The sequence below is a fragment of the Parus major genome, chromosome 1 (genome assembly GCF_001522545.3).
Source record: "Parus major isolate Abel chromosome 1, Parus_major1.1, whole genome shotgun sequence".
Taxonomy (NCBI): Eukaryota; Metazoa; Chordata; class Aves; order Passeriformes; family Paridae; genus Parus; species Parus major.
The window spans coordinates 63732576-63993856 of NC_031768.1; the positions used below are offsets into that span (position 1 = coordinate 63732576).

The 261281-nt window shown below is 39.4% G+C and overlaps 5 protein-coding genes and 2 long non-coding RNA genes across 11 annotated transcripts; 3 read left to right on the forward strand and 4 right to left on the reverse strand.

Annotated features, from left to right (window-relative positions):
• Positions 1–11766: 11766 nt before the first annotated feature.
• On the forward strand, positions 11767–17238 carry LOC107206511. The gene is made up of 2 exons (XR_004497861.1): positions 11767–12479; positions 15198–17238. It is a non-coding gene; the product is annotated as an uncharacterized LOC107206511 (long non-coding RNA).
• Positions 16764–26074, reverse strand: NHLRC3 (NHL repeat containing 3). Its single transcript, XM_015632385.1, has 7 exons — positions 25970–26074; positions 24791–24940; positions 23749–23896; positions 23062–23262; positions 21866–21957; positions 19886–19998; positions 16764–19418 (listed from the first exon to the last, which is right to left on the reverse strand). The coding sequence occupies exons 1-7, from the start codon at positions 26024–26026 to the stop codon at positions 19190–19192; spliced, it is 990 nt and encodes a 329-aa protein (XP_015487871.1). The 5' UTR covers positions 26027–26074; the 3' UTR covers positions 16764–19189.
• Positions 26075–26250: 176 nt separating this feature from the next.
• PROSER1 (proline and serine rich 1) lies at positions 26251–47404 on the forward strand. Of its 3 annotated transcripts, XR_004497858.1 has the most exons (14): positions 26254–26980; positions 30077–30142; positions 30872–30940; positions 31401–31495; positions 33334–33427; positions 33886–33996; positions 34706–34789; positions 35684–35762; positions 37987–38082; positions 38204–38248; positions 40524–42285; positions 42939–43086; positions 44391–46633; positions 47079–47404. XR_004497858.1 is itself a non-coding variant. In XM_015632377.3 (13 exons), exons 1-13 carry the CDS (start codon positions 26936–26938, stop codon positions 47082–47084), a joined length of 2700 nt encoding a protein of 899 aa, XP_015487863.1. In that variant the 5' UTR covers positions 26251–26935; the 3' UTR covers positions 47085–47404. The 3 variants fall into 3 exon arrangements, 2 of the variants coding, with proteins under 2 accessions (XP_015487863.1, XP_015487854.1); XM_015632377.3 differs by lacking the exon at positions 44391–46633 and having other exon boundaries at positions 26251–26980; XM_015632368.3 differs by having other exon boundaries at positions 44391–47404.
• A 2022-nt stretch (positions 47405–49426) lies between these two features.
• STOML3 (stomatin like 3) lies at positions 49427–59561 on the forward strand. The gene is made up of 7 exons (XM_015642014.3): positions 49427–50483; positions 53206–53309; positions 53924–53996; positions 55228–55310; positions 57000–57203; positions 58218–58352; positions 58762–59561. Exons 1-7 carry the CDS (start codon positions 50126–50128, stop codon positions 58960–58962), a joined length of 1158 nt encoding a protein of 385 aa, XP_015497500.1. The 5' UTR covers positions 49427–50125; the 3' UTR covers positions 58963–59561.
• LOC117244544 lies at positions 55184–57007 on the reverse strand. Its single transcript, XR_004497862.1, has 2 exons — positions 56305–57007; positions 55184–55330 (listed from the first exon to the last, which is right to left on the reverse strand). It is a non-coding gene; the product is annotated as an uncharacterized LOC117244544 (long non-coding RNA).
• Positions 59562–60803: 1242 nt separating the features above from the next.
• LOC107210755 (complement C4-like) lies at positions 60804–109501 on the reverse strand. Of its 3 annotated transcripts, XM_033515040.1 has the most exons (43): positions 109368–109501; positions 108050–108116; positions 100809–100891; positions 99134–99326; positions 97942–98122; positions 97242–97312; positions 96844–96929; positions 96094–96176; positions 95044–95131; positions 92776–92881; positions 92467–92590; positions 92041–92156; positions 91132–91299; positions 90112–90309; positions 88308–88499; positions 87747–87896; positions 87203–87329; positions 86756–86827; positions 85693–85893; positions 84671–84782; positions 84380–84450; positions 83296–83435; positions 82266–82478; positions 80959–81010; positions 80445–80525; positions 79188–79391; positions 77628–77703; positions 77048–77204; positions 75611–75706; positions 75115–75283; positions 73952–74118; positions 73353–73511; positions 72686–72745; positions 72134–72227; positions 71242–71410; positions 69513–69600; positions 68827–68901; positions 68095–68203; positions 67041–67130; positions 66586–66678; positions 65798–65881; positions 62289–62421; positions 60804–61135 (listed from the first exon to the last, which is right to left on the reverse strand). In XM_033515040.1, the coding sequence occupies exons 3-43, from the start codon at positions 100871–100873 to the stop codon at positions 60997–60999; spliced, it is 5052 nt and encodes a 1683-aa protein (XP_033370931.1). In that variant the 5' UTR covers positions 100874–100891; positions 108050–108116; positions 109368–109501; the 3' UTR covers positions 60804–60996. The 3 variants fall into 3 exon arrangements, 2 of the variants coding, with proteins under 2 accessions (XP_033370931.1, XP_015497479.1); XM_015641993.2 differs by lacking the exons at positions 108050–108116; positions 109368–109501 and having other exon boundaries at positions 100809–100952; XR_004497856.1 differs by lacking the exons at positions 60804–61135; positions 62289–62421; positions 68095–68203; positions 108050–108116; positions 109368–109501 and having other exon boundaries at positions 65815–65881; positions 100809–100954.
• Positions 109502–116801: 7300 nt separating this feature from the next.
• FREM2 (FRAS1 related extracellular matrix 2) lies at positions 116802–241407 on the reverse strand. The gene is made up of 24 exons (XM_015644459.3): positions 236129–241407; positions 232468–232557; positions 176222–176368; positions 173805–174035; positions 171017–171142; positions 169879–170130; positions 156212–156361; positions 154136–154345; positions 153773–153970; positions 151606–151770; positions 151344–151526; positions 147793–147923; positions 146728–146886; positions 145547–145850; positions 143541–143672; positions 142618–142949; positions 132856–133048; positions 130461–130565; positions 129161–129288; positions 128937–129071; positions 124483–124609; positions 124096–124283; positions 123119–123265; positions 116802–121474 (listed from the first exon to the last, which is right to left on the reverse strand). The coding sequence occupies exons 1-24, from the start codon at positions 241275–241277 to the stop codon at positions 120962–120964; spliced, it is 9495 nt and encodes a 3164-aa protein (XP_015499945.1). The 5' UTR covers positions 241278–241407; the 3' UTR covers positions 116802–120961.
• Between the last annotated feature and the right edge of the window lie 19874 nt (positions 241408–261281).

Consider the following 261281-nt stretch of genomic DNA (forward strand, 5'->3'; position numbering starts at 1 on the left):
ATGCACAATATCTTCTCCCAGAGGTTCTTAGTTATAAGACATTCTTTGATAATAAGCTTGCTGTAGTCTGACTGCTAATTCTACTAAAGTCTGTTATAAATTCCAGAATGATACTGAAGTTTATTGAAATTCTCTGCTGGCTACATAATAATTTTCTTTACTTATTGACAGCAAATATGTCACCATCTCTGTATTTTAGTTTCTCTTCTATGGATATTCCTTGTTTTATTGTCCTTGCCATTTCACTAGTTGCTTTGTAAATTTAATTTCTCTAGTGAATGGAGCTACAGTGAAGCATCACTTATGTAATGTTTGGACTAACTTAAAGCTCCACTGAGGTGGCCAGGGGTCATCTCACAGGCCTTGCTGCAGAGCAGACCTCTCTGAGCACTATTCAGTATTCTCCACCTCCTCCTGGTCCACAGCACCTTGGGAATGGTGCTTATTTGTCTTACACAAAGTTCTTCTGCAGACACAGCAAACAGCTAATGTCTTTACCAAATAGCAGAAATAAACAAGGGAAGTCAAGCATACTTTTCATGCAAAGTTCCTGAACCTTGCTTACTTCATATAGCAACACTTAAAGCTTTCTGTGGACAGCAAATGCAACCTCCTATATCATCAGTGTTGTAGTCTAAGAAGGATCTTTTTTGGCTGTTTTGCTACTCTTGAAGTAAACATGACAGAGATTGTCATTCCCCTTGTAAGTTAGAAGGACCATCTGGCACTACATTAGAACAGGATTCTATTTAATTCATCAGCATGCTAATTATAGGATGACTAGTGAATGGTTAAACTGCCAGATGCTATGAAGATATATCACTGTCTGTTTACGTAGTTAGGCAAACGTTTAATTAATCCTCCAGCTGCTGTGTCTGCTTTACCTATGGACATGTCTAAATTGTATTCACCTATGGAAAAGGCAGACCAGTCATTGCCTTTCAATAAGAAAAGAAGCTTAAATACAACTTTGGTGCACATACGGCATGTACACGTATGATTTTACTATGCATGCTGGTAATTGCATCAAAATCAATTACAGACTCTTCCCCTTCCGCTCCTGGATTGTGCTCCCTGATCCTTGAATATTGTTTTAGTGGTCTTGAAAGTTTTGAAAGCTGAGTTGTTTTAGAGATTTCAGCAATGCCATGTTAGAAAATTCAATATACAGTCTGAGTTAATAGGATGTCTACAAGTGATCCTACAGCCTTTTACTTTTCCCCATTCTAAGGAATCTTTCATTCAGAAAATACTGAGGAGGGTAAGTGACCTTCCAATATCACACAATATTTAGTATTGGTCTCAGGGTGTTTAGCTTTCCCATGAAGCTGCTTCTTTCCTGAAACTCTGAAAAACAGAACCCATTTGGGATGTGGACTTGGCTAAGGATGATTTGCAAAGAGAGTGTAACTGCTTTATAATTTAAGGTGTTTGTACTGAGCTCTGTAATTGAAAGTGTTTGTACTTGAATCTATTTGGTATTGTGAGGTCTAGACATGAAATCTGGAAAAATGGGACTTAGTGATCTAGCTAAAGTCTAGCCTCCATTCACTCAAGTTTCCATTACATTTCCCTTTTTTGTGTTTTGGAACCAGATTTCAGAAAGGTGCTTTATTTCCACTGGGCCCATAGTCAGCCTGGACTTTTTGTGGAATCCATCCCGAGGCACAGACATTGTGGAAACCAAAGGTGCACATGGAAAACAGGTTGAGGCTCATCTCATATCTGGAGTCCCCTGAGTCAAGAGCTTTTTTGGGTGGGCAGCGTCCTTGGCTGGACATGGTCTGTTGATCTCTGTTGATTGCAGAAGGTGCTTCCTGCAACTGAAATTGCTAAAATTGTACTGTATTATTGCAAGAAATTCTTGGTGTGATTTTGAAATGGGCTGACAAGCGTTTTTCCAGACAATTCATGAGCACAGGAGTCACTAGATAACAAAGAGAAGTACCAACAGGCAGACTAGACACAGCCAAGCATTTTGGAGGCTAAAGGAATTTAATAGTATTTTGTGACAGCTGATCTTTTTCTCACAGTAGTGAAGAAGACTAGGAAGAAATAGGATATTCTGGGAAGTTTTTCAGGAGATACTAAGGACATAAGCTTTAGGGAAAGAACTGAGAGTTTAGAGCTTCTACAGTAAAAATAATAGTTTAAATATTTTCACTATTTTAAGCCTACTTTATTTATAATTTTCTTCTTCCTTTGCTAGCATTCCTCTTAGCCAGTTTTCATAATATGTGTCTCATGAGACACACACAGCCTTCCCTCTTGGGCACAAGCACTGACAACATGATCCACGTGATGGCTATCTCAGGGTTAGATGCTGGTAAACACACTTCATGCAGCTCAACAACTGAAATCCAGACAGAATATTCGGGAGTATGTGGTGGCTTAATCCTGGCTGGGTGCCCACCACTGCTCAGTCACTCTTCTACTGAGCTGGGTAGGGGAGAGAAAATATAAAAAAAAAGGCTTATGGGTTGAGATAAGGGCAATTATGTTACCACGTACCATTGCGGGCAAAAGAGACTCAGTTTGGGGAAATTGATTCCGTTTACTGCCAATTAAATCCTAGTAGGATAATGAGAAAGAGAACCAAATCTTACAACAACTTCCCCCCACCCCTCCCTTCTTCCTGGGTTTAATTTCCCTCCTGAACTCTCTACCTTCTCTCCCCCAGCAGTGCAGGAAGGCAGGGAATGGGGTTGCAGTCAGTTCATCACACATCTCTATGGGTGCAGGGGGATACCTGCTCCACTGTGGACCTCTGTGGGCTGCAGGGCCACGGCTGCCTCACCAAGCTCTTCATCACAGGCCACAGGGGAATCTCTGCTCTGGCACCTGGAGCATCTCCTCCCCCTCTTTCTCCACTGACCTTGGTGTCTGCAGGGCTGTTTCTCTCACATATTCTCACTCCTCTCCCCAGCTGAAGTTGCTGTTGTTTTTTTCCTTTCTTAACTCCTTTATTCAGAGGCACTATCTGATGGCCTTGGCCTTGGCCAAGTTCGTCTTGGAGCCAGCTGGCATCGGCTCTGTCGGACATGGGGAAGCGCCTGGCAGCTTCTCACAGAAACCACCTGTGCAGCACCCCAAACCAAAACCTTGCCACACAGACACAATACACAGATAAGGTACTGGTACCTCAGGAGCTGTGTTCAATGTTCAGAGTCTTCTTGGAGTTTATGGTGCTTTCCTGAGAAAGCAGAAAGAATTTATCTATGGTCACCCCTTGCAGTTTTCCTTACTCTCTGTGTTTGGATTAAGAGTGTCTCATCCTCTCACTCAGTTTTGTGTGCACAGTAAAGTCCTCTGTGGACTGGGTCTGCAACACCAAGAAATGGCCTTTTCTCAGAAGTTCCCAGTAACTGGGAATAGCACAGCACTCGCAAAGTGTTATATGTGATGGTTGTGGAAATTTTTCCTCCATTTCTTTTAAAGATACCAAATTTGCTGATTTTCCTGGCACACTGCAAAAGGCTTTTATGTAAGAGGGTTTTCAGAGGAGGCAGACATACATTCCAGCTAACAGTGGAGGTAGATAGTTGGCTGAACTGCTGAGGCTTAACTTGACAGTATTTCTGCATAATTTATTATGGCAGTTCCATAGGGCCTTGGGAACCGGTCTTGATTATTTTAGATTTAAATAAATAAATGATGGATCGTGGGACAAACTGGCACTCCATTCCAGGAGATGAACCTGAGACTCATCAAAGGCAGTCTCCCAGTGCCAGAATCAACTGCAGTTTTACATCTATGCTAAGCTATGCAATTATCTTAAACCACAATGATCCTGTTGGATTTGCAGGGGTAAATTTAGCATCAATCTCCTTACACAAAACAAATAAACAAAATCAGCAGTGCATTTTCATGTTAACACAGCACAGCACAGTGCCAGAATGAATTATCGTCTACATTCAGAAGCACTGCTGGTGTGCTGGTTTTCTCACAGATAAATTAAAATGTATAACTCTTTGTCAGAGAAGCTTGTGACTACAGAGCACAGCAATGACCTGTAGAGATTGTAACCAGTGAGGTAACTGGGAAGAAACTGTAATTGTCTAAAGCAGTGCTGGTTAAGCCAGCATTTTACCCTGCTGGGGTGTGCAGCCCTGCTGCTTTCATTGTTGGCTCCATTTGTCTATCCATTCCCTCACCTCCAGGGAAAAAGGACTCCAACAGTTAACCCTAAGGCAGATAAAGGATGGTTATGGCAGGAAAGTATATCCAGGGCTAGAAGACAAGGCACACCACCACCAAGAGATTTGGGTGGCTAAAGTACTGTGAGGGAAAAAAACAACCCAAGGTACAACATTCCTTTTGAACCAATGGGGAGAGACAGCAGGCAGCAGTGCAACAGAGATTAGCTATGGCAAGTCAGTAAGCAAGCAAATAAATATATAAATAAGTAAATAAACCATTACATGTCAACTCATGGCTTGATCATTGTCAGAGAGAACAGAACTTCTCTGGAGTTTCCTTCTCAGTCGGCTGGGCTGGAATCCAGCAAGAGAACAAACTGAGAGGCAGCTTCCATTTAAAAGACAATTTGTTTATTAGCCGGGTAGAAAATCCCATTAAAAAAGAGAGGAATTTCCATGATTGTGCTGCACTATTAATTTTCAAATATTCTGCCAACAACCTTGGGTATTTTGCACAAGATGAAACCATTATTCTGGATGGGATCTTGAGTGGGAGGTGGGGCACAAGCTGACTTTGCTGGGAGAAGTCCCAGGTGGCAGTTTGACTTGAGACACTTAAGAGTCCTTCTCTGCCAGATTGATATATATATATATATATATATATATTTCTAATCTGGATTAAACTATTTGATGGGAATGTTTGCTTCCTGGCAGGAAGAGAGTGTGTGCAATGATGAATTTGACCCATGTAATTCCTTTTCTGCTCATTTGGTAATACTGTTTTGGTGAAAATAAAGTGCTGACTCCTGGTATGTTAGTACAGCTAAACAAACGTGGGGCAGGGAATGGGGCTGAGTACGGGTCCCCAGCTCTTCTCTGCTGAATTTTTAGTTTGCTCCAGGGATGACCAGACCTCTCTAATGAATGTTTTCCAAGAGAGAGCCCAGAAGTGTTTCTGGGGAGAGTCTTTTCTCAGCAACTCCTGCCAGAAGGCACCATGAGTGAACCTGACCCTCCATCATTGGTATATGTCCTTGTGCCTCACACTGGTGTGAATAAAACATCTACGTACAGGTTCTTGAACTTCAGAGTTGCAGAGCAAGCCCTGGCTTATTTCAGAAAAAGAAAACAAGGTGAAGTTCCCCAGCTCTCTAAATCATAATTCTGTTGTTGAAGGGACACCAACAGAGTGCCAGAGGACATCCAAAGAGAGGATGGGGTGGAAGGGCTACAAGAGGAACATGCACTGGGCTGTGTGGATGTGAGACAGTCCATGTCATTCAGGGGTAGGGACCAAACCCTCTTTTTTGTTATTTTTAATAGTCTTTGCCATCCAGCCTTTCAACCTGAGATACTGGAGTTCAGACCCTCCTCCGGCTGCCCAGGGAAAGGAGTAATTTTTTTATTTTTTTTTTTTTCCCATGGAGAGCATTAGGCAGATGTAAATTAGGACTATTGCCAGAAGCTGCACATCTCAGGTCAGCACCAGCTTGCATGTTGGTTTTGCAAGAAAAACAGCTAATAGATCTATTGGATCCTTGCCTTCACAATGTGGTGGATGAGAGATCTATCTGGAAACTCTTCCACAGAGAAACTTTCTTTGCTGTGATGTGCAACAGTCACCTGAGCTGAAGTAAGGGTCAGTTTTGCAATGTCAAATGAGTGGATCAAACTTCTTCACCTTGAGCACCATGCATGGTGCCACGGCATGACAGGACCTCTAGAAATGCGTACCTATGCAAGCTGTTAGCATCTTCAGTTAAAATTTTTTCCTTCTTTTGCCTCAGGCATGATGTCAGTTACTCCACCTTAGCTGCTGGCTGGAAAATTCTAGCCAAAGGGAGTCTTCTATAAATTGCTGAATTCAATCGTAAGGCTTTTGTATGACCATTTTACAAGATATTTTAATTGGAACAAACCCAGAAAGAATAGTAATGTAGAGATGATGAGGCTTTAACTCTGCAGTGCCATGGCCTTTTACCGATGGGAAAGTGCTCAAAAGGATTTCTTGGGAATTGATTTTCCTCTTTAATGTTGCTAATAAGAGATGTTGATAATAAAGATTAACATAGGTATCTCTAAATAAAAATGGCATGCCTCTGCTGTGGTTCACTTGCAGGAAAACAAGGCCAAATCCCTTTCTAGATCTATGGACTTAAAAAGAAGTACAATATGCAAAATAATTATTATAATCCATCATTTTCACTGAAACAAAGCAGAACAACAAACAATTATGATAGTAGATTGAATCATAAAATGGCGATATGCCAAGGTGTGTATCAGCTGAGTCTTGTTACTTGTCTATTGGCAAAATAAAGAGCATTAGGGGAATGACTCATCTGTTGGTTGGAAAATCTACTTTAAAGTTGCAAAGAATTTCAAACAACAGCATTTAATAAGCAATAACTGACTGAGCAAAAAGCTTCTATTCGCTTAGAGCTGCACTACCCAGCTTGTAAACTGTGGATGCTCTGGAGCAGCAGAACCAGCCCAGTTCTGATGTCAATCCCTCATCACCAGGTTGTATCTTCCTGTGTTTGCTATGGTCCTAGTGAGTGGGGTCATATTAGCAATAACAAAATGTGATGTGTGTTTGCTTAGGGGGAAATTCTGTTTTTGCTGTAGCTGTCAGTGACAACTTTACTCCTGGTTGCAGTGCTATGTTTTAACGTTTCCTACAAGTTTTATCTCCTCCTATATAAAATCTCAGGTCCTCCTACACCAAGCTAAGATTCATAATGCAACTGAAGTTGTGAGTTTAAAACTATTTGTGGCCACCAAAGCGAAGCTGTTGTAAATGGGAAAAAACAAGCTGTTCAAGCTCAGACTTCAACCCCCTCTGCAACTCCTGTTATCAGAGCAGCCAGCAGCTCCCTGCCCTGCGGGCACTGGTGGGGGTTCCAAACTGTGCAGCAGTTCTGGGCAAAGCCACCAGTGCTGAGGAGGTCCTGGCAAACTGCCTGTCCCTCATCTTATCTGCAGCCTGGGCTCATTCAGCCCGAGCTGCTGCTTTGTCTTCATCACACAAAACCCCGATGTCACCAGACACCTCAGCAAAACTCAAGCTTCACTCTGCTCAGCAGCCTGGAGAGGATCTAGGTAACAGGTTTGTGTAAGTGCTGTGTGGCTGTGCCTCCACTGTGCATAACTGCCCTGTGTTGGTGTTTGGCAAGTGCCATCTGGTTTTCATTTTCTTTCACAGTGCAATTCATCACCTCCACCCCCACAGATTCACACTGCAACTGCTTTTCTGCTTTCAAGACAATTTCAACTGAGTGTATTTTGGTTTATTTTAGCTAAAACCCAGCAGACACTACCATCAAATCATTCTCCTTTAAATTAAAAGTTATTTGATTTGCAAATTTTAGCAAGATAGGACTACTCATAAAATCTTAATTGATAAAGTAATAAGATGCTCAGAAGACGAAAGGACCAACCATATAATAATTCTGCTCACCACAATCTTGGAAAATACTCTGGAGAAGCATCTTAAGCACATTAAAACCTATCAAGATATATAAGCAGTAAGAATAATAGTGAGCAATTAGAAGAGGTGTAGAGATGAAAACACCTATTGTAGCTCAGCACAGGAAATTGTTTAATAGTTCTTGTTGAAACTCAAATTACTATTTCTTTTAAAAAGATTGAAAGCATCTTCCATTAAAAACTAATTTTTGAATCTTACACTGTGAGAGGGGAGACTGGCTTGTTCTATTTGTGGATCTGTGTACAGGCAAGCTCAGCTAAATAAAATTTAAAGCTAAGAAGGAGTAAAAGAGCTGATTACAGAAGTAACATAAACAAGTAACTGACAAACCAAGAGGAATGTTTTCGCTGTGCATTCTTGAGGCTTCTGGTGAACAGTTTTCTCCTCTCCACTTAGATACACACACTGTAAACACCATTGCATGTAGCTGTAAGGAAAACTGTAGGGAGAATAAGATCCAAAGCAGCAGCCCACCTCTGGTGCCATGGATTATTTTCTTTCCCGGTAGCACTGAAAGCCCACCTTGCACTGTAATCTTATGTTCTCCTCAGCTATGTCTTAGGGACCACTCTACACAACTGTTATTTTCATTGAGTGGCATTGTGTGTCGAGGTATTGTCAATTGCAAACAGTTTTACCACGTTAAAGGCACATTGTCAGAAAACAATACTGTACATGCACATATGCACGTTTAGTGCCTTATTAAATCTACTAACTCAAGCAGGCAAAAGCCTAGGAAGTGTCAGACTTAATACCATCTGTACAACTCCAAATCTGCCCTTTCTCCACATGCATCATTGCTACAATCTTTAATGACATGATCACTAGTTTATTTTCTCCTCAGAGGCTCCTGTCTCATTTAGTGTCCTCTCCTGGGTGGTCCTCCTTCAGCTTCCTTGGACATCTCCAGGCTCACTGCACAGCCAAACATCCACATATTTTCCACAGGAATAGCAAGTGGAAATTATCTCATGCAGAGGACATGACCTTTGCTTAATTTAAAGCCATATTTAGTAGGACAGTATTAGAGCTTCTGCCTGCTTTAAAATTCTTCTAAATAAGTGGAAAACAATACACTTTCTTAGGAGTAACTGATTTAAGCAGAAGAAAAAGAAATCCATTGCATGGATGACTTCAGTCTGAATAATTTCAGAGGCCAAAAGTAAACAAAAACAATATCTAATAAAGGCGAATGTTGGCAGGTTTTGGCTGGGTGACATGAATTGCTTTATCGATCACTCAGCTTGTATTTTGATAAGCCCACTGCAGTCCTGGGAGTTTCCTCACAAGCCTTGTTGAATAAGAGGAACAGGACACCAGAGGCTGGGGTCAGAAACTGGGAAAAAATAAGAGAAGTGTCCAGGGCTAGTTCTGTTCTCTCTTCCCTTCTATCCCCTCAGGGTGGTCTGTAGGTGAGGGTGTTGCTGCAAAACAACTCTTCCTGGGCACCTGGAGAGCTCTCCAGGCTGAAGGAGGAGTGATCAGCTTCCCCTTTTGTTTCATTCCCTTTCTTTGCAGAGCAAGCAAGAAAGCAAAAAATAAGGGACCAACACAAGGCTTCTGGTTTGCTTTCACCCACTTAAAAAACTAAGGCCAGGCAATTAAACCAACTGCAACAGCTAAAATAGTCTTATCCCAGAACAGGAGTGAAGCAGCCCAATCCCATTAGTCCCACAGTTTCTGGGTTTCCAGTATTGCTTCAGTTTTACCATCATCCCTCCCCCACTGCATCTGATTAACTGTATAAATGGCTAATAAATTCTCTGCTGAATTTAAAAAAGCAGCGGTATTTGCATTTTGAGCACCCAGCCGCACAGGATTCATCCCATTTAATTATTACGCCTCAGAGGATGTACCCGGTTGTGTCACTCACCTTCAGTGAGGAGGCAAGGGCTAGCAAGAGATGAGCAGTGGGATTATCAGTCACTCGGCCTGATGGTGTTTATTTAAATGTTACCAATTGCTACTCCTGATTTGGAGCCTAATTTACACTTCAGATTCGAGACTGCTATCCTAGGGATAGCTCTATCCTGGTGCTAGCTCTTTAAATGTGTGCACCAGGAACCACATTCACTTTGGCTAGGCTTGCATAAATCTTTGCCTAACAAAAAGGATACATTTCCAACCTGTATAATTGACTTGTACTTCCATGAAGTGCCACTGTGTTCCATTTAATTTTTGAATGTTTTGTTTACTTGGATTCACCTCTAACCACATTCCAGTGAAAAAGAAATTCTTCCATGGGCTAACAGGTATGTTTATCATAAAACTTTTTAGAAGGTGCTCATAATTTCCTCTCTATTAATTTTCCCACTGTTTCATTATCTGCAGTGTTCTTATGTCAAGCCCTCTTGGCAACGTGCAGGCTTTTATCTCATGTATAGTGTTGTGCCAAGTGCTGGTATTTTTCTTTTGAAATAATACAGGGTTTGAGATTTTTAGATCAAGCTACATATGTTTCTTCTCTGATAAAGATTTTGAGTCAAGTGGCTATTATTCCTTTCTTATCCCAGCTGAAATTTCTCCCAAGCAGAGGAGTGAGTACTAAGGATGTCGTAAAACCCATTAAAACTCATACGCTGTAATTATTGCATCGAGTTAAGACTGGTGCAATAGCATTCCTTGGGACACCTGAGCTGGTCTAATGGATCCCTCACACCAAACCAGACCTCCTTTTGGAAGGATGGAAGTTTCAGATTGTCTTATTGAATTATATATTGCTTTTCTTTAACACCACCCCATTTCCTTGGGGAAGGCCTCCAGGGCAAGAGCTGTCTCTGTACAGAGCAAACACAGCAGGGAACTACTGCTGATACTGGATGGCTTAGGCAGTTTCATTATAGAAGCATTTGCTACTACTCACCTCTCCCAGCATGCCTTGGATCCAGACTAGATCAATAAAAATTAAATTAAAATAGCATACATATGTATGAATGATAGATTATATATACTGCATCTGCTGCACACCTCTCCTGATATATTATCTGCATATCTGAGTGTGTGTGTGTTTGTGTTAAGGATACATACAGTATGCAATCCATACAATCTGAAATTTGTTACATCATCTTGAGCAAGTTGAAATTTTCTGGGGAAGGTGATATCCTTTTTTATATCTAGTGAGGAAGTTGATAAAAAAGAAAGTTACATAAGGCATTGCATATGTACCCAAAATGCTTTTAAACTGCCACAAATGCACTAATAAGAGATAATATATCTCCTTGCAGAAGCTGTGTCTGCAGATCATTATAGGTTTTATAGTGGGAGTGTGATTGCTTCCTGTGTTGGAGAAGCAAGGTGCTGCTCAGAGAGCAGCCATCGTGACTGAAGGGCCCTTTGGTTCCATGTGGAACTGAACAGGAACAGGGAGAAGCAGATGAGACACACCAGACCTTACAGGACTGCTCTGCAATGCCACATGGGTTTCACAACACCTGGCAACCTTCCTAGGACTCTCAGTGGCCAGCTCTGCTTTAGAGGTGGCCTCTCCTAGACTGCCAGCAAGTCTGCCTTTTTAGGTAAGCTGTGCCTTTCTCGGCAATGCTTGGTGAAAAAGACTTTTTTTAACATAAGCCTCTCCAGAGCTGTCCTCCTCTCCTGTGCACTGCTGGGGAGCTGCGTGCAGGGAAGAAGACTTGTGGACTGCCAAAACCTGTGTGAGGATGGAGAAATTGTGACTGGGAAGCAGCAGGCCAGAGAGACCATAGGTACAGGGTGGGAGCTGTCTGTGGCTGCCCTTTGCTGCTGGGTGAGCTCTGGAGGTAGATCTTCATGGGTCAGACCAGCAGACTTAACTGCAAGGAAAAGAGCAAACTGTCTCTATTAGTATTAACAGTTTAATTCATAAAAGATGTTTGATAAATATTGTTCGTGGCCTGTATTTCCTCCTGACTCAACTGTCTATGAGAAAAAAGGCCATCTGTGACAAGGAGATTGGAAAAAATGAAAATGAGGAGCTGTCTGCTGCACCATGCATCCCTGTTGGAACACTGGCAAGCACTTTCAAATCAATTGAAATGTACCATCTCTAAAGTAATCCCAAATATTTTTACTCCCTCCAGCTCATGTTTTGTCTTATATGATTTAAACTTTCTTTTTGTTATCGTCTGGTAGCATCATCCATCACAAAGCCCATTAAGGCAACAGCTTGGAGGCAAATCATGGCACTCCTTAGTTATATAAAGTCTCCTGCTCTTATAACAATTTGCTAGTTTTCATTACTAAAAGCTTTGAAATTTGACTGGCCATTAAGTAAGATGGAGCAAGCCTTATTAAAGTGCTAGTGTGGACCCTGCCAGGTAGAATCCCTCCCCTTTCCTTCCCCATGACATCCAGGTCTCCTCCTTAATTGACAAAAGACTTTTTTCCACTGTAAGATTTATACACATGTTGAAGCATATGCCTCTAGTACGATCCCTTTCTCTTTTACAGCATCTCTGTAGAGACAATTATGGGTATTTGCTTGCAGAACAGTCACCCACTGTCATGAACTGCAGTGGGAGTTCTCCTTTGGGAGCCAAGAGTCATCTTCTGCCTCTTGTTCCAGCTACACCAATGCCCATGAGATAAACCAGCACAACCATTGGCATTGAGTCTTGGCTGGAAATCATTAAAACGTTTAAAAAGCACCTTCATTTGAATTCCAACATTTTTCAAGGGCTCCAGTCTTTGAACACAAATTAGTTTGTGCTGCCTTGTGTTTGTGTTAGGCCCTGGGAGATGATGTCTTTCCAAAAAATTTAATATTTTTTTTATATTTTAGTACCTGATGCAGAGAGTAAAGTGCTTTTCATCTTTGGGACAGTGGACAGGTGTCACAGGCAGCCAGAGCATGACCCTTAGGAGGAACATCAAAGGTAATCAGACTGGAATGAGGGTGACTGATCCCTTTGCTGAAACTTTTGATTTTCAGTAAGACAAACAACTGACTTTATGACTGTATGTCCTATTCATAAAGTGCCTTCACCACTAAAAGCTTAGATATTTGCAAAGTCTTATCTAACCTCTCCTGCACAATAGACACCACATGTCTCTGCCCATCTGTATTCTTCACCCCACATGGCATGTCTGTCCATCCTCACTGAGTTCTGAAGCCAAACCAGTTTGCAGCAGCAGCTATATGGGAAAGGCATGTTCATGCAGAGGCCTTACATGATGAAATGCTGTTGATACTCTAACACCTACCCTACATCTACCCAGTAGATGCGTACAGCCAAGGATTTTTAGCAGACTTTTCCTCCCCTGCTCTACTATTTCCTTTAGAGATTAGAAGTGGGAAGAAGAGGGAGAATTGCCCGTACAGTTCCAAATGAGCATGCACTAGAAATTCACATAACTGCATTGCAAAGCTTTCTGTTTAATCAGCTGGTACTTTCCTAGAGCCACCCATTATTCTCTTTGTTTCCTGGCTGCTGCTGAGTTTGGAAGCTGACATGTTCATAGAATCATCTTTTATGAGTTAGAATAATTTTCTGAATGGCAGTATATATTAAAGCTATCACAGTGTATAACATTTTTGCTAATTTTATCTGGTTTTATATTTATAGATATTATATTTATTTTGCTATTTTATTGCCCATTCATTCAACTTCATGATACCCTTCTGCAACTCTTTGAAGCTTTTGTCTTTACACTCAAGGCTGAGTAGTTCAGTATTGTCAGTAAATTCTGTCCCTTACTTCCCAAATTCATTTCTAGAATATTTATTAATACTTTAACCAAGACAGAACTAATTTTTTAACTTCATTTATAATATTTTAATTAGTCTTCCGTAATCAGCCCTTCTTTTTCATTTCACACAATTGGACACTTGGCATGAGATGTTGCTAAAAGCCCTTTTAAGATTTAAGCAAACTTTATTAGCCTGATCATCCTGACATACATGCTCAGAGATTCCTCCAATGACCTGAAACAGATTTCATGGTTGTAGATCCAATACAATACTCTTTCATTATATTTTATGTCAATTGGCAAGGTACTGTCATCAGTATATGGAACCTCTACAGAAATCTCACACACAGGTGTGGTGGATTTTTTTCTTTCTTTGAACCATATTTGCCATTTTCTTTCTCTCCTGTGATTCTAATGCAGTTCCAGCACAAATTGCTATTTCAGAAATCTCCTGAAAATACTTAATGACCTTAATGAACTGACCACCTGCTAGTAACTTACCAGATTGTTTCAATAAGCCATTTACTGACACTTAAATTCAGCCAGATATTCTGATTAAGACCCTGTCAAAAAATGTTAACAGCATGAAAATTTTGCTAAGCACTTCAACAGCAAACACTGATAAATACTTGGTATCTGTTCTGGTCTATCCTTCCACCTTTACACCTTGACCACGTAGTCACCCAAATTATCTGACGACTGTCAGAGACAGTACTGTACTGAAAGCTAGGAGCAGGGGTAAATTCAGTCTCATCAAATCAAAAGGGGAGATAGTACTACTCCTGTAGAGTACACAGATATGTTTAATGCTGGCAATCTAATATCCAGACTTCCTGTTGCACAGTAAACATTCTTCTGCATTTGTTTGTTTTTATTAAAAAGTGCTATGAAAACATTTTGAAATTAAAGTCTTATCAGTTTTCCATTGCAAATCAAGTTTTCCAATCTATACAATTTAGATAAGGAGCAGAGCAAGAGATGACTCAGTCATCATCTGTAAATGACTCCATGGGTGATAAGAAAAAAAAAATTGCTATATTAAATCTCTAAGATACCTGGAAACAGAACACAGGGTGTTGAAGACAAATTAATCCAGTCTAAATATAAAGCTACCCCTTCTTAATGTGTATTGACTACTAGGAAGAATTTAAGTGTACAGACTCTAGCTATTCAAGAGATTTCTCAGGACTTAATTAGATCACACCACAGCTGAGACTGAATTAACAGGCTTATTCCTGTTGTAACTGGGCAGTATTTTTCATCTCTGTTTTGCAGATCCAGTTACACAATTACATGTGGTTTCCTCTGACTTGAAAAATGTGATACTATGATAAAGAGTATCTATTCAATATCTCCTTTGTATCAGTGTTACTTTGCCTTTAATGCTGTAACAAATCATCCTATGTGCATAAATTAATATACTACTTTAAAATTTCACATAAGACTGATGTTTTATGAACACTGAAAGACTGAATGATTCAAATATATTGAATAATATACCTGAAGAAAAGTCTGTGTTCTAACTTTATTATGGCAACTACTGGAAAATACAATTTTTGCAGATGTAATCTCCCAAAGGAATAGAATAAAATAGAAATACAAAATCAAAGCAAGGTTTTTTCAAACAAAGGCTGAGAAAGGAAGGGTAGAATAAAATTGGTGAATGAGATTAAGTAAGCTTAGCTCTAATCTCACTCAGGGTCACCTCTGTAGGGAAATACACTGGCATCGCTGTCTTGGTATAATTATGCTGCTACAGTTATACTATTATAAACTATTATAATAATTCCAAAGCAACATATCAGCATTAATTCCATTGAAACCAAGGATGTTAAGACTACAAGAATCAATTGACGATATCCAGTTGTCTCTGGACACTGAATTACTGATTTTTTTTTCCCTAGGAAAACCATGGAAATAAAAGATGAACATAAATCCAGTAATAATGGATCGAAATTATTATGATTCTGGGATCAGCTTATGCTTAAAGCAGTCTATTTTGAAAAGAGAGAGGAAGTCTGGAGCAATTAATCATCTTTGTTGACCCACTGAAGACGTTCAGTAAGCAGCAGCTGTTAGGCCTGCCCTAACACACCGAGTCTCTCAAGCATCAGCAGGGGTTTGGTGCCCTCTTATGTTGGGTACAAGCAATTTGAGGGATTGCAAACACTTCTGGCTCATAGACCACTTGAGAAGACTTCTGGGGATACAAATTGTTAAGAAAGTAAGTGCTAACTGTGATAAGTGACTACTTAATGCTTCGAAAAAGGTTAACAACCACTGTAAGGCACAAAAATTGTCCAGAGGGGCAATGAACTTCCAGCAATGAATAAACCCAAGAACATACTTTTGTCCCCTTCCCTTCAGGTTTTATTGAGGTGGTTCAGCCTCACTGATCTTGCATAGCACAAACCAGACTCAGGCTTTTTCTTGTTTGGCCAAGTATTGTGAATAAATTTCTGACTATGAGAACACACATACAAAAAGAGGCGTGAAAAAAGCCATTATGAATAATGAGGCACTGGCAGAAGTTTCCCAATGAAGTTGTGGATGCCCCATCCCTGGAAGTGCTCAAGGTGTGGTTAGATGATCTGAGCAACCTGATCTAGTGCAAAGTTTCCTGCCCATGACAGAGGGAGTAGAACCAGATGATCTTGAAGGTCTTTTCCAACCCAAACCATTCCATAATTCTGTGAAGAGAAAGGGCTATGTGATCTGGTCTTACCTCCTGGAAACATCATCCAGTTAACAACCTCGGTAGTTACTCAAAAAAAAGGATCAATAAAAATAAAAAAAAAATAAAAAAAAATGTCTGCAGGATTTGGGACAACAAAATACAGAGTATTTCTATTTCCATTAGTTGAATACTCCAGTGATTATTGTTCACACCTAAAAGCTGGCACTTATTACCCAAAGTTAGATTTCTGGACAGTTCTAGCAATCACCTTAGGTTTCTCTGTTATCTAGTTAACACTGATAAAAGTGTGTTATTTTTTTCTTGTGCAAATGTTTTTAATCCATACAGAACCCTTCTTGGTCTTCTAAAACCTAGACAGACTGCTCAGCAAATCTTTTCTGAAAATAAAACCTGATTTGGTATAAGAAGTGTTTTGTTAGTTCCTTTTTAATTTCCCTATTACCATCATAGGGGTAATACACTTTAAATGTTGTTTTTTTTCATACCTGTCACTTATGTAACTCATCATTCCATTCTACTAATTACTCAGAGGGAAAGATATGAGAGATATTTATGTTTCTGTGTTGATACATAAATTAGAATGCAAAAAGAGATTGGCCACAGAAATAGGGATGTATAAAGATAACATGGAATTTTACACTGCATTTAAATGTTGGCATCAGAAATTATTACATACCTTATTTAAGTGCTGAGGTCCCTGTATTTAGAAGAGCAATCCATTACAATGGAATGTATTTATATTCATACAGAAATAAAACACCCAATACTTTAATAATGGGAAATTCTCAATTTATTTTATCAAATTCTCATACTATTCATTTCTTCAGAAATTGTTTTCAAGGTGATATATAAGAAAACATTCAGAGAATTAGCAAGTTAGTACACAAAATCATTTTCTCAGTCTGGTCATAGACACAGAGATAAAATAGAGTCTAAGCATCTGATAATTATCAATAATAAGCATCCCTTGTCCCTTGTTATCACAGATACTCAAATGCCTAGTGGCAAGGCACATTTTGGCACCTTGGCCTGTTTCAGTAAAGCCACACAAAACTGGATGGGTGCTCTCCAATTCTTGGGGCTGCAAAAGCTCATAAAAAAGAGCTGAGAGCAGATCCATGCAGCAAACAGAAACTTGTACAAGTAAGTTATTTGTCAACATCCAAAAGTGCACTATATTGCCTTACTGAACACAAAAACATGTCCCCAGAAAGCTTGGAGTTCTATTTTCAAATGGATGTGACAAATTAAAAATAAATAAGGAGAGGATGTAGTGAAGCAAGATGGGTATGCCTGGACCTCCTACACCACCAAGATATGCTCAAATATAATGATTTTACAGTTAAATTTTATAAAATAAACCCACCTTATGTAGACAAGAAATAGCTAAATTGCACACAGAACAGAGATCCCTGAGCTAGTAAAAAACTAGTTAGAAAAGCCACACAACACACTGTGTGAACATATCCACATAGGTCTAGAGGAAGTGCTGCTACTTTTTCAGCAAATAAATGTTGCTTACTAGCTCCCATTCAAGACCACATGAGTGATGGACCATATTTGCTAGTGTCTAACCTTGAAGTTCTGCTTCTAAGGCTGGAGTGAGGGCAGCCCCAGGTGGGATCTGGTCTTAATGTTGTGGATGTAGCCAACAACAAAGCATTCACATTTAGTGCATTAATCTCAAATAGTGCTGAAATCAGGCAGTCAGGCTCCACAGCTGAGTTACTTTCCAGAGAAAATACAAATCTAACTTTTCTCAATAGCTTTTCCATCTGCTGACTCACAAATTTGTGACCATAGGTTGAAACCTACAAAATTAAGTAGCATTTGCTTTTGATAATGTTTACTGAAGCAGGTATTTCCCATCACTATAATTCCATTTTCCATACTCCCTTTTTAAGAAAGTAGAAAAAAGTACCTCTCTTAGCTGGTAATTAGCATTGGAATGATCAACACAGTAGAGTGTGTGGAAACAGCAAAAATCCTCTCAAATGTTTTAAAGAGATAGAAAATATGGAATGTGGATCCACAGTTTTACCATGGTAATCAGTTAGCCATGGTCTCATTCCTGCCTTGTCATCTTCCCCATCCCAGTTTTCCCATACTTGGTTCCCTCTGTTCACTATTTTAAAGTGAACTTAAAATCTTGTAGCAACATGTAAAGAAAGCAGAACCATTTTGTTCTGGGAATGGAGAGGCAGGATTTTTTAGGACAGAGCTTAGAGACATCTGCTATAATATAGTGTAAGAAACTTAACTCTACACATTAATGGAGTTGATGAAGTCTGAGTTCTGGAAATAAATTAAAACAGATGCCTTGCTGTTAACAATTTCTTCTGTTAACAGAGCTTCAATTAAATCAGATGAAAATCATATGTCTCCCAGTCCCTACTGCTGACTAAGACTTTCCTAGCAAACTGCAGATTTTTCTTGAGGAACTTACGTGGCTCAAACCTCAATATGTTCCACTATGAAATCTTAGGGAACAGAAAACTCACGCTGATATAAATCAACTAAGGTTAAGAACTGATTTAGTTAAGAATCAGTACTTGGCTGCTGTGCAGATACTTTTAATTTAGTTTGAAGTGTCTAATAGCAATTCAGCTCAAGCTTATTACAGACTTTATGGCTTTAGCTAGAGCTATATCTGTGAATCTGAAAACAGATTTCAATACTTATGTCATTAACCACCTAAGGCAGATGCCAGTATCAGTACTGACACCAATATCCAGCAGCATCTAATTTAACACTGAGACACATCCTTATATTCTCTGTTGGACAGTATCAGCACAACCATTCAAAAAACAAAGTGAAGAAACATTGAAATTAAGTGCTCTTGTCCCAGGAAATAATTTATAAAACTTCTTTCAGACGTTTCTGACCATTTAACAACACACACAGTTTAAGTAGAGCCCCAAGTTGACCCCATATATTAAGATCAACAGTTGTGTTTGTAAAGTTTTATATAATAAAATTAAAATGCTTATTTTATAATTGCAACAAAAGTAAAAGCCACCACATCATTACTTAAACAAGTAACAGCTCAAGACCAAGTATTTCTCCAGAACTCCACAACAGCTAGGACAGAATCTTAGCTCTAGAGTTCTGGGAACAAAAGCTATAAAAATCTCAAGGAAATGTGGTCGTAGGTCGTAAATGTCACACAGCTTGTGCCATGGCAGTTGTGGGAAACCATCAGCTTAAGGGTACATATTTTTGTACTTGCTGGGCTCCAATCTCTGCAACATAGACTGCTCCATGCCTCATGTCTACATCCACAAGGTGTGGTTTGGTTTCATCAGCCAGCTGGACACTGTGGACCATGACACAATCCCCAATGGAGCCAACTGGAGGTGCTGCCAAGATTGCCAACCGGTTGATATTCAGCTGAGCTACAATCAGGTATTTGTAATCAGCAGTAAACCTGTGAAAGATAAACATATTTTTGAACTATGAACTCCATATGACATCTCATTTTAACACAAACAAAACCTCTTTAACAGTCACAGTTTTAAAGGCCATGACTGTCAAAATGAAATGTAACATTGGAAATTAAGTTGTAAGCCTCACTCTTCATCATTAAGACACATTATGCTACAGAAAACTCATTCAAGAAAATCTTTCTTCCTGTAAAAGCTGCAACAGTAAGGTTAATAACATAACAACTTTAAAGCTCCCAATCCTGCATTCAAATCCACAGGGCTTGTTACACAGCCAGGATTTCCCTGTCAAGATGCAGCTGTGCAGATCTTTGCATGTGTTAGGATACCCAGCACATTATTATACTGGTTAACTCCTTATCAGCAGGCATTAAATATCAACATTTTAATTCATCGGTAAGAGTACACCTTATTTATGTAACTGCATGCTTCTAGAACTGTTCAACAATACCTGACAGAGTAGGGCCCATCTTCTGAAAAACAGCCACTCCAAGACCCAAGCCATTCTCCTGTGACTTTATCAAAAACTTGGATTCTCTTGTTGCCTCTGTCTGCAACCCATACCTGTTAATAAAAAAATCATGGCTGTCAACAAATAGAACAAATTAAATGCATTTGTTTCTTACAAGACCAAAGTGCCCTGTAGTAAAAATGGAAGAATGTACCCTGGAACAATGTATACTTTTCCATTCAAAACAAAATCAGTAGATCTGACTTCCAGATATAAACCAAAACTGACCTGTAGTTAACATACACAAATTATTTTATTCTACTTTAACAGAGCAATCAGTGCTTTCTCTTCTTTTCTGTGGCTGTATCGATGTATTTGGTAGGATTTTTATCCCTACAATGAAGATATATTTCCACCTATTAAATTCTGAAGATCTGTCTAAAGGTCTGGCACCTGCATTTTGTTTTCCAATGGTAGTCTCATTTCAAGATCATGATCTGCAAACACTCCTGATATACCTAATACTGCTACAAACATTGAGCCATTTAAACTCTTAGAGCATGTTTAGCTGTCTAAGCAGTTTTGTCTCTGTCCCACCCTGTGTTAACTGGGTCCACAAACACTGCAAGCTAGCAAAAGCACTAGACAGTTCCAATGAAGACATTTTTTGTGCAACAATAACTGAAGTTTTAGCTGTTGACAAATCATCAGTCTGATAAATAAACTTCATGACTTTTCTGGGCTATCACCCAAAAGGGAGCAATAAACATAACCTTACATCTTTCATCACTGTTTTAAAATGAAGCACTACTACAGCATTCTCTTATACTACGTATGAATTAATAATTAATTCTCAGTCTAAACTGATGATCAACACTATGTTGTCAGTAAAATTGTAGCTCATCCCAGTCATTGTCTTTGAATGAATAAACTCATGGTTACCCTGCAGCCTAAAGTGACCATGCTCCTCCAGTTTTTGCTCCCACTCTGCCAGTTTTGGCAGAGAATTGATTCTTATATGCACTTATTCTGATTCAGACAGTATCAGCAGAATTAGCTTCAACCAGTGGTGTTTTAGTGAAGCAATCTTATTTCCCCTGAAACAGGTTAAGAAGTGACTGCATAATTCCTGTCTAGGACTGGCAGACTGAAAGCCAGACTACAATTAACACCTGGCAGAAGCAATCTCTTGGAATGCCTTGAGCTGCATGTAAAAGAGAGTAATGTCCACAATGTAGCTAGAGCTTCACTACTACCTAAAGCTTATTTGGAATTTGCAAATATGAAATTAAAGCCCCCTGAAGTGCAGTGACTGAGGAAAACAGACCACCACTTTGTCATCTAGCAGGATCGTCTTTAATAAACACACTGGAGTAGTTATATGTTTCTTTTGTGCACAAGTTTTAGGATCAACTACACAGCCAGCCAGCGGGCGAGAGAAAGTAACCACAAAAAATCCAAGGAGAGTAAAGCTGATGTTTCTAGCTCTTATCATTCATCCCACACACATTCTCAGCCCAGTTTTCTGGGTTGTACATCAAAGCACAGGTGTTCATGGCTGGACTCAATCCTTTGGTATGCACTTTCCCATGGGAAAAGAAGAGCTGTTAATCAAGGTCAGGATGGCCCAAGCAGGCTGCTGCTTCTACATGAAGAAACAGAAGTGCTTTTATTTATTACAGAACACACTTCTGTAGTCTTGCCTGTGGCAACCTGTTACAAACTGCAGGAGGAACACTCCTGCAACACTGTTGTTGCATGGACATTGACAGTGTAAGTTGTCAGGTTCCTGGTGTAAACCTTGGAGTCAGCTACTTCTATAGACCCTGCAGTATGAAACTTCAGCTCGGGACTATCACACTGAAAATTGTAAACCCCTAAAGTGACACAGATGGCAACAGTTTAAACAAAAAAGAAATGCATTTTGTTTTGTTCAAGTCTGTTGAAAGATGAAATAAAAAAATTTCCTTAATTCTTTACCCGTCCAAAAGCATCCACTGTTACACTGTGAGGGATCTTGAACTGACCAATGCCACTCCCATTTGTTCCAGTCAGCCATATCTCTTTGTAGTCTAAACAGTGAGCACCATGAAAAAAAGTAAAAAAATCACAGTGAGAAAACAACAAATAAACTAGCTTTTAAGTAATTCTCTTGCAAAGTTACTTTGGGTAATTTGTAAAAGGTGAGATTTCTAAACTGTTTAAACACAGTAACACCAATACATAAATCTGAAAGAAAGTATGACTACTACAGTGTTATTAGTGGTTTCAGGATTATGGCTAGAGAAAAGTAGCCAGTAATACACAAGAGCCATACTTCAAGGTTCTGTTAAGCACTGAATTTAAAAAAAAAAAAAGGAAAAAAAAAAAAGTTGTCTGATTATGCTATTCATTTGTTTCCTAAATTGATTTTTAACACGTGTTACCTGGAAGTTTTTACTTTTAACAATTTACCCTTATGTAAACTAGGTTTTAGGAAACTATCTGCTTTATGATAGCACAATGGAGACACAGTAGCTCCTCCACTATTCCAACTGTGAGCATGTGCAGACTCTTTAGTCACTGCCCTAACTGAGGAGTACGAGTGAGTGAATTAGAATCAAAGAACAATATAAGTGTAAAAGTTCTCCAGACACTGCCTGGTCCAACCTGCTTCTCAAAGCAGGACTTTGATAAAAAAATCCAACTCTGAAGTTAGATCAAGTTGTCCATAACTCATCAGCTTTTGAGCATCTACAGGAATGGAGAGTGCAAACCATCTTTGGGCCACCCTGTCATTCACTGACAACCCTTACTCTGAATGTTTTCTAACAAAAATCAAACTGGAAATTCAACCCTCTTGAACCTTTTGCTCTGTGTTCCTCATTTTTCACTGCATATCTTCAAGAAACATGTGTCTCTGTCTTCTCTCTAGCCTCCTTTCAGTGACTTGAAGACAGCAAAAAGACCTTAGCTTTTTTTCATGTACACTAAACAAAGTCATTCTCTCAGCCTCTTCTCATGAATGACTAGGAGATTTCTCCTGAAGTGACAAGCAGTAAAACAGGATCTGATTTAATAAGGTCTTCAAACTAAAGTTAAATGACAACTCTGCCTAGTACTTGCTTAAAAGTATTCCCGAGTCATGTTATTTAAAATACAGTTTTCAACTACAGCAACAGTTCCTTTTTCCATACCATCTGACAGTTTGAGCAATCTGTTGTTCATTCCTCCATCTCCATCAACAACATAGATTTCTCCAGTTTCCTCCACAAAGATCTCTGCTGGTTGATCAAACTGCAGGGGAATCAAGCTTGAACCAGCATTACCCGGTGTGCCCAAAACCTGCTTAAGTTTACCCGAAGGGCTATACTGTTTCACTGTGTGTCCATATTTCCCTGAATCAAGGAAAAAAGAAAGTGCAAAAACATCTTAACAAAACAAAATGCAAGTATTAAAACTAACTGCAAAGATTTAAAATCCGATACTCAAAAGTGATATTAATACATTTAATAGACAAAATTCTATAATGAGATTATGACAGTGGGTTAGTAAATCCACAAGCTATAACCCTATTCATCCATTGTATTAAGATCACTAAAACTAGGTCCAGCCAGGCTAAACCTAAGTCTATCAGTCTTTTTTCTCTTTAACTTCTGGGCAGCAGGGAGGAGTGCTGACTGAGCTCAGCAGCTGTAAGCAGAAACACAGCACAACTCATGAAACTTCAGATTATTTTGTGCAGCACCTGAGAAGTCTGTTCATGGCAAGAAAAGCACAAATCTATCTCAGAATTGCTTGAGAGACTTAAATAAGCAAGTTGTTTAAAGCAATATTACATGTTAATCTCCATTGAATATTTCTCATATCAGCACCATGCATACCTGTCCCAACATCTGTGATCCACACTGAACTTTCTGTTGCAGTGTTCCATACAAAGATACCATGAGGCATTTCTACTGTATCATTCCAGGAGTGAAGAAAATAGCCTTCTTCTGAGAATACAAGTACCTTTGGCACATTTTCTCCCCGCTGAAAAAGCAAAAAAAGTTCTAAAGAAAACATATTAAGTAAAAATAAAACTTATAATATAAAATTCCTCTTTGTGAGGTTTTTGCTATACTTCGTGAATTGAAAGAATCTCCTGACATAATTTTCTGCTAGAACTCTTTTTCCAGCTAGAAAAGGAAAACAAGATAAGGGTCTAAATTTAGCATGAAAACCTTCCAGTCAGTCTAGACTTTCACCTTACATCACACAGAGTCCAGCTTTCAGAGCAGCCAAATGCCTGCAGCTACCCTGGTCTTCAGCTTGAATTGTGATTTTGTGTTCCTGCTGAAAAGTGTGCCCAATGTCATGGGAATGAAAAACTGCAACAGTGCTTATTAGCTGCATGGCACTCAAGTACTCACACCATGCTTTATGAGAAATTCCTACCACATCCCATGCAGAGATACCATCCTATCCTATTCATGGCCTAGAGATCCTCAGACATGGACCTGGGTACAGGAAATAATTTAACTCCAATTATTCTGACTGGTTGAAAGAGCTGTGTGGTTTTGATTTCATGGGACACGGCCTCAAAGAATGGAAGACTGAGTTACCCCACAATCACATTTTATGTTAGAGGTAAGGGAACAAGCTGCTGCAACTCAGTTAAGTTGGATACCAGAGAAATGTAACACTTTAAAAAAAAAACAAAACACAAACAAATGTTGTGCCAGAGCTGTTTTCAAAAATAGATATAGCAGAGACATCTCTGCTCATATTTTCTCTGTGTTTAATACAAGAATTATCCATATATATAAAAGTGTGTAAATAAATATATATTTATAAACACATAAATATCCTAATCTTAACTAGATCCTTTAAAGGCAAAAAACCCCACAAAACAACCACAGGGAGAAATACAGTATTCCCACTCACTTGTCCTACATAGACCAAACCATGGAGAGAGTCAACAGCAACACAAAATGTTTGGCCAGTGAAGTGTTCTGGAGTTTTAGGCCAGCCTATGTCCAGCTTGTACATCTGCTGCTCTCCCCTCCAAGGAAAGAAGTCCTCTGCTTTTAAAACCTGAAAATACAAAATAAATATATAGTACTCAAATTCCATGAGGGTGGGATCAAAGGAAACAGCAGCTGAAAGCAACTGCGTGTCAAAACATCATAAATTAATTTATTAAATTTAAATTAACAAGACAAACAGCAGCAGGCTTGCAGCCAGGGGTTTGGACTGCAAGTGGGAAAGCTTAAACAATCTGAAAGCTAGCTAATCAAGTCCTTTGGATTGAGGACCTCTGGAATTAGAAGGCAAAACACACACCCTGAAATTTCTTCTACCAGAGTTGCTGTTAATATCTGTAAATCACTCTCCAAAATGAACAGTACAGGTTTCAAATGCACCAGATTCAGTAGCCACTTCAAGAGGTGAAAATAATAATAATAATAAAAAAATACAGGTCACGAAAGAAAACTACATCTTGGAAAAGAAGAAGTGTAAAATGCCCAGAACAGTCAGACTCGGGTCAATGTACACATTTTAAATTATACTGGAAAAAATAATCTTGCACGGTCTTGTTCTATTTTTCCAGCAGCAGAGTAGAAGCCAAGCACTACTGCAAGGTAAGCATTGAAACAGAGCACTCAGCACAGAGCTAAGAAGTAACGCAGGAGGCCCTGAAGGCGCAGGACCACCTGGCATTCCTGTTCCTCGCCCTGCCGGGACCAGGGCACACACTGATGACACAGAGCTGCGGACCGACAGGCTGGGCTATCATGAAGCAAAACCGCAGCAGTCAAGCAAGGAAAACACCCGTCAGTATCGAGCGGGAAATTATTCGCCCACAGACTCCTTTTCCCTCGCTGGAGCGCAGCACGCCGCCTGAACCCCCTGGAAGGCGCCGCCCCGCGCAGGCGGCGAGGCTGCGAAGCCGCCCAGGGCCGCAGCCTCAGCCTGGAACCGAGAGTGAACGGCTCCCGGGGCGTCACCCGCGTCACCTGCACCCCCCGCCCCGCCGGCTCCGGCCCCGCCGCCCCCGGCCCTCCCCTGCTATCCACCCTAACCAGAGGCCCCGGCACGAAGCCCCGAGCGGCGGCCACGCACCTGGGAGCCGCCGAGCACGGCCAGCAGAGCCAGCAGCGTCCCGGCCATGGCGACCATGGCAGCCCCGGCCCCGCAGCCGCTCCCGCCTCCCGGGGGCCGGCCCGGTTGCCATGGCAGCCACGTGGCCGCGGCCCCTCCCACACCGCCCCGGCGGCCGCTGCTCCCCGCGCCGTGCCGGGCCCGGGCCCGGGGGCGGCGGCGCGGCGGCGGAGCGGGGCGGGCGCGGCGGCGCCCCAGGGCAGCGCTCAGCGCTTCGGTGTGCCGTCTGGAGCCGGGCGAGGGGCGAGTCCGCCCCGAGTTCCCGCCGCTCCCGCGCAGGCATCGCTGTCGTCGCCCAGTGTGGAAAAGGGCCTTCGCTCCGTGCTGTGATGCTATAGGGGCGCGACGACGGGGAGGCGGGACCGGCGGAGGGGGTGCGCTGTCTGTGGGTTCACGCCGCTCCCGTGCCGCCTTGTTCACCTGCCCGGAGGGCCGCCCGGGTCCGTACCGGCTCTGCTCGCCGGGATCACAGGGCAGCGGCGCCGCGAACGATGCTCTGCGGGGGCGGCCCGAGCCGCCCTGCCGCGTGCTGAGCAGGGCGGCCTCCGCTCCTTCCCCTTCCCCTTCCCCTTCCCCTTCTCCTTCCCCTTCCCCTTCCCGCCGGAGCGCCCGCGGGACGCGCGGGGAGCGGGCGCGTCGGGCGCCTCCCGGAGGGCGCCTTTGTCTCCGTGTCCGCCGCTGCAGAGGCGGCAGCGCTCCATCTCCGGGGCCGAGGACAGCCCCGGCCGCCTTCCGTGCCCGGCATTTTTTATTTTTTATTTTCTTTTCCAAACCCTTTTTTATGCTCAGAGACACTTAGGGTTTTTTTGGTGCTGCGGGTTTTTGTTTTTTTTTTTTGGTGTTCTTTTTTATTTATTTTTTTAAAAAAGAAACCACTTGTATTATTTTCTCCACGTTTAAGTGTCGGCATTGAATGCAATAATCAAGATGGATAAGAAATCATTTGAAACCGTGCTGGATGAAATTAGGAAGGTAAATTCTCCTTTTGTGTGTTAGTTTAATCATTTGTTGATGGACCATAGGACAAGAAGTAATGGCTACAAACTGAAAGCGGGGGGGACATTTATGTTAGATATTAACAAGAAATTCTTTACTGTGCGGGCAGTGACACTGGAACAGGTTGCCCAGGGAGGCTGTGGATGCCCCAGTCCTGGCAGTGTTCGAGGCCAGGTTGGATAAGGCCTTGGGCAACCTGGTCTAGTGGGAGGTGTCCCTGCCCACGGCAAGGGTGTTTGGGACTGGATGATCTTGAGCCCTCATTTGAAATGAGCACTTGGATAAGGTTAGTGCAGCATTTTGACTTTCAAGGAAGATGAGAAAGAAAAACAAAGTATCCAAGCATGTTTTCTATGGGGGGAAGGGCTGCATTTGCTTGGCCTGTGCGGAGACAGTGTGGAGTACCCACCTTTTCCACGCTGGTTTAGGAGGTACAGTGCACAAATAGGACGTGAGATTTCTGAGCTGCACCCTGTTAGTCCTTCTTGGAAGTCACGTCTCCCACAGCTCAGGAGTGTGCTGTGCACACCTTCTTCCTCTGGGATGTGAATCCTGCGTTTCGATGCGTGCTTTGAGCTGTGTTTCTGCATCTCCGGTTTGAAAACTCTCCGAGCAAAGTACTGCTGGTTGTGGGGGGCAGAGATACAAACCTGGGCTTCCTTGTGACTTGCAGGGCTCTGGTTTCTCTCTGCACGGAGGCCTGCTTTTAACAGGAGGGCTCCAGGTTGGTGGTTGGCACACTTCCCCAAATGCTAGAAGGAGAAAAGGAGAGAGGAAAAAATCAGAATCTTTTGAGATTAATGTTTCTTGTTTTGCCTGGGAAGCAGAAACCTGTGATGATGTATTTTGCTGTGGTTAAGCAGAGGATATTTAAGTGTCACAGTAGAACAGTTTACCTGCCAAAGGTGTGTTAGTGTGACATGAAGGGCTTGTTTCAGATGAGATTTCCTCGTGGCAGAAGAGCGATCCATAGCATTTTTGTTTTAAGTAGATTTTTTTTGTTGTGTTGGTTTGTTTAGGGGAGGTAAATTTCCTTTATCTGGACTCCGATCCGAACTCAGCTGGATTTGAGTTTCAGTTCAGTTTCTCTTCGGTGTGAGGGAGTGATGGCTGCAATTGCAGTATTATTATTTTGCAACATATCGAGGTATAAAACCAAACTGAGGTATAAAACTGTTAAACAGAAGCCCCAGGGGTATCCTTTTTATCACAACTACATATTTGCATAAGGTCATAGTCATAAAGTCTCCTTTATAAAATAGCTAGAAACATGACAGTCGAAGATATTTCAGGGTGTGGACTTCCCTCCCAGCTTATGAATTTGTGTGGAAAATCTGGGAACCACAGAAAGAAAAAAAATCAAGGGATGGCTAGCACATGAATACTTTCTCTGATGATTGATGGTGGGAGGGAGTAATGTTTCAATTATATTACTGCAGTGCAGTCCTTCAGAATACGCTCTGTGATTACTAAAGACTTCAGACAAAAGGGTTTAGACATGTGATTTTAGGCAATTATGTTTCCTCTATGCTATCTGACTGTATTCCTGTATTCCAACTTGCTGTTGATCTAAGGATCAGTGCTGTGCTGTGTTAATAATAGTTGTGCTGTTGTGGTGTAACATTCATTGTTCAAATGCCGATTTTGAGTCTTTGTTGCTATGTTTTTATTTAAGCTTCATTTCTGACTCTGTGGTAGAACCTTCTTTATTATGTGATTTACAAGTTTGTTGTGTTGGCATGTTCCATTTTCAGTCCTACAGTTAGCAGGAATAATTATTTAAATGTCTTCATGTGCAGCTTCTGCTTTTCTCTGTTTGCATTTACAAGTACTAGCAAAATAAACTTTGGGAGTTTTGTTTATTTGTTCCTGCCATAAATATGCATAGCAGTGCTTTCTGTTTGTACTCTTGTAATAAAGTCATTCAGTCGTTGATTTAAGAAGGAAAAGTAACAATTGTTTCAGTAATAAAAAAGACATACCCTGCTTTTTTCCAAAACACATGAAGAGGAGGAAGGGGTAGGAGAAAAAATGAGCATGAAAACAGAAATTCATTCTTGCCTGTGACTTCAGTGTGTCTGGTAGTGTTTGTCTCCTAATGAGGTACAGAAAAGGAGGAGGGTTGCCTCAAACAGTATCCAAGTGTGTTTCTGTGCATCTGGGCTACTTACAGTGAGGATGCAGTGATGGAGACCTTTGTGTTTGTGTGGAGGGACAGGAACAAAAAATCGAGCGGTAGGGGTGGATTCTAGGACTGTTGGGAGGAAGATGGAAGTGGGTGTGTGGGTATAGCTAAAGGTGGTTTGAGAATACACGAGGTCTAGCATTGGATGGGGTACTTGGGATACTGTGGAAGAAAGAAGTTTTCACCGGCTTGGGGCAGGAATGCAGCTGTTAGCTGTCTTCTTTACATCCTGTACCTGTCACAGAGGACTGGGTACAGAGGAGGGAGGAAGGAGTTAGCTGGCTATTAGACAGCTCACGTGGTTATCAACAAAACTGTCTTGCCACAAACCCAAAAGGCTGCATTAAAGTACTGTGCTTTGTTTAGTATGACTGCATGTAAAAATTTGAAAAGTGTAAGGATAATGTAAGACAGTATCCATCTCTGTAGTGTATTTAATTCTGTCTGTATAAACTGTTATCCAATTCCTTCATAAATTCACAGAAGTAAAATACTTTGTCAGTTAGTTTACAGGGGCCATGCAAAGAGATTGCCTGAATAATCAGTAGTATTTTCTTGGTTAACTTAAAGTTGATGTAAATCATTGGAGCAAAAAGAAGAGTGATGATGTTCTCTCAGCACAGTTATAAGCAGCAACAAAAAACCAAAATCAACTAAATAAAAAAATTAGGTTTTTTTAACAGAAGAATTAAATCACATCTTCCTGCTTTTCACTGTTCTCAGTTACCTAAGAAATACACTGTTAACTTCAAAATGCTGCAGTGTAATTGCTGCAAATGTCAGTTTGTAGGGGCAGATTTTAGATTAATAGATCAGCAGATGGTTGTGCTATAATTACAACTTTTGAGTCACTAATTATGCATCCTTTTTTTTTCTATATCTTTTAGGCAGTATTGACAGAGTACAAATTAAAAGCTATTGAATATGTTCATGGATACTTTTCCAGTGAACAGGTAAAGTCAACACTGTTATGGGTTTTTAATGGGAGCTATTGTTTTTGTGTATTCAGTAATACAAATTAATTGTCCCCAGTCATACTGAGGCTGATCATACTTATAATAGCTTTTCATATTTATTAACTAAGGAGATTTAATTCTTTATTATTATAGCATGATAATAGCATGACTCTATTAAAGAGTTCCAAGTTGCTTTTCAAAATCACTACATTTTCATTCTTCTTGTGGCTGGAAAAGGGTATAAATTTATTGTGATGTAATTTAGGATTGTTTTGCTTGTATTGTCTAGAGATGTAGCAATAATATATATGATATTATGTAGGTTTTCTTTTTCCTCTTTCTCTTCCTGCTGGCTTTTTTTTGGTATATGTTTGGGAATATGCTGTTTGGGATCATGATTGTTGATAAGCTTTTTCAGAGATACTTATTTTTTTTTTCTTATTCTAATCCAGTGATATTGTTATTAATATTTTCTAATATATGTCAAAAAGTAAATATTTTAAATATTTCCATTAAAAATCTTTGTCTCATAAAACAGAATTTCTAGGTGCCTACTTAGAAATAAAAAGAAGGCTAGATGCTGGTAGGCACTGACAATCAAACATCACAGACAGATGGTTTTTAGCAGTATACCAATGTGCTACAAAAGTGGAAAGGTCATATTGATGCTGTTAGTACACATTTTTAATATATCTGAAGGATTAATTGAAGGCCTTACTGTTACAGGTTGTTGAATTACTGAGATACTTCTCCTGGGCAGAACCACAGCTTAAGGCAATAAAAGCTTTACAACATGTAAGTTCTTGTGACATGATCTTGTGGAATAAATTTGCTTTCTTAATGTCAATTTTATGACACCTACTTTTCAACTGATGAGTCAATATACCCTTTAAAATCTTCAAAGTTTCTTCTTCATCTCCTTCAGAGGTATCAAGCTATGAAATGTCAAACTTCTAATTGGGGTATCTCTTCTGACTAAAGTAGCTTTTCCTTTTCTGTGTATCACAGGAAAAGATGTAACCCTTTGTAACTCTTGTTAACTCTCTCTATTTCTTTGCTTTTGGTTGGTGAGTCCTTTTTGGAGCTGCTTTTTAATAATTTAGCATATAGAGTCTCCTTCCCAATGGGAGGGAAAGGATATGAAAAGTTACTGAAATACATGATATGAAGCTGTTACTGAATTGTATTCTGAGTTTAAAATAGTTGTAACTGCTTTATTTTATACACACTTTTTTCTTTCTTTTTTTCTTATCAGAAAATAGTGGCAGTTCCAGCATCAAAGATGGTTAATATTCTCAACTGCTTCACATTCAGTAAAGATAAACTTATAGCCCTTGAAATCTTAGCTTCGTAAGTATCTCTTCTGCTGTGTTCCTTAACTTAGATTGATTTAGCTCATGTTTGAGGATATTAAACTTTAGATACTCCTGGAAGGGAGCACTGTGCCTGGTTAAGGTAAAGCAGAAATCCATTACTGATGGGGCTGTTTAAAAGAATAATTAGAAGTAGACATAAGACTGAGAGAATTGCGTTTGTTCAGCCTGGAATGAATTGGGGTGACTTAATTGCTGCCTTCCAGTAACAGAAGGGAGCTTGCAAGAGAGATGGAGTGACGGGATAAGGGGAATGGCTTCACACTGAAAGAGAGCAGGTTTAAAATAGATATTAGGAAGAAATTCTTTGCTGTGAGGCTGGTGAGGCACTGGCACAGGTTGTCCAGAGAAGCTGTGGATGCCCCATCCCTGTAAATGTTCAATTCCAGGCTGGATGGGGCTCTGAGTAACCTCGTCTGGTAAAAGATGCCTCTGTTCACCTGAAGAGGCTTTGGAGCTAGGTGATATTCAAGGTACTTCCAACCAATAATTCTGTGATTGTGGAAAATTCCACAGTTCATTTGAGTCTTGTGGTTGCTGCTGTTTGGGCTCCTGCCTGCTGGAAGACTGCCACTTTGGCAATGTTTTTACTGTGGTCTTCAAATGTTGTTGAGAACCTAGAGGGCCTTAAGTTTATTTCACTGCTCACTGAAATCTGGAAGTATTGAGAGCAGACAATTCTGGGAATTGACCCTATTTTGAAAAGTCTTCTAAATGTTCCATATGTAGAAATGAGTTAAGTAAATGGATCTCTTAAACTGACAAATCTACTGTCTCTTAAAAAAAAAAAAAAAGTTTAGATATTCTAAATTTGTATTTACAGAGAAAGTTGGGGTTTTCCTAGTGAACAGAGCTACTTCAGAGGATCTATTACACATATTTAAAATGGAACTCTTCTGCTTGGTTCAGGGGATTTATTTTATGAAATGTTGTTCCTTTTGGGGTTGTTTGGGTTTGTTTGTCATTTGATAACAAATCCTAGCCCAAATCTGTGTTCTGCTTACTTCATTAATTAGGAATAGTAAACAAAGCTGAAAGCTTGGTCATATTTTAATACTGTTCTTTGAGGTGTTTTTTATGGCTTCATTCAATGTTCTGCTGATTTAATTTCTGTCTAATGTCCTCCTTTAAGGAGTCCTCCTTTTTTGGTGCTGTATTGTATTTCCAATAGTTTGGATGGCACAGGTAACATTTGACAGAGAAGTACTGGTAAAAAATTGGTCAGAATTTTGAAAAAGGTGGGTAGAAGCAGGCACTGGTCTCCTTGTAGTCACATACTTTGTTCTCTGTGGTGTGTCTAGTTTTGGGGAAGAAGAGAGAGGAGCAGTTTTGGAACTATATGAAGGCTTTCACTAGCTCTGCAGAACTTAGAGAGATTTACTAGGAATTATCTTTTTCATTCTAAATGAGATGAAAAGTTTTTTTTTCTACCAGACTGGCATAAAGCAAATTGAGCAGCTGCTGGTTTTCTGCTGTGCTAGGAATTGTGTGTTAGTAGTAATTAAAGCTTTCTAATGAACTATTGTGATGCACAATTCATTTTTTCTCTGTACTTTTGCAATAAAGTTTAGCCATCATCATCCATTGTTCTGTGTTGATATTTGTTCAAATGCCATGTTTTACTTTGAGGTATGAAGTCCATATTTAAGCCTAGGATTTTTACTTTAATAATAGTAATATTATGATCGGAACTAATTATGTTTTTTTAATGTGCTTTTGGGTAGTGACTAACTAAATGTGGATCACTTTTCAGTGGTGAATTGTTTCAACTTATGCAAATGGAATGGCAGTAATTCTCTGTCAATGTCTTTATAGGAACATTGTTGATGCCCAGAATTATCGCCTTATTGAAGATTTGTTCAGAATTAATATGTCAGAGAAGAAAAGATGCAGAAGAATTCTTGAACAGGTAACCAAGATAAACTAATATCCTTGGTTCTGTTAGGATTCCTTTTGCATCCTTGTGGTCATTGTGGGGTCAGGGTTTAACATGAGGACTTCTGGGAGCTACTGGTGTAAGACAAGCTGAAACAACTGCAAAAAAGATAAGAGCAACTGCAACAGAAGGTGAAGTTTTTGTCAGGCGTTAGGAACATATGGAAAAAGGGACACAGAATTGCAACTTATGCTGGAGGAAACTGTTTGTTTTAGAGAACACCAAGTGCTTAAGCCCTAGTTCAGTGTAAGCAGGGGGTACTTGGGCAGAAGTTTACACTGTTTGGAGTATTTGGAATAAGACTTGAGACTCAGACTTCAGTTGTTCTGTGTAGGTTGATTCATGCAGTCTACATGTCATGAAATAATAACTACTGTCTTTAGAGCATTGAATTTGATAGCAAGTAATATTCTTTCTTGATTATTTTGCAGGCTTCAAAAACAGGTTGTAAGGCTCCTCATGCTATGATATCATCCTGTGGCATGATTCCTGGCAATCCCTATCCCAAGGGCAAACCAAGCCGCATAAATGGAATTTTTCCAGTAAGCATGATCCTATGCTTTTGCTTTTCACAAATGAAGCCTTGATTTAAGATTCATTGTGGTATAACCACACTCAGAATTCATATACATGGAAGGGAGAGTGGAATCAAAACCAAAGTGGGTTTGTTGGTTTGTTTGTTTGTTTGTTTCAGCCCATTCCACATTTATAGGGAACTTGCATTATTTTTGTTTGCCCATTCCTTCTATGCTGCTTCAGGTAAAGATTATTTCGTAAATAAGACATTGTTCATATCAGGAAAACATTGTAAACTCCAGCAGTATTTGGCAGAATGAGGAGAGGTGTCAAGAGGCTTCCTGATAGGTTGAGAAGGTGACCTAATATTGTCACTACAGTACTACTGCTAATCTCAGTGTGGCTCTTAAGCACTGTTTGTGAACACTTAAGGGACAGAAAAATTAACTGAAATTAATGTTATCATGTCCGAAAGTCAAAATGCAGAATTGCCTCTCTTCACAAAAGCTCGGTGCTACAAACCAAGCTGTTGGAATGCTCTTACTCATTACAAGCCTCAAACAGTTGGGTTGTTTTGTTTTGTTTTTTTCATGGCAAACATGGTTACTTTCAGAATGTTCAAAAATTCAAATGTAGTTCAGAAAAAAAAAAAATATGGCAGAGCTGTACAGCAAGGTGTGATAGTTTGGGGTTTATTTCTAAATTAATGCTTGGTTTCATTTTCTTTTGTTCCAGGGAACCCCTATCAAAAAGGACACAGAAGAATGTACTAATGAAGGAAAGGGAATAGCAGCCCGTATACTTGGCCCATCCAAACCAGTATGTCTAAAAAATTAATAAATACATGAAACTTCAAAAAACACCTGAAAAAGCCACCAGCCAACTCAACAAGGCTTTGTTATGTAATGCTGTTATGTTGCAAGCAGACTGTAGAGCAGCAGTTTAATTGAAGCTAAACTTCTGTAATGAATATGACCTAGTATTTTTTTAACTTGAAAATGAGCTCTAGTTTTTATCTGTAGAGGGGGAGGATTCTCTACTCAATACAATGTATGTGCATTTGAAGGCAGAATTTAAACTACAGTAGCGGAAGAGAAAGCTAGAATCATTTTTAGTAGTCTCTCATGAGCTGCTCTCTGAGGATTTCTCACATGAACACAGAAAATACCTCCATCTTTGACACTTGAATTATCTCAGTGCCTTAGAAAGAGGTTCTTGTTTCTTGACAGCTGATGCACATTTTGAATTTTTTAAGCATGTGGGACAAACTTTTAGTGAACCTGTTACTACTTTGAGGTATTGTTCAAATGTTTTATTATCACTTTTATTATGTTTCCCACAAAGCTGTATTATTTTAAAGGCATAGGTATGTTCAGAAATATTTGCTAATTTTAAATGTGCTAAACCTGTAAAATGAGAAGTCAGTCCAAGACTGCAGAGTGTGAGAACTACAAGGCAGAAAGGAGTTCCCTTTCCCCTCTCCTCAGTTTTCTATTAAAATTTAAAGGTATACTAGCGATGTTTGTTTCAGTCTTTTCAGAAAGAGTGAAATGCTTGCAGTCACTATGGATATGATGTAAAAATTTCATATCACATATATTTGTAGTAAAGAATGCCTGTCTGTAGTAGTATCTTAATGATAGCTTTTTGTCTGAGAAACATTAGGTAATGCTTTCACTATTGCTTTTTTGCATTTGTTTTTTGTTTATGTAGGCTCCATCAACGTACAATCCACACAAACCAGTTCCATATCCCATCCCACCATGTCGGCCACATGCAACTATTGCACCAAGTAAGGTTTCTGTGTGTTCTAGCTTGATGCTATTGCTTGTGCATTTGCCTTTTAAGTAATGTGTCAAGTGTCAGTTTCTCTGACCACGGTCATTTCTGAAATTGGCTTCTGCTCCCTGAGCATGCTCTGGGTACTAGTTTTTACCTCTTCTTTCGTGACAGCAGGATTGATAAAAAAAATAATATATTGACTTCATTTTCCAACGTCCATAAGAACAATCCTGTTCTGATAACAAAATATTTAATTTATGGGAGACATTAATGTTAGACAAAACAAGGGCTTTGGCTTTGTTGTAACGTTTGGCCAAGGCTTGGGCTTTGGCTTGACAAGTCTGACTTGTTGCTGTGGAACCCAGCTTGGGATATGGTCAGCCCTGAATTGTGTGGAACTGTGCAGGAACTTGCTGAAGGGCTGTAATCTGTTTCTCATTTGCCTTCATCTTTGCCTTCTCTCTATTATAATGGAGAGTAAACAGTTTCCTACAAGAAAAGTAGATTTCAATCTCAGAAGGGAAATAGTGATTGCCTTTTCCTGCCATTGCTCTCTTTCTCACCTAGTGCCTTGGGTAAGTTTGAGCCTTTATTCATAAGCTCCTCTCTTTGCTCTGCTACATCAGATGTTAGACTTGAGTCATTTTTGGAAAGGGAGCAAGGCAATTGCCCTTTCTTTGGAAGAAAGCTTAGAATACTTAGTCAATTTTAGGTCTGGCAGCTGAAAGCCTTTTCTAATCTTGAAATTCTGTACTGCAAATCAAGGAGTGCTCTGGTTAGGATGCTTGCTTTTCACTGATGATGGGAATTTCAGGGACTATTTCAGGTAGCTGATAAGAAAGTGAAGCAGAACTCCTAGCAAATATTCTGAATGCTGACTCATCTAATGAACTTGATGTCTGCAAGTGTTTCTACAGCCATTTTAGAAAAATGGGCACTACTAGTGGCTAAACTGAGACTGATCGATTATTTATGCCGAGGATTTACTTGTTCCCAAGAAGCTGTAGAGGAAACTTTCAGACTAACTCAAATTTATAGAAATTCTATCCAAAGTATCTTAAAGCACAAAATTTCACCTGTGGCAAGATAGAAATATTGATAGTTTTAGGATATGAAAGAGCTTTTGAGGTTTCAGGGTTTCAGGACCTTACTAGGCTGCAACATGTTTTTTAAGAAAGCTCTTGGGACAACAGAACTCATAACTGGTGACATTACATGTGTGTGTGTGTGTTGAATGAGATTGTAGATGCTGACCTGAAACTGTTAAATGTGATTGTTTTCAGTCAGTGGTTAGAATGATGAATTGTTTTCTGCCTCTTGAACATTTCTTTCCTGAGTGATGCAGTGATCATTAGTTGCTTTTCTGATTTTCAGCCAAGAGTTGTTGAGCAAGAAATCTTAACATCAGGTGGAATTACTATGGAAGTATGAAATCAGAAAGCATTTCTGTGTGACAGATTAGTGCACTTTCAGTATTGTTCAAGTGCTACCTTTTCCCATGAAGCCCAAGTTCTTATGCTCTTAAACGATTAATTCAGGGCCACTGTGAGGTGTGTTTGTGTTCCTGCAATTTAAATTCAGATGTGTTTCATCAGAACTGTATACCACAGAAATACAACAGTTTGAGTTGCTCCAAAAAGTAACGGAGGAAAAAAGGTATATTTAATGTGTTCATTGCTGTAAGAATGTGATATTAAAATACTTTGCTAACCCACTTGAATTTATTAACATTTAAAGAAATATTGAAGAATATTAGATTAAATATTTGAGAAGGGATGTTTTTCTCAGAATTTTCCGAGTGTTAGTGCCTAGTGTTAAAGGGTCATGGTTACTGATATGTGTTTGGCTTCTTTATTTGTCTGGCTTTAATGCTGAAGAAGGAGTTGCAGCAGCCCTTACATTAGGAATAGGAAAGGGGATGCTGCAGACACTCTGTACCACTCCTCAGGGCTGGCTTTCTCAGGCAAGATGGAACTTCAAGGAATTGAAACCTGACTTTTTCCAGCTCTCTTAAGAGAATTGCCATTAGTAAAATTTGGATGACAATGCATGCCCTTTAGGCAGACATTGCCAAAAGCCAACATCCAGCCTGGATAATTAACTGGTCTAGCTTTTTGATGAGGGAATGTCTTACAGTCTTGAAAATAATTCTTTTAAAGGAGAAGATGCTTAGTGGTTCATCTAGATACAGGTTTTTCTGACAATGGGGATGTGTATTGCCTTTGTTATTTTAGGTGCTTACAACAATGCTGGCTTAGTTCCAATGGCCAATGTCATAGCTCCAGGCTTACCAGCTCCTCCACCATACAGTGCTAATCAAGTGGTATCAGGTAAAGCATGCATATCTTTAAAAATATTCATGCTGGTTTTCCTGGTTCATTGCTGGGAGTGGATCATTCACTGCTGGAGTTTCATTTGCCTTTCAATAACAAGCTGCTGTTCTCTGTTTAGAAAATGAGGACCTTTCCAGCCAGGCAAAACCTTCCCAAAATCAAGGTAAATTGCAAATCCACAGGGGGGTTTTTGTGTTGATTGTATCTTTGTTGTTTGTTCAGAAAATGTTAACAACTTGTTTAGTGGGATCTTAATAAGCTTCTAAGTATGAAGCCACAAAGTATGAGGAATAGACTTTCTTGAGAGTGGAGGAAAAAAAAAACCATCAGACATTTGTACTTAGAAGGATTGAAACATCAAAATTCATTTGTGTTAACTTATTAAAGTTTTTTATACTCTTCATTATATAAGTATGTGAGAAATCATGCTAATAACTTAATCAAAATACCCTTTGCAATGTCATGCACTTAAATATTTCAGTAAATCTTTGCAATTTTTGAAACTCTGGACACTGAAACACTGAAAATCTATTGGAAAACCCACTGACATTTTAATTTCATAAATCAGTTGCAATAAGAAGCTAGGAATACAAGAGTGATTTAGAGATTTAGAATGTCTTTTCCCAGAGTGTTAGATCCAACTATGTCTACTTGTACTTTCGTCTTACCCTGTAAGATCCTGTTCTTTTTACCAAGATAGTTGTGCATTTTTTATTGTTTTTATTTGTGTGGTGCTTTTTACACTTAGTACAAAGCATAATAATAAATTCCATTAGGAACTACTTATAAAAAGGCTTTGATAACACTTTTTTAGACTTGACAAATACAAACCGAGAATTTAATGACCACTGAATTGGGCATATTAACACATACTGCAAATAGACAAAATGACTGTGATAAGTTTAGCTATGGTAAATATTCCTAGGGACCAAAAAAAAAGTTATGTTTTGTCTTTCCTTCTCTATGTCCAGGGATGTTCTACAGAAATGTTTTGAAGAGTCAATTCATTCTTATTTACCCCTCTTTAAGTGTGCACGTATTTTTACAGTTAGTTCATTCAGCTAAATGAATACAGCGTAAGGAATGAAATATTCTCCTGGGAAGTAAAGTTCAGTAACAACTCTGGGTTCTAGTACAGCTGTATTTCATTAGTGATTGTCTTGGCTGTCAGGATTAAATAACTGTGATCTTTAGGAGAGTCTTCAGCTTGGAAATAGAATGAGAAAAGAATAAAATCCAGAGCTGGGCAGTCTGGTGTTTTTGGGTTTTTTGAGAAGAGTATGTCAAAGGAAATAAATTTTTTTCAGATTTGCTCATTTTAGAGTTTCAACATACACAAAATGGGAGTTTGTCATATCAACTTAGGTCCAAGATTTTAAAGAATAATTTTCTGGATTAGTGTTAGTGATTAGAAATCAGACAGCAGAGTCATGTAGGCTGCTAGAGAGTTATGAGAGGTGAGTGTGACTGGTTGGATGAGTGTCTTGCTTACATCTGAACAGATTATTCCAAAAGTAAATTAGGGCATAAGGGTTGTTTGAAAGGAATGATTTATTAACATATTCATGTTCTGCAGGAAACTAAAGGCAGGCATATCAAGACTCTTGACATGCCAGCGATCATAAACACAGCTCCTTTCCATTAACCTCCACCTCCCCATTCACAGTGTGCCTGCCTGTTCTCCTACAGCTTGACTGATGTCTCTAACTTACTTTGTAGGACACAAGCTGATACTTTTAGTGGCAGGTGCTTGCTTTTATCACAGACACCTGACTAAAGACTCCTAGTAATACTGATAAAGTCAAGTGCCAATGTTAGTTTAATATTGTAGTGTGATACGTGAATTTAAAAGTGTACCTTCTTAGAATCAAAATCTGAAGGAAGCACAGTGAAGAGAATGACCTGATTTTGAAGGAAAGAAACTACCAGCACCTGAAATCAGCTTTCTTCAGTTGTTGACTAAACTTCTCTGAAATCATGATACATTGAATTAACTGGTTCTGAAGGAAATTCTGACCTTCAGTGAGAGTGGATGCAGAGGAGCCCAGGTGATCTGATGCTGATGGAATATTAGATCTGTTTTGGGTACTGCCAAATGTTAGGGACCCAGAGGGAGGGTTGTTTACCTGTGTCATTTAGATGTTCTTACAGAGTGTATTTGAGTTTCTAACTGTTTTGCATGAGATCATGAAGAGGTAGCAGATGTCACAGAGTGTTTTACAAAGGAGTGTTAGCCCACATGGTGTATGATCTGTGTGATGTGTTTGTGTGTATCTTTTTGTTTTCATAGGCCCCGCTGTTCATTGTTTATATGTAGACATTGTGTGTTAGCTATTGCCTGTGTATCATATTTTGAAATGCTGTATAAAATGTTATTGTGTTGATTTCAAACATTTCTGACAGTTTCAAGTTTTCTTACTGGTTTTGTTTCTTTGCAGCTTTTTCTGCACAATCGAATCAGCTCTTTACTCCTCATGGTTCTAATCCTTCAACACCTGCTGCTACTCCAGTCCCTACCCCATCACCTGTCAAGGCAATAAGCCATCCATTAGCACCTGCAACTCCACTCATCTCTGGGATGAACATGTCTACCCCTGTCCTTCCTGTTTTCCCAGGACAGGTCTCCTCTTCCATCCATACATCCCAGCCATCCACCCCAACCCCTACTGTCATCAAATCCCTTTCATTGCCTGGTGTTCCTGTCACATCTGTTCACAGTGCAACCTCTACCCCTGTCCCCTCAGTTTTCTCTGGGCTGGCTTCTATCCCTGCTGCTATGCCCGCTCCGCAAGGTTCTTCCACTCCATGTGCCACACCTGCACCCACTGAAGCTTTTGCATCTGCTGCTACACCATTTGCTGGCCTCCCGTTCTCTGCAACCTCTTCAGTTGCTTCTGCTAATAATCCTGCTCCATTGTCATCAGTCTTTGCTGGCCTCCCTTTGTCCTTGCCACCCAATGCCCAAGGGATTTCTAGTCCTGTTCCATCTACAATTGCTAATTCTCCTGCCACTACCATTCCTGGCTCGCTTAGCTTGCCTAACCCAATTTTGTCTGTCTTAAAGGGATTTCTGACATCTAATGACACTTCATTAATCAATTCATCTGCTTTACCTTCTGCTGTGACAAGTGAGCTTGCTTCTTTATCTGCTCTTGCTAATCAAAGCTCTGACCCTCCCACTTCCTCTGTCAACAAATGTTACACTCCATCAGCCACCCCCAACACACAGCGTTCCTCCACACCTGGGCTGGCTATTTTTCCAGGTCTTCCATCCCCATCTGTAGCCAATTCTAGTTCCACGCCTCCCACATTGCCTGCACAGTCACCTTTAACCACTTCACCATCGATTATGCCAGTCAACTGTGGCTCATCAGCCTCCCTCTTGCATGGCACGAGTCCTACTAATCCCGACCAGCAGCTCTCATCAGCCCCAGCTGCCACAAGTATCCCAGTTCTGGTCAAAACAGAACCCATGAGTCCTACCCTGTCAGCCTTCAAAGGTCCTTCTCATTCAGCCAGCCCTTCTCACGGCTCTCTAGGACTGTCAGGGCTCGGGCGTGCTTATACCTCAGCAGCTTCAGTGCCCGTCAGCTTACCCAGTTCCCTGAATCCAGCGCTGTCAGGGCTCTCCTCTTTGAGTGCTCCTCTGAACAACTCCGGTTCTCTGGCTTCCATTTCCCTCGCCCCACATGGCTCTTCTGCTCCCATTGCCCCCGTGTTCAATGGGCTTCCTCCTTTCACGTCGCTAACCAGTAACTTTGCTTTTACTGGTAACCCAGCACTGCCCCCGCCCGTCACTCTCGCAGGGTCTCTGCTGGCCACTCCGGCTACAAGCGCTTCAGCCGTGTCCGCCCCCCATGTGAGTTCCACCGCCGCCGTACTCTCAGGACTCGCCGCCTCCGCAGCAGTCTCTGCTCCACCCTTCTCGCTTAACTTGTCCAGTGCTGTCCCTTCCCTTTTTTCTGTTGCCCAGGGACCTCTGGGATCATCAAACCCATCCTTCCCTGGTTTTCCTGTCTCTAACACACCCTCTGTCACTCCTGCTCTCCCTTCTTTCCCTGGCCTCCAGGCATCTTCTGCAGTAGCAGCAGTTGCACCGTTGCCGGCAGCTGCCACAGCCCCATCTCCGGCTCCGGTCCTGCCAGGGTTTGCCTCGGCCTTTAGCTCAAACTTCAACTCTGCACTCGTGGCACAGGCTGGGTATGTTACTGTTTCTGGAGGAGGTCAGAACTATTTATTTTTCTCTTGAGCAAAACTCTGATTTTATATTAGGTGTGTAGACAATATTTTCACTCATAGTTAATAATTGCAGATAATTTTTAAATACAGTTCACTACTGGATTTCCACTTGTCTTTAGAAGCTGATAGGGTAGTGACTAAATGGTTGGCCTTAGTATTCCCTGTTACAACAGTCTAATCCAGTGAGGTGCTCAGTGGTCATATTTCCCAGATGAGGATACTTGGCATCTCCTAGGCTTTTACCAGAATGGATTCCACAGGGGCATCCGCTGACACACACAGGTAACAGTAGACAATATCTTAGATGTTTTAAGGAAGTAGTCAGCATAAATTCTTGTTTGTAAAGTTTTTTGGTGTGTGAGTTGTCAGCACAGTTGAGGTACAAAACATTTTGAGTCCCCTTAGGTATGTTCCAGACAGTCTTGGTTTGTGTATGTATGAATAATTTTTAGGTGGGTAAAGACTGAATTTTGGTTTAGAAATTCTGACCTTTATGAGATTTAGAAAAAGAACTGCTTTTGCAATTTATATAGACATAAGGTTATAGGCAGGGAAACAGAATAAAACTTGGTGCAGATGTTGCTAATAATAGCCTCATTTTGACATTGTTTCAGCTTGACTTCTGGACTACAGACGCCAGGAAATGCAGTTTTTCCTGGTCTTTTGTCTCTCCCTGGTATCCCTGGCTTTCCCCAAAGTGCCACACAATCTTCCTTACAGGAATTGCAGCACAGTGCAGCTGCACAGTCAGCACTACTACAGGTAATGTGCCTATTTGTTAATACTGTTCTACTTCCAGTGATCTCTTGAGCATGTACTTGCCTGTTAACTCCATGGGATTAGTTCAAGTCAGTAAAAGATTAAAACCCCTAAATTGCGTGAGAACTGATTACAAGTATGATGATAAAAAACAACTTATACTAACTTCTTACTCAAGGCCAGTGTACAATGCTTCATAAATGAGATTAGAACATTATCTAAAACTCTTTGTAAAATGGGGAAAAGTAAAAAAAATACAATGCAAATTAATTTTTTGCTGGGTTTGTATTAAATCTAACGAGCTGACCATACCATTGAAAATTTGTACTCAGTTCCAGTCTGACACTTGAATAATTTACAGATTTCTGTGGACTGTTTGTTGTGAGTCATGTGCCTCTGCACATGCAATCAGATTGTCTTGAATTTGTGTCTGTTGTGGTTGTGCCTTTCTCTTGATAATTCCCACAAAAAGAATTATAATATAAACTTGAAGTGGTTTTGGGTAATGTGTAATTTCATTTCTTGTCCATGAAACAGCTTGTTTCACTCATCAGCCTACAAAAAGTTAACTGAAACTATCATCAGACTTTGTGTTTTCAGCTTGTCTTTTGTTAAAAACAGCCTCTGTACAGATTGTTGTAAGAAATTTGTCCTTCTCTACATAATACTAAAAGAGAGAACTGAGTGTCCTGACTTAATGTTTTCTCTTTTCTGTGACACATCAGTTGTTGAAATGGAGCATGTGTCTAAGTACTTTTCAGAGTGCAGCATATTGTCAGATATCTTTTGAATATCAGGGGATTGGAAGAAGCAAGTTACTTCATCTAGGCTGTGCTGTTTTTACAGCTCAGGAGTCTGTTCTGTAGAGATGTATGCAGATTACATTGAGGGAATCTAATTGTTCTTGTTTAGAAGATCCGGTCACTAAAATCAACATTTATTTACTTAAGCAATGAAGAGAAGGAAAGTTCAGAATCATTAGAATATTACAGCTCCTGATTAAGCTGTGCCTTCCAAATCACCTGGTGCCTACTCCACTGGAAAGTAAAGCCATTAACACTTCCTTGTTTTCCCCCTTAATTCAACTGCTTTTTTCTTTCTGTGTTATTTCAGAGTAATAGTTGCACTACAGTTTAACATCTTTGTGTAGATGCCTTGCTCATCTCTATTCTTTGCACACTTCAGATTATAATCCATTTGTTTTGGCTTGAGTAGGACTGGTATTGTGGCTGAAATTTTGCTTAATTTAGATTTTTGTTTCCTTGTTTTTATCCGTGCTGTTTCCTAACTACTTATCTTCCTTAAAGGCGCATTCTGCTTCTGCTCTGGAGAACTATACAGCTCAGCCTGAAGGTTTTGCTAACTATCCATCAACACCAGGAACACCATTTTCATTGCAGACAAGTCTGCCCCAGAGTGGATGGCAGTAAATTCCAGGCATTTCTAAAGACTGCAGTGTTTGCTTGACAGAGCCTGATCCTATTCACTTTGAAGGCTGTCTCTGCGATAGTGGGAGCATGTTCTGAGTTGGGGAAAGAAAGGGAAAACATGAGGGTAAAATGTGTGCAGGAGGCTGTGTCAGATGTCAAACTTAATTTGTGAATTGCATTCAATATGATTCAGGGTCTGATCCTGTGAATTGCTGAGCATCCTTGACTCTCCTTGAATTTTAAGAGTTCAATGTTTGGTGTCTTACAGGATCATTCAAACAGATGTTTGTGTAAATAGGGCAATTGACTGTCAAACTGAATAGGGAGACCAAGTATACTTAATAGTGTGAATATGCACCTATCCTTCTGTTATGTTTTGTATGGTATATGTGGTTAATATAGACTGAGATCTAGACTGAAACTAGACAATTGAAGCTGTAGACGACCTTTTGTCTAGAAGCACACTTCTTATGTGAGTGCAAATCAAGGTCAGTTTATGGTTTTTCAGATGTTTTCTTCCAATGTATGAGGAACTCCTGTTAGCATCAGCAATATGTTAAGAGGAGAGTAGCTCAGAGGTGTATGGGGGTTTTCTTATGCTTCTAAATATTGTCATGGGCTTGCTGCTGAATTGAGTACTCCTTTGTCTGAACAGGAAGCTAGGAAATGATGCTGTACTGTATTTGAGTAGAAGTGGATTATGTTTTACTGGAGTATGGTTTAGCTAGCTGAGAATATGTCTTTCCAAAGTACCTGAAAGCATTTTAACTTGCCTCTAAAATAAAGTTCCATAATATTCTCCTTGCCCCCAGCACCCCTGTGAATGAAATAATTGTACTGCGGATAGGCTGCCTATCTGGCACTTTTGACTGCAGACTTATGTGAATGTTTACAGACATGGGGCAAGTTCTTCTCTCCCTTATACTCATAAACAAACTGGTTCTCTATATGCTTTTCAGCTATAAACTACAACTTGATGGTGCTTATCCTGTGAATATAAGTGGGAGCAGAATTTGGACCATGTTTTTTTTAGTATTTTTCCTTGGAAAACAGACATGATTTTAAAGGCATATAGCTAAATTAACTGTTACAATGCAGCATATAGAAAGGTCTTGCTTTGTTAGTGAAATTGAGTTGTGCACTCTTCTAATAATGTTAGTATCTGTGGCAATGTGTAACACACCATTGAATATCATCTATTTAAGATATGCTCTTGTTCATGGTCTAGAGACTACAGATGAATGATATTCAATCATGTGATTAAATTAAAATGTAGAGATACTACACTGTAGAAATGTTCTGCACCTAGAGTTTTACTTTTTTAAAGATTGATTCTGCTGGGAGATGTTGCTAATGTATTTTCTTTCAAGATGTGAACAAACTTTTTTAGAACATTAATGGAAATTACTGTATTGGTTTTTAACATAATTTTTTTAAATAAAAAATTTACAGTCATGGCAAAAAGGCTTTGATGAATATTTGCATATTTACCTAAAATATGATGAATAAACTTGTTTTTACTAAGATACTTTCACTGCTTGATCTTGCTTATGCTGTTTCTTTTTTGATGCAGAATTCTCTCCAAAATTACAAAATTGACTTCCTGAGGAGTGAGATCAGAAATATCCTATTTAATTTTTAGATGAAAAACTTAAATTCTTTGACATTTTAATAATCAGACTTACATATTATTATCAATTGAAAAAAAATATTGTGTTCTTTCATCTTTTTATTTTGTTAAACCTGTTAAATTCTCATGATTCTCCACTCTGAACTGCTCTTAAAATTTATATCTTTGATATTGATATCTTGACTTAAGAAATCTGTGGAGGAGGTCTCTAGCATCTTTCCTTTTACTCTGCTTGTCATTCTTTCCGTAACTTGTTCTTTATAGATTTGCAGATCAGTTGGAGACAATAAAGTTACTGGTATCTTATCATGAGAAAATTGGCTTTTCTCCCCTAGATGTGAATATAAAGCAGTTCAAGTGTTTTGTAACCTTACTGAGGTGCTGAGTCTGTCATCCTATTTTAATCCTAGTTTCCCTGCCAAGCAATCAAAGTTTGAAATAATTCACGTCACCCTGTAGTCAAAAGCAAGTAATACTGCTTTGTCAGAAAGTAAGTACTTTGTGCCTCTGTTTCTAAAATTATCTGTTGAATAAGTCATGGGGTTTGGGGTTCCTGTCTGAGCACTGGACAACGCAGGGATGCCAAAGAGACTCAAGCCTTGTTTCTCCAAATGAAAACAGGTGAGAAGGAGTAAAATCCACGGTATTAAATGCTCTTCTCCTGAAGCAATGTAGTTTCTGGGTGGTGTACAGCCACTTTACTAGGGAAGAGTGTTTGACGCTCCAGTCAGTGTTAGACAAATCAATAGGTTAAGTGTTCACTTGTAAAGTTCTTATGTCTGGAATGGGCTCTCTGGTTCTTACTGACTCTTGCTAAATCATACTGAGCTGGGTTTTGGAAATGGAACTCTCCAGTGGTTAGAACTAAAATTCATTTTTTTTTAAATATTTTTCCTGATGTAAAATTGTTTTCTATTAATTTTTTTCCTCTTCAGGAATAAAGTCTGTGTTCTGCACTGCAGCAAACTGCTGTGACCCCGCCTTGGAATTTCTGAAGGGAGTGATTTGTCCTGAGCTCTTTCACGCTTATTTGAGCACCATTTTTAGACAGCCAAGGAAATGTCTACTGCTGAGGCAAACCACCTCAAACTGAGCCTGTGCCAGGAAAGGGCTCTTGCTGTATGACTTTAATTCTGGACAAAGTGATTTTTTTCACTGTTCAAGTTGCCTACTATTGCTCTATTTTGCGTGTACTGATGGACTGCAAAGATAAGGTGTAGTGAAGTGTTCCTTGAAATAAAACCTTTTTTGCAACAACTAAGAACATACCTTTGCAAACAAGTTTCAATGTTTCTTTCAAGTGCTTTAATTGCAGCTGCAGAGAATAGGAGACAAACAGAGTAATTTTCTGTCCTTTTCCTCTGGTTTGCAAATGAGTGTTGGGAGTTTGCCTGGGCCTGGAAGGAAACTTGCCATGGTATGAATGTTCTGAGTTTCTTGCAAATTGCCTTCCTTTCTATATTGGTAGAGGAGCAATATCTTTGACTCTCTCTCATATTTACTCTAGTGGCCAAAGGGGGACCTTCTGTCATCTCCAGATCTTCAGCTGTAGGAAGCTGATGCCGTTTCCATGAGGAGGAGCAGCAATATGGGGATGTTCCTACAAGCAAAAGGACAGTACTGTTAATCTGCTCTCTCCTGTCCTGTCTCCTTAATTTTGACCTGGGAAAAAGGAATGCTGAACCTGAAGCAAGTAGGCAGAACTCTGGGCCAGGAAAAGAGAAAAAAAAGCTGAGAAATCAATAGGGACTGGCCAAAGCCCGGTGGGTGGGAAGAAAGTAGTGTGGGCCTAAGAAGGTCAGAAAAAGACAAACTTAAACCTACAATTTTGCTAATCTCATGTGGAGGCTGCCTGCTGATTTTTTTTGTACTTTTGGGATTGGCACTGTTTACAAATGGCTGTAGATTAAGTGTCTACAACTGGATGATGAGGTAAGTGGGAGAAAGGCGACTGTAAAGGACTGGTGCCATTTGTAAATGTAACAGTTGGTGCTGAGGAATGTTGGAGAATGGTGGGCACCTGATTGTGTCTGACCTGAGCACTTGTGCTGCTTTTGGAATGGAAGTTGAAGGCTTTAGCTATATCACAAATAAAAAACTCTGCAGAAGTAGCTGAACTGCAAGCAGCCCAAACCACAGGCATCTGATGTTGCTTCTGTCAGTAAGTTCTGCTGAAGCAGCTTTAAGCTCAGTCTTTGTGGCTGTGCTTTGTGTCACAGGAGTGCACCAGGCTCTTCAGCACCAGTGAACTTGCAGCCTGTAAACTGCTTTGTCCCAGAGTTCTCATGTGTTTTAGTCTCTGAGTGTTCTATAGCACTCTGTGACATGAGTTATCCACACGCCCCAGTATAGCCCTCAGGAGGAAGCATTAAGATTGCCTTGACTTTGACTTCAACGTTTTGGAAAGGGGGTAAAAGTACAGCTTAAGTTAAAATGAAAAAAACTAATATTGTGATGTTCCTGACCATAAACAAAAAACACCATCTGCTTTACTTGCCTATATTTACAGTCAGCTCAGTGAGTTGTCAATAAACAGGGAACAATTATGTCTGTTAACTTTTAGTATGGGTTGCTCATTTATCTGATGGTATGAGCTGTTTAAATTGTGGCATTCAAATGGTTCAGAATTAAGCTATTTTAAGTAACTTTGGTTTTGCTCTAAAATGGAAAAAAAAAAAGTGAGATACTTTTGCATATTATGTTTTTGCTTCTGAAATAATTAAATCACTTTTCTCTTGTCTCTGTTCACACATGCTACCCTGCTAGTAAGGGCCCATCCTGAAGAGGTGTGATCATACAGCTCAGTGTTTAGAAATCAAATGATAAGGAAAATGCTACAAATAGCCTAAAATGAATATTGTTACATGTTTGGGAGCATATGCATTTCAATCCTGATTGTTCAAGCTATGCTTATGGCTTTCAGTGGGATTTAAAATGTCATTTTAGGGCTGTTGTTTCCTCTGTGAGACTGAAAAAGGATTCTCTGGGTAACAGTCAGCTTTGAATGACCCATCTGGGGCCAGGGTGATTACTGGCAGGGAGGAAGATTGGGTGAAATGAAGCAAGAGCCAGATCTTCACAGATATTCTAGATAACAGATGCCCACAAAAAACAGTCCTGTAATTAATGCAGCTGTATATCAAACTCCTAAATTACATATAAAAAACACCTCATATTTTATTCAAATAACAAGCAAACAGCCTTGTCCTTTGAGAGAGTTGCCCTCTGCTACTACAGCCTTCAGAAATGGTTTAGTCTGAAATGCTGTGCTTAGTTTGATTGTCAAAATAATTTGTGAAAAATACTCTTGGGGGACAATTTAGGGCTTGGGAGCTGAAATGCTTCTACTGTGGTTTTGAGGTTATCCAGCTCAATAGGACTCAGCCTGTACTGAAGGACAATGTGAAGAAGGGTGTGATGAGGTTTCTACACAGTTTGGAGACCTCACCTGGAGTTTTTGTTTATTTATTATGCTGGTGTTTGAGATCTGAACAGTAGATGAGCCCCAAAACAGCAGAGAAGCAGCAATATCTGCCTTCTGGCTTTATAGCATCATAGGTTAGAAAAGATCTCTTAAGATGGAGTCCAACCATTAACTCAGCATGCTCCATCCACCACTAAACTGCATCCTTATGTGCCACATCTACATGTTCTTTAAATGCCACCAGGGAGGGGGAGCCTACCACTCCTCTGGGTAGCCTGTTCCAGTGTTTGGCAATTCTTCTGGTGAAGTAAGTTTTTCCTCATATGGAATCTAAGCCTCCCCTAGCACAACTTGAGGCCATTTATTACACTGTTGGTTGTTTCTTGATAGAAGAGACTAATCCTCACTTTGCTACAACCTCCTTTCAGGCAGGCGTAGAGAGTGTTAAGATCTCCCCCGAGCCTCATTTTCTTCAGGCTATACCTCAGCTGCTCCTCACAGGACTCACTTTATCTTCCTGTCTTGTTTGTGGGTTTTTCAATCTCTGGTGGCAGATTCATGCAAATTATTTCCAGTTTGTATTTAGTGGGGTCTAAGACCAGCTGGACCAAGTACATCCCAGACAGAGGATGGCCACAGAATACCATCCAGTTACATCAGAGACTTGGTGTAAGACTTGAGAAGACAAGATTTGGTGTTTGTAAACACCCTCTCCTCACCAGCGTAACTAACTCCCAGAAGACTCTTGTACAGGGGATTTCTCCTGTCATCCTGCCTCCCTCTTCAGCATTTTGTGTGAGCCCTGCAGCTTCAAGGTACACTGCTGTCTCATCTGTGAGGGGATCAGAGCTTCCCTCTAAGGGGATGGATCCCCAGAGAGAGAGACCCAAGAAAATGAACACAGAACATCTAATTGGTAAGCTTTGTTTTGTGTGTGCGAGTGGGTCTTTTCTCAGTAATATTAAAAAGGTGCAGAACTAGCCAAACAGAAAACATATGTTTGATCTGCATTTGATGTCCAACATAGACTGGAGATGAAAACTCAGAATCTGCCACTGTAAGTGACAGAGCATGTTGCCTCATGCTGCCCTGCCAGGATCCATCAGCATCTACTTTCTGACCCCATGGACAAAAGACTGATTCAACTATTGATACAATTCTGTATGGAGGGATGGGCTGGAGAAAGAAAAATAGGATCTAGTTAGGGAAGGCAGAAGAATTTTTCGGCCTGTAGTAGAAAGCAGGAAGGTACATGGTGGTTTAAGAGGCTGAGTCTACTCCGTCTTTTTTGTTGCTATAGGAGACTTGGGAGATTTTTGCCCACACTGCAATTTTAATTTGCTTTCCAAATGTGAAACTCACATCATGAGTTTGTTTACCAAGTGTGTTTGTGATGAATCCTAATGAATGTATCAAGAAAAAAATGAAGTGAGTCTTATTCCAGCTCCCTGGAGCTTTTCCACAACTGCTGAGTGATGAGCTCTCACATTTTGAGGTGCATTGCAGCTCCTGCTTTGCTCTGGGCTAGAGCCAAGTGAGGTTTTTGGTGATTATGACTATTATAATCCATATATGGGGATAGCAAACCAAGGTCAGTGATGAATGAAGTTGTGTCTGGTTCTTCCCTATTGTTTTTTTTCTAGATACTTTCATTTGTTGTGTGGTTATATGGTTTGGAACTTCGGGGTAATCAGAGATATCTGTGGTGGTTTGGGGGAGTTCAGAGTTTCATTCAGAGGCATATTTTCATGTTCTCCTTTCCTAATTGTAACCTACATTATTACCTGGTATCAGGAGCTCTAGGACAGTTCTTGTGGAGAAGGATTCAAATGTACTTTTTCAAGTTTCGGATGCATGCTTTTTGCCCACGATGGTTAGGGATGATATCTTGACCCTTAACTCTTCTCAGCTTCTTGAGTATCAGTCTGCTGAGTGTTGGTATTTTTCCCATCTATTCCCTGTCTGTGGGCTGTGTAATTCCCACCAGGCATCTTCACAGTGGGCTCAGGTGGATGGTAGATAATGCTACAACACAAAAATGCTTTTGAGGAGGTTCTTCTAAAACAAATTTGTCACTGGAGAAAAAGATCTTCAGATATTTTCTATAAGCTGGTCATTTATGTGAAATTAAGAGAGAGATTAAAATGTTGAGTTCTTCTGAACAAAACAACCCTTCATGATTAATTTACTCAGATTTCAGATGAAGAATTATGAATGATGCCTGATTTGTGACTATCCTTGATCTTTTTCCACTCACTAAAGGACACTAGACTGCTGGTACTTTAGGTACTTGTCGTAGCCTGACACACCACTAGAATAATGTGAAGTACTCTGTATGGAGAACAGGTAGCTGTGAAAGGGTTAAAGAGTTTCACACTAAGTACTAATAACCCTGTTTTTATACACACAGCCTTAAGGTTTGCACAGTAATTTGCTTAGGGAAGCTCCTCAAATCAATTTTACCACTGATTGCAGAGTGCCTGGTGATACCTGGTAAAACAACCAGGGATTTAAAACTACTGTTTTTTGGGAAGGGTGAGGAGGAAAGCTGGGCTCCCTGGGCACCAGTTCTGTGCCCAGCTCTCAGGGGACCTGAACCCAGGCCCTTCTGAATGCAGAGGTGTTTACATGTGAGTAATTAAATCTGCATCAGGGCCTCAGAAGTAGAGTGGGCAAAGCTGCAGGTAGCCAAGGGCTGGGGGTAACAGCCAGGTGTGCAGCAGCCACTGCCAGCTGGCACAGCCCAACCATGCACAGGCACCCAGGAGAGGGGCAGGGGCTTCAGGAGGCTGTGCAGTGTGTCCTCCTTCTCCAGCATTGCTGGGAATGTTCTAACAAACTTGTCAGTCCTGTTCAGCTGCTCTGCCAGCTTGTGCCTTACAGATCAGGGATCCTCATGCTGGTCCTGACAAGCTGATTTTATTCTCACGCGGTACAAATGGAATTGTTACCTATTTGTCATTTCTCTCTGCATGTGAGATTTATTTAATATCAGAAATTTCCAGTGCTGCCCTACTCCTTAGGAATAACTTACCTTACTACAGTCTTCACTTCAGGCAGTAAAATAATGAAATTAGTTTTATATTTGTTTTATTTCATTAAAATGAAATTTTGGGATGAGTTGAGCTGAACGCACGGAGACAACTGCTTTAAATGTAGAAGCATGCATTTTGACAAGCACTAATTTTGAAGTTTATGGTCCAGTGACTGGACTGGTCCATGAATATTCCTCAAAATATTCATCTAAAGAAAGCAGGAGTTCCCCTCATTTACCTTGTTAATTGTTTCATACAAATTAAACTCTGCCCCACCTGACAGTTTCATACTCATGGTTACTCCACCCATTCATTTATTTCTCCTTCACAGTCCCCAGGTTTGGTAATATCTTTCATTTTCATCTTTTTTCCTATTGCAAAAGGTATTTTCTGAACCTTTTCTAACTTTCTGTGCAGAAGGGCCATGGAGTTCAATGTTTGATTACGTCTTTTATGGTTTTCTTTGAGCGATGGGAGGAAGGAAGAGGGAGTGAGTTTCTGTGGACTTTATGGTCCCATGTGATTGCACTGGGCTAGATGTACATCCCTGGGATAACTCTTCAATTTTACATTCATTGCTCTTCTTCCTTACATTTTTTATAGCTGACAGGCAGGAAGGAATTGGTGTCTGTGGCTGGATCCTGGTTTCCCTTTCATTCCTCCTGGTGCTTATTACCTTTCCCATTTCCATCTGGGCATGTATTAAGGTAAGCTAGCAAGATTTGAGGCACATGAAGAACGCTCTACTATCATTGCTGTTTCTTTCTTACTGATTTGGTTAGACAAGGCACCTCACATTCATGTTTTGGGAATCATAAGGGGTTTTAGCAAAGATGTGCTCTGGAAATGAGATCCACACCAATCACAGAACACAAATGTTCTGTGTTGCTACAGCTTCCTCACTTAATTTCTTACAGTCCCAACATTTACCATCAGTTAAACTTCCAGTTCAACATCAGCTGGATGACAGGCCTTCAGTAGCTGTGATGCACTAAGTGAAGTAGTTTAGATTACCTGAGGTGAGAGCCCCTTTTTCTACAATTCCTCTGAGTGTGCTGGTGATGTTGAGAGAGTTCTGGGGTGTCCTTTTTAGATCACTGTTAATTCTTCCATAAGTGATCTGTTTTGTTTCCAAGGATAGGGGCCGAGTTTTTACAGCAAATCATGAGTCAAGTATATGTGAAGAAAATGATTTGCAGCTTTGTTGCTTCCTACATTATTTGTACTTCCTTCACATTTTAATATGGGTGCCAAAGATTAAAGGACCAGTGAGCGAGAATATAATTAGTTGTAAAATTCTGAATTTAAAATATTTTCCTAGGTTGTCAGAGAGTATGAACGTGCTGTTGTATTTCGTCTGGGACGTATTCTGCCTAAGAAAGCAAAGGGACCAGGTGAATACACACAATTTTACTCTGTTAAAGTCCTCTGGGTTTGTTTATGTTATTACAATGTGCTCAGACAGGGAATTGCAGAGGTTCCATAAAATCCTTCTTCATAGCGTAGAGGGGAATGAGAAGGTCCTCTCTAGTGCAGTTCTTTTACCTGCAGTCTGTTTGTTTTTCTGAACGGAAGATACAGCTACCCTTCTGTCATAGCACAGAAGTTTGAGTACCTTGACACCAGGTATGACTTTGCTGTTGAATAATTTAGACAACAGAGGGTTGGGTTCATGCTGCAACACTGTCAGGGGACTGCAGGGAGGTTCAAATTCAGTGTTCAGGTTTGCCATGGTATTTTTTGAGTGACTATGGCCTCTCTCCTTGCACCTCACTTCCAAAACAGCTTGTTGCTGCCAGCTCCTTAGCTGTCCTCTGCTCTGAAAATGGTAAATGTGTCAGGGCAGGGACACTCAGCAGCTACAATGAGTCTGTAACAGCCCCCTAGGACCAGCTTACAAATCACAAACCAAACCCAGCTACGGGAGGAGTTTGCATTGCTGCAGTTAGCACCGCTGGGCAGTGAAATGGGAAAACTGGAAGTTGAAATAACAGGGAAAAGTTCTGTTCAGGTACTGTCCTTCCTCTTGAATAGCAGTCATGTGGTCCAAAGAGCAGCTAGGCCTGGTACAGGGCTCTTCTGTGTAGCTCTGGGCACCAAAGCAAGGTGCTGAGATTACAATAGAAGATGAGAAGTTTTGTCCAGTCTCCCCCTCCAGTGAAGGAGATTTGTGGGGACTTCTTCACAGGTTTTGTCACATCTTGGGACAATGTTCCTCATGTGGTGCAGGAATCTGGACCTGGGTGATGTATTTCCTGAGGACACGTACTGAACCATACATAGCTTGTGATTTAAAAAGGGAAAATTAAAGTCATGGAAGGAATTTTTGCCAAAAGTCTCATGGCAGACTTCAGACAAGAGTTTCAAGCTGCCCATTTCCAGACCAGAGTCCTAGGTCATTAAACTCTAAAGAGTTCACATTATTTTCAGATATCTGTACTTCCCTCTGCTATTTGAAAATGCAAATCACTGTTGTCATGTCTTGTAAGCAGAAAGACAGCTGCAATGATAAAACAGGGTGTTATCCCCCATCCTATGGTATTTCCATCTGTTTATTTTCTCTAGGCTACATGGAGCTGGATTTCAGTTTCAGAGGTGTTTCATCTAATAATTTTTATTTTTCAGGAATGATCCTTGTACTTCCATGTACAGATACATTTATCAAGGTTGATCTTAGGACAGTTACCTGTAAGATTCCTCCACAAGAGGTAACTTCTCTGGCTGCCATCTAAGACAGGAAGAAAAGATGCAACAGTTTTATGGCACAATCAAAAATAATGCACATTTTGTAATTTTGCCACACTGAGCTACCATATGGAATTTAGCTGCTTTGCTGTATCTTCTGGATTTCAAGCTACTTACAAAACAATTTATTGCCCAAAGAAGTTATGGGTGCTCCAATCCCTGGAAGTGTTCAAGGCCAGGTTGGAGGGGGCTCTGAGCAACCTGGTCTAGGGGAAGGTGTGCCTGGCCATGGGAGGGGGGGGGTGGAACTGAGTGATCTTTAAGGTTCCTTCCAACCCAAACCATTCTATGATTGTCTTAATGAAAATCTGCAGATGCATCATTGCAGGTCAAGCTGGTGTTCAGAAGTGTGATTTCAAAAATAAGGGAAGTGTGAATGAGAGACAGGGAGGACAAGAGAGGAGAGGGCTACAAAATTCCCAGTTGTAAATTAGTGTCCCAATAAAATTGGATCTGACATGGAGCTCCATCATTCAAAAGAGCCATCTACATGTGTCTGAAAAGACAAAATACCCATGGGTAACAAATCCCATTAAATTAACAGGAACTAGCAGACAATCTCCCACAAAACTCAGGTCCAAGCAGGAATGGATGGAGGAAGCAAGATACATCCAAGCAGGATATATCTTCAGGCATTTTGCTGGGAAATTTTGACTGAAAAATTTAATCTGAATAATCAGTTGTTAAGCAATCCTGTTCTGATCAAGTTTTAGTTCTGTGTGGCCTCAGCCCCAGGGCAGAACAATTATTCTGCTTATGGAGTTGGCATTGCTGTCCCCTTCCTTAAACAAAGACCAGAGGGAGAAGATGCAGCTCCAAGACCCTTTGGGTCCTCAGAATTTCCTACTGTATTCCCCAGGAGATGTTTTTTTGTCTATTGCTTTTCTGTAAACAGAAAGAACCTTTTCTAAGACTGCAGGGTGCAGGGGTGTGTGGTGTGAAATGAAAAATGCTTACCCCAAAATGTGAGGCTGGAAGGAAGATGGTTGCAGAACTTGTGTTGTCTAAGACTTAGCAGCTTTTGGCCAGGCTTCTGCAGCAGCTGGCAGGGTTTTTGTGAAGCATTCACTTGCAGCCAAAAGATGCTGAGGAAGGAAATTATAGTGGAGCATCATCAGTTCTCCACTGAGGCAACTGCCCTCTGAAGCACAGGTAGCTTGTCTAAAAAAAGATGACAACTCTTCTATGAATGTTTAAATATTTCTTTCAGTTTCTTCACACAATTCCTTTTTTTTTTTTTAATTTGTTTGTGTTTCTTACAAATACATTGTTTAGGGGAAGTAGCACAGATATTTCAAGCTGCATGAAATGTATAAACTCATTAATAGACCTTTCAACAAGACAGGAAGAGGATAGCCATAATTTATTATTGCAAAAGAAATTAATTCAAATTATGAGATTCACTTACTATTGAAGCAGTTTTTTTAGAGGGTATGTAAAGCATTTTCCCTCCAGTTTAAACTTTGTTGATGCTGAACAGCTCTCTTGAAGTAATTTCTTCAGGGAATGACAAAGAAATCAAAAAAAATTCTTAGTTTCTTTGAATTATCTGTGCCTTTTACTCACTAAGGGTTAAAAAATAATATTCCCCTTCCTAGGCAAAGGATGTGTTGTTGGATCTTTCTGTGACTGTGTGCATTTCTCAAATGCAGATTCTCACAAGAGACGCTGTTACTGCCCAGGTGGATGGGGTGGTGCACTACAGGATCCACAGTGCTGTCAGTGCTGTTGCCAACGTCACTGATGTCCACTCTGCCACCTTGCTCCTGGCACAGACAGCCCTGAGAAATGTTCTGGGTACACAGAGCTTGGCTCAGCTCCTGGCAGGTCGAGAGGAGATTGCACACAGTGTCCAGGTAAACCTTTTGGCACTCAAAATTCACAAGCATGAAAATGTCTTCTGGGGAGTAGCAAATTAGAAATAATCTCTTTTTCTTTACTCAACTACAATAACAAAATTTCCCTTTATTTTTTTTTTTTTTTTTTCCAATTATACATCTCATTGCTTTGAGACAGAAAGAGTTACTCTAAAGGTATTTCTCCAGGCTCTTGTAGAAAAATTTTCTCTCTCAAAAAGCAATTAAAATTCTCAAATTATCCAGTGACTTTAAAAAAATCATCTTAGCCCTTGCACAGAGGCAGCTGCAAGCATGCAGAAAGAGGACTGCTGCTTGGCTGCTTGTGGGAAGCGCTGTCTCGAGCAGACCCTTGATTGAGGCAAGACTTGTATCTCCTGTCACTACAACTAAGTACAAAATGGAGCTGTTGTATGCTTTAAAATGCCATCTGCTTTTTTTTTTTTTCTTTTTTTTGGCAGCCAAGGAGAGAAAAACCAACACCCAATTTGCTAATTTCAGTCAGAGACAAGGCATAGTCAGATGAAAGAGAGAATACCCTCTGCAGCCAGGAGAGTGGCCATGGGCAGAGACAGGACCATGGTGGTGGTGTGGCTTGCAGGAGTGCCCAGGAGCTGGAGCACAGATGAGTGTGCCAGTGCTGCAGGGCTGTCCTCTGTCTCACCCATATTTTTACCATGTACTTTTACCAGTACATTTACCATGCTCTGCTGTTTAAGGAAGTTGCTCTAGTGAATCTTTGTGAAAAGGAGAAGTTTAGTAAGTGCCCACCTAAGGAAAGGATGGGGATCATAATTTAGGAGGCAGGAGACACTGGTTTTGACCAGCAAGTGTTTCCTGAGGCTGTTTCCTGTGGTACCCACTGTGCACACACCATGCTGGGTGCTGGTGCTCCTGGAGCATCCCTCCTTCTGCTGTGCAGGTGTGCCCTGTCCTTCTGTCCAAGCAGGGTACACCACATGGCTTTCTCCCTGCCAGCACTGTTATGCTCTTCCTGTGTTGTTTGTCCCCAAGGCTACCCTTGGCAGTGCCACGGAGCAGTGGGGAGTCAAAGTGGGCCGTGTGGAGATCAAAGACATCCAGATCCCTGTGGCCATGCAGAGGGCAATGGCAGCTGAAGCAGAGGCTGCTCGAGAGACAAAAGCTAAGGTGAGACCCATGACAGAGTCCACCTCCAGGCTTTCATTTCCTCATCATAGAACCACTGAATTGTTTAGGATGGACAAGACCTCCCAGATCACCAAATCTAACTCTTAAACCCAACTCTGCTGAGTCCACCACTAAACCATGTCCCTGAGCACCACATCTACATACCCTATAAATGACCACCAGCATTAGTGACTTCACCACTTCCCTGGACATCCTCTTCCAATGCTTGACAACCTAATTTTTCTCCTAGTATCTGGTGTGAACCTCCCCTGGGGCAACTTAAAGGCTATTTCCTCTTGTCCTGTAGTTCCAGGAGTCCAAGCTAGTTTGTTTTCTCTCCATTAAAAAGCTGGATTTTCACCACTATGGGCATCATTTCCACTCCATTTCCGTTTCTGTTCCTTTGCAGGTTGTGGCAGCTGAAGGAGAAATGAATGCTTCCAAAGCTCTCCAGAAGGCCTCCATGGTGCTGTCTGAGTCTCCAGCAGCTCTACCGCTGCGTTACCTGCAAACGTTGACAGCTGTGGCAGCACAGAATAATTCCACCATTGTCTTCCCTCTCCCTATAAATATGTCTGGAGGTTTGGGGCAGAAAAGTACAGGGGGATAGAGAATGTTCTATGCTAGCTCCTAGGCCAGAGATATTTAAAGGTTTTCCTAGGAAGCAAGGGGGTCCTGATTGGCAGAGTTAGAGTAAAAGCATGTTTGGGTCCTCTGTCCCCAAAATAAGAGTAAAGTAAGTATAATAATCATGCACAGCTCCCACGTTGAGACTGCATTTGCAAAGTTTAGACACCAAGCAGTTCCAGCTTAGACTCTCCTGGAAGAAAATATATAAAATGGACATTAGACCTAATATAAAATTTTAATGATGTTTTCACCACACTTTACAGAGTTTTGAGTGTTGCAATTATTTGATGATTTGTCTGCTAGGCAAGAACCTCTGAGTTGTTGATGTACTCCACACAGCAAAAGGGTCAGATGTTATTTAACTCAAGCCCTGTGGAGTGGAAAGGAAGGATTTGGCTCTAAAACTTAGAGGTATTCTTTCATAAATATTGGCATAATTACTGGGTAATGGGTATGTCAGTGGAACAGCCTATTCTTTATCTTACATTAATAGAAATTAATACTTGCTTTATTGACTTCAGCTGTATTTTGCCATATCACTGACTTTTATATAATCTATGTAATAAAGTAAAGAGAATGTATGACCAGGCATTAAAATCACATTTCATAAATGTGAGAGCTGGGGCAAACCTCAAAGTCATCTGTCAATTTAAGTGTCTGTCTTACACCCTCAGAAGGTTTCTTTGCATATGCCATGAAGTTACATATGCAGCTTTTCCTGAAATGAGCCTTCCCTACCCTCCATCCATGCAGTTCTTGACAGCTGAGAGGAAGATGTTGCTGATATTCAGGTTCAGCTGATGCTAAATTTGACTTTGCAGCCTTCAGAGATAACTGTTCAGTTCACAGTTCAGGCACACAGCAATGAACTGTAATCTGTGAATCTGAAATTAATTGTGATGGATCTGTTTTGGTAGGTGCTGATGGAGTGTAATGTTTTGGCCACGTGAGCACCACTGTTGCCCTTTCTAGCAGTAGGGTCCTTTGACTCCAAATTAACCATCCCAGTACTGACCTACTCCTTATCATGTCATTGACAAAGGCCCTTCTTATTTTACCACAGTGTAGCACAAGCAGTCCAGGTGGCAAATGTTTGTGCTCAGTCACTGCTGGCACAAACAGTGCTATGAGCATCTGAGGATGGTGACCTACCCACTTCTTCTCTGCTTCAGACATGACTGCCAAATGGCATTTTGCTGGCAAGCTAAAGAAGAGAAAAACTGGTAGTTGAAAATCATCAGCTTATCTGTGTTACAAAAACATTTTCCACAGACTTTTCCTTATCCTGAGAAAAGAGCAATTTTGAGTTAAAACCCTAGAAAAAGAAAATCTTGAAAGACATGTGGCTACAGAGTGCAGTTAAAAGCAATTCTGTGCCCTCAGAGATCTCCCAGCCTAAGAAGCCTGTGGAAGGCTCCCAAGTCCAGCACAGGACATGCTCAGTGTACCACTTCCAGTTCCATCTTTAGAAGTGTATGGAATCCAGCCATGGATTGGTCATGGGGTCAGCAGGACTCACAATTACAACCAGAAACCAGCTGATGTGTTGAAGCATGAGTGTTAGTATCTCTTCTCTTTGAGCAGCAGTGTAATACAGGTAAGCACATGAACACCCAATTTTCTTTTTGACCCACAAAAATGTCTTGGCCTTTTTTCAAATAATTTTTTTTCTTGCCCAGGGCTGCAGGAATTAATCAGGCAATGCACAATGTGTTTTTCTTTTGACTCTCTGCAGGATAATTCCACTGTTGTATAATATCTCAAGGAGACAAAAACTTCTGCTCTCTCTTCCCCAGTGTCAGGTACAATAAACACAATAACTAGTAGAGGAACTGCATTTTTCTTGTATTACCCACATACACATCCACAAGAGAATACACTAATCAGTGAAACAGCAATGCAAGCAGCCCTGCAATGTTCCAGGTGCCACTGGGATGCACAGGCTTTGCAGGAGGAATTCTGGCAGAAGGCAAGCTGCAGTCCCACAGAGAGATGTGGAAGTCAGAGCCATCTTTCAGACATGGCACAGGCTGTCAGAGGTGCTCAGGAAGTCCTGCAGGTGGGCACAGCTCTGCCGGCGCAGAGTGCTGCGGCACTCACTGTCCTCTGGAATTTTCTCCACCCAGGCTTGTGCATCAAGTAAGTATTGCATCCTGAGTGAAGATGGGACAGGTAAAGGTTAGTGGTTATTCCTGACATGGAGCCATGGGAGAGCGTAATCCCTGAGCTGCTGCATCCCTCCACAGAGGCATCTGAAATCAAGAGTTATACTGGCCAAGAAACTTGCCTGAAACTTGCTTTCACCAGCAGGTTAACTGAGCTTTGAGCAAAGTCTGGGAAGCGTCAGTGCCAAGCTGGGACAGACCTAGCTGAGTATGTCAGGTAAACTTGGGCCAAGTTTCTGTCAGAGTTTCCAAAATGACACAAAAGACCCAAGTGCACACCTGTGGGACAGTGAGGGGAAGTTGAGTTCCAACAGAGTATCCCAAAATGTTTCATAATTTTCTGTGATGAGAAACTTCCAGTAACTTCCAGTATTTCATGCCTGAACTGGAGAAGACTTTGGAGATTGAACCTCTGCCAGGACACCTCAGTCTAACAGGCTTCTTTAGAAGCAGGCCACCGACCTAGGCACTCACTTTGGTGTCATATAGAGATTGGAATGGAACTTTTTAAGGTTTTAGGAAGTGGTGCTCACAGTTTGATGGAGATGTCCTCCCTAGAAGCTTTTAGAGGCATTACCTTTCCCCAGTTTTGTGCAGAGAAATGAAACATTTAGGATGTCTTCCGCCCTGAATATTTGATAGTGTCATACTAAATTCCTAATCCGATAAATTCCCTTTTTTCATTAGTGTGACAGTGAGAAATGAGAAGACTATGCTACTCGCATGCATGAGGTAACAGCAACCTTGGGGGAGCTGCTCTTAGTCATGGTCCCACACATTTCTTCTGCAAACACTGGAGCTGTTTAAGGTATCTGCAGTAGATTGACTGGGTAGCTTTTCCCATTCTCCTTTTCCAGCTGTGATTTTTTAACCCAGGGCAGCCAGGGCCAGATTTGATTCTGGGAAGTCTGGGAACCACAGATCTATGAGCCAATAGATTTGACTGGCTTGTTTCTTCCGCACATCTCCCCTTTTGCGTATGGAGTGGAACACTCTGCATTTTAGTAAATGCAGCAGAATCAGTCCCTGAGAAATTTGGTGCTGCCTTTTCTTTCTGGAGGTATTCTAATGGATTGAGCATCCTCTGGGTTTATGCTCCACGATAGCAGCTGCTGCTGCCCAGAGACCATTTTGCACTTACTTCTTGTTGCAATCAACTGTTTGCCCATCTCTGCCCATGAGGAGGTACCGTTTGCCAGGGACAATGTTTAAGTTGCACATGGAGCGAGACAGGAACTGTCGGTGCTCGCCCACTTGGATGCTTTCATCCGCAGCTGTGGGACAAGAAGAGAAAACCCCATGAAACCCTTTTCTAACAAAGGGAAGAACTGCAGCCCACTGGACACAACTCCCCTTGATCATTTGCCCCAGTGCTAAGCCAAGGTAATATTTCACTTGGGAACTGGGGCTTGACATGTGAATAAATGGGGCTGTGCTGTGGTAGGATATATTTCCTTTAGTAAGCAAGCCACTTTTGCCTCACAGCTGGTTGTCCTGCCCTTTTCAGTAGTTATTGAAGGAAATGTTTTCCTACAGACCTGAGGACCTTATGATAGGTTCTCAGGTCTATCCAGACCTTATGGAGTTTGCTTAAATCTCAGAGATGAAAGAAAAGCCAAGGAAAATAGAAAACATGCTATCTTCCATTTCAGAATGTTCAGGTTCAGGGTGGGCTTAAAAGCTAAACTAAATTCAAACATTTTGAGGCTCAACAAATGCAGCAGTCAGTATCAAAATCTCACTCTCCTTAGTACACCTGACCTGAGCGTTACTGATGCAGCCTTTATGCTATTCCCTCTGAATCTGATACACAGGACAATCTCCTGGTGATCTCAATATTAAAGTAACTTAGAAGATTCTGGTCTGGATTCTGGCCCAGTTCATTCATTCAGAATTGCACTGCCCACTATAGAAGTGGGTATCCAAGGCAGATGAGGTGGCTGCTCAGCTATTACAATGACATGATAGCTTAAAAGGTGTTTATTCATCTGACCAATCTCAGCCTGTGAGGACACTATGTTGCTTAACTAGAACAACAGTTTTCAAAGTCCATTTGAACAACAACAAAAAAAAAAAAAAAGCAAATAACAGCAATATTCTAATTTCTTACTCTCTTTCTAACTATAATTTGAAATTTCCTGAAGAAATTCAATATTAAAACAGTTTAAATTACAGGTCAATTATACCACAGTCACATTTTTATCAGTTAACAGAATCTCATGCAGCATCTGCTCTAATGAAAGACTAGTCCTCAAAATCCTAAAAGTAGAATAAAAAACTGAAGTAGAATTTTCTAACATTAATTAGATTTCAGAGAATTTGACATAGACTGCTAATCTGTGAAACCTAGCTTTAAGAACCTTATCTATCACCTAGTTAAAACTTGCATCAGTTTAATATATGTTACTTAAGTTACATCTGCACATCCTGTAGGTTTTCTGATATATCCCAAGAGCTTTTTGCTGTTCCTATGCTACATGGTGTCCTGAATTTTCATTTGTTCATGGATTGCAGAGATGGGTCAGAACCACTTGAGAAAATGATGATGTTATGCCTCATTGAGGTTGAATTACCAAGGTGTTTTTCGGTTCATATGCTTCACAAATGGCCTAATACAACTCAGACAGGGGGATCATACATAAGCATTTGAGTCATTACCTTAAATGGTTATTATGTAATTTTCAATTTTAAATCTCCAATTTAAAAAAAAAAAAAAAAACAATTTAAATTTAATGTTTCAAAGCATCCAAGCAGAATTTAAGGAAACAATTACTTCAAGTTTTGTAACGTGTAATGTGAAATAATGTTTAAAAAGGACCAGGGGAGGGAAAGAAGAGGAAAGGAAAAGATTCTGTGTTACTTGGCATGGGCTATACTGTTCCCCTAAAGGACTTCTGGAGGACTCCTAAGACAGCATAAATATTTGCCATCCAGAACATATACACTAATTGCATCAATAACCAAATTAATCTGAGAAGCACACACCTGCAAGATTCTCTTTTGCTGACTCCCAAACACAAATAAGTATTTCCATCTGTCTCTGAACCAACCCCTCACTTCAAAGATTGTTAGGGAAATAATTATAGGGTTCAGGGAATGAGATTTTACCCTACTAATTCTTATCTAAACTTGGTGATGGCAACACAGGCCAACCTCACTCAAAAGAGCCACAGAGAATACAAGAGATAATAACACCAGATAATAACATCAGACACAGGCTGATTTGAGTTTTTCTTCATTCTTATTTCCTAGCTTTTTCTTCATCCTCATATGGCTTCATGCCTCCTGCCAGCCTTTGCCAAGCCTGCTGAAAGCTTCCTGATGCTCAGAAGGTGCATCTGACAGCCCAAACCAAAAAGAATTATCAAGATATCCTTTCCCTTCTACTTCACATTCAAAGGATGTTTCAGCTACCAAAACCCAAAATCTTTCCAGTGCTTTCCTGCAAGTTGTGAGTACAAATGCATTTGGACCCAGAGCCCTAAAGCCTTTAAATCCTATAGGTATTTTCAATAAAGAAATAAAACTTTCCATCAGGATACCATAATCTCAGTATTTTGACCACTGGGTACATTATCGTTTCCTTCCACATGGAAAAGCCTGGGTATTTCAGATGCTCTCTGGCTTCAGGAAGCATGGACCTTATTTTCTTACAGGAACACTGGGCACAGATCACGAGCTGTGTGCCATAACGTACTGTGTGACATTGCCAGGCCCCTTGGCAAAGACTGATGGAGTGAATTAATTATTCTGTTCCAGAGAAGGAAGACTTCAAAACCTTTGAAGTTCCTTTTTAAAGGCAATCTCTGGCTGCCAAACTCAAAACTGGTGACCACATGATATCACAGCAGCTGAGGTCTGACAGTGTCATCTGACAGCTTCCCCAGAAATTACTCTGAAGAGTATCCATGCTCTCTGATGCTGCTGATTAAGTTCACTTGGGGGCAGCTGTGATGGCAGGCATGAAAAAGGACATTGTCTACAAGCTGTGTAAATCTTTACACTGCACCTAACAACAAAGAAGCCTTTCTATTTCTTTCTATAACTCTAGCAAAGTTATTAAATTGAATTTCTAGAAGATTTCCTGCCTTCACTGACCTCAGGTAAGTCACTGTGGACAACTCTTAGCCTGTTCCACAAGGATTGCAATTGCTTAATAATTAGCTGAGTAATAAGCACTTCAAATCTTCATTTAGTATCAGAACAGAGGTCAGTGGATATGCTTACACAAGAAAAAATAAGGATCTGTTAACAGTTCATAAAATGAAATAGTTAATTCAGAAGACATAATATCCACACTATGCATATTTCTTGAGGGGTTTATCTTAGACTAGCTCCAGTAACCATGGACTCTATGAGTCTAGAACTTGCCTTCTGGTTTATCTTCATCAGAATGATTGAAGCTCATGTGCTCTGGGATTGCACAATGTGAACCAAGAAAACTCCCCTGGGGCTGAACTGAACAGTGAGGCAGCTGCATCAAACAAGCCTTGCAATAAATAAGCCTTCTTGAAAGCCTACTGTAGAAATATACCTGATCCTACTTTTCCAAGGCAGAAGAAGGCATCTGCATGGCTCATGCTGGTTAATATTTAGTCATCCTAGTTTTTCTAAAGGTGAGTAAAAGGAGTCAAACCTTTTGATACTTACATGTTTTAAGGATTTTGTGGATTTTGGCCTCATAGTAATCAAAAACATTCTTGTTTGTGCTGTTGAGGATCTCCACTTCGTATACTGCAAAAGACAGCAGCTCCGTGATGCCAGATGGCAACATAAAAATACATCCAAAGACTGAATAATAGGTGTGCTTTTACCAAGTGTCTGAACACAAGCCAGTGTACCATCTATTCACAAATCACTGAGTTAATAATCAACAGCCTCTGAATTTGTATTCCTTTCTTTGTATTTTTTCAAGGAAGCTCCTCTGTGGTTAGGTTTTCACTCTTTTTCCTGTCCTTCTGTTAGCATCTATCTTACCAATGGTCCCCAACCAGTTTTCCTACAGTAGTTTATCCAACTTTTTATCCAAAGAAGTGGCCAGAAAGGCAAATTAACAAAGAGAAAAATATTCATCTAGCTCTGCAGAAGGAGCTACTGAACTATGGCATGCCGTGGAAACCCTATGATTTATTTACATCCTGTAACATGAGCGATGTAGGTGTTTTTGGTACTGCACCATGGGTTTTTTTCTAAACCCTGTAATATCATGTGCACCCCTCTTTCCCCCAGCATCCTGCTGCATCTTTCCAAGGCTTTTGTTTTCCACCTCACTGCCCTGATGACTACAATTGCTCATGCCTTTGTTTATTTCTCCTCAGCCTCTCAGCCACATATGGAAACCCTACTCAATTCAGGAGAGGTCTGGGCACATAAAACTACAAGTTTCTACTTATTAAAATGAGTGATGCTGAAATCAACAGTTGTTTTTCATGCCTTACCATAATCTGCAGTTGGTTGGTAGCAGACAAAACTAACACGTGTGGTTTCTGTTAGCGTTTTACTGAAAGTTGATTTTTGTCTTGGGCAGGGACCTGGAGGGAAGAAAATAAGTCATACACCCTACAGGCATGGATATGTAGACAGATGTAGTTTACACATCCAAATTCACACAACAGTATAACAGAGAATAAAATGGCAGAACAATTTTCTTAGTGGTGATAGAGTTTTTACATACAAATGCACATGTGTATATATATTTAATTTAGCTATCAAAAGATCCTGGATATATTTGAAAAAAATTGACTTGATACTGAACATTCTAGAGGATGAAAGTGTCCTGTTATTACACATTAAGACAATTCTAATGGTCCTTTCTGAGCTTAATGATTCCCATGTAAGTTGTTCCTAGAAGTAACTATCTTCCTTTAGACCAGCTTCTGTAGTCATTCCTTACCTTCTGCACACTGGCAGACGTTGGCATGGCACAGCTTTGAAAGCATGGCACTGTGTTTGGGAGCGCTGTAGAACACACTGCACCTCCTGTCTGGGGACAAGGAACAAGACAGCTTGGATGGGAGAGCTCAGGTGGAAAAGCCTGTACAGAACAGCACAAACTACGTTTGCAGCCCAGATTTTCCCTGGTCCAGGGAAAGCAGAGCACTGAGGGATCAGATGCACATCAGCAGTTCCCAAAGACCTACAGCTTAGGCACCTAGAGTACAGCATTGTTTTCAGCTGAACAGTTTGAGATTATTTTCATTCAGTTTGGATAATTTTTGTTTGGGCATTTTGTTGTTGTTGTTGGTGTTTTTTATTTGTTTTTTTTAAGTTGTACTCTTCCCTCCCCCCTTTTTTTTGATACCCCCCTTTTTTTGTTCCCTCTGGAAACCATTCATCTTAAAAGCCTCTTTAGACCATAGAACAACAGTGAGCATTGCATGGTTTCAGAAGAAGATAGGATCAACCAACAGTTAGGGATTTAAACCCAGTGTAAACTGTCTTGAATCCTTCCATTAAAGCAAAGTAGAGATTTGACCTAATTTTCACATATTGCTTGCATAACTTTGGCAAATGGGGATGATTTGCATTTAACCTTTCTTTGAATGAGAAACAAGACTGCTTTCCCTTAGCAAGCACTCTACAAAAGCCAAACCTCTAATATTGCCTATCTTAGATGTAGAAAGACACAGCCTGACAAAACAAAACATGAGTGAAATATGCTTAAAAGAACTGTGAGAAACAGGAACTCAGGAAATCTACTTTAAAAATCCATGAGTGCTAAAGTTCATATTTTCAGTCCATTTGCAATACTGGACCATTCCTGTGAAGATCTCTGTTGAGATAATCTGAAGTAACTGGAAGACAGTAATGCAAAGCTGGTTATTTTATCACTCAACAAAATTACGTGGTTTCACACACAACATCAAAATCAACTTTCTATAGACTGCAGGGGTTTCTTGAGGGGTCTCCTTTTCAATCAGTTATGTATCATTTTTCTGTGCCCTTACCAGGGTTGTAAAAGTCATAAAGGATGGCATTTGCTGGCTGAACCAAGCCCATGGGATTGATTTGCTTTGCCCCAAATGATATACAATCTGGGTCCGGTCCACTTGGGAGCTGGAGGAAAAAGGAAGAACGGTTTTGATGAAAAAACTAACTCCCTCTCCCCAGTCAACTCCTCAATGTTTGTGCCTGTGCTAGTTGTTGAACACTTGTTCTGATGGCATAGCTGAGTTAATGCTGATACCTGTTTTGGCTGTAGAAATGTTTTGGCAATGCAAGTGGGTGTAGGGTGGAGTCATTATCCAAAATATTGGGAAATATACACAGAGACTAGGGGTCCTGAAGTTTACATTTGTTTGTCACTATATGGATCTTGATCTTGACATGCAAGATGTCCATGTGGAATTTACAGGACTAGCAGTAAACACTTTTGTTATTTTGTATGAAAAGCATCCCTTCTAGCTAGAGTGGGAGAGGATTTCTCTTTTTTCTTGGGCCAAAGGCCAAATCTTGAATATGAGCTACATCTCCTTGGACATAGAAAGGTGGAAGATAAAGGTGTGTGTTTCCTTTTTTCCCTTCCTCTGTTCTTTCCACTGAGCTGTTCAATAATAACAAATGACAAAATTACAGAAAGGTAACAGAGACTGAAGAAGACAATGATTAGACAATGATTTTCAAGAAGTTTATGTGCTCTCTGAAACGGCAGGGATTAGAAAATCATTGGGTTTGCTTACCTCACCGAAGTAGAGTAAAACCTTCCCCTCCTTGTACTCAAAGTGTTGAATGTACCTGTCTGAAGCTGTCACCAACTGTGGGAAAACAAAGAAGCAAACAAATCAGAGCAAACCCGTGGCAGAACAGGAATACTTTGCTGCCACCTTCCATATTCTAGTTTGCTTTGTTCAGCCCTTTCTTCCTCCCTAAAGGAGACAGTCCCTGAGAGCATGAAACGGAGCAAATCTCCCTCAACCAAGCATGCTCCAGAACCCCAAACTCTGTAGCCATATTTTCAGAGTACTGTGCCCCATCACCTTTTGTCACTGTGCCCTTCCACCAGCCACCACTGAGAGACTACTTGCCTTCTGCTCTGCAAGCACAGGATGCACTGTCCTGGCATGTCACAGGACAGCTGGACATGGTAAGGAGGGGCACATTACTGCCCTTCTGTGCCTCACCCTAATTTCTTTTACAAGGGACTGAGAAATCTGTACTCTGCTCACCACAAGCCTTGCATTTCTTGTATATATTCAGAAAATATTTTTATTAGAATGAGAACAATGATAATCTATCTATCTATCTACCTACCTATCTCTCCAAAATCTGTTTTCCCATGTCTCTTCTACAGATTTTTTGAAAGATTTTGAAAGAAAAATTTTCTAAAGTCTCCATAAAAGTTTGCATAGAAAAGCGTGTTTACAACCTGCTCAAGCTCCTTTGTGTCAGGCTCCAACCCACTCAGCAGGGTGAGATCAACCAGGGACATCTTTGGTGCTCTGGGACCTGTGGACCTTTATAAGGGAGATGGTCAGCATCCAACACCTGCACTGAACAGCCAGGTTGCTTTGAAGAGTCTGGCTTTTCAGGCTTGCTAAAGGTGAAGCAAAACATTCTGCTCCATTTAACTTTCCTAAGGGGATTTTGATTTTAAAATTAGCTGCCTAATTCAGTAAGAGTCAGGAGGTAAAACGAGTCATCTAAACTAGTCAAATGATCATCCAAAACCCAGGTGCCTTGCCTGAGCTTTTCATATAGGCATTCCTTGGAGCTGGTAGGCAGAAAAAGAATCACCTGTAAATGATAGTTCATCCCACTGTAAAAGCACTGTTGAAGCCAGGGAGGTAAACAACACTGACAAAGTATCTGTTCTCTATTACTTACAAAGTGGAGATAGGAAATGAATTTTTCCAAATTTTTCACTGACTAAGTAAATTTATATCATCTCTGCTGTCCAAGGCAAAAAACCTCATTGCTGTAATTATCCACTAAATATATGTATTAGATTTCCAATCTTTTGACTTTCACCATCTCAAAAATCAGGCAGTTGTGTCATTGCTGGAAAATGAAGTTGTTCTGCACTTACACGGGGTGCCTTGACATATTTTACATACACTTAGTGGTACTTCAGAATTTTTTATTTTGGCACTCTCCCTTTCCCATAAAGGATGCACCACAGTCTAGGGAAGAAGAATGGTGATATAATTCACGCCTTCAGTTTTTCTCCCATGTCTTAACCACAAGGAATTTCACATTATTGTCTATGCCTCAGACTTGCACTCAGCAGAACAGTGATGCAGAACAGTGGATCTGGTAGCTGATAAATGTTACATACCAATTAATGGGGGAGATGATGTTTTGGCCAGTACACAATTCACTGAGTATGTGTTTAATGAGGGAGAGTGAAAACTGGGAATTAGGGTAACTTCAGTTCTGCTCTGCCATTGTTCATGCCACTGTTTAGAAGAGGGAATAAAACCTTCAAAGTCTTCAAGACTTTGAAAAAGTCAGTGGAAAATCAAAATTCCACTGGGGAGCAAAAACTGCTTCTTCCCTCCTGCTCCTCTCCAGAAAGAGAACCCAGGATAGCCACAAATTTGTGCTTCTGAGACCAATGCCAGACTGTAACTGGGAGCAAAGACAGGTGTTTCGGTGCCACGCTGCATAGGAGGGTTTCTTTTTTCCTACCTCTGCCCTTGCCAACTTCTTTTCACAACAGAACATCCCATCTGCCTCTTCTTCTCTCATAGATAGTATTAGTCATCCTTTCTTTTTTTATGAGGCCAGAGTGTGATCACAAAGGAAGTAACAGCATCTCTCCAGAAAGTGAGAAACTCTCTACATGCCACTACTGCATTCCAGCTGTACTTACCTTTTTTTTAATAAAAAAATTCTTTCAAATTATTAGCCTGCCAAGTGCTTTAGAGTCTCCCCAGAATTTGGTGGGGAAGAAGCTGCAGTGAACATTTGAAGTCTATGTAAGCCTGTAAATATATCTCATCCATTGTTTGTAGACCTTTTCTCCTGCTATGGGAGAGAGGACACACCGTGTATGCAGACTCAGAGAAGATCACTAGGTTGGATCCTGAGTTTGTGGATAGGAAGAGGGTGACAAAGGAGAATTACAAACAAATGAGCTGATCTTGCAGACCTACCTGACACAGACTTTGTACTGCAAGGATTCTGTTTTGCTGGAAGTGGTCACATCCCTTTTTCTTCTGCTGTGGATATCAAACCAATCCATTTTAGTCAGGGTCTCAAATGTGCTGTTTCCTGCAGTACTCAAGTCCTCATAATCATCATCTTCATCAGAGTATTCAGCTTCTGGAGGTGAGAGACAAGGTCAGCCATGCACAAGTTTTCCTGCAGTTTGGCTCCCTTTGTTATCATGATAAATACCAGTGGGCAGTCATGCATCGCTGTGAGTTCACTGTGCACTGTCTCAGTGTTTCCAATTCATCCAGAGTTAGAATTTAAGGGATAACTATAGTAAAAATAACTAACAAACCTAGCTTAGAATGGGGTTTAGGCCATGCATAAGTATGTAAAGGACAATCCTTCCCTCCAAAAGTTAACAATTGAAACAGAAAAAAACAATACAGACATAGATGATGCATAGGCAACAGGCTTTCATGACTACACACTTCAGGGGATGGAAAACACATTCTTGCTCATATGAAAGACCTATGACAGATCTGTCTTAAAGAATTTTATGCCCACATGGTATGTCCCTTATTAGCCAGGGAACTGAACAGGGCTTTCCCCTCTGTGAAGGGAGCTCACCTCCTTTTTCTCAAGAAGAGTTTCTAATGATATCTGTGCAACTGTTAAGTACCTGCTGAACTCACAGTCACTCAGTTATTACACTATTTAAGAATAAGAATAATAAGCTAAATGAAACAATGACTTGGTAGAGCTCAGGGACTTCTCTTTTTCCTTGTTTCATTCGTTTGTTCCCACTTTCCAAGGCTGGAAAGCTATGAAGTGCCATTAGCAGCTGGCCAAATGAGTCACCTTTGAGACCCAGCCCCTGCCCTTTTCACTCACCAGAGTACTTAAGGCTCCCTTCCACTTCCACTGTCAAAATCAAATCATTGCAGGTGTTGTTCTTCAGCTCAGGTGACCAGTACGTTTTTAATATCTAAGATGAACACACAAACAGCAAGCCACTAAAAATATAATTTAAATGACAAGGAATTTACTCATTCAGGACTCCAGCACATGGTGATGGGACATGGGAATGTGGAGAGAAAAAACAGCCCCCAGTAGGACAGACTGGGGAATGTCACACGTATAAGCAGGTCCCATGTGCAATTCACAAATGTTGTGGGACTCCTTTGAGATAATTCTCCATTCCAAAATAGAAATAGACCCTTCAAGCTCCAGCCACCTCTATCACCCTTGACATTTTATGGATTCAATAAAGTTAAAGGGAGGAAAATTTGTCTGTCTGTAAGGGTAGGCTTTAAACCCCAAATTTTAGAATTTTGGAGGTAGGAACACAAAGGTTGAGGCCTTGGCAGGTAAGTTTTCACTTCAGTTTCAAAAAGAGATTAAAAGAAGTCCAGCTGGACTCTGGATTTTGAATTTGCAGCTTACACTCATTGTCCCATTTCCTTTGCCATGTACAGATACTTCAAGTTTTCTCCCAAGTTCAAACTGCAAACCAAGGGAAAAAAAAAGATATTTAGTCTGTGCTCAGCAGTTGTTCTATTGTTTTCCTGACATCTTGACAGTCTTCTATGCCTTTACCCCCTCCAAACCTGGGCAGGGAAAACTTTCAGCTATGGAAGGAATTATGGGACCTCAAGTCTCAATGTTTTAAATGCACTGAGCTGATGCATCTTACTCTGCTGATTTAGGGCCCAGTAGGTGTATTTTACCAACTTCAGTCCCTCCTTTGTATCCTGGATTTCACATTTTCACAGTTCCAGGCACAATGGAGATCAGATTATTCCCCTTCTTTCTCATTCCCTAGAAGGACTTGCATTCCTGGCTGTTCTTCATTTTTGGGAGAGGTTCATGCCACCAAAGAAGGCATGAAGACAAAGAGGCAGGAGACACCTCTAAAGTGTGCTGCTAAGCACCTGCTGGCTTGGGGATTTTTAACTTTAATAAGATCCTGCTGTTTTACAGATCAAATTATTTCAAAGTACAATAAATCAGCTATATCATGGTTGTTTAACATGATGAAACCTAGGCCAGAGGATTTGATTTCTTCTTTTTGAGGGAAAAAACCCCTTTGAAGCAACCAATGGTTGTGTACCTCTAGCTGCTTCTGAAATTCTTCATGGGCATCAGTCAGAACAATGCTGTAGTAATTTTGTCTTCCAGGTGTTCCCAGCCTGACAGTCAGGTCAGTGGAAGCAGTGTTCAGTGTCTGTATGCTGTAAGCTGACAGAGCTTCTAAAGCCACCACTGTGTCCTGGGTGAGAAAGAAAAACAAAACCTAGAAGTTATGCCAGGTTATTTCAACAACATGTGAGATGACATTATCAGTCACCCTGAATTCAGTTTTATGCTTTTTGCTGCTTTAAAGTTCTGCATTTCCTTATTCCTACTTTCACAGACTATTTGTTTAATTTCCCAGCTTCTTCTCATAGCACTAAAATTGTAAACACATTGGACTCCTGATCTTAGACTATCCTGCTCCTTCATGAGGATGAAGAATTTTCTTTGCCAGCTTTTAACTATTTTATTTTGGCCCATTGCTAATTAATGATCCAAAAATCTTTACTGCTTCATATACCAAAGAAGCTGAAAATTAACTGGTATGATGATTTCAAATCTAAATGAAAAAGTTTTTAGGGGGCTTTTATTTCCTTCCCTCCCCTTAGGACTCCCCCTGAACTGGTGGTCAGGCACCTGTGTAGAGCAGTACCCTCCGCCGTAGCTCCTTCTTTCTGTCAGCCACGTGGCAATAGGCCTTGCATATTCCATGTCTTCCAGGAGCAAGGTTTGAAGCAAGGCATAGGCAGTGGTTTCCACTGAGACGGCGTTGTTGCCATTTCCCCAGTAGCGCTGCTGCTTTGCTGCAAGAATAACTCAGTCCTGAATCCCCTTGGCAGAGACATTTGCCAAAAATCACTATTGCTCTACACAGTGGGTATTTCTTGTCATGGCACTGTGGAACCACAAGACACAGATGCTGTTGTGAGAGCAACAAATTGGCTGGGAAGCAAAGATAATGGAAAAGAAACCCCACATTTTTTAATTTTGATTTCTCCAACCATAGCAGTCTAATCCCATCGTACATCAATGTCCATCTGATGGAGTGGTGACATTGTGTCTGGTGGTCCCTCAGACCAGGATTAAAAGTATTAATTATGGCCACAAATCCAGCCTTGATTAAGGAGAAGCATATTCCCTATGCTTAAACTGGGGCTGTTGAGGTGTAGGGTATTTACCAAACACATTGGGAGGAATAACCAGGATGGTGGCACAGCCCCACAGCCGACTGGCTCAGCAGTCACCACAGCCACACCCGTGGGAGTAAGTGATGACATCCATGGGGACCTGGGACAAAGCACTCAGAGCTGGTGGGGGGCTTTGAAAGAAGGTGGGCTGGAAGAGACACCTTCCCTCTTGACAACAAATTCAGTCTGGACTACTCCTGTATGTTGCCATTTTCTCATATGAAGTTTCTTCTTTCTCATTTGGGCTTGGATTTTTTTCCTTCTCAAGGGAAGCAGAAAACATAAATGAATATTTACTGTGGTTTTGTTCCAGTTCCAAAATTAGAGAAGGTCATGATCCAAGCTTCATTATGCTGTCACTTTATAGTGATATTAATTATGAAAATTACATATCAAAATGTCAAATATTGAGATATTTAATTATACCATTTAAATAATTAAATATATTATGCATGTACATATACAGTTGTATAAAATTAATTTTTCTTCATTTACTTCAATTTGTTTTGTTCATGTAAGTGTGCTCAGAGTATTTCCGTTAGGAAATACTAAAAAAATTAGTATTTCCCTTTAGTGCTTTCTAAAGGGATTTTTAAGAATGGTTATCAGTACCTTCATCAAAAGAAGAACAGCTCCTTAGTTTTTCTTTTACAGACTGAGCTTCTTCACTATCAGGCTGCACAAGTGTCAGAGCATAAGCAGCGATGACTGAAGAGTAGCAGTCACTATTTCTTGAAAATTGATTTCTCATGTATGCCACTGTTCCTCTAATCACTCGTGCCTGTGAAAACAGAATGGATCTATTTGTAAAGCTCACTGTGACCTGCTAACTTACTTCTGGCACTAGGAAACTAGTACTAGGAAATTAGAATACTTCACTGCAGTAATTTTTTAGACAATTTTAATAATGTTTGCTTAGTGATTAAAGCCATTGATGATGGAGAGTGTCGCTCGAAACACCTTGCTGTATATTAGGCCATGACATCTTTTCCTATTCACCACAGATGTAAGCAGATTTTAAACTCCTCATTTGCAGCTCTCCAAGAGATGGTAGGGTGGATATGCCATTGTGCAAGAGACTGAAGACTTAAAGAGTCAGGCTTCCTACCACATCAGGTGATGGGTAGGCACCCAGGGTCTGTTGCAATGCTATGGTTACGAAGGCTGTCATAGCCAAATCCTCTTCTGCTGACTTAATGCCACCCTGAAAGATGAGATATGAAAAGGAAAAGTTAAATGCGCACACATACACTTATGATTAAATCTAGAAAATCACTTTATAGAAAGTCAAGGTTCTTCTCTGCGAACCCTCTGACCATGTACCATGTAGCTGTTGCTTTAAATTTTTCTCAATAATATGTGTCCTTATAAAGTGTAACTTCTATGGTGGCAGCCAGGTTGCATTAAATGGATGAGGAACCCACCATGTCCTTCAGCTGATAATCAAATATTTAGTTATTTATCTTACAGCTAAAAATCTATACTTTCTCACTGAAGAATTCATGGTTTCAATTTTCAGTCACTAGGAGGGTGGGGTTGTTTCCATTTTTGTGCTACTCTCTACACACTGAAGAGCCCTCTACCTTGCAGATGGAACTGCTCTCCAGTAAAGGTATTTATACAGTAATACTAGATCATTTCCTATCCCCTCTTCTTGATAAAGTAAGCACTGTGCTGTCATTAGCATTTCTCCCCTGACAGCTCTTGAAGTGTATGTAAGAGAGAAGATTATCTCAGCTCAAATACAAGTCAAAAAAACCCAAAACCCTTCGGCCAGTCCTTGAGCTACTTGTTTCCTTTTCCCCAAGAGTGTTATATCAACTGTGAAACTAGCTTTGATGGTGAAAGCCTCACTAGTTATTTGACATAGATCATAAAGAATATTCGTGGTATTTTTTCATATGTATGTATGGTCACTACATTGCATTTTCAATGAGATTTGGAAGATGCACATTACTTTCCTAGACTACATTAATGGACAGTATAACAATTTTGTGTTTCTTTTCAGTTATAGAGGATGCACAGACCAAGATATGCAACTGGAAATTCTGATTAAGTGTTAAAGTTTTATTTTTTCACCATGAGTGTGGTGAAATACTGGAACACGTTACCCAGACAGTCTGGGACATACTCCAGACTCAGCTGGACCTGGCCCTGTACACTCTGATCTATCTAGAACTGTTTGGAACAGATGAGCTCTGGACACCCCTTCAAAAACAAAGTTACAATTCTACATTCTATTGCCTTTGGCAATAATAGGCTTACATTTTTACCAAAGATACGGCCCCCAGAAATAATTTTTTAAGTGCTCTATAGACATAGCTGAAAAAATTATCTAAGATTGTATGAAAAGATAAAGGTGCTAGCTATGCATTTAACAGAACTGACCTGTTAACAAATTAATTTTACATTGCAGATTTTGTACTTACATTACAGATTTATTCTCTTTAGATACATTTCTTGCTACTCAACAACTCACCGTATTCCTTTCAAACCCTAATAGCCCTAAATGCACAATAATTTTTTCTAAATTTGGATGACCTACCTGCATTGACCTGTCCATTACAGGATGGTGGTCATGGAATGAGCCATCTGCCTGCTGTTGATTAACCAAGTAGGAAATCGAGTTGCTTATGTGACTGTCTTGGATGCTGAAGTATTCTCTGCTCCTTGTGAGCACTTTAACAATGAATGCAGTTAACCTGCACAAAAGAAAATTTTCCAAACTTGTGCTGACAGATACTTATAGAAAACTATATTGACAGAAAGATAAACATACTAATTTAATGCACAGACTTGTATTCGATACAGTGCACTCACTGCAGCCTAGTGAGTTATTGTTCAACACGAGTTTGAATATTTTTGCTCAATGGCAAATGCAAAATTATACTGAGCAGTGGCTCAGTATAAATCTCTTTCACCAAGGACTGAATACACTCAGAGAATTTGGTGGCTGATTATTCATGACAAAAGTTCATAGGCAACCACCAGATTTTCAAAATCCATTGCCAAAGATAAACTTCTGATGCATCAAATGATAATAGAGGTCAATTGAAAAAAATCCCAACCAAATAAGCAAAAATAAAACCCCAAAAATAAAACCCCAGGAAAAGAAAATCACTTACCATACACTACTGGGGGTTGTTTTAAATGTTCCATAGGAGCCATCCTCCTTCTGAAACTCAAGCAGTCTAGTGTAACCTGCATGAACAGGAGAGCACATAACTGTTCAGAGAATACCCGTATTTATTGGGCGTTTTCCTACATCACTTGTGTTATAATGTACATGTTTTGTATTGACTGGTAGAAGAGTTCATGGAGGTGTTCACTGAGGCATTAAGAAGGAAATGACTGGGTCAGCAGAATTTGACACAGAAAAATCACTAGGCTTAGGAGGTCTTCTGTCTTGTTTGACTTAATTGAGCCATGAAAATAACCTGAAAACTGCAGATATCTATGGTTACAAAAAATTTTATGTGTAGTTAATATTGGGAAACTATTTTCCATTATTGACAACTTTTCAAGCTGTTGATTTTACGATGCATTGAATCAAAATTGTACAAAACATCTTCAATTTGGTCAGACATAGTCTTAGAAATCATGAGTTGAGGCTTCTCATCTTGACTGCCATTATTTTGACAAAGTTTGTATCATAGACACACAACTCATTTTCTGCACTGATGAACTTCAATAAGAATCAATAAAAACATAATGTAGGGACTAAATGATGCTGATAATACCACTTATTAGCAGGATCTCATGTCACTTTCGGCAGTCTTGGATCAATAGGCAAAGGTCTTCATGCAGCAACTGTTAGCATGCTTTTAATCTCTATTTATACACTTGTTTTTCATTGATGCAAAGTGTATATCATATCTGAAGATCACAATGACAGGTGCATATTTCTTTATGGCATGAGCACACCACTATATTTAGAAAGATCAGCTGTACCTGCTCCAATATTGACAACTCCCTGTGTTAGTTCCTGTGAGCTGGAACATTTCCACATACTGTGGTCCTGGCTTTGCTGCACATTTAGTACAGCCTTGGATCACATGTTGGAGTGGAGTCTTCCAGAAGCAGACTTGCAGGTGTCCTCTCCCTAAGGAAACTTCCTCCCTGGCTTGGCCCAAGGCTGCCTTCTAGTTTATGTAATGATGAATAGAGGAGTGGGGAAGGGAAGGTGTCAACATCATGATTAGCACTGTGAATTTCCTTTGTCATACTCCTCTTGGCAGCCACAGACAGATGTCTACATGCTGGCTATCCTAAGCAGTGTCTGTGAATCATGGTGAGAAATAAGCATATTTAGGATGTCATTTGTCTTGTTGATTTTGAATGTTGGGAGGCAATGAACAACTGGCCTTTGCTATCCATTTACTCAGAAAAGAATTTTCATTGATCAGCTCAGATTTTACCTTCTAAATTAGGCAAGAGAGAGGATGGACTGTCAATGGCAATACTGTCCAGTGCCAGATGCTGGCAATTAGTCTCCTAAGCCTTCCTCACATGTTCTGTTGCTCATGCCTGTCCGCAGACTGCCGGGGCGTTTCTGTGAGGCTGTGTTAAGGTAGTGGGCACTCCTTCAGGAGGCAGCTGCAGCCAGTGTGCAGTGCAAACTGATAACAAGAATCCCAGCCTTTGGCTTCTGGTTGGTTTGTCTTGCTTTGTTTTTTCCTGCTTACCTTTTTCGATCATACCAATGGCTTCCTCCTTCCGTTTGGGGTTAAAATTCACCCACTGCTCGCTGGCATCCAGGTACTCAATGGCATAGACTGCAGGGGCCATTTTCACCATCGTTTGCTCTGCACAGCCTGTGGGCACCTGAATCAGCTTTTCAACCCCACTGAGACTCAGGCAGTTTTCAACAGACTCATCCATAATGTTCCCTGTTGAAAAAAATACAAGCTGTAGTATGTATATTATTTAAAACTGATTGCTGTGATATGAAGAAAGGTGATCCTAACTATAGGCTGACGTTCCAGCATGGCCTGATATTCCTCACTACTCAACACTGTTCTTAGCTACCTGAGACTTCATAAAGCTCTTTGAAGAAGGGCAAGGATGAGGTGCCAGGCCCCAGGAAAGCTGGAGAAAGGAGGCTGGCACGGTGAGGGAATATGAAGGAGAAAGAATCCTTAGGCTACTGGAGGCAGGGAAGAAAGGAAAGGGGGAAAGACCGGTGTATCAGGTTTGGGCTGGAAAAGTCTTGTCAAACCAGCCCTGACCCTCCCACAGAGGGATAAAAAGATTGTGCATTAATCATGACATTTTATGTGGATTTATTTTCCCCTCTGCAATTTTTTAACTTTATGAATTCGATGATCCCTTTATTTTAGAACAGGGTTTTGAAATGGAAGCCAATACCCTTTGTGTCACAAATGCATTACTTTACATTTCCTGGGTGGGGGGGAAGTATTTATCACTAAGAAAGTACAATGTTTTTAAAATATGTATGCATGAGTGTATATTTATATATATGTATACAACTATATTTGTTTAAATGAAAATATGATTGTACATATCTCCTCTTCAGAAATGCAGAACTCTCCAGAACCTATACATCAGAGTCTGGCATGCTTATTTCTGAAATCTAGAGCAGATTTCTGCAGCCCTGCATACAGTGTGGGGTTATTAGAGAAGATGAATTCTTCCTTTCACCTCTGGCTTTCCCATAATGTCAGTCCAAGCACAGTGAGGAAGGATGGATCTCATAAAGATATTACATCCACTGCAAATAAGGAGTAATTAGAAAGAGGAAAAGGTACTGGTTCAGCCCTAGGGATGTTTTGTTTTATAACTTGGTTATGTAGCACAGACCATTTGAGTCATAACAGAAAAACCAGGAGAGGATGGGGAGTTGCCATGCAGGAATGAGCAGCACAGAGGGGCCTGTCCCTTGTCACCTATGGAGAAGTTGTGGACATAAAAATTACATTTACCTTTCAGGCTAACCATCACGTGGCTATCAGAACCTGGTATCATATTAGATGGTCTGTCCAGGTCCACTGTATAGGACTTCACTGTAAATAAATAATAAATAGATATCTACATCCAGACTTTAAAAAAAATAGACAACATACTGTAACTTTAGAAAAAATACACTTATCTTTCTTAGAGTGACTTATTTTTCAATCTTTAGCAGCATTTTAGATTTGAAAAAACTCTTGTTTTTAATGCCTTTTAAGACCCATTAGTGAATTAAATAGATGCCCAGTTAATACATAAAGAATGATACCTTGAAAAACAAAAATATGTTAAATCAATTCTAAAAATTTAGAATTAATTTTTTTTTTTTCTTTTATGAGTTTTTTTTTTTTTTCTATGTGTTGGATGGAGAGATTTCTGACAAGTTCTGGTTAACCAAGGGAACATCTGTGCATTGAGAAGTATTTCACTGCACTCTTCATTCTTACTCCAAACCTCATCTGTATCTAATCCTTTTGGGTAACTTACAGCCACTGTTAATGCAAATGGTCTCTTCTTCTCTCTGTAAAACACCTTCAGTCTGTACAGTTAAAGAAAGAAAAGTCAAAACGTTTGCAAGCACTCACACCTGCAATTAAGCTGCAATAAACCCAAGAGCTCCACGCAAGCACTAGGCCAGCAGGTGGCACAAATAAGTGATTTTGAAGGGAAATTTCTCTAGATAAAATGCAAGCTTTAAATCAGAATTTCTGTTTCCTGATTGAAATACTTGCTGAATGTTTTGTGTTACTATTGAAAGATCTCCCTGGATGAAATTCCTTTAACCAAAACAAACTCCCAAAAATTAAACTTCAAAGTTTATTCTCAGCTTTGTGGCCCATCAAGTCAAGTTCATAGAGGGATTCATTTTTGTAAACTTCTGCTGCATAAAATCCATGAAATTCTGAGTACATCTTGGGTGTAAAACAGTTTTTTCCTTCTGATTCCTCACATCCCTCTTCCTACAGTTTCAGTTTTAATAAAGCTATTTTTATAGCTACTTTTACTGTTTTGGTGTAACACTGAACTCTGAGACTGTGTCTAATATCTACAGAAGTTATAACTTTTAACAGCAGCAGGTTCCCAGCATCCTATGCTTTATCCTTACCTACATGACAATAGCTGAAATCAGGGGTGCAAGGATTCATATACCGAACTTTTTGTATGGATGGAAAAAAGACCTCCACGGATGACTTAGGTACTGTAATGAGTCTGTGTTGGCACTTGAAAAGTAATTTTTTTCTTAAAGGCTCCTCCTTTTTATAATTTTGAAAGAGAGCTAAGGTATAATCAATACAGGATCTTTGTTTGAATATTTTGCATGTGTTTTACCTATGCAATTGTTAAGAGTGACGATTGATCTATTGACTGGAAGGAATAAAATAGTGTTCAACTTTATTACTAGCAGAGAGCATTTCCTTCTCAAAAGTTTGCTAGATGGACATCTTCAGTCCTGGATTCACAAGGAAAAATAAATTTTTATACATGTTGATGAAGCAGGGAGAAATTAAAGATTCTAAGGCATGACTGAAGTTGTTCTCTGTCATGAGTAAAGGACCTTTTTTTCCCATAGAGAACAAACCTTCTTATATACAATACATACTGAGGCTAAAATTATTTGCCTCAGTCCCTGCTGAAAAACAGATTTACTGAATTGCTTCCAGCCTTGTGTTTGTACCATTTCACTCCCTTCATGAGAACTCCACGCACAGTGAATGTCACGTTTGACAATTCATGATAATGGTAAATGATTATGATAATTTATGAAGTGCCTGCCCTCAGTTAGTTATACATACCACAACTTTGAGATTCTTCCTAATGCTATCACTGTGCCCAGAATCCTGGTCAAAAGCAGTAATGGTAATTGGGATTTCTCCCACAGTCAGAGGGACAACTGAGAAGAAGGCTGGTGTTGCTGAGTTCCCCTTAGCCAGCAGTGACAGCTGCACACCCTTCGCTGTTGTCTCTGCTGTGCACAGCCCCTTCACTGCATCCATCTTCACTGTCACCTGTGGGGACAAGGCAGTGCCCAAGATCACTCCTAGTGCATCACTGCACAAGAAAAATACCTCTGGGTGCCCCTTCCAGTGTAAATTGTTCTCTGACCCCATGGTCTGTTAATATTCAGCTATATTGATTAGGGCTCTGAAGGCAAATCAGCAAACATTTCTTCCTTATACTGAACATGAAAGAGTTTTGACCTATCCCTGAACCACAGTAAAGAAGGATAGTGCATTTTTATACATCCCAGCTCTACACAATTCAGTGCAGTTGAGAGGATGCTGGTTGAACAGCTTGTTGGGAGATGGGAAGAAGTGAAAAAATGACTATCAGCCTTAGGGCGATGGAGGCCCTAAGCCCAGTGACAACTGTGGCCATATGCAGGACTGCATAAGAGTCATGTGAAGAGAAAAAGTGCCTGTGTTGTATGCTCAATGAGTTTTGTGGCTAACATTGGATGGTGCACTCATTTACCTCTGTACCTTGTGTACCTTGTGAAGTGTTAGCAAGTGTCAGTGTCAGCAGCTGGGTATTGTCCAGATCAGCAGGCAGCAAAAAGGGAACAGATGGCTTCAACAAAGGGGAAGAAGTACCCAAAGAGAAAGGATATGGCTATGAAACATGGTGAATAAAATCTGCTTTAAATAAGTTTGATTACCAAGTAGAACTGGATCTTGCTTTTGGGAATGCTTTCAAGATGGGAGTATTATGTCTGGGCTGTAGGGGGGCACTGAAGGGTGGCCAGGTCATTGACATTAAAATATTACAAAACTATAGATCTAGCTAGCTAGGCATGCAAGGTACAGGGGTTGTTGATAACACTACCTGGAGATCATTGGGCAGGTAGTTGTAAACCACTGCTTTTATTTCCAGTTGCTCATGTCGTCTGACTGAGTACGGTAATCTCAGGGACACAAAAAAGTCTTTGAAAACTGCAAAGGTGTGGGGGTCAGCTACACAGAACCCTGGGGAGAGAAAAATATACACTTAACACCAGCTAACAGGAAGTTAAATGTCTAATCAAAACTCAGTGCCTCGGCTCCCCACAGGTCATGAGCAGGAGAGGAAAACAGGCATTCTCAGAACTCACTTAAATTCATCTGCACTAGAGACCTATCTCTAGGTTGCCCCCTGGAGTCACTGCCATGGTTTTTAACAGGTAAAACTTGGCAGAATTGTTTGTATGTTTTGTGAGAGAAATGTGGCGCAGGTTTTTTCTTTTTTTCTTTTTTTTTTTTTTTCCTTGTTTTGTTTCTTGTTTAAAACACAAAGACCCTTCCTTGCTTTCTGAAAATAAACTCCATGGCCATCACTGCACAACCCTGGATGATCCTCCCCTTCCAAAGGGGAGTGGGCAGTACAAGACAGACTCTTTGTCCATCCTGTGTGGTGCCCATCAATTCTCAGGAGCTCCCAGAGGGCAGCATCTGAGAACCTGGTCTCTCTGGTGTCCAGCCCTTGGCTGGTTCTTGGCTGGTTTCCTGGTGTTCTTTTCTGCCTTAGGGCCAAAGAGGTTCCTGCTTTGAGACAGACAGAATCTGGTCCCAGAATTATTCAAAGAAAAGTGGTGTTACTGCTGCTGCCTTTCTTGTGGCTTCCTGGCCATGTAGAAGCTAAAATGAGGTGGCTGATAGAGTGGAAAGAATAAAAGACAGTTTTGACTGTAGGATCCATCATCCTTGAGACCCTACTTCATGTTGCTTTTATAAATATAAATCCATACCTTAACTCCTAGTCGGGCTTCAACATGGCAGAAAAGAGAGAAGTAAATATTATGATCAAAACAATTCGTGTTTTTTCAATACAGATTCTTTGTCAACATACTATTGTATCTCTCTTTTAAAAAATACACATCCTCTATTTATCCCTACAAAGAAACAAACAAACAAATAATATCCAATACTTATACCTTTTTCAGGAGATATACTTATTGCCTGAACTTCCCAGGTAGTTATAGAGTCAGGAGCAAAGTTTTTTACACTGAAAAACACAAAACAAAACATATTAGAAAGCATGCATAAAATGTAAACGTTGTCATTTGATGAGGCTTGAGTATTGTAAGGGTGAAACTTCTTCCCTCAGTTGTGGAGGCAAAGTGCTTTCAAATAAAGCACTGCATCAGATACTACATAAAGCTGATATTTATATACATTTGACAGTACAAATTTAAACATAGTCACCTAGTCATGCAACACAGTACCTGTGTTTTCCAGGGCTTTTTACTTCTTCAAAATTCCACCACCAGCTCTCAGGAAAATAACTGCGCAAGCTGACTGAAATTTCATCAAACAATTCTTCGTGTTCGTTGTATTCTGCAAAACAGGAGTGAGGTTTCTTTTGGAAGTCTTTGGCTGATAACCTTACACTGTCTTGCAGGGAGACAGCTTGTCAGAGCACAAAAAATGCTCTGAGGAAAAAGATTTCATCTGTGTTTCATCTTGCACATTCAAGTAAAAATGTTGAAAAAAGAGAAGCAGTGACCACAGTTTGTCACAGAACAGAAAGATAGTTCGTCTTCCCAACTTCAATTGCTATATGCTACCAAATGAGAAAGCACTCCCCTGTAGCAAGGCTAGCAAAGATGTTCCCACTGACCCACACTTATGACAGACAGAGGATGAAAGGGGAAATCTGTCAGAAATGGTAGCAGAAATTACATTCATAGTGGGATTATTTTAGATGCAAAGTAATTTTTTTTATAACATGAAGTGACACATAATGTGTGGTCAGAGATAGACTTTAGGGAGAGGAAAAGAAAGAGACAAAACTATTTTGGCTAAAGTGGACCTTCCTCATGACAGCATTTTGGAGGTATTTGCGTGTTATAATAGTAGTACCACTAAAAAGAGTCATAAATCTGAGACCACTTAGAGCCCTGAATGCAGACAAACCACAGCCTCTCCTGCTCTGCTGTCTGTGGCCTCTCTGGGGTGTGGGCAGGGGCCACCAGTTCCTTCATGGGACTGGAGGGGTCAGCAATGGCTGAGGTGATTCCTGCCTTTTCTTTCCCCAAGAAGTTATCCCATCCCATCCCACTCCCACCTCCCCAGCGCACAGGTATGAAGATGCAATGCCACATGGTTGTTGTGCTGTACCAGGGTTCTCTGAAATGCTGATGTGAAAACTCCCTCCCCAGCCCCACAGCACTAAAATGCCCCTTGACCCTCCCTGGCCACCACAAGAAGGATAAAAGTGGCAGAGTTGTATGCCACTGCTCTTTACGTCGTGCCAAGCCCACTCTGCTCCTCTGCTTCGCCTGCCTCCTGAGGGCTGCGGCTTTCTCACAGCAGTCCTGGAACGCGCTCCTGCATTCCTGGGAGCCAGACACCTTTGCCAGCCTTTTTGCACAAGAAAACCTCATGGGATTTAATTTCATTCCATCTTGGCAACATTTTAGTAGCGCAGTGTTTTGGTATCTGCTGGCTGCAATAGAATTAAAGCCCAGAATTAGCGCTGTGTAAGTAGAAATCAGTGTAAAGGTGTTCATTGTGCTCATTCCAGTCATTCTTTGCCATTAACATTAGTTTCCATTACAACAGCCAAGCTTCAGCCTGGGACCCTGAAAATAGTCCATCCTAGAAACTGTCCACAAACTCAGGAGGAAAGCATAGGCTTTGTGGCATCCTAGACATCCTGTTCTAAGCCCTTTCTTCACAGTCAGACTGAATTGAAAATTGAATCCTCTTTGCAGGCTGGAATTCTTAATAGAAATAGAAATATTAGCGTTCTCTTTCTTGAATAAAAAGTCTGATTTCAAAAGTAAGGAAGAATCCAACTCTAAGCCTTCGTGCCTTCTGGCAAGAAAACGAGAAAAAAAAATTGCACATATTGACATGTTATACCAAATTCTATACTAACTCTTCTCTTAATTGAAGCACAAAGTACCAAAGTTGGCACAGCTTCCAAGCAGAACGTCAAGAAAAAGATAGGATTAATAAAACATTTGACCATACAATAATTTCAAAAACCTCAAAGTTGTTACTGATGACATGACATGTTACCTAGTGCTTAAAGAAGTGCTTTGCATTTAGGATTACAAAGAAGACTAGTTTCCATTTATAGGCATAATTTGGTTTTGTTTTTTGAGCTGTTTTGATGAATGATGCATCAGCCAGCATAGTGCACACACTTGTGCTAGGTTATGTCAAGTAATGAAAGAACTGGAACTGAGAATATCTTGGCATCTTTCACCATGCCATCTCTTCTTGCCCCCTAGATTCCAGACATCCCATCCTTTTGCCTCCCCCTGCTAAGATTTTCAGGCCTCCCAAAGGAGCAGACATACCAATTCCTGACATTTTTTTCTGAAAATCCAAAGATCTCTTCTGCCTTTTGGTGCTCTGGAGGCATTTATATCCTGGGAAGGCAGAACAGAAGTGCTTGGTGACGATGACATGACAGGAACAACCTGATCATTCACATCATTCATGAAGACCTGTCTCAGGACCCATCTCATTGACAGAAGACCCACAGCTTGAGGGAGAGTCCCACAAATCCTCCAGGCCTAGCCAACTGCTGCCTGCCCCAGCTGAGGTGGTCACCAAAGGACCAGCACCCACCACCTGGGATATCTGAGCTGCCAGCATCTGGTGGAAGAGCACAAGATGAAAAATCCAAAGGCAAAGGATATTTTACAATATCACAGTAAAAATGTTTCTGATCTCTTAAGCAATCAGTCTCCCCAGACCTACAGTGGTCTTACACATATTTCTAAAGGGCAGATTGCGCTTACCTTCCCTCATGCTGGATTGAATTGTGTCTGATATAAAAGCCAGACCAACATCAGTAAAAACTTGAATGCTATTTGCACCACCACCAGCAGAACATCCAAGATCATATGAATTCATAGCATTAAATACCTGCCAAATAAAATGGCACAGATGGACTCTATGTGCTTGTAAAGGGTTTATACATATATCAGAAAAAATCTTGTAGCCTTTGATTCATGGAAGCAAGACAAACTGGTGGAGCAAGCTGTACTTGGAAGCAGATTAAAGCTGAGGGAAGTTTAAGTTAGGGAGTGCTTTGAAGCCATGCTTTTTAAAATTTATAAACTTGTCTGCCATAGGATGGAAATCCCCATCTTAAATACTCATCTTAAACATGCCATTCATCTTAAATACATACAAAATGGCAAAAGAAAAAAGCATTTTCAAGTTTAGCAAAGCCTTGTCCAAGCAATTAATAGCCATTAATTACATTTTGATCCTCTCATTAGTCATGGAAAAATTTGCTTGACTAGTAGATGTGATATTTTCTTCTTACAAATATCTTACTTTCTTGGCTGTAAGCTTATTTTTCTTATTCAGAATAAAAACTGCCTTATCAACCACAGCTAAGGCAACTTTTCCCGCATGGTCCATTTCAATCTGTAAATTGATGCTGTCTGTTGGTTCATATGTGTCTTGTTCTGTTCTCACTTTAATCTAAATAGAAAAAAATGAAACAAAAGTATCATATTTGTTAATGAAAAGTGAAGACTCTTTGGGCCAGGGGCACTGTCATCTGACTGGCTCAAATCAGAGGCTGGGAGATGTTCCTGTTTTGTGGAGTTCCTGCCTGTGATCCTGTTTTGGAGTACATAGGTGCAGATATTTCACAGGAAGGAAATCATGGAGAACTGAAAGAGGTGTCTTGCAGAATACTGAATGTTGGCACAATCTGGGAGCCTTTCTGAGCTATACCTTTTGGCATGACCCTTTTTCTATAAAAATTACATGTCTTTCACTTTATAAGCCCAGGCCTGCACTTGCTCTGCCAGTACCCCATGCTTTTTTTTGGTTTTGTTGTTTTAAATTCTGGAATGCAACAACAGAAGCCATAAGCTTTGAAAGCACCTTTCCTTCGCAGACATCCATGACATCCACCCACACAGAATCAGCAATGATCTCTTGCTGGCCCTGGTTCTCAACGAAGTAGTAGGCTAGAAACCGAAAGGCAGGCACCATCTTCTCGGTAATTTTAAGGGTTATTACTTTGTTTGAGGATGGGACCCTTCCCAGAAGCTCAGCTTGTCCCTTTGCCACAACCTGCAAGGCAGAAACAAAGAGAAATCAAATACTGTAACTATGCCCCAGAAAGGGCATTATGTTGCATAATTTTACCTTTTTTTTTTTTCTTTCCCTGAGGCAATTACTGTTTAAAACGTATTCTCTTCTAATGGCATTAACAGTTTTGATTGCCAAGCTGTATACCTGGAGGAGACCCACATACTGTGGTGATGAATCTCTGCTACACTGGTCTTGTGGCCCAGGTTTGAACACAAATCTGTCACCTTCCACTCAATCTTACAGCTTGAGATTGGGTACCCAGATAGTAGTCTAAATTTTGTCTTCTACAATGATTGGTCGTCACATCCAGGAAGATATCAGCATTATTTAATCTGCAATCAGTCCTGAATCTTTCAGATGGTGTAAAAGAGTTGGAGCAGAAGGTTTCAGGATAAAGTGCCACAGACTGGTCTTTAACTGATTTAAGCCCATCTTTCACTATTTAACTTCTTCCTTCCTATGTTAACCATATTCATGGGTGGTCAGAGGAATGAAAAACAGGCACAGTGGCAGAACTGAGAGTGCTCTTCCCTGAACAAAATGTGTGAAGCTTTCCTAAACACACAGTGAGTGGATTTCAGGAAGAAACCAAGGCATAGTACAGCCTGGCCTGAAATCCTCACTGCCTTTGTTAAGATGACCAAAGTTTGGGAGACACCCTCCCTGCTAAGCTCCAGCAGTGTCTGCCACCATCCCTCCCACAAGTCCTGCCTGCCCAGCACTACACCTTCCCAAAGCCTGGTAGCACCAATTCCAGCCCTGTGATACAGCATCCATTGAAAATGAAGCTCCAAACCTAAACTTAACTCCTAGGGATACAGTTGTTCCAATATATCAGAGTCCTATTAAATAAATGGGAACTGATATCATGGCACTTATCCTGTGAGATTTAGGCTGCCAAGGGAAACTGGGACAAGGAGAGGGAGAAGGGGATTAAACACATTTCACATTCAATAGATTCATTCTTGGAATGTACCCACGAACACATTTGTCTCATTCAGCAAAATAAATACTATGCACTTTACACGCCCCAAAAATAAGCACAGACATATAAAAAATAGCAGAATCATAGAAATAATTTCTGGAAAGGATGTATAGAGATCTCAACAGTCCAGCTGCTTGCTCTGAGACATGACCAGGGTAAGACTAGGTGAGACTGGTGAGGTTTTCTCTTGTTGAGTGTTGGATTTTTCTAAGGCTGGAAAACCCCTCAAGTGTCTGGGGAATCTCTTCCAATATTGCACTCATCACTAGTGAATATATTTTTCCAAAATGAATCCTCTAGGCCATAATTTTTAACCTTGGCCCCTTGTTACATTGTATGGAACTGCCCAGGACATCTTGTCTCCACTATGCCTTAATTCCTCTTCAAGTAGTTTTAGGTTGCTATTAACTCACTCTTAGGCTCTTCATCAAACTGAGCAAGCCCAGTTCCCTCAGCCTGTCAGTAGGTCAGGTGTGCCAGAACACCCATCACCCCACTTGCCCTTTGCTGGGCCCCCTTGGTTTTCCCTTGTATCAGTAACTAGGTAAATGTTCCAGCTTGCATCATTTCCAAAATAAATTACTGATATGATAATACTCTGTTTACCATATAATAGAAGTAGCCAATGTTTCCACTGCCAGACTGATGAATATCATTCAAGGTGAAGGGTAAGGTATCTCCAGGTGCCACAATGGTGTGAGGGATGGTGATGCTGAGGTAGTTTGGGGAAGCTGACTGGTATCTTTCAGCTCTAATACTGGCTTCAGGTGATTCTAACGTTTCTTTACCCTCTTCAGCCTTTACCTGTCAGGGAAGAAAAGGCCAGAGTGAGTTAAGTGTCCCACAGCAGACAGTGCATAGTGTCACCAATAATTCATATATTGTGCCAGGCTATTTGGAAAATGCTGTGAAGTAAGAGGAATAATTGCTGAGACCTCATTAGCAGAGCTTACACCAAACCCCAGGATTTTAATTACTTTGTTCTCTCACCCCATTTTGCCTCTTGCTATATCTACATTCGGTATTTTTCACCCTCAGCTCTAAGTGGGAATCAAAGGGTCAAAAATCACAATGTGATTTTGTACTCAGACAAGTTTTTTCCCATTTTATATTGTCCACATAACTGAACCCTCTGAGTGGAAAGGTGTAACTGACACTCTGCACTGCTCAGGACCTTTCCTTCACTTTCTTCTTATAATTTTTTATCATTTTGTATGGTGATATTCTTTGCAGTCCCATTTCTGTCCTTCAAGCCAGGCAAATGGACACCCAAAACACAAAAATGCACCATTATAATCAATGCATGTACTGCAGTCCCATTTCTGTCCTTCAAGCCAGGCAAATGGACACCCAAAACACAAAAATGCACCATTATAATCAATGCATGTACTCCCAAGGCTCTGATGTACAAGTGTGTCCTTCACTTGAGACATCCCTCAGGCCCTCTCCAATATATCTTACACTATTTGGACAAGGATCTGCAGGTGGTGTAAGAAATGAAGAGATCACGTTCCATCCTCTGTGCTAATTTGATGAAAAGTGATCATCTTCACAGCCATTTATCACAGTCTTATGAGCAATTCTCAGTGAGATACCTTTAAACATGGATGTTTTAATTTTCTTTACCTTTATTTCAAGCATTTGAGCATCTCTGGGTATGTCAAATGTAATGGAGGCCAGACCCTCTCTATTACAGAAGGCAGTCTTCTTCACTGGGGGTTTTCCAGGCAAAGTAACAGTGGCAGTGATAAATAGGAAGGCAGCAGGAGCACCATCAACTGAAGTGGCAGATACCTATTGGAAAAAAAAAAATAAATTCTGTTATTTGAAGGAAATCCTGTGTTTAAAAAATGCCCACAAACGAGAAGCAATTATAATTTATAATTTTTATAAACTGAGAAAAAATATAAAAATGTACACACCAGCATTCAAAAATTTAAGCTTTGTGAAAAGGGGATAGCAATTGACTCAGTCTGGACTTCAGTTAAGGTAAAAATCTGTGATTTTAGATTACAAAATGCCTCAGATGTTTGCTTAGCATCTATTTGGTCTAAGCAGATCCCAGAGATACTTATCATTAACTATTATAAGGTGAATTTCTGACTTTAACTCATTGTAGGAAACTCTAGAAAAATGAAGGTGTGAAGTTTCAAGCCACATAAATTTAAATGCATTTTTTTAAAAAGGCAATACCCTTTTTTACTTTTCAGAATTTTAATTTGATGTGGGATTAATTTGTTACAATATTCTTGTTTCAGTGTTTTGATAAGGAAGTGAGGAGGAGATTGTTATGTTTTTTTAAAACCCCATAGTGCAACAGTGACTTCTAGAACAGAAAACCAGCATTTTCTGGCTGTTCAGGCTCTGAGTATACAGAAATGAGAAAAACCAGACACTAACAAACAATAGCTCTGTGTTGGACCCATTCTTGAAGGTCTCCATCCTACAGAGCTCACAGTGGATCAGAAAAGGAAGGAGGGCAGATATAAATTCATTGCTATGGAGGCAAATGGATACAATCAGAGCACTACATACCATAACAGAGAATGGGGCTCCGGGCACAAAATACTTTTTGGTGTTCGACAGATCAACAGCATAAGGAGATCTCACAAACTTCACACTGCTGAGCTCCTCTTCCCTCATCTCACCACCTGTTAATATCAAACAGTATGTGTTGCTGTAGGGGCACTGACGATGGACTTGCATACCTTGGATTTTCTGAAAGATTTTGTTTTCATTTTCAACTATTGGTGAGAGTTAACATTACCTAATATCATCTTCTGCAACTTGGAGCTTGAGCAGCTGCTTTCCATCTAAGATTCTTCTAGTTAATTCCCTACAGCATGAGAAAGCTTTGTGGCAAAAATGGACCCAGGGAGACCAGATTCCCCACGTAACAGATTACACCAGGGAAAGATCAATGTCAATCTTACACACGGCATCAAGCCATACTGTACTCACTTGCAGTTTCTACAGTAGTAACAGCGACATATAAATGAAACCCTTCCAGAGTGGAAATACTCTTTCTCAATTTCTCTTCCAAAAGTGGTGTATTTAAAGTAACTCTTCCTCTTCCATTTTGGATCTAAAAAAAAAGTGGAGAAGGAAAAAAAAAAAGAAAAAGACGGCCCTTACTGGTTTGCTGCCATTAGAAGTAAAAAAGTGTTGCTCTTATCACAGTGAAAGTATTATGGACTTCTAAGTTTCCAGAATTTCTGACACTATTCAGCTTAGGTAGGATAAATCAGAGTAGTTCCACTGAATACTTACTGATAGCTGTTGCTCCAGGCCTGGAATAAATATTTTGTTCTCATTTTCATCAATTATACCAAATCGAACATATGCAGCACCTTGAATCTCTTTCCCATAAGAATGTCTTTAGAAGGAAAAAAAGTGAGGACAGGGATCATTATCTTAATAAAAAGCAAGCATAAGTAAGTCTAATAATTTTATGCTGGAAAAATACTGGAATGTTTGTAGGCATGCCATTTTTAACTAACACCTTGAGAACTAAATTTAGTCCCACTCTCTTGTAACTCAGCCATGAAAACTTCTACTGATCTTTGTACCAAGTGGTGATTTCAAATACAAAGATATATATAGAGTAAATCACATTGGTAAAATCACATGGGGAGACATCATCTGATAAAATTTGCGCTAGAGTCGATTTTCATTTTTTTTAACAAATTAATGAGAACTTCAGTTGCACAGAGAGGTCTTACACAATTCATCCCATGTAGCTTGGCTGAACAGCTGCTTCCTTTGTAGGAGACACCTCAGGAGCAGAGCATAACAGATAAGGGATCAGAGAAGCATTTCAGGGACTGATATGAAATATTTGGTACCTCTGAAGACCTAAAGCAGGAAGATCCTACCTGCTGATATTCTAACACCTGCATTGGCTAGAGTGGACATCCTCTGCCCCACATTGCTCCTACAGATTTGGCCAGTATGGCATAAAGCTCCTCTTGTAAGTGAAATATTTTCCAGATTGGCATCTGGCCAGGACACCCCTGAACATTTTATAAAGGTCATGGGGAGAGAGGATAGGGCATCTTGTTGCACCTGGCTCTGTACTCAAGGAAGCCATGCCAAGTGTGCAACGTGCTATGTGAGACCCGTCAGAGCCGCAGTGGAAATCCTGCTTCACCTCAGTCCTGTAATGGCTTATTTTTGTTTAAACAAAGCCTCTTTCAAATTGACCTGATCAGCAGCACTGATCTATACCAATAAAGCCAACAGAGAGGCAGCTCTTAAGAAAAATGCAATTAAATGCCAGAGCTAATAAATGGGAAGCAATAGTCAATTACACCAAGTAACTTCATCCCATGCATGGCCAGTTCAGACAAATAAGTTCAATTATCAGGAATTCCGTATGCTGATGAAAGTCATGCAGGCCTGCGTAGCACCAGTAGGACATTTTCCAATATGGAAAGGAATGGTATCCAGTTACTGAATGCCAATTTTAAGTCTTAAATAATTATGATTTTAATAACAAGTCAAATATATAGGAAGTTCATAAATTCAAAATAGAAATCTTCAATAGCACAGAGAAAAATTTAGAAAGGATTAAAATACCAAAGCCAGTGATTTGAAATCACTTCATATCATAGTATCAAGTGAACATGACTAAAGCTAGTAATTATTCAATTGAACCAAATAAAGAATTGAAGGTGATCAAGAAGATATAAGAAGGGTTGAGTTTGTTCAGGCAAACTCAAGGAGATAGATACAGGTTCTGCCTGCTCTCTCAGGGTGTGCTGGGGAACAGAAGGACCAGCATGGCCAAGGACAGCAGGCAGAACTCCAACAGCCCTCATTCCTTTGAACAGATTTCTCCCAGCTGTGAAGGAAGGCCAGCTGTTTCCACCTGACTCTTCTCATTTCATAATATTTATTCCTCTTTAGAAAAAGAAAAAAACCCAAAGGTATCAAGTTCTGATTTAGACATTCTCCTAACAGGCAGTTTCTTAGCATTCCCCCTCTTATGAAACATGAAAATTCAATAACCAAAAAATTATTTTTTGTTAAAAATATTTTGATGGGCTACATTTTCATCATTTGCCTTCTTTAGTTACTCTGTGTTTGATGCCATTCTAATTTGGTATGGGACCAGATGTAACTCATCTTCCATTGAGCCCTGCCCTGTGGCCTGCCCAGTCTGAGAGCTCTGCAGCCACGGCACACCCAGATCAGCACACTGCTGCGCTGCAATGGACATGTGATGCTGTAGTGATGGCCACAGAAACTCCTCCAATTAATTGTGTTTATCTACCTGGAAGACTTCCTGCATAAATCATTACCCTCAAACAAGCACTAGCTTATTCCTTACAGGCTTCACTGTGCTTTGAGAAAATTCCATACCCAAACTTGAATCCAGCATCACATCAGTGGTGAAAACAGAGAGTATATGAGATTAGTGAGATCCAAGTAAAGCCACAAGCTAGTTAACTGTTAATGACAAGAAAAAGGAAGAAGTCACAAAACATGTATCTGCTTATCAGCCTACTAAACCAGCCTGGCTCTGAGCACACCTACTTTGCCTCGATATCAAACACAAAACTGTCATTCCAGATGTGGTAGTATGGATGAAGTGGGATGAGTTTGACTTCAAAACTTGGAAGTTCTGCATGAAAAAAAGAGGACAAAAGGTCATGACATGTAGGTTTCAAACATACCTTAAACTCCTGACATGTGTCAACACACACTGAGACTGCTCATGGACCTGAAGTGCCCTGGACTGGGAGCAGGCTGAACTAAACCCACCCTGAAATGGGTTGAGTGTGGATACAAGCTCCTCAGCATCAGCTGTGTCACACTGAATTTGCTCCTACAAAGCCAAACTATTTGCTCCTGCAGGTAGATCAGAATGATTTGCTCCTGCTTGCAGGTGTTTGGAGAGGAGGCAGTAATCTCCATTATTCTGCTACCTCCACTAGCTAAGGAAAATCAGTTTTGTTAAACTGAGATTTTCATGCAGTCTCAAGGTTTTCTTTTATCTTTAAAGGAAAAAAAATGAAACCCACATTAGTTTTACAAAAGGTATAATTTAGCGTAAAAAAATCAAGTCATCCCAAATTGTCACGTTTTTATATTTTTACTTTATTCAAAGGGCACTTATTTTCCTTAAAAAAATGTTCTTTGAGGATAGGAATAACTCTAATAAACATCCTGACTGAATTTGACTGAGACAAAGTGGGCAGCTGTTTTTTGGTTTGTTTTTTTTTCCATCCTAGTCTTCACTGCAAAATTTATCCAGAATTGCAATGACTTCAAAATGAAACTCATCTCATTTATATTTTTTCTGTGGTAGCAGAGCCCTTCAAATGTTTTGTGACAAAATATTAAAAAAATGTTAAAAAAATTACTAAATCTGTATTAAAATAGAGGTGTCTATTTTTTTAAATATAAGTGGAAGCCACACAAACCCAGTTTTTCTTCTGTGCATCAGAGATAACAATGATGCACTGAAACACCATGAAAGTTGTCCTTAGTGCCTAACTACAGCCAGATTTAATTACTGCACTGTGTCTTTCAACACATAGTGTTAACTTCTTATATTTATAATTCAAATTTTATATATCTCACCGTATCTTTTAACTTCAAATTCAGTGGAAACATTAGACATTTCATGTTGATGAAACCAGGCTTTGATTTTCCAAGTTCCAGGCCTAAAGTCCATATTCAGCAGAAAATAATTAATTACAATTCCTCAGATATTTTATTATGCCAACATATTAATTATCACTGAATTACAATATTTTTCTTGTTTTGATCTCATCCCTGATTAATTAATGGCTTTCTTTTTGCTGGGAGGAGACAGCAACATATTTTGAAGTGTCCTAGGAAGCACTAAAAATAAATATGAGGAAGTGCAAGATAACATATTTGCAAACCACTACCTTTGAAAAGTCTGCAGAAACAGAGAACAGAATCAACTATTTCTTACAGCTTATCTTCACTGAGATATCAAAATCAACTTAGCATGCCAGAAGACCTTCAATATTAAGTAAAAGCTTGACTGTTTGAAATCAGAGAGAATTAATGACACTTTGTAGAAGTGCTCTCTTGGATGCAGACATATGCTTGAGCAGATATTAAAGCAGTTTGTTAAATTGTTCTTTACCAGGATACATTTTGCTAATTGCAGCATATTAACAGTAAATTCTGAACTCATCTCTCCCAGATGAGGTGCTTAAAGGTAAAAATATATTGATCACAGGCTCAATATGCGCCCCACGGTTAAAGAAAGACACATCTGAAAGGTAATTCAAGAAGTTCAGCAGTTAAAAATCTTAATCTACAGATTTTGATGCAGAAGGCAGAGCAGTAACATACTCAGCAATGTCAGGAATATCAAAGTGTTCACCAAACACCGTGTTTATTTTCTGGTCTGACTTTTTAACCACAATTCCCTTGGAATTCTGTTGAGACAGAAGAAGCAAACATGAAATAATGCACCAGGTGTCAAATACTTACATCCAAAAGCTCAAGGTCATACCCTAGTCCTATGGAAGAGAAAATGCTTTGCTTACTTTCCCACTGTAATATTCACATGTGATGTATCTCCATGTTTCTCATACAAGCCAAAAATAACCACAGATATCTCACTATGTGCAAATACAGATTTCTGGAGAGGAGTCCCAGTTATAGTTTTGCTCTTGGATGTTTTGTACACATTTTCCACAGCTCCTGTGCTGCAGAAGCACTCATCAGTGGTGTTTTTGGATACTTACTAGCACAGCAACTGTAACCGTGTCGTGTGTCGGCCTCATAGCATTGTCCAGAATGAAGATCCTGTATCTGACTGTTTAACAGAAGAATAGATATGTTCAAAATTTCTTTCTGGCCTTTCTAGATACTAATCATTTCAATCTGTAAACTGAGTTACTGAATTTAAGATAAAACACTTTCTTTTAGTGAAAAGAAGGCTGAGAAATTAAAAAAAATAATTGCACTCTTCCATAGACTATGTATGTAACATGACTAGATAACTTTTTGGAGAAAATTCTGAAAGTTACTCAGGGAACTTCACTTTTTCCTTCTGTAGTTGAGGCCTGAAACCAAACTCAAAAACATTTTTACTTCCCTCTTTTGTTAATTAAATACTAAGTAACAAAGCAGTAGTGGTCTCAAGGAGCAAAGGTAATATTGCTGGTGTTACAAGCAGAAGCAGTAAGGGTTCGGTTTTTGCAAATTTCTCATGAATTTTCTTTCCAAAGTAAAGTCATCATTAACTTTTTTGAACAAAAAAGGTCTGTCTCCCTTAAAAGTGACAGTGGTTCTGGAGGCATTTCCACAGCAGCTGCTGCAGAGCAGACCCTGCAGAAGCCCTGGATGCTGGAACAACCAACAACCAAGTGGTTATTACTTTTTCTAATCCTGCCCTTGCAACCTCCATGTTCGACACCTGAAGAGCAGCATTTGTACTTTAACCTTGAGAACTTGGTGTGTATATGGGCTTATCTGTCTGGATAAAAATGTAGCCTTTCTTGGAGGACAGGAGGATGCGAGTGCTCTTGGCAGCCGAATAAAGCTCCTTGCTCTCAGTGACCAGTAGAACATATGGCAGATTACTCTTCTTGAGCAGGTTCTGCTGCAGAGCACCAGGCTTGACCTGAAGAAAATAAAAGGGAAAACCCCACAGAGTCAGAGATGAGCCTGGTAACTTTTGGACCACATAGCTGAATCCTCACAACAGCTGAAGTGCTTAAATAATCTTATTAGTACCATACAACAGAAGATTCGCAATTATATCTTTCTTACTGGGTGTTACATTTTTCCTATCAGGTGAATATTTCTTTTAAAGTAGAAATAGTCTCTAATCCTCCATTTTCCACCACAGAAATACACTTTCTTCTGTCCAGTGTCAGTGAATCCAGGTGGGAGACTTCAGTCTAGATGCCTGTGATTTACATGTACCCTGTTTATGCTAAAATCTGGGTTATGAGATTGCTGCTTTGCTTCATGCAGTTTAATGTGATGCTTCTAAACACCACCCTCAACAGGAGCCTGATTTGAAAGCTCAGTTGTTAGCTTTGGGAGTAACCAACCAGAGCTAAACTGAATATTGCAGTGTGCATTTTTTCCCATCCAAGTAGCCCGAACTAGTGCTACTGAACTAAATCCTGCCAGACTTCAGAGAATCGTGGCAGGAGCAAATGATGTAGGATGGAAAGAATTAATTGACTTCTTAAAAATCTGCAGAAAAAAAACAGGGTGTGGTCTGATAGACTACACATTTTTAAAGGCTTCTCCTGTACTGTAAAATGGCCAGCAGTAACCCAAAAGCATGAATGCAGTCATAGTTTAAGTGAGGCAGAAAACCCAACAGTGATAAAACAATTAAATGTGTATAAATTAAATTTCATTTACCAACATATGACAAATTCTTGAGCTTGTTATATGGGCACAAAACAACATTCACAAACACCACTGAAACTGCATTAGGCATTGTTTTATTAGCTGGTTGGGTGAATAGTGACAGGTTGCTGCTGTCACTGGAATTGGTTTTGTCACATGTCTCTCAGGATCAGTATTGTCTCGGTTCCAACCTATTCCAAGTAGAGATTATGTGCTTTCTATCACCAAATAAAAAAAGAATAAATCGCTGTGATGGCAGACTCACCATTATTTTTTTCATCTCTTGGTAGCCATTATTTTGATTAAGGTTAAAGTAGATCCTCTCTGATAGGAGCTGATTTTTTGTCTCATCTTTGAAGTATGCAGTAACTTGCACAGGGCTCTGTGCCCCGTGGACTTGAACTGTTATCATCTCATGTGTGCCCAAACGCACCACATTTGGGGCAGTAATAAGAAATCTAAAACAACAGAAAAACAGATTGTCCAGTATGTTCAGTGAATGTTCAAACAATATGAATTTTAAAGATAAAACAGGCTCTCACAAAATAGCTGAGCTTGTGGAGAACAACTAATACATTGCCCTTGTTAGTCAGAGTAGAGGTTAAAAGACAATAATTTTCTCTGACTGAACTCCAAATTCTGAAGTGTCCCATTTAAGTCCTATAAAGCATCAATTACTATACATAGGCAAGAAAAAAAACCTGCAATATGTCCCAGGGACTACCAGTGCATTTTATAACCTAGTGTAACTCAGAGAAAGCTCTATAAGCTCAAATTTCTGAAACAGAATGAGGCCATGCATTGAAAGACAATGAATACATATTCATAAATAAACAATTAATGCTACAGAGTTATACATCTTCATGTACTAGCATCCACATTATGCCAGCTTATACTTTAATGTGTCAGGAGGTATCAATTCCCTATATAACCATATAGATGGGGTTACAAGTGGCTGCTCTTCCTCGCAATATCACTGGGAAATGTTGGAAATGAGAGATCACAGAAGGCAAGACCACATCCCTGGGAAAGGCTGAGTTGGAAGATAAACTGGCTGGGATTTAATATTTTTTTTCCTCTTGATTATGTTCCTTCATTCTTAACTCTACTCTGGTGCTTCTTAATAATTGGATTCATGACCTTTAAAATGTAGATCATTATCCTTGCTCTCATTTTTTTTTCAAATTTATTTTACACAAAATGATTTTACAAAAATCAGAGAACTTTGTGAAAAACCAAGTCCTGTCTCTTCACTACGATGTCACATAGACAAAGAACAGCTCTGAGCTCAAGACAGATGTTTTTGGAAAATGATTATTCTGCAGAAGGCTTCTAAAATGAAAGGTGAATGATTTTGCTATTATCAGAATGCGTTGGCTGAACTCTCTTTTTCACTTTTTGAGTAAAAAAAAGTTTCCTCTTACTTAAATGTATAAATGAAAGGGGGGTATAGAAATCAGGAAATAAAGCTGATATTTAATTTCATTCACTCAGAATCTTTTGGATCTAGGAAAAGGTGACACAAGGCCTGGCTTATATGTAAATCTCTACTGAAATAGAAGATAAATGCAGAAAACTGAAGGTCTCCCAGAAGTTAAACCTTTGCTTTTTGCAATGTATCAATCAGTTACAGAATTTTTTCTCCCAAGATTTTTCAATCTAGTAAATGTCACAAACAATAGATGAACAAACAGCAATAAGAGAGTGAGCAACATGTTTAGTAGTGCATTTTTAGTTATTGGTTCCTGAGAGATTTCTTCCTTAGAAGGGTAGTTTTAAGCTTTTTACTTTTTAACTACTTAAGGTTACACGAATTTTCAGTGTAACCTTACTGCAAGAAACTGGCTTTTTTGATTCTCTATTGAGAAAGAGAGAATATTTCTATCTTCACTTTCAAGGGATTTGTTAGGATGGAATAATTCGTAATAAAATATACTTACGATGGTGCTTGTTGTGTATTGGACAGCAACAAACAAAAGCTCATCAACAATACCAGCCTTTCCATTGGAAAACTCTACAACATCTGCAAAACAGAAGCACCAAAGAGCCACCATCAATCCAGGTGCTGGCTGTAGGAAATGGGCTGACAGCACATTGCAGCGAATAATGTTGCCTATCCTGGTTATTTATTAATAACTTGCAATACTGTGGAAGTAATAGTGATGGACCTGCTGGTGGTGTACACAGTAATACCCTAAGGACAAACATTCTGGACTAAGTTACAATTTTATAATTTATTGTTCATCCATTCTCTTCCCAGTTTTAATGTTTTCACATGATAGCAACTAAAAATCAAGGGCAGAGAGAAGTTTTCATAAATACTGCAAAGGCATCCCAAAAATAAAAAAAAGATACTGTGGCTTAAAGAGTGGCTTTCTTTTTACTTTTTTTTAGAGTATTTCTAAATGGGGACAAATGCAGGTGATAGGTTTATTCTCTCAGCCTTTGTTTAAGCCCAGGCATCCCTGTGGTCCAGCAAGGGTGAGAGAAAGTTCCTTCTGGTTTAGACAGTATCAAAGGAACTGTGCTGGAAATCCACCTGTACAACTCAGTCTCAGTCTGTGGTGCTTGGGGCATTCATCTGCTTTGACTTCATTGAAAATGAAATTGATGCCTCTGTCTGAGCTACTCAGCCCAGTTTTCCTTTATGCCCAAGACACTGGCCTTTTCCAGAGGGCAATTAGTCTCATCTTACTGTAAACATGTAAGATGAATCATCAGCTGAAGGCATTCCAGACTGCATGAAACAAAATGTCTTGAAAGATAGGATACTGATAAACAGGGAAAAAAAAGCCCATCTGAGGAATAACTGTTGTACAGGAACCAGTTTTGATCAAAGGTACATGAAAGAACTGAAACCCTCATCAGGTTTCATTTTTGCAAACTTTTACTGGGCAGTTGTCTCCCAAATATAATTTTGTTGACCCTTGAAAATGGAAACATGCCCATCTGATTTACAGGAAGGTCAAATCCCAAAAATGATCACATGGCTACTCCCAGGCTCTGGTGATAAACTGCCCTTTAATGCACCTTGGCTAAGTCTGTGTCTTTAATTATTAGCAATGGATGCCTAAAATCAGCACTCCCTTATTTGCTAGGTGAATTCATGCTCACAGCAAAGACTCACTGCCCACAGTCACAGGACCTTCCCCTCACCCCACTGTCTGCCTAAGTGACATCGTAGTGACATCTTAGTGACATCATGACAGCCTTGCTTTTCAAGTCAAGGAGGTAGGGAAAGAAGAGAAGCTGACTATAAGCCAGTTCACTATTTTACACTGAGTGTGCTACAAGTGTGGCAACTCCCTCTGAGGCAAAACCAGACAGAAAGACTCTCTATCCATTGGTGGTCACAGAAAGGGTGGGCAGAAGTAGCTGGCTTCAAACTCATGTCACGGAAAGCTGCACTTTGCCTGCTCTAGGCATAGTTGTTTTCTGGGTTTTTTTTGTTTGTTTGTTTTTTTTTTTTTTGTTCCCCAAGAGACAGTCAGTTTCCTTCACCTCTTCTGGTTTTCATTCTCACTTCAGCTGTCAGGAGGGAGGAAAAACTTGAGGAAAAATACATGTTGATCCTCAGAGTCAAAATCCATGCTTTTTGGGGATGTTTATAGGAGTTCAGACTCAGGAACCACTAAGAACAAAGTTATTTTCTCTCTGCCCTCCCTCCCCACCTGCTAATTCCCTCTGCAGTTATGAACTCACAAAACTGATTTATTTCCATGCTAGAATAATTTTTCTTAGGGCTTCTAGCCTCCCAAACCCAAGAGAGATGATGAGGAAGAGTAGAGATTTCCACCATAAATCTGGTCTGTGTTCAAGGCAAAGACATGTGGAAGAAAAAATCTTGTTGGGAGTTGGGCTTGTGCTCTCCCTAGGGAGCAGAACAGTCTTGTTAAACCTGCAGGTGGTAAAACAAGGATTCTCACTCTTGCAGAGATAATGGGCAGAGTTAATTAAGAGCAGCAGTGGCTGTGGAGCATGCTAAAGCTCCTGCCCTCTTCAGAGACAGTTCTGCTGTTCCATCTTGCACTGCTGTCATCCAGGGTTGGAGCTGATGCAATCACTGAGCAATCCTAGTCATTAAAACAGGAGGAGAAACAACTGTGAGTGGGTCATTTGCTTTTCTTCAGACAAATACAGATTAGGAAAAGAAATAACATCTGCAAGGTCAGTGCCCATTCCTTGAGAAAGACATAAGGGAGTTCTCCTGACTGAAAAGCCAACAATTTCCAGAAGATGCAACACAACACATCCAGCAGGGTTTCCTACTCCTGAAGTCACAGGAAAGGCACCTCTGCAGTGCGAGGTCACAGCAAAATCTTGCTCTGTGCTCATCTTTCTCAGAGGGGAGGAGATGGGATTTCCATTGTCCAGGCCAGCTTGTTTGTCAGGGGCCGAGGTCTGTTTGCACAGCTATACAAATAACCATGTATGAACTCACAGCTAGACATTTTCACAGATCACTTTCTATAGGGGACCTTGGAAAAGCTGTTATTTTGGTTTTACTTATCTTTAATTGGATTTGCACACTTTTGCTTCTTTAAGTGTGAATAGATATATGTGAATACACAACTGCTGTCCATAGCAATGTGCTGCATAACTATTTTATACTTGAATTTAAGGAGGTGTTCTGACTGTTAAAAAAGGTATTTTTTTTCACCAAAATGTAAACCAGTGACTTCAACTAAATAGAAATTTTTCTCACTGTATCTCACAAACATAAAAGAGAAAGCTTATGCATAACCACTTATATAATGAGAATTAAAATTCCTTATGCTTAATTTTTCTGTCTCTGGGTTGGTATAAAATAACCATTGCACCAGCTCTCTACTATCACAGATTCTTCACAGTGTGATTTGTAGCATAATGTAAAACATTCCAGTCCAAAGTCAAGCTAAAATAAAACAAAATGAAGCAAAATAAAATAAAATAAAATAAAATAAAATAGAACAAAACAAAATCTTGGTTGAAGGTCTCCAGCACATGCATGAGAGAGATGTCAGAAAACTCCCTTTAAAATAACCCATATGCCTGTTCTTTTCCTAAAGGCAAAGTCCTTTGTTGTTTACTCATCAGCCACTTTTCACCTATTGATCCTTCAGCTGGCCACAGTCCAGTGTGGACTGTGGAAAGCACAGCCTGGGATTGATGTGTGTGTGAACCCCAAACCTGGGGAGACAGAACTGCTTTATTTTGACTCTATGATGTCTCTCCTTTCAGTACCTTCGTTTGAACTTGGTGGGATTTCACAGTGTTTTGAGCACCAGCAGTAGTTTTTGTTCTTTGGCTTGAAGAACTTCCCAAAGCCTTTTTCTCCTTAATCAGCCTAAATACTAACGAGACCAAACTCTCCTTTCACTTTCGTCCTGCACTCTTTCACCTCTGCCTGGCAGAAGGGTACAAAGGACAGCTTCACAAAGCCCATTTCACAAATAAGCACTGCAGTGACATCCTCTCTGCCGAGTTACAGGGAGTTGTGACAAACACAAAAGGCAATACTTCACTTCTGACATTTCAGAAAATTAGATTTTGAAATCCTTTTTTCAACAGCAGACCATGAAGTGTGGGTCTAATTGGAAAAGTTCCTCTTAACAGCAGGATAGCTTCTCCTTAGTGTCAATATAAATTTGAATTGTAAATTAAAACCATGTTGGTTTTTTGTTTGTTTTTTTTTTTGACCATAATTGATGTAATGAAATGAAAAGGCTATGTCTGCTTTTGACATTAAAAAAATACTTTAAAAGTTCTGCATTTAGTGCTTCTAAGTGTATCTACTGAAAAAGAAAATAATGTACTTAAAGAAGGAAAACAAATATTTCTCTGGCCTTTTCTGCTCTCACTGAGGAGTCCTGATTTCAGGGAGATTAAGTAACCAGGCTTAGTTTTTTTTCTTGTGGGTCTCTCCCTCCCTTCTCTCTCATTCTCTAAATTCTGTGATTTTCTGAATGTCACATTGAAAAAATAGAGTTAAGGATTTTTTTAAAAATACACGAAACCAGCACTACTTCTCTAGAATTATTATGTTGCAAAAGTAATGTATGTAAGACTAAGGGATTCTTTTAGTTCAAGCAATAATTGCATAACATCACTGACATAATATTTCACCATATTGTAATAATGCATCCTGGTTTTTGGTAAACCATGTTTTTCAGAATCTCAGTGCTTTTGGCACCTTTAAGAAGCCATTGAACTGGTCAGGAGGACAGGAGACAAACTGAGCATGCAAGTGACTCTCTCACCCCAGGTGAAAGCACAGAGCTGCTGGAAATGAGGAATAAAATAATTCAGCCTAAACAGTACAGAATATTTGAAGTACTGCCTTTGTACTCAAACATCCTGATACTCTGCCTAGAGGCTTGTTCTCAAATCTATCCTTTGTTGTTTTCTTTTTTTTCTTTCAATTTCATGATAAACCCCAAAGGAACCCAAATTCTTCCATATTACCAACTGTAACAAATACAAACTACCTAGAAAAATTAATATGTTTAAAATAATTTGATCTTTCCCAACTTCTCCATTCCTCTGGACTATAATGAGCACAATTGTCTCTCCAGGGAGATCTTTTATTCTAAAGGTAAGAATAAGTCTCAAGAAACAAAAGGCATCTTGAACACATCAGTGGAAAAAGCAAAAATTTTAACTAGCTGAGAAGAGTAAGGACAAAAGTTACATATCCAGTTCTGTGGATTTGGAGGCATGTTGTGAAATCAAGTAAAACCAGTCTTTTGCAGGAAAAAATTAAAGAAGTAATTTATAACTGACCCTCATTCCTAGGATTTCCTAACTTGCTGCATAAAGACACTCTAAGATTTCAGACAATTGCACAGTTTTACCAGAAAAAAAGTTTTACAGGCACAGCAAAAGAGAAAAGAAATCCCATACCCTGTACAACCACAGCTAGCCTCGTGCCTATCTGCTTCTGGCAGCCTGCCCTGTCCTGATCTGCAAATTAAATCTAAAGCATCCACGTCACCCAGTAACTCCGAGGGACACCAGAAAGGAGATCTCCTCTCCCTAGATGGGAAAGGGCTCAGCTCCCACCTCCATCACACCCAAGCAAGTTCAGACCAGCTCCACTGGCTGATGGGAAGCTGCCCTACTTTTTTGATCCCTTGGTTTTAATGCTCAAGGATGAAAAACAACGAGAAAGGAGGAAAGGGGACAGGATATAAGGGTCAGGAGAATTTTGTTTTCATCGTAAAGGAGAAACTACTTTCAGTGTCAGGAGCTGCAGCACCTCCCCAAGCGGCAGGCCTGGCATCTGCTCTCCTGGCGGAGAGGGGACAAGTCTGGATGACTTTTGTAGCAGCTCAGTGGGACAGCTGTTCAGGTAATGTATGTTGATCTCTTCTTTCTCAGAAATTTAGCCACGGCGCTCTGGCTCTTGGTGACACTGCTTTTTAGGCAGCTCTTTGGATGTACAACGTGCCTCTTTGTCCTGTGAGGCACAAGTACCTCTGCCTGGACATGGCATTCATAGGAGGAATCTTCCCTCACAAACCCAGTTTTACAAGAAAATAATGCAAAATAATTCTACTCAGCTGTCCTCTCAGTGGCTCAGATGCAGAGGGGAATACTGATGCCTTCAAAAGGGGACTGGCTGGACATCCCCAAAGCCCTGCTGATGGTACTTGGGCCAGACTCACCCTGCCCAGACTATACAGTTGACATTGCATTGTACCTTCAGAAAAAAGGGTGAATCTTTAAAAAATGTGAACAAAAAGGATATTTTTGTGTATTTAGTCAACACATCTTAGCAGGCACATGGATCTGCTCTTGCTAATATGTGACTACATGTCTCTCTACCTTGTGCTAGTTTTGGCAGGGGTAGAGTTAATTTATTCAAAGTAGCTGGTGTGAGCAAAAATCACCAGCAGCAGTTTCTCTATATCTGGGGCTGAATCCTGTTTCCCGGGCTTTTACACTTCTGCCTGAGCAGTGATACATAAATAAAGATGCAGTCATCAGAGACCATTAAGAATTACAACATAAGGTAATGGATCCCTAAATTTCCAAACAGCTCCCTTTTCTTTGATGACTTCTGTAAAGCTTCCTGGCTTCAGTAACTACACTGCAGATGTACATTTAGGCAGCAAGCCCAGCTCCAGTGGCTGTGGAGAAGAGTATTAACTTGTAGATTATTCTATAAATATCTGCCACAAGTTTGCTGCATGCATTCTCCACTGAAGGATCAAAAAGTGTTGACTCACAGTGGCAGCATTAATGCCTCTGACCTGGCTCACATGCAGGATGTCAATATACTTTAGGACACAGAATCTTGCAGCCACAATCTGCACGGCTTGCAGCATTTATATACTGCTGTTACTGTAGCCTGAAGCATCAAGAATGAAGATTTGTAAAAATATAGTTAAAAAAAAAAATAACACTTTTCTTTCTATCCTATGGTTAGAGAAGTGCATTCCCCACCTGTGATTATTCTCCACGTGATTATTTGGAAATAGCAGCTTGTATGGATAGGAACATAAAGTACTCTGCAGAGCATTCCCATCTTGGTTGCACACCATAAAATATCATTTGCTCCTTTAAAAATATTATCCGTGGCAGCATCATGCACAGCTTTCACACCTCTAATTTTCCACCATCATCTCGCTTCCAGAGTCTTGCTGTGCCTGTTTGCAAAGCATCCCAGGGATGGATGGGATGGCTCAGGGAGGCTGGAGGGGAATGTGCACACACACACGGAGTCCTGGTGCCATCCAGTGGGCAGCTGTGCTCTGCACCGTGCAGCAGCTTTTGTGGAGGACTGCGTTATTGCCAGCCCTGCTTTCTGAGACCCCAGGTTTCCACCTCCCAGGCTGGTACGTGGAGTAGCAGGGAACCAGCTCCAGATTACCATGTCCTCAGGTGGTTCTCCACAGCCCAGGATGCTCACACGTGAGCTGTGGATCTGAGCCCTGTGACAGTCAACACAGCTAAGTGGGTTTTAAAAAGAAATTTGGGTTACTGAAAAGGGGGGATTCCATCCTGGTTCATTCCAGGATTAAACACTTAATGCAAAAAAAATTTATATGCAAATATAACACTTGTATGCAAATGTTAAACACTTGTATGCACAAAAAAGAAAAAAAAAGAAAAAAAAAAAGAAAATAAAAAGAGAAAACAGAACAATACTCCCCAAACAAGTCCCAGGGAACCCACTGGCATCACAATCTTTACTCACTTGTCTCCAAAACCACTTTGTCTAGGTACAAGTCCAGGAATTCCAGGTTTTATCCAGCTTGCTTGATCTATCATTTTGCAAAAAAAATAAAAACAAAACAAAACAAAAACAGCAAAAGCAGTGCAGTTCAAATCAAATTATCAGGGCTTTTCATAAAGTCAGTGCTCTCAGTAGGCAACACAGTTCAGGGCCAGTCATGACCACCTTGCTCTACATCAGGTGCATCAACCTCATGGCATTAAACCATTCAAGGCAAGATTAAGAGGTTTGTGCTGACCACTGCAGTATACTGACAAGTACAAGGTTTATCTTATTTCAGTCCTTTCTGGGGTGATTAGTGCACTCAGAAGTTGGACTCCACTGCATGCTTTATGGAGTTTCTGATTTACTGCAACAACTCTTTCTACTCCCTGAGAATCAAGAGCTTATCTGGGAACACAGATGCCTTGAAAATGTGGGGCCTCTGTTCTCTGTTCCAGCTAAATTCCACTTACAACTAGAAGGGAGGGTAAAAGATTACTTTAAACCATCATTAAGATGCCTCTATTTCACAGTAGGCAGTGGACTAACTTCACTTCTAATAGGAATTAAAGTGCCTTAAGGTACTGTGATAAAAGACCAGCTGTTTAGGAATGCTAACACCTTTCTGGCAAAGAGGAATAGGCAGAGAGAGTCTTTGGCTTCTCTGTCATAACATGTATCTCTGAGGCTAAGAAAACAGAGAAAAAATATACTATCTGAGGATATTTATTTTACTACTCATTCCTTTTTACAGTCTGCAAATAGCTCTTCTGATGTGGGAGTTACAGTAGAAGTAAAGACTCTGTTAATTATATTTACCATACTCTTAAAAAATAAATAACACTATCTGTAACTGAGATATCTTAAAGTGCCCTCTCTAAGGAGTCAGACAGGCAGGATCCACTTTCATGGAGCAATGCAACACCATATAAAAGCAAGATAATAGGTATAAGGTAGGTACAAAAGAATGCAGCTATGCACTCCTCGTGCAAACTTAGATAAAGCAAAATGACATTCCTCCCTTTTCTGCAGCCTTGAGAGAGGTACAGAGTACCTCCCAATCTGCCTGCAAAGGTGACCCACAAACACCATTTGTATGGTTTTGTGCATCCCCCTGCCCTCACCCACAGGGGCTGCTCTTCTCCTCTGTCACCTAACACAGAACTACCTCCTGCTTTTCCACTGCAGAGTCCAGGGTGAAAGGAATCCAGGGCCTCAGAACACAGCCCTAGCTGCTTAGAAAGAAGCTTTTTCTTTGTTACTGGTTAGAAGAAAAAAAATAAAGCATTTCTCATACCTTGGGGTTTGGAGAGTCAGTCTGGCCTTGTCACAGTCCAAGTTTATCTTTAGTTACGGAGATGCCTCCAATGGCAATAGAGGAAACATGGGTAGAAAAATCTGTGCAGAGGAATCTGCTCACACCCATAAAGCTGAGCTGTATTTGGAATAACAGAAGACTAAGATACTGGGATAAACTTGTAAGAGTTGTGACATAAGAAATTCCCTTGTGGTTTTTTTTGTTTGTTTGTTTTATTTTTTAAATTTGTTTAGTTTCATTTTTTGTTGTTATTGTTTTTTGGTGTTTTTTAAAGAAATTATCAGCCATACAAAAATGCGTGTTAAAAGTCAAGAACAAAAGCACAATTGTGGGGCTGGAACTGTGTTTCCTTCTCCCCACACCACTGTTTTTGTTGTTGTGGTGTGCAAGTGAGGACACCCGGGATCTGCCCTAGCAGAAGATCTTCAGCATTCCTGCATCAGTGAAAAGAGAGGAGGGAGATTTTCCCAGAGCAGTTCAGAAGGGAAATGTGTACATGTGGGTGTATACCTGGCGATAAAGGTGATAAAGTTAAGAATTTAAAAAAGCAAATAGAGATCTTCATTCAGTGCAGTCATTAAAGAGAGACTGGATGAAGTTTTACTTTCTTCATCTCCCTTTGCTTCCAGCAACAATGGTCAGAATCGGCCTAATTTCTGGTTTCCTTGAAAATCCTTAGTGAGGGCAGATAAATAAATTAAACAATAATTAACATTTATTCTAACAGCTGGAATGAAAACCTTGTAAGTAAAGAAAAGCCTGTGAGTAAAGAGATGTAGATAGCTCAGAGAGATTTCAGAGATGTGTACCTCTGTAGGTTTACATGACCGTGCGTGTGTGCCTGCCAGGAGCTGTGCACAGATGTGCACATTTTACACAAGTTTCCAGGGGTTATACATTTTCTTTGGGACACTCTGCAATGGCTGAAAAGAACAGAAGGTGGCATGTGCTCAACATTTTCATCCAGCAAGTAAGTGCAGAAACGGAAATGAAAGAAGGAGCTACAGTAAAGGGAAAAAGGATACAGGAGAAAGAAGACAGCTAAACCCAGACCACACCTAATTTGATAAATATCTGCTGTTAAGGCTTGTATTGATACTGAAGGCTATTTATGTTCCTCATTTTAGCTGTGTGATTCACTGGTGCCATAAGGGCTGATTTTACTGGGCTTTGGAAAATGCCTGGTCAGTTTACTACCGTAATATTTTTATAAAAATTGCAAAATGCAGGAGTGCAATTTTTTTCTGGGTTGTTCTTTTATTTGTTTGGGGTTTTGTTTGGCTTTGTTTTTTCAGTGATAAAACTCACACAGTATGACCAGTTAATCAAGAACCATATAAGGAAGATAAAAGTAGCCCTGACAGATTCCCTTTAAAGTGCAGATAAAGTGGGAGATAGCACCGAGCAAAAAGGAGAATTAATTTACATTTTCCAAAAACTTATGAAGCAAAAACCCAAAAGAAATGAATCAGAAATTACAGAACCATGTGTTCTCAAGTCCTTAAATTAAGACCTTTCTGAATATTTAATCAGGCTTTGTGCAACTCTTACCACAAGCAGGTGTTTTTTAGTCTGCAGGGGCACCCTCTTGGCCTGCCTGCTTTTCTTTAAAGCACAGATTTAGCTCTCTTCTCTGACCCTCCAACCTATGAGAAGCAACAGGTTCTCCATGCCCTGAGTGGCAGCAGCAGAAAAAGCCCCATTTACAGCCACTGTTGGTCACTCACCAGGTAGGAAGCTCCTCTTCTTGAGCTCTCTTTTCACTCTCTTCTACGACTAATTGCCACAGCTCCTTTAATGAGAATCACACTACTCCAGAGGGGTGGTGAGGGCTGGTCTGAGCAGGACCAAAGCGACCTTTCTTGCCCCAGCTGGGGGTGCCAGGAGCCACCAAGGAGTTAAGGTTCACATCCCGTGGGAATAAAGCAGCACTTTTGTTGCCCCTTTGAGAAATCTTGGACGGCGTCTGCCAGCAGACAGCCCTTCTTTGTTTAGCAGCCAAACGCCCTCATTCCCTGGGCAGTTGATTGGCTTTTAACTTCATCCCTTCACCAGATGAAAAAGACTCCCTTAGAATGTCTGGGGAGCAGGGAGAGAGGTCTCAGGTGGCCCAGAGGCTGGCAGCATCCCCTGCCATGGACCGCTGGAGACACGTGCTGACTGGGGGAGCCTGCTGCATTCCCCCTCCTGGGGAGCACTTCCAGGCCACTCTGCTGACAGGAGGCCAAAACCTGCTCACAGCAGGGGCAGAAGGGGAGCCCAGAGTTCACAGCTCAGGAGAGGGACACAAGGAGAAGCTGTTGCCATGCCTTACAGGTTTCCTGCCCCACATTGCTGGTTTTTGGGATGCGGAAATTCTGGCGCTGCAGCATCTTGACATAAAGTAAATAGAGGAAGCATGGACTTTGGAAAACTAATTTAACTTCTCTTTTTCCTAATGCATTTCCTTGCTGATCTTCAAACTCGAGGTATTTTGAAGGAATGGCTGTGCTCCTCATTGGTATCCTGTAACAGGGCAGGACTGAGAAACTCAAAAGCTGGGGGTATAGATTGCAGCTGCTGGTCTCAGCTACAACTGCTGGTCCCCATCAGGGAGACAGCCCAGAATACCACCTGTTTACTTATTTTGGACTCCAGGAGAGTGTATCAAATCAGTCTCCCTGACCCCAAGGCTCTAGGAGGTGCATTCTCAGGCTTTGACTGTGGGTCTAGCTGCTGCGATTTCTTCCAGTCAAACACACCCACCCTGAATTCTGCTTCTCACTTTGTAACACTTCATCTTTGTGATCTTATCTGTGAAATTACATATAAATAAAAATTTTTGCATTAAGAATACAAAAATACATACATACTCATAAAATATCTACAATTTATATAAATCAGTACTTATTACAAACTATATAAAATGCACAGATACTACTCTATGTTGTACATGTATGTTTAGAATGCATTATAAAATATATAAAAATTTATATATTAATAAAAATGTATTGTGTGTCTGTGTGTGTTTGTGTGCTCATGTATGGATGTTGCAATCATGCTTTGAAAACAAACATTTTGCTAGAGAATAGAACTCCCCAGCACTTCTTGAGAGGACTGGGGAAATGTATATTACCACAGCTGGCAGATGTGAAGTACAGGCAATGCCAAAATGCTACAAGAATTTTTTGGAATTGCTGGCCTCACATTTATCATTCAGAGTGATGTTACAGATGTCAAATGCAGCTCCTGAGGAAACTGGATCAGTTTCCTGGGGCAGAAATATTTCCCTGGCACCTTCATTTTGAGAGCCAGATTGGAAAGGAAAATCCAAGCAGCAGCGTACCAAGTCAAATAGCTTGGACAGAAGCTCTTATGGGTGGTCCTGTTCTGAGGGTAGAGGAATCACCACAGCTGAAGGAAGAGTAATAAATGAGTGCCCCAACTGTTGCAGGAGGTATGCACACAAACATTTTCATTCTAATGTCTGATAACAGAATGTGAACTTCTCAGAAAATTTAAATACCCAACTAGCTCAAGAAAAACCCCTCAGCTAGAGAAAGCAGGTATTGAGTTGCTCACATGTAGTCTGGCTACATAAAAGGAAGGATTGGGTTCTGCCTCTGATGCTCATCTTTTTTGAGGAGCCATCCTCAAATAATAAGTTAATAACAATTAAGTTAGCACCAAAACAGCTTTAGGAATGCACCCCTCTGGGTTACTTCGTGCAGCTGGGTTAGGTCTCAGGGTACAGCATTCTGTGCTGAGAACCACTGTGTTTCCCATAATCCAGCTTTTCCCATAACCAAGCACAGTATGTAGACCCTTAATCAGCAGTAAGAATTGCATTTCTCTGTTTTACTTGTGTTCAGAAAATCTTAGGTGTCTGTGACTGATATGATACTGTCTATAAAGGGGCTTTTTGGACCTTGCTACTAAGGTTCATCTGAGTTCGGATCTGAGAGGAGTTCAGGTGAAGTGAACATGCTCTGCTAAGCCTTTTGCCACTGATGTCCTGGAAGACGTGACATACATGAGCACATCTGTGCAGCATGGCAATGTTGTGTTTGACGTTACAATCTGTGATGGAAGAAGTCTCCTGGGGTGCAAAGGAGCCCTCAGAGTCCCTGTGCTGTACTGCACACCCTGATGCATTAGGGTTGCCTGGGATATTAAGGGCATCATGTGGCACCTCTGCTAAATCCTGGGCAGATGAGAGTTGCCGTGTGTGTGCTGCACAGGCAGCTGCTTATGTCCATAAAACCATTACAAGTCTCTCCAGCTCTTTGAGGGTGGATCCAAAACTTCCCTTTCCTTCCCTCCTACTGGGAGAGAGTGTTTCAAAATCCTGTCAACAGGAGGCCAGGGATCCCGTTCCAGAATACTGCAGAAGGCACACCACTGATGAAGTGGTCAGTGGCACAGCTGTGTCATGACATGTGGGCATTGGATGACACCTATGAAGCCAGCCTCCTGATACATTAACATCATTTTTTCCTCAAAGTCAGAGGAAGAATTAGAAGAATTTTATTCTGAAGAATTAGCCAGATCATACTCCTCCCTTAGTTTCACAGGCTTGCCAATACTGGGGACCCGTCCCTGTGGGACATATTGCAGCTTGCTGCACTGAAATCCAGGTGCCTTGCCAAGAAATGGAAGCACAGCCCAGCCACATTCCCATGAGCTAGTACTTTTAAAGAATCAGGTATTTGTACTTCTTTCTTGCCATGATCATTCTGGTGCCATTAGAAACATAAGAAAAAAAATACATCAGTAAAAGGGATGCTTGAGAGCCCAAGAAATATTATTTTAACCTTTCGGTACAAACAGCAGAGAAGAAATGGAGCATGTTTATAAGATAAATAAAATCATCAACAGTATCTTTTACCTTGGCCCCCAAGTTCCTCACTCCAGATGCTTTACCTCATTCTGCCCAGATCATATGCCTTCACAAGTTATGCACCAGGAAAACACTATTGGATCCTGCTACCACTTCAAGCCTTCCTCAGCAGGAGGTTTAGGCAGATGTGAGGTGCAGGTAAACCAGCTGTTGGAGGCCTAGGGTGCTGAAAAATGAAAACTTTCATTCCTCTTTTACTCCAAGAATAACAAAATCAGTAAGGCATAATAGTATTTGGACTTTAAATTATCATTTCCAAGTCTGGGGCTGGTGGCTCTTTGTACAACTGTTAGGGCCTTAGAGTACCTTGTCTGCCTCTGGCAGTGCCCAGGAGTGGAGTTGTAGGGAACAGAAAGGAAAGAGAAGATGAATAGCTTGATCCTTATCCTGAATCCTACTGGCTTTCCCTAGTCCAGGCTTTCTGAACCAGCTGTTGATACAAAAGAGCTGATTGCAATTGAATTATCTGCCATGAATTTCTATTTTTTTTATTTTTTTTTTCTCTTCAGTAATGAGTCCTGCAAGTTTAATTTTAGGTTGTATGGTTAGGTATTGACTACTTTCATTCTTGTAGCCAGCAAATTTTATTGTCTGGAACCTCTCTAAAATTATAACAAGAAACAGTGAATCATTGCTCTCTACTCACAGTCTCTCTAACTTTCAAGATTTAATGCACCCCTATCATGCTCTCCCTTGGGTAATTCTCTCCAAGGCTGAAGAGTAGAATAGGGTTTTATCTATTTAATCTCTCCTTATGGTGAAGGAGATTCCTTACCTTTTATCATCCTGTTTGCCATTTGCTATGTCATTAATTCCATTGTATGCTTTTTTTGTTTTTTTTTTAGGAGGGGGAGGGAATGAAAGTGGGAGAAAAGTAGAGAGTAATATATTATCAAAGAGGTGGTAGAACACACACTTATCTAGACTGCCTCCTCTTGCCCTACATGCTGAGTAAGAAGTTTTGCTATAGAAGTGATCAAAAAGATGCTTGAGATGACAACTGTTACATGTGATCTTCCAGTTGCACTGGTTTAACCCAAGCACTTTTACTTGGAAAGCTACAGATTTATGCTCTGCATGTAAACTTACATTCAGGAAAACTTGTATCATGAAACTGCAGGTAACAGGTGTTAGGAGGAATCCAGCACATGCTGGAATATTGTCCAGGAAATAAAACAAGATGTATAATTTAAGAATCTTCTAGTTGTTTGCCTCAGTTTCAGTGGAAGTCAGTGGTTACTTACCAAAGCAAAGTGGTGCAAGGTAAATTCTGGTGAATTACCTCTTGAAGTAAATAATAAAGCCCCCAAAATCATAAAGGCAACCTCAAGACTAATTTACTGAACAGCTTTCAAAGCTCAAGTACTCCGTGACATGAGCTGAATTCCTTCAGGGTAAGAGCTGAGTCATTCTTTCAAAAGACAGTGAGGATGCATTAAAAACCTCTGACTCACAGAGATGCTGATATGGGACAGTGCTTGTGCTTTGAAATAAAAATAATCCAGGACCTATTGAGACATGCTTGAACACCTCAGGAATACCAAAATTCTTCCACTAAGTGCCAAAATGAGTGTGATCATGGATGTGCAGGGACATGACCTGATTGCTGCAGAAGATCTTGGAGTGTGAAATTAATGTCCTTTGATTTATTGAAAATGCCATACTTCTGGGACTAGACTCTTTATTCATTTACATCATACATAGCTATTTATATTGGAGCAGGAGAGAAACTATTTCAGTGTGATTTGTCCTGGCAGAAATCATAACCCAGAGCTCACAGAAATGACGTAGAGCTTCTCAGCTCAGACTAAATAACTGCTGTGCATGATCCATCTGAGCAACTTTAGGTAGCAGAAGGAAATACACGTAGCAAATCAGGAATCATTGCCTGCAGGCTTATCCCTCCTTATTGCGAGGTAAGTTGGTAAGTATATTGTGTCACTCATGTAACTAACCATGAAATACAGTGAAGGAGGTAAGTGATTGCTTAAATTCACACAGAAGTAGAGGTCAGTGCTTACAAAGAGTGGGGTGAAAAGGGAAAAGTTCAGAGTGGCTTTTTCTTTCTGCAGCATAGTTCTTTGCATATGTCCACATCTATCAGGGATAGATTTGCCAATAGGGGGAAAAATAAACCTGATGACCTGGCACAAGAAGGAACACCAGCCCTACAGGAACAAGGGAACTGCTCCCTGCCAGAGTCACTTCCTCTTGTCACTGAGGTGAGTGAAATAAAGCCTGCCAGCAGCACACAGGAACACAGCAATCCAGCCTGCAAAGGAGCTGCAGGTACCTAGCAATTTCTGATGTTCTGGAATTGAAAAAGAAATCCCTCTCTGAGCCACGAGTGCAACCACAACGATTAAAAATCAACCCCTGTGCTGAACCCTTCATGAACAGAAAATCAAGGAACAAAGCAGTGAGATTTACTGCAAACATAGAAACTTTGTGTTCTTCCACTGATGTGACAAATTAAGTTTTTCTTAACACTGCATAACTGACCTCTCTCCAGAGCATGATAATCATACACAAGCTTTAGATCAGTAACCAAACAGAAGCAGTTTTATTTTTTCCTGATACAAATGCCAAATATCACAGCCATAGACATCAGCAAAAAGTTGTACCAAATAAATATGACAGCTTGATAACAAATTTAAACACAGTAATTATTGTATAAATGGTTAAACAAATGGTATTATTGCTAGCAGAATAAGCATCTCCAGGGAAGAGGATTGAATACATAATCTGGAAATAGATTAAATATATATATAAAATATACTCAGTTTATTGCTTGGATAGATAAATATTAAAATATTTGTGCACATCACTGGGAACGAGGCACTTATTCAGGTTAGTATAAACAAGGCCACTTGTTAAGTAAAAAGAAAAATGTTAATAAGCCTCCAAAACACCTTGCTGAAATCTGAAACCTTGAAGCCTTAATTAAAAAAAAAAAAAAAAAAAAAAAGCAAGCATGCTGTTACAGACGTATTTATAGTTCACCGAATTGTAAAAAATCCAATTTCTTAAGAATGGGACAAATCCAGCATGCCTTACTGAAAACACTGGGATTTTTTTCCCCAGGAAAAAGACTTTGGTATCTGACTTAGGAATCTTACTCATGCTTGTCCAACTTTTCAGTGTTTGCTTTGTCCTTTTCTTTGTTATCACCATTTTTCATTATTATTTTATATATTGTTACAAAAACATTAATCTGATTATCCCCATCAACCTAAATATTTCACAAAGTTTTAATCAGACACTGTTCAAAGTAGTGATCAAGTTGTTTACTGGGCTAAATATCTGGCTTGTAGAACACATGGGTTTTGATATGATTTTACAAAAACAAGTAATAATTAAAAAAATATTTTGCCTGCAAGCACCTTTAATGATGTTTTGGTCTGGTAAAATTCAAAAGCAGAAAAATAGCTCTACTGATAAACAATTTCTGTATTTTATATATATTTTTTTAAAAAGATCATCTCTGCTTATACAAAACAGGCATTCCATAAATATTAAAATGTTCTGTTATTTACATGTGTCCATTCTGCTGTAGAATCATTGACTGCTATTATCCAAACATGCAAGTTCTAGGAGAGAAATTCTGCTTTTCACATAGTGATGTCACACATAGGCACAAAGACAAATTTGATCTTAGTGTACATTTGCAACTTAGTGGTGAACTTACTAAATATAAAAAGGATCCATGGGTTACGTCTTTGATCTTTCTCGCGCACATAACACATGGATCACAAAACCAGAAATTTCATTACAAGACCAAATTGATGTCAGGTGCCTGGGGGAAATGTCTAAAGCATTGGGCATGGCTTATGGATAATTTTTTCAGGCTAAAACTCAGATTAATTACAATAAAAGATGACTGCAAGAGTTTAATAATGGAGTTTGACCCTTTAGGTGCTGCAAATATTCTTCAATTAAGCTGTTTAATCACAATCTTTAGAAAACCTGGAAAAGGTAGGACAGCTTCTGACCTGACTCATTTTGTGAAAGGTTGATGGAATCCTGTTAAATAAGTGAAGTCATAACAACACAAATCCAGAGCAAGAGATACCAGCATGAGTCTCTCTGTGGGCATATTCACACTGTACCATGAATCACAGCACAGATATTCCTAGGCTAGTAGAGATTCCTGAGTCTTTATGGCTCACAGGACAACTGTACAGAATTATTAGGTCAGGTCTATCTGTGTTGCCTGACCCCTGCAACACTGCTTTCAAATTGAATCCTGCTCTGCTAAGTGATCTCTGCAGCACGAGCCCTGGAACACCAAATGCCAAGTGTATTGGGGACTGACTGTACACACCACCACAAGATGGTAGTGGTGGAAGGGAAGAGACATTTTAGCAATGTCTCAACATCATAATTCAGATTTTATGAAGTTTAACTCTATTGAGAACTCCATTGACTCCAGTGCTGTTTGACAGTTTCATGGACAGTGGGATCAAGTGTACCTTCAGCAAGCTTGCAGATGACACCCGGCTGTGGTGTGGTGTGGTGTGGTTAACATGCTGGAGGGAAGGGATGCCATCCAGAGCAACCTGGACAGGCTTGAGAGGTGAGCCTGAGCAAACCTCATGAAGTCCTTATTAGGCCAAGTGCAAGGTCCTGCACCTGGGTCAGGGTAATCCCAAGGACAAATACAGGCTGGGCAGAGAATGGATTAGGAACAGCCCTGCTGAGAATGATTTGGGCATGCTGGTGGATAAGAGGCTGGACATGATGCAGCAACATGCACTCCCAGGCCCAAAAGCCAAACATATCCTGGGCTGCATCCAAAGCAGTGGGGCCAGCAAGGTGAGATGGTTCTGGCCCTCTACTCTTGTGAGACTCCGCCTGGAGTGCTGCATCCAGCTCTGGGGCCTACAGCATAGGAAGGAAATGGACCTGAGGGAGAACATTCAAAGGAGTGCCACAAAGCTGCTCAGAGGGCTGTGGCACCTCCCCTATGAAGAGGCTGAGAGAGTTGGGGCTGTTTAGCTTGGTCAAGAGAAGGCTCTGGGGAGACCTTAGAGAATCTTCCAGTACCTGAAAGAGGCTTACAAGAGAGCTGTGGAGGGACTTTTCCTAAACATGTAGCAATAGGACAAGGAGAAATGACTTCATTCTGAAAGAGGGTTTATGTACTTAGGAGGAAATTTACTATGAGGGTGGTAAGACACTGGCACAGGTTGCTCACAGAAGTTTCAGATGCCTCATGCCTGGAAGTGTTCAAGGTCAGGTAGGATGGGGCTGTGAGTGACCCGATGTGGTGGAAATCTTCCTGCCCATGGCTGTGGGGTTGGACCTAGATGATCCTGGAAGTCCCATCTGACCCAGGCCATTCTACCCTTGTATGACTTTAAGGACTTACATAAAATGCTAGCAGGACAAAAGGGACAGTTTCCTGAAGGTTGCATAGCTCTCATAGCCAAGGACTTGACAGGGACAGAACAGGTCCTGTCTGGATAAAAACATCTCTGGGACAGAACAGGTAGTGTCTGGATAAAAACTGACACAGGACACTGCTGATCCAAACGTGCCATGTTACCTAAATCAAGAATGCTGAGACAAAACTAGAGTTACTCTTGCAGAAGTAGTCACTTGTTAAAAAATGCCCAACAATGACCCAGCATGTTTGTCAAAATGTGCTATGATTATGCAGCAATAAATACTACTTGATTCAATCAAATTTTAATTTTTTTCTTCTCTTTTTGTTATTCAGTATGGCAACTAACTATGCTGGATTCAATATCATGATTCCTAGGCTCAGTTCAGCAGAACCTTGTCCTCTGCATTTTGAATCTATCATCTTCTCTAGGTACTGAAATGCTAATGCTTGCATTTCTCAGCAGTGGACATGCACTAAGAAATAAAATCTACCTTACAACACTTCCATGATCCATTATAAATCTAAGAGGACATAAGCATCCAGTTTCACTGAAAACCAAAATTTTTTCTGGATTTATTGCATTCTTTGGCTTTATATAAACATAAATAAAAAGAAATTCTCACATTAAATAGTTGAACAGGAATTTGCAGGAAAGAGTATGTATTGGATCCTGTGACATACAACTGTTTATAATGCTATGCTGTATAATCTAGCTGTCTTTTGAAAAAGTTCAGTTAAGTAAAAAAAAAAAAAATAAAAAAAAAATCACTGGTATAGATTAAGTCAAAAACTTATAGGAAGGAGAATCCATGCCTAAGGCATTCCATCACCTTTCAAACTATTTGTAGATATTGAGTTCTTTGTGAGAAACAGTACAAAATTTTGTAGAAGACAGTAAGGATCCCTCCGCTCAAGTATTATGTGTTTATGAAGAAATAGATCTCTCTTATCGCAGACAGGATATATATAGCACCTTTGTTCAGCTTCTTTTATTCTTTTGAAATGTCAGAAAATACAAAACCACAACAATAATCTCTCCCTTACAATGCAGTCCCTTGAACTGCTGCTGAAAATTAGTGCATGATATAGGGACATCAGCATTTCCTTTCGTGCAAAGTGGGAGATTCAGCTCAGCTTCTTCTGTTGCTGATAACGGCAGTAAGAGCTCAGGATAGCAAGTTTCAAGTACACCTAAAAACACGTGAATTCTTTGTGAGTCACCATTATCTGCTGCAAAAAATGTGCAGTTCAAGAGTTTTTTTGAGGCACTCTGGAAACTCTGGCTTGAATACTGTGGTCTTGGAATCAAACCTCTGAGCTGTCATTGCTGTAATTATGTGGTAGCATCATTGGTTCGTTGCTGCCCGACTCATTTGTATGTTCCTTCTTGTCAGAATTTAGTTTCCATTTTAGCAGCAAAACAATAATTGCAATTAAGCAGATGGCAAGGAAGATGGCAGCAGCTCCACCAATGATTGTGACTATGCTGATTCCTGCACTTTGGTTATTCAGCTCCCTGGGGAGACCACCATTGAGTGCAACCTCCCTTCGCGGCACCTGTTTCTTGCCGGTGCGATCCAGGGCTATGTGCTGTATGTTCGTTCCTCGGTTGCTCTCTGCTCCAATGTCTCTTGCAAGTTCTGGGGCCTGCTCAACTCCCCTCTTCTGCCTTCTCTGTGTGGATGCTCCTGGGCTGCCAGCACTGAGGAGGGAGTGGTACTGGTGCTCCAGGCTTCTTTTGCCGATTCCACGGTTAGTGTTCTCCTTGGAACGCACAGTGTAGATTGTATGGACATACCACTCCCTGCCCAAAGACACCTGGAAAGAAACATTTTGTATTTAAACACACACATACTAAATCTGGGAAGCACAAAATGCAGAGGAAACCAGTCTGTTCTGAACTGAATGCCTGGAGAAGCACTTTCAAAATCATGCACAGGTAACTCCTGTGTGCCAATGTGCACCAGAAGACTTGCATTTCCTGACAAAATTTTCAGAGGGTTTAGTCTCCATTCTTCTCCACAGTCAGACTGTGGCTACCAAATGCAGATGAAGAAAACTATGGCTTTGGCATGGTTTTGGTACTATTAGTACCAAAAGCCATTCAAAGTGTCTTCAGCTGTGGATGTGCCACAGAGAAGGACCTTCCAAACCCAAACTACCAAGTGATTAGGCCCTGGCTCTAATTCTACCTAAACATAAGAAAGGAATTTTTTACTGCAAGGAAGGTTGAACACTGGAACAGGGAACCTGTGGAACCTCCTTCCACAGGGATGTTCAAAAGACAACTGGTCATGGTCCAGGGAAACCTGCTCTAGGTGACCCTGCTTTGAGCAGGGTGTTGGAACAGTCATTTCCATAGGTCCTTGAAAAATTCATCCACTCTGGGTTGCCTGAGTCCCTGCAATTTGTGTAGATGATACTACCTTCCTTCAATTTCTTTCATCTATCCTAGATACACACCAGATTTGGCTTCTACAAGGTTTAGTAGGCTTGTCTGAATACTGTCGTAAAGCTACTGCCTGTTAATTTGAATGGTTGCAGCCCAGTTTTGTTATTGTGAGAAAGAAAATATTTTCTATTTTATTCTTGTTTTTCCCAGTATTTTTCAAGATATACTTTTGTTTCTTTATATTCTCATTTTTTGGGCAGGAAGAGGACCAAAAATCATGGCATTGGAATCCATGGAAATGGATTATTCACATAAAAATTGAGATTTCATTTTCCTGGGGGTAGATTTGAAACTCTTTTTATACTTTTAAGCAGGATTTTTTTGTTAAATACTCTACTGCTTACAATGGGACCTTCAATACTGAAGTGGCCTGGAGTAGAAGCAAGGTCTCCTCCATATTTTTCCTAATTTATACACTTGAGTTGCACATGCAGTTTTGCAAATACTAGAGACAAACAGTGAAGAGAGAACCCTATGGCTGGGTTATATTTATCAAAGGGCTGAATGCACACAGCTGAAGGATTATATATAATTAAGAAATAATTCCACCCTTTAGTTATCAACTTTTAGGCTTTCCAGTGCTTCATACTGTGCAAGCTTTCAAGGAAAGAATTGTACAGAAAATGCCAAGTATCAACTTGATTTTGATTAAGTTCACCATAAATGCTTATGATTTTTAATTTTTTGTCTTTGAGAAGTGAGATGAGAAGCAATAAAACAATGCTGTGCAACAAGAATCTTATTAACTTAAAAGAAATGTACAAGAGCAATTTGCATAACTTCTGGTTAGTCTGTGGAATTATACAAGAGAAAAGCAAGAGTATCCCTACAGAAACACTTTAATAAGTGTTCTAGATTTTATAAGTTTCTAAGCTTATAATTGTGTTTGACTGTCACTGGAATCAGAATAAATCTTTCTGTTGGTTTCAATGTGATTTATAGTTAACAACAATACTTGTGTGTTTCTTCCTTGGTTCAGTACTCTTGCTAATAAGCTACAGAAATCATACCTGAAACAGAGGAGTTGAATCTACTTTAAATCCATCAGAGCCTGGCTGTTTAACTAATGGAATTGCTTCAGGATCATCTATTGCAAGTTTTGCATTAAAAAGTACATTTCCAAAGCTTGTGGCTTGTGTCTCTGGCTGAGCTTTGTCCTGCATGGAGGGGGGGAAAAAGTTTGTAAACCAGATTTATTTATTCGAGGAAAAACAGTTTTAGCATTTACTTGCAATGTATAAATTGTGTACTTTAAACATGCAATTTTATGTAGTCTAGGGAAATACTACTACAAGAGAAAAGACATGAGAAGCAGTTGTGGTCCCATCTGACTTGTACTACTATTTAATCTCTTGCCTTTCTGGAATAAAAGCAGAACAACCATAGCTACACTTCTTAAATAAAACAGATACATAAATGTGGTCTGAAATGAAAGTAACAAGTCTATTTCCCAGTCTAAAGAAGCTACATTTAATTTCATTAACATACAGTCATATAAATTGGTTTAGCTTATTATATGATCATCTTAAAGTTAACTCTAAAAGCTGGGCATCAGGTCTGCAGTTACCTGGGGTTACTCTATAGTTATTTTCAGGAAGGAAATGAAATCATCCAAGCCAACTTTAGAAGTATTTCTCTTTCTCTATGGACTACAGAGGCAGCCTGGATGACTAACTTTGCAGTATACACTAGATTTTATTTCACTAAATATGAAACAAATTCCATTCCTTACCTTGCATGTCTCCTAAAATTCTCTCTATGGCCCATGGATATAGACAACACAAAAAAAAAGTAAAGATAAAGAATAGAACCAGGAGGGAAAAAGGCAAGATACTGCCTCCGTCAGTTCATGTTAGCCTGGAACTCGAGTCAAAAATTTGGTGCTGTTGAAAACATTTCAAAGAACAGCTGGGTTTTGGATAAAAGACAAGTTAGAAAAAAAATGAAAATATACGTATATGCATCCTCCCAGAATTAGAACACTTACCACAATCTTAAACCTGTACAGAAGGGATGGAGAATCTGCAAGGCACCCATATTCAGTGTTGGATGGATTATATTTGGGTACATATCCATCGGCTCCTGTGCACAGGAAAACCTTCTCGATGCTACAGTAGAAGGAATCACCCAAATTCTGCACTGGATCCACCATCACCCGACCGTATATGACATCACCTGTGAACAGCAGGCACAGCTCTGGTTAGACTGGAACATTTATCACAGCTCTGAGGCTGAGCTAATAAAGCCTCTTGTGAAGCCTCAAGAAACTTAGTGCAACAAGCACAAAGCCTTACTCCTATCTTGTTTTGGGAGCAACAGGATCCTGACAGTGTGGAATACAAATTAAATGTGCATGATCTGTGAACAATAATACCTTCTGAGAAAGCAACGTCACTTTCTTGCCCAAAGCCCATCGAGCCATCAGACAGCCACAACGTCTTTTTGGAGAGGAGGAACATCTGGGTGTTCAAGCTGAATTCAGCAGCCACTGGGTCACTGACCTAAAACCACAAAAGCATAACGCTCTTCAACTAGACTTTTAAATGAAAAAAACATAGCATGATCTTAAACTCTTAAAACAAAGCATGATCCTCTCCCAAGGTACATTACTTAACAGCGGTGCACATCTACATGCAATAATACAGTTTAAAATAAAGATCTCCTGCTAGTAGAAACATATTTCTATGGATTTTATATGCAAACAACCTTCGGATTATCTGCATCTGTGATATTTGATAGTATTCTAGGTTATTTTCTTCCCACATCCCATTGGGATTTCTTCCAAACCCCAACTAAGGAGGTGTCCAGGGCAATTTACGTATGGGGTAACATGTGGAAAATTTTTCCCTCAAAAACTTGTCTCTGACTCTTCATAGCCTGTTTTCTCTATCCCATTTTCATTCTTCCACACAAGTGCCACCTCTGCTTCTGATCCTCTGTCAACATTTGAAAGCACACATTGCTGAAGATCTATTTCCAAGGATCAGTTCTTCTAATGTGCTGCAGGATGTATCAGATCATGCATGTGAAAATGCACCAAACCATTCGAACACCTTTTTACGCTAGTGTTTATCTTTTTATGCTAGTGTTTATCTTTACATATGACACACTTATTTGTTCTTCTTTGTTTACATGAAAAGTATAAAATTAATCAATACTATCAGCAGCAGTTTTTCATGGGACCATAAAACAAAAAAAAAAGAAGGCAAACTATAAAGGGACATGGCATAATAAAAGAAAAATTATACAGTGAATTGAAGAACTGGGGGAGCCTAAAGTTCAAAAGGATGCAAGTACCTGAGGAAACAATACAGAAGACACACATATCAAAAAAAAACAAAAAAAAGGAAAAAGAAAAAATAACAAGAGGCCACTAAACAAATTTAAAAAAAGCTAACATATATATGTATATTTATGTATATATATGTATAAGTGTGTGGACAGGAAGGAAAGAAAACAACAAAGAAAACATTCTTGCTGGCTTACGGACAGGGGTCCATTTCACAAGAGTCCCAAAACTATCAAAGCAACAGGATCTGGCAAGAAGAATGAACAGCTCAAACCTTTTTTATAAATGGAGTGCTACTCTTCAGAAAAAGAAGCCCTAGAATCATAGCCTTTGCAAAGAAAAAAACAAAAACAAAAGACGAAAGAAGCCATTCCCTTAGAATGTCTCTTTCTAAATGCCTGAGAAACAGGATATTGGTTTGTAGTTCCACAAATACTTGATTAACACAACTGTTTTCCAGCTGTGTAATTTATGACAGTCATTTAAGTGTAATTACTTCTGTGGGCATTTGAGACATTTCATAGAAGAGCTCTTAAAAAATAATTGGTGAGGGTCTCCTGGGTGAGAAGAATACTGTCAATTTATTCTGCCTATTTGTCATGTCCATCAACTCTGCAGATGCATGATGTGGGGACACTGCAGATCACCCATGGGATCAAAGCCCATGTGACACTTGGTACCTCAAGGAACAGAGCACTCTTGAGATTGGGCCATCCCAGGGCAACATTCTGAGTATGGAAGTGCTTCTGTCAGGAAATAGTCATACACATTGGAAGAAAGGAGATGCTTCAAGGACTGGGATAAAGCAAAGCTTGGAGGTTGAATAGTGTTCATTTCCAGAGAATCCCAGAGTGAGACAATGGTAATAAAATCCTCACTAGAGTTCCAGGCTATTTGCTTCACTCCTCAGGGGCCATAGAGAGAGGAAAAAGGAGATATGGAGATGATACAGATTAAAAAAGGAAATGTTGAACCGGTGGGGAAAGACAAAATACATTTTCCTCTTGATTATTAAAATGGCTCCTCACTTGTGACCAGTGAAAACAATTATGAAGGAAATTAAGATAAAAAATATCCAAGGAAATAAAAAGCCTCATATTAAAAAGCCCAAGAAGGTAATTCAGTATGGAAGCTGGAACATTAGACTAAGAACTGGGGGATGCAACTCTTGTCCTGCCTCATCGTTTTATCATTAGACTTTGCAGTCAAAAGTAATTTTGTTCCAGTTGTGACACCCATGCTCACTGATTTCAGGGAGTCACAGAGTGGTTTGGGCTGAAGGGCATAGTTAAAGATCACCTCACCCAACTTCTCTGCCATGGGTAGGGACACTTTCCACTAGACAGGCTGCTCAGAGGATCCAACCTGGCCTTGAAACACTGACAGGGATGTAGCATCCACAGATTCTCTGGACAACCTGTGCCAGTGCCTCACTGCCCTCCTTGTAAAAAGTGTCTTCTTTTCATCCCATCTAAACATACCCTCTCCTTCAGTTGCCCCTTGTCCTGTCACTGCAGCTCTTGGTAAAAACTCTGTCCTTCTTATAAGCCCTGTTTATATGTTGGAAGGTCACAATAAGGTCTCCTTAGCTCATTCTCTTCTTCAGGCTGAACAACCTCAAATCTCTCAGCCTTTTTTCATGGGGGAGGCATTGCAGCCCTTTGACCATTTTTCTGGTCTTCCTCTGACCCCCTATAACAGGTCCATGTCCTTCTAGCACTGGGCACCACAGGACTGGATGCAGTGTGCCTGTGCAAGGTATCAGGTGCTCTCTATTTTAAGGACTAGCATCCTCCAGGCTGATCCTTCAGGATTTTGTTTCTTATTTGTAAAAGAGTGTATACAAATGCTTATTCAGTTTTGCAGAATAACTAAAAAATTCTTAGTGGTAAAGTGCTAGATTCTGCCTACTGAATTTGTGCTCTTGTCCTGCTGCTTTTTTTGGGACCTGCTTTGGGACACAGTGCTTCAATCTGTGATCAGATGGAAAAATCATGGGCCACAGAAGGGCCAAACCCCTTTTACCTTTTACTATGAGTATCTCAAGAAAAAGAGCTGGTCTTGGCCTGAAAATTGTTGATGATGGGGGTTTAGCTGGCTACAATCTATAATGTTGTAACTTTGCACCTTATGCCTATTTTGAATTGATGTCTCTGAAACTTCCATATACTGTATTATTAAAGCCTTATCTGATAAAATAACCCCTACAGTTCCCATTTATTTATTCCAAGGCAGTTCTAATTCTTAGCCATAGCTTTAACTTGTAGGCTACATCCAGGTAAGAGTTAGGTCTCTTCTTAGGCTACTTTGCCCATTTTGCAATGATTTTTGCACATTTTTTGACCTTTCTTTGAAATATCAACATCTTGTTGTTACTAGGATCAGGAACAAGTTGTGGTTTAGCATTGTTACGAATTGCTTTAGAGTCCCTAGAAGTAGATTAGAAATGCCAGACAAAGGCTGAAGTGCTGAACTAGTATAACTTCCCCTCACTCATTCCCTTCAAACTTCTCCAAAATGTTGAAATGTTGTTAACTCTGAGAAGGCAGGTTTCACATCAGATCATGTATCATCCCTCTTCTTTGCCAGGACTTAATGCCCTATCAGGAATCATCTGCTCTACCACAGGTGGCATAATGCCAAATGAAAGCATAAAGACTGTATACATTCCCTTGTGTACTCTGGCAAAGTCAACAGAAAAGTGATTGTCTACCCCTGACTGACATGGATTTATTCTGTAAGATGATTTAATAGCATAATCTATACTATTAATGAGCATGAAACCACAGCCACACTGTTCCAGTATTAGCTGTATTGGCTCCAAATAGCAAAAATGATATAACTTCCTCCTTACACATCCCAAGGTCACACTAGCCCTTTTGATACCCTGGAAAGCTGGCAGTTTATGTTCTCTTAACTACCTAATATGACTCCCAGTTTTTTGGTTTTTTTTAAAATGAGTATTCTCTACAGCAGAATCCATTTCCCCATGATTTGCTCGCTGCTACACAGCTTCACAGCTGGGCTTTACAAAAGGTATGCTGTTTGCCTGTTGCCACATGTTCCCATATGATTCATATTGCTATGGACTGGATTTGTTCTGCTCTCTTGTGAGTTTTAAGGCTAAGCATTTTACCTATCTACACTTCCCTCTAGAGTCAGTGAAGGAAGTTCTATCTTAGGACTGAATGGAGGTTCACTCTGGAGGTTCCACTTTTAATACCAGAGACCTAACTCCGATTTTGCATCAGATGAAAACCTTCTGATAATAGTTTTATATTTTCCTAATTATCTGATAAAATTATTTACTACCAAAGCTAACAGACACAAAAATAATTCCCAAATGTTACTATTGCATTCCAGTAACTCTCCCCTAAACCAATGGTTATTTAGCAGGAGAGGAGCATGTGCTCTCCCATCAATTTAGGAATGCCTTGTTTATTAGGAACAAATTCAGTTTCTAGTACTATTATTAAAAGACCAACAAATGGGAATCAAAGTAGAAAGGGAACATGACAAAGGAGTCATTGGAACAGCACCTGCTGGAATCGGATGTCCAGATCAAAAGTGATGGGCTCTCTCGGGTTGCAGATCACTGGCAGGCTGTACTCCTGGTGTGGGGCAGTGGTGCAGGCAATCAGCTTCACCGTGTACGTCCCAGAATAGTCTCGAACCTGGACACAGACAGAGAGGGAGCTGTACCACCAACATCCCAACCAACAGGCCACGGCAGAGGAAGCCTTAGCGGGGGCTGAGGTTTTACCGCGAAGTCTGAAACGAAGCTCCACTGCTGGACTGGCAGGTTGTAGGTTGGCTCACTTCGGATGAGGCTGAGGCTAAAGGTGAGGCCCGGGTGGTCAGCTGACATAACCATGGAAGTCAGAGATGAAGCTACAAACATGCCAAAGAGACAGATTTGTCACCTTTAGTGTTTCTTTACAAACTCTCAGAGCCAGAAAAACATTCCCAATAATCCATAAACCATAATGCCACAGCTGATGTTAATACCTTCACAGGGTACTGGGTTTTATTAACTGAAACTAAAATCAATTACAGTCAACACAGCAGAGCCTCTTTGATTCTTGTTCAAGTCTATGCAGCAGCTGCTTTTGGGCTACACAACGAGAAGAGTATGAAGAATAAATTTAAGAGGCAGTCAAAACAGTGAGAGTGGAATGGCAGAGTTCTATAATCCCTCCTGTTTTAAACTTGGAATGTCAGCCCTGGGAAACAAAACATAATTTCTCTTAGTAATTGAACACTCTTGTCTCTGTCTGATGGGCAAAACCAAACACTAGAGGATGGCTGAGAAAAAGTAGAATCACCATGAAGGAGTTTTATGGGTTAAAAACACCTGAGTTAAACTTAAAGAGATTTCATATTTTTTTTTTTCTCTCTTCTCACTGTTGTTCAGCAGATTTAATTTAGTTAGATATTCTTTTCCATGGCTGGTATTGATGCTCAGATTTGTGTCTGTAGACTGAGTTTTACACCTGTAATTGTTCTGAATAAAGACACTGGGGTTTAAACAGATTAAATTGCAGGAATGGGTCCTTGGCAATGACTAATTGAATGCCAGTGAGAGTGTTATACTAACAGAGTGATACAATGCCCACACAAGACTTTTTCTTGCCCTCTGAAAAAGGTCTAAATATCCTAGAAAAGCTTCAAGTTAAGAAAGAAATTTTAATGCTAAGTTCCTAGGGTAATACAAGCAAACAGTAATTATAACAATGGGATTAAAAACATGTATCTATAGATCCCTAATGGACACCATGGCCTAGATCTTCATCCTTCATAAATCAGCTCTCGATCAAGTGGAACTATTTGCTTTCCATCAGATTAATGTATATTTCAACAAGTTTGACAACCTGAATACAGTCATCAATGACAAGTAAGAAATCTCAAGGAAAGGAAAAACCTGTATCTGAAGGGCATAGCATATATAAAAAAAAACAAAACAGTTGTCAGAAGCAGAAATAGAAAAAAAAAAAAGAATAGCATCAAATTTGGGAAGAGTGTCTTTATTTCTGTAATGCTGCTAAAGGGTATGCTACACTTACCAGGATGGGACATAACAAACAGACCATGAAACCGGGCTTCGGTCTTGAAGTTGACAACCAAGCGCCCCTCTTCACTGATGCGCATGCTGGTCGGGAACAGGGAACCTGCCAGCAAAAACCAATTAACAACGGTGTTCCATTTGCAGGTGACAAAGAAACCACACTCCTGTGTAACACCAGACCCACTCTTCCATCTACCCTTGCTATGTGATTTGTTTGTCAGGGGGCCCACTGGTACTTTTTGGGTTGACTCCAGATTCTTCTCAAGCAAGAATTTACACTGTGATGCTTTGAGAATTCAGGACATGATGCAGCTTCCAAAGCACATAGGGAACTTCCCTGCAAAGCCATGGTTTTACAGGTTACCATGGACCCACACAGCTGAGCTAGTAGGCTGAGGAAAATCCACACAGAAATCTGTGCTTGGGTTCAGGCAGCATGGTCAGCTGTCAGGGGCATCTGCAGAAGGAAGAATTTTGTTTTCAGCAAGTATTCAAGTATTCTAGTATTCTGATTCCTACCAATAAAAGCTGCTTCAGAGATACCCTCTATCAGTACCTTCCTGCCTACTGTGCCAAGGCAGCAACCATCAGCATTAATTGGAGCAGCTGATTGTGACTTCCACAGCAATCTGCTCCAGGGTGCTGCAATCTGTGAAACTCCTGACAGGCTTTGCATTCCTGGAAAATTTTGGCATGAATTTGGCACAAAACACAGGCCTTACATATTCTAATTTCAGATTACAAGATCTTGTTTACATATCAGAAGTGGTTTATTTCTGTAGCTTGACCAAGAAAAAGCCAAGACCCTTTTTCTCAGGAGTTCTGCAAAGCTTTAGAGTTCAGCTATTTCTTCTAGCTCTCCCTCAAGAACAGCCAGTGATGTGCCACCATTCTGCTTGCCAGGAAAAAGAAGGAAACAGCAATGTTCCCCAGTGAATGTGCTGGAAATCTAACACACCAGTGTGAATACATACCACTGTACAAAATCATCTGTACCAATCATATTTCTTGATGCAATAGAAATAACTACATATTCATGAATGAATTAGGGCAATAGAAGACCTTGACTGCTTTACAGTGTTACTTAGAATTTATGTAGGACAATTATACTAATTGAGAGGTATGGAAAGAAACTGGAACCCCTCCCTGCCCAGAAAAACAAGTGCTGAAAAAATACAACCCAAATGAGGCTGGGATATGTTTGGGTTGTTTTGTACTGGTTGTTTTCAAAGGGAACTGACAATGTTCAGCACCTCCGAAGATGTGGCCATCAGCTTCTTAAACAGAGAAATAAAAATAATTAAAGATGGGAAATGGTGGCATAAATGCACCACGTAACTGCTGAGACAGAGGATTAGATCTGGTTGTTATTTTGTGACTAGCGCATCACATGATTTGTGGCATGTGGCTTATTCTTTAGGCATGGCATGACATGTGCTTCTCTCTTCATGCACTGCAGATTCCCCTTGCTGCTCCTCATTTCCTGCTCTTAACATAGGGAAAGAAATGGCATAGCAGTGATTTCTGTAGTTTATATACAGAGTTGGCAGAAGCAAAAAGCGATTTTAGGTTCCCAGCAGTCCTGAAATTGTGTATGTACATAATCACAGCTGGTACCTGGTATTCTACAACTGGTATTCTACTTTAGGTCAAGAAAGATAGGAAACACCCGAAGCATAATGCTGGGAAATATTAAGTAAATTTGCATAAAGCAAGAACAATGCAGCACACAGGTGTAACTATATATTTTAATCTTGCACATACATCCGTATGTTGCTATTTGTAAAAAGTAAAATAACTTTTTTAAAAGATAAATTCTGCAATGATAAATTTTGACTTGTTGACTACTAGTTATACTCACAAACATTTACTGACAGTATCTAACATATTGTAGAATGTCTCAGAGTTTACTACTTTCACACAGAGGACAGGCCTCCATTACATAGTTCTGTTTCTTTTGAATGTTTCATAACATTTTCAAAATATCAAAAGTTTTCGAAACTGGCCATTCATAGTGAGAAAAAAATGGCATCACAGAAAAGCTTCAATTATTTTCATTAAAGTGTAAATATCTTGTGTGCTAACTGAATTTTGTTACATAATGTACCCTGAAGTTCTGAGTAGAATATTAATTATTTAAATTACTATTTATTAAATTACTTAAATTTTGCACATGTACTTCAAATATAATAATACAATCGCCTTTCTTTGCAGTAAAAGACTTTACATGATTTACATACACCTGTGAGTGCTAGGAAATGACAGACTGCGAATGCAAATAAATGAAAATTTTAAATTTGTTTTTACTATTGGAATGATTGAAAAACCATCCTACTGTGTGCAAACTATACCCTTAGTAACAGAGCATGAGTTCTATGCCAAGAAACACGCACCTTGGAGCTCTGCTTCGGGTGGGCTCCCGATGCCATCCTTCCACAGGATGGCAGTGTCATACACGAAAGTCAGCCGGAGCTCTGACTGCAGGTCGAAATGCTGCCAGCCTCCGACGCCCACAGGAGAGTGGAAAACGTAAGAGACGTACAAAGGGACTCTCAGAGTGACATAGGACTGCACTAGGTTGAGAACCTATGAAAATCAGAATTGCGTTTTAAGGGTTAGTGATCGTGAATGGCAGCACCGCACAGGTTAAGCTGAATGCAAGAGAAAGGGAAGACAGAACCTGAAACAAATACCGCGACTCGATCAAATTCTTTTTGTAAACTACAGATGAAGTGTAAAACCACGTTTCAAGGGTTTTCAGCTGAGCTTACATCACTTCAGGTTTCATCTTTGTACTTCAAAGTGATAAAACGTAAGCCCCTCAATTTTGACTCATCATTTTTGTTCAGGTTTTTTTAGTACATAAACAACACATGAACAACTAATGAAGGCTTTAGAAATTTTTCCAGTATGGTTTTGCATTTGCTCTATGGTTATGCCTTAACCAACTCTTTTGGTTACTTTCTTGTTACTATCAACTAAGAAACTCTTCTGGAAGATGCTGAAATTGCTCAGATATCATTGCAAGACTGAGTCCTTGGACTCTACTTAGTCACCTCTGGAACTCTTTCTTCCTTTGTGCATGGCTAATAGCTAACACGCTGCATGCAAACACAGAAATCATACCATTCTTCACTGCCTGGAAGAGTTAAAAATAGTAAGAAAGCTGATATGCATTTGAAAATAGAACCTTTCTTTATACATTGTACCAAACAATTGTGCTGTAATTATCAAAAAATTACATATTCTTTATATATACTTTATGAAAAAAAGACAAGAAGAGTAATGTCAGTAATGTGTCACCTCTTAAGATAGCTCTTACATGATACACAGATCTAAACCTGTCTGAAGAGACTTCATGTTTATCTTTGGTTACAAGTAATTTGTCACTCACATATCTCTGACTAGAAATGTGCAATCCCTATTCTTTTAGACCATTCTGGATTTTCTTGGAAGTACATGGGAGGAAAGACATTGAAATCATCTCTCAGTGGGAAACTTTCTAAAGGTATAAAAGTTGAATTCTCATTTAGTTCCAATAGAAATTCCATATATAAATTTGCACACCTGAACATTTCCCTGGAGTGATTACCTTACATCCTTCTAAAGAGTGTTTTGCACTATCAAAAATCCACAGCATTCAAAGAAGTTTACAAGCTGTGTAAAAATCAAACTGTTTCTGGGTTCAACCAACAGCAGAATGACCATAACCTTACAGCAGCTTTACACTTTGAAATGCCTGACAGAACTTCTACTAATATAATTTAACCACAAATTTACTGCCTGCACTGACTGAATACTCTGACCTAATTAAGGACTTCACTAAGGCAAATGTTTGTAGTTGCCACAACTCACTTCCACATGTGACACTCCTTGATCTGCACTGTGCTACCAAAACCCTTTCAACTTACACTGTTTGACTCATTCCATAATACGTGCCAGCATTTAGACAGCATCACAGAATCAGAGAATTGATAGGGTTGGAAAGGAGCTCTGGAGATTGTCCAGTCCATCCCTGCTGCCAAGGCAGGGTCACCTAGAGCAGGTTACACAGGAATGTGTCCAGGTGGGTTTTGAATGTCTCCAGAATGGGAGACTCCCTGATCTCCCTGGGCAGCCTGTTCCAGTGCTCTGCCACCCTCAGTGTTCTTCCTCATATTGTGGTGTTTTGTGTTTTAGTTTATGGCCATTGCTCCTTGTCCTGCCACTGGGCATTACTGAAAAGAGTCTGGCATCAATGAAGAACAAAACACTAACACAGATTGGTAGGTGAGATGCTACAGTTGTAGAATATATTAAAGATTCTTTGTTGCTTTTACATAAACACCACCAAGTACTTCTATCTGGAGCAGAAAAAAAAGAATTTTTTCTCTCTGTATATTGGATGACCAGTTGAAGTTAGACAAAAGTATTATTATTTAGTACCACTTAAGTTGCAAGAATATCTTTGAAATACCTGCATGAGTAGCTGAGAAATTATTCTGGACACAGATTTATTAAATTGCTCAAAATAACAATGTAACATTCTCACTTCCATTTAAAAAATATAGCAACGATGCAAGTGTCTTATGGTTTGCCTCTGATGCAGGGGTAATCTCAAAAATTTGTCATTTCCTGGACCAGTATCAAGAACTGAACGAATACATTTGATTGTATAAAAAATGTATTACTATTGTAAGGTCATCCCAGACAAACTGTGTTGGCTTTTCTCTGTGCATTTTTCTTCTATATCTGCATGCTGTACAGTAAGAATTAGATACTGAAGTCAGAGATCTGAAATTTAGTTTGCTTATAAGGAAGAGACAAAAGTATGTGGAAGAGGATTTAATACATGTCCATTATTTTCTTAAATAGAAGCATACATAATGCTTAATGATAAAGTAGAGGACTGCAATATCAAAGTGAGAATTTAATGACCTTGAGGATTAGAGTAATAGCAGTGAGGTGAAATCTTATAGCTTAAACCATAAGGTAATAGAAACCAGCCACAGGGATTTCTGCAGAAATGAAAGACATTCATTAGACACAATAGAGGGGAAAGAAATTTTGTTATGCGAGTTGATCACATCATAACTATGACCTTCCTACCCTCTCCATGTGCCATGATCCTAAGATAAACTGAGGAATGGGGTGGAAGTTAGAAGCATGCATGCCATTATACAGAGCACTAGTGAGAGCTTATCTGGAACAGCTTTGATCATCCATGCTTGAAAAAGTCTAATTTGCATTGTAGACTGCAGAAAAAGAAATCAGCATAATCAGGGGAATGGCAAAACTACCTGATGAGCAGAGTCTGAAACAGCCATGTTGCTGAGCCCAATTCAACAAAGGCTGAGAGGGAGTAAGAAGGCTGTCTATATACATCAGGAGACTAAGTCCAGAGAAGGGCCACAGATGATGAAAGATAGTGCTGACACAGGAACAAATGAGCATAAGATGGCCATGACAAACACAGTCTAGAAGAGTTTCCAGCCCTCAGTGTGGCGGCATTCCAGAAGAATAGTGAGGCCATGAAATCCTGTTACGTTTTAGATTAAGTTTCCTAGTGTCAGAATGACATTATAGGGACTTAAGGCAGAGGCCTGGATAGGGTGATCCACAAAACACCTTCTAGCTTATAACATATTAAGCTAAAAAAAACATCCCTCATTACAAAACTTTTCTTGGCTTTGAATGCACCATTGTCTCTTCATGTGTACTGTACATATAAAGCAATCCACTAATGAGGTTTGTAAGCCACATTTTAGGGTTTTCTTGTCTCCATTTGATGGGACCATAGTGTTAGAGAGCTCAGCTTATTGTACTGCTCTAAATCCAGTAGCAGGATCCCTTCTGGGGCAAGTCTGCCAGGATCACTGCTCCTTTTATGTATTACCACTGCCCTGGGGAGAAATCTGAAATCTCCCCATTTCTAGGACTGTAGAATTAAAAAGGTTCTTCCCTTCCAGTAAAACCTGCAAGAGGTGTGTGTCTGGGCTGCTTACTTCAGCCTGAAAATTTATTTGTGTACTTATGTGCTTCCATCAGTATTGCTGTCCTTATGTGTGATTCATGGTATGAATGGGGGAGGAAGGATTTCTTGCTAAAAGCTCATGGAGTTTTTATGTACACAAACTCTTCTAGAGACACTCATGGATTTGCAGGTCTGGAGGCAAAGCTACAACACTGATAGTCAGAGAATTACTGAATAATTCTCTCTAACAGTAAATGAAAACTTCTAAGAGCCTCTCATTCCTATAAGGGGGTATCTACTCTTCTGTAGGCAGAAGAGAGAAATCTCAAGACATGGTATATGAAAGGATCTTTTAGATATAGTAAAAAAAAATAAAGAGGACGTCAGCTGCAGAGGAAAGTTGTGCCAAAGTGAGCAGACACTGCCCTGCCCCAAAAATGAATCGATGGAATGTGTTACACAGATGGAGGAGTTTGACTTCTTCAGCCCCACTAATAATGCTGTTTAGACAAACATGAGAAAACATTCTTTCCATTGAGTTATCTTTCTCTTCCAGCACCGCATGCAAAGCCTATTGGGAGCAGCCAGCTGTTCATTTTATATCTCAATGTGACACTGATGGAACCAAAAGGGTAACTGAGAGCTGTGTAAGTGTAGGATCAGCTTAACTGCTGTGGAGAGACAGGACAGGTGCTTTATGTATCCATGCATCCTATGAACAGGAGATTTTACCAGTTACACTGACAAAATTACATTCAGTAATGTTGATTTTAAACAATAATATGTGGGTGTGAATTTTAGTCTTCTGATACCAGGAGAGAACTGCAATATAAATGTGAATTGGAGAGAAATGCAGACTATAGCTACACCACAGATGAACTGGGGAAATTCTGTCTCATGCTCCATGACAATGCCAGGTCTGGAGAACCTGACAAGACAGAACAAAAATTGTTCCAAGGAGGAAACAGACTCTTACAGATCACATCTGGAAAAATTTAGATAAAGAAACATCAAACAGTGCACCTCAAAATTCACGTGTGTCAGAAAACAGCACAATTTATACCAGACATTGATCTAAGAAGTAGAGCTTCATATAATCAGATCTAGATATAGAAGATCATATAAAATGATCTGTTTATATGATCTCTATATCTGATCATATCTAGATCAGATATAGAGATCATATAAACAGATCATTAGGTCTGGTTCAGAATACTGACAATTCCCATTTAAGACTTAGAAACTATTAATGGGAGTTTCTATAAGTGTTTTTCTTTTCTTTCCCTTTCAGATGCAATCTGTCAAACTTCATTAAGTAAAATACACAGTTATTTTGAGAATCTGTCAAGTAACAATTTAGAATATTTACAATAAAAAATATTTCCAATAAAGCGTTTGTGGCATGGACTCTGTTCTACATTTATAGCGTGCTTTATTTAGCTGGTTTACATTTCCAGAGGACAGAGCTTGTCAGTATTTGTGTGTATACATGGATAGTACTGATAAAAGTAGAATTAGACATTAGAAATAAAACAAGTTTATGTTTTATTTTGTGTGTCTCAATGAAACAGGCTTTACGTGAAAACTGTCTTTTTATTTTCCAAATTACCCTAAGTCTCATTTCTATTGCATTTACTTGTGATGTTTGTGAATTTGAGTCACACAAGCTTAACAATGTTATCAATTAACTGTTTACACAATGTCAGTATGGCAAAACCAAGATTTGGCCCTAAGAAGACATCCAGACAGGTAGGTCACAGGTGAAATGCAAAGCAGGTTTGTTTAAAGAAGCCTGAATGGAGAAGAGAATGCAAAACAGCCTTGAAATGACAGTCCCTTGAAAAAATTTAACTTCCTTGACTTTGTTACATATCTGGTGCACCAGATCACTTTATAGTTTTTTATTCTTTACAGTTTTACTAAATGCATATGTTTGCAGTTAGAGAAAAAATGTTTGCCTTTTAGCGAGGTTCCATGTCAAGGGGACATGAGTTGTAGAGTTTTATTAAACTTGACAAGGGCTGCTAAAGTGAATATAAAAATCTGAAAACAGACATTTCTGTCTGTTTACATTTTACATCTAGTGAGATTTTCAGAATAGGTGAGTTTTTGTCTTAAAGAATGATTTTGGTAAAACCAGTTCTAATAAAGCTGCAAATATACTGTTTCTGTGTAATAAAAAACCTCTGCAAGCTGCCTTGTGTAAGGTGCAGCAGTACATTAGTGATTTTAAAACCTGTATGCAGGTGGGACTTTGAAATACTCAGTGCTATAACATGTATATGTTATTATATGCTATAGCATAAATGGGAGCTGAACATATTGCAAGAACAACATTTTCAGTTTGGGCCAAAAATAACTGGTTTTTGAAGAGAAAAAGGTGAACTGCTCAGCTATACTCAATTACCATAGTTTCAAGGTATAAAGCTATACATTCAAGTATTTTAATACATGTTCTTCACCTCCTTGTTCCTAGAAAATACTTGATTAATGAGCTGTCTTTAATAAAATTAGTCTGAATAGTAATTTCCTTTCTTCCCTATTCCAAGTCTGGCAATGGACTGGAACTACGGAAAGCAACATCCATATATAAATACTTGGGCAGAACCACACAGAAGCCTTCAGATGCCAAACTTCCTGGCTCTAGCAAACAGTTTTATCAGCAGGAAATGAGATCAAATGATACTTCACACTCCATGAAATAAATGTAGGCTAGTACTTTAACTAACACTTCATTAAAGTATGGTCACCTGCTTGGTTTTCACACTCATTTTTTCACGTCCTTTCACAAATATCTTTCATTGTTTTAGAACCTGTGTTGTGAGAATGTGGGATGTCTATAGTGCCTGACTCTCACAATGTTCCCATGAAGTTCAACCTTTGTTACTTGAAAATACCAGAAAACTGTCCTCAAATAGGTGAGTTTCCCTTTTTTAAGGCCTGTACATATCCAAATGTAGACATTTGAATTTTAGACTGTGACTCCAGGTTGTCCTGAAGAAAACTGCTAATCTTAAAAGCTGACCTTAACTTTAACAAGGACAGAACTCTAATCCAAATTGATTAGCTCAATTTAAAGAGGAGCAGGTCTTTAATTTTCAGTAGAAGTTCTTTAAACTGCACAACTAAGTCCATGTTTAGATACATAAATGCCTGGCTTTTCAGTTGTGGGCAGACCCCAGGAACAAACCGTCAAGCTGTACACTGAAAGGAGTGCTGCATCTAGCTCACACAGGGTTTGCTCATGCACAGAATAATTGAGAAAGAGAGTGGGTCACAATCAAAAGGCCTGAAAGGGGGAAAAAAAAAAAAAAGAAAACTAAGACCTTCTCTGTATGTATTATGACAGTTCATGAGTTCATGGGAACTAGCTAAGACAGCTGCAGCCTTCAACAAACACTAGGAGCTGTGCCAGAAGAGCTGCACCAGCTGCAGGTCTCCTACCTCACTTCTGGCTTGCTAAAGCTCATCTTCCTTCCATACCATAGCAGGAGCTCCCATAAAGTGGAGGTCGACATCATTTAAGATATTGCCAGTTCTCAGTGTGAAATCTTTCTGTCTGAATCAACATGGCTGTCTTTGTTTGACCATACAGGTACTGGAGAACTAGAATCAAGAAACAAAATTTTGAGCCTAAAGATCTAACCAAAGTATCTGGTAAATTCAAGATATTAAATTTGCAGTGGTAGCAGGATATGGTAAGAGTGTTTTTGTTATTTATCTGTTCTGACTGTATAATAGAATTTAGGCTTCCTTTGTCTGCTAAAAAAAATGGTGAAAACCATAGCTGCCAGCTTCCCTCTCACAGAAGAGGATTATTAATTGTTCACTGAAGGAGAAAAAAACAACAATGGTGACAACCACAGAGATAGGGCACTGACTGCCTCCCCTCTCAGCTGGAGAGGGTCATGTGAAGATAAAGACCAAACCTGGAGAAGAATTAAATGGAGGTGGGGAAAACAGGGAGGGCAGCAAAGCGCTTACTGGCTGCGGGGTAATACTTCACTGCTACAAGTAATTCAGCTTGATATTTCACTTAACACACTGTAACCTTTTATACATAACCTAGAAGGCACTGAAGGATGACTTCAGCTGCAGTTTCATGGCTCTCACAGCTCATATTGATCTCTCTCTGCTTGTAAACCAGGGAGTTTACATAAAGTACGTAATACTTCTGAAGCCTACAGAAAGTACAGCTCTTTATTTGGCCACATTGCAACTTATGTGTGTCCTCCAAAACCGAATATACAGGTTCTTCCAATTTACTAAAATATTGGAATAGTATGTATTTCCCCTTCTGTTTATATGAACATAGACATAAATAATGAGGTTTTATTTAGATACATATTTGTCTAAGGCAGCTATTCAGCCTTTTCTCTAAAGGGGCACAGAAGTACTTAAAATGGAAACGATCTATACCAGGTCTTCCTTCTTTTTCACTGAGGGAGAAGTGGCTTGCGTAGTTACAGATGCTTCAAGCTCTGTGTGCTTATGGTTGTGTTGTATGGGAAATAAGAATATATGGTTGCATATTGCCTGGGCATAAGGAGATAGTCAAAGGAATGATGAGCTAAAGAAATGAAATCATTCTAAGAACAGTGAAGACTGCTGTCATTTTTATCTTGTGGGAATGTACAAGGTTTACATCCCACACTTGGACGCCTTCCCTTTCCCTCTGACAGTTTCATAGATCTCTTGGAATGCACCTGTAGGAGGATCTGCTTTCAGCAGAGGCCAAGCCCAAGAAAAGCATGGACAGTGAGCTTTCAACATGAAGGCAGAGACCTTGAACTGGTCTCTGTAACAGACAAAGAACCAGAACTGATGACAAAGCGTGAGATAGATGAAATATCCATCAAAGCTTTGCATCTGAGATGGGCAGAAACTCCATTTTATTCTTGTCTTCTGATTTAGAGCATATAATCTCTAATTAAGAGGAGCAGAATTAATTAATCTCTAATTAAGAGGAAGTTAAGCAACTGCTAAAGAGATCCTGGTGCAATTTCTTGTCCAGAAATTTGACAGTATGATTACTGTGAACACCCATGGAGTAAGGTGGACTTTAGGCATGTAATTATAACAAAATCAAAACAAACAAACAAACAAACAAAATCAGTTTATCTGATTAGATATCTGTATGTCCATTGGTGCCTACGCTTTTAGTAGTAAATTAGCTCTGCTGTTGCACATGCTTGTATGTTTCTGTGGGCAACTACACACTTTCCAAATCTACTTTACACCATTTGGGACTAACAAAATAAGAATTTGTGCAAATAAGTTTGCTGGGGTCTCACAGAATATGTATCCCTGGCAAAATGTCAAAAGAGCAAAGAAATTATGGCCATTTCACAGAGCAAGCTCATTCTTTTCACAGTGGTTCAACAAGGAATGTTAGTGTACTGGGAAAGTGAGCTAGTATGGATAGACTTCTCTGATATGAGTCTTCCAGCCCATTGGATTATTCCCCAAATATAGTTTTCTATACTTAAACTTCATAGTTACAGCCTCTATAGTCCAGAGCCTGAGTGGGATCATACAGGCTTATATAGTAATTATACAGGGAAGATCCAGGGATTAATTTCACTGTCACTGCTATAGAAGAAGTCCTCCACCATTTTCCTTTCACATTACTATGGATTTCCAGAAATCATTTTCCAAAGTACACCTGAAGTTCTCTCCCATCTCTTGCTTTTAACTCCCCAACCAGTTTACTGCTCTGTTCTTCAGCCATTCCATACTGGCAGCTTCTTTTACTTTCTGAACAAGTAATTTTCTGCTGGGTAATATGAGAGCACTGTGCTGTCTGCACTGATGGGTCACGTTACCCAGTGAACAAGAGATCAGCAAAGCCAAGATGCCAGCAGGACATTGCAGTCCCTTGTGATCAGCAAGAAGTCTCTTGACAATGTTTTGAAACTGCTTTTTAAGATATACCGCAATGAATATTACATAGCCCAGTGCTATCTATGTGCTAAAAGCAATTCTTCAGAAGGCTTTCATTTTAAGAAAAGACTAAGCTGGTTCACTATGCAGTAAAAGGGGGATTGGTTTGCCCCAAAATACCACAGAACTCTACTGTGAGAAAAGCATTTACAATATAATTCAGAAGAAATTATTCTCTTATTTCTACTAGCACAGATGTATTATCAGAGAAATATCTTATTACAAGAACACAGTAGAAAATCGAGTTCCAGTTCCATACCTGTCCATCTGTCCCAATGGTGCCTCCACAATCTGTGAGGAGCTCAGACATGTCATAGTAGCTAGTAAACTCCCACAAACATGCTTCCAGGTTCAGGTTGCGGTAGAAGCGCAAGGTATTGAAGCCTCTAATTGTTGGGCTGTACTGATAGGGAATGGTCTCTCCAATCACATCTGGATTCTTGGTAGAGTCAGTTAAAAAGCCATGGTGGGTCTTGACTTCAGTGTAATCCAACAGGTTGGAGCACTTATGGTTTCCAACTCTAGTTCCATCAGGGCTAAGTGTCAGCTCAAAGTTGGAGAGCTCTCTTGTAGAAATAACAGGCAGCATGCCTAAAAACATTAATTTATAGCACTATCACTACATGTCAGTTGTCAGACCTGCTTAATTTAGCCAGACTTCGTCAAACACTAAGCATGTTATGCAGTGCTTTTGTATTTTGTACTTATGTTAATTATTGTACTTTAGAATTCAAAGAAAGTTGATATTCCAAGTATGTCTGATAATTTTACACACAATAACTGTCTGTAAACTATGAAAAGACAAAATATTTCTAAACATATTACTATTTAAATGTGTTAATATACAACATGTTATTAAATAAAAAGTGTGAATAGTAATTAAATGCTATATTTCTATGAACTTCAAAGGAGTTCTACAAAGCTTAAGTCTAGCCCAATTTTTGTAAATTATGCAGTTAATCTGAAAATGCTATTCTTCACATCAGAGACTATGTATCAATACAGTACCTTATGCACTTTGTTGCAAACTGCAACTGAACCATTCAAAACATTTTTCTTTGGTCCTACTGATAAAAGATTATGTTATTAACTTGTTTATTTCAAATAACCTGACCAATAAAACAGCTCACATAACAGCATATTGTATATGTTCTCCTAACCCCACAGCTGATTTTCTCATACCATCAATATGTGGCATTGTGACTGTCAGTTTGATGAGGTTGGCATAGTCAGGATCTTCTGGGCCAGTGTAGCGCAGTTTGGCAGAGAATGGCTCTGCTCCAACTACTCCTGATATACGAGGCTGACAAAGACCTAATGGAAAAAAGAGAAAGCAACCTTACTTTATGTCCATAGGAAACAATCTATACTTTCCCTTGCACTCTTTTAGATGTATTTTTCTTCCACAATACAGGTATCCAAAACAATGAGAATTTTCTTGAATAACATACAAACACTTTGAGAAGCATTTTCCAGAGGTTTCAACAGAAATTTATGCAAAAGAGGAGTCAAACAGAAATGATTACTTGATCAACAGGATCACATTTTCAGAACAAGGTGATGATATTGCATCGGTGCCTCTTCAGTTGCATGTGTCAACTTTACTTGCAAAGCCAGTGCCAAGTGCCATACTTTCTTACTAAGGTCTTCAGAGGCATATGTTTTAATTTCTCCCACCATCCTAAGTTTTATGGAAGATATCTAACCAGTGTTTGGTTGGTTTTGGCACTGGATTGGAGTATGCAGTGATATGACCTCACAGACATTTATGAGTCTCCTGATCCATTAGTAACAAAAGTGTAGTTAGAAAGATTGTGTCACAGGATATCTAGAAATAATTGACTTAGAATAGAGCCAGCTCCAAAGCTGGATCAAGTTGGCCTAAAGGCCTTGTTAATTTGAATTTTGAATTTCTCCAAGAAAGGAGAATGTGTAACTCATTTTGGTAATCCTTTCCAGTGTTAGTTTAATGTGTTCCAGTATTAGTCCAGCTTTGTAGGACCAGAAAACTAGGTTTGTAATGATATGATCTGAGACAATGCAGAAATGTCTGCATTCTGGTCACTTTGTCATGTGATGGCCAAAGGATTACCAGGTACTCTAAGTAAGAAACAAGCAGATGTGGAAAATCTAAACAGTTCTCTGGCCATTTCTGAGAGATTTCAAGAAAAGAGGAGGCAGGGCTCTCCTCTTTTAGAGCTTATTGTTTCTGGAGGACCTCATCTTGCTCAACATCTCCAAGTTGGAAACTTCTTTCAGGATGAAACAATTTCTTATCTGCACATGACAGCTTTTTGGTTGGTTGGTTTGGTCAGTGGTTTTAGGTTTTGTTTTCCTCAAATGCAAATAACATTGCTAAAGAGACTAAATGCCTTTTTTTTTTTTTTTGCACAATCTGAATTCCTTTTGAGACTTTGGTAAATGTACTGGAGGTCAGGCATCTTCAAAGTGGAAAAAATTCAGGATTTTTGCAGGCTGCTGTGAACATTGCACTTCTTTCCTTCCAAATCACAAGTAAGCTCAAGTACTGGAAGTAATTTATACATCACAACTCAGTCCTGAGCCTGAGCTAATTAGCTCTGCTAATTTGTGAAGTGTAATCCAAATAATGCATTTTTACAATAATAAAGCCAGTCTGTTTCATATAACAAGAAGAATGAATAATTATGAATGCTTTGACCAGGGAAAAATTTTGGTCATGCACTGTTATTGGGCCCAGCTGCTTTAGCCTTTAGTCAAGGAAGACATCAATTCTCAGGTGTTCAGGAAGGCTTGAACGCCAAATGAGGTTTTTCTTCTGGTAAGGCTTTCATACACCACCCCCATGTGGATTCTCCAGAGTCTAATAGGAGCTGAGACTGTACTGCATCATTACTGCAGTTGAATTCTAAAGTCAACAGAAACCAGGTTTCACTAATTCCATTGCCTGTTATATGTTGTTCTCATGACCATACAAGTTTGCTATGTGGATTATTATTTAAAGATGTGGAGAATTAGGAGAGAGGAAAACTTTTTTATTTATACAATGCTTTGTTGCATCAAAAGAGTTTTTGCACCAACTCTATGAACAACAGAAGAAAAGCTGAGATAGTAATGTTAAAATGCCTGATCATGTAACTAGCTTTTCTTAAGACTGAATTTGGAATCCAAGAGATCTGTGAATTTTGCAGTAGGTGATGACGTCTTACCTTCTGATGTGCTTATAGTGACAATAGGGCTCATAAGCTCAAGACCCTCATTCCCATCTGAATTCACAGCCCGAGCTGCACACTGGACACGAGAACCAGCTTGAAAGTAAATGGAGTCGAGTGTAATCATCTTAGAGGAAGTGAAGAAGGTGTCAAAGTCAACCTCCTTCATGGGGCTGGTCACACCATCAGGGCCAGTGGGGGCACTTACAAGCCACCGGTACTGTGTCAGAGTGTTATTGATGTTCTCACTGGCACATATAGAACCAGTCTTGTCAAAGTCTTCATACTTGGGATTACAAGCCTGCAGAACAAGACACATATGTTAGGAATTTTTCTGCTTCATGGCAAAGGAGCTTTAAGTCATCAAGAGTCACAAAATTCAACAACATGGAACTGACAATCCCACTAAATCTCATAAAAAATCACCTTATTTTGACAGTGATGTATTTAGCACTGTTAGGGTAGATTAAAAGGTGTATCTAATTATGATTACTGAAATAAAAAAGATTATTTAAAATTGATTTATGGATGAAAACACAGCATAGTTATGAAGGCACAAGCTACGCTCCCATGTACTACTTTAATTTTAACTTCTCCCGTTGATGTAATTCTGCAAATACACTTTGCATTTATAAATTTATTTTCATAGATTCTTTTTTTACTTAGAAGAACCATTCAACTTGTGACATTCCTGTGCAAAAAGAATGTGCAAAAACAAACTGAAGATGGACAAAACATTCTTCAAGGATTATGAATATTTATGTAAACTTTTCAGTTGCAAGTGAAAAAAAATGAAAGAAGCCTGTATTCCTTCAGCACTCATTTTACAGTCTGTGGCACTCATTGAAAACAATGGCTCATCTGTTACCTCCAATGATTTTAACTCTGCAAATTAAGGCAGGATAATGCAGGAAATACTAAAGTCATGCAATCACAGACACAGTGTATCAATATCAAACTATTCTTAGTGAGGAACAAGTTAAACATGCTTTTTGTCCCCCTGAAAACAGATTCATTATCCAGATAAATTAGATTAGCTCTAAGGATAATTCTAGCTTGAACTAATATGTGTGACTAATATGTGTGACTCATGGCCATATGGATTGATACTAGGTGCCTAAAACCCACTGAACAAAATCCATATACAGATTTTGTTCTGTTTTTGCAGAGATACTCACTGTGATACAGATGACAGGATAGCCAGCAATGGGACTGGTTCTGTCTTTGGCTTTAGAAGTATCATCATATATCAACAGAGATGCAACTTGAGGGACAGAGGGAAAAGTGACGTCTGCCATGCTGTTCATTTCTTCAATGTAAACAATGGCCTTGGCTGTCTGACAATGAAAAGGACAGAAACAGTTCTCTGTGAAAATTTAAATTAAGAAGCTGGACATTGATCAGAATATAGCCTTTGAAACATTTTTCTGAAAGTTCTAAAACCTCAACTGGATGAGCTATTGAGAAAGGGTTGAGGCACTGAAAGTACACTGCAGAGTGCAAAAGGAAGAGACAAAATGAAATTTTTCTTTTCAGGACAGTGAAGATCCCAGACCTTCAACCTTGTCTCGCAGCTTTTTTGTTATCACTTCAGTATTCTGGTAGAACCTCCTATCTATGTGTACTGTATACTTTAATGGTGGAAATGGGGTGTTTGCCATCAGCAAAGGCTATGTCTCTTCTGTCTGGCTGTCTGGAGTCAGACTATATATGGTGTGACACTGATGAAGCAGACAGGGAGTTTCAAGAACATTTTAAGCCAAATCAGCAGAATATAATGTTTAAATTAAAAGTATGTAAGATATAATGCTAAATAACAAGAATGTGTGGCTATTTCATCTTACACAATAAGAATAATATTAACATGGCTTTGACAGCAGAAGTCATATTTCACCTGAAATTGCTCTTTTGACAGCATAGAGGTTATATTGTATTGCCAGAGAGTGTTTCCAAGAGGACATAAGTTTCTAAGACTGATTATATGAGAAGAATATGTCTGGAACAATATCCTGAAGACTTCAGTGTTTCATTGACTCTATGCCCCCATCAACATTATTGCCTTGACAGCAAACTGTTTTGTTTAGGTGTTACTGTGACAGTTGGGATGGCCTTTTTGTCTTTTACTATACAAGCCCAGATGGTGTGAATAAATCTTAAAAGAAGAGAAAAACGATGAGCCAGAAACTGAGTAGGAGGTCTCTTTACCAGATTTTGCTCTTCAGGACTTTTTATGAACTTGTTACCTGTATTTCTGCAACCATATTCTCATCAGGTTTCAGGTGAACAGTGAAGGCTTCTCTCATCTCCCTTACTCCATCAAAGAGAACTTCAATCTCCACAAAGTGCTGTGTTTCACCCTCCCTGAACTCAATTTCTGAAAACATGAAACACTTAAAATAAAAATGTTGTTCATAACAAGCTATGATTCTAGGTCCAGCCATGAGAGATGGTAGTTAGTATTCAGTTTTCAAATTACAGATGTTTGCAAATTAAATTTAACCTATTTTATCCTACAAATAATAATAATCAATAGCAGTGGACACATGTGGAAATCACTGAATATAAGACATAAATCAAAGAGATTTGCAAAGCTCAAGATTTAGTCTAACGGAACTTAATGTTTTGAAAATTATCTGTGACTAATCACATAAAGGTTGGTAACATATGTGAATGACCAAAAGACTGAAGAATTCTAAATAAATAGCATTGTTACATCTTGTTCCGACAAAATGTAATAAATGCAATGGTATATATAAAAAATAAGGAACAAAGCTGTAGCGACGCGTGAGTATTGTATTTTGAAAATCATTGTCTCTGAAAAAACTTCATAAGTCACGGTGATAAGAAGTTCAGTCTTAGGTGATTGTATTTGGTTTGCATGGCAAGGCTGTGGTAGTGGGGGCTGCAGAAGTGGATTCTGCAAGCAGCTTCCAGAAGCAATCTCCGTATCTGACAATGCCAGCTGGCTCCAAGATGGACCCGCTGCTGGCCAAGGCCAAGCCCAGCAGTGACAGTGGTAGTGCCTCTGGGACAACAGATTAAACAAGAGAAAAAACTGCTGAGCCACATCAGCTGGGAAAGAGGAGTGAGAATATGTGAGAAATCACTCTGCAGGCACCAAGGACAGTGGGGAAGGAGGGGCAGGAGATGCTCCAGAAGTCAGAGCAGAGATTCCCCTGCAGGCCCTGGTGCAGACCCTGGTGATGCAGCTGTGCCCCTGTAGCCCATGGAAACCCATGGTACAGCAGAGATTCACCTGCAGCCCTTGAAGGACCTGCAATCAAGCAGGTGGATGCCCAGAGGAGGCTGTGACTTTGGGGGAAGCCTCCAGTGGAGCAGGTTCCTGGCAGGACCTGTGGCCCCATCAAGAGAGGAGCGCACAGTGGAGGTCTGCAGGAGAAGGTTTCGGCAGGACTTGTGACCTTGTGAGGACCCACACTGGAGCAGTTCAGGAAGAACTACAGGCCATGGGAAGGCCCCATAGTGCAGTTTCTGAAGAACTTTCTGTGGGTGAGACCTCATGCTGGAGCAGGGAAAAGTCTGAGGAAGAAGCAGCATCAGAAATAATGCATGATAAACAGATTGCAACTCCCATTCCCTTGAGCCAGTCAGAGGTAAGGAATTTGGGAGTGAAGCTAACCCCAAGAACAGGGGAGGGGTGGGAGGAACGTGTTCTAAGATCTAGTCTTATTTCCCATCACTGTGCTCTTGTTTGATTGGTAATAAATGAAACTAATTTTCCCAAGTTGAGTCTGTTTTCCCTGTGTTGATAATTGGTGAGTGATCTCTCCCTCTTCTTATCTCAGCCCATGAGCCTTCTATCTTGTTTTCTCCCTCCTCTGTAGCTGAGGAGGGGGAGTCATAGAACAGCTTTGTTGGGCACTTGCTGTCCAGCCAAGATCAACCCATCACACTCAGACCGAGTGAGGGAGTACTATGATTCTCAACTGTATTAACTACTAAAAAAATAAGAAGTACAGAAACTATTTAACATTTGTGCCTGGAAAAGGTGAGAGAGGTAGTAACCAAAATAATAAGTGCTTTTCTAGTATTTTTATTTTTAAAGACTGTCAAATTCACTTTGAGGATGTACAGAAATAACCAACAGAAACTTAGGGCCAGAAGAACCTGAAGAGAGTGATGTTCTCACTGGTATATAGAAACACCACCATAATCAAAGCATACCAGGTGATAAAGAGCTCTGCACTCTAAAGGGACAGGCACATAAAGCAATAGTGTATCAAAGCTGAATTGTATATGGGAAATAATGTGCACTTAGCTGATAGAGACTGATCAGTGAAGCAAAATGCTGAGAAACACTTCCTCTCCAAAGCCATCAAACCAGGACTGGATGCCCTTTCTAATGGATATATTTTCTCCAGCTAAAGTTATTTGGATCAATACAGAAGTAATTCGGGAAAACTCGGAGAATCTTGCAATCCACAGTGAGTCTGATTAATTAATCTAATGATCCTTCCAATCCCAAGTGTTATTAAGTCAGGGAAATACTCCTTGTGGTAATAAACATATGAACTCTTAGCTGTGTGACAGCTAAGAATTTTGCTGTTTTTCAGTTTGCTACACTTCCTTCAGAAAACCCAATTAAGGATGCAGGTTTTGTACCCATGGCTGAATAGGCACGTTCCCTAAACCTGGAGGTATTCTGAAACCTGTGGGGAAATTCTGCACATTACAGGCCTTTCTCAAAGGCTTGGGGGCAGAGGCTGAGAGTCTCTTGTTCTGCAGTAGCACGTTTCCCCTGAAAACTTTTCTCCCATGTGCTGTTGGTTCACAGAGAGTTGGGAGAATGAAAGCACAATGCCTACAGGTAATGTGCAAATAAAATAAGTATCAGCTGACACTAGAAGTTTCTGTGGTTTTCAGCGGGAAAGAGCAAAACTCTAAAATGCAGGAGCAAAGTGACTGGAATTAGCAAGATCTGGGTTAATGATTTTCTTGTGGTAAAAAATTGACTCTTCAGATATCACTAGTGGCAAATGCCACTCCTATGGAATTTGAAGATAAAGCACAATGTTGTTGCTGGATGTTCTAAGGCAAGTCATATATTCCAGCTGGACTGGATGCCAAAATAGTTTATCCAAAACTGTGAAAACACTCCAGCAATGAAAGATTAATCTTAAAACACAGAGTAATATCATGTATTATCATAAACTTTAAAAGAAAAAAAAATCATAATGCTACAAACTCCATTAGTCATTGCTTAAAGCATGTAGGTGGGCTATTAATGGAAGGAAGTTTATCACCTAAGAAATTTCTCATTCTATTGCACAACTTCTCCCTTCATTCATTAGTAGCGTGGAGCAGCAGGCAGTGAATTCAGAAATACAGAAGGAAAGCTTTATTATTATGAACATAGAAAATTAATAAGAAATATACATTAATTCCTACATTCAGCAAATGCCATTATCGTAATGAATTGCTCAAGAAACAACCACACAATCATATCCTGTAAGCACATATTTCTTCAGAGTAATATTACACTCTGCAAATATAACTAAGGTTATAACTCACACATCTTCCACAATTTCTTGAGCCACAGATGCTTTCAAAGGAGTCATAATTCTTTTGTAAATATCCTCACTGACAATTGGTATTCCAACAGCAGCTGGCTGTTGTTATAACAGCACTATTTATCCACTCTGAATTTGAATAGGAAAATGCATTTGGGATGTGGTTGCAAAGTATTCTAATCACAAAGTTATTTCATTTTTGAAAAATTATGTTACAGTCATGAATGAAGACAAATAGTTGGATGTGGTAAGTATGATCCTACCTTCTGATATAGGGTGATAGTCTTCTCCAGAAGTAGCAGATCCATCCTTTGTATGAACTCTCACAACAGAAACTTTGGAAGTGTCTCCCAGACGAAGCACCGGGATTTTCACAATTGCTACTTGCCTTGTGTCCTTCGGTTCACTCACACTAAATTTGGTCTCACCAAACTTAATAACAGCCTCTGTAATTAGAAGAAGAAAATGGTTTTAGAGCATGCAAATGGGCTTCCAAAAGCCAGTAACAGTAAACTATTATCTTACTGTCTGCATCATCCTGAATCTTTATCAGCGTCTCGTTTTGCTCGCCAATAGAGGCACCGAAGGAAGAATCACTTCTTGGAGTGCCAAGAACCAGGCGTAGTTCTTCCTCCTCCTCATGGAAAGTATCATCCATAAGCACCAGCGTGCAAGGCTTCTCAGTTTCACCTGCAATCATTCTGAAGGTAGTATCAGGAAGAACTTTGCTCTAAGACAGAAATTCTCTCCAAGCCCAAGGCACCACAAGCTGCTTCTGCTGGCAAAGGCATCCACCTTGGCACCATACAAGTTAATGAGCAATGACAGCAGTGAAAGCACACTTAGCAATCATTACCTTTCTGTGGAAACTCATTCAAGTGGAATCCCCCATTTTGGGACTTCTGTAAGACAAATTTCTATTTGGTATGTCCACTTTACATGTATTAGTCTTTTTGTTTTGCCTAAGAAGAAAATGCTCCTTCTCAGTGAACTCTTCTAATGAGTACACTTAAAAAGTAAATACTTTCACAAGGAAACAGAGTAATAAAACCTTTCTAATGGTAATACTAATTACTAATTACTAATTACCATTACTAATACTAATGGCAATTTTATCCTAAAGTTTTATATTTCAAGTCTCTTTTGATGGGCACTCTCCAACTGTGTGGACCTTCACTTATATTATTCTGTTTGACTTTGAAGTCTTTTGAACTCCCACCGATCCCAACTGACAGTGAATATTGCCTTAAAAATGCTTTGGAGTATCAAACCTCTCAAATTTGCAATCACAAATTAATGTGCCCTGACCTAGATGTTCAGGAACTTGAACACCTTCTCTTATGCCTTCTACACAAGCAGTAAGACCTATGAAAGGTGTTCAGTGTCTGGCACCCAGAATGACTTGGTGGGCTCTTCGTCATGAGACTGACTCCTACACTCCAGACAAAAGGAACAGCACAGCAAGAGAGAAACAAGGTCAATTTGCTGTATTTTTTTCATCATTACACCTGCAAATAAGGTAAAGGGTCCTCAAGATGAAGAACCAGACCAGGATGCATTCATTTCCTGAGGTTGCCTTTTCCCCTGATTATAGAAAATAAATTTTCCCTTAGGAGGAGAAAAAAAAAAATGCAAATCACTCGCCCTGCTTATTGTTACATGGGGAATGTAAAAACTGAAATGAAACTGCTGCATACTAAACATGTGTAAGAAGCTATGGAGACAAAATATAATTCTAGTAGACCTCTTTGCTACTTGTCTTTGCAGAGAAATAGTAGGGCACACTCAAAAAAAGAAAAAAGTCACTTCCTAAATGGCCCAGATCCATTAATTCTTACTAGCTGGACTCTTTCCTGGATGCACAGAAGCTATAGCAAAGGTGTAGAGTACAGGGCAGCACTAAAAGCTGAGGCCAGCCCTAAATAAAGACTGAACAACTCACTTTTTCGAGAGAATGATGATACATGTCTACAAAAATATGAAGGCCGCAATTTCTGTGGTAAGGGCATACCAAGGATTTCATGCTGATGACAGAACTTGTTTAAGACTTGTAAAAAATATCACATGTACGTGAACTTCAAAGACTAGAAGACCAAACTGCCTTCTGTGCAAGTAGAAAGAACTAGGCAATATTCTTGCAACATAGTAACATTTGATTTATTTGCATTTCATCTCTGATGTAAGATATTAAGTACCTGATATTGGTGGGCGGTCTTAGGAAAGCCTTGGTGGGAGATAAAATTCAAACAGCAATTAGGGAGCTATATACCCGTTGAAAGATCTATTACTCATTTCAGTGGAAGTCAAATGTATTTAACAGAAATTTGCTTAACAAAAAGCAGAACTTCTGAAGTTTCCTTTCTGACAGCAGATCTGTACTTGTACTGTGTTATGCCAAATCTGCTTTTGCTATCAGCATGCAGGCTGAACCTAAATGAATATATACTCTTTTGGTTCTTATTTATTTTCCTTCTAAGTCAGAAGTGAAGAAAATAGAGGCAACTTCATCCCATTGTGTAAAAAATAAAACAACCAAAACCTTTGTTTTTCAGAGTGATCTTTTTGGAACTGCTTTATAAGAAGACACAAAACACATCAAAACAAAACAAACAAAGCAAAGGAAAGCAAAGCAAAAAACCAAAAAAGAAAGCATGGCAGACTAAAGGCTTCTAAAGTAAGATCAAGAACTTACCAGGAAGGAATGTGATGATGGAACTGTCAGTATTAGGACGTTCTTCAAAGTCCATCATAACCTGAGCTGAACCTTGCCTTGTATAGCATCTCACAGTGGATCTGTATCGGATATCCCCACTCCTATATATCATGGCGGAAATCTGCCCATCATTTTCATTGGCTACATACACAGATTCTTTAAACTGCATCTTTGGCACTGGGCAGAAAAACATAGAAAGCACATGTAAGGTACAACAAGTTATGGTACCTTCCCTCCACCATTTCACATTTACTTATGCGACGCTGCACCAGATATAGAACACAAGCAGCCAGACAGCCAACGACTTAACACAGCGTCTCCAAAATACAAAAAATTACTCACAATCAGACACTGAGTCATTAATGAAGATGGTGGTCTTGCTGGGTTCTCCAAGGGCAGCATTCATGGGCATTCTTAGCACAAGCTCAAACTTCTCTGTTCCTTCTAACACTGGCTGTCCAAGATCATCCAGAATTATCACACGAAACGTCTGCATATTGACTCCAGGGGAAAAATCCAAATTACGACTGATACCTACATAATCTACTCCAGCTACCAATGGAAAAGAGATAAAAATAGCATTACATATAATTTTTTAAAAAAATGAAATCTATCATTAGGTAGTTCATTTTTGGTAAATATTTTTCCTTTGTAACTTTAGTATTTTCCAGATCCTGGCATTCATGTAAAGCAAAACTATATTTTGGTCATTTAAGCTGGACTGCACAATAAAATAAGTCAATATTAATTAGTTTTTTGTTTAATGATGATTTGAGTCACAAATTTAGGCTGATTCCATTCTGTTGTAAATCAACAGTTATTCCAGAAAAAATAATGAAACTTGCTTGAAGTGAGAAATGAAAGTAAGCAAAAAGCTTTGAGAGAGACTCAAAGGAGGAGATGAAGCAAAGTCTTTTGGAAAGAAATTTCTTATTATTTTGTAACAAAGATGGAAGTTTTAAGATTAATGTAAAAAAGAAAGGAGACAAGGCCAGTGAGCTGACTGGGGAAAGAACTGCTGTTCAGAGGAGTTGTTTAAATCAGAATGAATGGAAAACAAACAAATAAAATTCTCCTCAGAGCCTATCAGATGAGGTCTATAATCTTATTCTGAAAGGAAGATTGATCTGGATTTGTTTTCTTTTAAGCAAAGCAAACCAATCCATAACATGCCAATGTGAAGAAGGAACAAAATCCTGACTAAAACATGTCTTGGAACCAAGGCATTAAAGGTATCTAGGACTTCAGGTAAGGACTCAGTTTTAACCCTAGTTTTTGGGAAGAATAAACAGCTGAGTTGTTGAAACAAAGCTTTGGGGGAAACAAATTGAAATTGAAGTCACGTTTGGAAGTCTGTGAATTTGACAAAATTTGGCCAGATTAAAGGCCATCATCAGATGGGCACTTGCCTAAAAGCCCTACTGCTGTACTCCCCTAGAGCTAAGGCTTTAAGGCAGGATTCCAGGACTGACAGCTCAGAGCAGCAGATCCACAAATTCCTGGTTTTACAGGGAGACAGCCATGTCAGAGCTTTCATGCTGTGACCAACAGACTAGAGAGCTCAAGAGGTGAGCAATTCCCAGATTTTAATCCTAGAGGTATTGGTACAATGAATGAAGATCCTTAGTGTAAGTAAAGGTATTCTTTTACCAGAAATAAAATAACTTAAATATTCAAGATTTGATAGAGACATCAGATAATAAAAGCAAGTTCAGAACTGAAGCAAACATGTATTTTTTCAGACTTAGTAATTTTCTTTTTCATAAAAATATAAAATATATATGTTATGTATATTATGTTATGCATATGTCATACTTATATATTATGTTTCAATATTCCTGAAATATGCAAAATGATATTCAGGATAAGCATCCAGGAAGATAATTTTTATGCTGCCTCTATATGAATACCTTAGTTTAAACATTATGATACGTTTTGTGAAAAAAAATGGAGTATTTTTTTCAAAAAATGTGCTAAACACTTCTGCAGACAAAGTTCTGCTGAAGCATCCAAGAACCACACAGCTTCTGAACAGGACAATAGCTAGTGATTTCTCATTGCCTACTGTAAAAATGAGAGAAGCAAACTCAGCACACTACCAGTGATCATGACCATGCCCAGAGTATGCTCTTGAGGCAGCAATCAATCACTTTTCTAGCAGTCTTTATATGAGGATTTAAAGACATTTCACTTAGTGCTATACTTCCTAGTGACTCTTACTCCTGCTTCTCTGAAATTCTGTAACCACTTAATTTGTTCTAAGAAGAGAAGTACAAAGAGCAAGACACATAAAATTTTCATTTTATGTGGTTGAAACTGTACCAAGACCCACTGAACTAGCACTTGTGAAATGTAGCAGCATGTGCCAGCACGTGCAGTGTAGCAGCAGTCTGAAACTGGAGCAGAGCAATAACTCACCCTCTGCAGTTACTGGTTCGGATTTGCGAGACCTCACCGTAACAGAGGCAGCTTTGGACAGATCAGTTCCAGTCCTCCAGACACGGACCTCAACGTAGCCAGCACTCTCATCAACGTAGTATTCATCATTTCCAAAGTAGAATGCTGGTTCTGGTGAAAGAAGAATAACGCCCATAAACACTTCTTTACCTTACATTGAAGTTAACAATAGAGAATGCTTTGCTCATCTCAATAAGTGAAATAAAGCTTCTTTTTTTAAGGTCTAGAATTCTTCTGGCTATTTTTGGCTTCTTTTCAAGTATTGGTTTGTATGGTTTTAGTAGCAACTTTTGTATCACCACTGTGCTCTTTTTATTGCCTCCTGCTTTTTCAGCTTTTTGTGTCAGCATATATGAATCTGTGTACAAAACCAAATGTGGTGTCTCATTAAACTTGTTTTAATAGAGTCCTGCACACAAGCCATAAAATTCCTTGCATTTTTCACTTTGTTGCAAATACACGAAGGTGAATACAGAAAATGAAACTTTCACTTGAATGTTCTCACAGATTGCTATTGCTAAAACCAGACTGTAACATGACATGCAACTGGAACTACTCTTGGTAACATTTTCCAGCTAACTAAAGAGGCAAATACTTAATTTTAGATCTCCCACACCTAGCATTTAAAACAAAATCAATCTTATTTCATGTAAATTGAAATTTGAATGGTCTTTATCTTAACACTGAAGTTCCACAGCTCATAAGATAGAAAAGCAAAAAGCAAAGGAGATTAAGAGCTATTCCACTTAACAGACACATTGTTTAACTTCGTTTTTTCCTCCCTTTTCCAGTTGTTCTACCCACAGTAATTTCACAAAGCAAACAGCCTTGAAAACATATCCCAGCTTAATCCTGGATGTATATCATCTCCCCTTTTCTATCCTTTCCATTCCTGTTTCAAACATGCAAGATTAAGCATGCACAGCCAGTGTCTCAGCTTTCCTACTGCACAGCAGAAATCATCTCTACCTCAAGCATAGGAAGACCTACCCAAGTTCTCATCCTTCATCACAATTTTCTTATGGTGTCTTGTGAGAATTTACTAGAATCATGAGGCTACAGTATCACAAATGCATTTGAAATACCATGCAGCATACAGCCAACTTGAATTCAGTTCACAAAGATGACAGCAATTGCTCAGGGCTCTATGAGCAGCACTGTGTGTACTTCCCCTTCACCAACCATAGGAAAAAAGCAAAAAATTCAAAGAAAATTACTGGAAAAAGTTATGGCTCTACAGAGCTATGCCTTGCTTACAGAAAATGTACAACTTACTCAAAGGAGGAATCAAAAATACTTATTAATGGTAATTGAAATTTGAGACCATCACTTCCATAAGTCAGATTTTTTAAGATTATATGTTGGATGCAAAAGCTATGACTTCTATTACATGGAATTAATGTTTTGGAATTGAAGAATCACCACAGTGTATGCAACCATCTCCTCTGGTAGATTGCTGAACAATGTAAAATAACAACTTAATTAAAACTAACCAGAAATAATATAAAATTTTACCACGTTATTAGTAAGCCAAAATTTAATCTGAGAAAGCAGCAGTTAATAAGTATTTTGGAACTGTATTCAAGAGTGAAATTGCAAGTTTTGGAGAAAAGAATTTTCTCTTCTGCATTCAAGACTTTGCTGTATTTCACAACTAATAAAGTTAAAAAAAACCCAAACCAAAACAAAAAACCCCAAAACAAAACAGAACCACCCCCCCCACCCAAAACAAAACGAAAACCACAAAAAACCCAAACAAAAAATGAACTCCTTGAATATTATTCATCAATGAAAAACCTACAGCTGCCTCCCTACTTATCCACTAAAACTGAAATCTTGCAATAAATTGATGGAGCTGAATGTATTTATTGAAAAACAGTGCAAATTCATAGACTTGCTTGAGCATTATTGAAGCCATCAACCTTTGCAGGATGAAAGACAAACTTGGAAGAAGTCTAACTTTGGAATATGAAAACATTGTCTGTTCCAATTTATTTATTTATTTATTTTTAATTAAAGAGTATGTGTAGTTAAACATGTGTGTATTTGTGCGCACAAACAGACATGCATCAATCTTACCTAATTTGCCCATAGAGGCTGGCTTGTTTTTGTACTTGGAACTGTGAAGCTCTTATCAGAAACATTTTTAATGGGTGAACAGGATACACCCTCTGTACCTTTTGTGTAACTACTATTAACTTTGATGAGAGATCTACGTACAGGGATACTGAAGCACTGGATATTAGATTTGCAAAACAGTGTTGTCATTTCAGACATTAAATATTCTTCTAAATTCCTAAGACAGATAAAGACTTCCCCAGACTCCAGACAATAAAAATACAGAATGCCTACTAAGACCAAATCATTATTAATGTGCCAATAGTTAGATAAGAGCAGTTAAAATAATATTAATTCTGATACATGTCATTTCCTGAACAGGTATGCTTAGAGCTCAGCACCCTTTCCCAAGCCTAATCTTGTTCTTATGTCCCAACGGTTCCAGAACTTGATCTGGACTTGGCTGCACCTCATTTTAAGCACTTTAGTGAGAGGTACTCACATATAGCCTGCTTGTTCTCAGTTTGCAAGGACAAAGATAGACAATTTCAGGTTTCCCAGCACAACGAACATGCAGGAGGACAGGTGGAATTGCTCACTCACTGCAATCAGAAAAATCTGAGGAAGTGTGGAAGCATTCCCTTCTTACCAGCTACACAGAGAACTTAGATTATCTGCCTTAAACTAGATGGAAAGCATAAAATAAAATATTGTTTGTTTCTTACAGCATTATCCTAACACTCGCTTTATTGCTGCTGAAGAAGAATCCTCACATACTGTTCAATCCTGTAGTCACAGCCAAACAAACAAAAAAAAATTAAATCCTCAGCTAGCTTGCCTTGTATTTCAGAGTGAGTTTTTCACACTTTTTGAGGTATGTATGTTCAATGAAAGACACATTCTGCATGGTTACCCATCCTAGGAAACAAATCCTTACAAATGTTTTCTAAATTCATTTCCTGTAAGCTGTGTTAGTAGCTCCCCAGGGGAAGTGGCAAAGCCAAGCTCCTAACAGGGAAAGCATTGTCTATCTCAGGTCATGTCTGGAAAACACTCTGCTCAATGACTGCAGGCTCACTTACAGCAGACCTTTAATCTAGTAATCACTCTGAAGAGAGACTACTGCAAATTTAATGGTTCTTCTTAGAGAAATAAGAGGAAGTTTTCTAAAGGTTTTTTTGTTCAGACCCACAGATTTCACTGGCATGAAGTTACAATAATCAGAGGAGAAAGGTTAGGAGCTTTAGTCCCAGGTTTCTTGGCACAGAAATGAAAACTTTGCCTTGTCCTTGTACTTACAGAGTCAGAGGCATATCTCAACGACAGCACTAGTCAGTCATCAAGAAGGAAAACAAACACACTTCTCATCTTGTTAGGAACACATCTAACTTTGAAGGTACATCGTCAAATCAGTGTGATAGCACACAAATGTTTATTTCAAAAGAGGCTTTACCTTTTAAAATTATATCCTAATAAAGTGTGTGAGGGAGACAGTGCAAAAGAGTAGGTTGTTTATAAAAATCCTGTTGGCAGGATATTTAGGACAAACACAAAAGAACAGAGACAAAAGTCTTTTGTCCTGACACCTTGGTAAGGCTTAAAATGAAAGTGAATTTCAGTGATATATGCTGCCAGTGATGCACACACAGACACAGACACACACACACACTCTCACACATATATATATATATATATATACTCTCAGGAGGAAAAAAAATAATAGAAGAAAACAGATATGGCACTTTGACATATTCAGATACTGGAACCAGGAGGAGCAGTCTTTACAAATGGATTTATGGCTCATCTTTTCTAGGGTTAAGACTATTTATTCCTAAAAGCTTTTGCCTTCCTTTTTTCCATGAACAGTACAAACAAGGCTGTGAACATGATGAATTGCCAGAGCTAGCAGAAGTCTGCTGTGCTAATGCAGAAGGTGCAAACCAGTGCTTTGCAACCTTATGAGCCTGCTCTGGTACAGTCTGGACATGCTAGGGCCATGCTGAATCAGATGTAAGGAGCCCTGGTGGCTGGCACAGCTTATTAACTTGGACACAAAACCAGACAAACATGGCCAGGTTTGGCAGGACCTGATCTGGCTCATACTCAGGCAACATATACATCCCTACACAATGCCTACTTGCATTTCAGAATCAAAGCTGGCCTTAAAGGACTGAACTGATGACAATCTGATCTGTAACATAACAGATTCCAGTGTTATAAACGTGAAGTGTGTGAGTTGTAGGTAGACCAGTTAAGAATGAGAGTTCCATTAAATACAAAAAGGCATGATCATCTACTGTTTAATAGCAGTAAAGGTCAACTTCTGAAATCTCTCTTATATATGCGTGCAAATAGCACCAAAAGAAAAGCCCAGAGAAACCATCCATTACAAAAACTTTATACTAAGACAATATCAAAGAAAACTTTAAACTTTGAAACTAGGTAGCACCATTCTGCAGCTATTTACACACACTTGAAACTATGCAAGCGACTGAGCTTGCATTTAGCACAATGAATTTAATTTGCCAAGTCATTTATTTTCACTGAATGCTGTAGAAGCAGGGGTCAAGATTACAAAGCTCAGTTCTGTAGCAGGTACCTATTGTGCAAATGCCAATAGCTTTTTATTTGATGTGGTCAAAACAGATTACTTTTCAAATTCATATGTTGCAATCTTAACAGCTTTCATCTTCTTAGCAGTGTTGTCATAACTTCTGCAATCAAAAAGTAAATTCCTCTCAGCATCAAAATTGCTAGTTTCAGCCAAATCGCCACAAACATTATCTTAAGAAAATAATGTCTGCTTTTCCATTTGTCTCAGCAGACCATTTCTGTCAATTTACTTTAAAAGGTTTCTTAAAACAATTCTGAAAACACTGTAACAGGTAATAGGACAGACTCAAATTAAGGCAATCTTTACCAAACACACTTTGATTTTGTAAGGAAATTGCAGTTTCTTTTTTAATCCACAATGGCAGTGCCGTACATTGATTAGACTGGTTCATCACTTGATTACTCTCATTTTATTCAACTTAACCTAGTAACTTCAGTAGAGTAATATGGTGTGAAGCAGCAACTGCTATGAACAACATTATATATGGTTCACTTTTAATTAATTTATGACACACACTAATTTAGTGTAACACTCTACATTTTAACCCACCCTTTATGTTACTGCATCCATGCTTCAGTTTCTCCAGACAAAGTACTACCACAAGCAGCACCTGCCTGGCAGGTTTGCAGTCCATATCTAAACTCTCTGCTACATCAATAAGCAAAACTCAGATGTGAGCAAAGTAGCATGCTAAAGGAAGCAGACTACAGCTCCATCTGCAAGAGTGAGGATGGCAGTGAGATGGCTACAGTGATACTCCATCTCTGATCACCTGTACTTTCCTTCTTGACAGCCTGCAGCGTTTTTTGTAGCCTGGAGAACAGAGATAATTCTGATTTTGTTTAATGTCAGGCTGCTGGTCATAAATGGTACAGTAACAGCTCGATGAGCTACAGAGTATTCCTGAACAATGGAGAATAAAGACAATTGAGTGTATGAGGACAAGCTGTAGCTCAACTCGTTGAGGATGTGTGCCTTTAAAGTGAAAATGAGTTTTTCAACAATCAATTATAACGTACAAGATAGTAATGAGCAGTCTTAAATTGTTTCCCAGCCACAAATGGCATGTTATTAGAAAGGCTAATGTGTGCAGTTCACTCTAATATGAGACCTTCCCTTGAAACAACTAATTTACCTTTGTTGGTTTGCTAAGAAACATTGCTACCTTTCCAAAACACTAAATTCATGTATTGGTGAACTAACATATACATGAAAATATTTATTAGTAGAGTAGTATTCTTATGATTCTTCCACACACCTTCAGAGTATAACCTACAGATCTTGATATCACTGAAACTATTACACGTGTTGGAGTTGTCCTATGTTCAGTCTGAGGACAGGGCCAAAAGATTTTTCCTGCTGTATACATCAAGCTCCAATCACTTGCCTAAACCATTCTATAATGTAGGTAATTGCCTCATTTGCCAATGGAAATACAAATATTAAGACTTACAGATGAAGAAACAGACACTGGAACCTGGAGACACACCCAGGTATGATATTGCCTGCAGCAACCATCTGAATTTCACATTCACACTGTTTTCTACTGGCTATACCTCCCACAGAGCATGAAAACAACTCAGAGTCTTCTAGATCCTCTATTTTTAAGATGAATTAGATTACTTTTATATAACAGGCCTGGGAAATGGGATCAGTAACAAATTCTCAACAAACTGATGAAACAGAGGCAGATAAATGGGAAGGGTTGGCAGCAGCATTTAAGTATACCACACACAAGGTTTTTCATAAGGAGGCCAAGCTTGAAGGTGCTTACAGTCAGTGATTCACACATCAGATAAAAAATGAGGGCTACAAACAGAAATAGTATGAGAAGTTCAGCAGCATTTTAGAAATCAGGCTAGGTAAAGATATAGTATGTAGACATTTCGGGCTGATCCAACTTTAGATTTTTACACTTTTTCTATTCAGTCACAATGCTAGTTGCACTGAGTTTGCTTAACCAGTGGAAAAAAATTTCTTATTGGCTTTTCTGCCCACATACAATCAGAACATATTTAGCTCGCCAAGGCTGCAGAAGAAAAGTATGACAGAGATCCCTTTACCAGAGCTACTGTAAGGATGGGACTTTGCAGAGAAGACAGAGCAGAAGTGAAAACAGAGCAACAGCCAGACTTACCAGACCACAAAGGCAGAGCTCTAACAAAAGAAAATATGCTCTACTGTATGTTAAAACTTCTTGAATTCAGTCCCTTGGACTTTTGATCTCATTTGTGTGTGAGACAGAGTGTCCTGACAGTGAAGTGAGATAGTAACTGAGTTAATATTTTGAGGATTTACAAGTTCAGAAGGAGAATCCATGGAATTAAAGCCCAATAGGCTACAATAGCTACAGTATCTTTAGGGTCTTCAAAGACTATTAGCAAACCAGCAAAGTCTCTGTATGAGGAGATTCAGAGTAAGGAAGATGATTGAAGAAGCCTTAGGAAAACTGAATGCACCAAGAGATCCTACTCAACTTGATTATCCAAATGTTAAACATACAAAGCACTCACTTGGTCACTAAATTCACTCCCTACAACCATATCCAACACTGAACAAATGATTAACTTAGAATGGTTTGCTAGGCATTCATTACATTTCTTTACAGTGTATAATAAATGCAAGATCTACAGTACAAAGATCAATGCCACCAAAATACAAGACACAAGAGAGAAAGCAGTTCAATGTACTCTCCAGTGAATTGTAATAAACCAATAATACATTAGGGATGCAATATAAGTTCACACAAGAACACCGCTACATTAAACTCATTCTAAATTTAAAGGTATAATTTTTAAACCTTGTGCATTTTTGGTTATTGGCTATTCTGTGTGCTTCGTGTACAAAACTAAAAGTTTTCTGTATTTCAACACTCTCCTTGAACTATTACTGCAATTCACATGGAAGTACAATACTGCTTGTGCAAGTAACCCATTTAAAACATGCAGCAATGAAGGCTGAAGAGCTCTGTGCTCCACCAGCTGCATTCCAAAGAGCCATCTGAGGTAGATGTGACAAAATACTGCCTGGAGGTCATGTTCTGCCCTCCTCACCTATCAAAGGAGCCCAGACCATAAGGCTGGACTGTATTTCTAGTTAATAAGCAGATAAATAAAGATGGGATTAATCCAACATCTGTAGTTCACACACACACATATATACACACACTCTAATAAAATGGGTCATACATACACAATAAACTGTAAGCAACAAATAATATTAAGAAAGCAAATCATAAATGTTCCTACTGCAAGGTATGACATTAATTAATTTCTGTGATAGGCAGCAAACAGGCACTTTCCGAAATCTTTAAGGCTATCATCATAGATTGAACATTTTTCACTCTGTTGAACTGGTGATAATAAGAAGCTATTAGTAAAGAAAACTGGGAGTATAATGCATGTCATAAGCTGGCTGTCATCCACTTTTTCCCTTGATTAGTTGCCAAACTGGCCACCTGCCACCAACTGGGGAAAGGGGAGGGGTCATATTGCGATTTTACTTAATGGGAGGACAAAAGATGTTAAAAGCTACACAGAAGTGCCAGAGGCATCAGACTCACAAGCACTGTAAAAACATAAAAGGGAGAAAGTAATCAGAGATGGATGTAGACAGGAAAAAAGAACTAGTTCACTATTTTAGGCACCTTCAGAGAGTGGTGATGGATAGCTGGCCAAATCTTGACTCCAGTCCATAACAGAACAGTGGGCATGCTCTGCCTGTAGTGTTCAAATTGTGATTAAAATTGGACAAATAGACTAGCAGATGTTAACTACCAAGATTAATCAACCACCTGTTCAGTTTAAGGTCTGACAGACCTACTGGCAAAGAGAAAAAGGCACATTTGACTGCCTGCCTTGGAGACCAATGGAAATAAGGAGATTCCAACTAGCCTTGTGAGATAAGGACGTTCCTCTGATAAACTATGTTACTAATAAAACACTTATTTATCACAAGCTGAAAAATTGACTCAGTACACACACTGAGAGTTAGTTCATACTGCCTGCTTGCTAGAAGCCAATGCAAAGCATGCATTTCTAGCATAACATTGCAGTGCTGACTTTTCAGGCTATTGATAGTAAATATCAATATGTACTTTACTACTCCAAGGAAGCTGGACAAGGAAGCTGGGTACCAATTTCCAGAACATGGTCTAAGGATTTGCAAAATTTAATTAAGTGCATGGAAAGTGACAGCAAGTGTTTTAAGGAAATCTCCATAAGACTGAATAACTAATCTATTCTCTTTGAGCTCAACATTCCCTTTCTGCATTAGGATACTATCATCCAGTTTACTCATCTGTAAAATATTCCCAGACAGTGCTATCCTCTGTCATGTGGATGGTATGAGTGATTGATTCTGTTGATCAGGTGTAGAGATAATGGTCAGCAAATCTACAACACAAACCTGAGTCCTTTGCTTTCCCAGCCTTGATGCAGAAATGTCAAGAAGATGTGTGAGCAGCTTCTTGCCCATCTAATGTGAATGAAGTGGAAGAAATGTATTTAATGTACTTCCTGCTGTGAACAGCATGAGGCTTCAACAATTCCACTAAGGCAAGATGACTGTTTGTCAGCCTGGCTGTAAGGCTGTGTGCTCTCACGGCAACACAAAATACAGTAGCATGGAATTAAAATCACATGGGGAGACAGCCACTTACAAAAAACTTGCAGCACACAAAATAATTGTAAGCATTTTCCCCTTAAGTGCAAACTTCCAGATCTGCATTCACCACACCTCTTCAGGTTTCCAAATGTGATTATAAACTGAGTTTTAAATTTGCCCACAACAAAAACCAAGTAAGTAAAAAAGAGTCTACATTAGCACAGCAGTCTAAGTACTGGGACCATGAAAAAGCAGAGCTTTAACTCAAGGCTTGTTAAAGCATTTTTTGTAAGACTTACTGCATATAATACAGTAACATTGTTAGTGCTGGAACCAAATTACAGGCTCTTCATTTCCAGATGAATACTAACGAAATAGTTAGAGCTCATTTTTTCTCACTCTATGAAATTATTTCAGAGTCACTGCTTCAGCTGGAAGAACAGAGAGCACTTCCAGGCTGATCTAGTTTAGTTGCTAAGTGCTTGAGGATTAAGGCATTTCCATGGAAGAGTAGGGTCTGAGTGTTTGTGTGAGTCTTAAGACTGAATTTCAGGATTCCTCTGTCCAAGGGGAGTAAAAAGTGCACATTAACCTCCTCTTCCTTTTCCTAGATGACTATTTATCTATTAAGTAAGGTGCCTCCTTCAAATTACCTTTATGCTGAACTCTGTGCTCTCCATGCAGTACAGGTATGTCCTTCATGCCCAGTAGTGCTTACACTTTGTAATTGCAAACTAAATTTCAGTGGTGGGGTTTAGATCTACTGTCATAAACCAATGAATCAATGTATTCAGATGCACCAGGTACCCCTGGTGATTGAACTCAACAATTTAGATACTTGTCCTAGGATGGGATGTTTCCTGGGAGTACATCTCTTTTCATTAACTATAGAAGAATTCTGTAACAGACTATTTGAATCGGATGTCTAAAGTTTTAGAGGCTAATGCCAAGTGAGATTAGTGCCACCCCAGAAGTGAACGATTTACATAGGTCTTTTCCCTATGCATGCTTTTCTGCCATGGTTCACAGTTAGTAACCATCACATCTGACTCAAACAAACCATTTTTGTGCCTTAACTGTAGTGGCATGTGTAACTTGAAATCCAAGATGTGATGTTTTTTCTGCTGCTGACTTCATTAACTTAATCCTTTTATTTTTTTCTATCTAACTTTAGTACCTATCAGGAAAAGTCCCTTCCAAATTAGGAAATGTCCCAATAGCAGTACCAATTTGAAAACCACCATTCACAATATGTAAATATACCAGTGCATATTCTACATGCTACAATTTTTTTTTCCAGATTTTGCTTTGGCAGCATAGCGCAACTATATGATCCCCAATTAAACTTTCCAGTTGTCTGGAATTTAGTGAATACATTGTAGTTCACTAGAGCACACCTCTTACTTTTTTTATTGCCATGATTATACAGCAACTATGACATTTTAGCTAGACCCTAAGGGGATTCTCTAGAAATAAAAGACTGGATGGCAGGTGCTGAAGGTGAGTGTTAACTAATTAATTCGCATTGAATGCCAAAGGAGATAAGGCAATGTTGGTAGTGCTGACTTGAGTTCCATAGGAAAGATCTTATGTAGTATTAAACTTTGACCTTTGCTATTTCTATTGTTTGGCCTGAAGAAGTCAATGCATAATGTTAATTTGCTCACATTACTCAGAAATATCACTCCATGACACACTGTGACATTTGTCCAAAGCAACTCTGTTAAGTAGAAGATGAAAATAAACAAACAGAAATATATATCAGTAGATGTGAAGTAGAGACAAAAGTGGACCACAGAATTTAGCATTACAGCATTACTACAGCTGATAGGCTATTATATATGTGCTAAATCTTCTACTGACCTCTTAGACATCTGAATTAAAGCTTACTGTTAAAAGCTAAAGGAAAATTCTTTTTTGTTTGTTTGGTTTTTTTTCACATACCACACTGGTTTAACTTAGTAAAATGAATTTACTAATAATAATTAATAACCAATGCTGCTTAAAATCCTCTACTTATTTATGCACAATTTCAATCATGACTGCCAGGGTGCTAAATTGCTCACATCTTACATAAATATGTGCTTGCATATATATTTTTAAGTGTGTGTGAATACATAAATATGCAAAGTGTAATCTATAATTTATCTACTCTGTAGTCTGTACTTTGTTTTTATAGAAAAGGCAGTGCAACAGATGTCAGATGAAACAAAATACAGACTTTTCATGCTTTATATTTTTATGCAAACTAAAAAGAATGTGGTAGGAAATTTTATTGGTAAGTGAATTGTTGTTAAGTTTCTGCATGTGCTGGAATTCTTTGTGGGAATTCTTTCACTGATATAGAAAGCTAAAAAGGAGTTCTGTCACATCATTCCAAATACCACATATCAACATTTTGGGTGTAAAGAGAAAAGTGATTGCAAAAAAGACTTCCAAATCTTTCCTTCAAAGACACCTTATCTTTCAATATCCCAAATATTCTTTACTCCTACCAACATATATATGTCAGTTGCTACATAATGAAAACATTATATTCTAATTTCCCAAACACTTCCCCTGCTTTTTTAATTAATAGTATAAGATTATTCTTTGTTAAGTTAATTTGTGTAGAAAAGTTTGTAGCACTGAGGCAATTTGTGCTCATAAATGCAGAAACTTAAAACTGAACAGTGGTACACAAATTAATTACTTCTGCTTTCTAATAGCAGTGTTAAAAGAGATTTCTAATTTGCTTCCCTAATTTTTTGTGTGGGTTTCATAAAATATTAAGTTTTATACTATCTTGTGACTGGGAGCAACTGAGATTCCCACTGAAGTCAGATGGTCTAATTTCAGCTCATTTCTGATGTTAATTAGTATCTTGGAGAATCATTCTCTCCATCCCAAACTCTCCACATATATTTTAAGCAGTCAGAACACTTCCAATTTTTGAAGAATCAGCTTCTGCATGAATATATATTTTTAATAGATACTCTCAAAATATTCTATACTCTGTTATGCACAAATTTTAAAGTTCATGAATTCATAAAATGTATTCATACAAATAAAACTGTTGTAGAAGCTCCTAAATGAAAATTTATGTTTGCTATAATAGCAGAGTCAGATAAAGATTTATTTTGGCTTGCATTCAGTATCAGATCTCTTACTTTACAAGACATCTTTTTTCAACCTGTTGTAGTCATTAATGCTATATGATTACCCAAATGCTGCACAGAGAAAACAAAGTCACCTCTGTCACAGGATTACAGGTGAGAAATTTCAGGCAGAATGAGTATTTATGAGGCAATTAGATGGGTGTGGACTTCCTGCCTTGAAGAGCTGCCTTTTGTATCCTTACCTAGAGAGAAATCACTGTGCTGATAATAATGGTCTGTTTTGGCATCAGACTTTCAAAGAGTACTGTACTATCTAATTCCTCCCTTTAGTCTTTAAGGAGTATGATGGTGTCACAACAGATGGTTCATGGCCTCACAGAGAGGACTTAAACAGCTTATCAGTAGTCCTATCACAGAATTTGCATTTGAGATGTCAGTCTCCGAACTCCGCACATAAATGAGGGAAATTGTACCAGGAAGCTTTCATGCTACTTCTGATAGAAAAAGAGTTGTCACACCAATGCTGAGACATTAAAGGAGAGGCTTGAGGCAGCAATAATACATGTATTTTTGAAAGCAGTTGGTGATACTGTGTGCAGATTCTACTCTACCCCTTTTTCTAATCACCACCAGAAGTGCCCCTTTCAAAGCAATGCTGAAAACTTAAAGCTATTAACCAGTTGAACAAATTACATAATTCTGTCAGTATTTCCTTACTGAGGCAATTTCTAAAGTAACATTACTCTTATTTGAATATTTGCTTTATTAAAAAGACAAAGAGAGTACAAATGGACACTTCTACACAGAAATTCAAATGCATAAAATCAGAAGAAACATGCCTCTTGGGATCTGCCAGACAGCTTCTGCCCCCTCAGGGCCACCAATAGGGCCCTCTGCAGCATGACCAAATGGGCCCAAAGGTTTGTGAACACAGAATCACAGAAACAAGGCTGCCCATGCAAGGTGACATCTTGGATTAGGTCTGTTAATGTGTCAGAAGAGAAAGGTGCAACTCCTTGCTCTGAATCACTGCTCACGTGATTTTCTCAAACAATGAAATAGCAATACTAAATACTTTCAAAAACCCACATAGGTTTCCAATAGTATTTTCTTATCTCAAGATGGAAGCAGCATGTGTTTTAACCAGCAGGAAGAAAATCAAAACCCTTTTTCTACATGCTGATTTGATTGTGATGTTATTTGTAGTTTCTATCCTGCATTGGAAATATCACTTCAATTGCATGATGTCTTACCATCATCCTTGTCAGGTACAATGGTAACGCGAGTACTTGGGAATTCTGCGCCAATTCTTCCACCCATGGGCATGCTCAGAAAAACATCAAAGGTCTCAGCCTCTTCATACAAGGAATCATCGATGATGACGATCCGACACATTTTTTCTTGTTCGTCTTTGTCAAAACGTAGAATGCTGATGTGATCCTCTGGCCTGGATATGTAGTCAGAGTAGGAAAGCACAGAGGTTGGGGCAGTGCCAGAGGCTGTTCCTGTGGCATAAAAGGAAAACAGTCACTATACATGCCATGGTTATGACAGTCTCCTCACAGAGGTGATATTTTATTTTCATTATCTTTTAATTTCTGTTTAATTTTTGGTGATAAGATGGGCTGTGGACAAGTTCCCAGGTCCACGGACTTGATTCTGAGGTCTGTACTACTTTTGTATACAATAAAATGGAAAAATGTGGTTCTTCAAATCATTTGCACCTTTTCAGTCAGAAGGAATTTTGCCTATCATAAGAGACACCAAGTAACAGAATAGCCCCTGTGAGGATTGTCAGTTAACTTAGTACATTTGACCCATATTGAAGATACCAGTGGGCTAGAGCAGATAGAATTTCATGAAAGCAAATTATTGAGATTCTGATATCACTTTACACAAAATATTGCTTCAGCTTTCCAATAAAAAATAGTAATAAAACTACAGGTATAGAAACCCCATGCCCTGCACATGTAAAATTAGTAAGAGACTAAAAGTCAGAGGAAGGACAAATTAGACAGTTAAGGAATGTCATTTTGTATAATTTTTTTCAAGATTAAAACAAGTGAAGGATAGTCATGGCAATCACTGCAGTGCTTTCAGTTCCCATCATTTTCAGATATATGGGGCTGCATATAAAAATCTTGCAGAAATATGAAGAACACAGATCCTCTTCACCTCTCCGCGATGATTTTTAAACTGCATTCAGTAATACTCTTTGACAGATTGCAGACATGAATACGTTTCCAGTTGAGACTGAAGATATTTAGATGAAAAAGTAATTAACAGAGTTATAAACTATTTTATCAGAAAATAGATAGAATAACTATTTTTTAAATTTCTGTCTCTTTTCCAATTTTGCCTTTTTTGTTATTCTATAGTAGATTCTACTACCTTGTTGAGTGTAGCAGATGACCATCAGTTCCTGACTCACATCTCCACTTCTTCTGACTGGAATAAATAACTCACCAACATCTTCTTCAATAGTATAGGTGGACTGAGGAATAAAGACCGTTGATTCTGCAAAGAAAAGAACCTCATAAAGTCACCTGTACATAAACTAAGAGCATTTTTGATAGTGCAACAAATATCTTGCATTTATTGGCAAAGCTACAAAATTATAAGTAAAACTTGGAGGGTGAGAGAAGTAGATTTTCTTAGTGTTTCAGAAATGGAAAAGAAAATCCCATCATTAGGTCTGAATTCACATGTCCTTATTAAGTGGTCTCTAATGTGACTGATTTGTTTATCTAGGATTAATGGTGCAAGCCAGTGTTTGGAGAATTTATTCACAAAGTCTATCTTTTTATTATTTCCATGGTATTTAATTATTAACTGTTAAATACAGAAGCATCAATAGCACAGCTCACACATAGGCTGTGGTTCACCAGGGCAGTTCTTTAACTTAAAAAATAAAATAACCAGGAAAATCATTTGGCATTGAGGAGCAAGGTTGAGCTCTTGGCATCTTACTCGGACTTGCACATTTGATTTGAGTTGGTTACTTGTCTGCACTCCTTTTTTACTAAAAGGAGACCCAGTCCATACAGCCAGTGAAGTCTGAGAAGCAATCTCACCCTAAAATGTATCAGACATAAGGATATCAGATCATTTTTCAGGGAAAAAATCCACTAGGATGCATTCTGAACTCCTTCATTATTTTATGCTCATATAATCAGATTGTGGGGTTTTATGCTGTTACTGGGATTCAGGATCAATTTTGTTGTTCTCTCAAAAACTCAAGAACAAAAGGTTGCTATGCACATAATTATCAAGCACCTTTACAGTTTCATTAGTCACTACAACCCAAACAGAATATAATTCCGTATAATATAAAATTAAGTGATATCAGCTGACTGAACAAAGTAAATTTTTCATCATTTCAGAGTACTATGGCAAACAGTGTTCTGAAAATTGTAAAGTGACTTCTTTGAAAACATGTTCCAGGTTTTATTTCTTCAGCTACTACTAGCATGACTTAAGGTCAAAAGCCTACCTTAAAAATGCTGTAATTCAGGTTTGATAACATCTAGGCTACTCACTATTCTGGCAAGACAAAAATTCAACGTGAAAAATATCAAAGTCCTATTTTTTTTTTGTTTTGTTTTAAAGTAAAGCAAATGGAAGTATTAAAAAAAATCCCATTAGAATTTAGTTGGCAAAATAAAAAACTCATACCTTCTAAAACATGCAGGAATCTGATTTATTCAGTTTCCTCTCTCTCTCTCTCATAATTATTCAACTAGGAGTACAATGGCACTACAAAAGTTTAACAGACCTTATGAACAACATAAAAGCTTGGAGGAGAATGAGCTACACCATCACAGCCAGTATGAAAAACCACATCCCTATGCAATTTATATTTGGGATAAAACATTAACTAATGTCCCATACTCTGAGAGGCTGGTACAGCTTTCTGAACAAACTCACAGTTTTGATCCTAAAGCTACACCATTCAAATCAATGATTTTTTCACTGGAAGCAGAATGAAACTTTTGATGGTTCCTATTCAGTGATCTTTGTAAACCCTGAGCTTCAAGAGACTGCTAGTAAACACAGTCCTTCCCCTCAAAGTTCTCCATCTAGTTTTCTTCTAGGTGTTCTTTGATTTGCAGCTGTGCATTTGATTTTGCCCTCTGCAACTTCACTTTATGTATGATTAATACAAATTCTCTGGGACTGCAAAAATTTTATCTTACTGTAAGAAATATAAAATACAGTTGTTGGCATAAAGAAGACTCAGCCAATTACTTTTAACTGTGCTATTTTACTGATCATAGAAAAGATGAGATTTAACACATTTTCAAGCAATTTCTGTGTCTCATACATGCTGCTATTCAAGTTAAGCACTATTTTTTCTCAGTGATTAAAAATGGATGTGAGATAAGCTCTGGTTTAACCTGCATTTGTAACCAGGAACTAAGACACATCTCATAATTTCCATGCCCAACACTCTTAAAAAGTAAATTAGGGAAGACTATATAGTTAAATTTGTAATGATCATCCAGCACTTAAAAGATTTCTTAAGGACAGTTCTGAGTGACTATAGCCCACAGGTTGAAGCACCTGGATGCAGCTGAACAGATGTAAAGCAACCAGAGCATGCTCTACTTATTTTTAATTTTTTTTTTAATCAGCTTATTTCTTAATTTATATTTAACCGTAATTTTATTTGTTCTTAACACAGTGTGTGCTACACTTGGTCTAATGAACTTCACAATTACTGAGCTTCTCAGGCTGATATCAAGGCCTAAGAGATGCAAATAGTTTGCTCCAAGACCAAACCTGTTGTGATCAACCAGGCTAGACTTTCCTATACCATCCTCTCCCACATGAATTACTGTGGCAGAGTAAATCAAATCATCCTCCAGCCTTCTCTTCAGACACATTCAGTCTGCAAACACATTTAATGGAAAACCTGTTATACCCAAAATGAAAAAAACCAGAGCCCCTAGAAATAACAGATCATAAAAAATGCATGTATTTCATAAAAATAGCTACCTGAGTAAGCCCTTCACCAAAGTGATAGAAGACAAATGGCTACCTGATGCCCAAGACTCTTTTCAGAAATATTTTGAGGACAGTTAACCTTTAGTATCCACTGTTACTCACAGCATTTGCCCTCCAGTTTATCTTTTGGTATATGCACATACTTGCAGTACAGTTCTGGAAAGGTTCTCACCATCTCCTGGGTCAATAATTTCCACTGTGGATGCAGCAGGAAATTCCAGAATTGCCATGACAGGCTCAGAAAGAACAATTTGAAAGGACTCAGAATGCTCATGTTCACCGTCGCTCAATATCCGTACTCGCCACGTAGCTGAGGTTTGACCAGGATTAAACTGCACTTGCTTCTGGGCTTTTCCTCTGAAGTCTTTATCTTTCTTGGCAGTACCATCTCTGGTGCTAATACCTGTTAAAATCAGAAATTCAGGTCATTATAAACATCACTGGAAATTTTTCTCCCGTTGTGTCATCTTTAAAAGATGTGTAGAAAAAATATACTTTCAACAAACTGAGAACATTCAAACTAAATCCATCACTCTTGATCAATTTATTTTTGTGTGTCACACATAGAGGTGGAAAAACTCTACATTCTCTGGAATTACATCAAGTTTCCATTTCCCCATAATTCGATTATGGATGTCAAAAAAGGACAACAGACTTTCTCCTTTTAGTCCTCTGGGCTCTCTTCTTTTCTAGAACATTTAAATAGCATCCTGCCTGAAATCCTAGAAGATTTTTATTTCTCTTAGAAAAAATAAAAACACCCCTGGAAATTTCAGACTTTAAAGGGAACACTAAGGAAAATACAAAGACACAAAGGAAAATATACTGAATAAAAATGAAAGAAAATGCAAAACCTGAACCATTGCCCTTATTCCCATTGGAATAAGAATTTTTAAAAATTATTATCCTCTTATTTCATTGATTGCATAACAACAATCATTAGGTTAAAATGAAGTTGAAGCTGCAGATCCATAGGAAAAAATTCAAACAGCTCAATCCAGAGAGATGGCACAGGTCTTTCAGCCTCATATTCAGACTGCTCTGAAAAAGGTTTTCACAGGCATTTTACTCCCAGTTTAAGGCTTTCTAAAAGACCCTCAAGGAAATTAGGAAGTATTTGAGAACTGTCTCCAGCTCCCAATGTGTTTGGCCTTGTTTAAATCCCACAGTACAACTGAAATCTCAATCTTTTCTCAGGTTTTCAGGAAAAAAAACAACCCAACCTTTAAACTTCTCCCTTCTGTGTTTCTTCCAGCTGCATTGTTTGATGTATTGAAACACGTGACCTTTCCCTACAAACCTTGGCTTTCTTTTTTCAGGCTTGTGCCTCGTTCTAAGTCATAGCCAATTTTATACAACTTATAAACCTTCAGCCCCTTTGGCACTGCATACAGACCAGAAAGGCCAGTAAGCATCTTGGCCAGTATGTTTTATGCTCTTTCCAATTCTGTAATTCCACTTGCAGGATTAAGGTAGTCAGAGGCAAGTTACTCAAGCTGGTTTTGCAGATTTTTCAGTCAGCTCAATACTGAAACTGACCTTGAATCCATAGGTAGAAAATGTTGTAAAGTCTCTATCTGAAGGATCAGAAATCACATCAGTACCTGTCATTCAGTACTAGTAATCAATTTAAACCACACATGCTTAACTATGTATTTATCTCTTCCATTCTTTTTCTTTCATCAAAAGAAATAAAGTTGGTTCATTGTTCAAAACAGAGTCTTTTAAGTAAGATCATGTTGGTTAAGGTCTGTATCTCCTAAATCTCATCCTAAAATATGTGTCCCTACTGCATCTCGCTACCTGAAACTCAGATTTTTAATCAGAAAAAGCCCTAAACAGAACTTTGCCAGGCAAATGTTTACATATCTCTGCAGAAACAGCTTTAAATTGAGTTTTCTCTAAGCAGTGTAAACTCACCACAGGTTTCAATGCGAAATTGTACAAGGATAATGTTCCCTGATGGAAATGCATCAGAGGGGGAAACAGATCCAGAAGACAGAAACAGGTGTGAGGTTGCAGAACATGATAACACAACCCTTTTTTCACCTTTTCCCTCCCCAAACACTGCAAACAGTTTTCAACACCTCCTGTATCAGCCTCAGTTGACTGCCAACACTAAGTGAAGAAAATGAGCCTAATGCCCAATGCTGCTGGTCAGAGCAGCTCACAACAGCCTGCCTGGAAAATGATATATGTTTACTGTTGTCTCTTCCACTGCTACAACTGCAGTTTTTCATTATAGGGAAAAGAAGACCTGGGTAAGACCTGTATTCTCTGAAACAAATTAACAGTGGTATCAATCAAATCAAAGAAAGAAGGACCGTGTCTTGGGTTGTTTACTCAAAAATTAATTGCAGAAGATAGAAAAAACCCAACAAAACACTAAAGGCAAAATTTCATTATTGAACTAAAGAAATCATATACATAGAATATAAAAGACACACTCTTTAATAAATAATCGTATTCCTTTGAATATAGTTTGCTTATCATGAAACAGCAGTTATAGGACAGTTGTATTGATACATTATATCAGCTGGCTAGGAGATGATTTATAGAAGCAACTGACAAGGTTAGAATTGAACTTACTTATAAAAGAGGTATCTCCCAGGTAACCTCTCCGTTTAAGAACAACATCAAGATATTTGGAGTCTTCATTTACTAAGTAATACTCCTTTTCTAAAGAGATCCATGCCCAGTTTAGGCGAAAATGTTGATTCTTCAGCTTATTGCCTCCTGCAAAACAAAATTAAAAAGATGTAATCATAACTTTTAATTTCTGTTAAATTACTTTGTCTTTTGAAGTTAATGCAACCTTGTATCCTGGGTAAGGTATGTATCTATCTGGGCATCACATGCCAAAGGTTTTAAAGATTTAAAACTAAGAAATTACAAGTAAAGACTCAATCATAACACATATTCTACACACAGGAGTTATTTTTTTTCTTAGATGCATACAAACATAGTGCACTAATTTTCTTATATCTCAAGAGAAAAAGATCAAGAATAAATAAAAGTGTATTTGGGATGCCTTCTGTATATCATCCTAATGGATGTGCTTTCTATTACTCTAGATTCCCATAAGTTCTTTAGCAATAACCAATAATTCTTTAGCAGCTCAGCTCACTGATGGGGGACGCTCACTTGGATACTGTCTTCTGGGAATGCTGGCCTGTGTGGGAGACTGTAGTCTGATTTCTTTCCCACAAGGTGCTGCTACAGAACAAGGTTTGCTCAGGTAACAGCTGTCTTAAATGTGCAAGAAATTTCCTTTAGAAATTAACTCTTCTATACCCAAGCTGGTGATTGGAGGAAGTAATTCCTCTGAACAGAAGAGAGACATATCTAAGCGTTTAAATTAATTCATGGCTTAACTACTGGAGGAAGCGACAAATGAAGGTGCCCCTTCTAGTTTCTTCCATTCTTGAAAAATGAGGCAGCCACTCACTGAAAGCAATGCTTTCACTCTGCTTCAAAGATAAGCCTCTATGGTTCTTATTGACCTACCTACTAGAAAAAACCCAGGAACTATAGTTGTGCAATCTCACAGGGAGGCAAAGGTACTGTGTAAATGAAAGGAGGGAAATGGTTACTGGAGTGTCTCCCTGCACTCCTCACCCTGCTCCTTTCTGCTCTTTTGATCCCTATCTTTACTGACAAAGGGGAAGGCTGCAAGCACACATATCAAAAACTAAAGAGCACCACAGGGAACCAGCAGCCATAGTGTTACAGCAGCAGCTACAACAGCACCTGCATTAGGTTTGCCGTATGTGCTGTCTTCGCACTAATTTCTGGAGACAAATGTAACAGAATATGCCTTGCTCTCTAATCCCGTGAGAAAAGCCATTCGTGTGCCACCCTGAAATGCATTGCCCAATTTGACAACAATTTAACAGAAGGATAGAAGTTTCTGGCATATAAAAAGGATGGAAATTTAAAGTCTTTTGGAGGAGAGAGAACCTATTTGTACCATTAATGAGAAGAAATACTGCTGCATGAGCTTACTTCAGATGAGAATGTCAGATATTTGAAACTGCCCAGGTAAAGGAAAATTTTCTAGTAGAGTGCATCCTTTTAAACAAAAGATATTCTAACCAGAGGATAGAAAGCAAAAAATAATCCGGCATAATTTGTTCTCTTATCCAAAGAACTCAAGGTTAAATGTACTGTGGACAAGAACACACAATCTACATCTTACATACAGGTCTATTATGAATGAAATTTAGGAAGAAAAAAAGCACAAGAAAGGCAATAAAAAAGATTTAGTATTGCCTTCATTACATCTATTTCTTGCTTTCAGCTGTTTCTTTCTATTTTTTCTCATAGGATTAAAAAACCCCCAACAACCAAACAAAAAAGTGTATTTCTTAAGGGGGTTACAGCAAGCCTCCATTTTTACAGACCTACTTCAGTCCCTGAAATATATACTGTTCACCATTTAGAATGTGCAATTCTAAACCCATCAGCTTTAAAATTTTAAGAAAAGAATAAAGGTATTTTAAATCTTTGTGCCTTTACTTTGTGCTTTTTCTTCATGTTCAAAAGACGTTTTCTAATTTTTACAAGCCATTTCACAGTCCCATAGAATAAAACACAGACCTCTAACAAAAAGCAAGAAGCATATGATAGACCTTAATTTATTTCAGGTAGAAATCCTAAACTGTCTTAATACCCAAACCCAGGAAAGAGGCATTTTGTAAAGCTATGACTTGATTCAGGCATTTATTTTTGAAAGAGATTAGCTTTGCCTTGAAATATGCAAAAATGCATGCATTTTTCCTCTGCAGCTTTTAAAAATTCATGTTGTGACCCTTTACATTGTAGATACTTTTATTACAGACATCTAATCCTGGGTAAAATGAATTCCTCCCTGCCTAATCCAGATGAAACTGCTATAACATAGTAGAGCCAAGCACCTCACAAACACATCACCTGTGAAGAATATTAAGAGTGTAGCTTTTAGAAGTTATAAAAAGTCAGAAATAAACAGCACATGCCACTTTAATTTGGTTCACTATTAAAGTAAGCATCTGCCCTACAATTCTATCAGCAGATGGACTGTGCACTGCTTACAAGCTCTGCCCTTGGGCACAGTCAGACATTTAGCTGCTGGGCAAATCATTAAGCTGCTATACCCCAGTGACAGTTTTGCTTTTATTGCTCTCCCAGACAAGTGCTGGCAGTACAAATACATCAGAAGTCCAGAGGGAAGCCATTACTTTTTAAACTACACAAATGGAAGGAGGGCAGTGTCAGAACAAGGTAAATCCAAAGGACCTGTGAGTCAATGAGATGTGGCTGGCAAGATGATGCCAAAGCGAGGCATGAAAACTTGTTTCCTGAATTTTGCCAGAGATCAGATTGCAGCGGTGCTAAATCAGAAGCTAGACAGGAGGTGGTGCAGTGAGAGATTCATGAGAAATGAAGTGGCAAGAGTTGTGAGACACATTAGAAACTTTTTAAGAAACTGAAGGTAAGTATCAAAGTCAAAAAGCAACCTCATGACTGAGGCTTTTGAGGACAAAACCCTCTGAAAAGGTTTGCCTGTATATGACAAGGCAAAGATAGGTATAACCTGTAGGTATAACCTTTATATCTAGGTCTTTATAGAAATCCTGTCAGCAAATTGCTTGCCTGTCAGAAAACAATGATGCATTATTTTTGCATAGGTCATCAAACAAGAAATTCCTAAAAAGATCAAGTCATCTGGAAAAAACAGTTTCAATTACACAACATGAATAAAAGAGGATGGGGAGGAGGACTTGGTCAGTCGACTGCTTGAAGGGAAAATATTTAAATTAATATTCCCATTCAAGCATTCATCTTTCGAGCCATGCTGCTCAGATACCTCAAAGTTATAAATCCTCCATGAAAAAATACAGATTAGATTGCCAGAACTTTCTATCATGGTGCAAAGAGCTCAGAGGAGGAGAGAATCGGTTCTGGTTTTCTACATAGATCACAAAGCTATATAAAGACAGTTTAAAAAATATTTCTAACATTAAATTGTGTCTCTTGAGCACTGTTGACCTGAGGGGCCATAAAAAATGACCATTCTGTAAGGAAAGTCTGTAGTTTTGCTGTCCCTAGGAGCTACCCCAGACCCCAATTCCTAAATGAAAGCATATATCTGCACCTCAGTATTCACTTATTGACACAACAGAAACTGATGCATCTTGATGCAGATATTGACTTCCCTGCTGAGTATCCATGGCATAAATCAGATGAATCAACAAGAGTGCCTACCCCGCATAACTGCAGCCACACAGACTCACTGTGTGCACAAGGTATGTCTGTACAAACACAGCTATCTGAGACCTGTAGAGCTTCAAGGTACAATCTCTAAAGGATTAAAAAAATACTTAAAGAGGTATCTGCTCTCTTTAGTCATTAGCTAAGGTTGCTTAATGGGGAAAAAAAACAACCCAGAAACTCCTCCAGGACAAAGAACATACTTCAAAAACAAGAAAGAGTGGGAAAAAACAACTGGTAAATAAAGCACCAAGAAAAAAAAATTTGTTCAAAATTTTTACTACTGGTCTTTTCTCCTTCCTCTTCTTATTTTGTTTTCTAAACACCCTGCAAAAGGATGTTAATAAAGAGAATCAAAGCAAGTGTGACGTATTAACAATCTGTCTGCATTTCAGGGATCACTGTACAGCAATGCAATACTTGCTGACTTGTTTGCATGTCTGCATGTCTGCTGCACTCTTTCTTCCTTGGTTCTGAATATTTGGCCCTATCAGGTGCCTCATTCAGACAGGGTTATTTAAGCTGACACTACCCTATCCTTCTTTTTGCAGTAGGGACATGAAGCATCTGAAAACAGGAACCCACATCTGAACTTGAATTCAAAGATACAGAGAGAGGGAAGAACAGGGAATTGTCTGTTTTGAGACAACTGTTCCATATTCTAATCTCTGATTAGCCTCTTTTGTGCCAAGTCAGTTAATATATACCAGGATGAAGTTACATCAGCAAGTGTATTAGAAGCAAAATCTGGTGTGAAGTGCAGAAATTTTAGTCCCCAGCATCATGATTCCCTATTTAGCCATGAAGCTTCCTGTGAACCTCAACACTTTCCACTCCTGCACACAATTTTTCTAGTCATTAATGGAATGTATAAACCTATTTTTACCTGACTACAGAAGGTGATTCAGAATAAATATATAGACATTATATGTCCAGTTCAAGGCACATAGCTTCAACAACTCTGATTTACTGTACTGTGTAATGGTCCCAGTACATTTTAGCTTCAGGTTAGAAAGGCAAAGGTCTCAAGTAAATATTTTTTTTCTGCCAAACTATTAACCCTCCCCCACCCCCACTGGCCCCAGTAATAAAGTAGACAATAAATGTTTTGCTCTCAATGCATTAAGAGCATTGAGTCAATCATTGGACTAGATGGCCTGAAAATGTTCTTTCCAACCCAAACTGATCTATGATTCTATGATCAAATGCTATTCCTTCTTGCTATGACCATCAGCAAGGGAATATCCTGTAAAACTGACTTAATTTCATATGGAAATTGCAGAAGTGAATTCTGATGTCTTTACTTCCATTTACCTAAGTGAACCCAGCACATAACATATGTTTATGGCTCTAGAAACTCTAGAAACTCTTGAATTGACTTTAACAATACATAAGATATCCTAAGATTAGAAAAGCTTTAAAATGCTCCACCTTTATAAGTGTCTTTCAAGTATACTGAAATAGACCCCAATCACTAAAATAACTTACTGAACTCTGCACCCTCCTGCAGTCTATCTGCCACTGTAACTCAATATTTTTGCAGAACAGCCAAAACGAACCCCCTAAACCAGCCCCTAGTGATTAGGGACTAAAACAATGCTTTCTCTGAACTTCTCATGAGAAAACACACATGTCCCAGCATTACGGACTTAGCTTGCCTGGAGTGTAATTGCTCGTATCCAATGAACTGCAGACAGTTTCCATCTTTCAGTAGTTTCTATAACTCCTTTTTATGTCTACCCCCTAGAAACAAGTTGGAAGGGCCACATTTGCCAGGGCTCAGTGTAAGCAAATAGCTGAAGTAATGTAGCAGAAGAAGTATCTGAAGAATACCATGTAGCTGCTTTGTTACAAAAAGGAAGGGGAACTGAGAGACAAGACATGAATGTCAAAGTTACCTAGTGCGTATTAAATTTGGATCCTTGTAAAATTCAACTAAGCATCACAAAGGATGTCTCCAGGTGCAGTCTGGAGATTCATGCTGGGTTAATTTAAGGAATTCATAATTTAAGTCTATGTCCAGTTCTTCTGTAGATTAACTGGGTTCTGATTAAGAGATTAACCTGATTTGAATTAACTAAAACTGTGCAAGCAAATATGCCCTGTCTCTTCAGCCAACTAATTTCATAGCTTTAAATTAATTTCAGTATAAATCAGCTCTGTAGAAATTAGTTCACTGAGTGCCAGGACACTGTCACTCTATTGGCTGTACCAAGAGACTATGAGTTTTCAAAGGAAAAGAGCAAAGTGGATAAAGAGCAACCCAATCTGAATCATCAAAAAAAGACGCTGGAGAACTGTGTGTGTTGGAAAGCCTTTATGCATATTAAGTACTTAGTTTGTGACTGATTTCTAGGGAATCCAAAAGATCCACTTGCTGGTTTTGGATTCTGTGCTGTAAGCAAGGGACCAGCTCTACAGGATGACCACTGCTTCTGAGCAGAAAAGAACTCAGAGCAAATAAATTCAATACCTCCAGTGAAAAAAACACTCCTGGCCAAACACATTATGTTTTTGCTCAGGTTCCAGAGCACAGGAACATAATCAACTGGCTCCTGTTCCACAAAAGGTGAAGACCAGAGACCTGCCTTATAGATCCTTACAAGAGATCTGTCATAGACATAGGATTCATATCATCTATTGCTATCCTATAAAAGATGTATGTTTAATTAAAGTTAGCTGTCTAGGCACAAGAAATTGAAAGAACTACACCTTCAGGAACTGCAGGCACATCTTATCTGCGCAGCTGAATCACCTTCTGGAAAGATTTGATCCACTCCATTGAATGTAATGGGAGTGTGTTCAATGCACCGGTCTCTACAGCTAACTAAAACCCAGTTGTCTTCTTGACACAGGAGGGTCCTGAGAAAACCCAAAGACACAACTGGTCCTGAACTGTAATATGGTAAACTTGGAAATTTAAACACTTCAAAAGTAATCTGTGGAATATTTAAGCATGGCACCAATAGGAATCTATTTTGTTTTTGAAGAACTATTCTGTTACTATAAAGTTATTTCCACACTGTCATTAAACTAATTACCATTCTGTGAAGTCACTAACTAACTTTGCGTGGGAAAATTAATTTAAATTGCCTTGTGAGCATTAACAGAGAAAACCCAAACATACCACTGTCATGTCTATCATTAAACAATGCCCACATTACCTAAAGCACAATACCTTTTTCCTAAAGACCCACACCCTGCACCTCCCTCTGAAGGAAAGAAAACACCACCTGGATTAGTTAAGGCTTCATATATGCATGGCCTGCAGCAACAAGTAAATTTATTAGATCTCTGACAACACATTCTTAAAATAAACTTAATAGTTTTCAGTCTCTGCTTACTAATTTGTTTTGTGGCGCCAGACAACTCTCCCAAGAGGCTCCAGCTGAATTGAAGCAAGGTTCATTTCCTCAGCTCACGGAATAACGGGCTTAGCTCAACCATCTTAGTCACTGTCAAACAGGGGACTTTTTTTTCTGGTTTATACCTTTAAAGTACACATATAGTAGCCCATAGGAAAGCTATTCTCATTTAAAGCCTATTCAGAGAAAGTGTTAAATTTGAGGGTCATGGTACATCCTAGGCCCCAGACAATTTATGAGTAGTAACAGACAAGTGTACTGCAACCTCACAAATGCAAGGCATCACAATAGAACAGGATTCAGGAGAAATATAATTACAATAAAAATATTATCTCACTACATATTGTACTATTTTAAGAAATTACTCTATTCTGGGAAAAGAATAGACCAATTTCCCTTTCATTAGATTACATTTTCATTTAGAACCCACTACTGCAAACTCCTACATACATGCCTAATATTTCAATGCTTGCAAAATCATTTTTTTGCTTAAAACCAGGATGCATGAGGGGATATCATCCGAAACTGAGACCTCCAATTTTTTACTATGAATTTTAAATTGTTTTCTTCATGTCAAATTGACAAACTTCTCTTGAAGAAGTAATTGAACTTTTCAACTTTTCTTTTTCTAGCTGTTGAACACTGTCTTTGCAGAAAATTCCTCTCCATTTCAGATCACAATCCAAAGTCATAAAGCTCAAATTTTACAGACTTAAGAGGAAAATACATGCAAGAGGAATTAAAGTTGTTGGTATTATTTGCAAAACCTACTCTAAACAAGTTGGAATAGTGTTTCCATTTTATCAACTGGACTTGCTATAACTCACTGAGCATTGACACAAAAAACATTCTTTTAACTCTGTGTCAAAGTGATTGAATTGTTTCTTTAATTAAGAATTTCCTTCCAGAGACTTGCATTTTGGTTCCTTTTCTGTCCTGGCAATACAACAAATAAAATGTACGACTGACTGGAGGAGAACAAATGTCAGGCAGGTTCATTTAACATTTATTTTTAATTCATTTCAGGGTAATTGCGCCAGGTAATTTCAATATTGGACTTTCAGTATTATTTGACCAGAGAAACTCCTTTGTGGTTCCTTTCATCCCTCTTAGGCTATGTTAAACCGATAACCTTTTGCAGGTGATTTAGTCCTGCTCAGCAAAAGTAGATTAAAAAAGAGAAAACATATAAAATTGCTGATATAAACAAGAACAGAAAAGGATTCTTTTTGAAGTCACTAACTTTGACTTGAGACAAGCCTTGCAGAGTAGCTGAAGATATTAGTTCTGCTGAGGAAAAATATTTTTGCAGTAATGTGGGGTTTTTTTTTTGTATCATGACAGATTTTTTACTGTTACTTGAAGTATATCCTAACAAAGAGCATATTCCTATGGCAGTAACTATAATATATTCCTGTATCATTTTATCTGAAATTTCTATGTTGTAGTCATAACGTAAATTGCAAGAAGAAAAAATAAAAAACTGGAAGAAGCAAAAGATTCCTTAAAAGATTCAAGCCAAGATGCCAGAAATCTGTTTAAATATTAAAAATATGCAAAAATTATATAATATACTGTATATTATATATAATATATGGTATGTAAGTATATAATATACAAAAAAAGCACACAAAAGTACTTCAGAAACAAAGAGTAGAGTTGAGAGTCCAGAATAATACGAGCGCTCTGAGCTTTCCAAGAGAGAAACTCAACAGACATAAAGCAGGACAGGGGACAGAAGAGACTGTGAAATTATGACAACTCAGTCTTGATAGTATGTTGCTTCCAACATATCATTTCGTCTCCCTCTACTTGGCATGAAATCTTCACTAACACTTTGAGATATGTAGAAATTAAATTTAAATCAGCAGTAGAAAAATTGCATCTTTACAATCAAATTTGTTTTTATTATACAACAGACTTTAACAACTTATTTATGAATGGTTCACATTTATTTGGTTTGAAAAAAGATTACTGTTTTAGCTATTTAAGCTGATTTGGCATCCATCAAGCTTCTGAAAAATTGTTGATGAAGATTTCCACCACTGCTCTCCCACATGTATTGAGATATAAAAAATTCTTCAGCTTTTTCCCAAGCATCAGGGAGGCACTATTTTTCTCAATTCAAATCAAGTCTGGCTCCCACCAAATCTGCTGGCTATCGCATACAGACAGGTGAAGGCCTGGGTATCTCTGGTCTCAGCTTTAATTTTTTTGCCTTAGAATTCATTCAGAAATGTGCAGAGGTGCAATCACAGAAGTTTGAACTTGCCTGCCAGCACAAATGTTTATCACTTGTAAAGAAAGCTGTCTCCCACCCTGTTTTGAAAGGGAGCTGCATAGCGCTCACCTGTTGGGACATGACCTCAGCCTCCCACGTCACCTGCTGTAGCTGCTGAGATTGCTGAGACACAAACCAGGGCAATTCCCTGGGCTGCAGCACCATGGGGGGCACTCGCTGGGGAAACTCTTGCCTGCAGCAATCTGAACAAAGTTGATGACATAGTGCTGAGCTGTCATCACCTACTTCATCCTTTTGGCTGGGGGTGTTAAACTAGTTATTTTAAACTGATTTCATGGCTGTTCAAAATATTTATTTTCTTTTCCCCAGTAAATGTGACAGTGCCCCTGAGACCTGTTAGGATTTCTGCTTCTTGTAGGATGCAACAGCATGCTAGTGACCGAGGCCCATGGAAGTCCATTCCAGGAATGCCACAGAAGCCCCATGGACCATAGGGCCATGAACAATAGAGGATGCAGCAGAGGCTGGAGAACAGGGCAGACATGAGAAGATGACAGAGCTCACTGATTGCTAGTGATTGGAATAGACTGATAGTGAGATTAACAGGATATCTCAGATGGAATCAACCTGGGCAGCCCCCCAGCTGCATAAGTATTGATGGTTTCAGAAACCCTTCTAGTCACTGATTGCCATACAGCTACTTGTGAAAGCTTCTCCTCTGGATATCTTTTAAGAATACTTCTTTCTCTTCTACCCTAATTATAGAAGAAAATGGACGTCTTAATTAGCAGGATTGATTAATGAGCGGCACATGAGAGGTACATAAGAGATTATGCATAACTTACACTCACAGGTTTTTTTCTCTGTTCTATAGGATCAAACAGGTGTGGATATAAACTGAGTTAACAACAGAAAATGAGATGGCAAAGGTATTAATCTTCATAGAGACAACTGTGCAATATATGAAATGTCACTGATTGCTGGTCCTTTGTTTGACACCCCAGAAAGATGTGTATTTCAGCCCATCTACGAAAGCTGAGCAACCAGTTGGTCAGTTTGAAAGCAATAAACTGCTGATCATCCTGTGCAAAACAAGGTATGCCACACATTCTAAAGAAAAATATGGCAGTGACGCCTTATTTAGAGATAGATCTGAAAAGTTGTGTGATACATAATAAAGTTGCAATCATTCTAACATTTGCACATGCAACTTTACTCATGCTCACACCCTTGCTAAATCAGATCCTTGACTGGTTTCCTTGTGCCAGAGAAATTTTTCTGCTTTAACTCTACTGGTCAGTCCTATCTTGTCACTTGGAAGGATGAGCTCTAGCCTTAAGCTTTCCAGAGAAGTACCTGCTACACAGGCTATTTAAAAGAATTACTTGTCTACCTAGATTGCTTTCTCCTTTCTTTTCAAAGAGGGAAAATACTACTAACATTATTTATAAGGTTGCATTGGGTGTGGCTGAGATGGAGTTCATTTTCGCCACAGCAGCCCTCACAGTGGTGTGCTTTGCACTGGTGTTGATAACCAGTGTTTTTGGCTCCTGCTGGGCAGCACTGGCACAGCATTGTCTCTCCAACTTTCCACCACCCCTCAGTAGGCTGGGGATAGCAAGAGCTTGGCAAGGGGGACAAAATAATCCAAATAATCCAAACTGACCAAAGGGATATTCTCACTAACCTCCACCTACGAAAGCAGGGGCTTCTTGCCCTTGTTTCCAGCTCCTCTTGTAACACTTCAAAGATTGTTGAGCAGCTGAAACTAGATGATTTTTGACTAAATGGAACAAAACGTCTGAAACTAGATAAATTTTAAGATCCTTTCAAACTCAAGATAATAATATTATTCTAAAACTGGGTGCTGTAGTTCAAAGGTCTCACAGTAAGTTATTTTTTTACACACTTTAACTGAAATATCTCAAGAGAACATATTGTGATCTTGAAACATCTTTGTCCAAACTTATTTCTTAATCCTTTTGACATGATTCTTACCTCATGTTAATAAAAAAATATATATTTTAGATTTCTTAGCTGCTGAGACACAAGCAATACCTCTGTTCTTTACCTCTTCACATACTCCCTGAGTAAGTTCTTGAGAGGATAATGAGGGTAATACAGTCTAACATAACCATGGGAAAGCACTTTCTTTTCACTTTCTAGTTAATGAGCAACTTTCAGGAAAAGTTTGATAAAGGTCCTTATGTTAAAGAACATTGGAGGGAAAAGTGAAAAGAAATGTGTGTGTATTGTCTCAAAAACTACTTGTTCAATGCAGACACATTTGCTCTAGTATGTGCTTACATTAAGAGCCCTTGGTTGTAGTTCTTTTATTGAACAGGTATTTCAATCTGCAGTCACCAAGATCCCTTAACGTGCTTTTGCACATGAATATGGGGGCAAGACACAGTATGTGCATCCTGTTAGAGCGACACAAACTGGCTCCAGTCGAGCAGGTACCTCTTCGTGGCACAAAGGATAGTGCCACATGACCCAGCCCTGCAGAGGCAAAGCTTTACCAGATGGATGCTCTGCTGAGCCTCCTCAACCCTGCTGATTCCTTAGATAGTTCATTAGGCTCTGTCTTGAGTAGCTCACTAAGGAACTGTGTTGCTCCATAGACAGAAAAGGTTTAGTTTTGGCTAGAGGGAAATAAATGAGGGTAGATTTGATGTAGGGTAGATGATTTCTCTCAGTGTTTCTTGACAGTGCACTCAGGTTGTAGGACACACTTGTCTCTCTTTCCTACTCATATGTGGTTGCAGAAACCATTTTCTCCCCAGTCTGCCCTCACAAGCCCTTCTCGGGGTAAATACAGTAGCTGCTTATGTAGACACACAGTACAGGTCAAGCCTTCCAACCTTTTTTTTTATGCTTTCCTTTAACATTATTCAACAGCTACAGTTGTGCCCGCCGTATGTGTCAGACAAATTTCACAGCCAGTTTTCACACTAGTGTCCTCAAAGAGCACTGCTTTCTCAGAGTCACCTTTTGATAAGCAGAACAGTTGTTTAAACCTACCAGAGAAAAGGCTGGCAAAACTCACAGCATGAAAGCAGGCGTGGACATTCATTCAGACTATGGTTAAACTTTTTCTTCCTAAGAGATCTTGAAAATGAGATTTGGACAGTGCATTCTACAGGAAAGCTATAACCTTTTAGGTAAACTCTTTGCTCCCTTACTAAGTATGCAACAAGATCTGAATAAAAGAAATGTTATGCAGAAGTGCATGGAAGTTCAAAATAAAAATATATTGTTTTTTACTACATGTAAGTATACTTACTCACATATATCCATAATGATGAAAATATTCCAGGTGAACAGTTGAAATTTGATCATATCCCCGAATGGCTATACTCTATTTCAACTTTAAAGTAAACATGCATTCTCTTCTTATATCATGCAGTTCTGAGTGAAGCTGGCTTTATAGAATCTAAATTTCTGCTTATACCAAATCAAATTTGATGATAAAAAATGCCCTGTCACTTAATGTTCCTGCACACCCACTGGTTGTAAAATAAAACAAAAAATAAAATAAATTAAAAAAAAAAATTAAAACCCCCACAAATCCCTATTAATACAAATAGTGCAAAACCTACTGTGAATTATTCCTATGAATTCCTGAATGCTCTCTGGAATCTACTATTTAACATTTCATATAATTTTTTTGTCTACCGTTGACACACAAGTGAACTCCTATAAACATATATAAAGTCAGCAGTAACCAAGTATTCTGTGGAATTTTGTAAAATGTTTCAAAGAATCATAATGTATCATGATGGAAAAACAACGAAGTTTGGTATGATGCAGCAGATTGCTGTAGATTTGCTTGGGGCAGGAAGTCTCTGCAGAGGGATTTAGCCAAACTGATGCACTGAGGCCAACTGTGTGAGATTCAACAAGGTCAAGTTCCAGGTCTTGCACTTGGGTCACAACAGCCCCATGTAGCACTACAGGCTGAGGGCAGAGTAGCTTGAAAGTGGCCCAGCAGAAAACAACCTGGGGGTGCTGGACAACAGCCACTGAACGCGAGCCAGCTGTGTGCCCAGGTGGCCAAAAAGGCCAATGACATCCTGGCCTGTGTCAGCAATGGTGTGACCAGCAGGAGCAGGGCAGGGATTGTCCTCCTGTACTCTGCACTGGTGAGGCCACACCTCAAATCCTGTGCTCAGCTCTGGGTGCCTCACTGCAAGAAGGACACTGAGGTGCTGGAGCGTGTCCAGAGAAAGGCAGTGGAACCGGGGAAGGGTCTAGAGAGTAAATCATATAAGGAGTGGTTGAGAGAGCTGGGGGTGCTTAGCCTGAAAAAGAGCAGGCCCAGGGCTGACCTTTTCAATCTTTACAGCTGCCTGAAAGGAGGGTGTAGCAAGGTGTGGGTCAGTCTCTTCTTTCAAGCAATAGTGACAAGAGAAGAGGAAACGGCCTCAAACTGTACCAAGGGATGTTCAGGTATGACAACAGGAAGAATTTTTTTCAATGAAAGGGTGATTAGGTATAGGTTGCCTGAGGTGCTGGTGGACTCACCATCCCTGGAAGTGTTCAAGAAACGACTGGAACTTTACTGACATGGTGATGTTCAGTTAAAAGTTGGATTCTATAATCTTGGAGGTCTTTTCCAAAACTAATGAATCTGTGATTTTACAGTTCTATATTTGAGTCAATACATGTGAGTCAATAATGTTCTGACACTTAGTAGTTAACAAATCAGCATTATTTGGGTCAATAATAGAACAGTGAAAACTTTCATTACTTTCCTATGAAAATGAAATAGTGTGTCAAGCAAATAGCTTAGATTGCTTAGAGTTCTGTAAGAGACATACTCAACAAGGTATAAATCTCTTGCCTGTAGTAAGTATAATATTTATATGTTCTAACCTATGCCTGAATATTATTATTAATACAGGAAAAGAAAAATTATAAACTTTAGAGATTATGATCTTTACAATTCCCTCCATTCCTAGCATTTCAGCACTATACTGTAAACACCAGCAGTGAACTCAAGGCCAGCATTCATTTCTACGTTTTGAACCTGCCCAATAGCCGGTGTGAAGTGCAATCATCATCAAATAACACCATATGAATGTTAATTTATAAGTTAACATGAGTTAACAGTATGTTAACACCAATGGTAGTGTGGAATATAGAGAATATAATGAATGCTAAAGGGTTTTACACCTGATATGCTCAAATGATTGACACCACATTTTTCAACCATGGAGATTTACATTTTTCATATAGACTTTGAGAAGAATCTGAATTTCTTCCCAGCAGCTACATATCCTATATTTTAAGAAACCATGTGCATTTCAACTGGTGAACTCAAGCCAGTTTTCTTTGTACACAGTTAGATTAATAAAGAAAATTGAGATGCACTACTTTCCTGGAACGCTCTTTAATATATTCCTACACTGCAAGTCTCTTTCTCTCTGTATATATCTTAATCAAAATAATTATATATCCATACATAAGTTCCTATAGATACATACACACAGACTTATGCAAGAATGAACTCAGTTAAACTTCATTGAGTACAGTGGCTGCACTGTATTCAAAATCAGCTCAGTTGAAGCAAACAAAGCAACAACTACTCATTAAGATAAAGACATGGCCCAAAGTTTTTGTGTTTCTCTGCCATCACAGAATCTGTAGTAGCTGCTTACCAGTGATATTCACTTTATATCACCAACATAAATGGAAATAAATGTGCTCCCAGCACCATATCCACACAAGTTTACCATTTTTTTAATGCTGAATTTATACATTGGGATTTATTTTTCATCTTACAGAGAATTCAAATCTTCATTCAGGCTGGAAGAACCTACACAACGGGCTGAAGATTAATTCTCTTTGGCAGTTTAAAAGAAATCAGTAACATGGATAATAATATTACAGTTATGGATAGTAATCTTATTTTGCTGGATGAAGCAAAGTAAAATATCCTGCAGATCTCCAGAGTAATTTTTTTATGTATTAATGGTTCCATTCTACCTGACTTACACTCCAATCCCTGTAAAAAGAAATTCCAAGAGCATTTCCTCATGAACCTTGTCCAGAACTGCAGCAGACTCCCACAGCACACACAAGAGTAATCAGTTCATACATTTTCCCAAGACACATAACTAAAACCTCATGCTCTGTCAGTAAACCAAGACTAAGCAGCCTTTTCTGAAAAATCCATTCTGTGAAAGCAACACAGTAATGTCAGGCATTCTCTGACATTATACCTTCAATACTCCTGTTTAAGTTGGTATAACTCACTGACGTTTCTTCTCCCATTAGTCAGACTTTGACCTGCAGTCCATCAAGCCTTTGGCCTGGACACTACATTAGCTGTGGACACTGCTGGTTCCACACAGCCTGAATCACTAAAAATACCCCAGTAAGTAAAGACACTGTAAAGAGCAATGTCCTGGGAAAAAAAAAAAAAACAAAAAAATGACAAAAAAAAAAGTGATGGCTATCCTGAGCAGAAAACTTTTTTTGATGTCTGTGGAATTCTTTTATCTATTCTCTCCACTGAACTTCTATATTCATGCTACCCTTTACTGAAATATCAACCCCTAGACCTCACTAAGTATGATTATAATTGTGAGCTATATGTAGCTCATAGTTCTAATCACAACCCAAATCCTGGCCCTTCTAGGAATGATCCAGGCTGTAGACCTGCTGCTTCTAGTAACCTCAGCAGCAGCTGGAAGCCTTTGTCCACTTTCTCTCCAGAACTCTCTCTGTAGGGAGAGACATTACTGCATTGAATTACACTCATGCTATGTTAGACAGGTTTTTTTGAAAAGCATTTATTTCACCTAACCTTGGATGAGGTAGATGTCTGCATCCTAAGATAGCTATTCTAAGCATCTATTATATCCAAGGAAGATCAGTCAGTGGATTTGTAGCCTACTGTTTAAAGATAGGTATTCAGGGTCATTTGAGACCCTTTAAGGTATCTGAGACATCTGCAGACAGCTGGCAAATATAACACATGATTAACAGGAAACCCATACCCCACAGCAGGGTTGGACAGAGGTCAGGCAGGTTGGCTGGAGCCCTCACAGGTCCTATGCTGAGGGAATTGAAACATGCCCAACAGTGTCTGGAGAGCTATTCAGCTCATCATAAAGAAGACACTTGCATTGGTTGAACATTTCCAAACTGTACCATCTAGTTTTTCATGGACCACAATGGGACCTTTGACAACTAGACACGTTCAGAAACGTGCATTTAATCATCTAACTTCATCTGTCTTCAATCTAGCACAAACTACGTGTAAAACTTTCCTCAGAGAGGGGAGTATGCGGACAGAAAAACAAACATGTTACATGACATCTGACTCTACTACTAAAGGGAAATTTGCAAGCCTTACCTCTTGGCACCATATCTTTTGAGATGAATGTGTAGATGTTTTCCTGCATCAAACAGGCAGCCTGAAACAACAGGCAAACAGGGTGGGACAGGAACATGTCTCAGAGCAGAACAAGTTCTGGGGGATACAGTATCCATGTAAGGGTTGGTGTCAGATTAAATTAAACTGATTAAAAATGCATCCCTGAGCCACATCCTGGATGCATCCAGCAAATGCGGACTAAGCACTGCCTAAGAAATCAAGGATTCCCTGTTCCCCCACAGGCTCTCAGTCCCAGCTCCTGCTCTGTCCCCTCCCTGTTGGTTGTGTGGCCATTTAAGGAGCCGCTCTAGGGATACGATCTCTAGTAAAACTAAATGAGGAATGAAACAGTTTAATTTTAATCTGGGTGTTTTCCCTGACCCAGAGTTCATGGCACAGTAATAACACTGCTTGTGCCAGTGTAAGGGAGGCAGCAGCACAGTGATAAATACCAGGGGTGGAGAGAAAGTGGGACTGCTGTGCTTGGCAGCAGTTCTGTCTCTTGATGCTGGAAGCAAGCCCTCATGCTGGCATTCCTTGCTGGTATAAATCAGTGTGTTAGAATGTAAATCTGACCCTTAACCTGAAAAGCCAGTTTTCTGTGTCATTTCTACTATGAAACAACTTTATCCCTATGTTTGAGTCCTAACTGAGAGTGAGACCAAGCAACACATGCTTTGATTGTGACACAAATCACATCACTTTGAACAATTTGAAAATGATTCCTGATAGAAGGCAGGAGTTGTTGTGGCAACCATTTAAAGAGGCCATAAAGGTTCCTGCCTTACAATGCTTCCCAAGGTTATTCCTACAGATAACCAGGCTTCCTGTTAGGGCCCACTTCCATCAGACCCACAGGCCAAGACATTAATGTGACTGAAGGACAGAGCTTATGAAATATTACAACTTGCTCCTTTTGATCATATTTGAGGCACTACACCTTGCATCTAATTGCCCACCAGCCACGCCCTTTAAAGACAAGAAGTCACTCCACAAGATGAAGATTTGATGTCCTAACAGGAAAAACACACATAAAAAATTGTAACCCTCTACAAAAAATAATTCCCTGAAACTTGTGCTTTATATACACACTGACAGATGCCTAACTAAAAACACACAAACATGTAGCTTATAAAGCACTCACCAGAATGAATTCTGAAGTGAATGTATAATTAAAAAAAGAAACCGAATAGAGAGAAGCCTGGTTTGTTTGACTTGTACTAACATGTTAAATATAAAAATCTAGGTATGTATTAGGAAATTAAAAATATGCTTGTTTTCACAGGCTTCATTATATTGAGAAATATGTTAAGGGAGTCACTTCTGAATGTATTCATAATTGTATCCTATTTACTAAACCATTCAACATCTTGAGCTCACAACAGAATAAAAGATGAGAAATACAGGTCTCATCTGAAAATCAAGATCTGTGTATTATTTCCTCTTTCAGTAATACTTCAGTCGAGTGCCCCTTCTATACAAACTATATATACATGAAAACTGGACAGGGAGTTTTTACAAGGTCATGTAGTGATAGACAAGGGGGAATGGCTTTAAACTGTAAAAGTGTCTGGGCTTAGATTTAACATCAGGAAGCAATTCATTACTGTGAGGGTGGTGGGACTGGCACAGGTTGCCCAAAGCAGCTGTGGATGCCCCATCCCTGGAGCTATTCAAGGCCAGGTTGGACGGAGCTCCGAGCAGCCTCATCTAGTGGAAGGTGTCCCAGCCCATGGCAGGGAGGTTGGAACTGGGTGACCTTTAGAGTCCCTTCTAACCCAAAGCATTCTAAAATTCTGTGATTCTATGACACTAGCCCTGCAAAAACACAAGTGACCTTTTCCTGTATAGTACTCCTATTGAAGTATTCATATAGGTAAGTTATGTTAATGATTGACCCAGAAGCAGATATTTGCAGGAAAATCCTTTTTTCATTATTTACTTTTATATTAGCGAATAAACAGATCTGCTTGACTGTGATAGACACTGGGGCAAACAGAAGGAAGAAAATGCACTGAGAGCAGGATGAATCTGAACAATGTGTTCTTTAGTTTTCTTTGTTCCTCTTGATCATGTTGCAGTAAACGTAACTAAGACACACACATGCAAAATAAATTTCACATTAACCTCCTTAACAATTAAACTCTCATAATTTAATGTTAGTTCAAATGAGTTTTAAATGCAGAGATATTTTAACAGTATCTGACAGTGCATGCAGGAGAATCACCATATTCCCTAGCACAAAAATAATGCAGAGTATGGAAAGAATCTCATATCTGATTCGATGTCTTTAGATTAAACTGAGTCCACAACAAAGCAAGGCTTCCTTCCTGCTTAGTAACATTAGGAGAATGTAAGGATCCATCTTTAAAATACGTACAATCCACACACAAGCAGTGATGGCAATCATTCCAGACACATAGAAAATAGGTCCATGAATGAAAAAAGCCAGCAAGAAAATCTGAAGGATAAGGAGCGCCAGCATTACAGTTCTGTACCTTGTCATAAGAAACACAGTGATCAACACCAAGATCAACTGGCTTTATTATATCATTATCTCACTGGCTGTTAAGATGCAAAAAATTTATCAGGTATTTATCAGTTTCTCTATTTACTAATTATAGATAAATGTTCCAAACCTGCAGAGTACCATTTTTTGCTTTTGCTTCCTTTTATAAATTTCTTTCTTTTGTATTTTTATATACAGGAAACCCTGTGAAATATTTTCTGGCTTATACTAAAAAACTCAAATATTAAATACAAAATACAGCTAGCTAACAAAAACACAAACAAAAAAAAAAGGCTTCCTCTTGTTGCCTTTCTACTTAAAAAAGGGGACTTTTATAACTTTGCTTGGCAAATATTGTAACACATAAGACATGTCTTATCCAACAGCATTGTGGTGGGAGAACAACTGAAGGAATCTCAGATGTCCCCTGAACATAGACGGAGAGGAGAAGGAAAAAATCTTACTTCCAGAAGCTCAAGTGCTGAATTGTAGCTCCATGTAATTAACTTCATATCTACCAAGTAGTTAGGATCTCATTATAAAACTGTATACAAAATACAGCTTCAAATTACGCATCAATAACATGAGTGTTAACTTAAAGGCACAAAGAAGTTCTGAGAGCTTTTTCACAGAATGGTTTGGGGTTGTGTTGGAAGGGACCATAAAAATCATCTAGTTTCTACCCTGTTGCCATGGGCAGGGATGCCACTCACCAGAATATAAATCCAGACATACAAACTTCACAATTTCTCACCAACTTCCCCCTCGCCCCCACCCCCATGGAAATAAATTCCATTAAAAAATGAAGCAAAACAGAACTAAACAAAACAAAGGAGTTTCCTTTTTCAGTAAGTAGAACTTAAAGTACAAGGTCAATAATTTACTATGTTTTTGAGCTATATATTTGTACTAAGAATAAATTCATAAGAAAGAATTTGACTGCAGGTTATTCCTATAGTAGTGTTTGGAAACACGTAAGAATTTTGGTTTTCATTAGGAAAATGCATGTCCTATCTTTTTTTCAGTCTTTCTATCTACTGTTCTAAATACTTAGAGGATGGAAAACATTTTCTGAGCCTACAGGGAGCAAAGAATTAACAATGATTTTATACTCCCAAATATTGATAGCATGTGATCTTTTGAAAAATGAGGGGAGAAAGGTTAACTGTGGCTCTCATCATTCAGTCAAGTAAGGAAATACAAAATAGCGCCAATATTTATTTTTTTAGGCATTAACTGACTAAAGATGTAAAAGCATTGTAGGTGACAGGTCAGTTCTGAGATAAATGGGAAGCTAGCCCATGCTTTTGTGCTTTCACATTTTGGAGATACAACATTTTCTCTCCAGTAACATCTTCACAGCCATCAGATAGCAACTGAGAACAAAAGAAAATACTGTTTTTTCCTGCAGAGATTGTCACCACTAAAGCAGACACTCCCTCTGTACAATACAATAGATTTTCTCTCAAAACTGTTATCAGCTATTAGAAGTGAAGTAGCTGAAATGACATTGAGTACACCTTCAAATAAAACTGAAATGAGCTCAGTTATTTAGAACATGATGCTAATAAAAACCAGAATTGTCAGTTCAGTCCCTGTATGGGCCTTTTGCTTAAGAGCTGGACTTGATGATCCTTATGGTCCCTTCCAATTCAGAATATTCTGTGAATCAGTAAAATCTGGTTTATTTTCCTGTATGTTTGTATCTTAAGAATGGATTACATGCACAAAATAGCTATCCTATCATGTTCAATGGGTAGAAGGAAATCTCATGTCTTCTTTTTGAACATCAGTCAAGCCCAAAAATTTGGCCCTTTGCAATAATAAATGAAAGCTGATTTTATTACCGTGAAACCATAAACAGGAATCTCCTCACCTGATTCAGATGTAAAAAACCTCTACACTAACCAACTCCCCTTAGGAGGCAGATGTATCTAGTATGTGATACAATATATCAGTCTTAAACCTTCCTCTTAATTGGGCCATAGGTTATAGGTTATCATGCTGAAGAAATGGAAGAGCAAACAGATGGCAGAAAGCACTGTTTGTAGATATCACTGCATCTGAGAGGTGGCATCTCTAAAGAAAGTGCTAGGAAGCACATACCGGATTGAGCATTTGACAGCAAGTGTTTTTACAACAGAGGTGTATCATGCTCATAAGCTCTAAATCAGGTTTTGTGGTAGGCCAGGACTGAAACTAAATCTCATCATGTCCAAGATACTAACTTTGAAAATGAATGTGAACTTGGTCTATTTCTGATTTTGGTGATGGTAACTTAGGCTTCATTTTGCTTGTAATAATGTATCAAGAATAGGTTACTTCAGAAACAATTTGGATTGTATTATGTTTGATGGCAAAAAGAAGGATTATGCCAAGGGGCAAGGCTTTGCTTTCATCATTAATCACATTAAAAAAAGGCTATACTTGATATATCACTCTTCTCATGGTCACAGTGATGTGATATCTTTAACATCCGTCCTTCAGTCAACAGAGAATGCTAAATGATAACCAAACACTCCCATTCATCTGACCAACAGAGACTTTAAAGGGTGTGTCCAGTTTTTTAGTTAAAGAGTTTTTGATGGCTTCACAGTGAACTCTGACTTACGTTTAAACCAAAAAAACATTCTTTCACGGGGCTCATTATTCTGGGCTGACCATATTTTAAACACTGCTTAAAGCTCCAGTTCAACTGGATAGTCAATACTCCTCAGGCATAATAGATTTTGTTTTTCTCCTGAAGGTAAAGCCTGTCTGTGCAGGAAACACAGCTTGCCTGGGAGCTGGTCTCAGTTTGTGAAATGAACTCCCCCAGGAATAAAGCACAAATCTTCTAATTTGAGTCAGAGTATACACCTTTGATTTCTCTTTAACAAACCTAATAATAATGTAACAAATACATTAAAAAAAAAAAAAAAGTGCTAGTTTATACTGCACACACAATTCTGCCTCAAGGAAAGGATGAAAGAAAGAACATTTTGTGACAGATGCTAATCATGTTTGCTCATGTACTACTGAAAGGTGCTTGGATACTATAGGGAGGGGCGGGGGGGAGCGCAGTAAGACCCAACACAGAAGAGAACAGCCACACCATCAGTCATGCCCTGACACGTTCTCTAAGGCTGCTTCCCTCTCCCAGTGCAATGCTCTGTTCCCTATCAGGAACACATTCTCTTTGCCATCTCCACAGGCTCACATCTTAAATGAAACTGACAGTCTATCCATCAAGCCAGATTCCTAAACCTAAAAACATTACAATGAATCCTGTAAATGTTAACTATGATTACCAACAAACAAGACATTGGAATGTTAAGTAATACTGACAGTACAGGGACCTATCAATAAACTTCATCAATAACATGAAGGTCCAGAAGTTTCTGCATATGCTGTTAAGCAAATACAGTTTTCAAGTTTTATTTCCCAGTTCCCAAAACATTTCTGAACTTTTTTAGTTTATCCATTCTTATTTCAACACAACTGAATACCATATTGGACATCTGTTCAGATGTAAATCACTTTAATGCCCTTTTGATGGGTTTTCAAAACCATGTAATTTGTAAAACTTTCAGATATCCATTTCTATTTAATAGTAGATTATTAATCCTCAGAAAATTGCTGCTAAAATGCAGTCTCTATTCTCCACTTCAGCTTGCCTTGTGCTGACAGTTGCAACATCTGCGTATTCCTTATCCAGCTGCAGGCATAACATAGGGGAAGGAAAGAGACTAGTTGACTTTATTTGATTGATAAGTGAAACAAAAGACAGCATGAAAATACTGTGTATCTTGCAAATAGTCATGAAGCAGTTTTACAAGTTGAACAAATTGACAATAAAACTTTATGCTGGATGCTTTATTGTGTCACATATGTTTTCATTTCATAAAACCTCTGTCATGATTGACCTTGTAATCTTTCAATATTTCTCAAACTGACAGTTTCAAGAGCAGTAACCTGCATTTTAAAGAGATTTGTTGCTGTTATTTGTATATTTAGGACTAAAGTCTTTACCAAATAGTCAGTTCAGGCACTGAAATAAATGTGAAATTTGCAAAACTACAAAATGTCAAAATTGGTCTCTAGTAATAAAAATTAGGCTCCTAAAAAAAATAATGGAGATACTATGACACAAGACATTTTATTTTATACAAGAATTATCATGAGTAGGTTTATCACCAGGCAGCCCTTAAAGATTTGGAAGAAAGAGCATCATGAAAGCAGTTTAAGGCAAGTAAGCAGTAATGTTTCAATGCAGTATTTGTACAAGCAGTACTCTTTATTACTATAAGGAGCTGTCCTTTGGAGCTGATACTTTCCTCCTACCAGGAGATTTTGCTTCCTTTTGCTAAGTTGTCCTTAGTGCAACACCAGTCTTAGCCTGTTCTCAAATTGCCTGAGATAACAAAAGTAGCAAACAAGCAGTCATCTCCCTGATGTGGACTGGATACCCTTAAAGATGCAGTCTTCTCAAGAAGGCAAGGACTGGCACTACGGAACAGAGGAGCACAAAATGAAGATGGGGAGATGTCCCCCCACCTGTCCTCCCCACTGCTGGCGAAGCTGCCCAGACAAGCATTCATGCCAGAAAATTCTCAGAGGGGCTTCTCTCTTTGTCTGAGCCAGAATCTCCCTGGCAGCTCTCCATGGGCCCTGCTGCTTTCTATAGGACTTGTCATGGACAAATTGCAGTAAACAAAATGCTGCACACTCCAAGGAAAACTGAACTTAGACGCTATAGGCAGATTATGAATTACTACAGACAGGTGGAAATTCCAAAGCAGATGGAGCTATGTGTCCAAAGTAAAAGAATTCTTGAGTTCTAGTAAGCTCTTGTGAGAATCAATACAATTCCTGTTTTATAAGGCTATGATGCAAAATGCAGGGCATTTAATGTTGTGTCTTCATTTCTGGTTTCAGGGCACTGAAGTCACACTCCAGCATACATATCTATTTATTGGACAGGGGCAGCTGGGAATCCTGAGAGATGAGCAAATGGCAAGCCAGAGATTTTGGTGTCCAGTTAGTCTTGGATAGGTGCAATATTGTAAAACACTGTAGTGAGTGAGCATATGAAGAAGATTAGCTATACCACTGCAGCTGTTTAAATTGTTATATTTAGTTTTAGGCTGCAGCCAGACATGCATTAAAGAAATGAATGAGATGGTATTAGAAGCTGATATACCTTGGCTACTTGTTTCTGCTCCTTTGCTGAAGGCTTCCTCTAGCAATATATATCAACAGATCTTGTGAGCCTCTCTCATCTACTCCAGCACAAATTAACCAGCCTAACTTAAAGCCTCTTCATCAACAAGTTAAGGTAACTGAGGTGGGCATTATGCTGAACCAGAGAAAGACAGAGTTCTGTTGTCTCAGAACAGAAGGCATCTCATCCTGTGTGGGATGCAGCCCCTAGCAGCAGTTTAGTACTGAACAGCTGAAGGACGAGGACATCTTAAACCACCACAGCTGCCTCTGTGATGATTGTCTGAGAGGGCTTCAGTGTTAACTCACTGAGATTCATACACAGGGCAGGTCATACATATGCTACCACAAAACAGCATGCTTACAGATTTCAGAAGAAAAATAATTCTGTATTGATGCGATTTAGATGCCAAAGTGCTGACAACTAGTTCAATTTAAGGTTATGGAAACCAGACATCAATGCAGGTTGGCTTTGGGGCCTATGGAAAACTGGATTGTTGTGAAGGGACAGCTAGAGACCAAAAGGCTACCTCTCAGTTCTACTGTACTTGGACTATTGCAAGATAAGTATATTTAGGCAATTCATTCTTAAAACAATCAGCTTGATTATGAGGACTGGGAATGCATTTATAAAATTAAAATTTAGGAAAGGATATTTTTTAAAACCCTTCTTTTCCTCTCATAAAACCAATGGTAAATTTCTTATTATTACTCAGCAAGGACAGAATACAATTAACACTTAGAAGACACTTTTTCAGATCATACCCTTCCATTCTGGAACACAACATACAGGTGAGATTCTGCAGCTGTAGGTGTAAATATGGTCTTATCTATAAGACCTTATGTTAGTGAGTTTACTGTCAGTGCTATCTCTTAATTTCCACAGGCATCACTGTTACCCTCCTCTGCTGAAAAAACTTTTAAATTTCTCACATACTACCAGCAGAGCTCAAGGAGAATCTGTTGGAAAGGTGTCTCAGCAAGTGGCACTTCCTCTGTAGATGACTTATACTTTGAACTCCTTTGTTAGCCCACACCTGCTGCCAGCCAGAAAATACACACTCAAGTACTGCCGTGAGGTTTCTGCCAGTCATGAGCTGGCAAGTGTGTGCAGGATTAGGGAAGGGTGCTGCACAGCTCCTGGACATAGACATTCAGTCTTGTGATGACATCTACTGGCTAACCTCAAAGGCACTAACCCACCTGTAGGGAAGCTCATTCCAACATTTTCCATTCTTGAACATTTTAGATACATGACCTATCCTTAGAAAGGCCAGGTTAAAATCAAAAGGAAAACAAGGACTCATCGAGAAACTCTTATCTCTGCTGATAGTGCCTATTCTGACTGCACATCTTACCTTCTCCCATAGAAGAGAAATGCAAAATAGACATGTGATTATACGTATTTGGAATGTTTTGGAGGTACAAATTTTCCCTCGCTGTAGCAGTTTTTCAGCTTTGCTGTTTTTCAGTCTTACCTTCTTCCCTTCTGTGGTTTGCCCCTTTTTTAGGGGCAAAAAGGACTGTTGTGGTTTAACCCCCACACAGCTGCTCCCTCACTCCCCCACCAGTGGGATCAGGGAGAAAATCAGAAAGATAAAATCTGGAGAACTCATGGGTTGAGATAAAGACCGTTTCACAGGGAAAGCAAAAGCCATGCACACAAGCAAAACATGGAATTAATTGACTGCTTCCCATGGGCACCAGGTGTTCAGCCATCTCCACAAGAGCAGAGCCCCATCACATTTACCAGTGACTTGGGAAGATAAATGCCATCACTCCAAACATCCTTCCCTTCCTCCTTCTTCCCTCTCTTCATATACTGAGCATAATGTCACATGGTCTGGAATATCCATTTGGTCAGTTTGGGTCATCTGTCCTGGCTGTTTCTCTTCCCAAATCTCAATTTCCTTGCCAGTATGGCAGTCCAAAAGGCAGAAAAGGCGTTTGCTGTGTGTAAGCACTGCTCAGAGCTAACAGAAACAACTCTGTATCATCAACCCTGTGTTCAGCACCAATACTAAACGTGGTCCTGTAACAGCCACAGTGAAGCAAATTAACTCTACCCCAGCCAAATCCAGCACACCAATCAGGGTATGCAAAGTGTAAAATGCAAACAAATTACATAAAAGAAAAAAGCTAGATTTTTCAAATGCTCTTATTTCTACTTATCTGGCATTTATTAACTTCAGGAGAGCAGAAGAAAAATGTCAAAGAATCAATCAAACTTCCTTTTTGAAGTACACATGCTAAAAAGCATGTGTACTTCATGAAGTACACCTTCCAAAAAGCATCATTCCTCCAGAGGAGATTATTTTCTCCTCTGACATAGCATTCACATTATAATTGAATTCACTCCACCCAAATCAGTTTAGGCTATGTGAAAATCAACAAAACTGCAGGCACTCCAGAATGATTCTTCAGGACAAAGGCATTGTGCAAGTAGCTGAGGAGCTACACTAAAGAGAGTTAGAATGGAATGCCTGGCCATGGCAGCCAGCTCAAGGCAAAAGCATTAACTTGACAGATTAAGCAGATTTTGTTCATAGGCATGACACAATCTAAAGACAATTCTAAAATCCTGATTTGCAGAAAAATTATTTATATAATCTAACTAAAGTGCAAAGTTAAATTACTATTAGGAGTCTGTAGGCAATAAAGTCCAGAAAATTAAGTCACACGCATTTTCATTTATGGGAAGTCCCTTAACATTTTTTGATCACAGCATAAACACTAAGATTAAAAATTCAGACCATTAACTAATCAATAGTCCTGCTTTTCAACAATGACCTTTTAAAAGCTTAAGGTAGAAGACACCCATGGGTAACATGAAAAGCATTTCAAACTATGTCACATGAACAGGAGCATTGCCAGAAGCCAGCTATTACTCTGGAAGCACCCTTCAGTGGTCATTCAGTCAGTTTGTGTAGTTTCTTTTTTTCTTTTCTTCCCCCTAGGTAGGACCAATTATTGGACACAGATCTGAGAGCACACAGGCAGCTCTCTCCGAGGTCAGGAAACAACTACTTAATGTATCCTGCTTTCAACTCTGCTAATGAATGGGTAACTCCTAGGTTAAAAATTATCTTCCAAGGTTTATGTACTTTATGCTAGAAAGGGCAGATGAAAAAAAAAAAAAAGGGGCGAATTGAACCCTTTGCTTCTTGTATGTTTAACCTATGTGTGTGAAATGGCATTGATCACAAAATATCTGTCAGTTTGCTAACAAATATTTTTGATGTGCATGCTAATGCCACCACCTAGGGAAAAAAAAAAAAAGAGTGTTAATGTGGCTCCTACGAGGATTTAAGCATAACTTTCTCTAAAAATTCATGTAATTTCTATTTCAATACTTCACAAGATTTATTCCACATTTCCAACTCTGAGAGATAAAAATGGTGGCAGTGGTCAGGTCTTTTTAAAATCAGTTTATTATTGATTATCTCTTCATTTTACAAAGTTGTCTAAAAATCTACCCCAAATATAGCAAACATCCCATACTTGATTCTGAAGAGAGCACAGTGCCATAAGCTGAAGCTCACTTTTCCAGTGGCCACACATAAACACACCAAACAAAACAAAATACAGAGAGAGGGAGAGACAATAAAAAAGTGTATTGTTAATGTGCCAGATTTGGGCCAAAAACAACACAATGTAGCCCCACTTCAAGATTTATGGAGGCGTCGATTAATTGTGAGCACGGAAGTCAAGTGAGCAGGAAACACAATACGGATACATCTCATTCCATGATGCCCACGGTTGAGCCTGTACCTTGAACACCTGCAGAACCTTACACCGGCTCTTTTTCTGCTTCACAACACCCATGTCCCAGAATCTGGCTTATTTTGCCAGAGAAAATTGTTATGTTACATAGCTACAAGGATACAATGTACAAGTGATCCATGATTAACAGAGGCCTGCTAAAATACATATTCTCCATCAACAGCTTAGTGTCACAGCCCAGCTTTTATCCTAGGACCTGGCATGTCCCACCAAGTGACATGGCACAGCCATTTGCAAACAGTCTATTAGGCTGTGAGCAGGCACCTAGAGCACTTCACATACCTTGGAGCCTTGCAGATACTAACCCTCTGCCACTTCCCTGAACCACTCCTGGATTCCAAATAAAATGAAAATTCCTTTGCGAGGCCTGCCAATACTAAACAGCACAAACGTGTGTGTTCATCACAGCCCTTAAGAGTTCCACTAAACACATCAAACGCCTATTTCCGACACATTTCCTTGGGGTGGTCCTGTGCAGGAGGACAAAGGTGAGGTTTCCCTGGCTCTCTATCACGTGTGCTCCAGTAAAATCATGGCTCTGCAGATTTCCTGCACACTGCTCAACACCCCATCTTGGCCATTCTCTCTGAACCCCTCTGTGTAGCTCATCTCTTTGCAGTAGCCACTGCTGTTTCTCCTTCTAGCTAACAAATTGAGGCTCTGCAGCCCATCATAACAGATCTCATCTGTTCTTATTTCTCTAGCCCATATCCATATTTGCAACTCCACGTTTGCTATGTATACAAATTTTTGATAAAATTCCATGACACTGAAAACGTAGTACAGCAGTCCAGTCAGTATTGAAATCACACTTCAGTTCCTTCAAGGTGTCTTTTGTCAACAGAGGGAAAAGGTGGGATTCATCTCATCTCAAAACATGTATCTAAGCTAAATCTAAGTTAGATTAAATAAATCCCTTCCTTGAGAGATACTTTAAAGATGTTGTAGGCTACATAAGGACAATGAAAAGATTTCCTACCCTCTGCAACAGAGGGACTAAGGATACTACCCAAGATTACCAGCCAGGTGAAACTTGACTGAAAAACTGAATAGAGATTTCAATCTCAGCCTGGTCTGGTGTCTTTTTCCAACCCCGTATTTTCTCCTCAAGCATAATAGATAAAGATCTTCTGAAGTGAAGACAGAAAGAGATAGGAAGATAGGTATAGAAAAAAACCATTTTTAAATGCGTCTCTGTGATCACACTGAAGGGACTCAGTTTGAGTTATTTTTGTTTCAATTATTGAAAGTAGGATCAGTTTTCTATTTAAATGAAAAATGCATTTTTAAAAGCCTCCTTAATCAGGTCACTGAAAAAATCCTATCACACAAAGGACACGTGTAACTGTATACACTCTTGTGACAAAAGACCAGTCTACTGACATTTCTCTCACCACAAGAAAAATCAGATGGCATAAAATTTTAAGACTTAGGGTGGGTATAACCAACATTCTATTCTTCCTTGTAAATTTTGAAGTGTTATTCCAGTAATACAGAATTACACTTAACTCTGTATTATTCAATGTTAAGGTTAAGGGGGCTGGGAAAACCCAGAAAATGGAAAAAAATAATAACAAGGGAATTATGAGACATGCTGGGGAGGATGATGTGCAGATAGAAAAGCAACTCTGTAGGGCATCAGGTCAAGTTTAACCTAGGGTGGAAGCAATTAGTTGAGCTCACAAAAAACTGTGAGTTTGCTTATGTAATTAATCCTGAATTCCTCTGTGAAGCTCTTCTTTACCAGACAAAATTTTCAAAAACATCTGAATGACTCAGAAGCCAATAACTTTTGGTGAAACTTCATACTCATTTCCTGTACAAAGGGACTAGTAAAGCAGCACCAAGATCTCCAGTTATACAGCAAGGTGACAAATCCACTTCTTGAGGCACAGAGGTGACAAGCCTAGCAGATTTGACTGCTTCAGCTGCAGAATTCAATCATCATGAAGACAATAAAATAATTTATCTTTCTAGGATAATGAAGAACTCTACCCACCTTGCAAGTGGCTGCACTATTCCCAGGCTTTATGTCTACTTTCACTTTCTTTTTTTTTTTTACATTTAACTTTCCTCCAGCTTTATATAATGATTTCTAATTTAACACTTTATTTGCTGGCAAAACTTGCTGAGTGATTTGTTCCATTGAATTGCTCCCCATAAGAACATGGGAAAGAAAACAAGATATCATTCTAAATGTTCACGAATTATCTTAACTTTCCTCATAAAACCAAAAGCATCTAAATGGCCAAGTGTTTAATAGCAAATTTCCGTTGAAATGGCCCGTTCCTCCTGCTACACAGCGATGTGAAAGCACAAAGCATTCCTTATGTTGGTTGCTTCCTTGGAAGCAGCCTACATGATGACAACAGTACTTTCCTAACCTTCTGTAATGGCTACAGAAAACAGTGTGAAATTGGCTTGCAGTTGCCTAACAAAAGCTCTCGGCCTCATGCTCAGTGCCTGCAGCATATGCCAAAGAATATGGCAGCCAAAAGAGAAAACACCTCCTAAGCCTCCAACTCCACACAGAACATCTGTTTTACTTGATGATAACAATCTGATCAGCCACAGCCACAGCTCTTGGCAGCCTAATGCAAACTAACATTCATGGCAGATTATCAAAAAGCTTCAGTGAGCTCTACATCCATATGTACAATTTCTAATTATCATGCTTCATTTGTTCCAGGGATGCCTAAAACTAATTGCTTGGTAGAACACAAACAAAATGACAGTCTGGGGGAACTACTCTGGTTAAGCAGTCATCCATCTGATTACTTATAAAGTTAAAATCTCTTCAAAAAGAAGCCTGTGACTGAACAAGAATAGTCATGAAAAGATGTAGTGTGAGATTGGCCAGAATACTACTATTGCCACTTGCACTAGAAGCTCCCCATGAAGAGAACCTGCAGCCACTGCTTCATCCAGTGTCTGTCGCCCCTTTGCCACATCTGCACCCAAACTATACCATCATCTTGCTAAAACTTATCACACCTTCTGAGGCTCCTGTACCACTGAATTTCTAGATCTTTCTGGCTAAAGCAGCCACTGGAGTGCTCTGGATACTGGAACGGATGGAATGGACAGACAGAGTAGGACGCTTCTGTGTAAGCCAAGAACACCACTTCAACACCAGTGCGTCCAGAGACCCTCACGACTCAGGAAAACAAACATCCCAGAGCAGCTCAGTTCAGTGAGGCCATAAGAACCCATTCTCGTGCTTCAACAAGCTCAGCACTGGAAGTCTTGGCTACATGCTGTGTACTGACTCCAGCCCTGCAACGTGAACAGGGGTCAGACCAGGGTCATTTGCAGGTTAAAATCTCCTCTGGGACCCAGGCCACAGTGCAGAGAAACACACTTTCAGGGAGCTCTAATGGCCAGTCTGCACTCAGGTACATCTTCCAATCTACTCCATGGAAACCCCACCAGCTTCATTTAATAAAGGACTTAACGATTAAGCACACACAAAATTCTAGACTCTTGTCTAGAAATCATCTTACAAAGTGTGACATATTTCTGATTATGAAAGTAGAAGGTAAAGAACATTCACAGTCGCACATTAAAAAACTCCACTTCAAAGATCTCAAAGAAAGACCTTTTCCCTTTTAAAGTAAAACTGTCAGGAACACATTTCTCCCTGGGATGATAGGTCTCTCACTAAGGAGAAACAAAAGACATATAAAAAATAACCAAATTGTAAAGAGTGAAATTTAACCTTGATATTGCAAACTAAGCCCCTATTTAAAAAAAAAAAATAAATAAAAATTCCCAGTTTAGCTTACACTGACTGTAAATTACAGAAGAGATACATGTATATATAGTTTAAAGCTCCAGCTGGCAAAGAAAAGGCAGCACAGAAAGAACTATTACACAGAAATCACATTTTGATTACTGTAATTCTGTAGGCTCCATAAATCATTACCTTTTTCTCCTGCAGTACCACAGAAAGCACCTTAGTTTCATATTACTCAAGGGAACTTCTATTACTTAAATTAATTTTGTAACTGATTAAATCCTCATTTTTTTCCCTAAGTTGTTGCTAGACGTACAACACTTGCTTTCAGCGTCTCTTTATTTCTCTGCTAATAACCTTCTCTTTGTTCTCCCGTAACTGTTCGAATCTGAAAGTCAAGCTTTTTCTCATGTAGTTGCATCTACACAAACATATCTTCCCACTTCCTCCAAACCATCATGTTCTTGTTTTTATTCTTATTTTTCTTATTTCTCTTATTTCATGCTGCATGTTTCTCCTTATTGTACTAAATATTCATATTCACAATTCTACTTGGCAATCACTATGTCCAAATTTCAATTCCCTCTAAACAAAGTGTTCCACCATTAAGTACATGTTAGCATACGAGATCACGTTAGCATATGATATAAATACATTTTAAAATAACCAACCTTTGAAATGACAGATACAGGCAATACAAATATTTCCATAGTAAAAAATAATTGCTGGCACTGTAATGCTCTTGATAATATCTTATTTCTTTAAATATGAAACACTATTTATAAGAACTATCTCTTTAAAGTGTGAAAGTCTGACTGCATCTATGTCACACACAGAGACCAATGATTGCTGACTTGAAAACAACCCCTTCATAGGTGAATCTGAACTTATTTTATGTTGCTAAAACTACTTATTTTTTAAATCAAATTTTAAAATTGAATTTTTCTGCCTACCCTCATTAAAAACCAGGATTGCTTCTCATAACATGTTTTTTTATGTCCTATATCGTACCAACAGGCAAGTGTCCATAACTGCAATGAAAAATACAGAAACTGTATAATTAAGAGGGTGGTGGATAATTAGACTGTGGTGTTTTAAATCTGTGTGCAGTCAGGAAAGGTTTCGAGGCAGCTTATACTAACTTGGACAACTTCAAATGAGTGGTGAATAAAAACTCTTAATGAATTGCATGATAATGTACATTCTGATGGAAATCTTGATTTTGTGACCATATCGGACAGGAACGCCTTGGCAAATTTTGCCATAGCATCTCTAAGACATTACCCTCCACAGCTGTTCACCCCCTCCTATATCAGTGGAAGGAAAAACTTCACTAAAGATCCAGCAGCTTTAGTGAAGCAGAGTGCATCCCTGCCCTAAAACACCCATAGTTCAGCATCTTGCACTGCTGCAGAGCTGGACTAACTCTGGACTTACCAACACATGCATACCACTCTGCTGACTCTGTAAAGAGGCAGCTACCTCTGGCAAAAGGAGATTTAGTAACATATTAAACCACCACACCTGTTTCCTCAGTAAATGAGAGTCAGAACTTGTTTTTTCAAATATGGTCATTACTACATTACTACTATCTTCAAGAAGAGCTCAAGGACAAAACATGTGACAAGCAGAATCAGCAAGCTTAGATACGTTTGTTTAAAGGAAAAAAAGTCATGCTTTTTCACTGGAAAAGAGGGTATGTTCAGACCCTTGTCCTCACATGGGCTCCTTTACTTTGCCAGTTGTCTCAGTGAATACTCTGGAGCAGAATACTCCCATGCTGTGGAGGAACAGCATTTTCTACATCATATCCTACCCTCAGCACACAGAAAGGGAGCTCTAACCATCAACAGCTCCCAATTTTTGGTACCACACATTGCCACTGCGCATACAAATAACCAATTGCAGCACATACAGATACAAAGCACTTAGCTTAAACTAGTTAAAAAACTTATCTGGCAGTGGCAATGTAGAGCTCAGTATAAACACCTGCAGAACGTTTTTGCAGATCAATCTGAATCCCAAGCTGTAGGGGCTGCAGTGTTATTGGTACCTCGTTGAGACAGTAAATTCAGCTCAGTTACAGTCATTATTCTGTCTTAGAATTAGTCTGCTGTGATTGACATACAGCATCCATCAGGAATGTGTGCCTTGACCCAGACCAGAATCATTATGAATATTCAAAACAGTTTTAGAAGATCACCTTCTCTGGAAGTGTAAAAAGGTTACATTTTATTCTCAGGCAAAACTAACCTGGGTTGCCTGCAACATTAATATAATATTTTCAGATACTCTGCTCAAACCAAATCATGTCTCTTAAGCTGTAAAATAGCTTCTTATTACACAGGAAAATTTGAAACACCTCATCAGCTGCATATGAAAATATAAAGCAGAGTGATTTGATGTACAGTGTGACATGTTAGATTTTAAAAAATGCAACCAAGCACAAACACAAAAAGGAAATATGACATGCACATGCATGCACTGTCTCCAAACAGAGATGCCTTCAGAAAGAAATCTCTGGAGGCAACAGTGCCTTTGTTACGCAAAGGGGATGGCTGGCATCTCTACAGACACTGCATGTCTGAACAAACATGCTGCAATTTCTTGTTGTATTATAGCAGTATCTCTGGCTATTGTCTGGACCTGCCTCCCTAGCTCCCCCTGAAACCCTTGCAAGGAGAGAAAGGCCTCTTCAGCACAAACTGAGTGCACAAGCTGAATATTCTCAGCTGATTTCTGAAAAAGCCCTTCTCTCCTGGGAATAGGCCTGTGAGTATGGGCTTCTGCCTTCATCCCCACCACTGCAAAGCCACTGACTCAGTGCAAAGTGGGAGATCACCTTGTCTTGACATGCCCACCACCAATAACTACTTACACAAAGCAATAGAGAACATGTATGAGTTCTGAAAATTCCCTTAATATTAAGAGGATGCACTTTGTGAAGGTTTTATTTGTTTGTTTTCTTTTTTAAAAAGAAAACAAAACAACCCTCTTTTGAAAAATCCTGTGAAGCTGTGGCTCTCCATTAGCTTTTACTCAGTTTCAGGGGTTTAGTGGTTTTGGGGTTTCAGTGGTACTGTTGCTTTGATAGGTGGACTTAATGATCTTAAAATTCTGTTCCAACTTCGGTTCTATGATTCTATGAAACGCTACAGCATTTGCCTAATGACTTGGTTCACCACTCCTTGCATTCTTTGCCATCTCAAAAGAAGATTGTTTTGATGATGTACTCATCGCATGAATGTCATATTTAACTTGTTAATCAAATATTTGATGCAAAGGTTGCCATCTATTATGGTAGAACATGAGACATACCCAGCTGGATCTCTCTGCTGCACAAGTTTTATAGGATTGTAATCCCAATACATATACGTGCAATTCCCACAATTTCAATGATCTAACTGCACATCTTCTACCACACGCAAACCACCATCTTGTGTAAGGCACTTAAAATGTTTAACCCACGGTCAATTTAGTGATAATCAACTTGCAGCACAGTATTCCTTCCACAAGAGCAATTAAGCTAAGTTTTCATCACTTGTTACCTCAATTCCAAGCTAAATCCATCACCAACACTACTGTAACATTCTAAATTAAATGGGAGAGCTTCCATTATTAAACAATTAAAACTATTTAAACATTTAATAAAATTGTTAGAACATTATTAATTAGAATATATAAAACTTCCTCTATTTTATCATGTGTGTAATGTTATACCTATGGGTTTTTTATTCAGGTACAGATTTAGATATTTTTCTCCTAAAGAGCACAGATATGCATATAATTTTTCACCTTCTTTTATTATTATTTTCTTCTTCTTAATGTTTAGATGGTTTTTACAAAATGTACAGTCTCTTTCAGCATATTCAAACCTCCAAGAAAAATTTGCCTTAGTGCTAATGGAGATGTCATGCTGGAATATCATTGCACAGATTAAATGGACTCATTTTATAAATTGCCTTTTCTCTGTCGCTAAGCCACTAGTCAGACTAATATGTGTTGTTATTATTTTTAAAGCAGTAGCTGGAAAGTTGTTTGTTCATTCATCCATCAAACCTTCTTAGCCTGAGGGGCCCAAGAATGTGGTTCTCAGATGGTTTTGGGGTGATTAATTACGGGATGCTGTAGATAAGGGGAGTCCATGCTTCTGCATGCGGCTGCACCGTCACCTGTGCTCACACAGAGAGAAGGTACAGCCAGATGAACTGAGGAGGTGGCACTTCCCTGGAGGTGGGCAGCACAGTTTCCTGTTGCCTCAAGCAGCCAGAGAAGGCCCATCTAAACTGAGTGGGAAGCAGCACAGCTGGACAACTGAGCTGAACCAACACAGCACCTCAAGCCCTCAACTGGGAGACTCCATTTCACTCCCACCTCCTCCAGTCCCTGCATTCCTGAACACATGGTCTCCCCGCTGCTCATCCCTGGCTCCCTGGTAAACCAGTTCAGCACCCTACCACTCAGCCTAAAACCCCACTGGCTGTCTGCCAGAATAGTTAGTTGAATCAACCTAGCATGCTATAAACTGTTTTGAGATAGATGAGATAGGAAAGGATGAGGGAGGGAGAGGGGGATCTTGCTTGGCAGCAGTAAGTCATCAAGTCAAATTTGTATTTCACAAATTTGTGTATCACTGAACCACATTTTAAGGGAGGAACCCAACCACTGTAAACTCTGTAAAGAGATGGAGAGAATTAACAAACTCCAGAGGGCTACTTTACCATTTTAGGTAAGACCTAAAATGTCCTCCAGAGATAACGACATATCCTCAGTAAAACTCTGGAGGCATCATGTTTAGTGTTAAAAACCAGGTGGCAAGGATTTTGGATTCCCTCTCCCCCTCCTACTCCTCTCACCTAAACAGCATCTCATTCATTTATCTAAATTAAAAATTATGGAAGGAATCAGTTCCAGCTATAAAGGGATACACTTTAATCATAGTTCAGGCACGGTCAGAATATCCTTTTAGACCTCTGTTTTAAATCATCCTTTAAAGTCTCCTAATTTTAGATAGTTAAATTGAAAGCAAAATTAACACTTTTGAGTTTGCCTCCCAAATCTGATTCTTCTGATTTTACCAGCTATTATGGATATGAATCTCTGTGTTCCAGCCTATAATACTCATACAGAGAAGGGAAAAAACAGCTTTCAGCTATTTTGCCATAGGCCAAGGTAATAAATGGTAAGAGATCTTGTGAGCAGCTGACAAAGCCTTTTATGTGATTTCCCCAGAATCCTGCTGTGAGATGGACTTACAGTTCTGTGTACAGTTGGTGGTTTCTAACACTGCTCCATTTCCAAGTGGAACATGGAAAACAGTCTCTAGCCCTATCAGCTATCAGTGATTCACACTAATTTGGAAATGCTTCTTGCATATAAAATTTGTAAGCCACTCACATTTGTTGTGCTTTGTACACTTGAATACTATGGTTTTTCTTCTCAACAGATGAATGAAGTAACAGGGAATAGATTTTTTTTTTTTCTTACTGCCACAATATGAAGCCTGGACTTACCTAGTTTGATCTGTGATAGTATGAAGACAATCAGCATTCTGGGCTGCATTAGGGTGACTTGTTGAAGTAGGTTGAAGTATGTGATCCTTCCTTTCTACTCATGAAGAGACACACATGCAGTGTTGGGCCCACTACAGAGACCAACACGAGGGACATGGACATACATGTGGCAAGAAGGGCCACAAAAGTTAAGATTAAGGACCTGGAGCACCTAACTTTTGAGAAGAGATTGAGAGAGTTGTTGTTGTTCAGCCTGGGAAGAGAAGGTTCAGGTGGGAAACACAACAGTGCTTATTAAGATTCCCTGATGGGTAGGTGTAATGAAAGAGTCAGGCTCCTCTCGGAGGTGCCGAGACAGGACAAGAAACACTGGGAACAAACTGAATTACAAGATGCATTCAAACATGACAATAACACTTTTTTATTGTAAGGGTGTCCAAGTTTTTTATCAGATTGTTCAGAGAGGGTGTGGAAATCTCCAGACCTGGAGATACTTCCAACATGACTGGACTCACTCCTGGACAATCTGCTCTCATTGATTCTGCTCTGCACAGGGCTATCAGACAAAACAATCTCCAGAGATGGGCCCAGCACTTCGTTGTTCCATGAGTCTATGGCTTGCATAAGGTCACATGTCAAGTGGGAAAAACTAGGAATAAAATATACTTTAGCAACTTCATTTCAAAGACATCCTTCCTCCACTTAGAGACACAAAAAGAACTGGAAAGTAACAGATTATTTTTTACTCATATTATTTATTACACTCCTAAAAGCTGAGAATATTCAGAATATTCAATATGTCTTCCTTTACCTTCACAGATAATATTTTCACTGAATTTTTTGTATGCACATGCATATAAACATACATGATCAGGACACTCTGTACTCATGTAAGTATTTAGAAAAATGTAAATAAAGGTTCATAAAGAAGTGTTTGCAGTATTTTGCTCTAAATTTTGTAGTCCAGTGCTCGACTCCCTATTTGCTCTAGTCGTATCATGAATTAAAGGATTATATATACAAGATAAAAATTTTCCTTGCACTTCTAAGCATTTTTTTTATCTGAATCACAACTTCTTGGTATTTCATTTCATCAAAAATTATCTCTGTATTCTTTCCCAACTATTTAGATAAAAAGAACGGCCACTGCAAATGAAGGGGGCTTGCCAAATTTACAGTGAAGTAAAAGATAACACAATCTTACTTTCATTAATTTCCTTAACTTATTAAAACTGTTTGCAGTATCTACTGCAGATTTTGCAGTAATTAAGTTTATAAAGAAATAAAGTAAAACCATGAACCATCTTCAAGCTCCAGGAAAGGCAAAATACAGAATTTGAATTTAGGTTTTCTGAGCAATACATAGGTAAACATTAAACAAATGCACTGAAATTACTGCATAAATGTTTTTAATATGATTCCTAACTACGTTTTCCCCCAAAATTAATTTCAGAAAATAAAATCTTATGTGGGAGTTACAGAACTATGTACGTAGATGCAACATTTTTTTTTCCTAATTTCCACTAATAGCCAAGATGTACCATGACATAAATGGAGAAATTAATGCCTCAGGAGAGCAATTCAACTAATCTATTAGCTTGTTTCTTAGACTGAGATGAATCACCCTCATTTAACCAGCTTAACAACTCCATTAAGTATAAAAAGATTCCAAAATTACCATTAGATTTGCAACCATACATTTGGACATCTTTGTCAAAACATACGACTCCCATACTTTTTATTTTCCTTCTGAATTTGAAAGAACAATATTTGTCTGTACCTAGAGAATATTTTTTTGCTAAAATGTAATAAATGAGCAGACCACAAAAGCATACGGTTCTTCAGATCTTGCATTTAAAAACCTAAAAACTAAAAGTGCCCAGGGAAGTATGCTACCAGCTCCCTCCAAACTTGGTTAAATCTTGAGAAAAAATTAAGAAACTTGTAAGAGCATAGGACAGTGTATTGTGCTAGCTTGATGTAGCAAGCACCCAAACACTAGCAATTAAGAGACTGAAATATGGCATTTAGCAATGCTTGTTATTTATTTAGTGTGCATAACCACAATGCAAGGAAAGCTTGTGCTTGGACTAACATATATTAGAATTCATGCTGTGGCTTCTGCTGCTCTAAGATATGCAGCTAGCTTGAAGTAAAACAAATATGTTAGCACAGGCAATTAATCATGCCTTTGTTTCTCCTGTATATCCTATTCTATGTCATTTAGTCCATGACCTTGTATTTTGGAATGAAGCTGAACAACACTGCCCAAAGGGGAATTCTCGGAGGTAATATATTTGTGGAGGGGAAATTAATTTATTATTTTTTTAATCTTAGCAAGAAATAAGGCAAGGACTACTGAACTGTGTTAAGAGAAGGATTTCAAAAGAAGCCCAGGCATAAAGAAATTAAAAAAATAAAAAAGGAAGAAAATTTGCAAATCTGCATTCACTCATGGATACCACTTTTCACTGAAAGCCCACCCCATATACTTTATTTTACCCTTAATCCTTAAGCTTGTGTTTATCAGCCTCTTGACAATCTCTTATCAGCTCCACGCTGGAAAGGTGGGTTTGGCCTGAAAGCTGTGGTTTCAGATACTGTGATCAGTGAGAACTAAAAGCTGACCTAAAAAGAATTTTGTAAAAGTGTGAAAATATCTCTTGACCATCTTTTCCCTCCAAATAATTATTTATCACCAAAAATTTGAGTCATTCTGATGCAGAAGAAATGTCTTTTTTCTATATTTTAAAACTGACTTCTACTTGAAACAGTATGCTCTCAGTTTCCCCTCAGTGTAGCTGACTGAATAACAGTGTCTATAAGCACTGGTCAGGGTAAGGAACTATTTATGCAGAGCTAAGCACTGAAGGAGGAATACCTGCTTTTATTGAGGCGGAAAGCCAGTTCAGGCATGTCAAGAATCCAAAAGTCAAGACTTAACCGTGAGCCATGACGCTCACCAAAGCAACCACAGCATTATATGGGGGGAAAAAAACAGGAGTGAAGCAGGAAAGACATACTTCCCATAATCAGAGCAGAAAATCATCCATATTCCCACGTTTGGTATCATGTGACAGCACATCCACAGAGAAGCCAGCAGTGTGATGAACATGACAACTCCCTCTGATCTGCTGAACTCCTCCAAGCAAGACAATAAGCAGGCAGCACTCATGTTGGATAACCTCTGTGGGAATAATTTTGTTGAGAAGGGGGTATAATCTGTCTAGTCTGGTTCTACTTTCATTTACATAAGGATGGAGTTATTTCACTTGATTATGTCAGAATAACCCTGATCTAAATAATAACAACAACAGGATGCGCAATGGAATTCTATAAAATATTGTCACCTCCATTTATATAAAAATATTATTTTAAGAGTATCTGGCACATTATGGAGTTTTGAACATAAAAAAAAAATAAATAGAATTTCAGAAATTTAAGGGGTTTTTAACTGTTAAATACAAAAAGCTTTAAAAATCAATTTGATCAGGTTTCTTAGGTTTCCATGTTCTTTTCGGTTGGTTTTTTCCAAGAGCTGCCTTACTTACAGAATTCTTTGTAAAAAACTTCCCTGAGGTGAAAAATGTTAAGATAACATTAAGATTAGAATGATATACTTTACAAGAATGTGTGTAGGTGGGAGAGGGATAAGATTGTATGCTGAAATACTAAACAAATAATAACTACTGACTATATGAAAAGCTATAACAATCCACAGGTTCTGAGTTTTGTACCATTCAGGTTTCATTTTATCTTTGAATTCTTGGCTTCTCAGTTATGTGATTTAAGGTTCTTCTACGACTTTCACAATAGCACTTCTTAATTTCCTTAAGGGTCTTGGAGGAGGGTCAGGGAGGAATAAGGATTGTTTCTTAAATATACAATTTGAAAGTACAGAACTGATAAGAATTTTCTGCAAATGATATATTCTCTTTTCAGTTTTTTCTCACTAAGTTTCCAGGAGAGATTTGCTGCTGTATCTAGATGCAGGCGAAATCAGTAATAGTTGACAGTTTCTAGAAATTCCTGATCTATTGATTTCAAGGCCAAAAGAGGCATTTGTAATGATTTAGCTTGATCTTCTGTATTGAGAGAACATAGGAGTCCATTCAGTAACTTTATGTTGGATGTAGTTTCATAGATGTTTTTTTTTCTGTAGGATACCTGTTCTTGAAGTCATTGGAATTCACCACTTTCCCTGGAAATTTGTTACCAGTTAAGATCACCCACTCTTAGGAACTACATTGCCATCTCTAAGCTGAATTGTTCTCCATTCAAATTCCAACCACTGTGATCTTTGTGATGCCACTTCCTAACATGGGTGAAATATAGAAATTGAGCATCCAAAAATTGCCAGCAGACCTGAAGCAGCCTAGATTCTTTGTTTAGCAAAATCACCATCACTGTTAAGTTTCATGAAACAAAGCTTCTCAGGAAATTACTGTTCCCAGCTTTTATGAAATTTGACAAGTTCCACAATCCTTCAAGGAAAACATTACAAACTGTCCAAACTGTAAATTTCATGAAATTCAGCATTTGCTAAATGTTTAAGGTAATTTTGTAATGCATTGCTATCTCAAGTGCTGTGGAAAAAAAACCCTATATTAACTCTTTATATGCATACCTTATACTCAATCTTACTATATTGATACCCTTTCTGGAGTCATCAAACATGACCAAACACCCTCCCCCACCCCAAAAAAACACCACCAAAACCAAATCAGACCAACATTAAAAAACAAAAAACAAAACAAAACAAAACCACAAAATAACAACAACAAAAAAACTATCCAAAACAAACAGCCCAAAAAAAACCCCTCAAGTCAAAATTAACACTTGAAAGATAAAACTACACTAAAATTACTAGGTTTCAAAATTACTCAAAAGGTATGAAAACCACAAGATTTAAACAAACTATATATATATATGTTTTACAACTTTTTTTTTCTCCAATGCCCATATATTCCATGCAAATCACAAAACTGAGAGAAGTGCAGAAAAAAACCAGCATAGAAGCTATTTTTTTACCTACATAAAACATCGCCTTGTTGATGAGGAGCTAATCAAGCAAAGCCACGCATGGTCAAATCAGGTTCCATCTGCATTTGCAAAAGTATGTCCCAGCTAGGAAAAACAGCTCTATTGAAAAGACTTTGCAGACAGTATTACTAAAAATGTAAGTCAAGTCCACGGAAGATTCATTCTTTTTTAGCTCTTGGCTCTTTTAGTGGAAGCCAAGGGAAGTCTGTTCAACAACAAAGAGATTAATCACACATAAGAGCAATCAGTGCACCAGTTAAATGAAGTTTCCTGAGAAGCAGACAGCAGAAAGTAAGGCAGTCACTTGAGATCTAAGTAATTCAGTAACCAGATATTGATCCAGGGCTGTCTCCTCCTCAGAAGTTTAGATAAATCTGGGACCTCAAAACATCGAATAAGGCCTGGTTTAGGTGTGTAATTAAGGGGAGTTTAAAGAACCATGAAAAATCAAAAGTTGCATACTTAAGAGTTATTTGCTTTAATAGGTAGTTACAGTAGCAATTGAGGGAAGAAATAATTTTATCATACTATTTCAATGACCGATGATTATCAAACTACTTTAAATAATAGCAGTAACTACATAGATACTAACAATCTAAAACTACATTTTTTTAATTAGTCAATATGTTGAAATTTTTACAACTTTAATGTTTCACTCAGTGGGTTTCTATTTCTCAGCTGTAGATTCTTTTGAGGCTTCTTTCAATTTTCAAGCACACCATGAGTAGCAAAATGCATTTTCTCAGAAACAACTCTTGAATGACAGAAAAAGGCAATTAGTTAAAGTCTGTTCTGGGGTATGCAGTGAATAAACTCAAACAGAAAAAAAAGAAGACCAAACTCATAAAAAATATTTCTCTTCCCTGTCTGATCCTCTTTCCTGAAGATTTAATAAACATTTGCAGGTCATTAACTGGAATATGGTGCAAACGTATCTTTGTGATCTGATCAAAATAAATCATATTATCTTGAATTTACTTGTGCTATGAACCTAACAATTCAGAAAAAGAGTTTAAGTAGCAGCATAATTCGGGTTGGTGGAGACATGGTACAGGACTTGCTGCAAGCTCACTACCTTGCTGTAGAGATGTGGGTTGTTGGGTTGTGTGCGTTGAATGGGGAATAAGATAGTTCACATGTTAGAAGTGCATTAGTACTTCTTTTAAAGAGTTATTTTCCCTTAAATAAACAAATGACTGAATAAAACATTTTTTCTATTGTGATCTGTTCCTCCACTCTTCATAATCTGAAAATCAAGAATTAGGCATTATATGATTCAGTGCAGAACAACACTGGTGAAAATTGTCCTGCTTATTTGAATCTAACACAGTTGTGATCCTTCAGCAGGTTCTGAAGTAGTACATTTTAAAATAAGACCCAAGCATATAGTAACTGTGCAGCTTAAAAAGACATACAGGACTCTGCTATGCTATTGCTATAATACCTGCAGGACATTCTACTGACCTTCTGCCTATCTTTAAGTGGGGCGGGGAGTGGAAATGAGAGCTATATGAAAATATTTGATCTCATGAGCTGGCTGATGAATGCCAATGCAATCCCCTCTTTTTAGGCCCCTTCAGCTACTGCAGTCATACAACTTCAGTTTAATGCATTAAAGTCTGTCTATTCCAGCTACTCTTTCCTCTTCTTGCCTGTGTTTTTTCAGTGGCAGCAAAACAGTAACTTGCTTTGTCTCATTCCCACTTGCCACTGGTGTACAAACAACATGATTCTGCAGGAGTACAGGCTAACTCACATTTCCTACAGCCTCAAGGTAACAGCAGTTTTGTAGGAAATATCCATTTAAGATTCCTCAGGCAGCACAGAAAATTGAGCACAGGTCTCAAATATCTGCAACAAATACAATATGCAATGATTTAATAAGTAAAAGCAAGCCACCGGCAATCTCACGTCCTTTCCTATGTTTAGTGTAATGCTCAAATCAGCCAACAAGCTTGAAAATGTCCACTTCACCAACTAAAATGTATGACTTGCCAGTGCAGAACACTGTTTAATACTTAGACAATTAATGCAATTCTAAGTACACATTAAAAGGAAAACTATGGGCAAAATTGGATTAGAATTCAGAGCAATTGCTAGTATGCCAAATCTAAATCTCATCCTCAAGCTTATGAGCAAAACCTAAATTTATTATTGCTATTAATCCAGCACTTTAAGGATTTTCACTTGATTAGGATGAATCCAGGAAAAAATCCTCCCCAAAATGCCCACTAAAGAAGTTCTGTCATTTGGATCTTAAATGTCCAATACTGCATCATCTATTTCTAAAGAAAAAGCTGAATATGATGCACAGGAAAAAGAAAAACATACTGACTGGTTTCCTTTCCACTAGGATCTTAGATCTCTGTCAAAAACTTTCTCAGAAGGAATATATTTGAGCACAAATACAAACTACAGTCATGATGAGCCATTTTGAAGGACACAGACATTGACTGAATTCAGCACAAACCCCTGGAAATTCTTGAAATAATATAGTGAGTTTTTTTAGTTGGCTATAGTGTCTCAGGCTCTTGAGCTCAAAAGTTCTGCCTAAAAAGCAGACATCAGAATAAGAAACCAAATCAAAGGCCCTAAAATAAAAACTTAAAGGGCAAAATAGTTTTAGGGACACTGCATGCTTTTAGCTAGGAGAATCTTATTTTGTACAGCTTGCTCTTGAACACCACAGTATGAGTGGAAAAAAAAAAAAAAATCACAGATTTCAGTAATGGAGGATCAAACCAAAAAAAACCCTGAGGCATGAAAAGCCTCACTGGAGGCACTGGGCTTTGAATTAGGCTTCAAATGTTTCTTTAAAGGTATCCTTACAATTCCCTCTCCAATTATTATATTATTCCCTAACTACAAAGCTTTAGAGAGGCAGCAAAGTGTGTGGTAACAGCATTCCTACAGACTTTAAAATATGTGCATTATACAGCAGTGACAGAAGTGCTGCACTGGTACTTAAGAGTTACCGAGATTGGAATCCTGGCAAACATTCAGGGCAATGGTGTATCAAGCTGACTGAATTAATGTTTTACTAATGACTTGAACTTAAACAAGTCAAAATCCTTCTTCAGGAAGGGGAAAAATTTTTTTTGTATCTTTTCAAAGAGCTTCCTAAGGGCCTACTGCTAAATGAAATACTTTCTAGTAATAAAACCAGAAACTAATTAGTTAAATCTGTTAAAGAAAAATTAACTGAAGGAAATCCTAGAGAAAACAAGCCACACTATACAGTCTAGATCTAGTCTGATCTAGACCAAACCCAAACAATAATCAACACAAGTAAAATTAATTAATTAATTTAGTCTAACAGGATTTTCACTCTGCTTGTATCATTCCTGGCTTTTCATTTCATAGAATCATAGAATCATCTAGGTTGGAAAAGACCCTTAAGATCATTGAGTAAAACCACAAACCCAGCACTGCCAAGTCCACCACTAAATCATGACATCCACATGTCTTTAAATACCTCCAGCGATGGGGATTCAACCACTTTCCTAGGTAGCCTGTTCCAACGTGTGATGAAATTTTCCATGAAAGTTTTTTCAAATATCCAGTCTAAACCTTGTCTAGTGCAACTAGAGTCTATTTTCCCTTTTCTTGTCCCTTGTTACCCAGGAGAAGAGGCCAACCCCCACCGCACTACATCCTCCTTTCATGCAGTTGTAGAGAGCAGTGGGATCTCCCCTCCTTTCCTCCAGGGTAAAAAACCCCCAGCTGCCCCAGATACTCCTCACAGGACTTGTGCTCCAGACACTTTGCCAGCTTTGTTGCCCTTCCATGGACATTCCAGCACCTCAGGGTCCTTCTTGCAGTGAGGGGCCCAGAAATGAACACAGGATCTGAGGTGTGGCCTCACTAGTGCTGAGTACAGGAGGACAATCCCTGCCCTACTCCTGCTGGCCACACCATTGCTGGCACAGACCAGGATGCCATTGGCCTTATTGGCCACCTGGGCACAGCTGACTCATGTCCACCAGAACCCCCAGGTCCTTTTCCTCCAGCCTGTAGCCCTGCTTGGGATTGTTTTGACACAAGAATGGGAGCCGGCACTCTGCCTTGTCAAAACTCTTCAAGTTGGCCTTGGCCCATTGATCCAGACAGTCCAGATCCCTCTGCAGAGCCTTTCTGCACTTGAGAAGATCAGTACTCCCACACAGCTTGGTATCATCAGCAAACTTACTGAGGGCAAACTTGGTCCCTCATCTTTCATCATTATTTTTCTCCCCACATCCAATACAGGATAAAGATATCTCCCTTAGTCCTTTTTTTCTTGCTAATGTATTAATAGAAACTTTTTAAAATTGTTTTTCACAGCAATAGCTAGATTAAGCTCTACTTGGGATTTGGCTCTTCTAATTTTCTCCCTTCAAAATTTAATGTTATCCTTGTACTCCTCCTGAGTTGCCTGCCTCTTCTTCCAAAGGTGATAAGGTCTTTTGTTCCCCAAGTTCTGGCCAAAGCTCTCTGTTCAGGCAAGTTTGTCTTCTTCCCTACTTCTGGCACATGGGGACATCCTAATTCTTCACTTTTAAGATTTCCTTCTTGAAGAATGTGTTGCTTTCCTGGCTCCCTCTGCCTTTCCAGACTGTCTCCCAAGAGACTCTGTCAACCAAGCTCCTAAACAGGCCAAGGTCTGCCCTTCAGAAGTCCAAGGCGACAGCTCTGCTCATCCTGTTCCTTTAAACTCATTAATTTTGTGATAGCTGTGCCCAGAACAGCCTCCAAACACCACATCTCACATCAGTTCTTCCCTGTTCACAAGCAGCAGGTCCAGCTGGGCACCTCCCCTGGTTGACTCACTGACCAGCTGTGTCGGGAAGTTTTCTTCCATACATTCCAGGAACCTCCAGATTGCCTCCTCCTTGCTGTACTAGACCTACAGCAAACACGCTACAAGCTGAAGTCCCCCAGGACAACAAGAGCTAGTAGTGAATGTGAGACTTCACACAGCTGCTTATAGAATATTTCATCTGCCTTTTCATCCTGGTTGGGTGCTCCATAACTGACTCACCACAGTATCTACCTTGCTGGACTTTCCTTGATTCCTATCCTTAAACACTCTGCCTTGCTGCCACCATCTAGTCAACCAAAACACTCCCTTAACATCAATGCCAATTATAAAGAAGAGGTAATATAATTTCAGGGAAAGTATCCAAGCAAAATCTTGGGCTTATGAAATAAAAATAGCTGTCTTCATTTTCCCAGAAAAATCACAGAGGTTGACAAGGCAAGAATTGCCTTTATAATATCTAGCAAGGCAAACAGAAACTTGGACCAGTGAGAATTAATGTAAATTAAGATGCACAAATTGCAAGACTTCGATGACAACATATGTCATCATTATATTTTTTCCATTTTTAATTTAACTTGCTTCTTAGAATCTTTCCATGAGTTAATACTCACTAACTTTTCTTGTCGGAATGCTATTTTCCATGTATCTTTTGCTTGTTTCAGAGATTTTTTCTCTCTTTGTATAAATATCAATCTAATTTTTCAAGAAATCCAGAAACTTCCTGCATACATTTTTTTTACTACTCAAATGAACCTGTATGGGAACTCTAGAGGATTCTACACAGTTAATGGCCAGTGAAGTGATAAAAGCTAAACTTATCCCAAGGGCTGTTTAGAATCCCTTGATTAAAACAAGTTGGGAAATTAAACAAGCTGTGAGCAGGATTTCAGCACGCAGTGTCTCGTCTCTAGAGCTCTTCAGAATATTCAAATCAAAAATACTTCCAACTGACTACCAAGATAATTTCACAAGCTTATTATAGCTCACTTTAGGAATTAGCGTCTTTCTGCAGGTTCTCATGTCACTGGCAATCAGCGTTACTGCTGAGAGTTCTCAATTCTTCTACTTAAGCCTAGTGTGTCTCCTTAATCCCTTTAATTCTTGCATTTTGACCTAATTTTACTGCTCATTGTCATGCTTCTTTTGCTGCTGTCTGGGCTTTATTCTATATCACAAGAATATAAAATCTAAATTGTGGATTATTTTTAAGGAAAAAACCTGTTAATAACTTACAGGGCTACCTTATACCTTGCTTGTCTCTCATCTGACCTGGTCAAATAAAATCAATGGCACTATTCAGCTCAGGAAAACAAGCGTGATTGAGCTTCAAAACTGGTAAACTTTGTTGCATCTCGGTCTGTTCTTTGAAAGTGTGATTACTCAGCAAGTGATCTCAGTTGGAAACTAGAAAACTACTATCAACAGGTATTGGTATTTGAGACATTCCCTTTCTATTCAGCCAGCCCAACAGCTCAGGTCCTCACTCTGCATGGAAGAAAATACTGTTGGCCCTGACTCAAGGAGAACTGGAATCAGTATCTGCTTGCTCTAATCTCTGATCTAAACTACCAGCCTAACTCTGGAAGGCACTGCTCCTAACTGGCCTGTTTTATTCTGTGGAACATAGCAGGTATCACCTACAAAGGAGAAATACAGGGGGAAAAAAGAGAAGAGGAACAAATGGGAAAAAAAAACAAACAAAAAATCCCCCAAAAAACCCAGAATTTGTTGGCCCCACAGTAACAATACTTAGTTGAAACTGGAACATCAGGAAATATCCCAAAGAGTAATTAAGAGCTCATATACTTGGGCAACAAACAGAAAATCAATACAAAACAGTCTAGAATGTAAGCAAAGGCACATTAGTGAAAGTATGGTTTAAAAAGCCTCTCAAATGAAGGAAGGAATTGCATCTGAGACTTCCATGTTTGGACAAAGTGCTCTAAGTTCTGTATAAAAGACAATTAAAACCACAACTGACTTTCCTTTACTAATCCTAGGCAATATCTAAACCTACCCCTTCAATTACACTGCTTTTCTTTTTAATGAAAATTATTAAAAATCCAGGATGGGGAGCAGAGGGAAAACTTTGTTTTTAGATAAAATTACCATTTGAACTCAAATAATCAAAACCAAACAAAAATTCTCTTGCCAAATCACACAGCTACCTTAATTCCTCTCAAAAAATCATCTTGTTTCAACTAGACAAAGCAGACCTTTTCTGTGTTCACATTTAGAGGATAAGGTGATATTCAATTTAGAAATGGAAAATTCAGTTACTTCCATTATTCAGTCTAAAATGCCAGGACAAGGAGACCCATAGAACAACTAGTAAAGAAGACAATAAAATTTTTCCACTGAGATTAGTAAGACTTGTACCAGACTTTCTATATGCCCCATATAAGCATCTCTTACTCCTGTGTATTTCCACAGATACTTAATTTTGCTGAGACCTTGCAGACACATTCACAATAATGTCCCCATTAACTCATTTCTTATTTACAGTAAAGTTTATTTTGATTTTTTTATATATATAAACTGTAGTGTCAAACTAACTATTTAAATCCCCTGGTAACACTTACAGTAAGAACTGTGACATGTGGAAAATTGTTTGGGCACCATCCTAGTGTATATTATAACAGCAGCAACAAGCCTGGCAATGGACCAGAATCCAATACAGTACTTGGCAAATGATGGCAAACAAACCACCAACATGTGATGCCCTCATTTTTAAGCCAAAGATAAATGTAGTTGATGTGTCTTGCCAAGACTGGTATGCCCAAATGCCATAAATGAGGTCAAGCTAGGATGCTGCAAATAATTTCCAATCATATTTTACCAGTTTGCTACTTTAAGAACTATCAGATACTCCATCCAAAAGGCCTGATACAACATTATTATTATAGCTCACCCAAGAAAACACATTGGCATTTTGCCTTTGAAAAACAGCACTGACAACTGTTTATAGATAACTGTTTATTAAACTGTTATAGTATTATATAGTGTATATATATACTATAGTATAGTGTTATAGTTTAATAATTAAAGTCAAAGGTGAAATATTATTGGCTCATAAATCAATAAAGCATACCAGAATGGTGAAGTTCCTAAAAAAACAATATTTTTTTAGCAAAACAAAGGATGACAGATGAAATAATTGTATTTCACAAACCTAATGGAGAGCTTTCTCTAGGCAGTGGAATGTGATTCTTTAGCAGAATTTCTTCCATAAACATATTTGGGAAAAGTCTATGAAATTTTCCCATAAATTTGGCTTAAAGTCTAGCTTCAGGGAATTGTTTTTGAAAGATTCTTGCTTCAATAGGATTTAGCCAAATGTTAGTACAGCAAAATGCAGTGCTGTGTCAAGGCATTTAGGGATCTGTAATGAAAAGTTTAAGTAAGATTTAGCTAATGATGTAAATCACCAGTTTTAGTGACCCTTAGCTTTGCGATGCTCTGGCTTTAAGTCAGAAAAGCTGCCCAAAGAGCCTGAAATAAAACAATTCTTGTTTCCCTAGTGATCCTCACATTCCTAAACCAGCTATGAGAATCTGTCATTACTTCCCCTTTGAAACCATTCTACCCTTGAGGCAAGGTGTTGCAAGATATCATAGCAGCCCTAATGAAGCACTTAAGCACTGTGCAGAGAATGAAGTTAGGTAAGGGTCAGGCAGATTATGGTTCAAATTAAAGCTGAATGGGAAATGATCTGGGGTTTTTTTTTTCAGAATGCTCCAGACCCAAAAGGCCCACATCAAGGTTATCTCATTTTGTTAGTCACAACAAGAAAACATAACAGAACTGACTGTAATGCAAAATATTACTAGTGTGGCACTAGCATCTTGCAACAAAAATGCTAAGGATCAACACAGAAATTTCTTCCATGGGTGCTGCAATCCTGGTTGACAGTTTCCCAAGCTTCAGAAGAGAGACAGGGGAGGAGGGGAACAAACACAGCAAACTACTGCGATGAGAGCACGAGTCAAGTAACAAGCAGGCCAAGAACAAGATCTTCTTTTAAAAGTATCTGGGAGCAGACCACTATTTAAAAGAGATGAACATTCCTTCACTGACTTTACATGACCTGATCTTGAACATTTCAGACTTATCTACAAAACTGAAGTAAAATAAAGAATTTTTCTTATGTGAGTCAAAAGAGAACACAATAGCTGCTGTCTAACAGGCAGTCCACATGCTGCCACAGCGCTACTGATACCCAGTGCTGGCAGGGGAATGGATTTCACCTTGATACTGGCTCTGGAGGCACAGAGGTTGTGCTGGGGTTAGAGTTTAGTGCCAGTTTTGGGGTATGTTTGTTTTGCACTACACAATCAGCAGAATCTGGTAAAAAAAATTGTTTTAAACCAGTTCAACCAGTTTCAGATTATTTGAAACAGCACCTTCCATGAGAAAATATCTTCTACAGAATGGATAGCTGGGCATTAAGTCCATATTCTTAGTCAATGATTATGACTTACTGCAGTGACAATAATGAATCTCAGACACGCAAAGAATAAAGAGAAGGTAAACAACAGACTTCAGTTTTAACTCCATTTTCTGTGCCCAGTTCACATAAGGAGCAAAAATGCCTCAGACAACTCATGAGGGATATAGTGTAAAATTGTAGTGTGCAGTGTTCTGAAACAGGCACCAGAGCTCAGCACACTGGAGCTAATTTCTGTGTCAGCTTTCATTCCATACAGATTAGTGCCACTTTGCACAGCTGAAGCACCAACTCTACGCAGTGCCATACACACATAATTTCCTCAAGATTCCAGTAATACAAACTTGCTGCAGAAACTGCAGCTTCTTAAAATTAACAGATATAAGTTAGTCTGTGAGTGTGTTTTTCACTTTTTACAAGGCTCAAGAATTTTCAACTGATCTTTTTTTTTTTCAGTCTAGTGAGTCTTTCAATACTGTTGAAACTTACATATCAGAAATATATGCAGGAGTTCAACTATCAGTCTAGATTTGCATTTTACTTCCCCATGAGAAATAAAAATCCTGCATTCCCTTATTCCCTCATTCCTTTATTAATCACTGAATTAAGAATTTAATAATGTAAACATCAGGATTCACCACTGTCACATGCTTGCACTTGCTAAGAAGAGTTTTTTCTCCACCTTCTTAATGGAATGTAGAGACCACACTTGAGGAATGTGATTCAACTGAGACTATTTTGCAACCTTTGTGGAAAAGAAAATTCCACACTTTCTTCAAGGTTTTGCGAAACTGGACTCGTAACACTTTTTCAGTAGCAAAAGATCTCCACATGATTATTTCAAGATTAGAATTTAAAAAAAAAATTGACAGTGAATTCTTAATATGAATCACAGTGGTTTATTTCAAAATGTCACACAGCTAACTCAGCCGCATCTGATATACTGCAGAATCATCTTATTCTAAGTACAACAGAAGCATGGGTTCACCCACTTTATAGCAGATCATCTTGAGGCTAAATCCCTATATACAAAGAATAAAATACCTTCTACCTTTAAAAAACATTAGTTCTGATAAATAGGTGAATTGTGTTCAATTTATTTTACTTTTTAATTACTCTTATTGAAAATGCCATTTTAAGCCAGAAAAATCTCTACAGCCATACATTTGTAGGGGTAATTGATGCTGACAATAAGACTCTTTCAGAGTTTTAAACCTGAACCAGTTCTTCCTGGTGAAACCTCTAATTTTGGTTTGAATACAGCAGGCCTATGCTCTTGCTTGTTAATTATAGTCCTAAGGGCTTTCTTTCCTTACAAATGGACTTCCTTTCTCTTCATATTGAGCACATTTCTGTTCTCTTTAGTTATCATTGCAAAGTTTATTATGACCTAGTTATAATCCCAAAGATTCTCTCCATTTGTCTACACTTCAGTTTTCTCCCCTGGCCACTAGGCAAACAACCTTGTTCCAGTACCATATTTCATGCTTTCAGATCCCAGGTCATGCTCTGGTATGCAGCATGGCACTCACCTTACTCCCACTGCGAGAAGCAGAGCAGGCAAGGGGCCAAGAGCTGGCAGAGGGCTGACTTGGCTCCTTTCCCCTCACCTACCCACCTAGCCTGCTGTTGCCCTAACTTGCTTACCATAAATACTACTGCATGTGAGGAGATAAACAAAACTCCAAATCCACAACACAGTTCACACCACAGCAGTTAGATGACTCCTTGTACTTGGTCTCCAGGCAATTGCGTGAAATAACAGCCTCGGGCCCCAGTCAGACTATCATCATTTAAAAGGCCGACAAAAGAGCTTCTGCATTTGTTTTCATAAGTCATATAACATTATAATGTTATAATGAGTAAGGCAGATCAGCCACCAAAAGACAAACCTAAGGAAAGTCATGCTCTTCTATGTGCAGTTCAGAGACTGTGAACAAATACCTCAGGACATGTAGAAAAGTATTTTACAGGCAACACTACAGGTCTAGGGCAAAAACAACTTTCTAATTTGTGTCATATGAAAAGAGAAGGAACTGCTGTTGTATGTTCCCCTTGCTGAGGCATGAAAACCTAGAAGATATAAAATACTTGGGCTGCAAGATGTGACTTATTTTAGGGTTTTTAAGTTACTTGAAATTACATTACCTGAATTATATGAACACATATGCATTAATTGAATCATGTTTTGAAATGCTTCTTGATTTGAACCAGTTCACTCAGGTACTACCATACGATTCAGTTTAATTGAAGTCCCACTTATTCAAGTTATAGCATTAGGCACTGTAGGGTAGCACAAACCTGTTACTATTGCAAAAATCTTGATACAGGAGATGGAAGTCAGAAGTGTGGCTTCCTACAATGGGATGTTGATCACCTGTGCTTCATCTTTCACTCAGCTCTTGTGTGGAGTCTCTTAAAATATGATTTGGCTTAAAATCAAAAAAAACCTACACAATACCCTTGATACAACTGAAAGTCTGCCAAAATACATCTGAGCTGCAAAACACTGGCTTTGAAGTCTTTCTGAGGAGGGTGGAAATAGAAGTACATTAAATTGCTGGACTTTTCATCTGTTACAGATTCTAAAGACATTGCTAATAAATTTGAGATATTTCAGACAATAAACTACTAATGTTTTGATCACAATGTCATCAATTTCAAATGTGTCCTTACCATCTTCAAAATCAGAAATACTCTGAAATGCAACACAGCTCATTTTTCTGTCAACAAATAGCCTCAGGAAAGCAAAAGCCATCTTACCATCTAGCTAAGTAGTATCTAAGACAATAATGTCACAACTTCCAAAGGCTCTAAAAAAGTTTGCAAGCACCCTGTTATGATTCTTTGTATTCTGAAAAATAGCATGCTGTTACAATTGACAGGCTGTTACAACTCTGCTAAAGAGAAGCAGTTGTGAAAAGTAAGCTTTCTAATGAAAAAAAATTTCTTGGTATAGAGTTGGAATATATTAGGTGCAATTTGCTTTAACTACGTATTTGCCACTATGCAGTGTTAAATAGTACTGACACAAATCCCACAAATGTTGGTATCTCGAGGGGCGACTCAGTTTTAAGAACTGATGTTAAACAGCTCACTGAGAGCAAAATTTTATCAGCTTTAATTACTCCCATCACACAAAACCTTAAAACAATCTCAAGACGGAATATTTTTTCACCTACTAAACAAAAAAACTGAATATCACAAACAATGTCACCTTGTGGTGACACCTGTCATAAAAAGTATTTCTATGAAAAGGCAGCATCCCATGCTCCATTTTTATATTTATCTTTAAGCTTCTCTAACCTACATCTCAGTGAAAAGAAAACATTTATGGAAAATTAGTCAAGTGTTGTAAACTCTTTTGTCACTACTCGGTCTCTAATGTCACAAAGATTTGCAAAGACATTTCCCAAAGTCCTGGAAGATAGAAAGGTTTCCTCTCTGCTTGTCCAGCAAAATAAACAGTAAAACATGTTTTAATATCCCACTCCAGCAATGGTAGATGGTGACAAAACTGTCCGGCCTGTGACAGACAGGAAAAATCCCTGTTCACTGATCTTAATACCCTTAATTGGCGGTGCTTCTTGTCAAGCAGTAACACAAGCTGTGTTCATGAGCTGACAATCAGCTAACTTGAAGCATTCTTTCTAAGAAGTATATTATTAAATCAACTAATAAAATTCATTGCTGATTACTCATAAAGCTATGTATCGCATATTTAAAAAAACATTAAAGTAACATAATCTAGACACCTGTTACCACACACAGGAATATCCACATGTAGGGATACCCACATCAAGTCAGACTTTGGATAGGGGAAAAAAAAGCCCTTAGATACATTTTGTTTAACCTTTAAACTGTTCTTTCTTTATGCTTTTACACCAAACAAAAAACTCTGACATATTTCTCCCTCAAATGAGTACACACCAGCATTCTCAGGGTTTTTAAAATAATTCTCTTTTGCATCCACCACAATCCCAGAAAATAACACTACCCAGGAGAATTCACAACAGTTGCCTGACAAAGATCTTTGAGGATTCTGTTAAGTACATAGAATCAAAATTTGAACTCTAGGTTCAAATTTTACAGGTACATGGTACAGGTATTGTACATGGTACATGGTTTTGATATGAATAACATTTTAATATGAACAGTCTTATTACTAGAAACTTTAAAAAAGTAGACAACAATAACCATAAATGAAAAGTTTCTCAAGATAAAGACTTAGGAGAATTTATGTGGGAGCAGTCTGGACAGGGAATACAAAGGTAAAACTACAGAAAGTCCAGGTATTGAGTAGACTTACAGAATTTCACTTTCTTGTTAGCACAGGTTGAGGTTTTTTTCATTAGGTGCAATTACCACTTTATTAAGACCTCTCTTCATAATCATCAGAAATAGTTCACAATATAGGAAAACCATAAAAAACATGATACTGCAGAAGATAACACAGAATTCCCTCCATTAAATTCAATGTTCTTCAATTCTGAAAGCATATTTAAATTCTTTGTCTCTAAATAACAAGAAAAACTGAGATTTTAGGAGTACTCACCACCGTCTTCAACCAAGAAATGGAAAATGTCACTGGTGGCATTGTCACCCCCTCGTAAAACATAGCATATCTTCATATCATCAATATCAGCTGGAAAGAGTCAGGAAAAAATAGACTTTATTTTAAATTATGAAGGTTGGAAGTATTTTAAAAAAAACTTGACGTGTATTAAATAGTTTAACTTCAATGAGAGAGAGATCAAGGTCCTCCAGCAGAACTGAGGAATTTCAGTATTAACAGCATTGAAGCTTAACAGATATCATTCATTGTCTCTCCCTTTACTTCCCCCTCCCCAGTGGTCTCTTTCCTTTAAGCTGTATTTACAAAAAGAACTGAAATGAAATTTAAAAACATAGGCTTGACAGTCAGAACTATTTCATATTTTTAGCAGTCCATTTTCTTAAACAGAGGTGTATCTCCACAAGGATATTAATATTGATTCTGTCATTCTTTAGCCTGCAAAGTACTGTAGAGGACAGTTACAGTGATTGTCTGTTTTAAGAACCCAAATAGATGCAATTAAAGTAAACAGAAATTACTTCAGTAAGAAAAAAAATAACCTGATGTACAATTTTGAGCCAGGAGTTTCCATAAAATATGTAAAAGATAAACAAATATTTGCTAATATTGTTTTTTCTAGTTTATAGGACTGTTGTTGGTAAAAACCCAAGTCTGATACTGTTTTCAAAAAAAAAGTGTTAGAAATTAATCACATTAAAGTGGAGCTCAAGTACCACCCAAGTTCTCCTTGGATGTTAGGGAGGATGCATGAGTAAAAAGAAGCCAAAATCACTTTTGTTAGAGCTTCACAAAATCTTCAGTTCCAAAAGTAACCAGACATCTTAGAGCGCAAACAAGTCAAGAGCATTATCAGCAAATATATGTAACTGAAGAATCTCTTCCATAAATGTTTGAAAGTTAAAGATCAAAAATTCATGGGGCCGTAAAGAGAATGCAAACAAATACTTCTTCATGCCAGTGGAGCACATAAACCTTTCATCCAGCAAACACAAAAGTACTCAGCTCTGCTCGCATGGGTAGCCTTATCAACATCCATGGTTCCAGCAGACATAAAGAAAAGCACTTAAACTGGTGTTTGCAGGACCAGGACCACCTCATAAGAAAAAAAGGCTGCTCACCATCCAAAGACCTTAATTTTGTCAAAATAATTGCAAAGAATGACTTGTTTTCTGTTCCTTAAGATTGTGCTTGGAGTCACTTGAGCAAGTCTATGCCTTCCACAGCTGATTGGGTTGTGCTAGTTTTATCAAAACTTGTCTGGTTATAAGCACAATTCATAACCATGTAAGTACATTGCCTGATAAAATTATTTTTATATTGAAATTCTCCAACATAATTTTAAAATACATCAAGCAAAATTTTCTATTAAAAAAATATAATTATCCCCACTAGCATAAGGTGAAAAGCTGTGTTCTAAGCAATTGCTCTGCCCTCTCTTTCAGTTACAGGAATCTGAAAAACCAGACTGCTCCTGCTGCTTGCACACAATGAATGTTGTTACCCTACTCAAAGTGGTCAGGCTGCCTATTCATACAACCACAGGCACAAATCCAAGAAATGAGAGTTTGAGTATGGACTGCACAAACTAGCAAGCAGTTTTCAAAATTTTTGCAGGATGTCCTGAAGAGCCTCATTTGACTTCAAAGCTGTCCCAGTTTTGAGTAGAGATAGGATCAAATGACCTCGAGAGGTCCCTTCCAACATAAACTGGAAGACTCTAATGAAGTTTTACAAGCCCCAAAAGAACCCACATGTGTCGGTGAAATTGAAACTATTCAGCATTTTGAAAGAGGTGGCACATGACAGTATAAGAGGTCTAAAGAGAGGGGAAGATCAAAACGTAAAAAGAAAGCATGTAACAACAGGTCCAATAGTCAATGCAGAGGCTTCACAAAGTCCACTGCAAAATCTGTGCTTACACTGGGATCATAATCAATGTGACAAGAGGGTCTTGCTTATTTCTGCCCTGAACATTTGACAATTATTCATCTCAGTGTAGCCTAAGCATGACCTTCTAAAAGGCCAGTACTATTGAAGGAATTAAAATTAAAAACACTCCTCAATCCAACACAAATTAAAGAGTGCTTGTGCTAGTACTGTCAGGGAACCTGTAAAGTTACACCACATTCTGGGGATCCTCACTACCTTTAAAACAAACCTTCCCTAAGGATTGCATTCTTCTTACCCAGCTTGGGCAGCCCCAGGATATTAAGACAGCCTTCATGCTATATGGCTCCATGGCCGATTCAAAGCCAAGTAGCAACTTCATTTTGGTTGTCAGACAAATGTATGTCTGGCCACATGGCACAGGAGGAAATGGACTATGTACCTCTCCCAAGAGCTCCCCCATCCTCAAAAAAACTAACACTGTTCTTCTGCTTTCAAGGAACACCTGTTCAGTAATTTCACATTCTTCAATGTAAAAGAAAACCCACTAAAATAAGTCATAATCTGTTTATTTGCTCACTCCCTTTCTCCTTTGTTTCTCACTTATTCTAATAACACTCAATATTACTCGCATCTCACTACCGAAGCCTTACAAGCCTTAAGTAATTGTGGTGGTCCCCAAAGCTTGGACACAGTTTGATCTCTTATCATCCTTATTTTTTTGTACTGGCAGTGCAAAATTTAAGCTATGTCAGCCATTGCACTGCTAGTTGAAAAACAGAAAGATTTGGTATATCTGACAAGAACATTGCTGCTGCTGGGTATGTGGGATATGCACCAGTATGGGCTCTGTGAAATGAAACACAACTGCAAATGTTCACCTCAAGCCTTTCCACCTACACAGCCCAGCCTGGCTGGCCCCCTTTAACTCTGAGCATCCATGCTGCTGGTGCTGTTTGCTCATTCAACTGCTGCAGAAGGCTGCAAAAAAAACCTAATTTCATTGTTAGTCAACTACCCATTAAGTCATTGCAAAGTAACATGGGAAATTCTCCCAGAGAATAGCTAATGTTCCCATTTCAATTGAAGTTACTTCACAGCCTTGGGTGAAGGCTTTATTTCAGAATATATATAACACGTGTGGTTTTTTCCCTATTTATACCACCAGATATTTTAGTTCCATGTAAAAAGCACCACTGACATAATTTTGAAATGTTTACATTACATTTTAATTTACCACAAACACTTTGTGGTAAAGAGTTGCATAATTAAGGCAACAAATGCACTCTTAATATATTATTTCTCACTGGTGAGAAATTATTTTGCTTTTACAGTTTGCATGCTTAGACTGTACAGAAACTGATACCCTAGCCATTAGTTAATAATAGTCTGGCCACTGCCATATCATTTTCTAAATAAAACTGGTTAAAGAAAACACCTTCTCTTAAGATGTACAGCCTAATTCACCTATCCAAATTTTTATCACTATGACTGACAGAAAGTGTTAATCACAGTTATTTGGACTAAGCTCTCCAAAGAAATGAAGCTCCTTTAATCAGGGTTTATCCACCAGACCACACTTCCTGTTTAAAGCTGTGATGGATGTAATAAAAAATAAACAGATGTAAAAAATAATGAAGCCATTATAAATAAGCTCATTGTCAGAATGTTTCTCCCATCAATTTTTATAGAATTTAGCATGAAAAATAATGTTTCCAGTGATCTAAAGAAATCACATGAAGTATTGTAGTACCTTGGGTGAACTGGCTGATGCTATGGTTGCCTTTCCCCAGGTGAATCAGGAAGCCATGGCGTGGACCTTCTGTGATTCTGATCTTAAGAGTAGCATGTAAACTGTCCCTGTCTTCCACTTTGAGCACTTTGTTGGTAATCAGAAACCCGATATGACCTGTGGCCAGAACACGGAGAGTCTGAGCACCCTTATTTATTACAACTTGAGGTATACTGTTGTCCACAGCCATTATTCGAATCTTCATAGTCTGGGGTTTCCTTGTTTCAAAAACAGTGTTGGGGAAGACATAGAAATCAGTATGAGTGCCATCTGTAACAGTGAAAGAGAAACTATCCTCAGCTGACTCTGAGCCATCATGTTTGTAGCTGATGAGATTTTCATTCAGATCTTGTTTAGTGAAGGTGGTGACTGGTTTGGAGTTATTGAACATGATCTGGCCATGAACTGGTATTTGAGTGATGACAAATTTTAGCAGTGTGTCAGGTGTATCTCTGTCTTCTGCAGTCAGCTCAAATGGGGTTATCAGTTTGTATTCATTTTCACTCACCACCAGGTTATGGATTGTGACAACAGGTTTCTTATTGTCCACATCACTGATAGAAATTCTGAAAGTACGAAACACAGGGTTATAGCCATCAGTCACCTCAAACTCAAAGCTGTCCATTTTCACCTCATCTTCTGAAGTATGAATGTAATAGACTTTATTGCCTGCCAACAGGAGTTGAGTGAAAGTGGAGATGGGCACCCCAGGCTGATCCGTGCATTCAAGATGGCCACGAACGGGTGGTCTGGTAATGGTGAAAACTAAGTTCTCATCTGGACTATTCAGATCACTGGTACTTAGCAAATCAGTAGTAAGGGTTACCTTCCCTCCTTCCTTCAGAGAAACTCCTTTGCTGATGACGTCTGGGAAGACAATATCAATGCTGCCTATTGTCACGTAAAAGTAGCGGTCAATGAGAGGATTTATTCCATCTGTTACATCAAACTTGATAAGATCACGAACTCCTTGTTGGCCAAAATGCACATATCGAATCAAATTTCTATCCACTTCATCTTGGGTGAAGTTCATTCCCAGGGTGATATTCTCAACTCCACCTGAAGGCTTTATCCTCTGCAAGAGGCCTTGTCCTGGCCCGTAACTTATAACATACGTCAAGGTTTTGTCCTCAGAATCAAGATCAGTAGCCTTCAATATTCTGTTATTAATAGTTCTAGTTTCCCCTATTTCAATCTCCAAACCATCATTGATGGCCATTCTGGGCGTCTCATCATCCACAGGAATAATCATGACGGGTACCATTTTCCTAATGGTGTGTTTACCATCCGTGAGTTGCACCTCAAAACTGTCCACCCTCGTCTCAGAGTCATCATGTTCATAGAGAATGTTGGAGCTCTCTGTTATCTGATCCAGGGTGAAGCTCTCCACTAGGACAGTTCCATTGACAAGCTGGTTCACAATGTGGCCGTGCCTGGGAAGCCTGGTGATTGTGAATGTTAACTCATCAGCAGGGACATCTGCATCAACTGCATTGAGGATAGGGGTATCAACAACCAGGCTCATGCCCTCCATCACAACAAATTCTCGCAGGAAGATTTCAGGCTCTTCGTCATTGATCGGCACAATAACAATGGGGAAGAAGTGCCTCTGGGAAAAGTTGATGCCGTCAGAACAGCGCAAGGCAAATCTGTCTTCAACAGGCTCTACACCCTTATGTATACTCTGGACATAAAAAATATGCCCTTGGCGGAGGTCCTTCAAGGTAAAAGCACTTATAGCTACACCTGCCCTGGATTTTTCAGATCCTGGGGCAGGAGAGATGTTCTCTACATACCCAGACATGGGCTGAGCAACAATTGTGCATAGTATATCATCACCAGGGGTATCCACATCTTCAGCCCTGAGGTGAGCAAGAGTAATGACCCGTTTGTCACCTTCCGTCACCATGAACTGCTCCCCCACAAAAATCTCTGGAGCTTGACTGTCAACAGGAAGAATGGTCACCAAGACTGAAACTCCTTGAACAACATTGCCCCTGACACGCCACTTCTCAGAGAGGTCAGACAAGGTAAGGTTGAAAGCATCCTCTTTGGGCAGAAGGCCTATTTCACCACCAGTGTGAGCATATACCACAGTGCCATCCAGCAGATCTCTCTGGGAAAATCTCTCTGCCGGAACCCCTTGAACCAGGATGCTGCCATGCTGAGGAGGATCCTCTACAATGAAGGTCAACATAAAGTCATCTGTATCCTCATCCGTGCCCTGAATGACACTAGCTGTGATTTCAGCAGCACCATTCTCCAGCACATCTAGGTAGGAACCAAGGGTGCCCGGGGGCAGCCGTAGTGTAGGAATCTCATCATCAACTGGATGCACACTCATTTTCAGTGTGATGGGCACAAAATGAACCCCATCACTCACATCAAGCCTGCAGGTATCACTGTTGGTCTCAGCTCCACTGTGCACATACACCACCCTCCCTTGTCTGATATCCTCCAGGCCAAAGGTACCTCCTGGAACCAGACTGTACCCAGAGAGCTGCAACTGGCCATACCGAGGAGCCTGGGTCAGGATAAATCTGAGACGGGCAAGTTCAGTGTCCGTGTCACTGGCATCCAGCTCAGTTGGACTAAGGACGTGGCTGCCTCCCTCAGGCAAAGTGAAGCCAGTATTAGTGATTTCAGGAGGCTGGTTATCTACAGGCTGCAGGTAGATGGTGAAAGTCCCTTTGGCTGCATTGCCAGCTGCATCTTGCACTTGATACTGAAACTGAATCAAATGAGGGGCCACCCCCAGCTCTTCCTGTGGGGGGAGGTATGAGATCTTGTGATGGTTGATCTGGGCTTGGGTGAAGTGTGTAACTTCCACAGAGTGATCCTCAGTAAGCACGAGGGATCCAAGGCGTGCTCCATATGCATCAGGAGGGTGATTGGAGTCAGTGTCAGTGGGGGGCTGGATTACTGTGTAGCGAAGCTCACGGTCCACTGAGTCCTGATCTGTGTAACACAAGTGCTTCCTCCGCAGAGGAGTCACCTGCTGCTCTGCAACTATTAAATGCAGGCTGCTGCTACTATGGAGCTCTGGGGCTAATCTGTCCACAGGATGTACCCTGATCACGAAAGTCTGTGGTCCAGAGCGGTTGGGTGGGTCATTGTCATCCTGGACTCTAAAGATGAACTGGTCCAACACAACCCCAGGGCCAGGGCTGTGAGCCCCAAAGTGATGGTAAAAGAGACGCCCTTCCACAATGTCCTGTTGCAGCCACTCTCTCACTGGCTTTTCATAGATGAGGGAGCTCCCTGCTACACCTGGTACCTTCCTCCAAGAAAAGCCCTCCTCCTCTTCCTCCTCTTCCCAGCCAGGAGGTGGTTGTGCTTGACGGAGCAGGAGCTGCCCAGCCACAGGGCCAGACTCCACTGTGAAGAGCAGGATGGCATCCTGCGAGTCAATGTCAGTGGCACTAAGAGCTCGGGTGGTGATGGGCACTGTTTCACCCTCAGCCATGGCAAGCCCTGTGTTAGCATTAAGTAGGGGTGGCTGGTCATCAGTGGGCACCAGGGTAATGGGGAAAAGGAACTCAACGCGGTGGCGAGAGCCACCATCTTCCAGCCGCAGCACAATGTTGTCACTGAGTGGAGACTCGCTGCCGTCATGCTGGTAAATGACTCGGCCTGCTGCCAGCTCAGCCACTGTGAAATGTTTACGAGGGGCAGCAGATCCTGGGGTGTCTTCCAGGAGAGTGAGGTGGCCATGCCTCAGCCCTGCCACCACACTCACCTGCACCTGCTCAAGGTCATCCTCATCACTGACCACCAGGTTGGGACTGGGACCTGGGCCCGAGAGAGGCCTTGACTGCCCTTCATAGAGCACGAGGCCAGTGTTGCGGGTCACCACAGGTGCCAGGGTGTTCATGGGCTTCACCACAATCACGAAGGCAAAGGGCTCTGAAGCGGCACCCTCTGGGTCCAACACCTCCAGTTCAAGCTCAAAGAGCCGCTCCCGATCAGAGTCCTCCATGGGTGGCTGATAGGCAATGCGCAGCTCCCGCACATCCCGCTGGCTGAAAGAGGTGACAGGCAAGCTCCGGTCGTCTGTGCTGACCATGTGGCCTTGGCCAGGACCAAAGGGAGAGGTAATGTTGAAGAGCAGTAGATCGGGTGGTGACTCTGCATCCTCAGCTGACAGCATGTCAGGAGTGAGGGCGGTGAGCACGAACTGGTCCACCTCCATCATGAGCATGGCCAAGAAGCTGGGTTTGGGGGCCACGTTCTCAGTCCCGGCACGGATCCGCACCAGTACCTGGAAGTACTCGCGCTTCAGCAGTGCCCCGCCGCCCGCCGCCTCCCGCAGCTCGGCCACCAGCGGCACCAGGTCGCGGTTGGGGGAGCCGCCGGCGGCCGTGTGCCGGTAGCGCAGCCCCAGGCGCAGGAACTCCTCGCAGTCCCACATCAAGGACGGCATCGGGCCGCCCCCCGCCGCTTCCCCGCCCCCGCCCGCCGCCGCCGGCGGGTAGTTGAGGATCTCTCCGTAGCGGGGCAGCCCGGCCAGCAGCGGCAGCAGCCCCACCCGGCAGCGCTGCCGGCCCGGCTCGAAGGCGAACTCCAGGCTGCGGGCGTCCAGCGGGTTGCTGGTGCCCCGCAGACGCTCCACGGTGAGGGGAAGGTTCCGAGTGACGATCTCCAGCTGGGTGAAGAGTACCTCCACCTCCAGCACCAGGGGCAGCACCAGGGAGCGGCTCGGCGAGTCGTAGCGCAGCTGCAGGCGGACGCGGTCCCGGGCGGGGCTGCGGCCGCCCAGGTGCGAGTACTGCACCTCGCGGGCTCCGAAGTCGCAGGGGAAGCGCCGGGGGCTCAGGCGGCCCGGGCGCTGCCACAGCGGGTCTTCGTCCAGCACGGTGAGGTGGCACCGGTCACCCGGCTGCACCTGCAGCACCAGGTCCCGCGTGGGGTCCAGCCAGGCGGAGCGGCCCAGGGGCACCCGCAGCCCGCGGTTGGCCACCACCACGGGGGCCGCCTCCGGCGACCACGGCGAGGAGACCGCGGCGCTCCTGTCTAGCGGCGGCTCCACCGCCCCAGCCCAGGCGCAGCCGGCCAGCACCAGCAGCAAGCCGGCCGGCAGCCGCCGCAGCCCGGCGGGGAGAGGCTGCATCGTCCTTGCCGGTGGAGAGAAGCGTCGGGAACCTCAGGAGCGGCCGAACCGCGGTCCCAGTTCTGCCGCCGGCGCGGCGCCCCTCACTCCGCGCACACGCTGCGCTCTGAGCCCGCCGCGCTCCGCTCCGGAGGGGAGCCCCGCGGCCCGGTAAGCCCCGCCCCGCACCTCCCAGTGACCAGTGGGCACCCGCGCAGGAGTAAAGCCGGCATGCGCGATTGGACAGAGTTGCCTGCCAATCATGCAAGTTACTAGAGGGGCAGGGCTCTCCTCCCTCCTTCTCTGCTTCCCGCGGCCGCCCAACAGGTTGCGGAGGGGAAAGCGGCGGGATGAGCCCCGGCCGTGCGGGAGTGGGAGGGCACGGATTGCTCTGCTGGCGCCAGCCGCTGCGGGAAGGGAACCCTGCTGTTGGACGGCTGCTTTCCCGCAGCGTAGGAGCGCACCTCTGCCAGCTCCGGGAGCGGCAGGAGCTCACCGCCGCCCCCTGCCCTGAGCTACCCCGCTCCCGACCGGCCCCCGGGGGCAGAACTAAAGCTGGGCTGTTCCCGGCTCGCCGCCGGGCAGTGCTCGGGTTTCCCGTCCCCTCGGGGTGCCGGGTGCCGCGCGGGTTCCAGCAGCGGCAGGAGCGGGGCTGCCCGAGAGCCGGGTCCGGATGCGGGGAACTGGAGGGAGACAAAAGTGCCCGAGGGAGAACGGGACGGGGCTGCGGCGGAGCTGCCTGCCGGCACCGCGGTGCTGTGCGCCGCAGAGAATATTGGATAAATATCCCGGGGGCAGAAAGCATCAGTTAGTACCAGCTGGTGCCCGGTGTCACTCCTCGGAGGCGGCGAGTCACAGCAGTGGGTGAATGAAAGCCTCACGGTACTTGTGCCACCTTGTGCCTGCAGTTAAAAGCACGTTAACGAGAACCCCAACTTTGAGTTCCTTGTCTTGTAAATTTCCTGATTCCAGGCTGTGAGTTTCGATTCAGCGTGTCTCACAGTTGATAGCATTCTTGTATATGAAATGTGATCCGCGTGCTGGTATAAGAAAGGTTTCTAACAAAGCGAAAAATACGACAGAGACATTCAAGGACAGCACAAGGCTGTTTTGACATTTGTGTGATTTCTTTATTCCTTCTTTTGAAATTGTCTTTTACATTATCCTTCAGTGGTGGAGCAACATTGTGGCACGATCTTGCTTTCTGTATGGCAAAACTCGAGTCTGGAGTTTGAATTTTGTGGTGTGGGCACAGTCAGCTACATTCACATTTAAGTATTCTTTCTAATAAATAATTCAGCTTGGGTTGGGGGGGACATCAGTAGACACCTACACTCAGTTCTACAACACTAGATTATTGTAGTTTTTGATAAATTTTTATCTTTTACTACTGACATACCTGTGTAATACTGCTGAAAGCTATTTTATTAAAGAAGTTTATACAATAGACTTACAGAGTCGGATGGTGCTTCAGGGAGTAATAATTCTAGTAGTTAGATATCTATCAAGTTAAGCAACACTAATACTATTTGTCTACCCTTTTGAGACATTCACCCTGGATTTCAGCAAAGAATGTCTTATTTGTAAGATTCAAAGAAAGATATTTAAATTGAGTCCTAGGCATCAATGACCAAGGCATTCTAACTATTAATTTTTGAGATATTTTGCTGTGTCTGGAAAAAAATCAAAACATAGTAGAGGGATGGAGTTGCCCCATGTGTCACACAGAAATTTCTTATTTTCTATGGACACAAGGTCTGGTTCTTTGACCTCTATTATCTCCATCACTAAGTAGTAAATCTCCATGTACAAACAGCAGAAGTCCTCTTTATTTTTAAGAGTTGGTGTCTTGTCAAACAAGTCAGCTCTTGTGCCACAGTCCAAGTGCAAAGTGCAAGACTTGCTTTATTTCTTCTTCTTTTTTTAGGACAACATAAACAAAAATTCTAGATTACAGAATTTATGAGAATTTGAAAGTATTTTCCTTGGCTTGTGCCAACACTTGTATTCAAATTGTATCTGAAGAAAATTAATCTTGGCTAAGTTTTGCTAATAACAAATTAACTTGGCTAATAACATAGATGTAAATCCAAACTGTTCCACAAATTGTCCCTGAAGTTAGTGTCACAAATGAGATTTGGGCCCAATAACAAGTCCACTGATCTTTTAAAACAAATTTTTAGTGAATAAAGGAACTGGTATTTGTCCAGGGGAGAAAGCACATACATGTCTTTGCATGAAAACTTGAAGTTGTGCTATATTACTAAACTTTATTTCCAAGTCTAAATAGAAACAGAAAGATTTAGGGCACAGAAGACCACCTCATTTAACAGAGCATTAATAAGTAAATGTGTGTTCTGGAAATCTAGCGATGAACATTTCCTCTGAAAAAAATTAAAAACAAAAAAAACCCTGTGAAGTTCAGCAGGGTAAATCTATATTTTAAGACATTTGTTTATTTTAAAAAGGGTGCAAATATATTCTTATTTTAAATGCAACCATTCCTGGGGGCATCTGGCTCCTGCTTTTGATGATGGATCAGAGATGCATATTTCTTACTTGAAACCTACACAACTCACAGTCCCATGTAAAACACACAGAAGTTTACTGCTCTCCAAGTCTTCATTCAAATGTATAGTTATCAAAGACTGCCCTCTGTTGATAAGGAACAATCTTAACTTCTAAACAGTAGCAATGACTGATTTTTGTTAATACATTACTTTTCATAGCTGTTTTGCACTGAACGATGTAAACAATTCCAGATATGCTCTTCAAATGAGTTAGTAAAAATTAAATAATTTCGGTTCTTAAATAGTGGTAAATGAGGCAAAATATGACATACAAATGACAGGGTTTTTTAACATATTTCAACAGTGTATTTCATAACTTAGAATTGCAGAAAGATTTGCCATCTCTTGCCAATGTGTATTTTCTATCTTGCCAAGGAAATTAGGAGAGCAGGGAAAGAGGATGGAAACAACAAGTGGTTTTCATGGGAGTATTTGGATACTTAATTGGTTGCGTAATTAATTTTGCTATTACAATTCAACTCAGAAGGCCATGTAAAAGCAAGGTGTACAGTATCTACTGTGCCTCAGAGAAAATGTCCATCATTCACAGTATGTCAAGTAATTTGGTGTTCAAAGACCAAAGAACAAGCCTATTTAGATAGTCTGCTGAAACAGTAAGAATTTGAAAAATTTAGATCAGCCAACTGAGAGAGTGTTTCAGTTGCCTGTGTGTTGCTGTACTTAACTAACAATCTTTCTGTTGCTTCTATACTCTTTTTGTTCATTACTTCATTAAGAAATTATTAAACAAGTGTCTATTTATAAATTTTCAGGCAAAGACTTGTGCCTGGATATATGCAGGAAGGAGTATTGCTAAGCTATAACTTTCTGTCATCTTTTTCCTGACAGGTATCTCCAGAAGCAGATTGCTGCCTTGAGAGTCGTCCCCAAAATGTCTTCTTTACTATCACAACCTGTAAATGGGTCATTGTCCTGAACCTGTTCTCCATTTCTTTCATGACTTCTGTTTCAGTCCAAATATCTGTTGCCATGCAGGCAGAGATGTTGGTGAAAAGTCCACCACCAAATCTGGCATCCATAGTTGATTTCCCATTGCCTTGTGGTATGAAGAAATGGTTTCTGTCAGCATAAGGTTGCATTCCTTAGCTAGTGAAACTTACACAGTCTGTTCTCAAAATTGTTTTGGGTTGATGCTGAGATGAATACAGTGCTGGTTTGTACATTTCACATGCCTACAGTAAATGTGAGCACAACTCCAACATCCACTCCAAAACCCAGTCCAAAATCACTGTCCAACTTTCTAAAGTTCTTCTTAGATTTTGTTGTATTAGGTTGAGGTGTTTCTTCTGCTGCTGTCCCAATAATTGTTTTCACCTTTCTGGCACTGGTGCTCTGCCAACCTTCCATGTTTCTATTCTTACTTCAACCTTGGGTCTTTGACAACATTCTTTTCAAGTTAACCTTCTTTAAGGTCCTTCCCACTTCAGATCTCATCAGAAGCAATGTGTTTTGCTTTGTGTTTCTTTTTTTCCGCTGCCTTTTGATCACTCTTTTTGTTTCAAAGCCAAAATACGACTTCTTGATCTATTAACAAAGGGTAATAGTTATTTACTAGACTAAATAAGTTGTTTACCTACAGTTTATGTCTTCTGTTTGGACTCTGAAGTTTTTTTACTTTGCTTATGGAATGTATAACATTATTTTTATATGTACACTGACACACACATGCATGTTCTTTGATGTGTAATGAAGGCAAGAAAAAAAGGCACTGTAAGCAACATAGCTGCTTCCAAAAAATATTTAAAGACCATAAGACCTAGAGTCTCTCTCATATTGCTCTTGGATAAAATTGGTGAGGGTTTGGAAATGTCATTGACAGGAAGTGACCAAGTACTGTCACCAGTGACAATAACAGTTTAATCTGAATGTACAATCCAGAATTGGTTTCTTTTTTGGTTATGTATAGTGTTAGATATATTTATATCTAGTAATATAATTATAACTGAAATTGTGGATCAACAAGGAATTATTGGTAAAACATTTCATTCTAGGATAGATATTAAAGGAAGCTGAGTTGAAACTTTTGGAGTACAAACTGACTACAGTTTAATATCTTTGTTAGTGGCAATATTCAGTTGAGTGTTCAGTTTATGATTTTACGGTTTCCCTTTGATAATAAGCAAGGGAAGAGTTGTACATAAAAGTAATGCTGTTTAATAGATTTAACAGACGTTTCTATGCAAAAAAGTAGAAAAGCCTTTGACCACATAAGCCTGTCTTATCTTCTGGCTGGCCTGCCCTAGAAACAGAGCATCAAGAATATTTCCCCCAAATTAACTTTCTTATAGTAAATCTGGGAAGCAGTTTGAGAGACAAGTTTGGCAGTTCCTATAGAATGAAGCTGTGCACGCTGAAATTTAATTCAGAAGATGATCTTCCTCCATCATGGGTTCCTATGGTTAATAATTTTCTGTATGTTTCATGTTTAGCTGAAAGATCAGTGGTGAGGGGAGACTGCATTGTACCAAGTGTTCACATCAAAGTGATTCTTTTGAAGAGTCAATACATTTTTCTTTAGAGGAGTGATCTCAGTGGCTGTGAGGCTTTTATAACATAAGTATGATATTTTATCAAAACAATTGCTGCAATATTTAGATGAATGTTATTATCTTTCACTTTTATTTTGGATGTCTACTGTTTCTATGGAAGGAGGTATATTTGTCTGTGAGTGAGTTAATTGATGAAAATAGTGCAGTAATTCTGCAGCTGACAGAGGATTATATTTAGTAAAAATATTTAGAATTATTTTAATTTATATGAGCCAAGATGTTGATTTTTGCCTATTAATAGAACTCTTTTCTACCAACTAAATATTTTTTATATGCACCTATACTATAAACACGACATACTGCACATTTTATATAGTATGCAGTCATGTTCCATGACAAAGGCTGTTAAACTAGGTCCAGAACTTCAGTCAAACAAGCTGTCAGGTATCCCCAAATTAAATGCTTTTAATAATTCAGGATGCTATGGTATTTTTTAATGTAATAAAATGTAACTAAACTCTTTTGAAGAATGATCCTGCCATCTCTGAGTTGACCTTGGATAACTATTAAAATTGCATATCAAAGGCTGATGAAATCGCAGTTGAATCACTTAAGATTCCCTTCACTGTAATTTTTCTGTCCTGCTTTATAGAAGAAATTTTACCTAATCTTTGTACCTCTGATTGTCATAACATAACCACCCCACACAGGCAGTTTCATAGTATTATAATTCAAACAGTATCACTGCCATGTATACATTTTCCTGTGACTGAAAACTTCTGCTCTTTAGGTTAGACAGACACAGGCTGGAAAATAAATGAGAGCTAAGCCTTAAGATTGTGAAGAGGACAAGAACCAGCATACCCCCTCCCTCTTAATATCCAGGTAGTGATATCAACCACTTACTATGTTTCCTTTCTCCAGAGATTTCCCTTAGTCAATGTTAGCTTTACTCCTATTTTACACATAACACGAATAAACACATCTTAAACTTTTGGGTCTGATACTGTGACTTCCATTCAGCTAAGCCTCATAGTGTCTTCAGTGAGTTTTGCCAAAATAAGAATCACAGTCAGTTTAAAATATGATAGATGATTTTATTAATATACAAATCATATGGATGTAGGTGTCTGTTCACCTGGGTACCTATTGAAAATTGGCATTTTCATAATGGTGCAAGTTGATTTCCAGACTTTTCTGTAAAATTGTTTCAAACCTGTTTTACAGGACTTTAAAATGAACCATCATTTAGTGTCAACATATACTTTAAAATAGGAGCTATTCTGGAACAACAGCTATTGAACCACTAGATCATACTGATTTTGCCTCGCTAGGATTGCAGGTGTTCATCACAGGAAAAACATGGTTAGCAAGTGAGAATCCTCATTTCAGGTTACATTGCATTTTAGAGGAAAGATTTTTGAAAACATGGATAAGTACTTAGTGCCTAACTTCAAGCAACATAGACATTAACTGGAAGCCAAAGAGCAGCTGGGATTTGTGTTTGGAGAAAGATGTTTGCAGCATCACTGAGGTACAGGCCTCTCAGAGAAAGTGCTGTCCTGGTTTAGGGCAAATATGGGAGAGAACATCCAAATGGGGTCCCCTCAGAAAGCCAATCTAAGTGGCCCCTCCCCACAACTGGTTCAGGAAAGGAGATTTCCTGGGAGACAAGTGGAAAAAAACCTGTTTATTTAACAGAAATTGAATAATATTAAACAATAAAACCTCTCACTCTTTGATGGGATGGCAAATCCAGGAAAAAAAAAGTCTTTTTCATGTTGTGTAGCTCGACTCGCTCAGGTTCTTATCAGTCCCTCTGGTGCTGGAAAAGTGCTGAGGCCCAGGCCCCGGTGGGCCACAGGCGTGAGCTCCCGGGATTTGGCTGGGATTTTTCAGTCCAGAACAGGTTTGAACAGATCTAAGAAAAAAAAAAAAAAAAGTGTCCAGGGAACTCCTCTGCCTCAGCTAGCTAAAGCTAATGGGAATTTGACATGCTTAATGACTGAACACACAACACATACAGCCTCACCAGTTTTACAAGCAGTTAGCTATAAAACATTTCTTATTAAAAAAAAACCAACAAACTCAATTAGCAAACATACAGTCACAAAATAAGGAGGGTCAGAGGCCACCAGTGTCTGACCCACCATAAACTTTACTCTTGCTGTAGCATGTAAACCTGCAACTAAGCAGGTAAACCAAGATCTCCAGCGGGGCTACGCAACTGCACTGCCAGTTGCCTCAGATAGCTAAATAAGTATTTGCAGTCAGATAACCTTAGTATTTGCATTGTTCAGGCTATTTCCAACTATATTCAGGGAAGTAAAATTGGCAGCTTTATTTGAAAAACTCTCAGCTGGAAGGTGAGGTGTATGTGGTTGGTACATATCTAGAGCCACTGTTCACTGAGTATTTTTGACCGGCATCACCATCAGGCCTTTTATGCCCACTGCATCTTTATAAATGGTGCTGGGATTTCATGGGAGATGTGTGCTTGACCTACAGCCTGGTGATTGCCCTGCACCCAAACAAGCACCTTTGTATCTTTGCACCATTGCCAGACGTGGCAGTTTTCCCCATTACTTTTTTAAGCCCTTCATCTTTAGTATTGCACACTAAGGCCTTAAGAAACTACTTTTTTTATTTTTTCCCCCATCTGTTCTGTACCCATTATGAATTGAATCCCACACTGAAGGTCCAAATCAGCCCTAAACACATATATCCATAGAAGAATTCTCCCTCCCTGGGGTTTCTCATCTATGAATGCATTTGAATTAACCAAAAGTCTCACAAAGCAAGTCTCCATTTCTCTGTGCAGTATTCCGGGCCATTCATTTATGTAAAAATCTTAAATCACCTTAATGTTATACCTTTTGTAATATGTCTGGGTTTAGATTTGTTTTTCTGCCCCTTACTGTGGACTGGTAAGAGGTCAGTAATGAATACAACACAGTGTTGCCCTGAGCAGTCATTCATAGTTCAGAAGCCATTTAAATACACAAGAAAGTTTACATTGTTTTGTCTAATAAAATATTTTGGACATGTGGAAGTTAAATTTCTTCTACCACTTTCACTTAAATTTCTCAAGTCTGTAACTGAGAATTTGCTTATATATCTGTTTCTCCATAACTATACCAGGACATCTCAGTGATGAAGTTTTCAGCTGAGAAGGAAATGTTTCTTTCTCAGATCTTAAACCAGACAGTCCAGAATATTGTAAAACAACAGAAGCAATAACTAAAATAAATGGTCTGAAAGAAAATAAAAATAAGTATATGTGTATGATATCTGCTGAAAAAAAAAAATAAATCCCAAAACCATGTACACAAACAACTGAATCCCTACAGATCTCTCTACAAAATAAAGTGTCAGTGATCACAGACCATCCACTGTGATTTCATTGTTGTTACTGGGTTTATATAAAGTTCCTGAATAAGATAGTGAGTGGTTTGCCATGAAGATTTTCAGTCTTTATGGTCTGTTTGTTTCAAGGAAGAAGTAAAGCAGTTCGTATGTACAAATAAACTAGTGATTAGAGCACCTTCTCCATAAATACTAGAGGTTAATTTTAGACTTTTGACTATCAAAGAGGACTTAAAATGTTCCTCTCAATTACCTGAACTTCCAGTTATGAAACAGTGTTTGGATCTGTCCTTCCCAGTAAAGCTAGACTAGCAGCGAAAAGAAAGGAAGGGTCAGTTACTGTCTCATCTAATGACTGAAGACTTCATTCCTTTACCTCCGCCCTGAAAATTAGAGAAGACACAGGGAAGAAAGAAGAAATATTCTTTGGAGCTTTTCTTGCTGAATACTTCACAAAAAACATCAATCCCCTTCAAGTGAGTGCACTCCCCCAGGATAGCTGGGAATCTGGATGAATGGAAATTTCTCTTTATACCTGACTGCAGATGCCTACAGTGAAGGTTCTTCTGTGCTCATCACCCCAGGCTTCTTTTTGTTATCAGTGGAAAGAAAAGCTGCTTTAATTTGCAATTCATCTGAGCTACCTTGGGTATCTACTTTAGAATAAGTTGAATAATGCTCTGAAAGCATCTCTGTCTCCATTTACCACAATAAAAGCCTGGGTGAGTGGGTCAGGTGCAGTACAGGGATGAAAATAGACAGACACTTCTAAAAGAGCATCCTTTATATCCTGAAAATGGAAGCATTGGAGACATGAGACTCAATTGCCCTTTATCAGTGCTGGGCAATATACAACAGGGAACCTGAAAACATTGCTTATATCAGAGGCCAAAGGTTTACATGTCTGGGGTTATTAATATTTTCTCCTATATGCTACAAAGTAGCAATAATAGCACTTAATCTTTGAAGAGAACAATATATTAGAAATTCTGAAATGCCCTGAAATTACAGTAGTCGAAGTGTACATTTCTAAAGAGAAGCAAACATTTTTTTGATAGTAACTGTCAAAATTCATTTCATGTTATTTTTCCTAATTTGGGGGTTTTTGCAGCACTCATGATTAAATGCTACACCATATCTGTATTTTTGTCTATTATTCAGTACAACAGCACAATCTCCTATAAGCTGTATTTGCTATGGAATGGGATAGTCTACTATACCAACACAGATCTTGTAATAAATACTTTTCCAAGACATGTATACGTATGAATATTATGTCTATATATAATTTGAATTAAGTGGAAGCTAAAATATTTTGTAGGAATATTTCACAGGGTAAAATGCTCAAAGGTAGATAGTTGTGGGCACTTAAAGTGGTTTTTGGGTTTTTTTTTTGTAAATATGTGGTAAAATTGCACTGTACCTTTTCTGAACACTTGAAATACAGTTTCTAACTTAGAGAACTTCAATAGTTTAAATATTAGGTAGACCATTTACATTTATCTGTGTAAAGGATTTGATCTTTGTAGTAGAAGAAATTCCTTTTTTTTTAATGTTATAGCTTCTTTGGTAAGGATCTTATTTACAAAACATTGAGGCTTAGAACCTATGACGTTGGTCTCTTCCCATGCCAGGTGACTGTGGGTGTGAGGTGACCTTGGGAGCACCTGGTCCAAGGTCTGGCAGCAGTCCAAAGTATGCTTAAATTCATTGGTAAAATGGTATTCAGTCTGACATCAGTCTGTCAGGAAACTTCCCCTATTTCTGAAACAACAGCTAAAGAAACCCAATGGATTGTCATTCCTTTGATATATTCTGTAGAAATATCATCATGCGGGTAGCTTGCTGCCAGACATAACTCTGCTGGCTAGATTATCATGTACACCTGCAAATGAAGCTGCAATATTCAGAGGTCAAAACCTGCAAGTGCTGTTCAGGAAAGATTGTGGTCCAGCCTTATCTAAGATAATTGAGTTTTCTGTATCCATTTGCAAGTTAGGACAAAGTTAGGACATCTCCTTTTATATATATATATATATATAATTATTATTATTATTATTATTATTATATTCAGGATGCAGTGGTAATTTTGGGCTTGGTCTGTGATCTAGAGCAGTCTTTAGGATCTTAGTTTCCATAGAAATAAATGAAGTTTAAGCTTGTATATACATTCATGGATTCAGCCTTTCATCCTCATATTTTCCAGTGCCTATCCTTGTGAAGAACCCAACAGCCTATTTATCAGGAAAGAGTCAGAAAATTGTAGGAAAAAATAGGAATAAAAAGGATATCAGGTGGTCAAGTAGTCCACCTTCCTGCCTTAGGGTGGGATTAACTCAACCTAGACCAAATATCTATTTGTCTAATCCAACAAAGCAGTTTGCCTCGGGAGGCCTTGCAATCTCTGCTAGTCAATCATAAATAGAGACAGTGCAGATCAAAACCTCTCGCTCTGCCTTGGAGCAACCATGCACACATGGTGCACTCAAGGAAGGACAAGCTAAATCCCAGGAGATCTTTAATGATACAGTCTAAAGGCTGAGGTGTCAGTTAAACTCTGATGGGAACAGATCCACTTGACATGGCATAGGAGAGACTGCAGCAATTCAGAAGGTTGCCTGTGCCAAAACATGTATTTCTACCATACAGTCTTAAAGAAGCAAACCCAAGACAAAAATAACGTTATTTTCCATCACTCCCTTTTGAAACAGTCAATCCATCTGAAAAGAAGGGTGTTAAGGGAAAATGTGCTGCTTTGGAAGTGGCTTTTTCTGTAATGTTCTGGCTTTATGTTTCCATGAAGGATCAATGTTGCTCTCCAACACTGTGTTAGTAGCTCTGTTATGATTTGTTTAAAGAGAATGCAATTTTTCTTTATTTTTTTTATTTTTTTTGCAGAAATGGCAACACTATGCTTGAAGGTGTCTTAGTTTCCTGCTATTTTAAGTATTTTGGCATCGGTCCTCAAGGGGCCCTGATTGAAATAATGAGAATACCTCTGAGTTACAACTAGCTAATTTTTTTTTTTGCTGTCTTTATTTATTTGCAGTTTCTTGGTATCAGTACATTTTCCCAGTTACAGCATTTCATAACTACTTCCATTGCTTTCCAAACAGGACTAACAGAAATCCGTGTTTCTGTTCAGAAGTGTACTCCTTGGGTGGTTCTAGGCAGATCTCTTGTATTAAAAAAAAAGGGCTTTTGCACAGGAAAAAATAAATAGGTGGTAAAATATAGGATCGAAAATGAAAATGAAATAGAATGCACAAGAAATGAAGCCTGTTTTATATGAGACAACTTTTATAAGCAGTAGAGATACAGGACCCACTACGCACATGGAGTTATATTCATTAGCAAACAGAGTTTTCTTATTTTTTTCTTCAAATTCTAAATACATTTATCTGTATTTGTGTCTCCCACTGAAAACACAACCCTAGAGACAGAAGAGTAAACAAAGGTTTCCTAATCTTGCTGAGATTCAGTGCAAATATGTGGTTCAAGCAATATTCCAGAAGTGCTGTCTAAGGCTCCTAGATGCCTATCTTAGCACTCATGCTAAACTCATGCATTACAGGCCCCCTAAACAATGACATCCTGTTTTCTGCCTGGAGGGCTCCTAGACTTGTCCTTTAGTCCTTCCAGGGCTGTACTGCCTGAATTTCCTTTAAACCATCTGAAATGTGCCCAATATGTATCTAAAAGGCCATAGATATTCCTAGAAGATTCTCATAAGCCAGAGCCAGCATGATCAGTAGACTACAGGGCTCAGGAGAGAACTGATTGAACTCCCTTCCACCCAAAAACACACACACGGAAACATCCCCCGCTCCACCAATTTGATCTATTTTTATTTAAAGAAATTAATTCTGCCCTGACAGGCAGAGAGAATCGGTAATACCCAGGGCTGATCAGACCACCCTCAGAAATCTCTCAGGGAGTAATCTATCTGTTAGCTGTTTATGGTACATGTGTAGCATATCATGCTGGTAGTATTGAAACTCTCAGCAAATGCTGATATAAAATCTAGTTTGCTTTAAAAAAAAATTAAAGTAATAATAAAGTAATAATGCTGAGAAATTCAGCTACTTAGGTCTTCATGTCTTCATTCCATGTCCTTTCTCCCCCAGATTTTTGTGGTTAGATACCTTGAGAGGTATTCACATTCCTAAGCATAGGTGTCTAGTACTCTCAGATGCCACACAGAACCTGAGACACCAAACTGGGCTAGTACATACATTACAGGACTTATGGAAGAGCAGCTACAGTCTTATGAAGCACAGAGGCAAGAAAAAGACCACAAAGGCATCTTAAAAAATGCTATTGAGCCTGCTTCATATGCACCCTTCATATCTCAGATCCTCAGTTCCTGTGTCCAGTTATTTATTAGCAGCTCTCTCCTGAACGCACACCGTCTGGAATTCTCAGGTGGTGAACAGTCATTAGCAAAGCTGGGGCCAGGGACTCAACTCCATTTCTTCTCTACTCTCAGATTCAGGAGTCAGCAACATCAACTGCTGCCTCAGTTTGTTAAAAAAACACCCAAGAAACACTCTATGGACTACCTTCTTCGCTGTTAAAGCAAAAATGCAGCTCAGTTGCCACTTCACCCTGCAGCTCCTTCTCTTTCCCTGGTGTCTGACTCACAAGTACTTGCTGCTCTCACAGTCTTAACCTTCTGTCTGTCCTTCACTTGAACACCATGAAGGGCTGCAGCTACTCTGCTGTGCCTCTAGCACAGTGAAATAAGAGCAGCGCACATTGCCAACTGAGAGAAGCAGAGAAGGGAGAAGCACACAAAATCCCACCCTTGCTCCAGCTCAAGCATGTTTCTTGATCTCAGATACCAGAGCTCATGCCAGGATGCAAAGGTGACCTTCTGACATGGAAAGCAGTCCTAATGATTTCATATGGAGTTCGTCCTGTGTTTTGAGGACAAGACTGCTTGGGCCTGATGAAAATCGGAGAAATAGTAAAGAACTATTGTGGGTAATTTCAGTAGAATCCATGATTTGGTAATACCAGAAATGACTAACTATGCCTGACACTTTATTAGAAACAGCTGGAGAGTGTTGAAATCACTCATTTAGATTTGGCTGGATGGTGATCTCTTGATAAATCACACAGTTGCATGATCAGTGGAGATATATGTGGCTTATGTAGGCTGCTAAGCAAGGACTGTAAAACAGATCTGAGCATTGCCTGAACAAAGTACTCTGTTCAGAGCTGCAACAAGTGTGAGTTGAGAAGAGGCCACACAGTAGGGATGAACATGTCCTCCTGCTGCTGCTCTCAAGGAACAAGGTTCTCAGGTCTGCATGAGCAGAGATGATGAGAGGAAGAGGAGGAATAAACAACAGGACAGATGGATGACGGAAAGTCAGGGTTGAGCACCACAGATGTTAACATCTTGTGGTACTCTTATTCTTGTTTGTGAAGTAATGAAAGTTCTTTAAATTGGGCAGGAAAGGAGAGAGACGTGTGGCCAAAATCCCAGAAGTGGCTAAGAATGGACAAGGCAACTTAGGGAAGATAAGGCAGTATGAGATAGTAATTTGAATCATTAATGACTGTTTGCATACTCTTGTTTCTACCACACTTTCTTGTGTTAAGTTAAAGATGTCTATTTTGCTATTAGAGGTCTCAAAAGGGGCACTTGCAGTGAAAAATTACATTGTGTCTGTTTTGAGTGGGATTTTCTGTTTGTGTTTTTAAATGCAAGGACGAGTACAGCTATTATAATTTGTCATTAATGCTGAAAGCTTGTGTTTTCATTATGTGCAGGCCAAGCAAAGATAACAGAGCTTAACTCTGACAGGTAATTTGACAGAGTGAGCATTAGTATCGTGGTTTAGTGCTTTATACCAAATCAGCAAAAGGGTTTGGCTGTTCCTGCCCACAGCTATTCCTGACTTTTCTTCTCAGAAATTCCTAAATTGTCAAGAATGTACAGTAACTAAAATTTATGGTCTATTTATAAGTACAAGAACAAGTGGAAGGCCTGATAACCTTAGCAGTGCCTTTACAGTAGAGTGGAGCTCTGTTCTTTCTCACATGCACACGCCCAGCAGCCAGCCCTAAATATATTGATATTTTCACATGCATGTACATAAGTATCCAGTGACAGTAACAGCAGTGAACCAAGATAGACTTTCAGACTTTTTCCATTTGGAGAGGGGATGACCTTCAGAAAGCCATTGAATCGTGATACTGGTAGACATTACAAGCCTTTTTATAAACTCTAAGATACTTCAGTTGGTAATCTCAGGAAATATAGCTTCAGTGATTGAGAAGCACATTATTTTAGATTAATATAGTCATCTTTTGTAACTTCCACATCTTTTCATATTGGTAATGTTTCTGAATTTACATTTGAATGTAAACTTCTTAGCAGTTTAGTTATAAGACTCAGAAGTGTTAACCCTGGAGCAATGTGATTTACAGGCATCTCATTTAACATGAGACACACTTCTGATGGGTCCGTTCAGCAGACACACACAAGGAGTGCCCATGAGAGAAGGCGTGAGGCAGACACACCAACAATGCTGCTGTGGAGCTCCTGCAGCAGCAGCTTCAGGGATGCAGGTGCCACACAAGGCTGGACAGAGCAAGTCAGACCTCTTGGTGCCCTCAAGTCCCTGATGGAAGTTGAGAGAGAACTTTTCTGAAGTTTGCCTGAGGAAGTGTTGAACTTGCACTGTCCAGTCGGAGTCATGATGGTAAGAGGTGAAGGGATTTGTGTGGAAGGCCATCAGTGGAGCCAGGCTTGCTCTGCAAATTGTCCTCTGGCTGCTAATGGCCCCTTTGGCACCAGACACCAGAAGAGATTGTTTCTGTTCTGTTCTTAGCTGAAAAAGAAGCATTAAAGTGACTAAAGCAGAAAGCAGCAGAGACTGAGAGGTGAGCGAGTATCGCCTGAAGGTGATAAAATAAAATGGCAATGTGGAAAGAGCAGAGCTTTCCTCCTGTTTGAACAAGGGAGGAAATGGAGCAAAATTTTGATATGGTCAGAAGGGTCTCTAGTAAATGGAACCTGGAAGTGATTCAGGATTGCTGAGCCTCCTCTATTGTCAGCTTTAAACACTGCTGGCAAAATGTGTCTCTTGTTCTTGATTTATGCAGAAGTTGACAAATGCGCCACTATTAACTAAAAGGGATCCAAAGAGCAAAATTCTCACAATTAACCTTGTAATGTACCACTGTAATGCTACATGATGGATTTTATGAGGGGGTCAGTTTCTTCTTTTAAAAAACCTCAAGATTTTCCATTAACATTCCCTCCCTTTTCTCCTCCTGCTAGATTAATAGATGAATAAATCTGCAAAGTCAAACATTCACAAATATGTAAATGCCAAGATGAATGTTACTTTTGCATGAGAAGAAAACTCTGCTGGTGTTGCCACATGCCCATGTAATCAAAGGCAGATAACTTATTTTTTTCCCTAATCATTGCAGAAGTGTTGTGGCCAGCCCTGTGTGATCCTTCTGGAACAGCTGCCCTTAGTCCCAGAGAACACCTTTGTGTACAGGTCAGTCATGAATTTATTAAAGAAAATGAGGGCAAATAAATAAAATATTTACAGCTCAAGTGATCTCTCAGCTTCAGCTCTTTTTCCTCTTTCTTTCCATTTACCTCAGAATTATCCTTGACTGAATCCAGTAACTGCAAAGGCTACTGCTGTGCTCTTTGATAGATGAGTTTCAATACTTAAAATACACTGTCAAACCCTCCCAAGTCACTTTCTGAAAATCATAGCAAACAAAACCCAGTCTCTTTTAATTTTTTCATGTCTGATTTCTAGTAGATTATAATAAGCATGTTTTGGCATGAGGTTATGTATTTCTGAAAAGAGCAGAGTTAAAATGCATCATAAGATGGATGGCATCCATGTGAAGGGAAACCTTTTTGTACCTCTGTGAATATACCAATGGGCTTGATAAGTGTATGCTACAAATCTTGTCAAGCAGGACTGCAGGCTCTAATAAACTCTCTGGTCTCTGATCTCAAATGGAATGTTTTAGTGTGGCACTACATGTTGTTAATTCATGACTAAATATTTAACAAAAACATAAATTGTGGGGCCCTATTTCCTGGGCAGAAGGACATTGCTCCTATCTAAAGTTACCAAATCATTGAACCAAATTTGATTTAGCAGTTTGTTATAACTGCTCTGTGGGCAGCTCGATGCTTTTAATCTATACTACAAGCATGTAAATTAAATGTTGTCTGAGAAAGATTCAGCACATCCAATCCTCACTGAAGAGAGTGGGAAGTGATGAGCCCCTCAGAAATGGGAATGTACACTTTGAGGGATTGTATCTTTATTACTCAATAAAGCTGTAAATTATTTTTACTGATTACTTTTGTGGATTTCCTTACTTTAATTCCAAAATTAAACCATCTGCTCTCAGACATTTTTTCCCTGTCATCATCAACAAATTATTAAGTTACCTGGAAATCTGAAAAAAGGCAATCAGTACTTAGGAATGAAGCGTTTTTATGACGTAGCAAACGCTGGTCTCACTTGTGGACATTCTTATAAGTAGCAAAAAAGAATGAATTAACACATGAAGGGTTTGATTTTTCCTATTCAAATGCAGATTTATGCAACTCAAAGAGCCACATCCAAATCAGTTATGCAAGTTCATTCGATGGCCAGACATTAAGCTGGTTTGTGAAGCTGAGCATGAGATTCATCTCATGTTAAAGCAGAAGCCTACATTTGGTGAAATGAACATCATTTCAATGGTTAGACCTTCACTGATTTTCTTAGGAATTTAAATGTATCAGATAAAGATACCAATAATCAGTTAAATGAGTCCCATTCATGCTGCCTTTAAATCATTGTCCTGTAAAAGCAGTGGGATTCCAGAGATTTCTCTTCTTATTTGCATAATAGAATTAATAAAGTAGTCCTGCAGAAAGAACGTAGAGAACAAAAATTTTCTTTCAGTTTCTGTGATGTGGACTTGTAGTACTGCATTACTGCTTTTATTTCCTATTAAATGCTTGGTTATTAGTCTTCAAAGCTAGAAAAATCCTTTCAATTGACTGTACAAATCAAGAAAAATTACACTGCTTTATGCAAGTCTTAGAATGAAATGGAAAAATCTAATTTTGGTAAATAAATAAAAGGAACATTAGCTCATTTCCAACCTTTGTTTTGTTTAAATTATTTTTGTGTTAAATGTAGACCTCTATTTTATTTGGGAACAGTATTGATGTCCTCAAATGGTTTGACAGTGAAAATGTAGATAAGCTGGTTTATCTTGTAGAATAGTTGATCTGTCCGAAACACCACTTTTTAGATTTAAAAATCCATACACTACTGTTGTGCTCGGGTCACACTACTGCAATTCATACTAGCTGGGTAAATTAGAGTCTATCAGTGTTAATACTCCTTCTTCTCAGGGCCAAGGAAAGCTCTACAAAATCCTGTCCAGGAATGGATCTATTTAGATGACATAATCTTATGCATTCTGAGTATGATTGTTGATTCTCTCTTACTGATAAATTTACCCTTTTCAATGCAGAAACTTCCCCTCCCTACTACAGAGTTTCCTTTTATTTGAGAAAAAAATTATAAATCATTCAAAACCTTCTTGTTGTTCATAAGTACCCTGACTACGTCTCTATACTCACCTGTTTATGCTTCTATTGGTATAGTCCACAATGACTGGATTCTAATTTATGTTCATGCCTATCAACTTTCTTTCCCCCTCATTTTATATTTACATTTTGTTTCCTTAGATGTGTTTAATTTTCTCCCTGTGGATGGCAGTTGTGAGTTTTTTTGTTTTGTTTTGTTTTGTTTTTTGTGTGAGGGCTCTTTAATTTTAAGACTAAGATTCTGGTATTTTTCTTATGTTATCAGGTCTTATTTTAAGACTATCAAATAAATAGTAAAAGGAAAGCCTTTTTTTTTTAAGTAGTATTTTTTCCCATGTCTGCACTCCTCATTCATTCACTTCACAGTCATTCTTAGCTTTGTGAGTAGTATTAATCATTGTGACTTTCTTGTTTTCAGAGCTGAAAATAACCCAGCAGTGCTCACTCTCACTGTCTGACTGTTAACTCAGTGACCTCTTATCATTTGTGAAGAGCTTTTATTCAATGTTTGCCCTTCTCAGGTAAAGGACTTTGGAATTAGGAGACTGTAGTCATTACAGTTGGAAAATTCCAGGGCTGATTTAATATTAGCAGCATAAGGTCCTTCAAACATTTCCTTTCAGTTTGAAGTCTCTCACAATGACTTCATAGATAGATGCTAAAATGTCCTAACAAAATAAGCAAACAGAAACCCCCAATACACCAGGGGAAAAAAAATAATAAAAAAAAATAGTTGGATTGTTCTTTCTGACTTGCATGGAAATGATGGGACTACAGACATTTGCACATTGGTTAGAACTGTGCTCTGTAAAGATGTGGTGTATCTTTGTTCTCAGCTATCTTTACCTCAAGAAAGGTGATTCTATTTTTTTCACAATGTGCTACCCCTTTTCCCACATTTTAGTCACTGGATCTTTGTCTGAGCAGATTTGGACACTGAATGTAAGCTTCTATTAAACAGAAATGCTCAACATGTTCTAGTATTACTAACAAGATTAATTTCTTTCCAAAACTTGGCTGCCTCAGTCCGTCTTTTTTATCACCAAGATTCCACAGAAAACAGGAAAAAGGAATCCCTTTAAAAAAAATATTATTACTGTTTTTATTTATTTTTGTTCTATCTTAATAATTCTTCCAGTATTAGAAACTATCATTATATCATCTGAGGGGAAACAAATGGTTGCCTTCTGAATCTTGGCAAGGTTCTGTGGTCTCTGCTGTCATAACAGCAGGATGAGATCTGCCTATGTCACCCCTTCCCTAGTGAGACCTGTCAGCACTTAACCACCTTTTTCTTGTGTACCTTTAGTGAAGCAATGGGATTCTCTGTGTAAGTACTGCACTTTGCAGCATCTGAATAGAGCAGTTTCTAGGCATTTGCTTGCTTGGGGTAAGAATAGTTAGGTCTAAATTTAAGTTCTCCCTCTGAATGCCAGCTCTTATGATGGTTATGTCTTCATGTTACACCCCCATTGAACTCTGCAGGAGAGTGAAGATGCTGTCTGGGAAAGGAATAGTGAGCCAGCTGCCCAAATGGTCTCAGCTAAATAGAGAAGCTGGTGAGTGCTTTTGGTCATTGCTATTTTGAGAATTACAATTTAGAGTAAAAGAAAAGATAAATACAAGGAGCACGACAGTGCTGCTAGGATTGTCAGTCCTGATGTGTCCCTAAGGTCTGTCAGTGTTATCAATCCTCATGAAACTCAGTAGCAGTAAAACTGTAATTTACCATTTTCAAATGAAATTTATATCAACTTGGAAAAAACCAATTCAGATTTTTGCCCGTTGCTAACATTATTTTTGTTTTAATGACAGAGATGTTAAGATCCCTCAGCCAAAATTTAGGAAAAGCTTAATCTGTAAGGATGAACACTTTAAGAATGGTCAGTTAAAATTTTTGATTTTCCCTGATTAGGAACCGTATGGCTGTGTTCAAAGCGGGAAGGGAAGGGAAGGGAAGGGAAGGGAAGGG

What these genes read in the sequence shown, in the direction of transcription:
- NHLRC3 (XM_015632385.1), bottom strand. Translation starts at nt 26,026, where the DNA reads ATGGTCGCCATGGCCGGGACGCTGCTGGCTCTGCTGGCCGTGCTCGGC. An exon ending in GATCACAGATGTTGGGACAG is followed by an intron (nt 23,263 to 23,748) that starts GTATGCATGGTG and finishes TCCTTGATTCAG; the next exon opens with GGAAATATGGACACACAGTG. An exon ending in ATTGCTCAAACTGTCAGATG is followed by an intron (nt 21,958 to 23,061) that starts GTATGGAAAAAG and finishes CTCACTGTTTAG; the next exon opens with ACTACAAAGAGATATGGCTG.
- PROSER1 (XM_015632368.3), top strand. Translation starts at nt 26,936, where the DNA reads ATGGATAAGAAATCATTTGAAACCGTGCTGGATGAAATTAGGAAG. An exon ending in GCAGAAGAATTCTTGAACAG is followed by an intron (nt 33,428 to 33,885) that starts GTAACCAAGATA and finishes ATTATTTTGCAG; the next exon opens with GCTTCAAAAACAGGTTGTAA. An exon ending in GCACTCGTGGCACAGGCTGG is followed by an intron (nt 42,286 to 42,938) that starts GTATGTTACTGT and finishes ACATTGTTTCAG; the next exon opens with CTTGACTTCTGGACTACAGA.
- STOML3 (XM_015642014.3), top strand. Translation starts at nt 50,126, where the DNA reads ATGCAAATTATTTCCAGTTTGTATTTAGTGGGGTCTAAGACCAGCTGG. An exon ending in TAAGAAAGCAAAGGGACCAG is followed by an intron (nt 53,997 to 55,227) that starts GTGAATACACAC and finishes TTTATTTTTCAG; the next exon opens with GAATGATCCTTGTACTTCCA. An exon ending in AGATTGCACACAGTGTCCAG is followed by an intron (nt 57,204 to 58,217) that starts GTAAACCTTTTG and finishes TTTGTCCCCAAG; the next exon opens with GCTACCCTTGGCAGTGCCAC.
- LOC107210755 (XM_033515040.1), bottom strand. Translation starts at nt 100,873, where the DNA reads ATGGAAAGGCTGGTATTGTTGATGAGCTTTTGTTTGTTGCTGTCCAAT. An exon ending in AAAAGCCCTGGAAAACACAG is followed by an intron (nt 84,451 to 84,670) that starts GTACTGTGTTGC and finishes TGTGTTTTTCAG; the next exon opens with TGTAAAAAACTTTGCTCCTG. An exon ending in AAGGAAATGGGACAATGAGT is followed by an intron (nt 72,228 to 72,685) that starts GTAAGCTGCAAA and finishes TGTTCATCTTAG; the next exon opens with ATATTAAAAACGTACTGGTC.
- FREM2 (XM_015644459.3), bottom strand. Translation starts at nt 241,277, where the DNA reads ATGCAGCCTCTCCCCGCCGGGCTGCGGCGGCTGCCGGCCGGCTTGCTG. An exon ending in CTATCACCCTATATCAGAAG is followed by an intron (nt 147,924 to 151,343) that starts GTAGGATCATAC and finishes TCATGTTTTCAG; the next exon opens with AAATTGAGTTCAGGGAGGGT. An exon ending in GTTTGTTATGTCCCATCCTG is followed by an intron (nt 129,289 to 130,460) that starts GTAAGTGTAGCA and finishes GCATGTTTGTAG; the next exon opens with CTTCATCTCTGACTTCCATG.